The sequence below is a fragment of the Sarcophilus harrisii genome, chromosome 2 (genome assembly GCF_902635505.1).
Source record: "Sarcophilus harrisii chromosome 2, mSarHar1.11, whole genome shotgun sequence".
Classification (NCBI taxonomy): domain Eukaryota; kingdom Metazoa; phylum Chordata; class Mammalia; order Dasyuromorphia; family Dasyuridae; genus Sarcophilus; species Sarcophilus harrisii.
In genome coordinates this window covers 370,722,171-371,010,528 of record NC_045427.1, presented here as the reverse complement: position 1 = coordinate 371,010,528, position 288,358 = coordinate 370,722,171, and the positions used below count along the sequence as shown (strand labels likewise).

The 288,358-nt window shown below is 38.7% G+C and overlaps 9 protein-coding genes, 1 long non-coding RNA gene and 1 other non-coding gene across 22 annotated transcripts in view; 6 read left to right on the top strand and 5 right to left on the bottom strand.

Annotated features, from left to right (window-relative positions):
• The first annotated feature begins 7,393 nt into the window (after positions 1–7,393).
• On the top strand, positions 7,394–22,807 carry HSPA9 (heat shock protein family A (Hsp70) member 9). The gene is made up of 17 exons (XM_003756586.4): positions 7,394–7,673; positions 9,555–9,613; positions 9,704–9,791; positions 10,703–10,884; positions 12,250–12,374; positions 13,299–13,372; positions 13,461–13,567; positions 15,327–15,489; positions 15,935–16,027; positions 16,957–17,166; positions 17,632–17,859; positions 18,820–18,924; positions 19,310–19,427; positions 20,944–21,038; positions 21,520–21,612; positions 21,739–21,879; positions 22,026–22,807. The coding sequence occupies exons 1-17, from the start codon at positions 7,416–7,418 to the stop codon at positions 22,101–22,103; spliced, it is 2,217 nt and encodes a 738-aa protein (XP_003756634.1). The 5' UTR covers positions 7,394–7,415; the 3' UTR covers positions 22,104–22,807.
• LOC111721118 lies at positions 18,415–18,483 on the top strand. The gene has a single exon (XR_002770475.1). It is a non-coding gene; the product is annotated as a small nucleolar RNA SNORD63 (small nucleolar RNA).
• Positions 22,808–37,056: 14,249 nt separating the features above from the next.
• On the top strand, positions 37,057–70,982 carry ETF1 (eukaryotic translation termination factor 1). 3 transcript variants are annotated; one of them, XM_031953353.1, is made up of 11 exons: positions 37,057–37,700; positions 37,882–37,985; positions 55,864–56,039; positions 56,736–56,875; positions 59,922–60,060; positions 60,441–60,631; positions 61,918–62,047; positions 64,375–64,530; positions 65,224–65,288; positions 68,135–68,282; positions 68,648–70,982. In XM_031953353.1, exons 2-11 carry the CDS (start codon positions 37,900–37,902, stop codon positions 68,728–68,730), a joined length of 1,314 nt encoding a protein of 437 aa, XP_031809213.1. In that variant the 5' UTR covers positions 37,057–37,700; positions 37,882–37,899; the 3' UTR covers positions 68,731–70,982. The 3 variants fall into 3 exon arrangements, with proteins under 3 accessions (XP_031809213.1, XP_031809215.1, XP_031809212.1); XM_031953355.1 differs by lacking the exon at positions 37,057–37,700 and adding an exon at positions 37,728–37,743; XM_031953352.1 differs by lacking the exons at positions 37,057–37,700; positions 37,882–37,985 and adding an exon at positions 38,578–38,703.
• A 48,726-nt stretch (positions 70,983–119,708) lies between these two features.
• On the bottom strand, positions 119,709–123,584 carry EGR1 (early growth response 1). Its single transcript, XM_003756585.4, has 2 exons — positions 122,991–123,584; positions 119,709–122,258 (listed from the first exon to the last, which is right to left on the bottom strand). The coding sequence occupies exons 1-2, from the start codon at positions 123,274–123,276 to the stop codon at positions 120,958–120,960; spliced, it is 1,587 nt and encodes a 528-aa protein (XP_003756633.1). The 5' UTR covers positions 123,277–123,584; the 3' UTR covers positions 119,709–120,957.
• A 20,895-nt stretch (positions 123,585–144,479) lies between these two features.
• On the bottom strand, positions 144,480–157,771 carry REEP2 (receptor accessory protein 2). 3 transcript variants are annotated; one of them, XM_031953350.1, is made up of 9 exons: positions 157,602–157,771; positions 157,166–157,339; positions 152,752–152,824; positions 152,544–152,620; positions 147,974–148,094; positions 147,574–147,687; positions 147,161–147,308; positions 146,806–146,939; positions 144,480–146,702 (listed from the first exon to the last, which is right to left on the bottom strand). In XM_031953350.1, exons 2-9 carry the CDS (start codon positions 157,195–157,197, stop codon positions 146,637–146,639), a joined length of 765 nt encoding a protein of 254 aa, XP_031809210.1. In that variant the 5' UTR covers positions 157,198–157,339; positions 157,602–157,771; the 3' UTR covers positions 144,480–146,636. The 3 variants fall into 3 exon arrangements, with proteins under 3 accessions (XP_031809210.1, XP_031809209.1, XP_031809211.1); XM_031953349.1 differs by lacking the exon at positions 157,602–157,771 and having other exon boundaries at positions 157,166–157,391; XM_031953351.1 differs by lacking the exons at positions 157,166–157,339; positions 157,602–157,771 and adding an exon at positions 153,907–153,935.
• Positions 157,772–159,194: 1,423 nt separating this feature from the next.
• On the bottom strand, positions 159,195–219,105 carry KDM3B (lysine demethylase 3B). Of its 3 annotated transcripts, none has more exons than XM_031953344.1 (25): positions 219,035–219,105; positions 199,665–199,832; positions 197,836–197,949; positions 189,285–189,390; positions 187,977–188,101; positions 187,219–187,293; positions 183,329–183,922; positions 176,308–177,541; positions 174,826–175,027; positions 173,180–173,394; positions 172,119–172,271; positions 171,366–171,473; positions 170,395–170,522; positions 169,032–169,308; positions 168,210–168,466; positions 166,934–167,200; positions 166,386–166,499; positions 165,895–166,066; positions 165,394–165,484; positions 164,963–165,093; positions 163,924–164,043; positions 162,869–163,008; positions 162,288–162,464; positions 161,852–161,986; positions 159,195–160,556 (listed from the first exon to the last, which is right to left on the bottom strand). In XM_031953344.1, exons 4-25 carry the CDS (start codon positions 189,388–189,390, stop codon positions 160,476–160,478), a joined length of 4,902 nt encoding a protein of 1,633 aa, XP_031809204.1. In that variant the 5' UTR covers positions 197,836–197,949; positions 199,665–199,832; positions 219,035–219,105; the 3' UTR covers positions 159,195–160,475. The 3 variants fall into 3 exon arrangements, with proteins under 3 accessions (XP_031809204.1, XP_031809202.1, XP_031809203.1); XM_031953342.1 differs by lacking the exon at positions 219,035–219,105 and adding an exon at positions 213,773–215,216; XM_031953343.1 differs by lacking the exons at positions 166,386–166,499; positions 219,035–219,105 and adding an exon at positions 213,773–215,214.
• FAM53C (family with sequence similarity 53 member C) lies at positions 216,606–226,835 on the bottom strand. Of its 4 annotated transcripts, none has more exons than XM_031953348.1 (5): positions 226,763–226,835; positions 223,315–223,549; positions 222,842–222,899; positions 221,208–221,992; positions 216,606–220,488 (listed from the first exon to the last, which is right to left on the bottom strand). In XM_031953348.1, exons 2-5 carry the CDS (start codon positions 223,390–223,392, stop codon positions 220,231–220,233), a joined length of 1,179 nt encoding a protein of 392 aa, XP_031809208.1. In that variant the 5' UTR covers positions 223,393–223,549; positions 226,763–226,835; the 3' UTR covers positions 216,606–220,230. The 4 variants fall into 4 exon arrangements, with proteins under 4 accessions (XP_031809208.1, XP_031809205.1, XP_031809206.1 ...); XM_031953345.1 differs by lacking the exon at positions 226,763–226,835 and adding an exon at positions 226,514–226,577; XM_031953346.1 differs by lacking the exon at positions 226,763–226,835 and adding an exon at positions 226,514–226,571 and having other exon boundaries at positions 223,315–223,576.
• Positions 226,836–227,658: 823 nt separating this feature from the next.
• On the bottom strand, positions 227,659–231,283 carry LOC111721096 (oocyte-specific histone RNA stem-loop-binding protein 2-like). Its single transcript, XM_031949304.1, is given in 8 exon segments — positions 227,659–227,672; positions 227,996–228,058; positions 228,624–228,680; positions 228,683–228,740; positions 229,006–229,156; positions 230,145–230,249; positions 230,355–230,459; positions 231,024–231,283. Coding segments are annotated over 7 exon segments (531 nt in total). The 5' UTR covers positions 230,438–230,459; positions 231,024–231,283.
• A 25-nt stretch (positions 231,284–231,308) lies between these two features.
• Positions 231,309–237,287, top strand: LOC116421630. Of its 3 annotated transcripts, none has more exons than XR_004232111.1 (5): positions 231,309–231,724; positions 232,043–232,152; positions 234,389–234,514; positions 234,607–234,805; positions 237,251–237,287. It is a non-coding gene; the product is annotated as an uncharacterized LOC116421630 (long non-coding RNA). The 3 variants fall into 3 exon arrangements; XR_004232112.1 differs by having other exon boundaries at positions 231,317–231,724; positions 232,090–232,152; XR_004232110.1 differs by having other exon boundaries at positions 231,429–232,152.
• Positions 237,288–238,581: 1,294 nt separating this feature from the next.
• Positions 238,582–269,133, top strand: CDC25C (cell division cycle 25C; the record flags this gene model as incomplete). The annotated part of the gene is made up of 11 exons (XM_031949303.1): positions 238,582–238,637; positions 240,218–240,251; positions 240,389–240,478; positions 241,967–242,065; positions 242,574–242,720; positions 261,802–261,903; positions 262,314–262,376; positions 262,968–263,066; positions 263,482–263,615; positions 264,228–264,339; positions 268,621–269,133. Coding segments are annotated over 11 exons (1,089 nt in total), but the record flags the coding sequence as incomplete, so codon positions are not given.
• Positions 269,134–281,535: 12,402 nt separating this feature from the next.
• GFRA3 (GDNF family receptor alpha 3) overlaps positions 281,536–288,358 on the top strand; it is a 12,491-nt gene continuing 5,668 nt past the window's right edge. The window contains exons 1-4 of the mRNA XM_012550632.3: positions 281,536–281,725; positions 284,835–285,116; positions 286,407–286,493; positions 287,913–288,246. Of these exons, the coding sequence (XP_012406086.1) occupies positions 281,656–281,725; positions 284,835–285,116; positions 286,407–286,493; positions 287,913–288,246 (773 nt within the window). The 5' untranslated portion in view covers positions 281,536–281,655. The remainder of the gene's footprint in view (positions 281,726–284,834; positions 285,117–286,406; positions 286,494–287,912; positions 288,247–288,358) is intronic.

The following is a 288,358-nucleotide window of genomic DNA, read 5'->3' as shown; positions in this document are numbered from 1 at the left end:
GAATTTAGACGATGTACATTTTATAACCAGTTCCAGTCAGCCAACCTTATAATGAAGAAGCAGATTATTGATTGACTGGATTTGTAGGCATTAAGAAAAGGGCCAGTAGTCCAGGGATACACCCTTGGCAGGAATTCTTTCCTGACTGGCTGGAACTAGACAAGGATAAAAGCTTTGGGCCAGAAAGGGGCTCCCAACTAGCAAGAGGCTGAGAGCACATGCCTCTACTGTAGCTTTTGTCTCTGTGGTGACTATTCATTCCTGTTTCTTAGTGATTTATGGAAATGACTATAATCTTGTGAGCAAAGGCAAGAGAATGAAGTACTTGTGATCTAGGAACAAAGTTCATACCAGGTTTTGCAACCAACTCTGTCGAACATTTAGGCTCCAAGGGATAACCTTTGAGACCCTGGTAGCTGAGCTGTGATTCAGCTAGTCCAACTGTACTATATTTGGACATAAACTTGGCGGTATTAATGTAGAAACTGTTAAGTTTCTTTCTACTACTCTTCCCAGGCCAGAGGTGTTAAAGAGAGGAGGAATATATGTACTTCTGTATTTGCTTTGTCTTCAAAATAAATTATCTCTTTTAATCTTTTAAATATCTGTAAAAGCTAATTGATTTCAATTAATTAAATGGAAATGAATGTTAATCATTAGCAGGTAACCAAGAGAGGGATATAACAGGAAAAGTGCTTAGAAATAAAAGGCTTAGAGAAAGATATCCCCAGATTCTTAAGGGTACTCCTAGAACTCTGAGGGGAGATATGTCACAGCCCAGAGGAGTGAGGTCAGAATAAGTTCACTACACATATATGCATACATATGTACACATATTTGTATATGTATGGGCGTATATTAAATATATATTGGTAAGCCTAAGATTAAGGACAAAAGGGGAACAGAGCATGAAGACTGTGGCAAAATGAGCTCTCCTTATTCCCTTAACCTGAGCACTATAACCTGTGTTACAGACAGGAACTTTACCTATATACTATGTAAGCAGAGTGTTTAAAATGATTATTCCACTTTGGGGTAAATAGCCTGGGCAAAAGCATAAAGGCAGGAAATATAATGATAAGTTTGGGGAATTGCAAGCAGGCTAATTTAATTGAAATATAGAGGGCTGAAGAGAAATAATATAAAATAAATTCTGTGAAATTAGGTTGGGGAATAGATTTGGGAGAGGAAGGATTATGTGCCAGACCAGAAACATTTAGGAACATGATAATAGTGAGTCAATAGAAAAAGGATAAATATTTTGAATTACCATTACAACCTTGATGATACCTTTATAATAAGCCATTCATATTCTCTTCCTAAGCCCTCTTGTGGTCAGCAGCTAACTGGAAACACAGTCATGAATAAATGGACAGAATCACTGCCTCAAGAAGTTCTTTGCCTAATTCCATTTAATTTTAATAATAATTTGTTTTAACAGAGTCCTGCCTTGGGGGAAACATGTCTGTATAGAATGACATAAGTAAATTCATAGAAAGATGAGCAGAAAAAAACAAAAGACTTAAAATCATATAAATTATCTCTATTCACTATATATAAGTCTCTACTAATTTATCCTTACCAAATCACCTACAAATATGGGTACCCTCCCTATAACACAAGTTCTGGTTAACCTTAGGGTTAAGGGAACTGAGAATAGCCCATTTTGGCCCAGTCTTCATCTTTGTTCCCTCTTTGTCTTTAGTCTTAGGCTCACCAAAATATTTTTAAATATACATACATACATATATGCAAATATTTGTACATGCATATATATTATATGTAGTAAATATATTCTGACTTCACTCCCCGGAGCTGAAACATCTCACCTCAGAGTTCTAGGGATACCCTTGAGAACTTGGGGGTATCTTTCTCTAATTCCATTATTTGTAATATTATTGCAATATAATATTGTAATTTAATATTATTGAAATATAAATATTAAGCCCCTTGAGGGGAGGGTCAATGTCTTTTCCAAACTCTGGGACTTATTAATGTCCATCTAGGCATTTTCAGTGCTTTGCTTTGGGTTAAGCTACACAAACTAATAGTTTTTACTTCAAATTTTACTTTGTATACTATGTATGGGTTATGTATGATAACCCAAAAGTTATCAAACTGTGCATACCCTTTGACCCAGCAGTGTTACTACTGGGCTTATATCTCAATACTATGTCAGTATTTCTTTCAGTACCTGGTATAGTATTTTTGTTCACAGCATGTTCTGTTATGCAGTCTCTGTCCTACTTATATTTTGGTTCAATATTTGTTACTTAATTGTATTTATTTCCATTATTTGTTCTTATATATCATTGTTGCCTGTCTTACAATGTAAGCCCTTAGAACAAAGATCAGCAATTTCTTCAGTCCTGCTTTCCCTTGTAAAAAAAAAATCCATTTTAATTTTCAGTTCTCAATTTTCTCCCTCCCCATCTATTGAAAAAGTAAGAAAAGCAAAATCTCTTACAAATATGTGTCATTAAATTACTACTGATTTCCAAGGAATAAGTAAAGGAATGAGGGAATGGAAGGCAAATAAAAGTAGCGACAATTGTTATTGCTTGCCATCCATTTTCAAAAAGGACCAATGACATCATATGGTCATGTCTTGACTTGCTCATGAATTGACGAATTTGATTTGTGAGGCAGAGTTGCACAAAGTTGTCAGCCTCACTCTCTTTTCCAGAGTCACTGAAATTTAGTGGGAAGAGAAAGTTCAGACAATTGGAAATAGTTCAGAATGCAGTGGATGACTTTGATGTCTTCCATGTCTGACCAAACTGCACAGCACTGGCTTTGGCTGCCTTCATGGCCATTGGAACAAATTCCCATTCTACCAGGGGAAGTTTTTACAATCTTGGGGTAGACATCCTCCTAACTCTCCAACAGGTTTCAGGGCTGTTGGTTATCCTCAATCTGGTTTGGTCTGTCTGCTGAGACAGTTATTCCTAGACATGGTGCATATGCTGCAGCTTCTTAGAGCCACAGGTAGGAATTGGGTGACAGGTAGACACCAAAGGTAGATGAGAAACCCTGAAAAGCTGCCCTAACAGTAGAGGTGCTAGTCCTCTCTGAACACCTAGTACACTCTAATAAGACAATAAAAAGATAGGAAAAAAATTAGAGAAAAAATTTTTTTAATGTTTTATGATGATGGCCCCTTCCCTAATCACTAATTACACACTCAATCATTTGTTGAAACTTGTCAATCTCATTTTCACATCTCTCCCCAAATCACATTTCACTGACTATTGCAATGACCTTCTAATTGATCTCCTTGATTCCAGTTTCCAAATTTATAGTCCTAAAATATAGTTCTGACCATGCCACTCCCTTACTCAAAAACCTTCAATGACTCTAGGATAAAATACAAACTGCTTGGTCTGGAATTTTAAAGCCTTCTACAATCAGGTTCCTTTTTCAAATATACTCACTTTCACATATTCTCTATTTCAGTTGCACTGGCCTTTTATCCTTTCAGTAGTGTCTTTGTACAATTAGTCTTCTGCGTCTGACTACACTTTCCTCATCACTTATACCCCCTAGAATTCCTAGCTTCTTCAAAGCAGAAGCCTTTATTTCCTACATGAAGCCTTTCTTGATCCTTTCAGTCCTCAACTTTACCCAACTCCAGTATGTTCTATTGCTCTTGTACTTAATTGTACTTCATTACTTGTGTATATGTTAAAGAATAAAAAAAATATGCTCTTTGAGAGCAAGAACTTTTATTTTCATCCTCGTATCCCATTACCTAGCATAGTGCTCTGCAAGAGTAGGGCTTCAATAAATGCTTGTTGAATTGAATTAGCACTTGTATTCCTTTCTGCAGCTTCAGATACTTCTCTATTTGTGCTTCTGCTATATTTACAATGGATTTTTGTTCACTTATTTGCAATAATTCTATCTCTATCAGATCACAAACTCTTCCAAGGGGAGAAATTACCAGCCACTCTCAATGCTACTGACTTCACTGAAGGAATTGGGTGGTGCTGATTTTTCTTTGAAAAGAGTTTCAGGGATTAGTATGTAAAGCACAGTTCATACCTTTATTTCACAAAAATCATGTGTCCTTAAAAGTTAGTGTATCAATCATGGATCTGAATAAGAGATATTTTCTTTCTTGCTAGAAAGTTTGATGTCATTCATAATCCCCCATTTTTCCATACCTATAATCATCTGAACTCAGAGGACCAATGTTGGCCTTAGTTTTCACAATTTCCCTTCCAAACAGGGAACAGGCAAATCCAAACAAGGTCTTTGAGCATGGAATAAATAAAAATCGGTGGTTTTTGTCCTTGAATTGGGTAAACTGAACTCCCTTTTATCCACACTCCATATAGATGAATTGTCAAGATATTTGAAGTCACCCTTTTTCCTAGAGTTAAGGCCTAGCATGCAGGTTTTGCACTGCAAGATCTCTCCCTCTGGCAAAGTATATTGTTTTGACCCGCACACTAAATATTCATTGAAGGATTGTTGATTTTCCTGTTAAACATTAACTGTTTAGATTTGTTGGAGTTCTCCTATTTCCCAGGGATCTGAGAACCAGAAGCAGGTGACATGCTACAGTCTAAAGCCATCTATCACATCTCCTAACATGTTAACAATGCCTGAATTCCTGTGTTTATATTACTGAACCAGAGGCTGTTCCATTCCAGTTCTTGCCACGCTAACTAACTCTGGTTTTGTACCCCTATGAAAAATCACAAGGTTCAACAACTTTTGAGACAATAAACCTGGACACCGTTCCTATAGGACCCAGAACACACAAATCTGCCTGGGAATTGCTACTTAATATCTAAGAATAATTATGCTATCAACTAGCCCCCTGGTGGTTTTTTATGTATATAAACCGTGTCTTTGCCCCAGTTTGTTAAACTCTCCTTCTCAGATTAGGATAGAGGGACAGAAGGACTTTCAAATCTTTTCCTCACTCTGAAATTAATTAAATTGCTACTTGTTTCCCAACACATCTGTTTCTGGCCCGCTCTGCTTAATTTCCAGGTTAGAAGATGGTTCTGGTCCAGTTGAACAATGCTCTGCATTTCTAGATAATCTGACCTATTTTACCTGCTATTCCCTCTATATAATTTTCCATTTCCCTCCTCCAAGTTTTTGGACTGTCCTTCCAAACATTCTTTCCTTGTCTCTGAATCTTAGAATTCCCCCAACTTTCTTCAAGCTTAGCTTCTCTACAAGAGGCACTTTCTGATTCCTTTTGTTGCTGTGGAAGATATCCCAACAATGTTAGGGTCCCCCAGGTCAGTGTCACAAGTACGGGAAAGAATTTGCAAACTCAGTTTGTCTCACAGTTAAGGGGCCATGATTTATTGCATTGTAGCAGGCTAATTTCAAAAGAATTTAGCAAAGAATCAGGATCAAGAAGATAAATTTATTGCAAGACAACTCTGAGGTACCATTACACACCTCTCAGATTGGTTAAAATGACAGGAAAAGATAATAACGAATGTTGGAAGGGATGTGGGAAAACATTGTTGGTAGAGTTGTGAAATGATGCAATCATTCTGGAGAGCAATTTGGAACTATGCCCAAAGGACTATCAAACTGTGTATATCCTTTGATCCAACAGTATCTCTACTGGGCTTATATGCCAAAGAGATCTTAAAGGAGGGAAAGGGACCTGTATGTGCCAAAATGTTTGTGGCAGCCCTGTTTGTAGTGGCAAGAAGCTGGAGACTTAATGGATGCCCATCAGTTGTATAGAATGGCTGAATAAGTTATGGTATACAAATGTTATGGAATATTATTGTTCTGTAAGAAACAACTAGAAGAATGATTTCAGAGAGACCTGGAGAGACTTACATGAACTGAGGCTAAATGAAATGAGCAGAACCAGGAGATCATTGCACACGGCAACTGCAAAATTATACATTGATCAATTCCGATGGACACAGCCAGGTAATTCAGGCCAATTCTAATGGTCTCCTGATGAAGAGAGCCATGTGCACCCAGAGAGAGGACTATTAGGACTGTGTGGATCACAACATAGTATTCTCACTCTTTTTGTTTGCTTGCATTTTTTTTTTTCATTCTTTTTTTTCTTTTTGAGCTGATTTTTCTTGTGCAGCATGATAATTGTGTTAATGCCTATAGAAGAATTCCACACGTTTAATATATTATATTACTTGTCATCTAGGGGAGGGGATAGGGAAAATGGAGGGAAAAATTTGGAATACAAGGTTTTGCAAGGGTGAATGTTGAAAACTATCTATATATGCATAGATATGCATTTTGCATATGCAAATATGCAAATAGATATGCAAAACATGTGTTTTGAAAATAAAAAACTTTAATTTAAAAAAAAAAAGTTAAATTTATTGGAAACCTTAGAAAAACCAGGTGCTTCCTGTCACTCCTATGCTGATTTTTTACATATTTTTAAATTTTTTATAATTTTTTAATTTTTTATAGGTGGAGGTGAGGAGTAGTCTGATCTGCCCCTTATTATTGTCTCAGAAACGTTATCACTGACATACAGATTATTATCTAACAGCCAGCCATCGTTCCTGGAACTACAGCATTCCCAAGGCCAGGTGGCCGTAAGAGTTATTGCCACATCTAATCTGGAAGCTGCACTTCCATCACCTTTCCTCCGCCGTGTTATTTTTAATTTCTCCTGCATGACTTAGATCTTTTATTTGTATCTTTGTTTCCTAAGGGCCCAGCACTACGCCCGTAACACAATACAGGTGCTTAATAAATGCTTGCTACAAGAAGGAAGAACTGCTCACCCACGTCACCCAATTGTCTGTGGTACAGAAATTTTACAAACTTATTTAAAAGACCTGAGGTCGTCTGTATTTTTAAGTCTTGCAAAAATTAAGGCAAAGACTGTAACTGAAAGGGCCGATAATTTTCCCTTAGTAAATCACTCGCGATTCAAGGTTCTACAGTAAAATGGCGCCCAGCCAAGCCCAGAGAAGAAAACGCCCAATTTTCGGCACTGGAGGACACCAGGCGCGCACGCGCCCCAGGTTTCTTCTGAGGTACCACGCTTTCCAAATAGCCATGCGCCGAGGATAGCCAATGAAATGCAGAGCTCATCTTTTACAGCCACACCCACTTCTCTCTTCCGCCTCTTCCAGTGCACATGCGCCACTGGAGAGAGCGCCGTTGCCGGCTGCGCAGGCGTAGTAGCATCCGCCTCCCACGTACCTGACGCAAGGCGACTGTAAGAGGTTCGCACTTTATCCGGTGTGACCTTGAGTCTTGCCGGCCCTCGAGGACCTGGGCTATCTAAAGTAGTGCCTACATAATTGAACTAATTTTGCAAGCTTTTTCTTGGACCCGAAGCCCTAATCTGCCAAAAAAAATTAGTTCTGTCTTTATCTCAATCAAATCAAGCCGATATTCTAGATAAGCCTGGGTCTGAGGAGCCAAAGAATGAAGCTTTTATGTTCAGGCTCCTACGTGGGCTCCTCCTAGAGAGAGCGGTCTTGCGGGACGCAGTGACCCAACCCCCGCCCCCACCCCCCACGTGGTTAGAGGTTTCCAGAAGAGCTGCGACCGCTGTGCTACGCACCTCCCGGCCCCCTCGGTCCACTTCGCCGCCGACCCTTGCCCGCCCACCCACCATGCTCAGCGCCAGCCGCGCCGCTGTTGCCCGCCTCGCCGGAGCCGCCTCCCGGAATCCAGCTGCCAGTCTCCGCCAGGTGAGCGGAGTGTTGGGGACCATCTTGGCCTTAGAGCCTTAGTGAATAGCGGTCTCTTAGGCCTCCGGGGAGCGAGACGCGGCAGTGGGGCGGGCCGATTTGGGATTTCAGAGATTCGGGAGGCCAAGATGGGATTTCTCTCCCGCCCCACCGAGAAGTAGGGGAAGAGAACAAAATATGTCACGGAAGAAGGGAATCGAAGATGGGGGGGGGGGACAGCACTGACTGTGGGGGAGCGCGACGGGAGGTCCTGAAGCCCGGCCTCCGGTCTGCTTCCTGCTGAGTCACGGTGGGCCCTTTTTCCACTGTCTGGAAGTCAGCGGGTACCCCGGGTTAATAGAAATCACGGGGATCGGCCCCGGCCTGGGAGCCGGGCGAGAGCCATAACTGACGTACAGGTGGCGGAGCTGGGTCATCTTACGTAATAATATCTTGTGGAGGGGATGGCTATGGAGGGTGTATTCCACTTTTTACACTTGGGGAAACTGAGGCCTTTAAAGGTTACAGGATAATCAAGTTAGGAAATGTAAGTAATAGGATTTGAACCTAGTTTATTCTGACTCTCGATTGCAACTCTCCTGTGTTATATTACAAGTTTCACTTGTTTGGGGTCTTTTTGTCTAGAGATTTAACAGGTATCAATTGAAAGCTTATTTCTGAGCTCCCTAGGTCAGGAGATTTGAATCTTGATGAGGTACGTGTGTCATTCAGGAGGTCGCTTAACTGTAGGTGAGAAGAGAAGGGGAGGCCCCCCTAAGGAAAGGAGGGTGAGAACCGTAGCCAAGTGCATTCCCACCCTCTCAAGCCTGATTTCTTGATCTCTTTCATTCTGCTGCATGGGTATTAGCAGGGATAAAAGGCAGAGTAACTGATCTGGGTTCTAGTACTGTTAGATCATGCATGAGTAGGTCATCCCTTTCTCTACCTCAGATTTCTTGTGGTTTTCCTCGGGGTTTGGCATTCTTCTCCCCTTCCCTCCCAACATCAGTGCAAAGTAGTTTCCATAAAGTAACTCTTGTGATTACATTTCAGACAAAAACTTAAAAGAGATTTATATTGGGCTTTATATAGAGAGGTTGTGGGGAAAGTTAAAGGTTAAAAGTTAAAGTAATATGTTCTGAAAAGTATCTCTATTCTCTTTACCTCTATTTACATAGATTATAAAGAATTGGGTTCTAGGCTGAGGCAAGGTTGCAAAGATCATCCAGGATTTGTGAGTTAGACAAACTTTGAAGGCCATTCTGGGAATGTTTTTTCTCTTTACCCACCAACCTCTCAGGTCCTTGACTCTGCTAGATAAATCCTACTCCACTTAACTAGTGATGTCACAAGGTCATAGGAAGTGGCTTAGAATTACTTAAACCTTAATACAAAGACCATGGTCAGATTTGCTTGTACTAGTGGAAATCAAATTTAGATTTTTTTATCAGTCCACTTTGCTTTCATGTAGGATGGCCTTATGCCTGCAGTTTGAATCCCAATGGTTTAGCAGATTTCTAAACTTATTTTTATAATGATCGTCATTGAGAATTTTGAATGCTTTTTGCAATATCATGTATATAGATATCATTGATGGAGGATCTGTAATCTGTATTGTCACAGTGTTATAAGAATGGTTCAGTTCAACAAATCCCTAATTTCTAGGCATACAGAGACAAAAATACCAGTCTACATTATGTTGGACAGTAAGCAATTTGTGGCATGAATTGCATTGTGTTAAAATTATTGGTATAATGAAAAGATTGAGGCAAGAGATCTGGATTCTAGTCCTTGAGCCTGCCAAATTTGTACTTATATAATAATTAGGCGCTTAGGTTCAGTATTTCCATATGGTGGTTATTGTTATTTTTTGTACTAATAACTTTTTTTTTCCCCTTAAAGGATGGCTGGAATGGTCTTAGTCATGAGGCTTTTCGAATCATTTCAAGACGAGACTATGCGTGAGTATAGCAGGATTTTCGTTGCAAGGAAATCGATAGTAAACTTTATGATCGACATCTGTAGTTGACATTATTTTATGTGTCTTACAGATCAGAGGCAATCAAGGGGGCCGTTATTGGTATTGACTTGGGTACAACTAACTCCTGTGTGGCAGTAATGGAAGGGAAACAAGCAAAGGTGAGTGTTGGTACAAAATATATGTTTGGGTTGGGAGAGAAAGGTTGTTCTTGCTATATCTGTTTGACATGGGTACTAAGAAATTTAAATTTATTGCTTAGTTTTTCTTTTGAATGCAGCTTTTAAGTCATAGAATTAATTAATATTCTAATTTGCAGGCACCATAAATAAAGTGGTCTAGTGTTAAAATTTCTTCTGAGTTTTTACTTTATCCTCCTAGCTTTTAAGAAATCCATAAACTTAGAACATTTTCTTTTTTTCCCCAAATAAAATGAAATTAGGACCCCTGCCCCCCCCCCCCTTTTTTTTTTTTGAAGTGTGTGTGTGTGTATTTCTGGTTTTTTGACAGAACATGTAGCTTTTAAGTGCCAGTAGTGAGAATGTTTTCCTTGTGTTCAGTGGCCTTCGTTTGTAGCTCTTTTGATTAGGGAGGGTGCAAGCTGTGCTGCAGAAGCCAAACAAAGTTAATTGGTCCCTAGAACTTAGTTCCCATTTCAAATCTAACTGATTGTGATCTAACTGTTTTGGCTAACTTCATTCCTATCTCTCTCTCAATAAAATCATACAATTTAAGAATTGAAAGATTTCAGACCCCTTTAGAGCCAAATTATGCGTGAAAGAAATCCTGTCTATGATAACATCCAGCCTCTGCTTGAAGACCTCTTTAAAAAAAAAAAAAAAAGCTATCATTTCTGATTGGTATGCTTCTTTGAAGACTTCAGTTTTCAATCATCTTGTAATTTTAAAAGTCACTAATTAGCCACTGCTATTATTACTAATTTTGAAAAGGTTTTGAGGATACTTTTTTGTAAATTGAGTCCCTTTTTCATGGGTTTTCCATATAAATTTTGCTGTGTTTTGCAACTCTTCATCCTATGGATTCTTATGGCTGTGCCATCTTGAGATTTTAGGTGTTGGAGAATGCAGAAGGTGCCAGAACTACTCCTTCAGTTGTAGCCTTCACATCAGACAATGAGCGCCTTGTTGGCATGCCTGCCAAACGACAAGCAGTCACCAATCCAAACAACACATTTTATGCCACCAAGCGCCTCATTGGTCGTCGTTTTGAGGATCCTGAAGTTCAGAAAGACATGTGAGTATTTAACTCTTTCTTAACTCCCCTCCTCTGTATCCTTACTCCCAAGTTCTGTCCTGTCACTAAAATTTTTATAATCTAAATTGGCTCTTTTTTCTTTATTTTCATTATATCCATTCAGTTTCTAATTCTTATGACCACTGTAAGTTAGGCCCTCTTAAAAGCCCTTTAATTTACCTCTGTGCCTAGAATGTACCTTTGTGCTGAGAGAATCTCACCTTCCTTAAGATTCAGCAATATGGTATAGTCACTTTGGAGTCACAGAGCCTGGTTTTGAATCCCATTTTTGCTCCATATTACTTTGAATAATAGCCAAGTCACCTCCTGGGCTTCAGTATCCTATTTAAAATTGAACTGGACTAGATGGCATTTAAGTTTTCTTTCACTTTTGTGTGTAATCCTGTTCTTAGTTATTGGTGCTTATTCCTTTATTAAATCATGTTTCCTTACTGAGTATGATTCACAACTTGGCATTTTACTCTTTTTGTTGTTTGCTTGCTTTTTATTTTGCTTTTTGTCCTGGTTTGATTAGATTTTTCTTTAACATATATTGGACTACATGCCAAGTAGGGGAGGGCGTGAGGGAAGGGGAGAAGGGATTGGAACATGAGGTTTTGCAAGGGCTAATTAGTTAAAGGATTGTCCACTAATATGTTTTAAAAAATAAGAAGCTTTAATAAAGGAGGAAAAAAATCATGTTCCCTTTAATTATTTAAGGGTTAGTTTACAATTCCTTGAGGTCAAAGACTATATTTTTTCATTTTGCTTTTTTTTTACCATCCATTTTTAAACACAGTGCTTGACAAATGTTTGAGTTAAATTGATTTGTAAATTCTTATTCAGAATCCAAAAAAGCTCTGAGAATTATTGTAAGATAATTCTTTTAAAGGATCAGCTAACTAAAAAAGTGCCAATCCAAAAGGTGGTCTTATATAAAAGCTGTTTCAAAAATGATAGGTCTAGGTTGTCTTGTTTTTATCTTGGCTATACATTTAGATTTTAAAAATTTGACTAGGACTCTACTCCTAGATCATATAGATAGCATTTAATTGCATATGTAGGAAAACTAGTAGATTTTTACCTGTTGATCAACTGTCAACTACTACAATTCATGAGTAGTATTTAAATCTAGGTATAGACCTTCCCCAAATATTAGAAGAGCAATTCTTTCAGAGAGTAGTGGATGAATCTTGACATCATAAGCTCTTAGCAGTGAAGTGTCTTGAATTTTGCCATCTTTTGGGCACTGATTATTAGATTTAAAGAGAATTAGTTTGCTTGCAGACATGCTTTTGAGGCATTTGGTAAAAGAATTGTCCTAAGCCAGTTTACTCAGTAAAACACAATTCTTGTCTCTTTCAGTAAAAATGTTCCTTTCAAAATTATCCGTTCCTCCAATGGTGATGCCTGGGTAGAAGCCCATGGGAAACTATATTCCCCAAGTCAGATAGGTGCATTTGTGTTGATGAAGATGAAGGAGACTGCAGGTAGGTAGTAGTTCTGATTTTTTTTTTTTTTTTTTTTAAACAAAGACACAGAAAGCTTCAATGTATTTATCCTTTCTAACATGGCCAATATTTGGATAATTAATGTTTATTAGACTTTATTGTATAGATTACCATTGATTTATTTTCCACTTAATAAAAGTACAATTTAGAACAAATTTATAAGTATATAACATCAATCTTGTTAGTAATGTTATATCTTCATTCTGTACTTTGGTTGAAACTAAACCAAGAACAAAATTAACAATGAAAAGAATTGTTTACTGGTTCTGATAATCTGGTTTAAGTGAAGAATTTAGTCAGATTTTCCTTCCTTTCTTTCCTCCTTTTTCCTAGAAGATGGGTTTAATAAAAAAAAAAAAGAAATCCTAAAAAAAAAAAAAAATCTCCAATACCTTGTTCATGATTTTTTGAAATAAAGGTTGAGGGAGAGAATTTCTTGTTTTAAGAAATTTGTATCAACTTTAAAAGAAATTAAATCATTGTGGTAGAATTGTTCTATATTCTGGTTTGGGGACCATGGTCAGGTAAGGGGTAAAGTAAAAAGGTGTCAAATTTTTATCATAGCATATTGTTGCATTATGTCGATATATTTCTAAATTTCAGACCATTGTACATGTATGCCTGTAACTTTAAATATCTGTTATGTATCTTTTGAATAAACAAGTCGTTAAATTCTTTTCATTGTATTTCAAAGATATTATGGCAATAGAATCACAGAATTGGAGTCTCCTTAACAAATAAAATCTTTAAACTATTTCCATAAAAGTCTTTACTGTTTTGATTGGCTCAATCACATTGGAGTGATTGTTTAGTCTGAGTCTTATCTTGCGTGGATAATACATTAGAAAATTGTGCAGTTAAAAAAATGCCCTCACTGATTTCAGTTTTTTGATTCTTTTCCAGAAAACTATCTAGGACATTCAGCAAAAAATGCTGTTATTACTGTGCCTGCTTATTTCAATGACTCTCAACGACAGGTGAGATCACATCGACTTCTCTTCATGAAACTTGGTGATGATTTAAAATGAACAGTGTAGAAATTGATTTTTTTCCCCTCCCCATTAGGCTACCAAAGATGCTGGTCAAATATCTGGCTTAAATGTACTTCGAGTGATCAATGAGCCTACAGCTGCGGCCTTGGCTTATGGCTTAGACAAATCTGAAGACAAAATGTAAGAAAGTCTTATGTTGTTGCTTTTAATATTATTTTTTCCCAATTACATGGGAAGGCAATTATAACATTTTTTTTTTTTTAATGAAATTTGGAGTTCCAAATTTTCTCCCCTTTTTTTTTATCTCTTTTGAGTTAAGTAATTTGATAAACTCACAAGGTTGTTATAAAGACTAAATAATGTATGTCATTTTGCAAGTCTTAAACCACTATTTCCATGGTAGTGATGAGGTTAATGTTTCCTTAGAGCATCCCTCTCTCTTCAGAAAAGATTTTTGTTTGATAGTTCTCAGAATATAATCTCTTTTTCTTTAATTTTTAAAAATTTCCAGGGGCAGCTAGGTGGCACAGTAGGTAGAGCACCAGCCCTGAAGTCAGGAGGACCTGAATTCAAATCTGGCTTCAGACACTTAACAATTCCTAGCTCTGTGACATTGGTTAGTTAACCCCAATTGCCTCAGCAAAAAAAAAAAAAAAAATACTCAGTTACATTTAAAACATTTTTTTACATTTGTTTTTAAAACTTTCAGTTCCAGATTCTCTCCCTTATTCTCACCCCCCACTCTACATTAAGAAAGCACATGTGAAATTCTACAAAAAATTTCCATAAAAGTCATGTTGTAAAAGAAAACATCTCCTCTCCCTTCCCTCTCCCCTCCCCCCAATAAAAGAACTTCCATGAAAAATAAAGTTAAAATTAAAATATGCTTCAATCTGTATTCATATACTACAAATTCTTTGGGTATGGATAGGATTTTTCATCCTAAGCCTTTTGGATTGGGCATGGATCATTGTATTGCTGAGAATAGCAAAGTTATTCACAGCTGATCATCCCAAAACATTGCTTTTACTTTGAACATAGTACATTTCACTGTGCTTGAGTTTGTGGAGGACTTTCCAAGTTTTTCTGAGAGCATTTTTCTCATTTATTCCATCATCACATACTATAATTCATTCAATCATTTCCTAATGGATGAGCATTCCTTCAGTTTCCAATCTTTTGCCCTAAGAAAAGGGAGGTGTTATAAAGATTTTTGGTCCTTTGGTCTTTTTTGGGATTCATGCATAGTAAATGTATGGTTAGGTCAAAGGATATGCATGATTATATAGCCCTTTGGATGTAGTTCATATTTTTTGGTTGTTTAAAATAGCGGTGTGTGGTTCTTTATATAAATTTGATTCAGTTCCCTTTGTTTGAGAAATGAGGCCTTATTCAGAGAAACTTTAAGCAAGTCTTAAGGTCATTTTCCCCTAGTCCCAAAAAGATAAAAGGGTTGAGTTGTTTAAGATGGGAATACCTTATTTATACAAGCATTTGGAACAGTCAACATATATGCATTTGTTCTTTTGGTGTTTGAGCCTTGCAGTTAGAATTAAAATTTGCTATTTTCCTTAGGAGGACATTCCTTAGTCTATTTGTACATATGTGTACTCACGCTGTGTTTTTCATCTTAAGAAAATCGGATCTTTCAGAAGCCGCAAGAGAATTTTTAAATTCTGTAAATTAAATTGGTTCATGCTGGATACATAAAAGTATAATTTGATGTTTCATTTGTTCTTAGTATATAATGGGTTTCAAGTTATTATTGCTGAGTACCTGTTAAAATTACCAGTTTTAGAAATTCAGAAATAAACCAATATTAAAGTAATGTTTTATTAACCAAAATATTTTGACATTTTATACCAATTAACCAGTTACTAGAAATGTACTTTCCTTGTCCAGTCTTACTAAACTGTCCTTTTTTCCCTTCCCTTTAAAGCATTGCAGTGTACGACTTAGGTGGTGGAACTTTTGATATTTCTATTCTGGAAATTCAGAAAGGTGTATTTGAGGTGAAATCTACCAATGGGGATACTTTCTTAGGTGGTGAAGACTTTGACCAGGCCTTGCTCCAGCACATTGTAAAGGAATTCAAGAGAGAGGTTGGTGACCAGTTTGACTAATGTTGCTATTGAAGTCTTGAATACTTTTGAATACTTATTAGTAAAATAGATTGGCTTTATATACAAGGGCTGGAAAAATGTCCTAACAACTACTTGTAAGTAAAAGAATCTTGGCACTGAAAAATCACCAGTCATCTAAGACACTATATAATCTCTCTACTCATCTTTAAACCTGGTGTCCAGTTCAACTAAAACCCTCCAATTTCACAACTTAGGAAATTGAAACCTAGATAAGAAAAATTACATGTGCTCAGGATAACATAATAAAAGTGTGAGGCAGTCTTTTTTTCTTTCTAAAATTCTTTATTGTATGTAAGTGATGGTAATTGGGGAGGGAATATGGAATATTGAAGGTGATGTCAGTTCTTACACTACTATAATAGATGCTTCACCAAACCAAAATGTTATATGGTTCATCTCTTAGACAGGACTTGATCTGACCAAAGACAATATGGCTCTTCAGCGTGTACGGGAGGCCTCTGAGAAGGCCAAGTGTGAGCTTTCTTCTTCTGTGCAGGTGAGATTAATGAATCTCAATTCTGGAGTTTTGTTTATTGGAGTGATACATCCATTGAATGGTGTTTAAAACATCAATGAGCTCAGATGTTGATAGTATGTTGATTTTGACTAATAATTTTTAGGAGTACATCCTTTCGCAAAGTTAGAATCAGAATATGCTTGAAAAAGAACTTACCTTTGTGATAGTTACTTGAAGTAAAAATGTCATCCCCATTTAAATAAGTATACTTTACCAGAATTTTTCTTTTCATATTTTGGAAACAGAATGTAGGTCAAGGACATGCACTTCTTCCTGCATGAAATATTTTTATCTTAAATCACTAGAATCAATATGATCTGTCTCAAGATTTGAGGGTTAGACTTACTAACTTTTAGATATTACTGAGAAAAAAATAATTCTTTTTTAACACAAAAAATTACACCATGATTGAGTACTGTCTATAGTGCTTTAAGAAGCTCTGGTTTAGAAGGACCCTATGTAACATGTAACATTCTCATAGAAAATCGGGTTAAAAACCTTCCTAACTGCAATTGCCTTCAGGCTGTGATTAATTGCTCTATTCTACAGTGCATCAGTATATAAGAGCACGGTCTGCACAGCTTTTCATATGTATCATCTTATTTGGTCATTTAATAAAACCCTCTATGGTAGGTACTACTATACCCCCATGTGGCAGATAGAGAAACTGAGACATGACTAGCCTAATTGTCCAAGGAAGAATTCAGAACCCAATATTAATCATGTTTGATTCTTATCCTAAAGGAACCAAGACAATTGGAAATTAACATTTCTGACTCACTGCTATATATAGTTCAATGGAAATTGTATTCTATCTTTGTAGGAACTAAGTGAATAATCCTATTTTACATTTTTTATAAGCACTTTATTATTGGCTTGTCTGCTCACATTGAATGTTAATTTTGTAGACCGACATCAACTTACCATATTTAACTATGGATGCTTCTGGGCCCAAACACTTGAACATGAAGATAACTAGAGCTCAGTTTGAGGGCATTGTCACCGATCTCATCAGGAGGACTATTGCCCCATGCCAGAAGGCCATGCAAGATGCTGAAGTCAGCAAGAGTGATATTGGAGAAGTCATCCTAGTTGGTGGCATGAGCAGAATGCCCAAGGTATTTTAGAGTGGGGCTGGGGTGGTGGTCTTTGGTTAAGTAAAATCCAGGATTAAGGGGGCAGTGTTGGGGTCGGTGGGTAGCACAATGGATAGAGCACCAGCCCTGAAGCCAGGAGGATCTGAGTTCAAATCTGGGCTTAGACACTTAATGCTTCCTAGCTGTGTGACTCTGGGCAAGTAAACCCCAGTTTTATTTAACCCCAATTGCCTCGGGGGAAAAAAAAGAGGGCAATGTTATCCAAAGAATCACTTTTTCCACCATAATGAGCAGTAAGTAAGAAGTCTGTCAAAACCTGAAAGCTTCTATAGGGACTTGTCAGAAGTAGCCCTTTCCATTAGGGAAATTAAAATCATGGTATAACCTCTCTGCCTCTTCCTCCCTTCCCTAATTCCCCAGATATGGATTGATTCTGATGGAATATAAATGATCCCTGAATAATTAGACTTTTTCCTTGGTCCCTAGGTTCAGCAGACAGTACAAGAACTCTTTGGCCGGGCCCCTAGTAAAGCTGTCAATCCTGATGAAGCTGTGGCTATGGGAGCTGCCATTCAGGGAGGCGTATTAGCTGGTGATGTCACAGATGTGCTACTTCTGGACGTCACTCCCCTTTCTCTGGGCATTGAGACATTAGGAGGTGTCTTCACCAAACTAATTAATAGAAACACAACTATTCCAACTAAGAAGAGCCAGGTAAGTTCATTTTCAGCCTATCTCAAAGCTCTTTACTTTATAGCTTTAGTATTCTGGTCTTTTCCAAAAAGAATCTTTTTTTGATTGTCAGCTTTAAGTAGATAGACTTAGTCTATTCTTCCCATTAGTTTTCCTATTGGTGGAATTTCCTCAAGTAATCTGAACTTGCCTAGAAATTCACTTTCTTGGTGGTCAGCATCAATGAATGCTGCTTTGTGGCATGAAGGGGGAATAAATGGTTTATCCTTCCCAGATTCCCAGAAAGAGAGATCAAGAGCATGACTAATTGATCAACAGTTCTCAGATGTTTTGGGAAGAAAGTTATGGAGGCTGTTTCAATGTACTTATGTGGCCTTTAATATCAGTGGAATATGAAGGAATTATGTAAGGGACCATCTGTAAGGTAACTTTTATAGTGGGTGGGGGGAAAAAAAGATTTTTTTGTTTAGTTGGCAGGAACTATTGGAATGATTATATTGATTCCTTCCCACAATCTCCACCTTTGGTGCTGTGTATTCAAGAGTTTGTAAGAAATTAAAACTATTTATTGTATTTGTGCGGTGATGTTTTTGTCAACCCTTCATTCTGAAAGAAAAAATGTGGTAACTACTAAAACTGAGCACAGTACTTTTTTCCCCTAAAAATAATTTCTCAAAAGTAATTCTCTAGGTCCCAAATTAAAAATTGTTGGAGATACATACCTCTAAATAGCTCTTCTGTGAGTGTAGGTCACATTTTACATTTTACCCTTTCTTTCACGATCATATTTTGGCTGCCGCCTAAATGCTGAAGTAGATGTTGCTTGTCTTACTGCATTTCTAAACACTTCCATTCCCAATAGGGAAGAAACTATTATGTACACAAGGTACTTTGGAGTTTTCCCTTTTCATGAAAACTAGGGTGTAAGAAAGGGATCCTGTGGGTCTTCCCTGTCCATTGACTTGTCTCTTTTCCCAATAGGTGTTCTCTACAGCTGCTGATGGTCAGACACAAGTGGAAATTAAAGTGTGCCAAGGAGAAAGAGAAATGGCTGCAGACAACAAGCTTCTTGGACAGTTTACTTTGGTATATAATCCTGAAATTAGAAAAGGCCTGTAGTTCCCAAAGAGTACATTTGTATTCTCTTGAGTTAAACTTGTACTGCCACCTATAAAATCTAGATGGCATGAGGCTCCACCCAGGAGTTTGTAAATTAACAGAATCACAAAAACAACCTGTAATTTGGAGGAACTGACAGCATTTGTGATTTGCTGGCAAACCATTTTTGGTTTCCCCAGTTAGAATTTCTTGGAGGAGGGAGAATTGGCAATGGAATGGACCCTTATTTCCATTATCTGAACATCCTAAAGTTTTAGAAACTTTTGTTGTTTTTGACTAAATTATTTATAAAAACAGGGTATAGAATGGGGAATATTGTGAGCTTCCTCTTAAGGCCATGGTCATATTTCAGATTGGAATTCCACCAGCCCCACGAGGGGTTCCACAGATTGAAGTCACATTTGACATTGATGCTAATGGGATTGTACATGTTTCTGCAAAAGATAAAGGCACAGGACGTGAACAGCAAAGTAAGTTTACTTATTTTTATCATGTGGTTTTTAAAAAGTAGTGTAAGAACAAAGAAATTTGATTAGACCTGTTAAGCTGTAGTTTCCCTCTGTCCTCTAGTTTGAGTGGATTTTGTTCTCTCCTTTTACCTAACTGACACTGAGATAAGAATGTGCTCACACACTACCAGATAGACACTTGGCCATGATGTTAAATCTGTAGGCTTTTTGATCTTAACAAAATCAAGTAGCAGACATCGAACTTTAAAGCCACTTGAAATTTCCTTTCTGTTATTAAAGTTATGTTTACCTGGAAGTCAACTTATTTGGACCACAAATAATATTGCTTCTTTCAGTTGTTTTAGTTGTGTCCAACTCTACATTCCTCCATTTGAGGATTTCTTGGTAAAGATACTAGAGTAGTTTGCCGTTTCCATTTGCTAGCAATTAATCATCTATGCTAGATGTGAGTGTTAATTTCAACAGACTATCTACCCAATCTGTCCTTTCAGTGTACTGAAAGTAAGGAAGAGGAAAATGAATCACTTTTTTTTTTTTTTAATAGCCTTTTATTTGCAGGTTATATGCATGGGTAACTTTACAGCATTGACAATTGCCAAACCTCTTGTCCCAATTTTTTCCCTCCTTCCCTCCACCCCCTCCCCCAGATGGCAGGATGACCAGTAGATGTTAAATATTAAAATATAAATTAGATACACAATAAGTATACATGACCAAGCCGTTATTTTGCTGTACAAAAAAAATCAGACTCTGAAATATTGTACAATTAGCCTGTACAGGAAATCCAAAATGCAGGTGGGCAAAAATATAGGGATTGGGAATTCAATGTAATGGTTTTTAGTCATCACCCAGAGTTCTTTCTCTGGGCGTAGCTGGTTCAGTTCATTACTGCTCCATTGGAAATGATTTGGTTGATCTCATTGCTGAAGATGGCCAGGACCATCAGAATTGGTCATCATATAGTATTGTTGTTGAAATATATAATGATCTCTTGGCCCTGCTTGTTTCACTCAGCATCAGTTTGTGTAAGTCTCTCCAGGCCTTTCTGAAATCATCCTGTTGGTCATTTCTTACAGAACAGTAATATTCCATAATATTCATATACCACAATTTATTCAGCCATTCTTCAACTGATGGGTATCCACAAACTTTGCTGCACATACAGGTCCCTTTCCCTTCTTTATGATCTCTTTGGGATATAAGCCCAGTAGTAACACTGCTGGATCAAAGGGTATGCACAGCTTGATAACTTTTTGAGCATAGTTCCAAATTGCTCTCCAGAATGGCTGGATGTATTCACAGTTCCACCAACAATGTATTAGTGTCCCTGTTTTCCCACATCCCTTCCAACATTGTACATTATCTTTCCCTGTCATTCTAGCCAGTCTCACAGGTGTGTAGTGGTATCTCAGAGTTGTCTTAATTTGCATTTCTCTGATTAATAATGACTTGGAGCATCCGAAATGAACCACTTAATGTGCATTTTAAGTTATGGTTTTATCCTTTCTTATTGTAGTTGTGATCCAGTCTTCTGGTGGCTTAAGCAAAGATGACATTGAGAATATGGTTAAGAATGCAGAGAAGTATGCTGAGGAAGACAGGAGAAAGAAAGTAATTGTTTTTTGTTTATTTTCCCATTACTTCTATTTATTTACCCTGCCTCTTTGATAATCCCATTATGCTACCTGTCATTTTAATTCTGCCTTCTGAAGTCATCTCAGAGTGCTGTAATCCATAGTAATACCCCTATTGTGTCTCTTTCTGCAGGGGCCGGGGGTGGGAGCCCTACTAATGTTCTTCCTTAAAATAAGTAATAATAATCTAGAGCTCAAAAGGTAGCTTGTCATTGTCAATAGAGACCTAGCCTGGGAGCCTCTGTTTTAGGTAATTCTAAAGACTGTGTAAATTCCATAAAAAGTGGGGTTTTTACAAATTATATTGATGAAATTACAAGTCCTTGTGGAATTGGTATGTCTTTCATATTTTTTGTTGTCTTTTCAGAACCTCTTATTACCTATGTTTGCTGTTTTGATTAGGAGGCTGTGTGTTAATAATATTCCACTCTAATATTGGGGCTTAATATCTCACTCAGGAACGTGTGGAAGCTGTCAATATGGCAGAAGGAATCATTCACGATACTGAAACAAAGATGGAAGAATTCAAAGATCAACTTCCAGCAGATGAGGTGAGTTGTGTTTTTAAACCAGAGTTAATCAAAAAAGTACTATGTCAGTGATGACAAGAGGCAAAGAGAAAGTGAGGCTGTATGTAAACTAATGATCACATGTGTTTGCATTTTTTTTTCCTTCAGTGCAATAAACTAAAAGAAGAAATTTCTAAAATGAGAGAGCTCTTGGCTCGCAAAGATAGTGAAACGGGAGAAAACATCAGGCAGGCAGCATCTACTCTCCAACAAGCATCATTAAAGCTCTTTGAGATGGCATATAAAAAGGTATGGAGTTTTTTTTGTTTGTATTAGAAGCATTGGGAGAGAGGACAAGAAAGACAATTGTGAAATTGAAGCTATGTTAGCTAAAACAAAAATGCAGATACACTAAAGCTTCCAGTTTAATAATTTCACAAATATTTTCTTTTTAGATGGCATCTGAGAGGGAAGGATCTGGAAGTTCTACTTCTGGGGAACAGAAGGAAGATCAGAAAGAAGGAAAGCAATAATGTCACCAGTTGATCTTGACTGGAGCAGAAATTGGGAAATCATTTGTGAAGCTTGGGAACAAAGGGGCACAAGGACCTTCCTGAGCAGAAATGGGCAAACTTCAGTCTTACTGTGTTTTTGCAGTATTCTATATATAATTTCCTTAATGTATAAATCTAGTGAGTGTATTAGCTAATTATCATTTGACAGGTAATTCAGATAATACAGAGTTCTAAATGTTCATCCCCAGCCTATCTTTATTTTCCAACTGCATGTAAAGAAAGAGGGGATTGATTCGCTGATCATTATAAAGGCTTGACACAGTTGTTTGCAGCAGTGACTGTAATTCCAAGGAGTGAAACAAAACCATGTCACAAAATTGAGAGTAGGGGACCACCATAATCCTTATAAGACTCAGTAGGAACAGGTCCTTCTAGTTAGTCAAGTACTGATCTGCCATGGCTGGTGGGCTCCCAATCCGTAGTCCCTGCAGGACCAGCTGCATTGCCAGAGAAGAGAGAAACTAGATTGAAAGACATGGTTCTACTTTGTTTTATCTACAACTATTCCTTTTGAAATTAGGTGATTAATAAGGCTCTTCAGCTTACCCAAGCATTTTTTTCCTCCATCTTCTAGCCTTTGCTTTTTGGGTACCTACTTAATTGGTAATTGTTCTTTTGATCCGTTCTGGATTTTTTAAGAAAAATAAAAATGAAAAGAAGGTTGTTTTGTTGTTTGTGAAGAGGCCCTAACTAGCTTGGCATCTAAGTAACTTATGGAAAATTTAGTATGGTCAATGTGAATTATTAAAAATGACTACTTTCTAATGAACACAAAAAATAGTTTTTCTTAGTAATTTTTAGTTTCAAGTACAGCCTTTTAACATTTTTCCCCTGCTGCACCATCTGTTGTCTTTGGAGACTTGTCTACCATGATTCTTATGGAATGCTGGAAGTGGTAATCCTAGATGAATTTAGCAGGTAGTCTAGTTCAGATGCCCTGTTGATCAATCTGTCAGAGATGCGGTAGTTCAGATCTTATTGCCCATTCACATTTGAAAAGTTGTTTATTTCCTTCTTTAAGATTGGGCTTTGTATCCATGAGAGGGTGGGATGAAGTCACTATTCAATAGCTAGAACTCTCAGGGAAGACTTGGTGCTATGGGAATACAAAGATGAGAAATAGGCCTTGAAAGGAACTAAGATTTCAACAAGGGTTAGAAAAGAGGTGATTGGAGGAAAAGGGCCTAAACCAGTAATGATGAGATACAAAAAGGCTTCCTGTAGATAATGGCAATTGATAGAGCCTTGGTGGAAACTAAAAAGAGATGCGGGAAAATTGGGAGTGCCCATGTGAAGGGTTTCATGTATGAATTTTTTACTGGATGTGTTGTTAGAGGAGTGGCAAGTTTGCCATAATTTTTTTATATAATTTTTGGTCCCCACAGAGCATGTAGAATTAGGGCAGTCAGTAATCTAATAGAATTGAATATACATATACACATATATATATAGTAATTACATAAAGATCATCTCATGAAACTAATAGCTCGCCCAGTTATTTTGTTTGTATTTTCAATTAGAATGTTTTTAACAAAAGTGACAAAAATGGATAAGTGGGAGTTGATAAGTAGTAAATAGTTATCCTTGATAATTGGAGTAATCTTATAATGGAGATGCTATAGAATTAAAAGATTGTTAATGAGTATTTAGGAAAGAATAATGTTTATGAAACAGCATAACTTGATCAAGAAGGGATTATTATCAGACTATTTCTTTTATTGATAGTTAACTAGATATATCAGAGAAATAATAGCTTGCCTAGAATTAGAATCTATTATTCTGAGAAATGAGATATCAACTGCGCAAAATATTGATGAGATAGGTGCCATATTTGTTGCCAGGCTCAAAGGATAATTTAATAGTCAAGTGTTGTAGATGGTCTTCAGGCCGTTTAGTCCTGTCCTTTTTAACATTTTTATCAGTGACTTGCATAGACAGGAAAATGTTCATTTAAGTTTGCAGGTGATACACAGTTGGGATAGCTAATAATGGATAACAGGTTCCAAAAATCTTAACTTAGGCCAAGTTTAATAGGGTGAATTTGGATATAGGGATAAATTCAAGGTCTTATGGTGGGGTTCAAACAACAAGTACACAGTTAGGGAAAAATTTAATGGTGGAAAAGGTGATGTGGCAGCTAAAAAAGCAATGCAATCATGAGCTTCGATGAGAAGCAGGCTTTGTGTTCAGGAAAACGAAATGGTTTCTTTTAGTCAGACCACAGAGTACCAAAGTTTAGCAATGACACCGAGCCCCAGCAAACATTGATTGAAAATAAAATGTTTGATATCATGTTTTATGAGGTTAAAATGAATGATGTGGCCTTTTTTCTATCAAAGGTCTTTTAATCTCTGAGCCAACACTCAGTGATTAAAGCTATGTAAGAAATGAGGCAGGACTCACACCTATAGACATAAAGAGTGATATAAGCAAATTAGAACATAGTTTTACCTCAGATTTGTGAAAAAGGAAGGAATTTGTGGCCAAAGAAGATCTGGAAATCGTTATTGAACAAAACAGATAATTTTGAAACAAAACGAATGCAGACAAGATTAGAAGAGAAGTAATAAACTGTTTACATTCAAAGGTTCTGATAAAGGCCTCATATTTGATCCAAATTTTTAAGAATTCAAGCCATTCTCCAGTTGATGAACGGTCAAAAAGTGTAAATAGGCAATTTTCAGATGAAGAAATTAAAACTATTTCCAGTCATATGAAAAGACAATGAGGAATGCTGGAGGGGATGTGGGAAAATTGAGACACCAATACACTGTTGGTGGAGTAATGGCAACTATTCTGGAGAGCAATTTGGAAGTATGCCTAAAGCACTGTCAAATTGCATACCCTTTGACCCATCAGCGTTTTTTTCTTTCTTGCTGAGGCAATTGGGGTTAAGTGATTTGCCCAGAGTCACACTGCTGCAGTGCCTGAGGCCACATTTGAACTCTGGTCCTCCTGACTTAAGAGCTGGTGCTCTATCCATTGCCCCATTTAGCTGTTCCTCCAGTGTTTCTACTGGGCTTAACTCCCAAAGAAATATTAAAGGAGGGAAAAGGACCCACATGTGCAAAAATGTGGCGGTCCTTTTTGTAGTGGCTAGAAACTGGAAACTGGATGCCCATCAGTAGGAGAATGGCTGAATAAGTTATGGTATATGAATGTTATTTTTAATAAATATTTTTCTATTAGAAATGATCAGCAGGATGATTTCAGGGGCCTGGAGAGACACGAACTGATAGTAAATGAAATGAACAAAATGAGAAGATCACTGTATACGATAAGATTATACAATGATCAATTCTGATGGATGGGGCTATTTTCAACAATGAGACAGTTCAGACCAGTTCTAATGATTTTGGGTTGAAGAGAGTCATCTACACCTAGAGATAGAATTGTGAGACCTGAGTGTGGATCATAATAGCATTTTCATTTTCTGTTTGGTTGCATTTTATTTTCTTTCTCATTTTTTCCCTTTTTGATTTTTCTCATACAGCAAGATAATTTTATAAATACGTATGCATATGTTGCATTTAACATATACTTTTATCATGTTTGACATTTTTAAAAAAAGGCAGAAAGGGACCTCTTTTACCTAGTCCAAAAAAACCCCACCAACTCATGTGCTATTTGTGTTCATTGAGCCAGTGGAGGCCCAAATCATGACCAGGTAGAACTTGGCCTGGGACCTATTGTTGGTGAATCAATGAGAGTCAGTGATTTGAGTTTTAAGGCATGATACTGGCCCATAAATCGCAAGATATCTTGGAAGATTTCCTATCAAAATTTACTCTCATGGATATGCATAGAGAAAACGACTGACAATAATAATGTGCCCCTTAGGCTAGCAATAACCCAAGAGCAACCTTAGATTTATACCTTCTAACTTAGGCTGTCTAATGTGCAGTTTTGTCATTTGCCCCCATTCTAAGTCACATGCACAAGGACTAAGAAAGGAACCTAAACTTTAAGATTAGCATTCCAGGGTGAGGAACCATGCTGGGCTTGAGACTTTGTACTCAGAACAAGATGAGAAATAGTGCTGACCCCAGGACTTGAGCAGGGTCTCATTTCCAGTCCCCAGTCCAGTTTGCAGATCTATCCTCATTGGCTGAATTATGAATTTAAGGGACACCTACTAATTGCAAAGCACTACAATAGATGCTAGATAGTGCAATTGGGATGTAAGTAGGCCCCGGATGTGATTGGATGTAAGTAAATAGGGACTTCGTGGGTGGGACCTCCAGCCCGGGCGGGGATCCTAAACTCTCTGAAATCGAGTCTGGAACATCAGGAACGGGATGTAATCATCAATTGGCTTGTGCCTGTGACCTCATAGATCCTATATAAGCTCAGAGGAGGAAGGGCTCGACTTTTTTTTTTTTTTTTTTTTTTTTACTCTTTTCCATCTCCTTTCCACCTGGAGCTCGGCCTTGGAGAGAGATACTAAAAGAGTGCAGGAGGTCATAAAGTGAAGTGTAAACCACGTGAATAAAGTAAGCATGTCTGCCAAAAGTTGTGCTCAAACTGTCCATATGAGATAGCAGCCAGGGGATTTCTGGAGACCTCAAAACGGAAGATTTGTAATATTTACCAGAGTTTCTTTGATTAGATCTAGGAATCAGGATCGATTAGCAGTAGTTAAGTGCGAGAATAGCACTGAACATATGGTGCCAAGACGTGAGGCATAATAATAAACTTTTAAGCCTTGAAATAAAATTCAAGAAGGCATAACAGGTCCTTGTCTAGAAGAGAAGGTAGAGATACATTATGGGTCAAACTGTGACCAGACCAGAGAGTAGAGCTGTAAATGCAGAGCAAGCTTGTGAGTTAGAAACTAGAACTGATGGACTAACAAAAAACACCTGAAGAAAAAGAAAAGCAGAAATGCTCCCCAGCATCAAAGAGCATTTATCCTTCTTTAGAAGGCTTATCAGGATATGTGCCTCCAGGTGATAAAGGCAATAAAGAAAACTACCTCCCACACCCCTTAAGTACAGCTGAACTTGGGAGGACAGGTGAGGGGATTAAACAGATGGAACAAAAGATACAGGAACTAGGCCTTCAAGCAGAATCTGGAGACGGCAAAGGCTAGATTACCACAGTTCCGGCAAAAAACTGAGGTAGAAGACAAAGAGAAAGGAAGTTAGAGAGGAAAGCAAGAGCTCTGGCCACAGATTGAGCTAGAGAAGAGACAGGAGATTGCAAAGGCTAGCTGTTTGTCCCATTGAGCACAGAAAAAACCACCCTTGCATAGCTTTACAGGAAGGGTTAATGAAGGCGAAGATATAATGCCATGGGATTCTGATTGGGGCCTACAAGCTTATCCTGTAGAGGACAATAGGGCGGGAAGCCAGACACGTGTTCCAATCCTGTTTAAAATGTTAAAAGAGGTGAAACAAGCTTGTGAAAGCTATGGCTCGAACTCGCCACATACTATGCAGATTTTACAAGTAATATCAAGTAAATATGCCCTTACCCCAAATGATTGGAAATGTATGGCATCTGCTTGTTTATTCCTGGTCAATCAGTAGTATGGATATCAGAATTTACTAAATCAGCTCGGAAATATGCTACAGCCAATTGATGATGAAGATTATATCACGTTCCTGATGCGATTCCCTCCGTGGCTGAAGGTCCCATACATGAAGGAAGTCCCTACATCCTCATACCCAATCATATCCGGGGACCTCGAGACCATTAGCCTACTTACATCCCAATTGTGCTTGCCAGACCTCTCTAACGGACCCTTACACTCCAGCAGCAGTTTACTCTTAACGTCTAACCAGAGGCATGAAAAAAGAGTATTGCACAAATCTAGGCCAGGACTTGCTGATGTAAGACCATAGTGGTAGTTAAATCAGACTTCCCCTAAAATAAAGCTACTTTGGGATCCCTGATTTCAGGTCTTTGGCCTAAAGTCCTGTAATAACAATACTCAATACCCCATGAAAGCAGCAAAAAAGATTGAAAAGAATTGATGCAGAGTGAACAAAACCAGAATACTACATAACAGAATTGCACAGTGAACTGTGAATGACTTAACTCTTAGCAAAACAAAGATCCAAGACACTCCCAAAAGACTCATGATGAAGCATACTATCTGCCTCCAGAGAAAAAACTGATACTGTCTGAATACAGCCTGAAGATACTATTTTTCACTTTTTAAAAATTTTAGTCCTCTATACAAAATATGGAAATGTGTTACATGATTGTATAAGTTATATAAAATTGGTTACTGTCAGGGAGAAGAGAGGGGTAAGATTTGGAACTCAAAACTTTAATATTAAAAAAATTGTTTTAACATGTAATTGAGGGTAAAAAAGACCCAAAAGAGTGAAAAAGCCCAGTCCTATGTAGAGACCAGCCTTAAAATCAGAAGTCGGGAACCAGGCTGGAAGGATTGAGTAAACAAAAAAATCCCACGATAAAGAAATAGTGTAGTGATGGGGACACTCAGGACACAAACCCAGAATTAAATTACTCTAGAACATCCAATATCCAAATTCTAAAACATCTAGATGCACATTCATGATAGGTTATAGAACTTATAATAAGATTCATACTTCATGTGTCATTTTAATCTTGAGAGGTTGGCATTATAGCCAGCCAACTTTCATGTCAACAATCAGTTACCAGAGAGAGATGGTTTAGTAACTATAGATAAAAGTCATTTTGGGGAAATAAGGGAAGAAAAGCAACACATTGCTGTATGCTTACTCAGGTCTAAGGTGGTACATAATTATCATAAGAGCTGTAGTGAGGTATAGCACAAAATCTCTAACAAAATTATTCTGTGTTCAATTGAACAGTAAAATCAGCGATTGAGTGAACCGTCAGCCATTTTTAACTGAAATGCATACATAGGGGAAAATAGGGACTAAGTAATTACAAAGTGCCTAGAACATGCACAGCATTGTGCCAGATACTTTACAAATGTTTTCTAATTTATCAAAATTGTTAAAAGTATTGAGAGATCAGTTCACAAAATATCTTCAAGAGGCCAAAAAAAAAATCATATTAATACCACCCCCCCCCAAAAGTGATGAGAGAATATCAACTACCACCAATGCTTATTTTCCCATCTTAAGAAAATCTTAAGAGACTCAAGACATGAATCAAGGGCATTCACACTGAAGACCAATGAATTATACCATTATTTCACAAATAACTAAAAAAGAAATATAAAGAATACAAAATGCCATTGCTTATTATTTAATATGAAAACATTTTATTTGGTAAAACAAAATGGTGATTTAAAAGTTCTTTTCAACACTAACAAGATGTTTCCCACGTGAAATAACATCAAAGATTTCCTTTGTAACGTTCTTAACCAATTTTTTTTTTTTTTTTTTTTTTTTGCTGAGGCAATTGGGGTTCATTGACTTGCCCAGGGTCACACAGCTAGGAACTGTTAAGTGTCTGAGACCAGATTTGCACCACCAAGCTGCCCCAACCAAAATAATTGTTAGATGGCCTTCTGATCATAAAAGATCAAAGACCACCATACATAGAGAGATCTATGTATCACACCAGTGTACTACAGATCCAGGGTAGAATCTAAGCTGAAGAGGGATCCTTTGTGAATGTTAAAGTCCTCCAGATGCATATTTAGATGATATACAAGCATCAAGCCAAAGAATGACACAGCCTCTTTTAAGAGATCTATAACATTTTTGGGCAGAACATCCCCAGATCAAACGTATGTTTAGAGTGACACGCAACTGGACAACAATAAACTCTATAAGTTTATTCATCAGTATTATGTTTATCTGGAATAGTCAATGCACACAGTTAAGTCGGCCCAAAGTTGAACAAGAAGTTGATGGAGCTAAATTGCCTTCAAGAAACTTTAAAACTTCTTTTAAAGATATCAGTCTTCTTAAAACAAAAGTCATCCTTTTGATATCAATACCTAATGGTGCTGTGTGGCTGCATGTTCAGGAATAGAAGTCTCCAAAGAATGGAAAAATATCACATAAAGGGCAATGGAAAGGCATAATGTTGAGTGTGAAAAGGCTACAACATATAACCAATGAAGAACAAAAGTAAAAATTTCATTAGGGAAATGTATCATACAAAAAGAAGAATTAATCACATAGCAAAACCAAAGAATGTTGATAGATAAACAGTCTAATGGTATTTTCACAATATCTGGAAAACATGAGGAAGATTTCATTCAGCAAGGTGGAAAGACAGACCCCCCACTGTGGTAAATAAACAAAAAGAAGACTACATAAGCAAGAGCTAGTTGTAAAGGATGCATGAGCAGGCATGGATGAGTTGAGATCTGCATCACTAACAAGAACTTCATCCAAAAACTGAAGTCAGAAATCCATTTTAAAATCGAGTGTTAAAAACATTAAACGCCAATACAAACAAATATACTTCATAATGATAGATTTATATTTAATTTCAATGCATAAAATATAATTTTCAAGTCCTTCCTTTGTTGTCCTCACAATCTTTTATTTGCATTAATTTTTTGTTCATAACTGTAGTTGACAAGGTAAAACTATTCTCCTGAGTTCTTTTTTTTTTCATTTTGCTTTACTTCAAACAGATCTAAAAGGGGTTTTTGGTCAAATTTGTCTATCTTACTTTAATGCTCTAAGTTTGTAATTCTGTCAGCAATGAGATTGTTTCTCCATAATCAGGAAAGCAATGCATTTTGCTACTCTTGACTATTTTTGCCAATTTAACAAATGAAGTATCACTACAAAATTGTTATTTTTATCTCCATTAGTGAGGCTGACCATCTTTTTAATCGGCTATGAAAAATGTTTCCTATTTTGAAAATTGTTTATCTGTATTTTTGACCATTTATTTATTATGGGCTAAGAGGTCCTAAGTATTTAATAGATCTTTATACATTTTAGCTGTCAAATATTCAGATTTTTCCCAATCTGCTATTTTTTAAGTCTTGGGGAATTTTTTGTGCTTAAGCTTTTGAATTTGACTATGTAAGTAGGATCTTTTATCCTTTCACCTTTTTCCTACAGCTGCTTTTAGCCTAGTGAAAAGGCTTATTACTTTGGACAAGGGACTTACCCATGAAGAGAATCATTATATTCTAAAGCAAGGGTCTCTAATCAGGGATAAAGTATCCTGCACTATAGGGGATATACAAAGTTATCCCACTGGGGTATAGGAAGAAAATAAAATAACAGGTATTTTCAGTCACTGCCTACCCTCAAATACTCTCCTTATTTTTCTCTGTCTGCATCTAAGATGCTACCCTCCATTCTCCAGGCAGGTACCAAGGGCACTCTCAGAGGTCCCAATATTTACTCCTCCACTTTCATTGTAACACAACTGTTCCACAGCCCAAGATGCACAGGTCTCAGAACTCTTTGCTACTCTTATCCAAGCTCTTTTTTTTCTCTAGGTCCAAGTGATTAGGAGTGGCTGCCTCACCTTGGGAAATGATATAAAGCCAGGTCAGCAGTAGGAAGACCAAGAGTCAAAAGCAAGCAGCATCTAGCAAGAGGCCACAGAGTGGCTGCTGTTGTTGCCAGGTTTGAGGCTCAAATAGCCAAGTACAGAGCTCTCAGAACTGTGATCCTCATCAACCTCTCAAACACAAACACAACAGGCATATGGCATTCATTGTATGTCATATAATGATCATGTTATAGAGAAAAGGGGAAGAAATATGAGACATGTATTAACAAAACTTGGCATCTAACTGAATATAATGTTAAAAAAGGATACAAATCTAAGTGGTTTCCTCTCTACAGTGGATAAGTAGATAAAGGAATGAGTCATCTCCCAAGTAATAAATGGTCAAAGGATATGAATAGGCAGTTTCTTAAGGAAGAAATCCAAGTTATCAACAAATATATGGGAAAAAGTGCTCCAAACTACTATTAACTAGAGAAATACATGATAAAGTAGTCCTGAAGTTCCACTTTATATCCATCAGATTGACAAAGTTGATAAAAAGGAAAATGAGAAATACTGGAACAGTGGAAATAGGAGTACTGATACACTTTTGATGATTAACTGTGAATAATGATGTCAGTCATTTTACAAAACAATTGGTAACTATGCCCAAAAAGTTGTCACTAAACTGACCTTTGACCCAGATATAATTAATTCAACAGATTTTATAGGTAACATAAGGTGTCTAATGCATTTTACAGAGATAATCAAATAATCAAGAAAATAGTGCAATATAAAACCCAGAGATTAACATTACATTTATACATAATAAGATAATAGTTCACAAGAAAACTAAAGGATACTGTATAAAATTAATAAGAACATATAGTCACTCCTCATTATATTCTTAAATTCATTTTGCATATTACCCAATTCTAGGTTGTGTGCTTTCTATATACATGTCCCTGTTGTGATAGAGGCTTTCATATCATCATCTTTTTCATTGGGTTAACATTATCTTGGACAGACCTTTAATTTAGATAATATGTCATTAATAAGATTCCACTCTCCTGAAGTCCCTGCTATCAGTATGTTAACACTATATACCTTGTGGCCTTCTTGGGCAAGATGCTGACAAAGTATGATATTTCTCAATTTTGCCAGCTCTGGCTGACTGGAAGGTAGAATATCTGTTTTCAAAAAATAATGTATTATATAGCATAGTACTAGTATAGTTTTTATTGTCCAAAATTACTAAATCTAGTCTTTAAGGCCTCTCCTAGTCCTGGAACTGTCTGACAGCTTAACAAAAACAAATCTGAGAGTTTTTTCCCTGACACATTGATGGCTTTAACCAGTCTTTAAAAAGGTATGGACAACAGCCCCATTCTGTTTAGGACCACATATGTGGAAGCATTTCATTTCATGTTTCATATCAATGACACAGTCACTTGTCTTCAGAATCATATCTCCTGATCCCCATTCAAACAAGGTACAGTCTAGTCTGGCTTTGTGAATTTAATTACAGTTTGAAAGATGATGTATTTCTCTTATGGAAAAAAAAAAAAGTGAGATTGTAGCTATTAAAGTACCAATATACTTTACCTTAGTATACTTCAACTAACTCTGTTTAAAATATTATCTCAATATTTGTTCCTTTCAATTCCTGGAGTCAATAGAAACTGTCACTTAGTCATTATTTGCTCTTCACTCAATTGTACTTTTACCTGACAAACTTCTACTAGGGTTAGACAAAAAGTAGATCAAAGAGGAAAGGAAGTCCTATGTACAAAATATTTACAATATCTCTATTTTATGGTGGCAAAGAACTGGAAACAAAGTGCCCACTAACTGGGAATTGGCTGAACAAATTATTGCCTATGAATTTAGCTAGAAAAGGTAATTATGGACATTTTGAGAAAAAAAAAAAAAGATTAATGGCAGGAAGCGATGAGGGGGTAAAGAATTAGAAGACCACTCCTAAATCTGACTTTTCGTTGATATTATTCTTGGCCTCTTGACATTTTTTTTTTTTTTTTGTACTGCAGAATGGATAAAAAGGAAACAAAGATGAAAAAGGTGTTGGGGAAGTAGGATAATAAAAGAAAATAAAGGAACCAATAAAAGCTTTAATATTTCGGAAAGGCTTCTCATATATTTCCCCTGGCTTCCCAGTCTGCCACATTATTCCTAAACTAAATTCTTTGCCTTGGTCTAATAGATTCTAATTTCATGCCTTTTTACTAGTTAATTCAAACAGGAATATTTTGAAAAATATTTTCACAATTCTTTTATCTCTTGGTTTAGATGAGAACCGCTCCCTGTAGAAAAAAGCATATTAATCTCCCTTTTAGATCAACTAAAAATATTAATTTTCTAGTCTGAAGCCATTGGGGATATGTTCCCTATTTTTGTCTTTCCATGATATCATCCCTCCATCCCCTCCCTTATCACAGTTCTTGACATATACTGCAGACATTATATGCTGGTTGACTGACAGTGATTTTTTCAAATCTTTAGGAGGGTGTAGAAAAGATCAGGAACAAATGCTAAGGTCTAAAAAACAAATTAAAAGTGGGAACCAAATTTTAAACAAATATTTGTTTAGTAAATATCACTCACTCCCAATGATATTACTTAAAAGCTACCTACTGGAGGGGGGACTTATTAGATAACCTCTTCTTCTCCAATCAGAATGGATTAGGGAAGATCACTAGAAGAAAGATTGGCTCCATCCTTGAGTGGAGCAAGGAAGGAACTGAGTAGTTTTAGGGGAAAATGATTGTTAATCTGTTATTAACTCAGAACCATATTTTAACCTATCAAGAACTTTTTTTTATTTCCAATATATACTACACTCAAGTTGCAGAGTGCATGCCTGGGGAGTGGTAGGAAAATTACCAATTGGCAATTTGTACATTTCTCTAAACTGGAAATGCCTGGATTTAGAAATATTACTAGGGGAGAATTCTGAGAAAATGAAGAAGTTGATAAATTTCAAGCTCTCCTAATTTCCCCCACAAATAGAACAAATTTGCACCATAGGGAGAACATAGACTCAAGAAAAATCAAGACGACTTGGGGAAGGACAGGAGTCCTCTGGATACAAACCAGAGAAGATCTGGTGAAAGAACAGGGACCACATTAACTTGTGTGAAGTGCAAACAACTCCAGGCTAGCTCCATAGAAACAAGTGGGGAGCCCTAGGGTTAGCTGGGTGTGGCTGGAGCTTCAGCAGGAACCACAAAAACTTTCACCTCCCTGGACAGTTTGTGGAGTCCATGTCTGAGAGTCAGGGAAGATTGTGGGAACCCTAGCTGATTGGAAATGCCAGGCCCAGCTGTGCTTTGGACCAAGGAACTAGCATACCCATGAATGAAGAGGCAGAGGTGCAAGGAGAAAGCTGGCTGCAGGTACTCTTACTGGAGGGAGGAGCTCTTGGTTTGGAGATCAAAGGGGAGAGCTGAAGTGAAGCCAGAGGTAGCATCTCCCCCTCCCCAGGAAGAGGTGCTTATATTAATACCTCTTATTTTTAAAAAAAGGAATTGGCAAAGAAGAAAGAACCCCACCACAGAAACATACTACAGGAAGAAGGAAGACTGGGGTTTATCTTCAAAGGAGGGCACTGAAGTTAAAAAAAAAAAACAAAAAACTTCTACCTCAAAGAGTAATATGAAATGGCTCTCTGCTCAGAGAGAATTTATAGAATAATTCAAAAAAGAATTTAAAAATCAAATGAGAGACACTGAGGAAAAATTAAAAAAAAATTAAATCCATCCAAGAAAAACAAGATTATGAAAAACAAGTTAACCAACTAGAAAAGGTGTCTCAAAGATGGAAATAACTTTTTGAAAATTAGAACTGGGCAAGGGGAAGACTGAAGCTATGAGAGACCACGAAATAACAAAACAGATTATAAAGAATGAAAAAAATAGAACAAAAAGTGAAACATCTTATAAGAAAAACTGACAGATTTGGAGAATAGATCAAGAGAAAATATAATAATAATTGGACTAGCTGAAAGTTGTGATTTTTAAAAAAAGGATCCTGATGTAATGATGCAAAGAAATAATCCAAGAAAATTGTCCTGGAGTGAAAGAACATGAAGGGAAAGTAGAAATAGAAAAAATTCACTGATCATCACCTTTGTGGGAAAACACATAGGAACATTATTGCCAAATTTCAAAATCCTCAGATCAAAGAGAACATTTTGCAAGAAACAAGAACAAAAAAATTCAAATATGCTGGAGCTTCAATTAGAATTGTACAAGATTTATCAGCAGTCACAATAAAAGACCCAAAATCTTAAAATTCTACCAACAAACAAAAGATCCAGGCCTATGGTCAAAAATATTATATCAAGCATAGTCATCTATATTATTGAAGGAGAAAACAATGGACATTCAATCAACTTGCAGATTTTTAGGACTATCAACCAAACTTGAACTTAAGAGAAATTTATTCAAGTTCTTTGGGAAAGGAACTTGCATGAACAGGATAAATAGTAAACTGGTCTTGGCAAGCAAGTCACTTTTACAAAGACCTTCTGTATGTGTCTAAGTACATATATACACGAATTATATAAAAATTACATACACATATATTTATCTTAGCAGACAGTAAATACTTCCTTCCTCCCTCCTCCCTTCAAAAAAATTTTCTAAAGGGCATTTATAATCTAGCTGAGAAGACTATGTAAGCCTCTATTCCTAAAGATACAAAGACAAAATATTTAAGCTTCCCAGCCTTCCAAGTTTACATTCTATCAACAGTATGCATTACATTCTATCACAGTTTTTCCCCCCGGTCATAAAAGTTACAGTAGCAACTTAAATAGATGGCATTTTCAAATTTTTAAGACTTTCCACATGTATATACTTCATTAAAACATTATGACGCTATAAGAGCATCATAATCTATAAGATATATAGGTACTATAAATATTATCTCAAATAGTAAAGAGGAAATTAAGGTCCAAAGAGATTTAGGAGACTTGCCCATGGTTATATAAAAGTTATATCAGAATTGTATCTTTATACAAGTCTTCCGGATTCCCAAATTCAGAGCTCTACAATGCTAAGTATTACACTTTATGTAGCCCTTTAAAGTTTTCAAAGTGTTTTACAACTAACATTGAAACATGAGGACCCCAACGACCTTTTGAAACATGACATATACCATCTTCAATTTACAGATGAAAAAACTCTCAACATTTTCATCTTTCCCGCCAGTGTTTTCACCCTTTTCTATTTTCTTTCACGCACGCTTCGGGGGCAGCGCAGAAAGAGAATTGACGCCCGTCATAGGTTAAGACTGCACATTCCACGCCCCCCCCCCCCCCAACCATGGAGTATCCTGGTCCCAGCGCTAGACCTTACTGCCTGACCCACGAGGACCCCGACCCTGAATTGACCGCAACTCCGCCAGTCCCTCACTCTAGAGCCAGAGGCCGTGACGTCACGGAGCCCGGGGTCGACGTCACTGAGGAGGCCAGGAGCGCTCTAGTCCAAGGCCTGCAAGGCGCCATTCCCGGCGCGCAAGGCGGCGCCCGTAACCTAACTGGCTCAGCCGAGGAGCGAGTGGGGAAAGCTGCGGCCAACCAAGCCCATCGATCCCCAGAGGGCATTCGAAGCCGAACCATGGGGATCCCATGCCCTAGAAATCCGGAGAGAAGCAGAAGCTGCCACCTCCGACCACCATGCATTGCCCTCTATATACCCACACTTCACTGTCCTGACGCGGCAGTGATTGAAAGCTCGCGAGAGTCTCACAGACAAGTTCTTTTTCACTCCCGTCTTCCACGCCCCGGAAGAGGTGGTGGCTCTCTCTCCTCGCCTCAACCCTCCAGCCCTACCTCACAAGGCAGCGCGGCCCCGATTGCGACCAATCACTAGGCTCGTTGTTAGAGGCCGCGCGATGAGCCAATGGAGCGCAGCAGCGCGTGTCCGAGTTCCTCCGACCCCTCCCCCTTTCCTCTTGCCGCTGCCCCCCTCCGCACCCAGCCCCTGGCTGCGGAAGTGATGTCACAGGCCCCATGTGAGCGGATTGCAACACATGCAGCTGCCTGGAGAGAGGGAGCCGGTGTCCTACATCAGAGCCGCCGCCGCTGCCGCCGCCGCCGCGGAGCCGCCGCCGCCGGGGAGGAGCCGCTGCCACCCGGGACTGGGCCCTTAGGTGAGGGCTGGAGGATAGGAACTACAGTGACCGTGGCCGCAGGGTACAGGCGGCTTTGGGGGAGGGGGTCCGGGGGGAGAAAAGGGCCGCTCGGGGGCAGCGGGGAAGGGGGCCGCTCTGCCCCGGCGGCGGCGCTAACTCTGTGGTCTTGGTGTCTCCGGGCCCCGCCGGGCCGCTCTAGGGAGGAAGAGGCGAGAAGATGGCTGACGATCCCAGCGCTGCCGACAGGAATGTAGAGATTTGGAAGATCAAGAAGCTCATCAAGAGCCTAGAAGCGGCCCGCGGGTGAGCGCCGCGCCGCGCCGCGCCCGGGGATCCCGGGACTCTCTCCCTCGGCCCCCGTCCCGCCCCGCTCTGGGACTCCCTTTGGGAGAGGTGGCCTACCCTTCTCCGCGCCGCATGGCCGACTGTGGAGAGCCGGGCCAGAGAGGGCACGGCCAGCCCCGGGGGCCGCCTCTGGGTGGGGCCCCCGGCGTGGGCCTCTCCCCGGCTCCGGCCGTCCCAGCGTCCATCACCTCCCTCCTTCCGGCCCGTCGGGGGCGCCGACCCCCCTCCCCATTTCCTGCTCCACCAACCTGGGCCCCCTTCCTGGCTTTCTCGGTCCCTAGAGCTTAGTCGGCCCCGGGGATGGGGCCCCGACGGCCTCCCGGGGGATGAGTCGGGGAGCGCCTCCTTTCCTCGACTTTCCCTCATCTCCCTTCTCTCTATGAAGCCTCGAGAGCCCAAATGGGGAGGCCATTTTGACGAGGCTTGAGAGGAAAGTGATGTTGGGACGGGGTTGTAAAGAGAAGCCTACTTGGGGGGCCGTCTCAGACTTCCTCTATTCTCCACCCCCTGCAGGGGGGGGGGGGGGCTGCCAGCCTCGGGGGACCTGGCAGGGGCTGAAGTTGCAACAGTGTTTGGGGAAGGTTGTCCTTACCTATGGAAGCTTTGAGGTGCTGTTTCCAGATGTTTCGAAGGAACTCCTGGGTGGTAAAAATCTAAAAAAAGGATGGGATGGCTAGTAAGTTTTTAAAGTGACCGGGTTTTTGCTAGATACTGTATCTAATGAAATTACATTTGGGTTCTACTAAAACCATTCCTATGGAGTTGGGGCTGTCATTGGTTGGAGAATGGATGTAGCCAACTTAAGAATACTCTTGTTTTAAAACATTCAGCCAGGTTTAGATGTTTTGAATGTCTATTTACTGAATTTTGGTAGGAAAAGAGCAGGAATTGGATTTTTCTTCGAGAACAGGTATATGCTTTATGAAAAGCCGATATCCTTTTTCAGACCACAATTTGTAAAGCTTTCTTCAGCGTCTCTTTTCTTTCTTAGTTGTAAAAGAACTTTTGCAAGAGGTGAAGCTGATAATTCTTTGAAGCATGTTACATATTTTTATATGCATATTCGGTGTTATATAGTAGCTTGACTACGGCCATATGGAAAGTTAGTTTCAGAGCATGAAATAAAAGTTCAGGTTCCCAGCACTACCAAACTTCTGGTATTCTCTAGCTATTCTGTCTTGTTCGCATTTCTCCCTCTTGATCAAGGTCTGAACAAATCTTTGTGTTAAACTTTGTTCTTAGTTTCTGCAAAAACCTATGATCACATTAGAATGAAGCTTCTGAATTTTGGTCCGGTAAAGTGATTTGAACTGTTAAGCTTTTCTTTGTTTCATCTTCTTTGTAAAAGAGAATTGGGGGAAGGGGTAGAGGAACTGGGAATATTAGGTAACTAAATCATTGTTTGTTTAGCAGTTTGATTCCATTTCATTGAATCTCAATATTAGTTATGGTTTTAAATAATTCTAAGTAAAATTATGATTTCAGGGCATTTAAAAAAGTAAATTATTCTCTGTTAGGCAGTAGTTTAAGAAATCTCTTAGTTTCAAAGCTGTTTTTAATGTGAAGGATTAAAACTGCATTTGATTTGTATGTTCATTCGGTCTTTACAGCTTAGGTAACAGTGTGTTTCAACCCATTTGCTTCCCTAAGTACATCGTTTTAAACTTTTTTTAAGTTCTTTGAAGGCAACCAGAAAGTCACTTCAGTGATGTAATTTCCCAGTCTTCTGAATAAGGTAACTTGGCTTAACAAGATTAGTTTTAATTTCTTTCTGCTTGTTGGTGAAAGAAGCCAGTTCTTAAATTTATTTCCAGGTATGTCACCATACAACCTTAAAACTTTTCATAGATTGTAAATATCTCCTTTTTTAGAACTTAAACACTCCCTCTTGCAGTCTTCTTTATCTGTATATAATTCATAAAGTACGTGATGTGACTAGGTGTAGCAACAAATGTGGTTTATAGATCAGGGCAAAAATAATAAAATAACTTGAAATATGCTTCATGGTTGGGAAAGAGTTTGAGAACATGGCAGTACCAGGTATTGTCTTTTCCAGGTCATAGGAAGAGTTAATTGACTTATCAAAATGTCTAGCTCTTTTTCTGTGTCTCTGTGTGTGTGTCTGTTTTTCCTTTCTATCTGACTCCTTTTCTCTCTCCCTCCACCCCTCTTAACACACACAAATGCACACACAATACAATTTGACTTGCTTTTTTTTCATACTCTAGAGTTTAGTCATCTTGACACAACAGCTTATATTATAAAGTCTTTGACTCTCTTGGATATTAGAAAACTTTTGAGAGTTTTTTTGTCTTTGATTTCTGATATTTGAGTGTATATAAAATAATGTTTACAGAGGTGATATCTAATCTTGAGAAATATCTTAGCTCCTTTGCCTAAGAGTTAAAAGTTCATAGGAAAATTCTAATAAACTAAATTGTTAAGGTATGACAAATGACTCCAGATTTGCCACTGTATTTGGGATATGAATTTGTTTTTAGTATAAATTAGAAGGAGTATACAATTGATTTTAATGGTAAGAAACATCATGAAATTAATGGTGGGTGAATAAAAATATTCTGGAAGTAGGGAAAGGCAGAAGAAAGCTATTAGTTTGTATTTTACATTTGATATTTTCATTACTGTTGAATATTTGACGTTGATCCATAGTGGCAGGGTTTTCCCATTAACTTTAACTTCAGTCTAAGAACATAATATAAGTTTGAATTTCACATAACCAGTTTATAGATAACCATATGACATGACACAAGTATAAACTGGCTAAAAAAGAAAGCCATAGAAAAATATCCTGGCAAAGCAGAGAGCAGTGGTTAGTTAAAATCTAGAAACTCTGGTGATTCACCTTTGTGTGTATTTCAGATGAACTGTGCCTGTTTAAAGTGCCAAATGAACCTTAAATTTTTTTCAATATTTCAAGGATTCATATCACAGATCACGACCTTTAAATGTTACTGTGATTAAAAAATTCATCTGTTTGCAGCCAACCTGGGAAAGATCTAGACTGAGCCCCAGATGACAGTAATACAATCTATCTCAGTAGGAACTACCACATGCCACACTGACTTCAAGAATCCAGAATCAGGTCCTCCATTCTCTAAGTTGGTTTAATAGATTTTTAGTGCAAAGACTTTCTCACAATTCTAATTGTGCTCTATTTATTCTACTTAGCTCTTAATAAGACCACTTTAGAAGATATTGGCCCATTTGATAAATTGAACACTGCATTTAAGAGTTGTAAAGACCTGACCATAAGCAATTGAATGGAATATGGATGTCCTTTCTAAATAAAGTGGTTTCTTTTAGATTGTACCACTTTTATTATGTTCTTATATTATAGTTATTCCATAGTATTAAGGAATTGATAATCAGAAACTGTTCTCAGCATCAGCAATTATATGGTAAAGAATCCAGGTTGGGCCCTATTCTGAGATGTTGACTAAAGATTGAGATATTTATCTCAAATTATTTTAACTGCCATTGCTATTTCTCACATATATTCAACTGAGTTATGTTTGCCTCAAGGCTTTATAACTGGGTCCAAAACATAATAGATGGAAAAAATACTTTTCTCTTACTCATGCCCAGAGCTTGAAAATTTGTAAATATAATTTGTAAATCTTTAGCCCTTCCCTGAAACGTGTAGTAGTGAATAATCATATAACCAGAAGTATAAACCATTTTTAATACATTTGCTTTTATTGCTGAAAATTTTCTTCCAGTGTTCAGTTTATTACAAAAGTGAATGAATATCCACTTAGAATCTTAGTTGTGACAGAAATTGAAATTACCCAACAGAACAATGAAGCAGAAAACATTCATTTTGTGAGCCCTTACTGGTGTTTTTAGTCGTCTTAGTTGTTCAGTGTACAGTGATTGAACTATTTTGTTTTGAATAAATTAAAGCATCAATTGATGCCTCAAAAATAGAATTTATTGGTCGCAATAGTTACACATTTATGTTATGTGATAACATATGTTAATCAAATTGGTACCTGAAGGATTTATGGATCAGTTAGCATTTTGGATGGGAGTGATGTCCAGATGGTGAATTAGGAGAATATATATCAATGTTTCTTCACCTGTACTTTCCAAAGTCTTTCTAGGTTAGTATAAGCCCTGCTGGAATTGAACTTTAGTAATATAGTTCTTGAAAATCCAGAGTTGTAGTTAGGTATTGGTGAGGGACATAAGTGGAGATTAAAATATGTTTGTTTTTAAAATATCATTAAAAATGAGAGTATTGCAACATATCTGTTGGTGTGTACTAGTCATGGGTAAATGTTCTGATGACCCTTATAGGTATTGGAAAATAAATACTTTTGTGGGCTCTACTCAGAGAGATAGCAATTTGGGGGTTTAAACATGTTTCAACAGTATCTGTGAATGTTATAAGCAATTATAAGAAAAGCTGAAGGAGAGGGAAAAAGAGATGGAAAAGAAGGAGAGTAGTTATATTTGGTAGAAAGTGCTAGAGTACTGCTCTTAAACCTTCAAAGCTACAGGTTACTAACTTTCCACAATATTGGTCCCAACAATGTGTTGCTACAGTATGGTAGTGTGTCTACACTGTGAACCTAATAAATATTCTCCTTTTTGAATTTCCACTTTTTACAGACTTTTCATTGTAGCAGCAATTTATTTGAGAGAAGGCTTACTTTGGACATACTCCCAGGTTAATAGGAGTACCTAATTAACATACCATTTAGGACAGAGTTCACCATAGGTTGAGGATCCCCCCAGCTTGGGTCCTTATCTCTAGAGGTCTTATTTCTTTGAGTTATTAGGTATATGTTACACGGTGCCTAGCATAATACTGTGTGTACAGTGAGTGCTTGACAAATGTTTTGAGTGTTAGGGTACTTGGAACTGCAAATTTACAACAAAACCATCTTGATCATCCTCTCTTCTTGAAGTAATGATTCCAGATTGGGAAGATAAAACCTGCATCAGCTACTGCCTGTAATGTAATATAACTTATGTAATAGTGGATTTTTCACTATTATATTTTCCATTTTATTTACTGAAGATTTCCCTTTAGGGGCTTTCCTTCATATAGTTAAATAGAATAAGTGGAAAGTAAAGGGAGGAGAGACCATTTAATAGGTCTGGAAAGGTTTCATGGTATAGGTGCCATCTGAGCTGAGACTCTAAAGAGATCAGCACAAGGCAGTTCAGTGACATTTTTTGGTTCTACCAATCTGTGACTGGTAGAGATGATTTCCAGGGATATAAAAACCAGTAAGTTATGCTTTCCTGGATATTTCATGCTTCGAATATAAAAAATCCCAAATATTTTTATAAGAATATGTAATAGAATTAGTATCTCAGGACAATTGTAATAATTTCAGGAGAGACATAATATAAAGTATTTGAATATAATAGCTACAAGGACAAGATAATAGACAAAAAAAAAATTACTTGTCAGTAATCAAGCTTAATCTCTAAAGGTTTCTTGGGAGGAAATATTTTGAACTACTTCTTAAAGGCAGTGGGTGTGGTATTTAGAGCTAAGGTGGGGCCTTGGAATTTTTTTCACTGACAGAATTCTGGGCCAGAGAGTAAAAAGGTATACATGTAGTAAGTGGCAGAACTTGAGAGGTGTATGTAAAAATATATTCCCTGATCATGGGAATTTCTTGATTATAGGTGGTCCCAAAGCAGGCAGTTTTTGCTTCCACTGCCAGAGGGAGTTTAGGTGCCCTTGTGTCAGTTACCTCTTTGAATTTGTAGGATCCAGCCATATTTGGAGTCTAAGTGAACCATCCTTCCTTTTTACTTTTTTCCCCCTCTCACCTGAGGACTTCCAGTATGTTGAATAGGGGATTATTCTCTGGGAAGAAAGAAGTATCATCATTACAGATTTAGATCTGGAAGGATCTCTGAGGCAGTGTAGTTTTAATTCTTTCGTTCCCCAGATGAGGGAAATGATGCCCAAGGGATAGGATATTTCATTTATCCAAGATCACAGAGGTAGAAGTAGTAACAGAGCTAGGATCTTAATCCAGATTCTCTGACTACCAATCTAGTGCTTTTTCCAGAATGCCATGTTGGCCATAGCAGATTAAGGAGTAGCCACTGGAAGGAGACACCTTGATTTCTGACTTTAGATTCTGGTGGGCTCACTCTTTCCATATGCCCTGCCAACTAATCTTTTCACAAATTTGTGTGCTATATAGTTGCATCTGCCAGGAACTGAGGTCAGATGTGATTACAATGGTGGCAATGTGAGACAGCCTACTAGGCTCCTATTCCACATACGGTAAAAATGATTTTAAAATCATAGAATCGAGACTTCTTAAACTAAGCTTAATGGAGACCAAGGGTAGATAAAGTTTTAGAAGCTTGCATATTGAGCAGGTGGATTTTAAAAACTAATTAGATCTTGTTTTCTAGGGGAGATCTGTCTTCTAGTCTCTCCACCTTCTCTCAGTTGAAGAAGCTTGAAAAATAACCCCTCCTCATTACCAACTTAAGGTCAAGCAAACAAAACCCTTACATGACCATGTTTGAAAAAGATCTGCATTCTGACTCCATCACTTGACAGACAGTGAGCAACATGTTTTATCATGAGTCCTGGAATTGTGGTTAGACATTGTATATTGATCAGAGATTTTAAATCTTTCAAAGTTGTTTGTCTTTACAATATTGTGATATAATGATATAAGTTGTTTTGCTTCTGCTAAAACTTTCCTCACATTCATGTACTATAACTTGTTCAGCCATTCCCAGTTGATTGGTCACACCCTCAAATTTCCATTTCTTTGCTGTCACAGAGAGCTGCTGTAAATATTTTTATACTATCTGTTGATTGTTTTTAATGAGCATCACTAGTGAGGTAATACAGAGTACCTTGGTAGGAAATTGGTTTAAAGACAGCAAATTAAGAAAAACTGTGTAATTAGTCTTTGGTTACTCCTATGTAATAATTGAGAAATATATATTCAGCTTCCTTATGCTGTTACTGTATTGAGCATTGTTTGTTTCAGTTGAGGGGACTCTGATAACATGGAATTTGATGAATCACTGCTGTGGAATTCCTTGATGTTGTTGATTTCTTCTACTTTGTGATTTAATGCAGCTCTGAAAACACCTTAGGTATTTTTCCTAGCTCCATTTTGGTGGAATATTCTAATACCATTTTATAAAATGTGTTCTCTTGTCTTTTAAAAAAATAATTACAGAGTAAGTGGCTAGAATTCTAGAAAAGCATATAGTAGTGGGTGTATTCATATTAGTGTGGAGTGTTAGTGTAGTTCTAATATTCTTGAGGAATAAGATAGAAAAAATTGTGCTTCCCAACCTCTCTGCCAAAAATTTTGGGAGCATTTTGTTCTAATATATATATACACACACACACACTCCCCATTTCGAACCTTCTTACTAAATTGTTTTACCTTCATCACATCAAAAGATATGCTTCTGTCTCAACCTAATTGCCATTTCTGGCCCTAAAAGTCACAGGTATGAATTATTATAACCTTCTGGTGTGTCTATATTTCCATTTGGAAAATGTTCCAGACATATAGAAGTTATAGAGTTGAGCACATAAATCACGACTACCACCACCACCAAAACAAAACAAAACAAAAACAAACAAAAAAAAAACCCTAAACTCTCTAAGAAAAGTGTTTTATATAGATCCATGTCTCTTCTGTTGGTCTCTCTTACGATATATGTTATTGTAAAAATAGAAAAATAGACAAGGCTAGAAAAAACCACTAGTTGATCTCATACTATGTAACTTTAGTCAATGGGGAGCTCCTTGTCTTGGGATAAACTTTATTTTTTGTTTAGCACAACAGTAGAATCTTGAGGTGCTGCCTGACTATGTAGAGATCATGAACATGTCCTTAGTTTTGTACTCCAGGAAATTGGAGCAAGATGAGAATGAACAGCCTAAAAAATTAGGGAGTAGTGGAAAAGAACATTGAAGAAAGTGTTATTTAATAGGATTATTTGGTAATAGGATGGATATTTGGATAGATTGGAAGCAGTTAAGTCATGTGGCAATTGTATATCAGCTCCACTTAAATTATTGGTACATACAATTTGTATATTTGGTACATACAATCCTCTTTCTTTTAGAGGGATTGAGAGAAGATCTTCTAGCCCTTCTCTAGAACAGAGGGGTTTCTTTTTGTTTTTGTATTGTGGACCCTTTGATGAAGGCCTTGTACTCCTTTCAAAATGTTTCCAATTGAATAAAAAATGGCATTGCAAAGGAAATCAGTTTTATTGAGATACATTAATGCATTTCAATAATAATAATACAAATTTTGGCATTCCTAAATTTAAAAAGTCAGGGACTTTAGTTTATAAGCCCTGCTCTAGAGGAGAGATAGTGACATAGTAGATCTGAGAGCTAGCCAAGAATACTGGGGTTCAAAGTCAATCTATGATAAAATATTGACCCTTGGGCAAGAACTTAACCTCTCAAAGCTCTAGACGGCACTGTAAGATTATAGGTTGCAGAGAAAGTCTAGACATGGATTGGTAGAGGAAATATTCATAACTGGAAACCCTGCCCCAGTGAAATCTCAAGTCCAGTCTCCTAGTCCTTATCTAAAAGGAAATGTGAATAAGAGGAACTGTCACAGATTTCTAGTTTATCAGTTAAGGATAAGAATTTTGAGTTTTCTGGCTCATGGCAGGAGTATAAACTGAGTACAAATCACTGCCCCATTAAAAGTGGTTGACTGTCACATGGTAAGCATCTGTTCCTGGCCAACATCAAAATTTTGGAACCTGGCGGTGAATCAAAGACGAAAGCTCTTAAATCTTAGTAAAAGAGAAAGAAAGGATAAACTTGTTGTCAACTAACTTGATACTTGTCTTCAAAAGATTCTTATAATCCTTGTAATTCTAGCTTAGTAAAATTTATCTAGGAAATTCCTGCCTTTTCAAGATTTGTACATTATATTTCTAGCTATGGCTAGAAGGTTATGTTACCTTTGTCATCTATGACAGTGTCCCTAAACTTTCCCCCACCCCCACTGTCTCAAAAAGCCCAAAACCCAAATTCCTTCATTCTCTGCCCCAAACCTCCTTGGCCTTATTCAACATCAAGACATTCTTCCCTTCTACCTCAGGCATTTGATATCAAGTAACATAACCCTCATTTTCCGTTTTACTTATAATGGATATGCTGTCAAATGTTTCTTCTATCCAGTCTGTATTCTTGGGGTAAGATGAGGATGAGGGGAAAAGGTTGTATCTGATGATAATTCAATAGTAGATTTTGTCATTTATAATTTCTAGTATCAGATCTCCTATAACCTATTAAGTTTGAAAATAAAATTTCTTTCATTTTGATCCACTTCATGCAGAAAAGGTATAATGACCTATATTAGTCTCTTTTGCTTTTTAATTATAGAGAACAAAAATAAGGAGTTTTGGAAAGAGTGAAGTTGGGGACAGAAAGTTTTAGTTTAACTTCTGTGATAAGAATTCAGCTTCTTTGGGTTGTCATAATCTAGTAAAATAGTAATAGGCTCTTGTGGGAGAGCCTGGTGGTTTGTGAAATTGTGGGCTTTTCTTTTGAGAAACTGTCTGAGGTGACTTAAGTATGATTCTGCCTTATATCCTGGATGGAGGGGAATAGACCAAACTATTCAGTATTTCTTCACATTTTGTTATTCAGGAATCATTTCATCTGGCTAGCTAAAATTTTCTGAATGTTGATAATAAAATAGAGCCAGAATGACTTCATTTAAAAATAGATAATGCCATGCTAATTTTATTATTGTTGTTTTACTATTGGAAAAGAGAAAGGGGATGGTGTAGATATTAGGTAGAATTAATTGAAGCATTTGACAATCTGTTTTGCTACCCTTAAGAACACATTGGAAAGATCTCACAATGGGTTAGTTTAATTTGTGTATGTAGGTAGATTTGGAACTGGTTATATGACTAGACCCCCAAATGAGTCATATCTGCTTGGAGGGAAAGTGCCCTAGATTGACCATATCTTCAACATTTTATCAGTGAATTGGGTCAAGCCATACATGACAAATGCTTATCAAACATGCATTGATTCAGAGTCATTCAGCTGGGTTCAGAAATCAACTTGACAAGTATAGGTCAGTAAAAGATCTAGGGTTTTTAGTAAATTCAATTAGTCAATAATAAGACTAAATATCCATAAAAGAGGTTTATTAGTTGTTCCAAATCTGGAGTGTTGTATTTAGTTCTGGGTGCCACATTAAAGAGGAAAGTTTTTAATATTGGAGTATATCCAGAAAAAAGTTGATCAAGCTAGTGAAGAAACTGAAAAGATCATGCCATAAAAAGATTTATTGAATAAAATTGAGGATTCTTAGCCTTTAAAAAAAATTAAAAGTTTGTACTTAATACCTCAAATATTTGAAGGGCTGAATTATGGAAGGAGAATTAGACTTATTAACTGTTTATTCTCATATGGCAGAGTGAGGAATATGTGGACTGGAAAAACTTAACACAAATTGATGCAGAATGAAGTGAGTAGAACCAGGAGAACATTGTAAAAATCCTATCTGCCTCCAAAGAAAGAACTGATGGAATCTGAATGCAAATGGAAGCATACTGTTTTCCTTCCTTTCTTCTTTTTTTGAGTTTTCTTCTACAAAATCATTAATATGCAAACATTTTTTAATTATAACTTTTTATATACAAAACATATGGATAATTTTTCAACATTGACCCTTGCAAAAACTTCTGTTTCAACTTTTCCCCTCTTTCCCTCCACCCCCCTCCTAGATGGCAGGTAGCCCTAAATATAGGTATACATATTTATACAGTTATCTTGTTGCACAAGAAAGATTGGATTTAGAAATAAATAATAACCTGAGAAGAAAAAACGAAAATTATGCAGACATGTTTTACATGATAGCACGGGTATAACATGTTAGTTTGCTTACCATTTCAGGGAGGAAATTGAGGGAAAAATGTGGAACTCATAATTTTTTAAAAATGTTTAAAAATTGTTTATAAATTTAAAGAAAGGAATATGTAGAATTCATAACAACAAAAGTGTGGGGAATTTAAGGGAAGTTTTTTTCTTGAAGGGAAAAACTTTTTGACAATTAGATTTGTCCTGAAATGGAATTAACTGCCTGATAAAATAGTGCTGAAGGTCTTAGAACAAAGACCAACTGATCATTTATAAGAGCTTGTAGATTATAGAATTATATAGTTAGAGGTAGTCTAATCGTCCCTCTTTCTCTTCACAGATGAGGAGACTGAAACAGAAAGATTAAATAACTTGCTTTAAGATTATATTGATAATTAAAGAAGATTTGGACCCCAGTCTTCTGACTTAAATCCAATGCTACTCCAGAGGGAATTTTTATTCAGATATAAGATTACCTCTCACATTCTTTATCTACTCCATGTTTCTATGGTGAATCTCATTCCTTAACATTAAACCATTTGTATTTCTCTGATTTCATCTCTTGCATTTTAGTGTTATTAACCTTTTGCAAATGTCTCCTTATCCTTTATGACCATTTCTAACAAGTCTTGCATTTCCAGTACGAAATATATTACTGTACAAATAGCTACAAGTTCCTTATTCTGCTTTATCCCAAACATGCTTCTATTTCCTTCCATGCTGATCTGGCTGGCTAGGCGGGTGTCCCCTTCCTCCCTCACTGCTCCATGTGCATCCCTCCCGAAGTTGCGCGCTCCATCGAAGAGGACGACCTTCCCCCATAGAGGCATACCGTTCTTCGGTCAAGGGTATACGAGTAGCTGCGCTCCCCTGCTAGAACAAGCTCCCAAGGTCCATTTGTAGGAGAACGTAGGGTAGTCAAGCTTCCAAGACTCCAGACACATCCATGTTATTATAAACTATGCCTAGGCATGTGCATGTGCTTGTGCGTGTATCTTTTGTGCTTTTGAAAGAGATTTGTTTAGATTTCATAGGAGGATATAACTTAGGGATCAGTTATGACCTCTAGGTATAAGTGCAAACCACCTAATTCATAAATATTCTCTAATTTATTCTTTTTTTTTTTCTTTTGCCTTTTTGGGGAGGCAGTTGGGATTAAATGACTAATCCAAGGTGAGATTAAAATTGAATTTAGTTCCTTCTGACTCTAGGGTCTATGCCATCTAACTGCCTGGACAATCTCACTAGTTTCTGAAGCAGCTAATTCCAGTGTGGCACAGCTCTAATTATTAAGACATTCCTTCTTATGTTACCTTATTTTTTTTTTCCCTCTTTCTTTCAGAGTGTATTTTCTGTGTCCTTACATATTCTTCTTCCCAATTTATTCAGTAGAATTTATGAGTCAAGAAAAATAAATTAATTTGGCTAAAAACTTTACATATATTCTTCAGTTTCAGATTTTCCAGATTTTTTAGCCTTTTAAAGTTTTATTGATGTCTTTGGGTTTTTAAAAAATACCCAATAACTTCACCCATTGGCCCTCCTTCTTAACAAAATTAAACAGATATGCTAACCTTGGTTGACTTTGTTTTGTTTGAGCAAAACATTCTGGTCCCATTAGCTTGTCTCATCTGACGAAAAAAAAAAAGGAAAATTGTTTCATCATTTTTGGGCATGGGGGGGAAATCGAGAGTAATTTTTGGCGTTATAATAATTATGTATATTGTCTTGGTTCTACTTTTTAAATTTTTCATTAGTTGTGTTTCTCACATTTCTTTGAATTCCTCATTCTTCAGTTTTTGTGACAATATTCCATTACAATCCATATACCACAATTTAACCATTCTCTAATTGATAAGTACCTACTTTGTTACCACCAAAAAAAATGTTCTAGACATTTTGGCATATATAAGACCTTTTTATTTTCTCTTTGGCCTCTTTGGTCAGAATTATCCCCTTATGGTTATAGTTTTAATGACTTTGCTCTCATAATTCCAGATTGTTTTCAGAATAGTTGGACTGCTTCACAGTTCCACCAATAGAATATAAGTGCAGCAGTCTTCCTAAAACTTCTCAAACATTTTCGGTTTTAAAAAATCATCTTTGCCATTGTGACAGGTATAGTATGGTGGAAAGAATACTGATTTGGACTTGGTGAACCCAGAGTCCTAACTCTTCCACTTGATACCATGGACAATTCATTTAATATCTCTGAGCTTCAATTTCCCGTTTTGTAAAATGAAGGGATTGAGTGAAATGATGTATAAGTAATTTTTAATGTTAAATCTATGATTCTATGAGCCTGGTTTTCCTTATTCAGCTTATTTCACAAATTCTCATTCTCAGAGAGTCTATAAAACTTGTAACATAAAAATTTTAACTTTTGTAGTGTCTTTCCATGTTTATACAAACTGGTCTAGCAACTCTTAAGAATTGCTTCGGGGAAATGTTAATGTTGATCTTGTCTATGTTTCTGTGTAATCTTTTAATTTTCCAAAGATCTTGAGATCTTTATTCTGGACTAGGTATCTTAAAAGTCAATAATATGCAAAGTGAGTTTTTTCAGTGGAAAAAATATTGATGAAATCTGTAGCAGACGTAAAAATAGTGCTGCATAAAGAAGTTAAAGTGATTGTTACAAAGTTAGATTTAGCTTTAGAGTTTGTTTGTTTTTATGAAGACTGAAATACTCTCTGTATCTTACCAAAATGTTAACAAGCTAAGTGTATGTTCATTTAACTTTTAACTATTGTTTCCTTTTAGTAACTTTATGATAGTGACTCAAGCTTAACAGCTACTTGGTAACAGGACTTAAATTATTTTATTACAAAGTATGAACTTTTTCTAAAAAGGAAACCTACATAGTGTAAATTCTTTTCTCGTATTCGTGATCTAATGAACAATGTTTTCACTATTTTGGCTATATTGGAAACATTTGAGAAATAAGTATAAACTTCCTTGGTCAATACTTTCTACTAGTAATACTATTTATTGTTTAAATGGTCTAGTGATAAAAATAAATTGGCATTTATATGAAAGATGTTGCTTTGACCTGTCATACTTATAAATTTCCACAGCCTTTTATATCAACATCTTTCTGAGTTTGTATGGTCAGTCATCCCTCATTCTGAAATTTATTCTCTGAAACCTTCTTTTGCTCTTCCTTCAACTGCTCCTGTTTCTGTCTGCTACATTCTATATCCTATAAGTTACTTTTTTTCAATAAATCTACCTCCTAAAAAAGCTTTCTCCTAAAGAGATCACATGATATAGTAGAAAAGACACTGAAATTGTAGTTCACAAGTTAAATTAACCTTACTTTGATGCTTCTAATTGTTTGTGTGACATTTTTAGCCATCACTTACAGTAGTTTCCAAACTTAGATATCAACTCCCATCCCCAGAACCCCCACTTTGTTTAAAGAAAAATGGTTGCAGCTTCCCACATAAACTCATTTAAATGATTTCTTTTTATTGTGAATTTAGTAAAAATGGTTGATGCCATTTAAAGTTGTATTTTAAATCGAACATTATAACAGCAAAACTGCCCTTTTCATCTGGACCCTTTCTTTTAAAAAAAAAAAATCTCTGCTATCAAGGTGCCTAGTTCTGCATGCTCCCAGTCCCACCAAGGTAATCCCTGACTAATGCACATTTGGAATAATTCCCAAGCAGACCAACCATTGCCACCAAGGAGGCTTCCTAAGAGTTTTCATCTACACAACATAGTATTATTCTAAGTTGGTGGGTGGAAATATCCACTTTGTCACATGATTTTTTGTGAAGTCTTTGTTTTCATTCGTTTTATTGTTTTTCAAGTAGCTTATTGAGGAATGCATTGTAATATAGTGGAAAGAAAGAAGATTGAATTGGGACAGTAGATCTGAGTTACAATCCCAACTCTTCTGCTTAATACCTGTGTAATGTCACTGTCAAATAGTTTCTCTGTCCTTCAGTTTTTTTATTTTTAAAATAAATAGCTGTAAGGTTCCTTCCAACTTTAATAGTCTAATTGTGTGGATTTTTCCCCTGCCATTTTTTTTTTTTCATGGTGGAAATGTCCATTTGAGACAGCCAGGCTTTGTTTTTGATAAAGTAAAGGAACTTTTTAATTTGGGTTTGTAATAAGAGTTCTCCTGACAGTAACTTGAGGTCTGGATTCAGCTGATAGAACTACATATGTGCAGTATTTTAATTGATGTGTTATTGTTCCTTTACTCTATCAGAAGATTGTCTTTAATCCTTAGGCTGTTTCTGCTGTGATGTTTAAAGCCCCCAAAAAAGCAATATTGCCTTAATCTTTCTTTCCATTAAACACTTGTTAAAATTTTCACCATATACAGGCATTGTGGTACAAAGAAAAAATGAAGGAACTGGTCCTAACTTCAAGGGGCTTACATTCTATTGAGGAACATAGAGACTTAACTGAATATATTCTAATCTGCTGATACTTGAAACTTTATCTGACTTAAATAATAATAATGGCCTCTTGAGAGTATTTCTGAGGAAATGTATGAACTCTTTTACTTTAGAAAGATGAAAGTTGTCTTTGGAAGTAACTATATATCATGGGTTCTTATATTTGTAATGCGAAACAGGTTTTTAAATAAGTTTTATAAATGAAATTTGTGATGAAAAGAATCATCCTCTTTTTAGTTTGGTATTATATCTTTGAACTAGAGGCTACCATACCATTGAATTTTGTCTAAATCGGCAAGGAAATTGTTAATGAGCTCAAATAATTTTCTACGATTTGACCCACTTAAGAGCTTTCCCTCAGTTTTCTCTTTTATCTTTTAGTTTGGAGAAAAGAGCTTATTTCACTATCCAGAAGGTGGCAGCAGAGGCTTATCATATTATCCCAATGATTTTATTTTCTCTACCACGATTATCATTCAGTCATTTTTCAGTTGTGTCTGATCCCATTTGGGGTTTTCTTGGCAAGGATACTGGAATGGTTTGTCATTTCCTCCTCCAGCTCATTTTACAGGTAGAAGCTAAGGGAAACATGGTTAAGTGACTTGCCCCCAGTAAGTATCAGAGGTCAGATTTGAACTCAGGACTTTTAGCCATTCTGCTAGCTAACTGGCTCCTCTACAGTGGTATCATTAATTAATTTTCTCAGTAAATTAAACTTAAATTTTGATACCTCTATTTATAATTTGAATACTGGGGTTTTCATTTTTTCACACAGAAACAGTGTGTAGAGTTTCACCTTTTTAGATCACCTGGCAACCTGAAGATATGAGTTTTGGGGACAGGGTACCTACTTGTATCTCTTCTAAAATAAAGCTACTATATGCACGGTTTCTATCAAGTTCAGTGTAAAGGAAATGAATGGGAGAGATGAATAGTATAATTTATATCTCAATACTGGGGAACAGAACAAACATTGTTGTAAATTATTTTTCTTCTCTCTGTCTTACATGCTTCCTGATTGTTTTTTATTCTACTTCTTTGCCAGTTCTCTCTAAAGCCCAGCTTCTTAAACTGTGTGTCTAAGCCCCATATATGGTCTTGTAATTAAATGTGGCTATTGCAGAATTATAAATTATCAGTAAATGTTTGGTTTGTATATTATATACATAGGCTCACATAAAACTTTCTGGGGAGAAAAGGGGCCATAAGTGGAAAAAGTTCAAGAAGCCCTACTCTAAAATATGGGTAAATGGAATTTATATTTGAAATAGGTATATTAGTCTAATAAGGAAAAGGTAAACTCAGTAAGTAGGAAAGTATTCAGTACTTTTGAAGTGTATTCCTTTTAATTTATTCCTTTCCTCTCTCCCTCTTTCTGTGTATAAGGGCTTCAAATTCACAATCCCCCAAATTTGAGAATTAGATAGGAATGTGTTTTTAGCATCAAATTGCATAGCATGCTTTATCTTTTTTTTTTAAAGCATGCTTTATCTTAAAACAGATAAATGTACTTACAAGGAAGATTGGTTTAAATAGTACTAAAAGCTTTTGTAATAACCCCTTAGCAAACTGGTTGTGGCAGGTTTTATCCTGTGTCTGGTATGTCGTTGTAGATTGGGGTCTTTTGAGAATCACAGTTCTTTTGACTTTATAAGGAATGGAATTAGTCTAATATAAAACATTAAACTTATCTTCAGCTTGGTATATTAGTATAGGTTTAGTTTCAGGCACATTTCAAAACAAGAAAAAAAAGCTTTAAACAAAAAAAAGAAAAGAAAAAGGAATTGTGAGGGCCAGAATCAATACATTATGCAAATATAATTTAGAGGTATCAAGTCCTTTTGAAAGAGAACTGTCAACACAAAAGAAATCTAAAACTGCAGGATTTTTAAATTTTTGACTTTTCTTTTTACATAACCTTCATTTCCTAATATATTCTTTATATATTTCCTTGCTTCTCTGAATTTTCAATATCCCTGTCTTAGAATAATATTTCCATTATGTTTACTTCAAACTTTATTTAGTCATTCTCCAATCAGTGGCCATCTATTTTGTTTCCAATTCTTTCCTATGACTAAAAGTGCTGCTGTTAATGTTTTGCTGTATATAGGACCTTTGTTTTTGTCTTTGAACCTCAGTATAAAGGCATAGATGCCTATCCATGGGAACTTTTACATCAAAGTGCTGTATGATTTTTTATTTCTGTTAAAAAGTATAATTCCCAGTTCAATCTTCATTTATCATAATTTACTCCAAAAAATGCTGAATATTTTTTTCCTTTTATTAGACAAGCAGATGTAAATGTTTTATTTAAAACTAGAAATGAAATGAAGAAGGAGATTTTTTTGTTCTGTGCTTTGCTTAGACCATGGGAATTTCAGTCTAAAATATCTTAGTGTTGAAAACTGAAGTCTTGGGATGTACAGATGAAAAGCTCTTTCAGATTTCTGCTATTTTTTCTTTCATTATGATACAAATAGTATGTGATATTTAATTAATTCTCTAAGGAATACTATTTTCTCTTTCTCAGCAATGGCACCAGTATGATATCGCTGATCATTCCTCCCAAAGACCAGATTTCTCGAGTGGCAAAAATGTTAGCTGATGAGTTTGGAACTGCATCCAATATAAAATCTCGTGTAAACCGACTTTCAGTTCTGGGAGCCATTACATCTGTACAGCAAAGACTCAAACTCTATAACAAAGGTATCTCATTTATAACATGATTTTATTCTTCCCTCACTCTTCCCCGTCATTAAAAACATTTGTAATTTCTGTCAACATGCACTTAACGGACTTAAAATATATTTAATTCTTCTTATGACTTTTTTCCCATTCTGTGTCCCTTTATAGAAAATCACTCGTGGCAAGGTTTTTTGTTGGACTCTGTAGCAAGGACGCTGCAGTAGTACTTTGGTCAAGGATGCTGCAGTAGTACTTTGGTCACACTTGTTTCCCTAGGCTACTTGTCATCTCCTTTTCTTAGTGGTGGTAATAATTAAAATAATAATAGCATTTAATAGCACTTTAAGCTTTGAAAGGTGCTTTATGTATATGTCATCTCATTTGATCCTCATAACAACCCTGTGAGGTAGGTGCTATTATTATTCCCATGAAATAAAGCATTATTTTGTTTGGAGACTTAAAGTGGTAGTTTTTAAGGTATTGGACCTCAAGTGTTAACATGTTCTTATAAATTTGGACATTTTAGAACAATTTTCAAAATATAGACAGACTTGTGCTTTAAAATCTTTATCTTATGTTGTGCCCTAGACTGATTCCTAGTCTTCTGAAGGGGAGGACAAAAGCTAAAATCGAATTCCTCTCAAATGTTAAAATTATTTTTAGACAAGAAACTAAGGAAACTGGTTTCAATGGTATTAAATGATTGTATTTTTGCAGTACCTCCAAATGGTCTGGTTGTTTACTGTGGAACAATTGTGACAGAAGAAGGAAAGGAAAAGAAAGTCAACATTGACTTTGAACCTTTCAAACCAATCAATACATCATTGTATCTGTGTGACAACAAATTCCATACAGAGGTAAGAATCCAGACAGTTTTCTATCATGGGTTTTGAAAGAATGTCATTCATTTGTTCAGTGAAGAGGGTGGAGGGAAGGAGTAGTAAAAGAAGAGGGTTGTAAGTAGCTGTGCCTGATACTTTTTAATTCTGTGTCTGATACACATTATCTCTGAAATATGTACTATTACTGTAGTAAAATACTGGCTTTATACAATATCCACACAACATACTGGTTTATATGAAAGCTAAACGAACCTTGTATCTATATTTGGGGTAGGTGGGGCCTTACTTGGCAGACAAGGAGACGGGAAGCTCATGGGACATTCATTAGTCTTTAAATAGTCTTTGCTGCCAATTTGTTCTTGCTGATTTGGTGAGGAAATGGAATGTCACCACTCCAGATGTTCAGTGACTAAAAAAGAGAGGACCTTAACCTTTTTCTGCCAAGCATGAGGACAAACCATTTTCAAGAAAATCAGATAGAAAAGTCTTAAATCCTTAAGAAAAAGGATAGGTTTTAAAAGAAGTTAGTAAAAAGATGAAAAAATCCTTTGAAATAAAGGAGTTTGCTCAGTTGTTGCCATCACATTAATCTTCTCTATGGGAGCTCATGCTGTTGAGTTCTGAATTTGTTTACAGTATGGCATGTATTAACCAATTTTACTTTTTGGAAAATAGGTTAGAATGGGCTTTTAATGGTAGAAAAAGATAGCATTTGAAGTATTACTACCCCTATTTATCTATTCTGTTTGAATATACTTTTTTTTTCATTAAACATCTCAATAATCTATAAACATTGCATAATACAGTTTTCCTTGAACCTAGTTTTTAAGTATTTTTATGGCATTGCAGTTGTATTAGTAATTTAGCAGACAGCTGATTTCACTAAAGTGACCCTTATCCACAGACAGAATGACAATTCAAAATTTGAAACTGGCTCTTAGCTCAGTTTCATTGCCTTTCATGGACCATTGTAGTGAAAAAATTCTACGGTGGAATCAGGATGGACATTCATCCAATAGATGATATTGGGTAAATTTTTAGTTCCAAATTTTTTCTTCATTTCCCCTCCCCAAGACAGCAAACAGTTTGATATAAGTCATATGTGTGCAGTCATGATAACAGGGACTTTTTTGCTGCATCTCTTAATATAACAGACTTGCAAAAAAATTTTTTTTTGGCAGGTTTTCTACTAGAAGTCACCACTCTGTACTTAACCTAGTTATGGTTTGACTATGGCAGAGTTTGAATTTTGTGTGTTTTGTTGTTGCCTGCCAGCCTAACTTATTTAATAAGTTTACCCTCATTAGTTTTTCTAAATCCTAACTTCTTCCTCAAAGGTCTATGTAATCTTCCTCGTTCTACCTCCTTTGGACTTATCCGGGGTTACATTGATGTACAGTGTGTTCTCCATCAGAAGCAAAGTTAAGCTAATTGTGTCTGCTAATGGAGAAGAATACTTTGGAGGAACATTAGTTCCCCACAGGTGGCAGTGTTATATCTGGTCTTCTTCAAGCCAGTGTAAGAGATCATCATTAAGAACACAATTTCATTGACATGTGCAGCAGCCTTTCCTTGATGCTAATTACCGCATGGTAGATATAGGGAAACATCTGTTCCAGAATTGGGCAAAGATTGATTTAAAAAGAAAATAGAACAGACTCTTGATCACAGTGATTAATCTGTAATTTCCTAATTGATATTTAAAGACACTATTTTCCTTTTCCCGATTTAAAATGGGATGTACCTTCTGAAGTATAAGGTTACCACCCAGCAACTGTCAGTTTGCCAAGTCTATAGGGTATAAACTATCATCTTGTCCTAAAAGCTCCTACTTTGCCATATGGGGGGGTGGGAAATTTTTATTCTAAGGAGAGGATCCCCTAACACCCCCCCCCAAAAAAAAAAAAAAAAAAAACACACTCTTGAATCCTTGGTTCAATTAAAACCCAAAGGTTGGGGATGGGGGCGTTGTTTGATACACAAAAGTTGCCTTATGTTGAAATTTGTAGCCAGATGTCATTTAAGTACTGTATTGCCCTGTCCTTGTACCTTTTTCCCCCTATTGGAAGAGATCTCATTTTTGTGTGATATAGCTTAGTATATAGTGTTTTGTTTGGTCTTTGAGCCAAAATTTAAGTGCTACCTAATACACATTTTAACTGTTTTGCTTAATCTTTTAATACTCAGTCATTAGTACCTGCCTCCATAATTTTACCTTTTATCTTATTTTTTGTATGTCTGTACGAGTACATATACATATTGTTTCTCCTGACTATAAGACCCTTGAAATTGGGGCTATTTCACTTTTGTCTTTGTACCCACAGCACTCACCAGAGTACCTAGCTCATAAGCAATTTAATAATTGCTTATTGATTGCATATGGATAAGTTTTACTGATCTACGTTGGTGAAGGAAGTTTCCTAACCAATGAGTGCGATCTCGGGTGTGCAAACAAAAATGACACAAATATATCATAAGAAATTATATTGTTGAATCAGAAGATGACCTCTTAGATTCTTGTTCTCAGACTCACACTTCTTATGCCCCCCCACTTCAAAGAAGGAAAGTTAAATGACAGGTTCTTTTTAAACAATGGAAATTCCGATCCTTAATTTGTAAGTTTTTTACACTATGAGTTTTCTGAGGGTTTTAGTTCTTTCCTCTGCCATATTTATTAGGATACAAGGGTGAGTTCAAAATATAAATCTCCTTTTAATGAATTGGGTACTTGTTTTCTTTTCTATCTTTTGGTCAAGTACATTGACATGTTCCACAGTCCTTTTAATGATTAGCTCAGAAAACTCAGGTGAAATTCAAAACTCTTTGAAATCAATTACTTTATATCTAAAGTTAGCATCACTAGCCATTTTATTGCAGCACCACTAACTTAAATATCAAAAAGAAATCCGTTTTGTGTGTTTATTCTCATTCAGTCCAACAAACTTTAAAGCACATCTCATGTGCAAAAGCATGTCCTGTTGTTTATGATATCTTAGTTCTCAGAGAATTTTTGCTCTGAGCCATTAAGACGTCTGCTTATTGTGTGATGTTCATTTTCTAGGCTCTTACAGCGCTACTGTCTGATGATAGCAAGTTTGGCTTTATTGTAATAGATGGTAGTGGTGCACTCTTTGGCACTCTGCAAGGAAACACAAGAGAAGTCCTGCACAAATTCACTGTGGATCTCCCAAAGAAACACGGTAAACTAGGAAGAGAACACGAACTCATTTGTCTTTCTTCTAACAATAATAGGAAAGCTGAAGTCGTGTGAGAAAAGAACAACCGAGTAAAATACAGATTTTAGGCTTGAAGATATTGTTGAATGATTGAAGATATGATCATTTTTCCTTTCTGAAATTTTCAAAAAAAAAAAAAAAAAAAGCTAGAAATCTGAGGTTTAAACCCATCTTGTTAAATATTAAAGAGTAATCATTTAATCTGGTCAAGTAATAAAGAATAATAATTTCATTTATTTGACTGCCTGTAGTCCACTTGAGGAGTGATGAGCCTGGTAATTTTTTTTTTGATTTTCTTGGAAATCATTACTTTGTCTTACTCTCACTATATCTTTGTTTCTAAGGTAGGGGAGGTCAATCTGCCTTGCGTTTTGCCCGTTTACGAATGGAAAAACGACACAACTATGTAAGGAAGGTAGCAGAAACTGCTGTGCAGCTGTTTATTTCTGGGGACAAAGTGAATGTGGCTGGTCTCGTTTTAGCTGGATCAGCTGACTTCAAAACTGAACTAAGTCAATCTGACATGTTTGATCAGGTGAGTGAAAGAGGGGAAGCTTTTCATTATATGTGCCTTAGGGTAAGAGTTCTCAGGAACTTTGCAAAATATGCATTGGCACTCATGTATCTAGCATTTTTGGCAGCTGGAGAACCCAGTTTCAGTGACAGTAAATATTCTAGTTTAAATAATAGGGATTTAGCATTAAAGGGATTTGTTCCCTGCTTTGGGAGCTTATCATTTATTCTGGGAGAAAGTAAGGAGATGAGAAGGAGCTTTGGATTAGAACAGCAGTTAGAAGACATAGATGGTTGAGGAAGCAGCACACAGCACTGGTTTAGAAATTATGCTTTATTCCAAAGAAACAAGTGTCATTTTATAAAGGGTCACTCATTTATGTGTTAGAGTTAAGTTTTCCTTGTCCTTTACTGGTTTGCCTTGCCATGGCTGAGATCATTGTCCCTCTTTGCTATTTCTCCCTTTTCACTTCTTGCAAAACCCAGAATATCCATCCATGTTGAAATAAGGGAAAGCAGTGACACCTTGGGTCTAAAAAAAAAAAAAAAAAAAAAAAAAAAAAAAATGAGAATTGTAAATACCTTAAATCCTTACTAACATGCTAGTTCAATTCAGAGAGGTTCCCTGATCAGAAAGATGTAGTTTGTGCCTGTTTTTGTGGATCATCAGGCCCTAAAACTTTATCACCTGGTAGCCACACTTCTGGGAAAAGTTTTTCTTGCTTGATTCGACTCGACCTTAGGCAGCAGACATAGTTAGTTATTGGCCCATAGAAGACTTTCCAGTTTGGTAGACACTGGTAGAGAGCTTTCAATATCTCAAGGTCCCTCCCTTACACACTAGAATAGGGGGGTTATTCTTGCTTGGGTGGTATGGGTTTGCCTTTCAACTCTGTGATTGCTCAGTTGGTTTAAGAGAACCTGAGTTCGAATCCTGGCTTTAATACTTAGGAGCTACATATCTTTGGACAAATTACTTTCCTCATCTCTAAAATAAAAAAGTTAGAATAAGTTATCTTGACGTTCCCTTATTCTAAAGCTATGATCTTATGATCATGTTCCCAATTCATTAGGTTAAGTCATAAAGCAGTTCTATTTGTGTAATGTCTCAGAATAGGTAGAGAGAGAGTCAGTTGTAGTTGACTAGGGAAGGCTGTCAAGCAGTGTATTCCGTAGTGAAAGCAGAGCCCTGCTCAGTAAACTAAACCTGTCTCCTCTCCTCAATCCCCAAATTCAAACATACTGACCCAGTGATCATAATGCCGTGCTTTGAAAATACTGATGATGTTTTTTTTATTTGTGTCAAAGCGATTGCAATCGAAAGTTTTAAAATTAGTTGATATCTCCTATGGTGGTGAAAATGGATTCAATCAGGCAATTGAGTTGTCTACTGAAGTCCTCTCCAACGTGAAATTCATTCAAGAGAAGAAACTAATAGGTATGGATGGAATGTAGCTAATTTCCATAGTATCTTTAGGTTTTTCCCTATACCAGTATTTTCCCATCTTTGAAGCAGGTTACATTTTTGCTTCAAAGATATAGGAAAGTAATAGGAAGGAATAATTAGAAAATTAATTAGGGTCCTATTAGAATAATGTTCTTGAAGGTCCCTTTCAATTATAAAATTCTATGAATCTGAAAATAGAAACAGTAGAGCTTCATGGTGATCCTAGCCCAAAAATTGCTTATGTATAAAACTGTCCCCAGAGCACCAAAACTCCTTTTCGTGTATCATTCTATGAACTCTTGACCATTGTGGGGAGGGGTGAGATGGGGTGTAATCTTATGCCTTATCTTCAATGTGTTGTAAACTTTTTTTTTTTTCCTCCAATGATTTGCTCTGCATTTGGAAGGTGCAAGTTAATGTGTATCTTTATTGTCTGTCTACCTTCTCCATTCCTAATTATATGTTGCTGAACACTCTTGAAGACAGTGGTATGCCCATTCCGATGGGTTCCACTACAAATGCATGTTTTCTAATCCCAATTGGGCCCTCTCTGCAGCATGGCCATCCTTTTATTCTTTCCTGAATGACTGTCATTTTCCACAATGTCTATTCAAGGTCTGTAGCCTCCATTGTCACCTTTCTTTCTGACTTCCTGCTTTATAGAGAAAATGAGATACATCCATCAAGAGCTATTCTGCATTTCCTAACAAACCTATCTTCATCTTTCATTCTTTCATTCTCCTCTAGGCTGTTTCTACTCTGATGAACACTCCTTGCCAAGACTAAAAATGCTTCACTTATATTCCTGATCCTGTCATCTCACATGCCCAGAAGCCTCTGCCCATCAAGTCATTCCCTTCCATTACTTCCATATGCAATCGTGCTCAGATATCCCTGATCCTTAAATGTTTACTTGACTCTTAATTCCCCAAAGTTATCCTTTATTCCTCCTTTTAAGAGCCAAACCCCTGTAAAGAATTATATTTATCTCTATTTTCCTCACTTCTCTCTCCTCAACTCTTTGTAGTTTGACTTACATACAATTTCACTAAAACTTTTCTTTCCTGTTAACCTCAGTAACCTTTTTTTAAAAAGCCTTCAATCATTCTTATTTCTGCAGCTTTTGACACTTATTGACCATTCCTTCCTCTTAGAGTCTATGTTTTCTGGCATCTGTGACTGATCTTTCTTGGTTCTTCACTTACCTGACTTTCTGGTGGTCTTTACCAAATCATCTTTTCCCATACTGTGTATACCAAAATTCTATCTTGTATCCTCCTTGTTCTCTTTGCTGATCAGTGTTCATTTACCTCTTTATATTTGACTTCCATAACTATATATATATACAGCCTTACTCTCTTTTCTGAACTCCAGTCCCATGTAACCCAAAAATGCCTGCTAGATATCTCTAGCTGGTTATCCTGTAAACAATCCCCAGTGCGAAATGTTTTCAGTGGAGGTCATTATTCTTCTTCCCCTCCCTCCCCCAAAAAAATCCCTTCTCTAACTTACCTTTTTTTGTTATCACCATTTTTCTAGTCACCCAAATTTAAAACCTTAAAGTTCTTAATTTCTCTCTTCTATCTCCATATCCAGTCATTTAACAAATCTACAGTATTTCTTGCATCCATTCATTCCCTTCTTTCTACTCAGTCTCTTCTTTCAGATCCTTACCATCACACTCTTAGACTATTATGATGCTTCTTAATTGGTTTTCCTGACTTTTGTCTTCTTCCTTTTCCTGTCTTTGCTCCAAAAAGCAACCAAATTGTTGTTTCTAATACAGACCTGACCTTGTTACTCTTCTATTGAAAACACTTCAACTTCTGTTATCTTGAGGACCTTGAATAGAAATCTTTGAGTATAGCATTTTAAAGTTCTTTGCAATCTGCCTTCTACTTATCTTTGTAGATTATAATTTTCCTTCATTTTCTGTCCATTATGAGCAAACTGACTGCTTGCTGTCTTCATTTTCCTAATAGTCCACCTTCTACTTATGCATAAGGAGTCCTCGGTGTCTGAGATCCATTAGCTCCTTGTCCTTGTCTTGAATTATTAGCTTCTTTTAAAGCATAGTTCAGGTGTTGCTTCCTAACATCTTTCCTGATCCCCCTCTTAAAATTGTTTTTTATATATAGTATATTGTTATACATGACGTCTCCCCCAAATAGAATGGAAGCTCCTTGAGGGTAAGGATGGTTTTGTTTTTATCATTCTATCCCCAACATCTAGCCAATGATTTTTTCATAGTAGGTGTTTAATAAACATTTGTTGGAGTATTGAATTGACTTGTCCTCTTGGACATTTTCTGATTGTAGGACGATACTTTGATGAAATTAGCCAAGACACCGGGAAATACTGTTTTGGAGTTGAAGACACACTAAAGGCTTTGGAAATGGGAGCTGTAGAGATCCTGATAGTCTATGAAAATCTAGATATAATGAGATATGTTCTTCATTGCCAAGGCACAGAAGGTATGATTTTGATAGAGTGATGGAATTATTCTTTTTAGGAATTCAAGGTGGCTGGAATAGAGTCTTAAAGGTCCATTGCATGGTCTCATGGGCATCAAGAAAGCTAACTTTATTGTTACCACTTCTGTTCTACCTCTTCTATTTTACTTTTTTTTCTCCCCATCAAAAAAATCTTGTCCTTTCTGAAATACAGAGACACTCCTATGGATTTTTCTCAGTATTCTTTTTGAGCCAATGAGATGATATTGGATAGAGCACTAGGCCTGGAGTCGGGAAATCCTGAGTACAAATGTGGTCTTAGACACTTCATAGCTATGTGACCCTGGGCATGTCGCTTAACTTGTGTTTCAGTTTCCTCATTTTAAAAGCAAGGATGACAATAGCATGTACTTCCCAAGATGATGATTATTATGAGGATTAAATGAGATAATTGTAAAATTTGTAGCATGGTATCTGGCACATAGCAGGTGCTATTTAAATGCTAATTATTATATCATTTAAACAGGAATAATTTCTTCTGGGAGATTTTGTTTTCTGTATTTCCTCTTAATTAGTCCTCACGTTGGAAGTTCTTAACATTCTAAATGGGGTATTTAGAGTAGTTTTAGAATTTGTACTTCACCTAGTAGATCAGTGATTGTGATACCATCAAGACTAGGCTTATTTTTTTTCCCTCTTTCCCAAAATCTATAGAAGAGAAGATTCTGTATTTGACTCCAGAGCAAGAGAAGGATAAATCTCACTTTACAGACAAAGAGGTATGTGTGGGTCTTTGTTTCCAATCTTTTACCATAACTAACTGTTTGACTTAACAGTGACTCTTTGGGGCCTCAGTTTTCTAATCCATAAAAATCAGAGGATTCCAGCTCTAACATTCTCATTGTTTCTTGGGTGAGTAAACATTCGAGTATTAAAATTCTCGTTTCAGCCTTCTTATTTTTAACCTTCTTTATTTATTATTTAGTCTTGTTTTTGAGACAGCAAGGGCCTACTTTTTTGGGATTTAATTTTGCTTTTCAACTGGAAACTGTCAAAACCATTTGTCAGAATTTAACTTGAAGTTAGCATTTTACACCATATTCCACAAATAGCTCAAAGTGAATACTGAACTTGAATTTTAAAGTTCATACCATATAAATGAAAATCAAAATCAGGTACTTGTCACAACTTTTGGCAGATTTCTTAACCAAATGATGAAAGAAGCAATCACAAAATAATAAAAATTGAGTGAAATTGAAAAGTTTTTGCACTAATAAATTTGTGAAAGCAAGTTTATGATGAGGAAAAGCTACTGGTTAGGGAAAATCTGCATCAAAATATGTGATAGATCTGACATCAAAAGTATATAATAAACTAACACAAAGATGTAGGTACTCTAAGGATATAGACAAGTAAAAGAATTATAAACTCTTTACAATATGAGGTTGCATTGTACACTGATACACTGTTAACACAACTGTGTATGGTTCTTCTATTCGGGAAAGTAATTTGGAATTGCGGAAAATCACTTGGAAAATGACTAAAATATGTATCATTTAAAGCAGAGATTCTAAACTAGGAATGGACCCCAAAGTTATAAAAGTCATATATACATAAATGAAGTCACACTTTTTGGTAGAAATTATGAAGATGGAGAATTCAGAGAACATGAAAGGCTTATGGATTTTTGTTTTGTATTTAATAGTATTTTAATTTTTCCAATTACATGTAAAAGATAGTTTTCAACATTCACTTTTGTAAGATTCTGAGTTTCAAATGTTTTTTCTCCTTACCTTCCTGTTATCCGAAATAGAGAGCAATCTGGTATTATGTTATACAAGTACAATCACTTAATGTATTTCCATATTGATCATGTTGGGAAATAAAAAACAAAAGGGAAAAATGGTGAGAATAGTATGTTTTGAAATGCATTCAGTCTCCAGAGTTCTTTCTCTGGATATAGATGGCATTTTCCATTCCATTGAAATTGTATTGAATCACTGTATTGCTGCAAAAGGTTAAGTGTATTATAGTTGATCGTAACATAGTCTTGTTAGTGTGTACAGTATTCTAGTTTTTAATTCACTCAGCATCAATTAATTTAAGTCTTACTACTTTTCTGAAATCAGTTTGTTCTTCATTTCTTCTAGAACTGTAATAGTCATTTAATACCACAACTTATTCAGCCATTCTCCAGTTGATGGACATTCATTCAATTTCTAGTTGCTTGCCACCACAAAAAAAAAAAAAAGCTGCCATAAACATTTTTGTATATATGGGTCCTTTCCCCCTCTTTTATGATCTCTTTGGGTTACAGGCTCAGTAGTGGCACTGCTGGATCAGAGTATGCAACAATTTTATAGTCCTTTGGGCATAATATGGAAGTCTTATGTAAATTGATACAGAATAAAATAAAAAGAACACAGAGTAAATACAGCAATGTAAATTAAAAGACTTAAAAAAAGAAGAGAAACTAAATGTTGCTCCCCAAACTTGATTTTGAAGAGGGAGATAGGAAAATAATTTTTTCCCCTTCTTTGCAGAGGTGGAAGACTATGGAATAGTGCATATAATGTAAAAGTTAATGAATGTCTTGATTAGTTTCTTTTTTCCTTCTCTTTTGTTACAGGGCTAACTTACCTTGAGGTGGGAGGAGAAATATATTCAAAACTGAAGGTTATAGAAAAAAGATTTCAATAAAGAATATTTTAAAATGGAGTCTTTTGTTTTTCTGTCACCTTCATTTCTGAATACATCCCACCTCCTCCCCTATCCACTGAACACTTCTAACAATAAGAAGAAAAAAGGGGGGCAATTCAGCATAACAAACCAACTGAGTCTGGTAGTTTACTAAGAGTCTGTATCCATAGTCCCCCACTTCTTCACAAGGGTGGAGTAGATACTTTTTCAAAGCCTAGCTTCTTGGTCATTAAAATTGCAATGTTCAGAGTTTGGTATTTTCTTTTCATTGTTTTAATGATTAAATATATTGTTTTCCTGACTCTGTTTACTATTATTCTGCATCAGTTCATATCATATCCTTTCCCAAGAATAGGAAAATGTAATCCAGTCACAATATAAGTTCTTCATTTCTTTTTATCTTGGTCATCTGAAAAACTAAAGTTGGTTTTAAACTAAGTCTTTGATTGCCTTCTTCAAGTTGGGTCTTCACATATCCCAAAGCTTGAGCTGTTTGATTTGGTATCAGTTTCACATTCTGATTTTCCTCAAACAGTTCCTTCTTTAATTCTAAGTCTGAGGGTCTTCTGCGTTACTCTGGAAAATCTGATTGGCAAAGCTGCTCTATGAGTGTTTTAGTGCTTCCTAGGACGTTTTAAATGGTGTGACTTAGGGAGCAATTAGTGAGAATTATAATTTGTAAAATTGCTTTGTGTGTGTATTGGAAATTTAATACTGTAATGTGTAGTGTCCAGCCTGTTAAAGCTAAAGAACAAGAGATATTTGAGATCTTAGAATATCTTTTAATGTGGCAAAACTCCAGAAGTTTTGCTTAACTAATTTTCAGATTTGGGAATTTAGCTGGAAATGGGGCTGACATCCAAGCCAGAGTGTCTTCACCTGATTGTCTTTGAATCTGAATCCCTTGGTCTGTGTTCTCCCATAGACAGGACAGGAACATGAGCTGATAGAGAGTATGCCGCTACTGGAATGGTTTGCTAATAACTATAAGAAATTTGGAGCAACATTGGAAATTGTTACAGACAAGTCACAGGAAGGATCCCAGTTTGTGAAAGGATTTGGTGGAATTGGAGGTAAGCAACAAGTTGTAAATATGAAATTAAGGTCTCCAAAGAGCTTGGTCAGTGTCCCAGTTTCAGGTATTGCTCAGTGCCTTTAGACAGTTGACTTTGTCCCAGGGAATTCTGTTATACTTTCATTTTCATGTTCATGCCTTGGTGGGAGGGTGGGAGCATTCAGGACTTGAGAGATTTAAAACATACTTATGGACAGTCTCATTTCATGTAAACATCCAAATTGAATATGAGCATGAAGGAGCCAAGGAAGAATTGGAAATTTAGCTTGAAGTTCCTCCCTTCGGCTAATTTGGCACCTCTGATTCCATAATAAACCTAGACTTTTCTGTCTTTAAGAGCTTATTCTTTGTTTGTTCCCTCAGGTATCTTGAGGTACCGAGTAGATTTCCAGGGAATGGAATACCAAGGGGGAGATGATGAATTTTTTGACCTTGATGACTACTAGGTAGTCGACCTGGGTCCGGCAAAACGTGCCTCGCCCTCCAGCATCCAACCCAAGGAGCAAATGCGTGGTGGAAACAAAACAGATCCCTGCCTTATGATTGGAACATTTCCAGAACTTGATCCATGAGCATTGGATATTGAAAACAAAACAGAAACAAAAAAACCCAACCCTACACTTTGATTTGTCATGGTGTCAGTGCAGCAGCAAACTACTAAGTTCCTAAATGCCACTTTGGACTAATTTAAAAAAAGAATCGCAGTTTTTACTTTTACTCAATGGTGAAATTGGTTGCTCTTGTATTTTATGAAAAAAAAATGATTTTTTTAACCTTCATACATAGAAGCAAAAATACTTTAACTGCTGTAAAACCTTCAAAAGTTAATAGAAGTAAGATCATAATGGTTTGTTTCTTATTTTGATTGGAGAAAATTTCAATTGCTGCATTTCGCGGTGACCCATTTACATGGCATTCTCAGCTTAGACTGCATAAGAAGAAATATATGTGGTGAAATATTGGAACCATTTCTCTCTTGGTCTCTGTTTAATGTTGAAAGGGTAAAATAACAGAAGGCAGCGTCAGCTTCTTCCCCTAAACCCACACCCCACATACCCCAAGCAGTCGGTTCAGAGGGTACAAGTTGCACTGCACATTCAAACTGACTTAGGAATCGCTGAGTCACTGGACTGTTTACTCACGCCCATTGTGCAGAAGCATTTGTGCCCAAGTTTCAGGAGCTTTCATCACTGTATGCTCTAAGGAGGGTGCCCAGGATCTTAGCCTGCTAGAAACTAGTTGGGGGTAGCGGGGGGTGGGTGGGAGGGTGGGGGGAGTAATGGGGCACTTGTGCTGGGATTGTGAGAAATAAAACATGCAATTTAAGTGGAAGCAAAGTAATTTAAAGAAATTTTTATTTTTTACACTCGGGTCTATTCCTTGGTAAAGGGAGGTGGTTGTGTTTTCCTTGTGTTGGGACAGCATGAGATTATGTGAATTTTTTGATTTAAAAAAAAAAAAAAACAAACTGAAAGATGTTTCACAGGGATGACAGACAAGACGTGTATGACTGTGCATGTGATTAGAAACCCCCAAACTTTCTGGTGGGCCTGGAGCTTCTTTTTAGAATTTGGGACGCACAAGCATCACTCACATGGGAAGTTAGGATTGGGGTAAGGGAGCTGACAAGGGTCAGGACCCAGCTCCTGGCATCAAGGACTTAACCATGTTAGATCCAAAAGTAGCCCCCAAAATATGAAGCCTGAGCTTGTCTCTGGGGAGTAAGTTGGACTTGTATCCAACTCATGTGCAGTGCTGTGGAATGCCCAAGAAGGTAACAGTGGATAAAGTGTAGAATGTACCCCATGATAGCAATGGATAAAGTGTACCAAATGGACTTTGAGCCAGTGGTTTTAAAAGTCAATGTGGTATATCACCCACATACTGACAGTAGTGGGGTTCATTTGGTTTTCAGATTGGGTACTTTTCACACTTTAGTGCCTGACTGCTTCTTCACTGACTTTTGATTCAGTCACTCGTAGCTTTATTGGTCTGAACCAACTCCTTGTTCCAAGGTTGCAGACTTGCTTATCGTTCCAATAATCCTGTTTCACTTGAATGAAGGGAGTATGTCTTAAAATGTAACGCTTCTGGTTCTCACACTGTACTCTGAGGTCCAAATGACTGTCTGTCAATGTGTAACCTGATGTGTCAAATCTCCCAGTAAGAATAAATGTTTGGATGTTCACTGGATTGGGAGGCTTCACCAGAACAGGCTTTTGCTTTGGGCTCTGCTGTTTATTTGCAGAAAACCCAAGTGTGAACAAAATTGCTCTCTTCGCAGCAGTACCTTAGGGTTTTGCCATTGTAAATGGGTCTAATGTGATATGACAAGACCAGAAAAATTGGATGTAAATTTACATATTTGAATATACTGCTTGTTGTTTCACATGATACATTTAGGGTATGCAGCTCCTTTTTTTGTAGTTTTTATTTTTACTATTTAAGTTTGGAAATGATGCCAAATTTTTGTATTTCTTTAATCAATGTGTTCTCTTTGGTGATATATATTGCATTATATATTGATGTGTGTATCAATATATACTGATATGTATTACACTTACACATACACATACGAGGGGGTGAAAATCGTAGCCTTCGCATTCTATATAGCCTCTGCAGAGAGATCTTAAGCAGCGAAATCTTGGTGTTGTGATGTACAGAAATGGAGAAGAGTATTAAACCATATTTAAGAATATAATCTGTGTGCTTGAGATTTTTTAGGATTGGTGCTGGGTAATATTGTGGTAGGAGGGTGGGGGTGTTGACTTTCTTGAGACCCACATTCCAATCAGTCCATGGTCATTGGTATTTTAGTGACTTCTCTACAAGTTTTGATCTGAGTATTGTATCTCACGCAGGATCATGTCCCTGTGGTTGGGCAGGTAAAGAACTATCCTGGTGAAGCTCTGTAGTTGGGGAAGGATGACAACAGTTCCTTAAAGTCTCATTAAAATCTGGATTTTTGAATAGGCCCAAGTAAAGCCAAAGTGCCTCTTCCTTTACAAAATACTCCTCTTCATAGGCCTAAGTGGCTAGTCGCTGGAGATGTGGTCAAATTGGAGAAAAAGATACCAGATTAAAGTTTTCCCCATCCATTCAAGTTTAAGCCTGGTCTAAAGGGTCTAACTTCCGAATGAAATAGTTTTCAGTACCATTCCCAGTATTTAAGAGGAGGAAGGAAGGACTCTTCTTGTCCAGACTCATTCGGTAGTCAAAAGAAAACAGTCCACAATTTTGAGATCTCTCCCATGGGCTTTTACAAATGTGTGGTTTGGCCTTCTCCCAATCCGAAATGTGAGTAAGAAGAAATCGCTCGGGACTCCTAAAAAATGAAATACTTAGAATCCTTAAGAGTTTATAAGCTGGCTTTGATACGAAAACATTGGTCTTTTTTGAGAAGTGGAATTTCAAGAAAACTTGTTTCTAAAGTCCATTTAGAAATAAGCTTTTTTTAAAAAAGTGAATACATCACATCTCACTATTTCTCCTGCCCTTCCCATTGAGCCATCCCTTATAAGAAAGTATAAAGATTAAAAAATGTGACAACAGCAAAAATAATGTATTCGGTAACCCTCATTCATCTGATTTTCCCACTTTTTCAAAGGAAGGAATTTGGGGAAATTGTCTCTTCTCTGGGGCCAAGCTTGGCTATTGTAATTTTGAAACCTATTCTATTGTTTCATTGTCCTGTTTACATTGTGTATAGTTTTCCTGGTTCTGTTTCACTTTGCATTAGTTCACCTAGGTCTGTGCTTTTTATTTTATGCTATTTCAGGTTGCTTTTCACTTTTATTAGTGGAATACAGTAACAGAAATTGGCATTGGTTTCTTGGTTTGAGCTGTAAATTTTGATTAGCTAATTTCACTTCTTTGAAACCATAAAATTTCTGGACTGGTTCCTGAGACCCAGAAAGCCCAACATGCCCAGAACCAGAGTGGGAAAAAATAAACCTGTTTTAAGAGGGGCACATGGAGGTTCAACAAGGAAACCACAGCAGTCCAATAATATAGGTCAAGGTTTCTAATCCATCTTGGAAGTCTTACGGCACTTCTAGGTCTGTTCCCTGGCTCATGTTGCTTCCAGCCTGGCACTGCTTCTATATGGCTATGAGCCAGGGAAGAATTTCAACCCTGGGCCAACTTACCCCATGCTGCCAATTAAAATGGGTGCCAGCTGTGAGGTCTCCCATTTCTCATACCTGTCAAGCTCCACCCCCTAGAGTGTGACGTCTCTTCCTCAAGCTGCTAGAAATCTGGCTGTTAGCCTGGAAGACGGTTTTATTAGGAGATCTATAAAGAGTCTCTAGTGAGGGGCAGCTAGGTGACGCAGTGGATAGAGCACAAGCCCTCAAGTCAGGAGGGACCCGAGTTCAAATCTTACCTCAGATACAACACTTGCTAGCTGTGTGACTCTGGGCAAGTCACTTAACCCCCCAATTGCCTCAACAACAAAAAAGTGACTGTTAAGAGTCGGTGAGGAAGCCTAGGTTTGCATAGATAAAGGCTTATATTATGGAGTTTAAATATATGTAAGTTTTTGTAAGCATCCCATATACATACTAGAGCCTCATTATCTCTTTCCTCAGCCTGGTCTCCTAGCACAGAACTTTGCAGAGAGGTACTTAAAAAGGGCAGTCCAGTGGAGTAGGGGAAAAAGGGACGGGCTGAAGTATGGAAGTTCCTATCTGGCCTTGGGCATTAACCATATGACTGGGCAAGTCACTTAACCCTATTTGTCTCAGTCTCCTCATCTAAAAGGAACTGGAAAAGGAAATGGCAAACTACTCCAGTATCTTTGTTAAGAAAATCCCAAATGGGTCAAACTAGACTGAAACAAATGAACAGCAAACAACTTGACAAACTAAATAATAGCTAACAGAAAGAACTTAAGATTTGCAAAGCACTTTATATTATCTCATTTTATTTTCCCTTCAATCCTGTTATCTCAGGTAAAGATCGCAATAGCACAATCTCCCAGGAGCTTCCATTTTGCACAGGTGACATTGCACTGGAGCCACTAGATGGCGCTGCAGCTAAAGATAATGGAGGTATAAAGCATTTGTGTAAAGAAGTAGTTCTCAAACTTTTTTGGTCTCAAAAACGCCTAAAAATGATGGAGGACCCTAGAGATTTTTTGTTTGTGTGAGTTATGTCTATTGTTATTTACTATATTGGAAATTGTAACAAAATTAAATGTAACATTTAAAAATAAACCCATAATATTAGCATAATACTTTAAAATAAGACAAGATTTCCAAAACAGATTTGAGTGTGAAGAGTGACATTCCTCTTCCAAATTCTTGCAAATTTCTTTGATATCTCTGCATTCATTCTTGCACAATGTTGTTTTGGTTGGAAGTACATGAAAATCTGGTATCTCAGATATGTAATTGGAAAAGAAATTTATATAGACAAAATCTTACTATTGTGAAAAAAAATTTTTTTAAACATTGTAGACCACCTAAAAGTGTCTTGGGGGGACCATAAATCACACTTTGAGAATCTCTAGGTAGAGAATTTGAAGGTAATCAGTCGCTAAACAATTAAGTACTTACTATATGCTAAATATTGTACCTTATGGGATTCAAAGAAAGATAAAAGACCAATCCTTTCTCTTTAGAAGTTTACAGACTAATGGGGGAAGAGAACATACTAATAACTCTGCATGAGCCAATTGTGTACAGAAAAAAACTGGAAATAACAGAAGGAAGATACTAAAATTAAAAGAGAAGGAAATGTTTTCTTTAGAAAGTGGGATTTTAGCTGGAACTTGAAAGAAACTAGAACAACCAGGAGGAGATGAGAAGGGGAGTGTTTCTAGTATGGGTGACAGGCACTGAAAAAGCCTAGAGATTTATCTTGTTTGAGGAGCAATGAGGAGGCCAGGTACAAGAAGGCATGGAAAAGAGTAAGGACTGGGGAAGTAGACAGATTATGAAGGGCTGTGAAAGCTAGAGAGGGTTTTAGGTCTGATTTTGTAAGTTACTGATATTAAACAAGTAGAAATGAGTGGGGGCAGTGGCAGGGCCAAAGACTACTAAACTACATAAAGAACTCTGCCGGCTGCATTTTTACTTAGAAAAGCATATATTAACATCTTTTAACTTGGTTCCCATTATATTTGGGAGTACCATATTGACATATGTTTGACACTTTTGCTAAAAGTAACAGGGAGTCAATAATGTATTAAGGGAAGGGAAATTGATGTGACCGTACTTGAATTTTGAGTGGCTGGAGTAGAGCGACGGTTGTGGATAGAAGACAGCCAGCAGACTATTGCAATAATCTGGCCATGATGTGATGAGGGGCCTGCACCAAGACAGTAGCAGTGTCAGAGAAGAAAAGGTAGCATATGGGAGACACTATGAAGATGAATTTGACAGCCCCTGACTAGGTTAGATAGGATAAGGTGGGGAGAAGGTTGAGAATCAGGAATCTAGGAGGCTAGGAGTCTGTGTGACTGGAAGGATGAAGGTGCCTTCTTTCAACAGTTTGGAAGTGGGAAGGGTTGGGAAGAAAGCATTCTGTTTCAAATATGTTCAGTTTAAGATATACAGGACATCCAGTTAAAGATGTTCACTGTGTAGTTGATGATCTGAAATTGGAAGTCAGAAGAGAGTTTAGGACTGGATACATAGATATGAATATAATCAGTATGATTAATAATTGAATCCATGGGGATTAATGAGATCACTAAGTGGAAATAAAATGGAGGAAGGAGAGAAAACTCAGGACAGAGCCTTATTAGCATGATAGGTCCTGGATGAAGATTCAGGAAACTGGAAAAAAAAAACATAACTAGGAGAGAATAGCATCACAAAAACGTAGGAAGAAGAGAGTATAAAGGAAAAGAAGGTGCTTGACAATGGCAAATGCAGCAGAGAAATCAAAAAGGATGAGGAATGAGAAAAGGCTATTAGATGAGGTCATTAAGAAATCATTGATAACTATGGAGAGACCAATTCCCAATGAATAAACCAAATTATAGAGAATTAAGAATAAAGTAGGGGAAAAAGAAATGAAAGCAGTTATTGTAGAAGGCCTTTCACAAAGCATTTAGCTACAAAAAGGAAGGGAGATATAGGAAAGTACCTATTAAGGAAGGGTGCATCAAAATTTTTTGAAGATAGGGGAAAGACATGGGCATGTTTATAGGCAGCAGAGAAGATCCAAGAGACAGGAAAAGGTTGAAGATAAATAAGATAGTGTGATAGAAGACAGGACTGGTTGTTTATCCATAAAATTGGGGAGCTGGGAATGGAGAAATAAATTTGTTCATTGCAGTAAGTGCTGGTGGAGACTTGGATACGGAGTAAAGAAAAATAGGGTTTACTATCATTTCTGCCTTGAGTCACTTTGATTTTACTTGGAGTACTTATCCTATCTATTCTTCAGCTTCCCTATCAGTAAGATAGAGATATCTATAACTTGAGAAAGGAGAGGTAGGTTGCCTTCACCAAGATCATTTAATCAACTGAATTTATCTGGAAGGAGCAGGAAGACTGTAGATAGAATGATTGCTAATTAGCTCTCTGTCACCTCTATTCTACAGTTAGTGGCACTTTAGAGTTCTCCTCAATCTTTCCAAAATCCTAACTAGCCCAAAATGCAATCCCAATAAATATCAGGCTGAGTAAGAATTGCTTGGGTCAGGTGAGAGGGGTCAGTACTTTAACCCTTCATTTATCTGACATTGCCAAAGAATGACTTGTTAAGAGGAACTTGTCCCTGATAAGGATTAAAACTTCCTGGAAACCTTAGCAAAATATATTGTTTCCTCTGTCCCTCACCTCCCCAACTTTTTTTGGCTGGCTTGTTTGTTTTTGTCTGGGTTTCTACGTCACCAGGTTAGAAATGCAGTCCCACTCACTGCCCAGTCTCACTGCTGGTCAGCATTTTGACCTGTCTGTTTTCCAACCCACCTACTGGGTAACCTCATTAGGCTGTCTGATGGAGCACTGTCCCCTTTCCCTGGTGGTTCATCGCATGGGTGCCAGACTTCCAATGAACATTTGGTCGCTCTAACCCCTTGCAGCTCAGATCTCAGCTCAAGGACACTCAGCCTCCCTAGGAACAGAGGTTACAAATATGTACTGCCACACCTGGCTCTTCTCTTACTCCTTAAACTAATAATGGTAATAACAGCTAGCACTTAGATAGCACACACTATGTGCCAGGCATTGTATTAAGTACTTTACAGTTATCTCACTTGATCCTCACAACAACCTTGGGAGGTAAGAGCTATTAACATTCCCATTTTATAGATGATGAAACTGAGGCAAACAGAAGTTTGACTTGCCCAGAATCATAAAAGTGAATGTCTGGAGTTTTGTTTAAACTCAGGTCTACCTGAGTTCAGGCCTGCATATTATGGCGCATAACTGCCTCCAAGCAGAATAATACTGAACATAAGTGTTGAGTCACGTTCATCATTGTGAATATTCATTATTATTATTATTACTTGGTGGGGAATGGGGAAAGCATCAGATCCATGATTTCATTGGTATGGAAAATTCTTCTAATGTCAGTTGGCAACTGCTTACTGTTGATTCCATCCAATATTTTATTGGAGGAGGGTAGTACAGGAGACTTAAGTATTTATATAGCACCTACTGTGTGTGTTCCAAGCATCATGCTAAGTCTTTACAAATAAATATTGCTATATATAATAGAATATCTTCAGAAGCTATTGAGTTTTGTTAGAAATATCTATTCTTAATTCTGAATGCAATTAATGGCATACTCTTAAAAAACTTTTTCTTAATAATAGTTATTTTTATTTTCAAAATACATACAAAGATAGTTTTCAACATTCACCCTTGCAAAACCTTGTGTTCCAAATTTTTCTCCTTCACCTAGACAGCAAGTAGTCCAATATAGGTTAAACGTGCAACTCTTCTATACATATTTCCACATTTAACATGCTATTCAAGAAAAATCAGATAAAAAAGAAACAAAAAACAAAAAGAAAAAAAACCAAGTAAACAACAAAAAAGGTGAAGATATTATGTTGTGATCCACATTCAGTCCCCATAGTCTTCTGGATGTAGATGACACTCCATCACAGTTCTATTGGAATTGACCTGAATCACCTCATTGTTGAAAAGAACAAAGAATATCATAGTTGATCATCACATAGTCATCTTGTTACTGTGTAAAATGATCTCCTGGTTCTATTTATTTCACTTAGCATGAATTCATATGTGTCTCTCCAGGTCTCTCTGAAATCATCCTGCTGATCATTTCTTATAGAACAATAGTATTCCATTACACTCGTGGAGCATAACTTATTCAGCCAATTCCCAGCCAATGGGCATCCACTAAGTTTCCAGTTCTTTGCCATTACAAACATGTGGATCCTTTCCCCTCTTTCATGATCTCTTTGAGATACAGAGCCAATAGAGACACTGGTGGATCAAAGGATATGCACAGTGTGATAGCCTTTTGGTCATAGTTTCAAATTGCCCTCCAGAATGTTTGGATCTGTTCATAATTCCCCCAACAATTAAACTTTATTTTTCTAGAGGGTTTTTGGTTTGTGTTCTTTTGTAACATACATGGCTAATATAGAAATGTGTTTTGCAAGGTTGCACTTATATAATCTATATAAAATTATTTCTCAAAGAGAGAGAGAGAAAATTTGGACCTTAAATTTTTAAAAAATGAATATTAAAAATTCTTTATGTAATTGGGGAGAAATGGAATATAATTTTTTAAAAAGTTAATGTTCCTAAACTGGGATAGCTCTAGATTAGCTGCTTATTTTTTCTCCTCCTTTAATGTTGCACTATTGGATGTCTGAGTGCCTTTATGATCTTCTATCCTGCTGCTTCTAACCTCCTCTGAACTCAGAAACCAGGTATCCAAGTTAATTGGGAACAAGACTTAGAATAAGTGTAAACAGGCAATGAGCTGGGCTGAAAGGGTTTTTCAGTGAATCATATACATGAACCTTAGCATATGAACTCTGTCATGTTTTGGCTATTCAGCAACTATAAATTTACAATTTTATCAACATCAAATGAGTTTCAGATTGTCAGAAAGATAATCTGTTCAATGAGGTGCTAAAGTAATAATATTGTTGGTTGCTGGGAATCTTGTTTAAAAAACCATTACACACATAATTTATTAGGAAGGCAAAGCGGGGTAATGAATAAAGTGCTTAGAGAATCAGAAAACCTAAATTCAAATCTTGCTTCAGAAACACTGTGCTAAGCACTTTACAAATATTATCTCATTTGATTCTCACAATAACCCCAGGAAGTTGGAGCTGTTATTATCCCTATTGTATAGATGATGAAACTGAGGCAAACAGAGGTTAAGTAACTTGGCCAGCATGACACAACAAGTAAGTGCAAGAGGTCACACTTGGGTCTTATTGGCTATGTGTCCCTAGACAACTCATCTAAGTAATGTCAGTCTTACATGTAAAATAAGGCTATTAATAGTATCTACTTTACAAGATTGTTGTGAAGATCAAATGAGATAAAATATTTTGCAAACTGTAAAATGCTATATAAATGTTAGCCATTATTATTTCTATGAGCTGTATGACTATGGGTAAATCTTTAACTTCTCAACCTCTCTGCAAAATTGATAAGATAGTATCCAAAGAATATGCTTCTCATGTGAGGATTAAAGCAGGTAATATATGTAAAGCACTTTGTAAACCTTAAAATGCCATATTAAGTTCAACTGTTATTAATAATCCTTTTGCCCTCTCACATACTCTGCTTATTTCATGGAAGGGGAAAAATCAAAGCCCCAGGACAATGCAGTGGGTTTTTAAAAATTAGTTTATTTTTTTCCAATTACATATAAAAACAAATGTCATTTTTCATAAGATTTTGAGTTCCTAATTTTTCTCCTTTTTTTCCCTCCCTCTTCTCCAAGATGATAAGCAAATATGTACAATCATGTCAAGATTTTAGGAGATATCCTGTGTCTTAGAACTACATCCCAGCATGAAAACTGTATCCTGAGTTTGGCATAACAACAATCCTTACCCTCTGGCAAAATCACATAATTATTATATTGCTTTGACCAATGGCAGGTGTTCTCTGAGGTCAGGCAAGCCCTGGACAGGTATCCATGGTCTGTCATGGTTCCAGTCATGAACCCCTGCTATGAATCAAATGTCTCCTTGTTGCTTTTATCCCTCATTGTCAGGGCTACAGCTCACTGCATATTGATTGGTATTAAGTATTGAAATCCCCCCACATTAAAGCAGGTTCTCCTCCTCCTCCCTCTCTCCCCCAGCTAGGGGCAGGGGTCCAGCACATGTCTTTGCTTGCAAGGTGTTTCCCTTAGAAATCAAATTCCTGTTTGATTCCTGACTCTCCTCTCTCTGGCCTGGTCTGTTTGGCTCCAACCATCCCCAGGTTAGAGGCTGGTTTGGTCAAGTTTACACATGTAACGCACATTAGTCATGCTGTGAATGAACTAACAGAACAAAAGGAAAAAAATGAAAAAAAAAACCCACAGTGAAAATAGTATGTTTTGATCTACAGTCAGACTTCATCTGGCTGTGGATAGGAGTTTCCATCACGAGTCTTTTGGAATTGTCTTGGATTATTATATTGCTTATTATATAAGCAATAATAATGATTATTATATAAATTTATATATATATATAAAAGAGCTAAGTCATTCATAGTTGATCATAGCATAGTGTTGTTACCATGTATAGTGTTTTCCTGGTTCTGCTCACTTCACTTTGTATCAGTTCATGCAAGACTTTGCAGGTTTCTGAAAACTGCCTGCTCATCTTATAGCACAATAGTATTCCATTACATTCCTATACCCTAACTTGTTCAGCCAGTCTTTACCACCGCAAAAAAAGAGGTAAAGCAAGGGTTTTTGGTTTTGTTTTGTCTTGTTCCCCCCCCAAAAAAAACCCACATAGGTAGAACTAGAAACCATGAATCTTGATTCCCAATTCTAGAATCCATTCCATAAGTGCTTTTCCTTCCTTGGACTCATGGATTTAATTGGAGTCAGCTCTCATTAACTTTAATTGGGTAGGAGAAGGAAAGATGAAAATTAGGGGGAAATGGACAATTAACTGTCATTATAGAAAGAAGAGAAATCAAAAGGAAGAGGAGGGAAAATACAAAAAGGTGATCAGGAGTAAGCTATATTTTTCAATGATTACTGCATCTTGAAACTTGTAAGACAAGAAAATATAAATGTTTTCAAATGATACCACTCAAGGAAGACTGCAGAAAGCATAGAAAAAACTCCTCTTCCCCCCTCACCCAAAGGTCTAGGGTTACCAAAGGGAGCAGAAATAAGCTCAGCTGCCCACCACCCACATCCTCCTAGTTTCCTTCCCTATAGACTCATTTTGTCAAAAGTGGCCTTAAGCCAAAGAGCTAGGAAATCAAGATCAGCCCCTGGAAATTCCCTCCTCAAGTTGCCTATAGTTTCTGATTACAGAGACCATAAAAGGATTGAGAGGCAGGAAACCTGGGTCTCCTTTTTGGCCAGCCAGCCAATCTCCTATTCTATGATCTTGTTCACGTTCATCTGGGCCTAACCTGGCCAATATTTCTGCTTTTTGGAGAAGACCCTGATTTGTTCATTGGAGCAGAAGAGAACTTTTCTATGGTATCATTTTACTAGGAGATTGGGGAGCCTAGTTTGGAACTATGGACTAATGCAGCTCAGCCTCAAAGTTTTGTGTGATCATTTCAAATTCATTTGATTTCCCTGCCCAGGATGCCTAACTGCAAATTGTAGGCATTTAATATATTTTTTTGTTGATTATAATCATAGTACCTGACTCTTGCCCTTTCCCATCATTCTCTACCAAGAACATTTGTTGTAGATTTTCCTTATTTGGCTTAAGCTACCCCTCAGAATGGGCCCTCCCAAACATTCAAAAAGGAAAAAAAAGGTTAATAGCCATCACTTAACAAAGCAATCAGAAAAGACAGCCCTTTCCCTATGATTGCCTGGATATTCCCTGGATAGTCTGATACAGTACAGAGAATGGCATCAGACTCAAGGAGACCCAGTTACTCCTCAGGACTGAGCACTCTCTCTCTTGGTGAAAAGCACCAGCCAGCTACAGGACCCTGAGGATGGAAGGATAGAGGGAAAACTCAGAAAGTTAAAATGTCTGAGGTTCCTTATCACCCATTTGGCTGATCTAGAGGAACAATTCTTAGAAGGAGGAAGAATATGTTTATTGTTCACCCTCCTCCCATCACACAATCTGAGATAACCTTACTGTCAGTGTGGCTCCCAGGTCTTTCCTGGGAAAAGCCCTAAATATCTACACCTAATGTTTCCCAGATTCATCCATCCTGAAACAGTTTACTAAACAGTAAAACTAGCCATGAAGGACAGTGTCAACTTGTGACCATTACTAGAATCTTCTAATGGATCTGTGAATAGAAAGGGGATGTGATTCTGGGGCCAGCCTTGAATAAGGAATCTTTTGGAGTTTATCCAGCAGAGATGTTTTAATAGATTAGTTCCCATCCTATCTTTGGATTGGGGCTGGAAAGTGAATCATCAATCTTAATATTTGACATATCTTATTTTCCATTTCTACATCATCATCTGAATCAGACATCTCAAACTCAACAAAATGGAATTCATTATCTTTCTCTCTAAACTCATCCCTCATCCAAATTTCAATCCAATTCAACAAAATCTGGTCATTTTACTCTTCCTTGACCGATTAATCTTTCAACAAAACTTGCTGTATTCCTACAGTATGCAAGGGCAGTATGTAGATACTGGAGATGCAAACACATCAATGAAATAATCCCTACCTTACAGGAACTTACATTCTGCTGAAAGAATACAAAATATACAAGCATAGGCAAAATATATAAAAATTGATTTTAAGAGTGAGGTTTCAGGATAGCACTATGGAGCGAGGAAAACTCCCAGAGGAAGACATGCCTCTTTTTTTTTTGAAAGCCATACATCCATCTTGTCAGTGTCATAATCAAATCAAACCTCTTCCTCACCAAACAATTAGACACCAAATCTTGTTTTCTAGCTTTATAGCATCCTTCTTTTTATATAGCTACCATACTAGTTCAAGCTGTCTTCATCTCTCATTTGGCCTGTTGATCAGTCAGTCAATCCATCAATATTTATTAAATACCTACAATGTGTCACGCACGATGCTAAGCACTGGGACACAAAAAGGGGCAATGAGATAGTCCTCAAGAGTTTACAGTCTAATGGGGGAAATAAATATTTCCAAAGCAAGCTATATTCAGGATAAATAGGAAATAATTAACAGGGGGAAGAAACTGGAATTAAGAGGGGTTTGGATGAGTATGGGGGACCTTGTAGCTTTTGACCACGACCAAAGAACTGTCAGTGTGCCCTCATTATGAAGAGGCTTTCTGGCTGTTATGCCCTAACACCCTAGCAAACCAGAGAGAGGAAACCTGACTTAGATTGATAGATCTCTCAGAATGAAGAGATGGAATGTCCAGCAGAGAGCAGCATCAACCCTATAATGTTGAAGATATGAATCACCCCAATTTATCCTCCTTGTATGTTCTCTGATCAGAAGGATCATATGAACCTTTGTTCTGGGTCTTCCCAGCCGGAAATATGGTAAGCTTCTCAAGGACATTCCCTATGGAAAGAATCTTGGGCCTTATTTCCCACACTATCAGATTAAATGTCTTTTGTTGAACTAATTTTCCTTTGGCCAGCTGATAAAAGTACACATGTTGGTGAGAGAAGCTAGCCCCATACCATGTTTTAGTAGATGATAAATCACAGAGAATCTCAATTCTAAGGTGGCTTTTTTGGGGACTCTTGTAAGAAGGAATATCCCAAAGACTACACCCGAATATATTCTCTCTTTATATCTAACTCTTAGGACTCCTTAGATTCCGTAAGAACTGGCATTCAACCCCCATGTCAACACCTACTGGAAACCTTCCAGATTCTCTTAGGTGTTCTCTTCTTTCTCAAATTATCTCATATTAACTCATCTGCTTATGTGTTATCTGTCAAGGGGCAGGGACATGTTTCCTAGGCACAATATCTTAAATTATTGTTGGATTGAAATTTAGTTTCTCCGATGAATTAATCAGGTGTTTACTGAAAACTTGCTAGATGTTAACAGAGTTGTGCTTATAATGAGTGCAGTCAAAGACACTGGCCTTGCCCTCAAGAACTTTATGTTTAAGAAGAAAAGTCTAACAGGGGTCCTCAAACTACGGCCCGAGGGCCAGATGCGGCAGCTGAGGATGCTTATCCCCCTCACCCAGGGCTATGAAGTTTATTTAAAGGCCCACAAAACAAAGCTTTTGTTTTTACCATAGTCCGGCCCTCCAATAGTCTGAGGGACAGTGAACTGGCCCCCTATTTAAAAAGTTTGAGGACCTCTGATAGCAGTTATTGAATGATGCACTACACCTGGAGAAACTATTTGGAGCCTTCGTGTGAAAGTCTAAATTAAATTTGCAAAGAGGTTCAACAGATCAGCCTTTCTTGATGTCCTCATTTCCCACATCCTCAGCCTCTGAGATTCTGAGAGCAAGAAGTAGCAGAAGTCAGGTGCGGGATCCAAATGTTGTGTTTACTCATGGTCTTATAATTAACAAATTCACATTGAGTCTCTACTGTGTAGTGAACACTGCCTTGGGTGATAGAGAAGGTAGAAATTTTAAATCAGGGCTCCTGCTCTCAGGAAGCTTATAGTCTAGTAGTTAGACAAGACAACATGTAGTGATAAAATACACTATTATGTGATATGTGTGCCAGGATGTGATAATCCTTACAAATGGGGGGATTTCTGAAGAAGTAGTAGCATTTGGCTGGAACTATAAAGGATGAGTTAGAGTCAACAGAAGAGAGGGTGGCAAGGAATTCCAAGCACAGAGAACTGCGGAGAAAGGCAAGAAGATGGGAGCAGAGTGTGTTAGAACAGCAGAAAGGTATCTAGTCTGGCCAGAGCACTGAGAAAGAGAGCTATCAATCTGTCAATCCTTTCCGTGTCCGGGCCGGGTGAGGTTTCCCGTGTTGTGGAAAGAGTGCACTGAGTCACTTAGGACCTGAATGGTCCCAGTCCTTAACCTGATTCTCTTGCATGATCTCAAAGCGCGCTGATCATTTCTGGGCACTCTGACAGCTCCTCCCTTGAAGAGGGCACGCGGTAGACCAATTACCCCCATTACCCATCACCCCCATCGGCTCCCAAGCTTGTGCCAGTCTGTGCAGACTCTGCAGCTGAGGAAGAGGTTGCCTGGAGCTCTCCTCCCCTCTGCTTTCTCATTTGGTTTCTCTGGTGCAGCTGCTATAAATAACCGGCCTGTTTCCAGCTGGGGATTTCCCCGGCCTGTGTGCTGAGAGAAAAGGCATCCCCCCTCCCAACCTGAGCTGCCCTCACCGGGAAGGCCTTGCAGAGGAGAGGAGGGTTAACAGGCATGGGGAGGAGCCGACGATGGGGACCCAATGAGCTAAGTAGTGGCGGTGGTTTGTCCTTCCTTCTCAAAGGACCACAGCGTCAGGGAGGAGATGCCATGACATGCAAGGGAATTGGATTTGAGGGAGGGGGGCTGGGCAATGTCACCTGCCTCACGTGCCCCTCCAGAGCCATCTGGGTCCAGGGGCCAGGTATAGATTAAAATGACTGAAGATGGCCCTGGATGCAGAGGGAGACTCGGGCCTTTTTAAGCTAAGGGTAATGTAGTCACATTGGAACTGCGGTTCCTACAATGGCCAACTTTAGCTCAGTAAGAGCCTTAGTAACAGAGCTAAAGTTAGCCATTGTGGGAACCTCTGTTCCAATGTGACTACATTACCCACAATCCTAGCTTCAGAAAAGAAGAAAACGGTGAACTGGGCTGCTTCTGCCCAGGTGAAAAGCTTCCAACACAGGGCTGAAGGCAAAGATGCTTTAGGATTCGGACACCTACTTTGCCACAAGTTTGTCCTCAGCCCCCAGGCTTTCACTCTGGGAAATGTTTGCCCTGCACCGCCGTCTCATACGTTGGTTAGGAAGCCCTGATTGAAACGCGTGGGACAAGAGCTGCCTTAGAGACTGAGAAAATGGGACCCATTAGAAAAGAGACCGGAGGGATTTAAAGGAGCCGCTACCCTCTCCCTATTCCCAACCCTTCCTTCTCCCCTACCATCCTCCTTTCCCCGACCCCTAGCCAGAAAGAGTAGTAAGAAATCAAAATCTTCTCCTTGTTCTTACTTAGAATACACTGAACTCAGCAGGGACTTTCCTTGCTGGTCTTATATCTCAACTATATGTATCCTAGGCTCTGGGAATTTGTCTTTGCCAGATAGAGCTATTAATAATTTTGTTGTTGTTGTTATGGTGACGAGTGTATTTGGGCTTTCCAGATTGCTGTACCCCCTTTTCATTCCAGAAAGCCTGAATGGATTCCATCTTCCCAATATTAAAATTTCCATAACAACTCCTTTTTCCCCCAACCCTAACTTTTCTCACCTCCACACTTTAAGCACTTGTCTCCTTTTTTTCAGCCTCTTTTTGATGAGTCCTGTCAACAAAATGGAGTTATCTCCCCACCATACAGAACCAGCCTCTTCATCTCGCCACACCCACTGCAGTCCCCAGCCATGAGCCAATCTCCCCTTCCTTCACTCTCCCAGTGCACAGCACCCAGACTGCTGGGAGAAGTTTGTAAAGAAACCTAAGGGAACAGAGATTAATGTTTTTATCTACTGCCTAATCCCTAGCTAGAAGCCTTCAGTTTTTCCAGAGTTGTCAGATGTCCAGGAGGGCAGAAATGACAGACAACTCTTGTAACCTTTGCCCATTTTGGTGGAGACCAAGGTCAGGGTGTTGACACACAAGTGTTTATTATATTTCAGGGAGCCTGCTCCTACTGGAAATGTGGAAGCAGGTTCTTCCTTCCTTCCCCCATCTCCTCCACCAGCACCATCCTCACCCTAGCCTGAAGGTATGGGAGGTACCTGCTAGGGAAGTGTGTTGACTTTACTAGACCCTAACGCAGTGGATAAAGAGAAAGATTAGGTTAAGGAGATCTGAGGTTGGGAAACCATTTGTTATGGAGCTGGAGCCTGGGAGGACCTTCTCCCACAGCTCCTAGTCTAGTTCTTAATCTGCTGGGCTGTACCCCCAATTTTGTTTTGTCTGGGGGTAGCTTTATCTAGCTATATTTGGAAACTCTGCTCCACACCCTGCTTCCTCCTTCCCATCTAGCGCTGCTGTTCCCAGACTCAAACAGCCCAAGAACGACAGAGATGTGAGCTGGGTTTCACTTCCACTTTGAGCTGAAGCTGCAGAGGAGAAGCTGTGAGCCAGACTCGAAGTTCCCGGCTCCAAGCCCTGGGGTTCCTTAAAAATCCGTTGATAACAGGGGGTGTCAAAGCACTGAGTGAGGCCCAGAGAATAAAGAAACCCAGCAGGATACCCTCTTAGCAGCGGGCTCGGGGGGTGGTCCGCGTGGATGAGGGGATGGGGGGGGGGTTGTGTGTTTTGGATTTGGGGTTGGGGGGAGATGTGGAGAGATGTTAAGCAGCCTTAATAGCGGTCCTCTAAACCTAAGTGGAATTCTTTGGAACATTCACCTGAAAGGAAGCTTTTGGGGAGGGGGGAGAAGGATACAAAAAGGAAACTAGGGGACTTGGGAGGAGCAGGAAAGTCTTGACTCCCGGGGGACGGGCTCGGGGCGGCTTCGCTTTTGCAAGTGGACCTCCGCTACATGTAGTTGAGGGGCATTCAGGCTTGGGAACGAGAAGGGAGAAAACTCGCGTTTTGGGGGAAAAGGGGGACAAGCAGCCGCTTCCCGCCCGATATCTGTCCAGGTCGCTGTATTCTCCCTCCCTGCGCCCCCGACGCCCACAGGCCGGGCCCGGATTCTGGAGCCCCCCAAGGCCAAGGGCAGGGGCCCCCGCGTTGGCGGCCGGCGGAGGGCCGCAGGAAAGGCCCGGGAGGGATCCGCTCCCAGTCGGCCAGGTCCTCGGGCCGCCAGCCAGCCGCGCCGGAAAGGAAACTCCTTGTATGGGCCGCGGGGAGGGAGGAAGCGCCTTTTAGGGCAGCGGGAGGAAGCGCCATACAAGGGGATGGGCGGACTGGGAGGCCGGCTTGGCTTAAGGAAAGGGGGGTTGTCCGGGGAGGAGGGATCGGCGCCCGGTAAGGAAGCCGCTTCCGCCAGGCTGGGCTGCATCGGGTGTCAGCCTCTAACCAATCGGCCAGTCTTCCCCATCTCTCTGCGCAGCCGGACTCCTCACCTTTTCCCCAGTTGCTGTGGCAGGGATTCCCTGAGAGATCCCTGAATATGGAAATTCCCTCCCTCTGCCAAGCTCCCTCCATCCCGGCCGCTAATTCAGTTTCTTTTCTCCGCTCCTTGCAAAATCCCCTATCCTTGAGCTTCTGCAGCCTCCTTGAGCTTCTGCAGCCTCCTTGAGCTTCTGCAGCCTCCTTGAGCTTCTGCAGCCTCCTTCATCACTCATGTCTCCATCCCCAGCGCCTCAATCTAATTTCCCCCCCTTTCCCCCTTATAAAATCAACCAAACATTAACCATCTAGGAAGCGCTACCGCGTACCAGGCAGACAGTTATTAGGACCATAAGCACGACTCAAGGAACTTAGATTCTGCTCTCCAAAACTGTCCCACCTCCTCATATTTTGCCCCATTGCGTCTTGTCCTTGGACACTCATAGCCACTCTCTTCTCCATCACCTTTACTATTTTTTTCTCCCATATCCAGTTGACCATTCCTTGCCCATTCCCCTCCTCCCGTTTCCCTTCAAAATCTCCTTCTGCATGTATGTGTCCCGTTGCTTATTCCCCCTTCCCCCGACTCTCACACACCCTGCCGCTCACCTCTGAACCCTCCTTTTTAGCCCCTTCTCTTTCTCGGTACGCCAAAGGTACCAGGACACAGCGTTCATTAGCTAAGTTCCTTTCCAGGGTAAGCCATCCATCCCAAAGGTGAGAGGTGGGCAAAGGTGGGGGACACTGCTGAGACACTAAGTCACCAATCCACAGGGGGCTATAATGGCTTGTGGATTACAATCGCTGCAACCCGGGTCAGGAATCTGGCTCGGAGCCGTGGCATTGTTACAGCCCGTTTCCCCTTCCCCTCCTACTCTTCGCAGTCACACATAAGCTCGGTCCAGGAGGTCAGCATCCCAGAGATGATTCCAATCAGGACTACAGGAAGAGGAGCCTTAGCTGTCTTCAAGGTTTTGAAGAGCTGCCATGTGGAAAAGGAATTAGACTTGTTTTCCTTGGCTGCAGAAGACAGAACTGACTAGGGGCAATGGATGGAAGTTACAGAGAGGCAGCTTTCTACTTGATATATAAAGGGGGAAAAAAAAAGACATAAAGGTGAAAAAAAAAAACTTCCCAAAAAGAGTTGTCCTAAAATCCAAGGGGCTGCTTCAGGAGAGAGTGATTTTCATGTAGAAGCTAGCTGGTTACTTGCTGGTTAAGCTGTGGAGGGGGATAATTATTACTTCTCAACTCACTAATTGAAATGGATTTATTTATTCTTAATAATAATAGCTAGTATATATGTGCATATATATGTCATTTATATATCCTATTATGTGCCAGGCATTATGCTAAGCACTTTATAAATATTATCCTCACAGAAACCTTGAGAGGTAAAATGAGGATCATGAGAGAGATAGGTCCTCTTTTCATTAGCCTCATTTTACAGTTGAGGAAACTGAGGCACAAAGGTTACATGACTTACCCAGCATCATATAGTCTGGTTTAGAACTCAGTTTTTTCTTGACTCCAGACCAAGTGCTCTATCCACTATAACACTTAGCTGCCTTTTTCTTCTCAAGAGGAAAAGGAATTTGGTGGGAAACTATCCAGAAAACCACAGACTCAAAGTCATAGAATTTTCTGATGGAAAGGAACCTTAGAAATATACTACTTTCTTATCTTGCCAATTAAACTGAGACCCAAGGAGCTAATAAGAGTTTGGGATTGAATTTAAACTCAAGTCTTCTTCATTCTAGGCCTGGCACTCTATCCACTCTGTTATCTAGCAGCTTATCTAGTTAGTATCAACTGAGCCTTTAATTCAGTTCACTGGCACCAGAACATGCTTTCTTAGGGAGTAAACTTCTTCCTGAAAGTGACCAGCTTCCCTTGATTCTTTAGAGATCTAGGGCTCAACTATCCCATATCACCCCCTTTCTGGGCCTGTTGCAATTGCCTTCCTTACTAAATCCTTCCTCCCTAAGCCCAGCCTCAAAGGGATGAGGAAGGACTCTCTAGAGGACCAACTTTACTACACCTAAGGTAATTCTGCCATTTGAGCCACAGTCATCCTTCCTACACGCTTGGATTTTATCCCTAGAAAGGAATCACTTTAGGAATCTCTGAGACTCTGATTCAGTGAATGACACCACCCAGAAAAAAGTTTGTGTAAGAGAATCTCGCTTATTACTTGAGTCCCTTCCTCAATTCCCATCTACCTGATGATTCTCAGAATATTATATCTGCTCACCTGAAGAGTCAGTATAGCACAGAGAAAGACTGTTAGACTAGGCAATAATAGGGTTCATATTCACACTGAACTGCTTACTATCTATGAGATTTGGGGCAAATTGACTCCATTCTTCTCCTCTGTAAAATGAATGGATTTGGACTCAATGATTCCTAAGTTTCCTTTCAGCCCTAAATTCATTTCATCTTTTTTTAAGTTGAATTCTAGAAGATGGCAGCAGGGACTTGGTTTGCTCAACTTATTCAAGTTGAGTTGTTAAAAGTGACCTTAAGTTTCTGTTCAAGGGCAGGAAGAGCTCCTGGGAACTTTGGATCTGGGACACTGCCATCCTACTTTCCTTTAGGCAATACCATACCAAAGCATGTCCAGACATACATTGACATCAACTGGGAGGAAAGATTCCATAATCTTCCTTCTAGCCTAGCCTAGAAAACCTTTCCCATTAGCAAGTCCTCCTTCAGTCTACTGAAACTTTTTTTTTTTCCATTTACATTTGGGGATGTCTTCACTTAACATTTCCTAATAGACAGTAGCAATTCCTAATGAGCTACAAGCCAATTTGTAGTCACACTATAATGCATGAATTTCCCTCATGGCCTTGTTTCTCCTTTGTCCCTGTTGGGCAAGAAGCCTGAATGGTTGGCATGGTAACCTTCCTCTTATAAGTTGCAGCTTTCAAGGATGTTTTTTCATTCCAAAAGACACTTTTTCTTTACCTACTGAAGATGGCCACTTGGTACTTGGCTATGTCCCTGGAAATCAGGTGACTCACACAGAGTTGAAACTTCACAAAACAAGTGAATAAAAGTATAATGGAATCACTAATGTGAATTTTTTATATAACATTCCTCTGGTCTTCCTTAGATGTATGTAATTTATTTCATGAAGTCTTTCAAGGACAGAAGAGATATCTGGCTTTATTCCTTTCAAAATAGATTTGTTCTATTTGGTATGGTAATTCTTTACAAGTTTGGGGGGGGTTGTTTTTTTTTGTTTTGTTTTAAATAAATACAAACTCCTCTATTTGGCATTTGAAGCCCTTGACAATACAATTTCAACTTATTTTTCCAGACTGAATTTATAGAATTTTCCCTCAATATGACCTATATTCTAGCCTACTAAGTGTCAAAACACCATGTCCCCTCTCCACCCTGAGTCTTTGTAGAGATTGTGTCCCATGCCTTTAATTACCTTTCTCCTCACTTCCATTCCTAGAATCCTTAATCTTACAAGACTCAGTTCATGTACTACATTCTCTCAGAACTCAAAATTATTTTGCATTTATTTATCTGTGTTGATCCTCCCTCTCCCCCTCCTAGTACAATGTATGCTCCTTGAAAGAAAATATTTTTTCCCTCTTTATTTATCTTCAGCACCTAGTACAGAGTCCAGATATATGAGGTACTTAATAAAGCTTAATAATCAGGTCTGGGGTTTTTAAGGAATGTGAAGGCATCTTGGGTCTTGAGACTACACATATCTTTTCCAATAAAATCAATCAATCCACAAATATTTATTAAGTGACCCCTATAATATGTTTCAGGGCAGCTAGGTGGCCAAGTCTTTAGGTCTGGAGCCAGAAAGACTCATCTTCCTGAGTTCAAAGCTGGTCTCAGACTTTGCTATGTGACCCTGGACAAGCCATTTAATCCTGTTCACCTCAGTTTCCTCATTTGTAAAATGAGTTGGAGAAGGAAATGGCAAGCCATTGCAATACCTTTGCCAAAAACACCTCAAATGAAGTAAAGTTGGACATGACTGAAACAACCCAACAATCACAACAATAAATAATTTGCTAAATTACTTGCCTAATTAACTAGTAAAATTCAGCAGCAATATTTGAAACTTGGTCTTTCTGATTCCTAGTACAACACAGAAACCACTTCTATAGGCACTAAATGAATAAATAACATTTCTTTGGGGCTGGGCCCTTAGGTCTCCTCCTTTAACCAGAGACAAGGAATCAATAATGCATTCTCTCTTCTAATTCAGGAACACAAGGCTCCAGGAGACTAGCTTTTTGGAGTAAAGGAAGGGTGGGTTGAAATGATCCCCTGTACTAGCAGCTTTGGGATATTTTATGTACCTTCACATAAGGTAAAGACATTTCTTTCAAGTTGAGCTAGAGAGCTGAAGTTTCTTTCTAGGTTTATCTAAATCCTGGGTTTCTATAATTCTAGTTCTTTCACTGATTTCCCTTCAGCCAACCACAGAGTTCTTTTTGTGGAGTTTCCTGGGTAGAGGGCAAACAGAGGGGGAAAAGGCTTTCAGTCATAAGTTTCATTCATATAATATAGTAGAGCTAGTCCCTACTTCCTGTGTCCTCCAAGGTCTTTTAGCTTCTCATATAAGGGAGGAGGAGAGATATTTTCCCCATTATTTTAAAAAATTCTCCTCCTTTTCCTTCTCCTTACTGCTTCACTGCTCCTACTTCTCCTCCTCTTCCTCCTCCTCCTCCTTTCTTCTTCTTTTCTTTTCTTCTTTCTCTTTCTCCTCCTCCTTTTTCTTCTTCTTGTTCTTCTACTTCTTTCCTCCCCTCTTCCTCCTTCTCCTCCTCCTTTCATCTTTCTTTCTCCTCCTCCTCCTTCTTTTTTTTTTGTTCCTCTACTTCTTTTCTCCTCCTTCTCCTCCTCCTCTCATCTTCCTTCCTCTTCCTCTTTCTTTTTCTTTTTGTTCTTCTATTTCTTTCCTCCTCTTCCTCTTCCTCCTCCTTCCTTCTCCTCCTCTTCTTTTGTCTCTCCTTCACATAAAGGGAATTTTTAATCAGAAACCACTATTCCAGAAGACACTGGACAAAACTGAAGTGAAATTGTTTTGGAGCTGGAAGGGAACCTAGAGGTCACCTAATATAGTTTATCTCTATATGGCTCACTTACCTCTCTGGGCCTCAGTTTCCTTATCCATCTTATCTAAGGTCACACAAAGAACCAATGATAGGGCCAGGATTTGGAACCTCTCCTTCTGATTCCATGGCTCTTACCCCATTTCATTCTAAAAGGCATTGTTGGTATGCTACTGTCAAAGTTAAAGGAAACAATCTTACTTGGTGTTAACAATCAATCATTGATCAATATGGAGAGTAACATGTTCTTTCAGTTGAAATCATACTATTAGTTCTGCTGAATTGTTTTGGTATTAACTCCTTGGGCAGGAGATATATCTTTAAAAGGGAGGAAGGAAGTTTGGGTGTTTTGGAGAAATGTCTGTTGTGTCACAATAAAATATATCAATAAGTTAAAATATAGTACCAAGAATAGGACTTTGCTGTCCTGGTACTTTGTCCCTCATAACAAAGCCTAAAATCATATTCAGGTTGGGTTTGTTAAACCTTTTTGATTATGAGTCTGTTGATTCATCTAGTTTTCTCATTTCTGAACCATGGGTATTCCTAATATTGTCCAGGATTCTCTTTGTCCCAAAATGGACAATTTTGGCCATTGTTAACATCTTAACAAGGTAGAAAATTCCTTTGGCAAAGTTCACTCCTTGATCCTTATAAATTTCTGAGTTATCCCATGACATTTCTTTAAGAGTGGTTGATTCAATTACTGTTCTGTAAGAAATGACCAACAGGATAATTTCAGAAAGGCCTGGAGAGACTTACACGAACTGATGCTGAGTGAAATGAGCAGGACCAGGAGATCATTATATACTTCAACAACAATACTATATGATGACCAGTTCTGATGGACCAGGCCATCCTCAGCAACGAGATCAACCAAATCATTTCTAATGGAGCAGTAATGAACTGAACTAGCTATGCCCAGAAAAAGAACTCTGGGAGATGACTAAAAACCATTACATTGAATTCCCAATCCCTATATTTATGCACACCTGCATTTTTGATTTCCTTCACAAGCTAATTGTACAATATTTCAGAGTCTGATTCTTTTTGTACAGCAAAATAACGTTTTGGTCATGTATACTTATTGTGTATCTAATTTATATTTTAATATATTTAACATCTACTGGTCATCCTGCCATCTAGGGGAGGAGGTGGGGGGGGTAAGAGGTGAAAAATTGGAAGAAGAGGTTTGGCAATTGTTAATGCTGTAAAGTTACCCATGCATATAGCCTATAAATAAAAGGCTATTAAATTAAAAAAAAAAAGAGTGGTTGATTCATAATCAGCTCAAATACCTGAACTATAACTTTAGGCTTGACTTTTATGGAGGGAGGCTGGACACATACAGAAAAGATCAGAACTGAGAGACCAGACAGAAAAACCAGTGAGGTCCATCCATAAACTTATTTCCTATTGGATCACTAATGCATTGTTGGTGGAATTATGAACTGATCTAACTATTCTGCAGAGCAATTTGAAACTATGCCCCAAGGGCTATAAAACTGGGCTTTGACCCAGCAGTATCTTTACTCAGTCTGTATCCCAAAAAGATCATAAAAAATAGAAAAGTACAAAAATCTTTTTTTATTATAGCTTTTTATTTACAAGATATATGCATAGGTAATTTTTAAGCATTGACAATTGCAAAACCTTTTGTTCCAATTTTTCCCCTCCTTCCCCCCACCTCCTCCAGATGGCAGGTTGATCAATACATGTTAAATATGTTAAAGTATAAGTTAAATACAACATATGTATACATTCCCATAGTTATTTTGCTGCACAAAAAGAATCGGACTTTGAAATAGTACAAAAATCTTTATAGCAACTCTCTCTGTGGTAGCAAAGAATTGGAAATTGACAGGGATGATCCTTAATGGGAGAATGGCAAAACAAATCGTGGTATTTGAATGTAATGGAATATTATTGTTCTATAAGAAATGTCGAGCAGGAAGATTTTGGAAAATCTTAGAAAGACTTACAGGAACCAGTTCTGAGTGAAGTGAGCAGAACCAGGAGAACATTGTACACAGTAAGAGCAACATTGTGTGGATGATCAACTTTATCTGATAGACTTCTTTTTGTCCTTCAATATTATTTTATTTTTCCAATTACATATAAAGATAGTTTTCAACATTCATATTTATAAGATTTTGAGTTCCAGGTTTTTTTCTCCTTTCCTTCTCTATCACCCTCTCCCCAAGACAGTACACAATCTGATATAGCTTATGCATGTATAATTGTTTTTTACATATTTCCATATTAATTGTGTTGTGAAAGAAAAATCAGAGCAAAAGGGAAAAACCATGAAAAAAGAAAGCAAACAAAAAAAAAAGGTGAAAATACTATACTTCAATCCCCATTCAATATCCATAATTTTTTCTCTTGATGCAGATGGCATTTTCTATCCCAATAGACTTTGCTCTTCTCATCAATACAATGATCTAAGACAATTCTAAAAGACTCATGTAAAAAATACCATCCACATCCAGAGAAAGAACTATGAAATCTGAATGCAATTTGAAACATACTGTTTTCACTTTTTTTGTTGTTTTTTCTTTCTTATGGTTTTTCCTTTTTGTTCTGACTCTTCTTTCACAACATGACTAAAGTAGAAATGTGTTTAATATGATTGTATATGTGTAATCTATATACATATACATTGCTATATTGCTCTCTTGGGGGAAAGTGAGGAGAGAGAGGAAGAAAAATGGAAATCAAAATCTTATAAAAGTAAATGTCGTGGCAACTAGGTGGTGAAGTGGATAGAGCACTAGCCCTGAAGTCAGGAGAACCTGAGTTCAAATGTGACCTCAGACACTTAACACTTCCTAGCTGTGTGACCCTGGGCAAGTCACTTAACCCCAATTGCCTTAGCAAAAAAAGGTAAATGTCAAAAGCTAATGATTCTTTAAAAGAAATCTTATTTTCCAGGAAGAAAGCCTATTAGGCAATGTGCTGCCTTTAGGGGAAAAAAAAAAAAAAAAAAAAACATGGTTTCCAAGGGGTTTCTGAATCAAATCTCCTGGACCAAGGCTCCTGAATCCACTGGGGAAGTACTTAGACTAAGCAGGAACTAAGCAGTAAAGACCTCTGATGAAGAGAAACAAAAGCAGACTTTGCTTTTTCACTGTTTTGGTGACTTATGAGGGTCTAGAAAGAGAGGTCAATGTTCAGGAGAGCCTAAGTATTTTCCCTATTGGGACTCCACAGCTGCCATACAGATAAACTTTCTGGGACATTCTGTGTGGTGACAGCTAACTGGGAAGCAAAGGACTCATGAGAAAAGGAACAGTTCAGAGCAGTATGGTGGGTGGAAGAGGTATTGTTGGAATAAAGACAGTGTTAGTACAAAATACTCAACTATAGCTGCGCTGTACATTCTAGCAACAGCTTTGTGAAGGGGTTCTCCACATCCCTAGTCCTTCTCTATTTGCCTCCCTCTGTGCCCCTTATATTAATAAGCTAAGAGCATTTGCCTGCCTGTATCAACTCTACCCAGCAATCTTCCCTTCCCCTCAACCTCTATATACCAGTCCTTGAGTACATGATCAGAGGTAGTTTCCTACAAGTCATGGGCAAAAGTCATGCTTGACTTTGGTTAGGATCTGGATATTGTATTTCATTTTGGTGGGAAATCACATCATTGTGGCTGAGGGTCCTGCCTCATCACCTATTTCCTTAAGGGACTCATTCTGATCTGATCAGAGAATCCTTAAGCAGGAGAGGCTGCCTCCAGAGAAGGGAAAAAATCCCTCCAACTTGTATGACCTAGAAAGAGTCCTGAGGAGGTTCCCTTGGGACTTGTTGCCCAAGGAGGTGATGCTCTTTGGAGAAAGGGACAGGCCATCAAACCGGCTTCTGTCACACCAGCAGAAAAGCTGGCAGCCACTTAGAAAATGACCGTAGGCAACAAGGGCCTCTTAACCAAGCTGGCTCCCAAGGGACATTCTAGGAGGCTCCTACAACACCATTAGAGAAGCATGACTCCATGCTGCTCCCACCCCCGCTGCAGATGCTGTGGGGGTGAGAAATGCTTGAAAACCTGAGTCAGAGTAGATACAAAGGAAAAGTTTCACTTCACTTTTTCTGGAAGGGAAAAATAGAGGCTGATGAGAGATTGACTGATGAGGATGGGGGCTATGTAGAGAAGAAAGATGGACAATTGCAGTGGGTGGCTACAAAGGGTGAAGGAGAACCAGTATCCTCCTAAGACAGCTCCTTCCAAAGGGAATTCAGGAATACAGGCATTTGGTTAAAAAAAAAATAGGACATACGATGCTAATCTCTTTCTCAGCCCTGTGCAGTCTTCTAAACCTGAAGTCCTGTTCTGACAGTAGTATAAGTTTAGGAGTATTGGAGGTCAGAAGCCCCAATCCCAGACCAAAAAGAACACCTGGTAATTTTTATCCCCAACTTTCTTTCTTCTAGGACAAGACCCCTAAGTAATAGTTTGACCTCATCTATTTCCCTCTCCCCTCACCCCCTCCCACCCCTTAAAGAGAGAAAATATGGCAGAGTAGATAGAATTGCCTCAAAATCAAGGAGGCCTGAGTTTGAATGCTGCTTCGGACACTTATTAGCTGTGAAATTCTGAGCAAATCAAGCAACTCTTCCTATAAATTGCAAAGAACCAACATGCATTGGTAGAAGGTATATCTTCTCTAAAACATTTCAGTAGAATCACAGTCCTATTCCCTATTCTTGAAGGTAAAGTGTTTTCACTGATACTTTTTTTGGAAAAGAGATAGATAACTCTCCAATGAATGCCCAAACCTTCCCAGAAAGTGCATTCCCAAACACGTTTAAGCAAAACTGCCTGATATAGTAAGATGGCCATTGACAGCACCCACCATTTTCCCATTTTTGTGCTTGACCCATTGTTAATAGAAAGTATAACATTATCTGTTACATTTGAACTGAATTTGGGTGCCTTTGGTGTGTCATTAGGTAATTATTCTTTGAACCCTGCTTTGTTAAATCTGCATACCTTTAGACAAGTCATCAGTAAAAAACCCAATTTTATACATGTGATATTAATCTGACACAATGAGCACATAAGCTATAGGCAGCTAGGTGACGAAGTAGATAATGTTGAGTCTGCTGTCAGGAAAAACTGAGTTCTAACTCTTCCTCAGATACTTACTAGATATGTTACATACCTTATCACAGCTAAGTCATTTAAGCACTCAGTTTTCTCAGCTGTAAAGTGGGGATAAATAATAGCACTCAACCCCCAGAGTTGTTTCAAGGCTCAAATGAGATAAAAACTATAAAGTGCTTATCACAATGGCTGGCACATAGTAAATTATTTTCCTTCCTTCCTTCCTTCCTTCCTTCCTTCCTTCCTTCCTTCCTTCCCTCCCACCCTCTTCCTGATTCCAGGGCCAGTGTTTTATCCATTGTTACATGGGTTACTTGCTATATAGGTTCTTAATAAATGCTTATTCCCCTTTATTTCCCCCATAGGGGGAATAAATTCTACAATTATATTAGTATTGTATCAATACATTTTGCAAAAGGATGTCATTACAAGGAACTAAAAACTGAGTGGATGCCCATCAATTGGAGAATGGCTGAACAAGTTATAGTAAATGCATGATATAGAATATTATTGTTCTCTTACAAATGATCAGCAGGATGATTTCAAAGAGGCCCAGAGAGACTTGCCTGAACTGATGCTAAGTGATGTGAGTAGAACCAGGAGATTATTGTACACGGCAACAAGATTATGTGACAATCAGTTCTGATGGACATGGCTATTTTCAACAACAAGTATTCAGACTAGTTCCAATGGTCTTATGATGGAGAGAGCCATCTGCACCCAGAAAGAAGACCATTGGGACTGAGTGTGGATCACAACATAGTATTTTCACTCTTTTTGTTATTGCTTGCTTGAATTTTGTTTTCTTTCTCATTTTTTTTATCTGATTTTTCTCGTGCAGCATGATAATTGTGGAAATATGTATAGAAGAATTGCACATGTTTCACATATCGGATTACTTGCCATCTAGGGGAGGGGATGGGGGGATGGGAGGGAGAAGAAACTTGAAATACAAGGTTTTGCAAGGATGAATGTTGAAAACTATGTATATGTTTTTTTTTAAATAAACAGCTTTTTTCAAAAACAAAAAAACTATCTTTGCATGTATTTTGAAAATAAAAAGCTATTTTTTTAAATAATAAAAAAGAAACACAAAAACTTGGGAAAAAGGATACCATTAAATATGAAATAGCTATCAAGCATGGCTTAAAGCAAGGAGATGTATGTTCGCTACATTCATGGAAGATATCCTTTGTGATCAGGGAATGACAGTCTTTTGCCACTATACTTAATATTGCTCTCTGGCTCCGGATTAAATTGCATCTTTGAAAGAACATTGGCCCCAATGTTGGTGCAGTGCACAAATTTAGGGTTAGGGTTAGCACCAGTCTTGAAGTCAGGAGGACTTGAGTTCAAATATGATCTCAGACACTTAACAGTTCCTGGCTGTGTGACCCTGGGCAAGTCACTTAATCCCAATTGCATCAGCTTAAAAAAAAAAAAGAAAGAAAGAACATTAACTGTGTGATATTGGACAAGTCTCTTGATTATACCGCAACCTTGACAGTATAACATAGTGTAAACTGGTCTTGGACCCACAAAAACTTAGGTTCAAATTCTATCTCTGATGCATTATAGACTATATATGATAACTTTTCATTGCTTTAGGCAACACTCAGATTGCAAATGGCAGAAAAGATGTTAGCCTGCATTGATAGAGTTTCCTAATCTAGTAGTTTCCTACACAAATAAAATCACAGATCCAGTTCCTATCCTATCCAAAATGAGGGGGTTTGGATTAGATGGTATCTTTTTACTTTTACTTTTAAACATAGGACTATAGGACAAAACTCACCATTCTTATGGGCTCCTTCATTGTTGCTAACTGTAGCTCCGAGAAATTTTAATGAACTGGAGCTAGCTACAAGACAGATACAAGGTGGACACTGAAAGCAAATTACTCACTCACTGCAATCTATACAACAAGTAGACCTGAGGGTGTTCTGGGTGGAGGAGAGTGAGGTGATTAAAAAGAAAGACTTTGGCTTTTAAAGGCTTTTTATCCTTGCTGGCTGAAGCTAAAGACCTGACTAAAAAAAGGACTAAAATAGCTTTGTCATGAGCAATCTCTTAAAAGAGGGATAATGCCCATTTTGAAGGAAAACCCCAGCATATGGAGGAAAAACTATAGAGCAAATGAGCAGCTTAATAGGAAACCTAGTAGCAGAGGGCAGCAGTGGCTCAGAAAAATAACCCAGTGGAGAAGTAACCAAGTGCCAGATAACAGAAGCAACTCTGAGGGAAAGTTTCAAGCAGAAGTGGAGTGGAAGTCAAAAGCTTGCCAGAAAGCAGAACCAATGTGGCTGCAAGATTTTTTTTCATCTCAGACAAAGTTTTAGGAATATGAACTGTCCAGGGAGAGTTCTCTTTCCCATTGTCAGCATAGAAAAACCACTCCTTTGCAAAAGGGGAATTTTCCCTCATTATTTCTCTTGCTATTTAGTGTAATTAAATAACTTTTGCTTTGAATTCATTTGCTCTCTGGCTCAGTATTCTATAAAGTGACACATTGGTGTGGACTTAGAATGATGATTTCCAATAGATGACCACTTCCCAACAATATCATGAGTCTGAGTGTAGCTGAGGGAGGATAGTGGTGACATGGAGGAGGCTCTGGGAAAAATTTAAAAATGGAACTATGATTCCCTACACAAGGGAAAGTCCTCTGATGTTCCTCTTTACATAACATTGTGGTTTTTGCATGTCTACAAGGAACATGACATTCCTTCTTCAATCCAATCCTACAACTAAGCATCTATTTCTATGTGAAGTCTCACATATGAGACTATGGAGGCAGCGAGGTGGTTCAGTGGGTAGAGTGCTGGGAAGTCAGTCAGGAAGACGAGTTCACATACAGCTTCAGATACTTACTAGCTGTTCACTCCTGGGCAAGTCACTTAATCTCTGTTTGCCTTAATCCACTGGAGAGAAAATGGCAAACCACTCCAATACCTTTACCCAGAAAACCCCATGAATTCTATTGGTGTGCTGTGGTACATGGGGTCACAAAGAACTGGGACATGACTGAACTGTTGAATAGCAGTGTGAGACTTTGGATTCAAAGGAAAAAAATGAATAATTCCTGGGGAAAACTGGGACTCTTCTAACGATATCAGTTTGATGCCCTATTCTAGGACGTTTCCCAATATCAAATGCCAGTTAATATCTCCCCCAAAATTGTCTAACCAATTAATTTCAATTAGCTTCCACAGAGGGATATTTACTGAAAAGATATGGCAAAGGCAGAAGTACAAACACATCCAAAATTGTAGAAAGAAATGTATACTCTCCCTTCTGTCATTTTAGTCCCCAAAGAAAGTAGACTCAAACTCAAAGGAATCCTATCAAGTTTACTTGTGCTTATCAAGTTGTACTATCAATGATGGAGTTATATCTTTGCTTGTGGGACATGATGTATCAATTGCTGTTCTAGATCCCACAGATTGCTCCTAGAGCTGTAATGGATACATTACCCTTTAATTTAGGTAGATAGGGCAGTCTGTCATGGTTTTCCATCACTGGTTCTCTGATCTTTTGAATCTCACAATGTCTACCCTTCTCCAAAATTCCTTTATCTAAGAACAGGAGAGAGTAGATACAATAGAAACAGATGAAATATAGGCATCCCGTACCTTCTAAGATTGGGAAGGAGTTTCTCCAACCAGATGCTTACAACATATTCTTCTTAATTCAAACTGCCAGGGCAAGAGAAAGACAATTTGGCTGGTAGTGTTCCCCCCCACTTTTTTATTTGCATACTCAGTTCCAACTCAGCAGCTAATTAAAAGGTTTTTCTTCAACACTGTACATAAATAGAAATCAGTCACAGAATATCTGTCCATGCTCTATAGCAAAGAACTAGATCATATATAAAAAGGGATGATGGATATATAGAAAATAACCTGAGTGCTGCACTCATATTCACAGCATATTAAAAGACCCAAAGGAAAGCACTCAGCTATTTGGCTAGGTCCTCTATGGAAGATTTATGGAAAGACTTGGGCAAGAATTGTGTAGGATGAGAAGGTATGGTTGGTTTACAATATCCACGCTATTGAGATCATAGATATTTATTGAAATAGGGAAATATAAGGATGTTCCTCTGTCAACAACATCCTACCCAAATCTCCTCCTGCTGAAAATCCCATGGTGCTTAGTTCAAGGCTCTACATAGAGAAAGTTTTCAATAATATTGTATATTGTTCCAACAAGTAAGGCACTTGTATGGATCACTTAATGTGCTTGTTGTTATTATATCTGAAGATGAAGCACATTACTCATACAGAATTCAGGTATCTATAGAAACAATGTAGGACTAGAGAAATAAATATTTGGCGAATGAATAAAGAAGATATATTCTAAAGCAATTGCTTTTATTTTAATCCTGAGAAGAATGGAAACTAACAGGGTTATTGTACTTTAAAGGTGAACTTATGTCAGACCTCAAGCATGCTATGAATGAGAGAGCAAAGTAAAAAATTATTGCAAATTTAAAGAGATCTAACTGTATTATAGATGAAAGATGATAAGTCTCTTCTATTATTTTAGCAGAGCATATATATTTTGAGTTTAATCTGAGAAGAGAGCAATGTTTTTCCTCATATAGGATTATTGTAAACATTGTTTTTTTATTATTTATTATTCCTATAAAGCAGATTTTGAGAATTAGTATTAGTAGAGAAAGATAGATTTTGTTTCATGTAGATAATAGGGTAAAAAGTAAACCCTTTCAGTTTTCTCTATCTAGCCTATATTCTGTGATTGCATAGTACATAAGAAATATGATAGGGAATTGAGAAAAAAAATATTTTTTGCCTAGTTCTTTTTCAGTTTAGCAAAACTGAAGTAGAGCCACCGAGTGCTTTTCCAAGGGCTAGTAGATAAATGGGATTTATAAGGATTTCTTTTTTACTTCAAAGCAAAATCATTTATTGAGATGGCAACAGCAACAAAACATTCTTTCAAGGACATCTGGGGGATACTCTCCCACAATGACACACAACATCAGTGGAAAGAATGGACTCACACATAGAGTTCCATGCCCACACTGTGCTCTGTAGAAAGGCACATTCACAGAGAACATAAATGGTCCAGGTAGTTTACACCCTTTTCATAGTGTCCTCAGGCTGCTCTCCCTGGGCATTGCCTGTCAGCTAGGAAGGATGCTCAGAGAGGCTCCTTGGACCTGTTCCTCTCTACAACTCAACTTGCAACATCAAAAACTCTGTCTCTCTCTCTCTCTGTCTCTCTCTGTCTCTCTCTTCCTCTCTTTATTTCTCTCTCTCTCTCTCCACAAAGTTTTTTAAAATGAATTTTCTGACCATGATGCAGTTAAGAAATTAAGACTGATAAATCTAAAAATATTTAAAGGCTTCATTAACTAGTAGATTAGGAGCAGCTAGCTGGGTATACCCATTCCAAAAAGAGTTAAGATTTGCTTCTGAGCTATAAGTTAAAGGTGTTCTTCTAGGGAAAAGAAATCACATTGCAGCAGAAAATAAGGGGATAGCACCAGAGAGAATCAAGGCTAGAGATCCAGCTGAAAACAGAAGATCACTATTCAGAAATGAGTGCTTAGCACAATGATTAGCACAGAGTAGTTTAATAAATGTTTATTGATTAGGAAGTTTAGCAAACATGCAGAGGACATTAGATAGAGCTAGCAATGGCCCTAATGATTCTCATAACTATTCAGTGTCTGAGACATGAGTTACTCTGAATTCATGCATGTTCCTAGCATGTTTCCTTCCCTACTAGTGGGAGGGAGCAGCTAGGTGTCCCAGTGGATAGAGTACCAGTACCAGAATACCAGATCTGAGTTCAAAACCAGATACTGACTAGTTGTGTAATCCTGAGCAAATCACTTAGCCCTGGTTGCCTCAGTTCCCTCAATTGTAAAAGAAAGAAATTGTAAAATCCATCATAAATATACGATGGATTTATTTTTTGTCACTTAGTTCTATGCTGTCTGATTAAATGTCTTTTGCTTTAAACTAATGTGTCCATTAGTTGATCTAGAAAAAAAAATAAACATATCAATCAATGGGAGCTTGTGTTCTATGCTTTTGGGTGGATGCTGACCCACTTTAGGGGGCTCATGTGTAAAGGGAGCCCTAAAGGCAACTAGGATATTCCTGGAGAGAGAATGATGGGTCTGGAGTCAGGAAGACCTGAGTATTAATTTTATCTCAGACATTTACTAGCTCTCTGATGTTGGGCAAATCACTTAACCTCTGTCTGCCAGTGAAATCTGTGAAATAGAAATAACACCCCCATCAACTCTTGGATTGTCGTGAGAATAAATGAGGTAATATTTGTGAAATTTGTAAATCTTAATGTTCTAATAGAAATGCTAGCAGCTCTAGCAAGCACAATTCTGTGCACAGAAAGACTTCTGGGCCCTCCTGAGATGGCAAGAAACCTTAAGACTCTCAGAATGTTAACCAAATTTCTTTCTAAGACTAGGAAAACATAACTGATTGTAAACCCACTCATATGCTTATTATGAGTGGCTCTATGCCAAGTAAGTCATATATCAACCAAATTACACAAAACTGACCTTGTTCTCACAGAGGTGCCCCTTGAAATCATACAACAGCAGCATGAACAGGACATGCCCCAAGGACAGGCTGACGTGCAGAAAATTTGAGTAGCCACTGATCCCAAAATAAGTAAAATCAAGAAATTCTAGAGGGAAGCAGCTAAAGGCTCACTTGCACCGGGGGAGGTTGGAGAAAGGTCTCAAAACAACACAGACAGAAAAATGCAGCCAAGTACTGGGGATAAGTTGAGAACTAGGCCAGGCTCAGTCACCTGTGCCAGGAAAGGGCATCAAAATGTCAGCATCACCAGGGAAGGATTCTGGGGATTCAGGACTTCACCAGAAAGGAGGATTCTATATGATCCTCAAGTTCTGGCTAGGAGTTCTGAGAGCCACAAAGCTGGGAATTGACTGGACTACATGGGTTTGGAGTTGGAGGACCTCGACTAGATAATATGTGTGGCTTGGGACAAGTCCTTGAAGTCATTTTCCCCATATGTGAAATTAGGGGATTGGACTAATGACCATTTTTTCCTTTTGTTACTTGTTTTTATTTAATTTTGCTCATCAAGATAATTCATTAATTAAATATCCATTTCAGTGCATCAAGAATAGCAAATTTATACTTGTTCCCTCTGACTCTCCATTAGTATTTTTTTTGACCATTCGCATCCAATTATGTTGAAGCATACTATGAAAATCATTAAATGGACAGCTTTTTAATGGTATATATATTTTTTAATGCTTCTTTAAAATTTTTATTTATTAGATTTCAACATTTACTTTTATAATATCTTGATTTCATTTTCCCTCCTCCCTCCCCAAGGTAGCAATCAATCTGATATAGATTATATATGTACAATCATATTAAACATATATTCACTTTGGATTACTGACCTTCTAAGCTCCTTCCTACTTTAGATGCATGGTTCTATGCATCTGTGATATGGGACTCTTTCCTCATTGGTAGAAATCAGTGTCCTGCCCCAGAATGAGGAGCTGGCAGAGGTGGGAAGAGCAGGAGAAAAGAGAACTCTTCAATCTCTACTAGTCTCTTAAATCTCTTCAGGTTTCTGTTTCTTCTGGCTTTTCAGTTGCTTCTGGCACTTCTGGCTTCCAGCTTCAAGAGATGCCATCCCGATTTTATGTGATCTAGTTCCAGTGTTCTTCACTCGGTTCTGGTGTCATGGACCTTTTAGGCAGTCTAGTAAAACCTTTGAATCTCTTCTCTGAATAACATTTTAAAATGCATACATTAAAATATACAGGATTAATTTTTCATTTACATTTTTAAAAAATTTCCAAATTCTCTCCCTCTCCCTCAGCCAACCCCACCCATTGAGAAGGCAAGCAATATGATATCCATTATACATGTGAAGTCATGCAAAACATATTTTCATAATAGCCTTGTTGCAAAAACAAAACAAACTTCTGCCTTCCCACCCCCAAAAGCAAGAAAAATAAAGTGAAAAATGTATGTTTTAATCTATCCTTAGAATTCATCAATTCTCTCTCTTGGATGTGGATAACATTTTTCATCATGGATCTTTTGGAATTGTTTTAGATCATAGTACACAGGATTATAAAAGAAACCAAGTAAATTGAAATAGTTATAAAAATATTTTTAAAAATAAGTTCATGGATACTGCCCTCAATTAAGAACTCCAGCTGTAGAGAATGTATGAGTTGCCTGTTAGAACTGAAATTGGATAAGCCTTCTGGAAGGGGTGGGAGGCCAAGGGCTCCCAAATACCAAGTTGAAGGGTACTCTGGGAGCTGATCAAGATAAGTGCTTCTGTTTTTTAAAAAGCTTGAAGTCCAAAGAACTTAAAAATCAGCAATAGCAATAGCAGTTGCCTGATGTTTCTACTGTACTAGCTTCTGACAGAATCCACCTACAAGGAATATTAAAAAACCAAGTTGCACCCACTCAGCTTGGATAGTAACAGCACAAGACCCAGAGCAAGTAAGATACCTTTGCCCCTTCCCCAGCCCTTTTCCTATAAAATAGTTACAGTGGAAAACATTTCTTTCTGATAGGAAGAATAAATGGCTAAGGGCCTTCATAAAGCCTCCAATATATATACTTGATCCTTATAATTATGACAATAATTTATCCATTAAGTAGTATTTTCCTAATTTTATGGTTAAAAAAAAAAACAGGGCTTATCTGACTAAGTAACTTTGAAAATGTTTTTTGAAAAATCTCAGAATTGACTCTAAATAAGCTGATAGTCATATCAAAGGAGATTGAAAGTGCTAGGCGTCTTCCTAATCATTTTATACTATTTTTGTTGATATTTTAGTGTTTTGTTCTAAATATATCCATCTTCTCTGCACTCCCTACATAGTCACAGACTATAACAAAGAGCAAAAAAGAAGGGGGAAAAGCAGTTCAACAAAACTAAACAATTCATCAACAGAGAAAATTTGCAGAGTTCAGCACCCATATTTCCCCATCTTCTGGAAGAAGGGAGGGAAGTACATTTCTCTTTCTTTTTTCCAGGTTTGAGCTCAGTTGTTAAAATTATCTTGCCCCACCCCATTCCCATCCAGCCTTTTCTTTTGATTTTCATTGCTATAGTCTTTGTATATATCGTTTTCCTAATACTTATTTCTCACTGTATCAGTTCTTTTAAGTCTTCCCAAAATTCTTCTTGGCCAACATTCATGACTTTTTATAGTGCACTAAGATTTCATCAGATTGATGTGCCATAAAAGTTGTTTAGTTATTCTCTTATTGATGGACATCTATGTTATTTCCAATTCTTTTCTGTCACCAAAAAATAAAACTGCTAAGGATATTTTGGTATAAATGGAACCCTTTTTTTCCCTGACTATGACTTCCTGAAAGCATAACCTTTGAAATGGGATCTCTGACACAGAGGTTATAGACATTTTAGGTACTTTTTAAAAAATGTAAAATTCCAAATTGCTTTTTAAAATTATTGGACCAATTCATAACTCCACTAGAAGTGTATTAGCGTACCTACCTGAAAGTTAGTTTTGAAGAACCTGAAAGCTATTTCTAAAGAGGCCGACATTTCCAGCTTAAAAGATTGGGAGTGGGATGAGAGAAGGCAGAAAATTGATTGTGATGAAAGTACAAGGTGGCTTGAGACCAGAAGCAGGTCATTTCATTTTTACGGCACCTAGTACAGGGACCAGCACCTAATGAAGGTTCAATTAGTATTCATTGAATGAACTGAGATTGTAGAAGTTAGTTCTGAGCTAACTACAAGTTTGGTTCTAAAGATAAATAAATGGTGGTTCTGAGGAAACAAAGTAGATAATGAAAATAAGTGTTTTTTATTAGAGAAAATTGCTTCTGAGAAGAAAAATTGGACCCGAGCAGGAAAAATAAAAGTAATGACAGCTCGGTCTGAGGAGACTAGTACTAGATTTTAAGAATAAAAATTATTCTGAAGAGGTAAAGTTGGTTCTAAGGAAAACTAATAGTTGATTTTGTTCTGAGGAGGTTGCAGCTGTATTTGTTATTGTTCAGTTGTTTTCAGTCATTCCAATTCTCTGTGACTATGTTGTTTTCTTGGCAAAGATACTGGAGTAGTTTAACATTTTCTTCTCCAGTTCATTTTACAGATAAGGAAACTGAGGCAAAAAGGGTTAAGTGACTTGCCCAGAGTCACACAGCCTAGTAAGTGTCTGAGATCATATTTGAACTCAGGAAGATGAGTCTTCCTGACACCAGACCTGGCATTCTATCTATTTTACCACCTATCTACCCACATGACAACTGGAAAGGAGGACACTAAAGATTGGTTCTGAGGAAATTTTGACCTAATTGTTTACTCACTACTATGTTGCTCAGCAAAATTTCCAACTTTCTCCCTTGAAATGTGATGGCAAAGTGGAAAGAGGAGTTTGTTTCCCACCAATGCCAATGGGATCCACCCTGCCCCCCTTTTCTGCCTGACCTTAAGTTAAGGTTTCATCTTCATCTGGAAGACAACCTTCTCACCAAGCTACATTCTCTTAGATGTGAATGAGTTAAGCCATATTCAGAGAAGAGCATCTGGCCAAATAGAGGGCTGGTAGTCAGTAGTGAACCTTCAGAAGTAGCACTAAAGAGATAAAAATCTACGAGTCCCAACAAGCTAATATTGGAACATTTAAATGCTCCCACATGAAGATACATTACCAGGGAGGAATAGGCAAAGAAAACTTTTAAAAATGAATCTCCTGCCCCAATCCAGATGGTCAGGTGGCCATTTCCCCAACAGCAAAAAGAATATACAGAAAGCAGGAGTAGACACCAAGCAGCCTCATCCCCTTATCTTTTCAAACATGAAGAAGGGAAGAAAAAGGGAAGGAAGGGGAGGGGAAGGAAAAAGCATTTATTAAATGTCTTTATGTGCCCTATATACTGTGCTAAGTGTTCTACAAATATTTCATTTGAGCCTCACAACAGTTACCCTATAAGGTAGATCTATTATTATCCCCATTTTACAGTTGAGGAAACTGATAAGCAATAGTTAAGTTTGCTCAAGATCACACAGCTAGAAGTTTCTGAAGCCAAATTGGAAAAGAGAGAAGACTACATGTCCACTCTAACATTTGATCTCAGATCTAAAATAGGCTGGACTATAGTTATGAGTGAAATAATTTCTTACTTTCTTACTTTCTTTCTTTTCTTTTTCTTTTATTTTTTGCTGAGGCATTTGGGGTTAAGTGACTTGCTCAGGTCACTCAGTTAGGAAATGTTAAGTGTCTGAGGTCAAATTTGAACTCAGTTCCTCCTGACTTCAGGGCTGGTGCTCTATCCACTGTACCAACTAGCTGTCCCCGGGTGAGATAATTTCTTAGCAAATCCAACTGGATGAGAGAGAAAGCCCAAAAAATAAACAAGTAGAAATGATAAAGACAAAAAATTAAGGGTAGGGTCCCAGGTATTAGATAATTTAATTTTTCTTTCCTTAGCTCTCCCTCTTTTCTTTTTCCAAGTAAGAAAATGCATTGGATCTGTGGACTCTCCAATTTTTGAGCCTTATCAGGTGGTATTCATCCCTCTAAACCTAAAAACTGAATACATTTATGATGATATGTCCCGTTCTGTCCTAGGAAGCTTCTTGCCAAAGAAGATACAAACAAATAGGAAGGAGTTTAGGAGGACAGAACAATAAAAATGAGGAAGAGTATTGATAGCTCTATTTATGTAGAGAAAGATGAATAGAAGCCCATTCTTATTATAGGGGAGGTTGAATCCTGCTGAGCATAAGGGCAGCTCTCTCCTCTGAGAAGGGCACAAGTATTCAGAGAGTACCTGCAGTTAAAGAACAGGAGTCCAGGAAATTGGAGAAAGAGACAAAAGAGAGTGCAAAGCCAGTCTGTGGGAAAAAGAGCTCTATAGAGTAACAGAGGAATTGTGAATGCTCGGGAACAGAAGTTATATCTCAAGAGAAAGGAATCCAAATGGGCTTCCTGATAAGTTCATTCTCTGTGACCAGCTAATTCAAAAGATTCAATTCGACAAGCGTTTCATGAGCACCATTGTTTTTGGTGCTATGGAGGATACAAAGATGGAAAAATAAGTTGAACACTGATTTTGTCAGGATTTCTATGCACTAGTGGATGCGTGCTCAAAAAAAGAATCAATTGATTAACAAGGACAGATTTGGTTCTTCTCAATAGACTGTTCAATGATCCAAAGCAATCATTTTGAGGAGATTGTAGGACTGACTGGCCTCTTTGGAAGCATCTGGGGGGCTCTTCTTCATTGAAGGTATATGGAACCAGGTCCGTGCTAAGACACAGAAAACTTGGTTCCTAAGTGTCTGAAATTTGCCTCCAAGGTTTGGTGATCCTAGGTCATCCACAAACTCTTGCTTTCATATTCATCTCAAGTGCTACTTCTCAAAAGAAATCTTTCCTGACCTCAACAGCTAACTAGTAATTTCCATTACAAGTTGTTTCTGATGAATTGTAAAGCTGTGTTGATTTTAGTGCAATATTATTCCTCAACTCCTATTTCCCCATCTCTTAAATACTACTTTAGGTCATATTCACCTGAGAAGGCCTGAAGGATTCTTTCTCTGTATTTCTTCTTTATTCCCCACCCCTCTTTCCTTCTCTCCCTGTATATTTCATTTACCATTCCCCCAGCAATCAATTTAATTAGCAAGATTTATTAAAGGCAGCTGTTATTTGTCAAACATTCTGTTAGGTGGTAGATATACAAAAACAAAAATAAAATAGTCCTTGCCCTCAAGAAACTTATTTCTATTAGTGGGCAGGTAGATAGGAGAATGACTGCATGTATAGAAACTATTAAAGATTAAAAGTACTCTAAGATTTGGTACACCTTGCATATGAGAGAAAAATTGGATCTGTGATTTTATTAGTACAGGGAACTCCCAGATGGGCAAACTCCCTCTACATCAATGAAGTTGTAAGAAATTTATTTGCAAATTACAGTATGAGAGCCTCTAATGAACTGAGACTTTGAATAACTTTAACTACATATAACAAGATCTATACAATGGTATCTCATGGTAATTTGTGGAAGGGAGGGGCACTAGCAGCAGCTGAGGAAATCTAGTAAGTTTATGTAGATAGAGGCACTTGAACTGAGTTTTAAAGAAGCTAGGACTTTCAGGAAGCAGAAGCAAGGAAGGAAAGGGTATATTCATGGCATAGACCTATAAAAAAAAGGCGTGGAAGTGAAAAATGGAATGCTATACATAGAGACAGCAAAAAAGGACATTCAGCTTTGCCCATCTTTGATTTGGTGCATTTTTTAGATTTGTTTGGAGAAGTTTTAGGCAAAAGAAGTTCTGCTACTTCTACCAATGAAGAGTGCTCCCACCAAGTCTTTTTAAAGCAAACTACACAGGCCCTCCTACATTTTATCTTAAAACATTTTACATATTTATCAAGACAGTTATTATATTCAGATTTCATCTTATTTATTCAACCCAATTCTAACACGTTTGTCAAGGTCTTTTGCGATCCTGACTTTGTCACAGAGTTATTAACAATCTTTCCCTACTTAGATTCAAATCATCTATATCTACCAAGATTATTGTTAATGTTAAACACCTGAGGATTCTGGGAAGATGGCAGAGTAGGTTAGTAAATTTCAAGCTCTCCCAGTTTTTTCCATATGTATAGAACAAATTTGTGCCTCAGGGCGAACATAGATTGGTGAAAAATCAAGAAGACTTGGGGCAGAATATGGGTCCCAATACAACCTGAAGATCTGAAGAAAGATCTGAGGTCCAAGACTAACCCTTGTGAAATGCAAACAGCTCCAGGCTAGCTCCACAGAAACATCAGGTGGGAAGACTTGGGATGGCTGGGTGTGATTGGAGCCTCAGCAGGAACCACAAAAACTTTTGCCTCCAAGGTTTGTGAAGTTGGGGTCTGAGTCTGAGAAGACTGAGTGACCCTCTGCTGATTAGGAACACCAGGCCCAGCTGTGCTGCAGGGACATAGCCCTGGGTGAGAAGGAACCAGCGGTGACACCGGTGAGTGAAAAGGCAGGGGGGCAGAGACACTGATGGCTTCGAACATTTGCTGGAGCAAAGAGTTCTTGGTTTGGGGTTCCTGATCAAAGGGGAGAGCTGAAGTGAAGCCAGAGACACTATTTTCCCCACTCCATGATTGAAGGTGCTTACACTAATACCTCTTATTTAAAAAAAAAAATGAACTGGCAAAGAAAAAAGACCCCCACCATAGAAACTTACTATAGGAACTATATAAGGGAAGACTGGGGTTCATCTTCGGAGGAAGATATTGAAATGAAAAAGCATCTATCCCAAAGAGTAAAGTGAAATGGCTCCCAGGCCAAATAGAATTTATGGAACTCAAAAAATAATTTAAAAATGAAATGAGATGACATTGAGGAAAAACTAAAATAAATAAATAAAAACCATTCAAGAAAAACAATAAGATGATATAAAAAAAAGTTAACCAAATAGAAAAGGAGATACAGAGTCTCAAAGACAGAAATAACTCTTTGAAATTTAGAATTAGGCAAGAAGTCAATGAACTTATGAGAGACCAAGAAATAACAAAAGATTATAAAAAAAGAAACAATAGAACAAAATGTGAAACATCTTATAAGAAACACAACAGATCTGGAAGATCTATTGCTCAAGAAGAGAAAATATAAGAATAATTGGTCTGCCAGAAAGTTGTGACCAAAAAAAGAACCTTGATTCAGTCATGCAAGAAATAATCCAAGAAAATTGTCCTTGAGTGATAGAACATGAAAGGAAAGTAGAAACAGAAAAAAATCTGCCAATCACCACCTCGACAAGATCCTTAGTGAAAAATGCATAGGAACATTATTGCCAAATTTTGAAACCCCCAGATCAAATAGGAAATTTTGCAGAAACAAGAAAAAAAATTCAAATATGCTGGAGCTACAATTAAGAATTGTAGGACAGCTAGGTTGAGCAGTGAATAGAGCGCCACCCCTGAAGTCAGAAGTACCTGAATTCAAATGTGGTCTCAGACACTTAACACTCCCTAGCTGTGTGACCCTGGGCAAGTCACTTAATCCCAAATTCTCTCAGCAAAAGAGAGAGAGAGACACACACATACACAGACAGACAGATAAACAGAAACGGTGTTGTACAGGATTAATTAGCAGCCACAATAAAATCCAGAAGGTTCTGGAATTGTATCAACTGACAAATTTAAAAGAACTAGGCCTGAGGCCAAAAATATATCCAGCAAAATTATCTATAATGTTGAATGAAAAAAAAAATGGATATTCAATGAATGAGATCAAACTCGAGTTTAATAGAAAATTTAGAATATAAGAGGCAATATCAAAGAGCAATTTTAAGGAACTCAATGTGGACAAATTGTTTATTTTTTTACATGGGAAATGCATAGCATATTTAAAATTGACATCAACAATAGGGCAGCGCTAAAGAAAGATTGGGGCAGAGTTATATAGAAACTATTTATGGTCTTTCCCAGGTTATATAATTATGTTATATAAATGAGATGCAGAGGAAGACTAGACTCAGAGACATTAGAGGGAGAAGGAGGGCTGGTAGTTTTGAAAATCTATTCAAATCAAGATTGGGTTAAATAGGCAACAATATATATATGTTATTAAGGGTATAGCACCTTCCAAAATCTATAAAGAAATAAGAGGGAGGAATGGGCAGACAGGAAAGCAAAGGGTGAGGGAGGAAGACAAGGGAGGGATCCATGAGTGGGAAGAGGTTAAGTAATAGCAAGGCAAGTTAGGAGCAGAATTAAAGCAAAGAATCAGGAGGGATAAAAAAATATGTGTGTGCATAAAACATATATGTATGTATGTATATATATATATATATATATATATATATATATAACTACATCCTTTCTTAACTATAGCCTTCTTGGGGGTGATGGTGGAGGATTGAAAGAGGAAAAAAGAATAAAGTAAAAAAAGTGCGCAGCAGAGAACAAAAGAACAATTTACAAGGAAATAAAAAAAAGAGATGGACACTCATGAATATAATTTCTTCTGCTAATATATATATATACTTTCTTGAACTGGTATTTGTTGTCATATACTTTGAATCCTCCCTGATGTTGTGCTAGGCACACAACAATGTTCTCTTTTGTCTTGTTTCATTTTGTTTTTTATTCCTTTTCTGTTTTTTCTTTTGTTTCTTTAAATAAAATAAATTTGAAAAAAAAAAGATTAATTGAAGGAACATACAATATTACAGAGTAATACACACCTACAACAGTATTACAAAGGGGTTAAGAAAACTTTAAAAAACAGAGGAAAATATAAATTGACTCAAAATTAAAATGTGATTAAATATCCAATAAAATGAAAAAGTGACATAAGAAAAAAAGACTACAATCTGTTACTGGAAATGAAATACTTAAAAAAACAAAGGTATACACAAAACAGGATAGGAAAAATTTATCATGCATCACGTGAATCCAAAAAAGCAAGAGTTGTCTTAATACTATCAGGCAAAGCAAAGACATTCAAAATTTAAAAGGAATAAACAAGTAAACTATGTTATACTGAAAGACAGTTATAGACAAGTTAACATCAGAAATGAACTTAATATGTTCCAAATGCTTTAGCATCCAAATTCTTAAAGGAAACCCCTGAACTGCAAGAAGACAGGAATTAGGGGTAGCTAGATGGTACAGTTGAATTGATAAAATACTGGCCTAGAGGCAGGAGGACCTAAGTTCAAATGTGGCTTCAGATACTTAACACTTACTGGTTGTGTGACTGAGCAAGTCACTTAATCCCAATTGCCTCAAAATAAAACAAACAAAAGAAAAGAAAAAGACAGGAAGTAACACAATAGTGATAGGAGAATTCCATAAACCTCTGTCATTTTTTTTCACAAGTCTAAGGAAGACAAATAAGAGAAAATATGAAACAATATATTTCTGGAGGAAAAAAAAAAAACCCAAAACATCCACAGGACCAAGTCCACTGGAAGTATTGTCCTGACAATCATTTCCTTCCAATTTGACATTAAACCAATAAAGACAATACATTTGAATCCAATTGTCTAACCAACTCTGGAAATCCATTTCTTTGTATTTTATCTAATCTGCCAGGTTTCCATCCTTGCCACTACCCAAAAAAAGTGGCTACATTTTTGCACATGGGTCCTTTTCCCTTTTTTATGATCTCTTAAGGATGCAGATACTGTTAGATCAAAGGGTAGTTTGATAGCCTATTGTGCTCTCCAGAATGGTTGGATCAGTTCACAACTCCACTAACAATATATTAATGTCAGTTTTCCCACATCCCCTCTAACATTTATCATTATATTTTCCTATCATTTTATCTAGTCTGAGAGGTATGAAGTGGTACCTCAGGGTTGTTTTAATTTGCATTTCACTGGAACTGGCCTCAGTTATTTCATTGTTGAAAAGAGCTACATCCATCAGAATTGATCATCTTATAATCTTGTTGTTGCCATGTATAATGACCTCCTGGTTCTACTCACTTCACTTCACATCAGTTGATGTAAATCTCTCCAGGCCTTTTTGAAATCATCCTGCTGGTCGTTTTAATGAAGGTTGTGGTCCCTTTAAGAAACTAGTCCTTTCAGATTGATTTATTCCTTTCTGATCAACTCAGGAAGCTAGGACCTTTGATTCACAAATCCTGGTCAAAAAAGCACCCCTTTGCATTCCAATAGGAGATCCGGGCTCTCCCAGCCCCCATCGGATCTGAGCCAACATGGGCTGTCCCAGCCCCCATTCTAATGATCTGCTCAGGTTTCCCAACCCCCACCAAGCAAACTCTAGCCCCACTGAAACCCAATGAGGAGCCAACTTGAGACTCTACCCACAGGCCCCTTTAGCTAAATCTCTCATTATAGAAGAGTTAAACTGGAGCCCTCTCTTTGCAGAGGTTCCAAACATGGCAGCCTTACTCCTGGCATGACAAGGAGCCTCTGTCCACTGGAACTCTGTTTCTGGTGCCCTCCTCTCTTTATCCTCACCTGTTTCCTTAACTAGACTTTAACCTTACTTCCTATGCCCATAACAAACTTATTTTATCAATCCAGGTTTTCCGGTCCGTAAATTCCTTTACAGGGAACTCTTGCGCCACTACTAGACCTCATTTAACTCTGTATCCTTGTGCTGAATCCAAAGGGGTTGCAGGGGAGCTCTATTTGACTCCCTGTACCCTGAACCTGCCACTAGACCTCAATTAAACCCTAATTTCATTTAGGTACCCCAAATCTAGACCTCATCAGTTTATTACAAAACAATAATATTCCATAATATTCATATACCACAATTTATTCAGCCATTCTCCAACTGATCCACTCAGTTTCCAGTTTCTTACCACTACAAAGAGGGCTGTCACAAATATTTTTGCACATGTGGGTCCCTTTCCCTCCTTTTTGATCTCTTTGGGATATAAGCCCAGTAGAAACACAATAGCAATTGTTTCTGTTTGGATCAGAAACCCTGAAATTCTTTTCCCTCCCAGATTTGTAGATATCTAAACTAAGTAAAAGAGGCATCTTTCTCTACTTCATTTCCCACCTAGTGTTAATCACTTAAATGGGCTTGGCTCAGTTAGACTGAGACCTGGGAAAGACCTTAATTTGAAAAAGTCAAGATCTCCCACTGAATCTGGGGCCATCTCTAGTTATCTTGATCTATATAAATCAAACCCAGAGGAAAGAAGAAGGCTGATTTTGCATAGCCCTCTCTCACTTAAATCTAATTCACTTGCCAGTCATGCATTACCTTCGTGATGTCATGGTCCTCTTAGAGAATGAAATAACAAACAATAATTGACTGATTGACAATATAATAACCAAACAACTATTCTGTCATATGTGAAAACTTACAAAAAATTATGAGAGAGGCTGCAGAAGTGAAAATAGCCTGATTTTTAAAAATAATTATAACTTTTTATTGACAGAACCTATGTCTGGGTAATTTTTTACAACATTATCCCTTGCATTCACTTCTGTTCCGACTTTTCCCCTTTCTCCACTCCCTTCCCCAGATGGCAAGCAGTCCTATACATGTTAAATATATCCTAGTATATCCTAGATACAATATATGTGTGCAGAACCGAACAGTTAATAGCCTGATTTTTAAAAAGAGAGAAGAGAAACAGGATAGGTATAATATTCTATATAGGCCAGATGATCTTGATTTAGATTCCTGGGAAAATCTTAGAATGCAATGCTCATTAAAGAGATGGTTTCTAGAAAAAGAAGTAATCACAAAAAATTGGCTTCAGCAAGAACAAGATCATACTAGACGTTGCTTAATTCTATTTTTGACAAGGTTACTAACCTGGTAACACAACAGAATGAATGAATGCCTTGGATATTACTTTACCTAGATTTTTAGCATTCTGTTTGATAAAATACTTCATACTATTTTTCTAACAAAAATGGAGAAATGTACACTGAGTGATAATACATTAAATGGAATTTGAATTGGTTGAATTCTCTGGTTCACTGTCAATTTAGAAGACGGTGGTTTTCAATGGAGCTCTCTAGGAATCTTATCTGTTCTTGGATGTTCTTTAATTAATTATGGATGTCAATGAATTTAGATGGCATCCTCTTTTATGAGCTGAGAGGGATAGCTAACATGGATTGACAGCAAGTTTTGAAAAAAGATCTACAGGCTAGATAAACATTAGATTGGATTGATAATGAAATTTAGTAGAGACTGACTATATGTTTTGAATCAAGTATTCACTCAACTAATAATATAGGATGGGATATATCCATATGGCAGACAAAAAGAGCTATGGTTTAACCTTGACTTATTAAGACAGCCCACAGTTTTGAAAGAGGTAATATCATTCCTATTCTGCTACATCTGAAGTTCTGTTTTAAAGTTCCGTTGGCACAGCAGTTTTAAGTGCAATCATAAGTTGGTTCTAGAATTTTCATCCTTGAAATCCATATCATATTTTCAGAGATAGCCTGAAGGAACCGAGGAAACTTAATAACATAATAGATAATCTCAACTATTTGAAGGGCTGTATTAGATCTGTTCTGCTTGGCCCCAGAGTAGAAGTTCTAAAGATGCAATTTAGGTTTAATGTTAATTAGATAGAACTCTGCAAAAGTAGAATGAGCTGCCTTGAGAGTTAGGGAGGCGGTGTTCCCCCTCATTGGAGGTCTTTGAAGCGGAGGTTGGATGACCCACTTACTTGTCAGGTATATTATTATAGTGAAGATTCCTTTGGATTGGGAATAGGTAGCTACTTACTTTGTTCCCTTCTATTTCCAATTCCAAAATTCCTGTAACTTCTGAGGTCCCTTGCAGCTTAAATTAATGATCTCTGACTCCTGTTGGAGAGAGGGGGAGGTCGGGAAATGGAGGAGACAGAATTCTTAAATGTTTGCTTTCACAATAGGCAGCTTGTATCCCCTGGGTCTAGGAAAGAATAATAAAAGTTAGTGCTCCCCTTCAAAAAAAAAAAAAGTTGGTCCAGGTGTGGGATAGAGAATCTTCAAAGGTGGTTGGTATCTTTGTGGAGTCCGCTGCATTTCCCCTCTTTGATATGACATTTCATTAACCCATCTCTTCCTCCCAAGGTGGTATATCCTATTTTCTTGCTTCCCAAAGAAATCATCTACATCTCCAAACACAAACACATACACGCAAAATTACCTCAAGCAGAGGAAGTTTGGAATTTTAGGAAACAGACACTTGATAATATCTAATGGGCTCAAGAAGAGAACAAGAGGAGAACACACTAAATAAAGAAGAAAATATAAGGCAAAAATGGAAGGAAAAGATAGCTAAAATTTGGATGCCAGCAGAAAGTCTGTTGGGTACTATTTGTTTAGGGCCCATTGATTCAACTATTGGTGTCGATGAACAATCTTGATGGGTCCTGGTGATGACTGCTGCCTTGGTAGTAGGAGAAAAGAGTGAAAGAAAGGAAGAATAGGGGGAAAGTGGAAAAGAAGGATCTTTAACCATCCAACATCTATAATGGTCACTAATGACCTGTGGAAAGACCAGTTATAAATCAGGATAAATGCTACCTCCATAATGGTTTAGTAAACATCCCCATTTTTTGACTCTCTCCTTTCCTTACTCCCTTAATATTAAGAAAACTGCTCTAGTGCTGAGGTATTCTAAGGGAAAGGTGGGAGTGGGAATTGAGTGGCAGATATCTTTCTAAGGAGTAGGTGGTAGTGGGGGTGAGAATTGAATGGCAGATATTTCTTTACTCCAGAGAGACTTGTTCTGGCAATGGCTGGAGACCCTTGACACCAACCTTGACAAGCTTTGCTCAGTCTGCTCCTTGGCTATTGCCAGGGGTGTGTATTAGCTCCAGCTGGCAAATGGACAAGTTTTTCTTCCTGGAAGGCTGCTTCTTGGCTTGAGAACTGGTTTTCTCTTTCTATTTTTCCCACCCCAGACAGACAAAACTCCAAGGAAAACAGGGGAAGAAGGTGGGTAGACCCAGACTGCCTGGCCTTGATCTTGGTTTCATTGTATCAAGGTTTCACTGTATCCTAAAGTATCTATGTATTTAATCCCCTTTAAAAAAAAATTTTTCTGTGAGGTGACAGTAGTAGTTCCCTTGAACTCCTATGTGCACAGATAGGGTTGAAGATAGCTGGTTTTGGGGGGTAGGGTATCTTCCCACTGAGATCCTCAAGGACAGCATATTCCCACTTTACCAGTCCAGTCTGATATATCCCCTCCACACACACACTTTTGGCAGGAGTCATGTGGAAATGTTGCTAGGGGCTTTCCCCAGAGATTGGCAGTATGGAGACAGCCAAAGCTAGCAAGAACCATTGTCTTCAAGTCCCAAAGGACTTCCCTTGTCAGTGTAGACTAAGCCAGAATAAACTAGACAAATTGTAATCCTCTCTTCTTCCCACCCCAGCCATCCCCCTTAGTCAGAAAAGGGCTTCCCTAGGGCCTTAAGGAAATCCCCAGTTTATCCCACTCAACTGGAACCACTGTTTAGATTCTTCCCTCCTCTTGGGAAAAATACATCCAACCACCACAAGCTCTTTATTTTCATTTTAATTTTCTGAAGGATATTACACCACATATCCCATTGGCAGTAAAGCGCATTCAATGTGTTTTATAAGCCAAACAGTCACTTTGTTTAAGCAAACACAATTACAAAGTAAAAATAAAACCACAAAATAATGAACTGCATGTTCATAACATACAAAAAATCCGCTGCCTACTCAGTAGGTAAACTACAACATTCCAACTCCTGAATATATTTATAAATTTACATTTTCAGTTACAAAAATAGACTTTTGAGAGTTCAGATTTAGTTTAGTTTTTGTTTTTTTGCTTGCTTACATTCCGGAGAAATGAAAGCAGAACTCAGCCCTCTTTCCCCATTCTTGCTCCCAAAGCCTCCCTGGAATCATCTTTCCCTGCCTCTCCCACCTCCTTAAGGCCAGAGGTGGATATAATACTCATTCTTACACAATTGTACGTGTCAAGGCGTCAGCGAGGCATTCACACAAAAAGGCACCAAGACATGGAACTTTGAAAACAAAATAAGGGGGGGAACCTCCAAAGGAAAAAAAAAACAACTTTTTTGCCACATGTGAGAGTACAAGTTTGTTTGATATTTACAAAGTAAACGGAACATCCAACTCTGACACATGCTGATTAATACCTAAAAATTGCTGTTTCAAAAAGAAGCTTCAAAACTCATCATCACAGCATCTCACAAAAAAAAAAAATATCACCATTGCTCAACTTTTTTCTTTGTTTTTTTTCCCCCCTTAAACAAAATGAGGCCCTAATTCCAAATAATTACAATATGAATATGCAAATTGTCTTCACATCAAGAGTACCCCAAGAAAAACAAAATCCATGGCACGGACACTGTACAGGGGCAAAAAGGAAAAAGGGACTAAGCTTCAAAGCTCAGTTTCCCCATCTTACCAACTCAATTTTCTAGCATCAAAGGGGAATGGGGAGGGCAATGATGGAAATGAAACTGAAATGATATATCCAAAATCCATGCAAGTCAAGTCCTTTGAATAGAAAGTGAAGAACTTGGACATGGTTGTTTCAGGCAGCTGAAGTCAGAGGGTAATAGGGGATGATGAGAAGGGGAAACAGGGTAGAAAGGGTTATTGATGAATATTCCCCATTCATACTTTGGGGACTGAGGGAGTAGGGTCAGAACTCTTTCAGGTATGAGTCCTCCCCTCCCTCACCTGGCCAGATTCCCCTCCTGTCCCAGTTGAGTCTCATGTGGGGGGTGGGGGGGGTTTGGTTTTTGTTTTAGCATATTTCAATTGTCCTGGGAGAAAATGTGGCCGTCATGTCCGAAAGCGCTGTTGATGCGCTGAAGGAGTTGGTGACGGCCGAGGAGGGGAAGCTGGTAATGCCTTGGGGTGGAAAGGCAGAGGTGACAGAGGAGTACGTGGTAGCCACAGAAGGTGAGGGGAAGCCACTGTGTGCTGGAGAGGGGTAGGATGATGACACAGGAGAAGAATAGGAGGTGGGTACTGGAGATGGGTAGGAGGTGGCAGCAGGGGATGGATAGGAGGTAGTGACAGGGGATGGGTATGAGGAGAGGGAGGAAGGGGCCACAGAGGCCGCAACACCCTTGTCTGTTTTCTTTTCTTTCTGTCGAAGGTGAATCTTTGTGTGCCTCTTGCGTTCATCGCTTCGAGCAAACTTTCTCCCACAGATGTCACATGCAAAGGGCTTCTCTCCAGTGTGAGTGCGGATGTGAGTGGTGAGGTGGTCACTTCGGCTGAAATTTCGCATGCAGATGCGACACTGGAAGGGCTTCTGGCCTGTGTGGATTCGGATATGGCGAGTCAGCTCATCAGAACGAGAAAATCGCCTGTCACAGGACTCCACGGGGCAGGCATAGGGGCGCTCATGGGGGGGTGTCTTGCTGGGTCTGTTAGGGTACTTGCGCATGCGACTTGGCTTGACAAGCTGAGACTGGTAGGTGGTGTTGAGGGTCTTCAGATCTTGGGAGCCAGTCTGTGTGGCAAAAGCCTTGATGGTGGACAGTGGGGTGAGGGAAGGCTGGGTTCGGCTCTCCAAGCTTGGAAAGGGTTTCTGGTCTGGTGGGACCAAGCCCAACTCACCCTGCTGCTGTGGGAACAGATAGTCTGGGATTATGGGCACCTGGAAGCTGCCCTTGGAGGTGGGATAAGCAGGTGGTGGGTACTGGATAGCTGAGCCTGCCGAGTTAGGGAAGGCCTGGTTCTGTGGCTCAGGAAAGATCTCAGAGTTGGGAGTGGGGAACGTGGGAGCTGCTGAGTAGATGGGGCTGCTCTCACTGGATTGCACTGCACAGCTTAGTGGAGGACTCTGTGAGGAAGAGGCAGAGGAGGCTGTCGGAGATGGGGCTGCTGAAGAGGTGGCCGGTGGGTTACTCATGCTCACAAGTCCACTGACCAGGCTGAAAAGTGGCTCTGGCCACAGAGTGTTGCCACTGTTGGGGGCCGGCTCCAAGGAAAATCGGCCAGTGTAGGTAATTGGGGGCAACCGGGTGGGCTGATTTGGGTAGCTTGTCTCCGATAGCACCTTCTCAGTGTTCAGCGGGATGTCAGGAAAAGTGTCTAGTGAGGAGGAAAGAGAACAATCCGTGTTACTGGAGCAAGATCTCATTTGGAGAGGTAAAGAGCCGCTACTGGCTGTGCTGCTGCTGCCATTGACTACTGGGCTAGTTAATAATTGATAGCAGCAGATTGCAATGTTCCTGGAAGAGCTCCAGCAGCAGAGCCCATTTCAACAACAGCTGACGCAAATATGGAGAATCCCCCCTCTACTGCAGTTAACAGGGCTCCGCATCACAGTAGGCAAGGGATTCCCGGCTAGTCCTGTCGCCTCCCCAGCAACACCAGGACCCCCTCCTCTTTCCCCTCCTCAGGGTATTCCCAAGCTCCGTGCATCACAGTCCCTTCGCTATAAGGGACAAGGGTTGGCTGTCTAGAGAAAGCTCATTTTTCCTCCTCAAAACAAGTCCTCCTCCACCCCCACCCACCCACGCAGCCCCAGTGCATCTTCAGCCAAAACAACAGCTCAGGGATCCTCCACCGGGCATGCCCGGTTCCAGGGCAGTACTTAGCCCCAAAGAGGCGGCATAAAGGGATGTAGCGTCTTCCTCAGACAAATGCTCTCTCCTGGGCACAAACCCCCGGTGGGGGCCGAGAAGGTGGAAGGGGGACTTTTGTTTTTGTTTGTTTGATGTCGGAAGGCTAGCAAAGCGCCTTCTCCCAGACAGTAGCAAAGAACCCGGGGCCGGGAAAGAGAGGCAAAGGGGAAGTCCATCGCTCTGGGCCACTGCTTACCTGCAGCCAGGTGCTCGAAGTGCTGCTCACCGGCTTCCCCTTGGGGATTGAAACCACCCGTGCTGCTGCCGCTGCTATTGCTGCCTCCTCCTCCGCCTCCCCCCCCACCGCTGCCTTCGGGAGGTCCGCCGGCGGGTCCCAGGAACTGGGGCCCCCCCGAGCTCAGCAGCATCATTTCCTCCAGCTTGGGGTAGTTGTCCATAGTGGGGGAGTGGGGGAAGGAGCCGAAGGGATCGGAGATCTGCAGCGGGGACATCAGCTGCATCTCTGCCTTGGCCGCGGCCATTCTGGACGGGGTGGACGCGGGTTTGGGGCCGAAGGGGCGCTTGTGCGGGGGACTGGGCAGTTCACATGCGGGGCTCAGTGGCGCATGGTAAGGAGGCAAAAAAAATGTTTTTGGAGGGGGCTTCCTGCCGGCTCTGCCCCCGCAGGTTGCTCAGTGCGGAGGTGGCGCTGCTGCTGCTGCTGCTGCTGGCGGAGGCTGGGCTGGTCCGTGCGGCTGCGGCGGCGGCGGCTTGTTGCTGCTGCGCTGGCGACGGCTGCGGCGGCTCCCCCACTTCTGCTGCCTGGAATCTCTCGCAACTCCCCCGGATCCGCCTCTATTTGAAGGATTTGGACTTGTGAGGCTCCGCCCCCTTCCTGACGTACATGGCTATATATGGAAAGCAGGAAGCCCTTATATGGCAGGGCGGGACAGGAGGACCCGACGTGACGCGAGGCCTCCCTTCTCTTCTCCCCTCCCCCTTCTCCCCCTTCCCCCATGGAATCCGGGGATCCCGGGACCCGAGCCCGAGCTAGGGTCTCCCGGGGCCAGCTTCGGGGTTCTGGCGCTCAATCGGGCTTGCTGGGGCTCCCGGCGAGGCAGTGTTTTCCCCAACCCCCAGCCTTCGGTTCCCTCCTCCCACTTCCCCCCTCCCACCCCGCCTCTGCCGGAAGCCCCGAGCAGCCAGGCCATATTGGGCCCAACCATATTAGGCATTGCCCAAATAAGGTCGGTTCCGGCGGGGGATCCTTCCTGCTCCATATTTGGTGTTTCCGGGCCCCTGCACTTCGCTCGCTCCCTCCCTCCCTCCCTCTTCCCCTGCTCTCCCTCCCAGCCCGAGAGAGGGGAGCCCGGGCGAGGGAGGGGGGAGGGGGGACGGCGGGAAAGGGGCGAGGAGCCCGGGAGCCCCGCCGCTCGGATCGCTCTCCCCACGGGGACTGTTGCCCTGGGCTGGGGAGGCTGGGAAACCCCGGTCCCTGGGGCGGGGGCGAGGGCGAGCCCGGGCTCCGGAGCTCCGCCGTCATCCCCGAGTTTACCCGCCCACCTCCTGGGACCGTGGGAGCGGAGCGGAGCGGGGAGGGGAGGAGTAGCCTGGGCGCAGAGGGCAGAGGCCGTGGCCGAGAAAGGCGGGGCAAGGACACCCGCGGTTTCGGGCTGTGGGAGAAGGGCTACCTCAGAAGCTGGGGAAAGGAAACTGAGGCTGGGCCGTCTCCGTTCCTTCTTTTTTTTATGCAGCCCGCGCCTCGTTTGCGGTCTCCTCAGCCCTAGTCCCCGTGGGATGGGAAGGGAAGGGGAAGCTCATTTTATGCACCTGTTGGCTGGGGCGGGAGGTAGTGAACTGTGCGGGCATTTGTCCCCAGGTTAGCCTTCTGCGTTGGGGGCAGGGCCGGGCTGGGGGCGGGGGGTGGGGGTGGGGAAATCCTTGTGTCGCCTTTCAGGAGCCCCTAGAAGGAGGCGAGCCTGGGAGACCCCGAGACCCACCCATCCCCGCCAGCTGTTGGCACTTCGCCAGCTCTTCCTGCAGAAAGCGTTGGGAAGCTCCCTTTCCAACCCTCTCGAAGCCAGGGAGACGTGTTTCCGTTTGGGGAATAGTGTGGGGCGGGAGGGAATCCCGTTTTCGGGGGCCGGAGGTCGCCGATTCTCCCCCTCCTCTCCACCCCCGTCATATTTCCCTGAAGCTCTGGGGCGGTGGGGAGAGGGCCCCAGGGGAGGAAGATTCCCCCCAAGATCCGAGCCTGAAACTGGTCACTGCGGCGAGCCCGGGAAGAGGGGGGGGGGTGCGTCTGGACCTGTTTGGGAAAACAAGTGCTGCAGAGAGCCGGGGCGGGACCGCCCAGTGATGTAGGGAGCCCGGAGACTTGGTCCGGTGGCCCCAGTTTTGGTGGGGCGGGGATGGAGGGCCATTTCGACTCAGTGCTGCCCCCTTCCTATTTCTAACGAGAGGGTCCGGAGGTTTAAGGGGTTGAAGCGGGTCCTCCAGTCTCCTGGGGTCAGAAGGAAAGCAGAGATGGAGAGTGGGGAGCGGGGGGGGGGCGGGGGGGGGGGAGAAAGGACCGCCGCTTTCCGTCCCCTCCTCCCCTGGCTGCTCGGCACCGGGCCAGGCTGGGGGAGACTCCGACGCAGTGAGCGCGAAGTGAGCAGGCGCCGCCAGCTCGGGCTCCCCCCCTCATTCCCCGGAGATGCGCCGCCGCTGCCGGAGCAGCCCAGACGCTGGGATCTCCCCGCCGCTGCCGGGGCTGGAAGCCTGAGCCAGCCGCCCCCACCCCTGCGCCCTCCCCTTTACAGGGCAAAGAAATAAGAGGAGGGAATGTCTGCCACGCTCCCCAGGACCAACATAACTAGAAGGGGACTTCCCCTGCCGCCTTCTTCCTCCAAAACAACTAACACTCTCCTTCACCATTATCAACTCCACCCTACTTGTCAGTTCAGTTGCCTCCTTTCTTTCTCAATCCAAGGGAGAGTTTCCTTGGAGTGAAGCCTCTATATTTGGGGTCGGGGGCTCTGATCGCTAGGCATTGCATTCCCCGGCCCACTGAACTGTTGCCATAAATCTAACGGAAATGTTTTTGGAGCATTAAAAATAAAAAAATGCTGAAGCATGGGGTTACTGAGATCAAAGAAAGGATAAGTGCCAGGGTCTCCAAGCACCTGTGTGTCAGTCACACTTGGAGTAACCAATAAATGGATTTCTTTAATTTACAAGAAGAAAATATTTTTTTCCCATCTTTCTCCCTGTGTTTTTTTTCCTTCTTTGTTTTAATCATCCCGGGAATGAAACTCCATTTTATACAAGGATATCGAAAGCAGCAGTACCATTTTAAGTTTTGCAAGCCTTCTATTAAACATATTTTAAAAGAACCTAGGCCTAAACTTCCCCCTCACATCCAAAATGATGATAAACATCCCTACCCAACTGCAATTGTCTTATTTGCTCTTCCCAGGACACAGGTAGGGCATACTTATGACTAGTGGGCCCTAGAAGAAGGCCCATGAGTTGTGATATTTATTTATTGTGAAACTGACAGGACTCTCCCAAGACTATGCCATCCAGGCTCTGGATCCTTGGTAGGTCTGCTCTTAAAGCATTTTAGAACGCAAATAATTAAGTCTTGTTTTACTGAAAAGCTCTCTCCCTTCAATAATGCACATGGCAGCTCTTTTATGTCTATGACTCTTGTCCATGTCCTCTCTAGATCTGCCCATTATATAGGGAGCTTTCTTGTTCTCTTACCATTGCTTGAATACCAGTGAAGCCTAAGCATTGTCAAACTCTTCCTCTTGCTACATGACCAATTCATCTTTTTTTTTTTTCCAGTCATAAGTTTTTCTGATGACACCCTTTCACTTCTCCTATTGTGCAATTCCTCGGATGTAATGTTGTTGCAGTCTACTCATGCCCATTATGCATTGTCTCATTGTCATTGAGAGATGATGGATAACACCAGAAGATTATTGGTGTTCAAACTTTGAGGGAAAAACAAAGGCTTAGGACCATTAAAAAACTATGCAGTCTCCCAAAGGCAACCCACCCTCCTTTCCCTCTGTTCAATTCTGGGATCAGTCAATTCATGGTTCATTTGCAGTGCTAAGCCATATATCCCAATGAATGAGCGCCATAGAGTTGTCTGTCCAACTAAATAACCAACTGGTCAATAGATATGCTTCACCCACTTGTTTTTCCTTATGTGGATAGTAAGGCCAAACTCAATTGAATGATTAAGGATTTTATTTCAGAAGCCTTACAGTCTTCTAGGGAACTAGCACAAGATTGTCTGCAAGATAATTTCAAGATCCTTCAAACTACATGAACGACAAATAGCAATACAAATTGTTGTTCAGTCACGTACTGCTATTTATAACCCCATTTAGGGTTTTTTTTTTTTTTTGTTTTTTTTTTTTGGCAGAGATACTGTCATTTCCTTCTCTAGCCCATTTTAGAAATGGGGAAACTAAGGCGCACAAGTTTAAGTGACTTGCCCAGGATCCCACAGCTAGGAAGTATCTCAGGCCAGATTTGAACTCAGGAAGATGAGGTTTCCTGACTGCAGGTTTGGAACTCTAGCCATTTCACCACTTTGTTGTCTGCAAAGCAAAAGGTAAGTGCCATATAAAGGGTATAGATAGTAAGAGGTATAGAAGTTCGAAGAAGGCAGAGATCCTGAAAGGCTGAATGATCAGGAGAGGCTTCCTGGGGGAAGCAGGTCCTCCTTGTTCATCTATAAAATGAGATGATGAAAATTAATGATTCTCTAAGGTCTCTTCCAGGTCTTAACATTATGGGATTCTACTTGAGACTTGAAATCAAAAATTGGATTTAAATAAGCAGTGGTGTGTGTGTGTGTGTGTGTGTGTGTGTGTGTGTGTGTGTTGTGGAGGAGGGAGTTGGGATGAGAATTTTCATTGAAGTTTAAGGAACTAAATAATGAACCTATATACTTGGAATATAGTAGGGGAATCTTGGGAACTATAAATGGTCAGCTAGATAATGCTAGAGTTAGAATTTAGGGCCTGGAGTCAGGAAAACTCATCTTCCTTTAGTTCAAATCTGTTCTCAGACATTTGTTAGCTGTGCGTCCTCGAGCAAGTCATTTACCCATAAACCCTATTAATCTGAGTTTCCTCCTAAAAATAAACTAGAAAAGGAAATGACAAACTTCTCCAGTATCTTTGCCTTGAAAACTCTAAATGAGGTCATGAAGAATTGAATATGACTGAAAACAACTGAACAACAGTAGCAGTGGGAACTATAAAATAGAAGATATATTGAAATAGGATGAGGAATTTGATCATTGTTGTAGAAAGAGCCCTGGATTGAGGGTCACAGTTTTGCCATTTATTATTTGCATGACATGAGGCACTAAATCCCTTTTGGTCTCAGTTTCCTCATCTGAAAAATAAAGGTGATTTAAAAAATCCTTTGGAAAAGGATCTTTCTAAAATCTTTAATTCTATGAATTCTGATTTCCAGAAAAAGCCATTGGAACATTGTAACCACCTGATGAGGTTAAGAGCTCAGCATAGATTAGACCCCAGCAATTTCTTTAGAGCAAGAAAGACTATAATCAAACATGGAAGCTTCCCTGCATCTTGTGCCCTTCCCTTGACCCTGCTATTTCTGTCTTTCCACAAGCTGCTGCCTGTCCTGGCTTAGCAGAGGAACCCTGAATGGAGTAGCAGTCTCTGTGAATGGCCTTGGCCTGTCCAACCTTTCTGCCAGGGCACCTTTGTCTCTGGCAACTCTAGGGTTGGATCTGAGATTTAAAAAACAAAGTATAGTTTGGGTTGGCTGTCTGCACTGAAGATGTGGAGTATTCTTTTGAATAGGTGTGTGGAAGGGGAACAAAATAATATAATATGACACGGCAGATTGGGCTCCACTGGAAAGTCAGAGAGAAACAGAGAAAGTCAAAATCATACCCACCCTTCACCAATGCTTTGATCTGTTTCCCCAGGCCCTTAATTGAGAAGGGCACACTTGGAGGCAAACAAACCCCTCTTTTTCCATCACAACTTCCGCCCAGCTACGTCAGCATGGTTCCCCATCAGCTCAGGCCCCATGATTTATTTTTGTGACTGGGCCTCAGGAAGTGATTCTTTCTGTCTCTGACTTGAGTAGCTGTCACACTTTCCAATGGCTGACAGGGTGACAAGCACCAGCCGGAAATGCTGAGGAGCCTAACCTTAAATGGGAGGTTAAATGGGATCGAAAATCTAGTCCCGTTCTCTGCTGAGAACCCCAAGGAAACCTGGGAAAGGAATTGGGAGATGGGGAGTGAATGGGAAGAAAGGAAGGAATGAAGAGGGAGAATTGAGGCAAAACCAGGGCTAGGGTGGGGTTACCAATAGGGTGGGAGAAGGATGGCAGGTTATAAAAGAGGAGGCAATGTGCAAAGAAAGAAATAGGAAAGGCAAAAGAAACTTAGAGAGAAGAACATAAACGATATTGGAAGAGACCATAGAAATCATTTAGTCCATCCTGTTTGCTTTTTATAAATGAGGAAACTGTGACTTGTGGCTTATTTCTTGTCTGACACCACAGAGAGTGAATGGCAGATCTGATACTAAATTTCAGGTCACTTAGAAAGAGAGAAAAGATTTCATAGCAATTCAGGAGAGTGTAGAAGTCCTTTAGGTTTCCAAATTATATGCTCTACATTACTGATAGTCGAGACTACTGCTCCAACAGGCTATGGGCACATGGATAAGTGATCTTGGAAAAGAAAGTATCTTGATGGTAGCTCAACTTATATTTAAAGGATACTGACAGTCAACCAGACCTGAAGCAATCTAGAGAGACTTAGGTTGGAATCTCATCTCCATCACTTACCAGCTGTGTGACCTTGGCAAAGGAACCAACCCTCTGTGAGCCTCAGTTTCTTCATTTGAAGAATGAAGATAAGCATATCGATAGTATTTATCTCCCAATGTGTTATGAGGATCAGATGAAGCATTGTAAAATGCTTTGGATAGTTTAAAGGCCTATTCTGCATGTATTAAATACAAGCTCAATGTTTGATCTGGGGACAAAAAAAAGAAAGTTGGGGGAGAGAGACAGAGACAGAGACAAAGGCAGATTATTAAGTGCCTACTGTGAGGTAGGTGATGAGGGTAGGTAGTCACTGACAAAAGAACGAGGGAACAGGATTGTCTTTTCTTGGAAAGAACATGGATTTTTAGGGAAAACAAGGTCAGATTTAAGTTGCAGTCGGGGCTTTTACTTTAGATGTTTAGAAGAACTTCCTATTACTGTGAATTGGGGAACATCAGAGCTTGTGACCTTGGGAAATGATAAAAGTCTACTCTTATTAAGATTGGTCTAAAGAAAGGAGAACTCTTTTTGTTTATAGGTATCTTGTAGCTGGATGATCTCTCAAGGTCACTAATGGGATCTTCTACCCTGGTGAGAAGACATGACCCCAGAGATGAAGGAATGGGTTCATTTTATTTCCCAGCCCTTTTTTGATACCCTAAGTGAGAGGCTCTGTCAGACAACAGACCCCTCTTCTTGGCTCTTTCCTGCCTGCCACCAGCTCTGGGCTGTGAGCACAAAGGACAATCCAGGATTCTCTTTGCAGTTTCCTTCTGGAGTGTGCTGTAAAGCTTGGCTGCAGAAATCTCTGGAAGCTGCTTGTGGAGGCAGAGGGAGGAGAGCGTTACATAAGAAGCCAGAGATGGCCAGGAAGTAAAGAGCAGCCTTTAGATTAGAAAGGCGGTGTTTTAATCTAGTCCCAAAAAGGCAGGAATAGAAACTGCATGTTATTTCTGTTTCCCTCCCCACTATCCCTTGTACTTCCCAGGCCAAGCTGCTCTGGCTTCTAGCCTTTCTATGGGTTAACTTAGTTCAGGAATTGTAGGAAGGACTAATTCATCTCTGGGTGCCGGTGAAGGAGTGGGTGGGTGGCTTTCTGGCAGAGGCCAGAGTAAACACTGTGGGAAATACACAGACACCCTGGTCAGATCCCCAAATTCAACACCCCAAGAGGGTGTTTCTATCCCTTATAATGAAGTGACTGGAAAACGAAGAGAGAAGAATTTTGCAATTAGAGGGGGTCAAGTTCCTCCCTGAATCTCCTCCAAGCATAAAGCAGCTTTATTACTAGGCAAAGTCAGAGAAAACAATTCAAGAGAAGGTTAAATGGACCAGACCTGAAGCAATCTAGAGAGACTTAGGTTGGAATCTCATCTCTATCACTTACCAGCTGTGTGACCTTGGCAAGAAACTAACCCTCTGTGAGCCTCAGTTTCTTCATTTGTAGAATGTTGATAAGAAGACCTGTAGTTTTTAACCTCCTAATTGTGTTATGAGGATCAGGTGAAATGTTTGGTAAAATTCTTTGGATATTTTAAAGGCCTGTTCAGCAGGTATTAAAACAAGCTCAATGTTTGATCTAAAGACAGGAAAACAAGCAGGATGGGGGAGGGGAAGACAGAGACAGAGAGAATCTTGCCTTCAACAAGATTATGTTCTATAAGAAGGAAAATAAAAATAATTTGCATTTCCAAAATGTGTGTTCTGCATAACTGATAGTCGAGCTGTTGCTACAACAGATTACAGGTACATGGGTGAGTAGTCTTGGAAAAGAAAGTATTATTTTGAAGGGGGTTCAGCTCGTGTTTAAAAGACATAATGGATCCGCAATTGTTAAGTGCTTACTGTATGCCAAGTAATGGTGGTAGGTTGCTACTAACAGCAAGACAAGGGAATAGCCTTGCCTTTTCTTGGAAAGGACATGGATTTTTAGGGAGAACAAGGTCACATTTCAGGGGAAGTTTGGGAGGTTTAGTTTAGATTTTCAGAAGAATTTCCTCACTGGGAGCTGAGAAAACATCAGGGCATTTTGGATGTGAGGATGTATGTAAAAAAATGCTTAGAACTAGGGAAATTAGGAAAAGCATCTTGAAGAATGTGTAAAAAGGAATAATGTGAAAAATCAGTTTTGGAAAGATACTTTGGAGTCATATGAAGGACTATAAACACCAAGAAAGTTTGCATTCTATCCTGGTAGCAACTGGGAGCCACTTGATCTTCTTGATTAGGGAAATGACTTAGTCTTGTGCTTTAGTCATATTAATTAAACACTTGTAGGGGGGATGGATTGGAAAGAGGGATACACTGGATGCTGAGAATTCAACTAGTAGGTTATTGAAATGGTTTAGTAGAAAGATGAGAAGGGTCTTGCTCAGCTAGATGATAAAGTGAATAGAACACTGGACTTGGAATCAATAAGACTATATAATATGAGCCTATAATCACTAGAATCATAAAGACTGTATATAGACTTATAAAACTATAATCACTAGATTAGTCTGGCCTTAGATACTTATTAATTGTGTGACACTGGCAAGTCACTTAATCCTGTTTGCCTCGATTTATTTATTTGTAAAATGAGCTGGAAAAAGAAATGATAAACTACTCCAGTGTCTTTGCTAAGAAACCCCCAAATTGGATCAAAAAAGAGTTGGACATGATTAAAATAAGTCAACAACAACAAAAACCTACCTTTTGGAATTGGGGAGGGAGGAAGAAGAGAGAAAAAGGGACTAATTTGAAGGTGTTATGGAGTAAGAATCAACGAGACTTGGCAAGTGATTGGATATGTTTGAGTAGGGAGAAATGAAGATTATAGGATGACTCTTAGGTCCCAAATTTTGCGACTTGAAGGTTTGGAATACCCTCAACAGAAACAGATAATTTAAAAGAAGGGGTGAAATTAAAGGCAGAGTTCTGTTTTGGGTTTGAGATGTCATAGATATATAGATATATAGATAGAGTTGTGGGAGTGAAGTTTGAAGACAAAGGTTAGATACATAGATTTAGGGAGTCATCTTCAGATGAGAGCAAGTACAGAGAGGCTGAGAGAGAGAGAGAGAGAAAGAGAGAGAGAGAGAGGAAGAAGGAGGAGGAAGAGGAGGAGGAGGAGGAGGAGGAGGAGGAGAGGAGAGAAAACAGGCTGAGAAGTAATGGTCACATAGCTGGGGATGGGGGGGGGGGCGGAGAGGAGAGAGAGAATAGGGAAATAGCATTGTCACTAAAACCAGAAGAAGAGAGTATCCAAGAGGAAAAGGTGATTAACATTGTCAAAAGAAGATCAAAACAGATGAGGACAAAAATGAGGTCACTGTATTTTGTAATTAAGAGACTTTTAATGACCTCAGAGAAAGCAGTTTAATTGGACGGGGTGGGGTCAGAAACCAGATTGCAAAGTTAAGAATTAAATGAGAAGTAGAAGCAAGGAGTGTGAGTGGTTGGTTTTGGTTTTGTTTTCTGTAGGAATTTTCAGAAAGAGACGGGGAGAGAGACAGAGACAGAGACAAAGACACAGAGAGACAGAGGCAGGGAGACAAAGACAGAGACAAAGAGAGAAATAGAAACAGAGAGAGAGAGAGAGAGAGAGAGAGAGAGAGAGAGAGAGAGAGAGAGAGGAGAAAGGGAGAGAGAAGTTCAAGGAAAAGCTTTTTAAGACCTCCATGTTTACAAAGAGCATGGTAGGGATCAATGGATAAAGAGAGGTAGAAAATTAGGGAAGATGAGAATTGAATAGAAGCTTAGAAAGAAAGGAACAAGAGCACAATAATAGGGTTTAGCTTTACTAAGGAGATAAATCACCAATTCCTCCAAGGTAAGAGCAAAGGGAAAAGAGAATAAAGGTTGATATTGAGAGAATTCGGGATATAAAATTGAGGACAGGACATGATTGAAGGCCTCAATTTTTTTCTTTTTTCTGTGGGTGAATTATAAAGTTTTTCTGCTAAGGGGGAGAGGGCCCAAAAGAGGGATTTTGGAACAGTTAATTTGGTGAGATAAGTAGAGAATCCAATGGGGAAAAGTATAACAACAATCTCTTTGACACTATTTGAAGTTTTCTTAACAAAAATATTGGAATGGTTTGCCATTTCCTTCTCTAGTTCATTTTTAAAGATAAACTGAGGCAAGCAGGCTTAAGTGCTAAAGGTCACACAGCTAGGCAATGTCTGAGACCCCATTTGAATTCAGGAGGATGAGTTTTCCTTACTCAGGCTCAGTCCTCTGTGCACTGTGGCCCACTTTAGCTGCCCTTATTTGATATTAGATGAGATAAAGTCATATTGGACCCAGCTAGCATAGGTTTGTGACTTTTACAGCTTCTCTGTGGAAAGGAATGGAAGCATTAGGAAGTGGGGTGGAAGGGTTTGATGAGGGATCAAAGACAGTATAAAATTAAACTATTGAAGGGTTAACATTTTGAAGAGCAGAAATTGAGACCAAAGCAGGGGCAGTAATCTGGGGAGGTGGGGGGACAGGGATAGTAACTGGAGGTTGTGTTGAGGAAGGACAATAGGTTAGGAGAGGTGAGGTAGAGGGTGAGACACATACCTCAGGAAGCAGGAAGAACTTTAGTCCAGATAATCAAATAGATAGACATAAAGTTAATAAGAGAGGAAGTCAACTCCAATGAAGAGGAACAGCCTGGAGTAAAGAGTTACAAAATTGAGAGAAAGCAAGGGGATTAGCTACAGTCAGTAGAAACAAAATAATGAAAACCATTGCCCTGAGCTGTGAGCAGAGTAAGCAAAATGCTGAGGGAGGGCCAGCATTAACAGTGTTTGAGGACCCCAACCTAGATGATACTCCTCAAATCTGAAGATGAGGCTATGCTACCAAGCAGCTGAGGAATGAATGAACGACCAGGGAAGAGAAGCTTCAGGGTCTACTTTTGGTTATACCTGATATCACAGAAGTTGGGGGGTGGGCTTTATTTTGTAGTTGTGAGAGTTTTCCCCTTGTCTTCTATTCCAGTTAGATTCTCCATTTCAGCCTTTCTGCTCTGGTCCCAACCCCAAATCTCTGTCTTCCCCTGGTAACAATCAGGACTTTCTTGATTTCTCTCCCAGGCTAAATTGGGAGTGTGAAGATGCTTTTCTTCCCAATTTAGATTTTGTATTAAAGTGAGAATTGAAAGTGACTGGAAGACAGCCTTCTATTACTTTATATGTGCCTTCATTTAGGCATAAGATGGGCAGAGAGAATCCACTCACCATTGTCTGTTTTTGGCCCAGAAATAGAGGAGAATTGACTGGGGTATTTTCCCCATTCACATGGGGGTCTGCTATCCTCACCTTGGAAAGTAGCCCTTTAATTTTAGGGTTGGCTTTTCCCCTCTTTAAGATGAAGGGCAGTTTGAAAGGCAGTGCGATAAGCACAAAGCACACTAAACTTGGGAGTGAACCTGAGTTCAAATTCCAGGGTTCCCACTAACTACCTGTGTGACCTTGGGCAAAACATTAATGTAATCAAGCTTTAGTTTCATCTTTAAAGGGAGGGTGCTGGAGTGCGTGATGTCTAGGTTTTCTTGAAACTCTAGATCTGTGAAGCTATGACTGTCATTCATTTAAAAAATACAAGAGAAGGAATAATGTGTGTGTGTGAATAATTATGTTTTGGTGTCTAACCTCAATTCAGTGTTTATTAGACTTTTACTACATGCCAATCACTGTGCTAGATTCTGGGGATACAGATGAAAATTAATCAATCCCTGCCTCATATAGCTTATATTCTTTTTTTCTTGTGTGTGAGGCAATTGAGGTTAAATGACTTGCTCAAGATCACACAGCTAGTAAGAATTAAGTGTCTGAGGCCAAATTTGAACTCAGGTCCTCCTGACTCCAGGGCTGGCACTCTATCCACTGCGTCTTGTACTATCCCTAGAGCTTACATTCTACTATGAAGAAACATGTATGCAGATAAGAAGGAAGAGAAATGACTACAGAGGATTTGAATTCAAATCCCACATATGACAAATACCGCTTGTATGATCTTGGACAAGTCACTTAATTGGTTAATGGTTCCTTGTCTTGAATTATTAATAATAACAACAAAGAATAATAATAATCAGCACTTACACATAACTTTAAGGTTTGTAACATAAGGCCATAAGAGGCTCAAGGTAACATGTCTTATTGTCTCTGGCAGGATAGAAACTCTGATTTCCTGACTCCAAGTTCTGTAACGACTGAACTAGATGGCCTCTGAGGTGCCTTCCAACCCATGAGCCAGGATCCCAAGAAAATAAAAATTTTTAGTTTTATTTAGGACTTGTAATTCCATAGACACAGAAGATATTTGGAAAGGAAACTCCTTCTCCCCACCCACATGGACAACTACTTTGCAATTTATTGTGTTAGAGATGTTGCCTGTGATTCTGACAGGTTAATTAAGTTGCCCGATTGTGTTAAAGATGAGACTTTCTGAATGTGAGGAGGCTCTCTAGCCACTCTTCTATGTGCATTTGCCAAATAAATACAATGTAATTTCAGAGGAGGAAGAGCACTTATTCTAACTGGAGAAATCAAGAATGGTTTTTACCAAGTGATAACTCTCAGACTGAGCCTTGATGGGAGCTAGGGACGCCAAGAGGCAGAAAGAAGGAGGAAGAGCATTCTAGACCTAGGAAGAGGCAAGGAAGCAAGAGAAAGAATGCCATCTTCAGGGAACAGAAGGTCGGCCAGCCTGGCTACAACAGCAAATCAATCTGGAAAGAAAGGATGGAGTCGGGATGGGAAGAGTTATGAGTGCCAGAGGAGGATATATTTTATCTTCGAGGCAATAACAAGCCATTATAGTTTCTTCAACAGGAGAAGGGACATGGGCCAACCTGAGCTTTAGGAATCTATACATTTGGCAGCTGTGTAGAAGGTGGACTGGAAAAGGAAGGCACTGAAAGCTAGTCCAATTAGAAGGGTTGGGCAATAGTTTGGGGGAAAGGGCTGGTGGTGGTGGATAGAGAGAGGGGAAAGTACAGCTCTTAGTGGAGAGCTCACAAGATTTAGCAACTGATTGACTATAGAAGCATGAGGTCTAGGGGAGAGGCCAAGGTGATTATCTGTAATTATGGACTTGGACCAAGGTTTTTCCTTTCCACCAAGGAGTTGGGAACCAAGAATTTCTTAGAGAAAGAAATGATTCAAGTAATAGTAATTGACATTTACATAGCGCTTTAAAGTTTCCAAAATGCTTTACATATATTATTTTATCAAAGCTTGAGATATCTAGAAGGTTTTTTAAATGCATATATACAATATAAAGGTGTATTTACATACAACATAAATAGAAAATAAAGTATGAGGAGACAGCTAGATGACACAGTAGATAGAACACTGGCTCTGAAATCAGGTTCAAATTCTATCTCAGATACTTAACACTTCCTAGCTGTGTGATCCTGAGCAAGTCACTTAACTTCAATTGCTTCATGAAAAAGAAAATAAAGTATCAATATTCATTCTTCCCATATATTGGTTTCTCTAGAGACAACTATAAGTTATATAAATAGTTCTTTCTTTGATGGGAGATTAAAATTTATTTATTAAGAATATGTAAATCACGTCAAACTCAACTGAGAAGATACTATTTATATAAACATACACACCCATATGCAAATGTATATAAATATATGTATATATATATATATGTACAAAGATTAAAATAAATAAATATACATACACCGGACATATATGTAATGTGTATATTCTATATACATGACATCTGCTATATATATAGCAACTTGGTGGTTTCTTCGGTGTGGGGAACTCATTATGTGGAAACGCCCTCTACTGACTGATACACCGACATGATGGCCAATTGTCATTTAGCCAGTTTTAGAGTTGCCTGGGCTACTACTGTGTCTATAGTTTTGTCAAAGGTGAGTCTTCTTGACTGCAACACTAGCTCACTCTTTACTACTCACTGATGCTGCTTAGATCAGGCAGAGCTCAAAGGAGGACCCAGACAGCTTCAGAGAAATCTGGGAAGGATATAATCTATTTACCATGGGCATTGGGACGAAAAGTAATCTAGCTCTTCAGCTACCTTTAAATCCATTCCTATGGTGTTGGGAAAGCTGGAGCGATGAGGGTATGTGCTTACGGAAAATGTATTCAGTTTGGAGCAACAGAGACAAGGGATAAATAGTTTTTGTCTTATTTTTTCAAGACAATTTGGGTTAAGTGACTTGCCCAGCGTTAATTGTCTGAGGCTACATTTGAATTCAGGTCCACCTGAATCCAGACCTGGTGCTCTCTCCAATGCATTATTTAGCTGCCCCAAGGATTAGATATTAAGAAAAACATCTTGCTTATGTGACAACTCGGACCAGGATTCCAAGGAGAGATGTGGACAGAATTTTCCTATATAGTTCTTCTCTCCTTCCCATCCGCATCTGTCTAGGATACCTTCTAAACCAGAGTCACAGAGGCTAGGTTGTAGTTCCTCACCCAAGGATGGGGGTGGGATGAAATGTTATCCATAGTATGGCACTTTCTTTCTCAATATCTCGAAGGGTCTCTGAATGAAAGTGGTAACTAAAGGAGGCTGGTGCAAAATCAGCCACCTGTATTTCAGAGGTGGCTCAGATGACTAGCATCATTTTCTTGCCCTCGCCCTCTCCCCACTCCATCTGATGTAATAAGTGGGACAGCCAAGACTGTGGACAGTTTAAGGAGGAATCCCAACTAGGGTATTGGTAGGACAGGAATGGGGTGAATTACCACCTTTCTTGAATCATTTCCAGTGCTTCCAAAGGGCTCCATGCTGGAATCTAAGAGTGAGGAATGAGGCAATATAAAGAGGTAGTCTTAGAATCAGTTAGATCTAAACACTCATATTTGCTAGCTTGCCAATGTCTTTCTAAGCCTCAATCTGCAAAATGCACAGCACTCATGTTACAGGTTTTTGGGAGGACATCAAATATAAAGTAAAGCACTTTGCATTTTTAATAGTATTTTATTTTTCCAAACACATGCAAAGATGATTTTTAACATTCATCTTTGTGAAACCTTGTGTTCCAAAATTTTCTCCCTTTATCCTCCCCCCAAGACAGCAAGCAATCCAATATAGGTTAATGTGCAATTTGTCTGGATATATTTCCAAAGTCTGGTTCCTTTCATTTTTAAAGTACTATGTCAATGTGAGCAAATAAATAAGGATAGAGAGCAGTCTACATGGTCTACATTTTGACTAGGTTGATTCTTGGGAGATGCTCTGGTAAGAAAAAGGACAATGGAGGGATGTGAGAGGAAGAAGAGCCAGAGTTATAGAATTACTAGGAAGGTAGGGAGAAAAAGGTACAGAGCCCCTTGAATTATATGTATTTTGACAATCTAGGAACATCAAGCAAAGGACATATAAAACTTGGGAATGATTTTGAGTCAACAGCCCTAGGATGTTGAATGGAGGGCCTGTGGTTCTAAGTTTGGAGATTTCCTAGTTTAATTGGTCTTTATCATGACTTCCTCTGGAATGAGTCATGAGGAGGGGTGCCACTAAGGTTTAATTAAGTAAATTGAGTAGATTTCAATGCCCACTTGCCAGTTTACTTGCAGGTTCTGAGACATGGTACAGTGATATTTTTACCACCATCTTAGAAGCTCTGATATGGGATTGAAGGGTGGTACCTGGGTACTGGGTCATTTGTTTCCCTCTTCACTAAAGACAACTTTCATTTTGTTGACAGTGGCTACCATCTTCATAATCTAACAATCTGCCACCTTGGGGATGACAGAGAATTTCTAAGAACTTCTTGGCCAAATCCCTATTTTTTTTTAGTAGCTACACACATATGTATAATTAAAGAAAAAAAAACTGAACCTAGGTGAAAAAGTTATCAAACTCTGCATAGCCTTTGATCCAGCAGTGTTTCTATTGGGCTTATATTCCAAAGAAATCTTAAAGGAGGGAAAGGAACCTATATGTGCAAAAATGTTTGTGGAGCCCTCTTTGTGGTGGCCAGAAACTGGAAACTGAGTGGGTGCCCATCAATTGGAGAATGGCTGAATAAATTGTGGTATATGAATATTATGGAATATTATTGTTCTGTAAAAAATGACCAGCAGGATGATTTCAGAAAGGCCTGGAGAGACTTACAGGAACTGATGCTGAGTGAAATGAGCAGAATCAGGAGGTCATTGTACATGGCAACAAGAAGATTATATGATGACCAATTCTGATGGACGTGGCTCTTTCCAACAATGATTGAGGCTAGTTCCAATGATCTTGTGATGAAGAGAACCATCAGCACCCAGAGAGAAAACTATGGGAACTGAGTGTGGACTATAACATAGCATTTTCGCTCTTTTTGTTGTTGTTTGCTTGTGTTTTGTTTTCTTTCTCATTTTTTTTCCTTTTTGATCTGATTTTTCTTGTGCAGCAAGGTAACTATATAAACATGTATACATATATAGTAATTAACATATACTTTTGCCATGTTTAACATATAATGGATTACTTGCCATCTAGGGGAGAGGTGGGGGGAAGGAAGGGGGGGAAATTTGGAACACAAGGTTTTGTAAAGGTCAGTACTGAAAAATTATGCCTATGTTTTGAAAATAAAAAGCTTTAATAAAAAAAAAAAACCTGAACCTATGGTCCTGTGATTTCATCATTGTACAGGGCATCTGGTGAGAAACTTGCCCTACCAATGCAAATTTTACAATTTTTTTTTACAAATTCTTTACCAATTGTGATCTTAGAAGGACACTGAGATTTGTGACTTTTCCAGAATCTCACAGCCAGCGTTTATCATAGGGCAAAATCGAGGAACCAACCTTGATTCCTTGTTACAAATTATAGTGGATAGAAAGCTTAGTCAATAGGACCTGCATTCAAATTCAACCTTTGGCACATATTAACTGTGGGACTTTGGGCAAGTTACTCTGCAGTAAGAAAAGGTGACTATCTTTTTTTGTAGTGGGGAATTCCTCACTCAAAACTCCTTAGAAAAAAGCTACTGATCTGGTCAACATCCTCTTCCCCAAAATCTCTGACATGGGGAGTGATCAATCTGGGGAAACACGGATCGCAGGGTTTGGGGGCCAGTGGGACAAGTATTCTAAAAGAGAATTTCTTAGTCCCTAGCTTCCTGACAGGGAAGGTTACTGTCTTCACTCCCACATGTCCTCATGAGTCCTGTGTAGGTGGGGATGGAGGAAGAGGGCCCTTCCAAAGGTTTATTCTAAAAGACGATTCTTGCAGCTTGGAATGAGAAATCTGGGAACCTGCCCCGTGGTCCTGATACAGCATTGGGGAAAAGCATAAAGGGGAAGCAGTGCCACCTAGTGAACTCTTTATCTTAGTACAGGCAGGCTGATTCCTGGAGAGAATGGGAATGTGGGGAGGGGGAGAGAGGTGGTCACTCTGCAGGCCATGGCCAGAGCGGCCCATCCCAGACAAGCAAAGGTTAGATTGGGCTTGGGAAGGGCAGGGGAAGAGCCGAAGTGTCACGGAGACTTTGTGTTTTGTTTCCACTGAGGATCCAAACACAAGGAGAGGGGTTTGAACTTCATTCAGTAAAAGATGGATGGGGGTTAGAGATCTGATACAGAGGTCACACGTGACATCGTGTTTCTCTGTGTCTATAGGAAGAGGAGGGGGGCGTCTGACCAATGGGAAATGGGGTCTTCCCACCTGGGAGCACTTGGACATCTTGCTGGCTTACCTCTGACATCACAGGCTGCAAATCCCAACTGAAGAATGTTTGCTCAGTGGCTGGAATTTTACAGGCAAGGAAAGAGTCAATAAAAGTCAGGGTATCCATGGTAGGAGATGCGGTTTCAGAAGTAGCTCTGATGGGCTCTAACCTATTCTTCCCCTCAGGCCCCTGAGGATGATCTCAGGGTATTCCTGAGCTGGAGATTGCTACTGTCTGCCCTTTCACACCCAGCTGTTTCCACTCACTTCTGCTCCTTTCTCACCCCCTTGCAGCTATCTGCCTAAAGTTGGAGGAAAGCGGGTTGTTACACACAGTCCTGGATGGAAGAGCAAGGGAAAAGAGAGGGCCGATTGGGGCCAGAGCCAGAAGCTTTTTTCTAATGTCTTCCAAACAACCCTCATTTATCTTTTCCTCACGGCACTAATAGCATAGGAGCAAGGCTGTAGTTCTAGAAGACCTAGGTGTTTCCATGGCAACTGACAGATGTTCCTGGTAGCTTAGACTTGCTCATTCTGAAAAGGAAAACCCTGGTACACATAGCAAAAAAAACAAACATCTGAAAAGTAAATTTGCCATTAACCCTCACAGGGGCAGGGTGGGACGTATGGCACGGTGTAGACCAGGGCTTAAACTTTTTCTACTCTGGACCTCTTTTCACTCAAGAAATTTTTACATGACCCTGGGGCATATTGATATGTAAAATAGGTATACAAATCAAACATTTATTTATAACCATAAAGAAATTTATTTTAAAACAATCCTTTGGTGTACACATAATTTTACCATTTATTAAAGATGAAAGTAAATTTGCATATTAATGAAATGAATAGGCTTGTTTATTTTTACATAAAGAATTAAATCTTGACTATTTGATACCTTTTATTGTTGCCAAATTTTTTAGACCCCCCCCCCCCCCCCCCCCCCCCCCCCCCCCCCCCCGCCCATGTTCACTCATATAATCCCATATGGGATGTCAACCCATAGTTTAAGAAGCTTTGGTATAGACCCTGAAGAGGAAGTTAGATTAGATACAGGAAAGAGTTTCCTGGTTATCTTACTTTGGTAGCTAAAACAAAGGCCTCTCATTCAAACCCCCTACCACCTTATTCTCTAAAGGGAGAGAAGAAGGGCTGCTCTGTCTAGAGGCAGAGGCTGAAGGGAATGACCTTCATGAGCCTAGTTTCCCATCCCAACAACGTGTTTTTCCTATTTCTTCTACTGACACCCCAGAGGGCTTCCTTTCAGCATAGCTTATGTGAGAGACCCTCTATGCTCCTTCTAAATAACTGAGGAAGCTGGGAAAATCTTTTCTGAGGCATTGCAATTAACATGCGTGAGATGTTGGGAAGCCCCAGTCAGAGAGGCCTGGTGGAGAATTTTTGAGTTTTCTGTTTCTCCTCCGGCCTCTGCTGTGCCGGCATCTGGGAGGAATTGTGCTAACGGCAGTGAAAAGGGCCCTGTGCCTCATTTCAGGAAAGCATGCCGAGCTATTTGGGAAGGTGGCCCTTTTGGCACGATCCCAGTTTCTGTTTCTCAGTTACTATTGTTCAATTGTGTGCTGACTCTTTGTGATCCTATTTGGGGTTTTCTTGGCAAAGGTGCTGGAGGAGTTAGTTTGCCATTTCCTTCTCCAGATCCTTTTAAAGATGAGGAAACTGAGCCAAATAAGAGTTACATGATTTGCCTAGGGTCACAGGGCTAGCGAGTACCTGAGGCCAGATGTGAACTCAGGATGATGAGTCTTCCGGACTCCAGGCCCGGCTTCTATCTGCTGGGCCTCCCAGCTGCCCCTTCTCAGTGACTACCCCTGCTCTAACCTCACCTTTTTCTCAGACATTTACCACCTGACTTCTTTATTCCCTGTAATCAAAGTCCCTATTTCTCCATTAACTCTCCTTTCTTTCCACTTCAATGAGTTTCTTTGCTCCTTCAGATGGATGCTAAAATCCATTTCCCAGGATGATTCCCTTCTCCAATTAGGCCCCTGCCCTCAGGCCCCCACTCCCTGCTCCCACCCTTTTCAGCTGCTCAGGTTTCTGCCCCTTCCCTTTTGAGGTCGCTTTCCGGCACAGTTGGGCTACACTGTCTGGACCTGCTCCGGCCCTAGCTCTGCCCCCAGCCCCCATCACCTCCATCTTGCTCTTTGCTTCCCCCTAAAAGGCAGGCGGGCTCAATTCTGCCTCTACCAGTGCCCTGCTGGCTTGGGTGTCTCCCCCTCCCTCTCTGCTTCTCTCGGGATGTCTTTGTCCCCGGCTTCTTTCTTTGCCTCGACATCGCTCTGTTCTAGGCATTAGCAGAGATTCCTCGGTAGAGGCCTCGGTGTCCCGCCATCACATCTGCTCTCACCAGCAGGGGTCAGGGAACAAGTCCAGCTCTCTCCGTGGCCCTCATCTGACTCCTGCCCTTTGCTCTCCTTTCTCCTCCCTCTTGGCCTGTCCCTGGGTTCCTTTCCCTTTGGTGTCCTCGGCCCAGGCCGCACTCATCCTGGACATGAAGGCCACTCCTTGGCCCCCTGGCCCTACTCTGCATCCCTCCCGCTGTGGGGCCTCCCAGGGGGTTCCTTTGTTCTCCGAATTCCAGCTGTAGCCGTCAATGCTGCCTCAGCACTCCTCCTGCCAGGCTTGCCCTCCCGCCTCCCTTTCCACACTGCCCCTCCACGGGGAGGGGGAGGGCCATAGGGAAGCCTCCACCAAAGAACTGGCCCTGGCTCTGTTTTGGCCCTGGCTTCAGCGGGGCCCTCGGAAGGTCAGGAGTCATTCCTCTTAATCTATGCCCAATCGTGTGCTCCAAGGGAGACTACTGCCATCCTTAAGTGGGTCTCACTGCTCTTCCGTCTTGAACAGCAGTTGTCTTAATGTCTGACTTGAATTCCTCCTGCTTGCATCTCTAGGTCCCAGGAGATGGGGAGGACAAGCAGGACATCTCTTCCACGTGTCCCAACCACCCTGATGCACTTGTCCTTGGCATCTGCTTGGTTAGTGGTCAGGGAACCCATGCTGGGCCAATCAAACACAGCCCCTTAGATTAACTTCTGTAATCTTGGGGAAGAGCTGACTCTAGTTTGAGCTCTCCCTAATTCTTCCGCCGACTTCCCCATCTTAGTGTTTGGATTCTGGAAGGAGTCGTTTTCCTTCATTTTCCCTCTGGCCTACATGCTTGTGGAAGGAGTGCCAAGACCCACTACCGCACAATCTCAGCTTTTCTCCCCAAGTTCATCTCCACCTTATTCCACTTGGGTTGGGGAACAAAGAACAAAGAACAACAGGGTGCCGAATTTTAGTTTATTGGATCATTTCATGGCCAAGGGTCCAAGCTTTCTCTCCATAAGCCTTCCCTTTCCTCACTTCCCCCAATCCTCTAGTGAGTCCAGGCATTCACGTGCACACACATACAGACACACACACACACACACACACACACACACACACACACACTCTCCCCAACCTGCTATACTTTGGGGAGACCTAGGATATAATTTTTAAAATCTTCTTGGACTGAGGTCAGTTCATTATACTCACTGCTAAGGGAAGAGGAAGGACAGAAGCTGATGTTAGGGCAGGGAAGGACAAAGGGACAAACCCCACAATCCAAGTCCAGTTTCCATCACCAGCTGTTTCTCTGGTGAATGGTTTCCCGGGAATTCCTTTTTCCTGCACTCGCCTTCCTGAGAGGGCCCAGAAAGAATGGGCTTGCAGGGATGGAAGGAAAATCGGAACCAGAATGTGAGAAGTATCTCCCACCATCCCCAAGCAGGACCTCACAATCCCCCTTAAAGGCAAATAGGAGCTGAAGCCTCAGATAATTAATTGCAAGATCAAGTATGGAAACAGAGCAGGGAAAAGGCTAGTGGCAACTAGAACAGCAATTCTTAGAGCCTCTGCTGCATTAGCTCTATGGCTGGCCCCCCTACTGGGAAAAGTAGGGAGAGGAAACATAGCGACACATGCACAGACATATAAAGACACTGGCCAAGATGAACAGACCCATAGATAAAGATACAGAGCCAAGGAGCAACACATGCATGTATGTAAACACACAATACAAGGGCTTTTCTCTTCTTCCCAGCCCAGGAGATGAGACTACGTAGCTGGGCCATGCATGTGTCCTCGTAAAAACCACATACTTACTTTGAACTGCCTCATGACCTGGATTCTCAGGGAAAGGTCCCCACTTGCATCACACACACACACACACCCACCACTCACATATGCTCACACTTACTGGTTCATATGCTCACTTACAGAAGCACAGCTTCCCCATCTCCCACTCCCTTCCTGTGCCCTACCACCCCTTGCCCAAGTCAGTTTCTGTTATTTGGCTTCTTCAAATGTCCCAAGGGACCCTTCTCCCCACCTCCCACCCTCATCCTGGGAACTAGATGAACAGAAGCTGGGGGAGGGGGAAAGTTGACAAGAGAAGGGAGAAGAAAAGAGGGATTATTCAAGGAAATGGCCTCTTAGAGGAGATGGAAAAAAGAAAGTGTGGATCCAGGTAGGCCCTGATCGCCTTCTCCCCCCAACCCCAAATCCTGGTTACTGTTACTTTGGGTTTTCAGTGAGAAATTGCTCCTTCTAGTCACCCCTTTCAATTTAGAGAAATACGGTCCTAGTGTTCTCCCCTTCCACTTTCCCAGAGGGAGGGGAAGTCTTCTTAGGGGCCTCCTTATGGTCGGTGGGGATGATAGTCTTAGTTCATTAGCCAGTTTTTTTAGCCAATCTATAGCAACTGGAGGACATGGGGCAGCCAAGGTCCAATAAAAAAGGGATAGATGAAGAGGGGGCAGAATATATGAGGTAAAGCCAGATGAACCCTTTGGCCCTTAGCCCCTTTCTCCATAGCATGCCATGGCACCCAGCAAGGCACTAAGTAAGCTAGAGTTGGGGAGGTCACTTAAGAAGGCTGGAAGAACAGAGACAAAGGAGAGAGATGTTTGGAGAGTTCCCTGAAGTGGCTTTGTTCTCAGGACCCCTCTTAGACACACACACCACACACACACACACACACACATACACACACATACCCCCAAGCCTTCAACCAAAGAGGCCCCAAAGGCTACTGTTCCAAGGAGATAGTCCTTCTGTGGACATAACACCCTCTTCCACCCCACCCCCCATCCCCAACCTTGGCCCTTGTGTTCCCAAACCATCGGTCCAAACAAGAAAGTGCCTGGCTCCAGTCAGCTCCCAGACCCATCACCCCTCATACCTGCCCACCCAACCCTGGCCAGAAGCCTCCCTGGGAGATCCCAGAGGCAGCATCTCACATCTTGGTCCTCAGACTCTCAGTGAGAGAAAGGGGTGGGGGCAGGGGGCTGCTCCCATGGAGAAATCGCCCTGAGGCCCCCTCAACCTAGGAAGCAGCAGCAGTTCTAGACATGACTCCCCCACGAGGGCCTCTGCGCAGAGGTGGGGGGGAGGGCTCACATCAGGCTGATTCTCCCCCACTTGTAGGCTTCTTCTTAGGGCGGGTCTTCAGCGTCTTGGGGATTGGCTGTAGAGGAGGGGATGGGATTCAATGCCTGGGAGAGAAGGCTCCCTTTGAACACCCTGTATGGGGTGGGGCTATAGGGGAAGGGACTGGGATTGGGGCTCACCTCAGCTTTTGGCACTTTCTTGATTGATTTGACGCGCTTAGGGGTCTTGTCCCCCATGTCATCCTCAGAGGCCTCTGTCCGTGTGTCTGACTGGCTCCCACTTGAGGACCGAAGGCTCAGGCCAGGGTCATCTCCTGAGAAGCAAAGTGAAGCTAGGAGCAAGGGGGGATGTGGGGACAGTCCACTGGGGAGCTACGGAAAGCCAAGGCCCTGTTCTGGGTGCCTCTACAGACAAAGCACTCCTCTCCTCCAGCCCCACTAGCCCTTTCTTCTGGCTTGGGCGCCATCTCCACACCCTTAATTCCTCCCTCCCAATCTCCCCCCCTGCCCATCTCCTTCTAGGCCTGCCAGATACCTAAGTCCTCAATAGGGTCCAGGAGGCCACTGGCTGAGGGTCGGAGGCGGCCATCAGGACCATGCAAGGGCAAGGCTTCGTCGTCTCGGATCAGTGTCAGGTCTTGCATGCTGAAGCTTCTTAGCTTTTCTGACAATACTCCTTGGCCCTAGCAGGTGATACATATACGGTCAAGGAGAGAAAGCCTCCCCCTGACCAGTAAGGACAATAGAAAAGGCATGCTGAGAGAGAAAGGGCTAGGGCTTCTTCAGAGAGCCACCTGGGAGAGAAGAATCAGACTTGAGCTGATGAAGCTTGTGAGACATGGTGGAGAAAGGAAGGAATGTCCTTCTAAAGCCATATCTGAAGAGGGATGGGGTAGAGTTGGGTGGAAGCCCTGATTGCCCACATCCTGACCCTGGTCCCTCTGTTACCTTGGTAGCTGCAGTGACCGCAGCGTTGGCTGCCAGGTTCAAGCCCCTTTTGCCCACCCTCATCATGGTCTCATAGCTCTTGTCCCGGGCCTGTGTGATGTATTCATCAATTTCCTGTGGCAGGGAAGGAGAATGGAGTGAGGCGTTGGGTTCCTTCCCAAGTTATGAGGCTTCCCTCCAAGCCCCACCCAGGTGGTAGTGTCTGGAGAACCTGGTACTACCTGCCTGCCCACCATGGGTGTTTCAGTCCCTCAAGGCTGCTGGTCCAGAGAAATGGCTTCCAGAGATAGCAAGTCTCAGACTGCCACTGAGCCCCTTCTTTCCCTCTCCCATCTTGGACAATGATTCAGGAGAAAAGGTCCATGAGTAAGAAAGGGGAAGGGAAGGTCAGGAGCCAAACCTTTTCTTTGTTGGAGAGCGTGGGATGGACAAATTTTCGATAGAGCACACTGGAACCCTTGGTATATGGAGATAGCAGCCAGATCACAAAGGCAATTTTCAGCTCAAAGTAGAAAGGGAACCTGGGAAAGGGCCAAGAAGTGCATTAAGATATTGGGGCGGGAAAGAGATCTGGATAAGGAGTTGGGTGGCCTGGGCTCCAACCTTACTTCCATTACCAATAGCTATGTGACCTTGGGCAAGTACTCTTCAAGGAGAGATATTGGATTAGTTTTGTTGGGTCTCAGAAGTTAGAACTGAGAGTAATGAGAGAGCTTGCAAAGAGGAAAGTTGGGGCTTGACTAGGCTTCCAGGTGGCATGGTGAATGGAAGACTGGGCTTGATGAAAACTAGTTTAAATCCTGACTCAGATGCTTACTAAGCGTGTGAACCTGTGGACAACCTTTCTCAGCCTTAGTTTTTTCATTTGTAAAATGTAAGATGAAAGTAACATCTCTAAGGATTTTGTGATATTCAAATGAGATTTTATATATATATATGAAGTATTTTACAAATCTTAAAGTTTTTATAAATGCCAGGTATTATTATTATTTATAATTAACTATTCATGGGTAACTAAAGCCAATATAAATTTTAAAACAACCATTTTATCTAATTAATCTATTTATGGAATGCCATCCCAATTAAATGATTTTTTTTTCTCTTTTCAATCACCTGTCTATATGTCTGTTTATTCACTTTATATTGTCTCCCATTTTTAAAATTACTAAAAATTTTTCTTACTACATTAGAAAAAGTTATAATAAAGCTCATTTAGAATAGGTCAGGAACTTTTCAGCTAGGGAAAAAATATAAGGGAAATGGATTCAATAGTATCAAACTTTAAACCATATTATAAGGTGAGAGCATTGTTGAAGTGTAAAATGAATAATTTAAAATATTTTAAATTTAAAACCATGCAACCATGAATATAAGAAATGCAGAAAATTGGGGAAAAACATTTTATTCTCTTAGAATGTGATTGGTTCAGAATATTGCTGTGGTATTGGAAATGATGAGCTGGTTGATTTAGAAAAAGCATGGAAAGACTTGAATTTATGAAAGAAGATGTTTTCTATTTTCAGAGAAGCAGATGATAAGCGGAAATAAGCATAGTACAATCTTACATATGTTTATAGATATATCTATGTGTAAATATAACTATATATGCATATATGTATGTGATTTATATATGTGTATGTGTATAGATGTACACACACATTTATCCACGTTTAATTGTAACTTTTTTTGGAGGGGGTGGGGAATAAAGCAAAAAGTGTACTGTAGGAAAAAGAAAAAACCCTATAAAACCTATAAGGAAGTAAAGGAAAACTGAACAGGTTTGAAAACAAAGTGTAGTTTTTATTATATAGGTTTTCTTGAAATGGAAATGTATTGCTTTATATTGAAATCTTTCATGTTTTGCTGTGTCCATGGAAATTTTTTTTCTTTTTCTTTTCTTATTTTGTACTTAAGTTTAAAATAATTTTAATTAAAAAACCTAAAAAAAGAAAAGGAAAAAAAGGAAAACCAATTAAGGCTGCCTGGAGGTAGAATGGGTTGCCTTTGGCCTTTCTCCTCCTCAGGATCTCTAAACTCTCTATTCTCAAACCTTTCCTTTCTGGTTATCACCTCTGCACTGCCTACACTCATCTCCCTTCTTCCCTGTCTTGATTCCTTAGTGAACAAGTGTAATTTTATACTATTCTTGTCTCTTCATGACCTTTCCTTTTTATCCTATTGATGATTTGGCCCTACTAAGCCTTAGTCTTGAGTTACTTCCACCAATCTTCTGCCTTCACTTCTATCCACATGCAGCTGAATTAAGCTACAGAAAATCATGAAAGCATGCTGATTGGGTCCATTACAAATTTATATTACATAAACTCAGCTCTCACCATCCACCATCTTCATTTCTCCAGATGCGCTGCTGAACTAAGGTGGAGAAAATCATGTCCAAAAAACTTGGGCCCACTATAAATTTATGTTTTACAACCTCAATTGGCCCTTACTACCAGTAGGAAATCCTATACCCTCATCAACTTGCTATTCCACTCTCCATAGTAGTTTTTCCAAACTTTTTCATCCCTCCTTAAACCTTCCACTCGCTCCTCCTTCCCCATTTTCAGCTGAGAAATTTGCCTTATATTGTATAGAAAAAATCTGAGGCTGTTTGATATGAGCTCTCTCTTCTCTTCTGTCACTATCTTCTCCTTCACCCTGCCTTACATAATGAAGGGCGCTTACTCCTTATACCAGGGCTAATCCTCTACCTGGTCAATTGATCCCATTCCAATTTATCTCCTCCAACAGATTGATTCCTCAGACATAACTGCTCTTTCACTTATTTTCAGTCTCTTTCTCTCAATTGGCTCATTCCCTATTGCTTAGAAACATGACCATTTATCTCCCCATCCTGAAAAAAACTCACTTGAATCTTCCATCATTGCTAATCATCACTACACCCCCCCTTCTGCCCTCTGTAACAAACTCCTCTTAAAAGACTGTCTACAATGGGTGCTTCCACTTTCCCTTCTTGAACTCTCTTTCTAACCCCTTACAATCTGGCTTCCGATCTTACTATTCCACTGAAATTGCTCTCTCCAAAGTTGCCAATGATCTCTTAGTTGGCAAATCCAGTGGTCTTTTCTCATTACCCTGATTCTCTGCAGCCTTTGATGTTAATCATCCTCGCCTCCAGGTTTCCTTTTCTCTGAATTTTGGGGACACTATTTTTCTTGCTGCTCCTCCTCCCACCTCACCATTTCTTCTCAGTCTCCTTTACTGAATAGCCCATATCTGTTAAGACTCTGTCCTGGGCTGCCTTTTCTTCTTCCTCTGAATCACTTTACTTGGTGATGTCATCAATCATCCAGGCCCACAAGGTAGGATCATCCTTGACTCTCTCTTCTCCCTAGTCATTCAGTTACCAAGGCTTGTTGATTTTTACTCTTGTGACATCTTCAGCACATGCTCCCTTCTCTCCTCAGACATTACCACCATTCTATCATATGTCCTTATCATATGATGATTACATCCTACTGGTGAGTTTCCCTGACTTAAGTCTCTTCACTCTAGGCCATCCTCCACTGGCTATCCAATAGATTTTCCTAAAGCCCAGGATCTGACCATGTCTCCTATATGTCACATATTCTAGCCACTATCCCCTTGTCCCTCCATTCAATAAACTGCTAGTTTTTGATTATCTCTAGGATCAAATATAAAATCTTCGGACTTTTAAAGTTCTTCTTCATAAACCTTGGCCCTTCCTACTTTTTCACTCCCTTTCATGTACTCTGCAATCCAGTGACACTGACTTCCTATCTCTGAATTTTTCCTGGCTGCCCCCACATCTGGAGCACCTCTCCCTCATTATTCTATCTCTTGCCTTCCCCTGTGTGTTTCTTTATGTCTCATGTCCTGCAGTCCCACCTTCTGCAAGAAGCCTTTTTCCAGTCCTCCTTAATCCCAACTCTTCCCAATTTTTATCTAATATATCTTGTCTGCCCACAGTGGTTTGCATGTCTTTCTCTTCCAGACTGTGAGCTCTTGAGAGCAGGGACAGTGTTTGCTTCTCCCTGTATCCGCACTGGCCAGCATGTTGTCTGGTGCATATTTAGTACTTGGAGGGATGAGTTTTCCCAACATCAGGGGTTTCTGTTGGAACCCACATGGTTATCGTAAGATAAATCCTCTGAGAGGAGCTTCCTGGCCAGGTCTGGTGTGGGATCCTGAGGTTCTGTCTAATTCTGAGCTTCTGTGGTACCATCACACCTTTAAACCCAGAAAGGGCCCAGGATCTATCTGGTCCAATTACCTTATTTTATCAGAAAACTGAGGCCTGGGGCATTAAATGACTTGCCAAAGTCATTTAAGAACAAGTAGTAAATTGTTAATGCCCCTTTCTAAAGCTGTCAGATGAGATGGCCTAAGGGATAGAGTCCTGTGGTTTGGAGTCAAGAAGATCTAAGTTCAAATCCAGCCTTAGGCACCCTCTAGCAAGTTATATATCCTCTGTCTGCCTCAGTTTTCTCATCTGTAGAATGAGAATACTAACAGCACTTGCCTCTGTTATGAGGATTAAATGAGATATTAAGCACTTAGCACTGAGCCTGGCATATCCTCTCTCCTTTCCTTCCTTTCCATTGTAACATGCTGCCTCTGAGTCATTTATCCTTTCTGAATTATTATATTTATTATTTTTATTAATTATATTTACCTGTCCAATGGGAGTAATAATTCTTGTCCTGCCTAATCTCTCAAGACAGTTTAATGATCTAAAAGGGTTTTGAAAAGCACAAAATTCTAATGCAATCAGGAGAGGGCACCACTATTGCTATAATAAGAAGAGGAAAGAGATGAGAGTCTGTACTGGCCACAAGAGTTCCAGAAAAATGTCCTGAGTTGCCTCTGGAGTCTCCATTTGCCTAATCCAGTAGAGTTTGGGTAGGTTGATAGGACTTACCTAGGGAAGGGACCCTGAAGAATAGTGTAAAGGGGCTTTAGAAATGTGGGCTGGGGACAGTACTTACCAGGACAGCACAATGTCAGTGAGGGTCTCAGCAGTGGTAAAGAAGGCAAATACAATCCAATACATCATCCACTTCACCTGTGGGCACAGCAGGGGGGTGTATGTGAGAGAGAAGTCATGTAGGTCGAACATCTATTCCTCCCCCCATCCCACTCTGATCCTAGGGATCACCTCACATCCACCCACCCCCATCTCAAGCACACACTCACATATTCCTTCACATTTTTTGTCTTGACAGCCTTATAGGAAGAGTAGGCCGGGTACAATGTGCCAAAGATCAGCCTAGAGGAGAGGCAGACACAATTTCTGTTATTTACAGACCAAATAAAGTCCTTTCCCATTACTTCAACCCTCCCTTTCCCACTGTTTCTGGCTAAGGGTCTTGAGGAGCCTGCCTTTCTTATCTATAACTCCCTTTCTACTGGTCAGGGAATCTGCTCAGGTTTGCCTACTGGACAGATCCCATTCAGTAGATGAGTCCCCCTCAGCCCTACTCTCAGCCCAAACAGCTCAAAGGATACAAAAGGTCCTCTTCTGTTCGATACATCTAGCACACCATCTCAAACTTCCTGAGAGGATTTCTTAAAGCCAATCTGGACTGACTCACAGAATTGATTGTTGAATTTTCAGGGAGTATTTATACTCCAGAAATTGGCAAACACCACAAATCAGGGATTGATTTGTTACCTCATTGAAAGTTTAGGCTTAAATAGATGCATTAATAATGCAGATTGAACTTGAAAATGTGTCTTACAAACATTTTCAAGGGTTTTTAAAGTTTAGTTTTATTTTTTTTGTTAAATGTTAAACATTTATTGGCTCTCCCCAGAGCACTATCTGAGAGGGGGGGGATAGGTCTTAAAGAGTTAACTTTTCAAGAGAGCTAGAACTCAGTACCTTCCTATAGTCAATGGGCCTGAGATGATCACAGGGAATCTGGGATATGACAAATGACTGGAGAGTAGATGACCTTGGAAGGAGGGGAATGATCTAGTACTTGTTTCATACTGAGCATACAACAATTATTGCAGTTCCTCTCTTCCCCCCCCCCCCCCCATTGTTACTGCTTTCCCTCCCCATTGCCTTGCCTTTAATTTCTATTTAAGTTACACTCATTTCTTCATGGACAGAGAGGCAATGTGACATAGTGGATAGAGAAATGGCCTTGAAGAGAAAATCTGGGTTCAAGTCTCTTTTCTAATATAATGGTTATGTGACCCTGGGCAAGTAACAACCTTTCAATTCCTAGGTCCCTTTTAAAGAATTTAAGTTGTAGCAAAGGTGTTAATCTGCATTGGTAGAATTTTTTCCCCTGAGAGTTCCTGCATACCCTTGAAATCTCAAGTCTAGTCCCTGTCTCTTACCTATCTCTGCACATGTTATTTCCTTTCAATGTAATGCAGTTCCTTAAAGGCAAGCTTATTCATTTTTTGTCTATTACCCCCAGTATGCTTAAAAAAATGCTTGCTTAAAGAATGATGACCACAATGGCATAGGAACCAGGAGAGGGCTGCTGGTATAGTTGCAGGACTACCTGGGAGAAAGACAAGAGTTTAAGCTGGAGTGAGGAAAGACAGAGGATCAGATGGTGTATGAGGGGGTGTGTGTGAAGACCTTGAGACACTGGATACAATGAGGAGGAGATAACGGAGGGGGGAGAAGCAGAGCATCTTGGTTACACAATTCAGCTATGATCTTGTTTCTTGGACCTGGAGTGGAAGCCCCTGAACTGTTCTGGAAGATAAAGGAGACTTCCTTTTTCCCATTTCTGAGATAACTCATCTTCTCTGGGGGTGAAAGGAGGGGACAGGAAGGTTCAGCCAGGTAAAGAAAGGGACATTGAGTGGTCCAGCCAATAAAAATAGGACTAGAAAGAGAAGCCATTCAAGACTACCTTGGATACCTATCTATGTGCTCTTTTATTCAACAAATATTATTAGATGTCTACTATGTGCCATGAGGACAAATTCTACCTCTGACACATAATTGGCTATGCCAAATATGCTAATCTAAACAAATCATTATTCTTTAGGTCAGGCTTTCTTAAACTTTTTCCACTCACAAGCCCTTTTCTTCTAAGAAATTTTTACATGACTTCTGATATTTAGATATATAAAATCAGTATCCAAATCAAATTTTTACTGATAATAAATCATAATTTTTCAACCCCTACATTCAGTTTTGAGAACTCATATGAGATTGAAAACCACAGTTTAAGAAGGTGGGCTTAAGGCAACTCTAAATCACAGGGATGATACTATTCTACATTTGGTAAAGGGAGCTTCCTTAAGCAGGAGCTGCTTAAACCCTTGAGATCACAATTCCAATCCCTAGCTCTATCCCCCCATAGCATGCTGGGCACTATACAGGATTTTAGAGAAACAAAAGATGAAAAAAAAGAAAAAAAAATCCATGTTCTCCAGTTTATACCCTATTGGCAGAGAAAGTACATTCAGAGCTAACTAAACACTATCTATCTACACATGTGTACATGAATTTGTATATATATACATGCATGTGTATATGTGTGAGTGTGTACAAACACATGTAAATGGAGAAGGGGGGCAGCTAGGTGGCTCAGATGGTAGAGCACTGGGCCTGGCATCAGAAAGACCCAGCTTCCTGAATTCAAATCTGGCTCCCCAGACACTTAATAGCTGTGACCTTAAATCAGTCACTTAACCCAGTCTGCCTCACTTTTCTCATCTGTAAAATGAGTTGGAGAAGGAAATGAAAAACCACTCCTGTATCTTTGCTAAGAAAATCTCAAATGGGGTCACGAGGAGTCAGATATGATTAAACATCAATTGAGGGGAAGGAGAGAGAAGTCATTAGAAGGTGGAATCTAGCAACTTCTAAGAGGTGATTTTTCAAGTCTCCTGCTTTTCCCCTTTCTTGTAGCCTATGGATTAGGGTAGAAAAGTTGGGCACACAGTAGCTGGGAATAAGAAGACATGATTTGTCTTTTAGACTTCTTACCAGCTCTGGGGACAACAGGGTAGCTGAGAGATTAGGCCCTAGCTAGTAGACTGAACTAAGGGCTTTCATTCTTTCAGTCCTTTCCTATTTCTGACTAATGGAGAGCTGAGGGAGTCAGGATTTCTTATTAGGGGACCTTCCTCAAACCTGTTCAATAATAGAAATTCTCTGAGGGAAGGGAAGGGAGGGCAGTTTTCTGCTTAGGGCCGAAGAGGAATGGCATGGGAGTGGGGGTTAGAATCACAGCAGTTTTAGAACGATCCATTTTCTCTGCTTTGGTATAACAAAGAAACAAACTTCTCTCCTACCTCCCAACCATGATCTTTCAAGACCCCGACTAAAACCTGGCTTTGGAAGGCATAAGCTGCCTTCCTTTTCCCCAGACCTGGGGTAACCCATCTCCTGAGGTGGACTGGGGGAAGTAGGGATGGAGAGGATAGCTCAGCTGGGTAAATCGATACAAGTTTACCTTTCCCATTACCCTGTTGAGAATCCCGCTCCCCAAATTGCTTAATGTCAGTAACATAGAACTGAGGACAAAATTCCTCTCAGGAGAATTGGGCCAGGTCCAGTTGCCCTGAGGAACCAACTAGCTATTCTAGGAGTCTTCAGAGGAGGACCCAGATCCACCAAAAGTAGCATTAGATGTCATGGAAGCTATCTAGAAATAAATGTTTTGCCCACTAAATTTGCAGTCCATCCCCCCTTTAAAATGGATGAGGCTCAGGCACCATTTGATTCCAGGGAGAGCTGCACAGAATGGCACAATGTCTAGATTTGGCATCCGGAGATCTGAGCTTAATATCTGCGGGATTGTAGAAGAATCCTTTGGTCTCCCCAGGCCTGGGTTTTTTCATTTTGTAAGATAATTAGCCTCTGAGGTCCTTGCAAGATTTAAGATCTCTAAGGCCCTTTTGGGCCTAAAAGCTCACTGCCCTTTGGGATCGTTCCCGCTGACCCCTCCAGCCCGGCACCCGCCTTTCTTCCCTCGCCAGATTGTTGCCGGATTGGCGGGGCCACAGCCTGGCTCTCCCGGGAAGCTCCCTCACACCCCAGGGAGCCCACAGCTGGTCCTGCTGCTTCCTGCCCCGGGAGCCCGGGGGATGATTTCCACCCATCTAATGGCACTCGGCATTAGATGGATGGGAGATAGAGGAGAGAAAGGCCGGCGGGCTCGCTGGCAGAAGGGATGGATGCTCGGGGAGGGAGGACGGGGACCAGACAAGCCCCATCTGCCTCAAATGGGCCCAGAGATGGCTCTGGCAGGGGGAGCCACGCAAGTGCAGCCCCCTCGGATTCTTATTCGGGGTGGGGATGAGCTGTGGGGGAGGGGGTCGGCAAACGTTCCAGCCCTGCCCGGCCTCACTGGCCAAGTGGGAGCAGCCCAGACCTCGGGGATGGGAGTCTGAGGACCCCAGGAAGAGGAGAGGCTTGGTCATCCCCTACAGTGACCCCTCCTGGCCTCCTCTAAGACCCTGGGGAATGTTCCAGCACCACCCCCGCCTCCGCCCCTCCGCGGCCCTCTGAATGCTCCCATCCTGGGATGCCCTTTCGCACCTGCCCCATTTCCCCGTGTTCACCACCCCCCTCCGCCCCCGGCCCGAGCCCGCATCCCTTCTCCGCCCCCGCTCCTCCCCTACTCACACCACCAGACGGGAGATGATCCAGGACACCATGGCGGGACCGGGCCAGGTGTGCGCCCCAAGAGCACCTGGGTCCGCGGGCCGGGGGCCCCGGGCCGGAGGATGGAGAAGCCCGAGCGGACGAGTGGGGCAGCGGCGGCCGTTAAAGGGGAGGTTCCTGCAGCAACCGCGGGGCCTGCGGGCGGCGGCGGCGCCTCTTAAAGGGGAGGCCGCTGCTGTCGGCCGCCCCGCGCCCGCCCCTCCCCCTCTCCCCTCCCCTGCACCTGCTCCGCCTGGTCCAGCCCAGTGGGGGCCGAGCCACCCTCTCCGATGCTTTTTTGCACCCGGATCATCCCTCACCAGATTTTAACCTTCCCACCTCGACCCAGTCCGGAACCTTTCTCTTGTTTTCCAGCTCAATCACCACGGACTCCCTTTCCCCTCCTGGGGCCACCTACCGACTTCAGAATCATCTCTCCATCCTTGCTTCCTCCCCTCTCAACCCAGACTGGGCTCTTCGCTCTTGGTTTTAGAAAATCCGGCCTATATCCTTGCCCATTCCCCCTTGGTGAGGCCACAACCACCGGGAACCCTTAAGGGGGGCCCGAATGCACCACCTCCCGCCTCCCTATGAAAGAGGTTTATTAAACACCTATTATGTGTTAAGCACCGTGACAAGGACTACATTCCCACCAAAGATTTAAAATTCTGTGTAACTATCGGAACATTGATCCTTGTCAGTGAAAAGGAGACTGGAGCTGGAGTCAAGGATTTAGGAATAAGTCTGACTAGATAAGGGCATCCTTAGTAATCCTCCATTTTTGGGAGGGAGGGTGGGGGTGGAGTGTGTGGGTGTAACGTTGATGATGCCAGGGACCAAAGGGCTGAAAAAGCAGTTTCTGGGACAGAGGCGACAGGTCTGGGCTAGGAGCCAAAACACGATTTTGAGGTAGATGTTGGGGGATGTTTGTGCTGACCCACAGAAATACAAGGAAAACTTAATCAGGAAGCAACGGGTCAGAAATAGGGAGAAAGCCAGTAGAGGAAATGGACAGGGAATTTAGGCCCTGCTCCCACAAGGCAATAGCTGCCCTAATTACTGAGACGTTTATAGACAAAATGTAGGCTATCTCTTTATGACTTCATTGAAGCAGCAAAATTCCACTTTTCATTATATTTTACATCTGCCCAATATTGGCACCATGTTTTCCTTTCTGATCCCATAGGTGTAACATTTTCAAAACTTTCCCCCTCCCCAGCTACTGAAAAAGATGGTTCGTTTCAAAAGGTTAGACCTATTATCCAAGTTTACCATCTATGTATTTCAAAACATTAAGTCTAAGTACTGTTCAATTTCTACAAATCAAAGTTTCACTGAGGCAATTCATTTTGAATGTCAAATGTTCAGAGGCATCCACAGAAATACCCCTTGATGACCTTTCTCACAAAGTAAAGTATTTCCTGCTTGTCAAGGACTTCAATTTTGAAGTTTTTTCACTTTCTCAAAATGAACCATTTTTAAACATGTAGGAAGACTACTTTTAAGATCAACTAGTTAAAAAGTATGACTCTTCCTTACGAGAATATGTGGAAACTTGGAAGCTTCACAGCCTACAGAAGTTCACAAAACATCATTTGTAAAAGGGAAAGCATTGTTTAAAACTTAAGACTATGGCCTGGGACCTGTGTGCCAGCTGAGATGGAAAAGATTTCATATTCATTCAAAAATAAAACTATACAAAACCGCTTCTCCACTTTCTACCCGTGGAAATTCTCACCACTTATCAATAAAATGCCAAAGAAACTAGAAAAATAACATCTGGCCACACACTGGCAAAAATGATAACTAAAAGTGGCAAAGCAACAGTGGGTTTTCTGGTGCGTACTGGACAGAGAACCAAAGGTGACCTATATATGTAATGGCATCCAAAATCTGGCCTGGGTATAGGGGGGGCAAGAAGTTAGTCCACGCCACAGAGATTTGTTATATTTTAATAAGAACATGGAAACCCCAATCAGCCCTTCACAAAATGAAAATACAGAAAATGAAATTAAAAGTATTCTACAGTAAATGACTTTTATTTTTTAAAAAATGAAGTAACTGTGAACATATAAACAAGCCTGCAGGGGGCACTACAGTACAGCTGAAAAGAAGGTAGATACACTTCCCAATGTACTTCTGGGACAATGAAATCCATCATTTTCAAATGCTGACATTGAAATCTGAATAAAACTCCATTGAGCTGTAAAGTTTTGTTGAAAATATTTCTGGACAAAAAACCTGATGTTGGAAATTAAATTTTCTTTCATATGTTTGGAAAGTATTCTGAGTCCCAAGGGAACGCTGGTAACAGATGGAATGATTCCTGGAGTCACCAGTGCAGGGACATACACACCACAGCTCACAGACATGACAAAAGTTCATTCTTGGTTTACTGTTCCCTCTCTGTAGAGACTGCTGGGATGGGAGGGGGAGAAAGGAAAGAAACCCTAAAAAGCCAATTCTTCTGAGCTCTCCTTTGGCTAATTTTGTGCTATTATGGACATTTAATTCCTAAAAACCATTTCTCTTCAAAGATTTTATTGAAAGGAAGACTAAATATGTAATGTGCCTTTCCTCATAATCCAGGAAAACAGTTGTGGTATTTCAAAAATTCTAAAAATATCTACTTTCATGAAATAGTTAACTGTTTCACTACAAACCTAGTTTTTCACTAAATACACAATTCTCCTATTCCTGGAGCCTCCTGGGAAAAGCAGTGGATTCTCCCTGGGTTCTGCAAGTCTACGGTGTACAAGGGAGGGAGTATGGGGATAGCTTCACCCCTCTTCCTCAGGCTGGGTCATACAAAAGGTCATATGCAGAGATATGCTGTCAGGCTTCTATGGGTCACACTTCGGCAAATGCCACCTACTGTACCTGCTATCAGATCCCCCCACCTCCAAACATATTCCCAACTAACTAGGCATGAGGAAAGAAAAGGGGGAAAAAAAGGAGGAAAAGTGCCCACATTCTTGGTTTTGACTCTCTAATCACAAGAATATGCAGGAAAACCCAGTGTTTAGGTGATCTGGATTCCCAAAAGGCCGCAGGATGGGGGATGTGGCACCCTCGGCTTGAAGTCTGGAATTGTGTGTGTAACAGTGCGACTTTCCCGTTTCGACCATCAATGTTTGAGGCAGCGTAGAAAACAGTGGCTGGAGAGTTTGTAATACTGACCACACTGGCTCCCAGTGAGGGGGTCCCTGCTCCAGCAGAGACCCTTGCCCGTTCCCTGTTAAGTATTGTAAGTGAAAGGCCTGCTTCACAAGTGTTTGGAAACTAGCCATAACTAAGATCTTGCCAGTTTGGATTCATGAGCCTTCAGTGTGCCAACAGCATCCTTCACTGCATGGTAAATGATATTCTTTACCTGGGAGATCAAAAGGACAGAGTCAGTCCTTGCTTATACTTGTGAAAACAAATGAGTGTTGTGCTCCAATTAATACCATCTTATTGTGCAAGACCTGGTGTTCCACATATCACAGAGATACCTCCCAAATTCCAGTTCTTCTCTGGTTCCTCAACATAAATATTATAGAAAATATAGAGCTAGGGGCAGCTGGTAGCGCAGTTGATAGAGCACCAACCTAGAAGTCAGGAGGACCTCAATTCAAATTTGGCCTCAGACACTTAAAACTTCCTAGCTGTGTGACCTGGGCAAGTCACTGAACCCCAACTGCTTCAGAAAAAAAAAAAAAAAAAAGAAAGAAAATATAGAACTAAATTCAAGGATGAGATCCCAGCATCAAAATGAATTGTCTTAACATGGAGGTGAAGATGACAATTTCCAAACGAATGAGACACCTCCACCCGATACAGTGAATTGAGAAGGTGACTGAGTCATTAATTAGGCAAGTAAAGCCAAGATTGACAGGCAAGGTAGCTATTTTACTTCCTTATTCTTCATTATTTGTGTATTACAAGTTAGATGCACTGGTAGATACCATGATTCTGATCTTTAAATCTTAGAGTTTAAGAAGGGTATTAAAGGATAAAAGAAATCCAGTTCAGTCAAGTCCAACTCTTTGTGACCCCATTTGGAGTTTTTTCTTTGGCAAAGATACTGAGGGGTTTGCCAATTCCTTCTCGAGCTCATTTTACAGATGAGTGAACTGAGGCAAATAGGATTAAGTGATTTGCCCAGGGTCACACAACTAGGAATTGTCTGAGGCTACATTTGAACTCAGTACCAGGTCTGGTGCTCCCAGTATGCTTCCTAGCTGCTTTTAAGAGAAATATGGCAGAGCAAACCAAACCAAAATCTGACCCAAAGTACCCAAGCTAGAACTCCAAAGGGAGAACCAGGAACTCTGTGCCTAAGAATTTATTTTCTGATGGATCTCTTGGTTGGGCCATATTTTAAGAGTCACCTGACTGATGGCACTGAGATAAGTAATCACTTGTTCTCTTCTACTTCATCTGGCAGATACTGATTGGTAAAAATGCGCCATTTGGTTGGTACAGCTAGATTTCAGATAGTTATTAATTATAACCAAAAAGAAATTAGGTTGAAAAAATAAATGTACTCTTTAAAAACTAAATCTTGGAGCAATATGATTTAGACAGGACTGGAACAACATCTCTAGAAAATCCAGTCTTTCATCAACATTCCTCTATGGTTTCTCTCAGAAAATGGGACATGTTTCTGTGAGGGCTCATAATCACCTGCAGTTTATCCTCATGATTTGTGTGGGTGTTAGACAGATGTCTGAACTCCTGGGTCAAGCGGAAACAGTGCTTTACATGTTCAGGAGATACAAAATCTTCTGCCACTTTTATGCAACTGTACAGATTATGAACCTGAGAAAGATATGTGTAAATTAACAAGCATTGGAAGATACAGTGAAAAATTCAGTGTTCTAACATTAGCCACTTTAACCTCTTACCTTACCATGCAAGACATATAGGAGTGATTCCCATATATTAGAATACAAACAACAGCTTGTGAAACTGGTTTCTAGAGAGAAATATAGCTGCGATCGAGTATCAGCTAAGTTAGACACTACAGAGTTTAAACTTTTAGATTTTTCAAGGGTAAAAGGACAGTTTGTTTTCAGCTACCTCAGATTCCATGTTTGCCTGCCTCAAAAACTATACCTACTTGGTGAGGGGCTCCTGCAGGTATAAAGACAGCATCTCCCAGAAACTGCACAATTGCCCAGCCTTGCACGCCATACTCCTCATAGAGACGTTTACGAAGAGTCTGGTCCAGATACCAGCTTTGGTCATGGATTGGATCATGATCTGGAGGATTTTCTTGACCTTGCTCTTCTCCAACCTAATACCAAACACCAAAGTAAAATGTGGATGAGCCATAGAATCACATCCTACAGAGCTACCTAACATCCTGCAGCAGGGTTTGAGACAAGCATGAGCTAAAAAGTACTTTAACTGCCACATCTTGAGGGCAGGGATTTAGACCAAATGGACATTTAATACAATGCAAAAAGAAACAACCTCTGTGTTGAGCATAAGCATTTTAAAGTGAGTAATGTTGTAGGGAGGGATAGGGGACAGAACTAGCAATAAAAATGTCAAGAAATTAGGTTCACAAAAACACTAATATCCTGAGAGGAAGGTTAATCCAGGCTATATCCCAAAGTCTTAGTTCATTCAGCCTTTTCTTCAGCATTCAGAATCACTTCTGTGCATGTGAAAAGGGACTGGCAGACATCTCCTCACCTTTCGGAGAAGTTCTCGGATCTTCTCAGCATCCTTAGCTGCATAGATATGCCATAACGCTCCAGGTTTCTCATTCCCTTCATGAATCCGCTGTTTTGTTACCTCATCAGCATCACCCTCATCAATAGTCTTTAGCACCTCTGTAAGGGCAAACAGAAATCGTAAACAGATCTCCACCAGCTGGACCCAAGTCAATTGTTTGCCACAGACTAAAAAAAAAAAATAAAGCCTATTACTCCATTGATTGCAAAACTACAAATTCGGTTTATTTTATTATTGTTATTATTTTTGCTGAGGCAATGGGGTTAAGTGACTTGCCCAGGGTCACACAGCTAGTGTTCAGTGTCTTGAGGCCAGATATGAACTTAGGACCTCCTGAATTCAGGGCTGGTGCTCTATCCACTACACCACCTAGCTGCCCCTAAATTCTGTTTATTTTTTAGAGAATAAATCAGAAGATAAAAGGATCAAATGCCATAGTGAACAACTTAAACCTTCCAAGATAGAACCTTTCCCTTTTCTTATGAAGGAAGGCAATTTCAGTCCCCCATTGGCAAAGTGTTTTGGTGTCTGCCAGACTGTAGTCATTTCTTATATCTTGAATCATATCCTAATATGACAGGTGGTAGGGTGGCAAAGGGAGGGGTATTTTTGATACACTGTTCAGGAACTTAAAATAAGGAAAAGGATTTGAAATATTTTCTACTGACACTTAGCTAATGATGATGATGATAATAGCTAACACATATATACTTTTACTATTACCACATTTACTATGCACACTGTGCAAAGCATTTTACAGTCATCTTACTTGGTCCTTTCCAACAATCCTGGGAGTTAAATGCTATTATTTTCCCCATTTTGCAGATGAAGAAATTGAGGCAGACAGCAGTTTAGTGACTTGTTCAACATGTCTGAGGCAGGATTGGAATTCAGGACTTCTGACTCCAGATCTAGTGCCCAATCTATACTGAGCCACCAATTAGCCACTGTGTACTACAACCTTGAAGCAATAGAGAATAATTTATCAAATAAATGTGCTTGGGGGATCTTACCTTCATCATGAGCTCCCTCCCCAATGGGGATTCCAACATACACCATCACATTAACTGCATCAGATACATCTAAGTGCAAGTTTGTTGTACCAACTCTTCTATCTTCTGCAGTGATTAAACCTAAAGGTAAAAAAAAAATTTGGATGAAAAGCCAATTCTAAATAATCCAGACAAACCCTTTGCCAGAAATATGAATCAAGATGGCTTTATATAGTCTGTTTCCAAACAAATTATTGATTTTAAAACTTTTCCAGTTCATTTTGAACAATTACTCTTAACCAGGTTAACACAGTAAACAGCACTAACATAGTAAGTGTTCCAAACCAAATCTTTGACTAAACAACGAGCTTTTATCCAAAAAAAAAAAAAAATCTACCTCACTTTTCCCACCTAAATCTAAAAAGATAGTAAGGTTGGGCTCAGCTCTATAAAAAACCTGGCATCTTCCCCCATAATGTCCTTTACTAGGACTTCCCAATATGCTGGATTATCTTTTGGATTCAAACTTCTTCATATATTTCTTTAACAACAGTACTCACATTTATATAGTGCTTTCGAATTTAAAAAACACTTTTCTTACAATAATGGATGTTTGTAAGTATGACTAATATAATTTTACAGATAAGAAAATACTGCAGCGTCTCTTTGTTTTGTGAGGCAATTGGGTGTACAGGGTTACACACAGCTAGGAAGTATTAAGTGTCTGAGGCCAGAGTTGAACTTAGGTCCTTCTGACTTCAAGGCCAGTGCTCTATCCACTGCACCATTTAGCCACCCCTGTTATTTTCTCTCAAATTTAAAATATATGAAATTTTAAAAGAGTACTTTCCATCTACTCAGGGGAACAAATATTGATACATAGGTCAGTATGGAAAAAACAAATGTCAATTTTCAGTTTACTTCCATAATAAAGAGTTGCTTGCTATACTGCTTTCTGGAAAGAAATGTTTCTTGGTTCCTCACTGTCCACAAATCATTCTTTAGCTGTTACAAGAGAGGAGGAGTCAGAGAGGGAATCCCTGGGTCTATCCCCTCATACCATAGGCATTGTACATCTTGGGACCCAAATCGGGTCGTACAAAATAGCTGGGTAGTCTAGAAGCCAAATTCAGCCTTCCATCTCGCTTCGTGTACTCTGGCAGAGGGAGGTTCTCCATCAGATCCTCAAACCTAAAGAAGGGCAAGAGAGAGGAGAGGACATACTGTGCTACAGAAGAAAAGCCCACTAAATTAGGGTCCCCCTGACTTTGATATTTCAAGGAACTATGATTTCATAGATGGGGACATTTGCTCAAACAAAACAGATGAGAAGTTTCCCTGTCTTAAAAGACAATTTTGAGGTGCTGTGATTGGAACAATTTACGCCCTAATAGCCAGTTTTCTGATGATGTTCAAACCTTGATCCCTTATAACTCTAATTCTCTTGTGACAGATCCCTAAAGATGTTGTAGCTTGATTTAGTTTGCTAACCTTGTAGGCATCATGTCTCGGAAATCTTCCCCTGGAGGCCAGTCTTTGAGTTTCAGTACCATTGGCTGCCCATCTTCTGACCTTAGCCGTTCTGTGAGAAATAAAGTAGTCCTTTACTAGGCTTGGTTCACTTAATGATGGAAAATTTCCTGATACTCAATCTCACAGAAGTCTAGCCTTTTATTTTCAGTTCTGTCTCCCATAATGGATTAGATATATAACTTTTCCCCTACTCACAGCTTCAGAGATTAATACACATCTGTCTAAAGGGGGCTCCAACAACAAACCTCTCTGGACCACAAATTGAGGACTAGGAATTTATTCCATTAGATGGACTTCTATTATGGCCAGTTCAAGGACAAGATTTTCCCACCATGCTACAGTGACCTCTGTGGCTGTTTCTACAGAAGCATGCTGTGCTGAAGAGTAATATTGAAAAGACAAGAGAACTGGCTTCCTTCCCAGGTTGCACTTAGTGGATATGACCTTAAAGCCACTTACTGCATATGATTTCGAAACCATCCCAGAAGTCACGCACTTTCACATCAGAAATGATAGCACAGTTCCTACAGTTTACTAAGTCCACATCCTGGTCTCCAAATTCTTGACTAAATGCTTCTGGCTTCCAAAGTTCAGATTTGAGCTTCTTATGCACCCCGGAAACAAGGACAGGCTGTGGAAAAAATACCTTGCTCAACAAGGTCATGAAAAATACTAAGAGCCCCCAGAGCTGAGGAGGAACAGGAAGATCCTCCAGCAACATTTCCTCCTCCTCCTCCTCCTCCTATTCTTTCTCCCAAGTTCTTTAGCATGACATCTTTTATGTGATCCCTGATTCTAATATCAGCTGAGGCTTATAAGGCATTGCCTCCACTCTATTATTATCACCTTCCCCCCCCCCCCCCCCCCCCCCCCCCCCCCCCCCCCCCCCCCCCCCCCACTACCTTCCAGGTTCAATCAGATAAATCACCTCTGTTGCTCTGGATACCTACTACTATGTAAAGAAAGTGGAAGGCCAAACACTGAAAAAAATCAACTTCTGGTGACATTTCATATTTCAAAAGGATAACTCCAGAAATCCTGCACCCTTTCTCTTCTTTATGGATCTGAAACATGTATACATAAATGACTGCTTTAACATATACTTGATAGAGCCAAGAAATATTTTCCTAGTAAAGTGTTACCACCTACCACCACCCCTTCCACACCTCATTATATCTATTGTTGCTTTCCTTTTCCAAAGACAATATCCAGATCAGATTACTAATTTCCCAAGAATTTCCATGGTATTTTCTAGAACTGAGAATGTCAGAACTTATAGTCATCAAAGGTTCTCCAAAAATAATACTATATACAAGCTGGTTGTTTTGTGACTAATTCTCTTTCCTTCCTCCTTTTCTCAATCTCACTAGTAGTTCCTTGAGACATGATAAAACAGACTAAATATTCTCTGGAATGGAAGTCAGACCCAAACTACAATCACCTGGCCACGTGTTTTCTGTGGGCTCAAGGCTTTAAACAAGGTCCTTAATGCACTGACCTGGCCTTGCTTCCAACACTCCCGAAAGATCTTCCAGTTGTTTTTGTTGCTGGGGTCATGGAGACATAGGAGCCTCCCATCACAGAGCCATGAGTGGGAGGTGTGTGGATCCAACACATTCAGCCCCATTACCATCTCCTTCACTTCTTTTTGGGTATCTGTCAAGTTACTGGCCCGTTTTGCAGCATCAGAAGTTTTTTTATTTTCTACCACTGAGGCAATGATGTGGTCGAGGAAGTTGGGAAGACTGGCCTTATTCTTCACGCCCTGAGAGAAGCCCAACAGCTATATTTAATTTCACAATCATCAGCAAAAAAAACCCAAAACAGTCAAAAGACTCATACTAACACAGAAAAACAGTCACTGACCTAGCTAGCCTTATTCTGTGTAGGTTCTTAAAACATCCCCTATCAAATAGGGGAGTATTAAGAAACACTGTATTTTCTCTACTCTTCCTACCCAAGAGCACAGTAACTCTATAAAAGATCTAAGAAATTATATTGTAATTAAGAGTATATAATGGTAATAAACCTATGTGTGTGGGTTGTAGACACTAGAAAAGCTTTTAAAAACGCCTGTATCTTGTGCCTAATTCTCCTTTAGAAAGAGGTTCCCTACCCAGCCAAAAGATTCCCAAATCAGACACAACTACCCCTAATTTACCTTTTTTGCCAGTACTACATAATTTTGCTACTGAGAATTGGACATACATTGCAATTTCTGCTCTATTCCTCTCTAGCAAAAACAATGAAATGATGTTTCACTATATTTCAGAGATTATTCAACAGAATCTGGCATTTTCACAAAGCTTCAACAGCACAAGAGGAGCCTGTCAGTATGGCATTCAATCTAGAGACCTATACAAAAAGGATGCCATTATACCTTTTGTGAAAGATCCTTTCATGGGATCTAAGGGTGACTGTGGTATCTGGATGCAAGTGAATAGGACTAAACTGTAGGAAATGAAGGATGTGAAGGATTCAAAGAATAAAAAAAATAGGGCTTGTATGAACTGATGCAGAGAGAAATAAAGCAGATCCAAAAGAACATGTCCAAATGAATATCATGATTTCGATGAAGACAACACTAAAAGACAACAGGATTAACTTGAATACAATAGCCAAGTTAATTCAAGATGCCTGATTAGAACATGCTTCCTTCTTTTCAGTTTAAGAAATGGTGAACTATAACACTATAATGTTAAAATATTGAAACAAATATAAATTAAAAAAAAAATAAACAGATTCAGTGGCTGAATGTATAAGAGGATACCCACTGTTGAAGATGCTGAGAAGACTGGAGGGAAAGGTATGCTGGTGTCCAAGGGGGCCTGGGGAAGCTTTCCGGGTCCAGAGTGTAGTAGGTCTCGAAGGCTGGAGCCTTCTGTTTTGTTGTTTGAGGCAGCAGGACCCAGTAGCAGACTATTAAAGAGCTTTGGAGTTAATGGAGAAACCTTTGCTGTAGAGTTGAAGGAATCCAGCCCAAAGGGGGAATGAGACTCCTTACTGAGTACTGATCTCAGGGATCCAGCTTCTGTTAAAAAAAAAAAAAAAAAAAAAAAAAATCATAAGGAGGAGCTTAGTAAAGCCAATGTAATGAAGGAAACAAAGAGAAATTGAATTTTGGAAACATTATAATAAACCATAAACACAATGGGAAAAGTAGAAAAGAATAAGGCTTTTCAATCTAAAACCTTCATCAGAGAGGGAGAGCATACTGTACATTTAAGTGTAATAAGAGTGAACACAGTAGGTGCTTTATCACTCTGCTCCCTTCCATCTCATTTCCTGTTTTTGCCATTTCCTTTCCCCCACCCCCAACTCTTTTCATCCAAATCTCTTTTTGCATTCATTGCTGGGTTACTTCGATTATTCATCTCTCATTTTACATTTTTTGCTGGGTCTCTGCCCTCCCTCAGACGATCCCTTGTGCTGTGACATCTTCCTGGGGAGTAATTAGACAAGACTACATCGTTTTGTATGACCAGGTATCTACACAATTCTTGCCCTCACCCAATGTTTCGGGATAAATTTGCCAAGTCATAGTGCCATGCCATTATCTTTCATCCTTAACTTTTGAATGAATCTGATTTACTTACCTTTTGTTTCTTCCTTTGCTTTCTGTGTTGCTAAATCTGCCAGCCAGTGCAAAGCAGAGGATGGTGGTGTTGTTTCGGGGCACAGTGGCCTGCTGGTTTTTGTCTCACTACTGCTACTTGATGCATCAGTTTTCAGTGCCTCCTCACCCCTGCTGTCCAGAGTGTCAGGTTTGAGTAATAGGTCAGACTCTGGTGTTGTCACCCCTGTTGTCCCTCCTCCACTGGAGAAGGGAGTTTCACTTCCAGAAGAGGAAGCACTGGGATTTATACTGGGAAGCTGAAACATATATAATCACCAATTGTATTTAAAGTACTTGTGAAAGGAAAATAGATGAACTCCAGAATAACAGAGAATACCTAAAAGTGGTGCTAGTGTACCCTAATTGTTTTAGGCTAATTTAAAAATGCATTTCACTTTTCATACTGTTTGTTCTAATACTTGAACCTTATTAAAAATAAAAATATTTCTGTGGACAACTTCATGCTTTACTTTCTTTTTACCTACCTACTCTTCCCTCTGCAATTTCAATTTCTATGCTTTTATTATTGGCTGTGTTCTTCATTCTGAAAGCATCTTAGAATAAAATTAATCAACTTCAGGATTTTTTTTTTACTTTGATTACATCAGGATTACTGGGAATAGAGTTTATAGTATGACAATACCAAACAAATGAATCAACCCCCATCACCAAGCTTGAAAATGATGATGCCGCAGATGTGATTGTGCTTGGCTTGTGCAGTGTGGCTGAACAGACTAATGAAAGTTAAATACACAAAGACTTGGACCCTGACAATGCAATCTAGACTCTAGGTCAAAGGTGTTTTAATACTGAAAGATTTTAAAATGAAGGAAGAGAAATTAGGAAGTCACTGGAAAATTTCTAAAGCATTCATTGGCTCCTAGCAGATGAGCCAGAACAACTTTTGGGTCCGTTTCCAGATAAATCTTTCATAACCTTAATAGTAGGTTGGGGACAAGAAGAATCAAGTTAGGTTGTCCCCAGACATGAGGAGCTTAACCTCAACAAACACCTATATTCCAAAATTGATTTAGAACATATAACTTCTTGTTTGTCTTGGATTTTTTTAGAGAACCAATGATATCATGGTGATGTTATGACTTGCTCACGAATTGGATTTAAGTAAGGCAGAGCTATAAAAAGTCATTAGCCTCACTCTGTCTTTCTAAGTCATCAAAGTTCAGTGACAGGACAAAAGTTGAGACAATGGCAATGGTCCAGGATGCAGGAGATGACCTTGGCGTCTTTGGTGCCTGAACAAGTTTTAAGGACTCCATGGTGTGTACTTCAGCTGACACAGTTTACAGTTAATCTATAAGTAAGTAGGTTCCTGACTTGCTTACCTGTGAAATCCCATTAGTGACAGCAGGCCTCAATACAGATTTATTCTGACGACTAATGCAAGGACAATTGGCTTTAATTCCCCACTTGCCCCGGGCTGCATGTACCATATCTCCAATATTGTAAAGAGCTGGAAATAAAAGTGAAATGTGATTTGCCTAAAAAACATTTGAGAGATAGGCCAAGGAGAGGAACTTTTGGGAATTCTCTATATGGTAGAGATCTTTAGACATAGGATAGATTTGTCAACTTGGAAAATTTAGAAAATTAATTATCAACTCAATAAGAAAATTACTATCCCTACATTTGAAAGTATTCTTTCACTATAAATATTTTTGAATACACTGAGATTGTCATCTAAATGCCAAACAGTTCTTAAGTAAAAGGAAATGCAGGGAATAGATCTCTGGATTCACTTTTATTTATAGCATGTATATTTCAAAACATAAGCTTAAACATAGAGACTTAATAGAGGAAACTCAAAAAAATTTAACTTCTATCAAGACCCAGTCACAAGTATCTATTAATACTACTTGGATGGGACCTTCATATGTCACAATCAAAGCATTAAGTTTTCAGTTACATTTTCCCTAAACAAACAAGGATAGATTTTCAAATTTTAAAGAATCAAAACAAGGTATAACCTATATCAGACTGATTGATGTCTTGGGAGGGGAGCGAGTAGGGAGGCAGAAACATCTGAAACTCAAAATCTTATAAGAATGTATGTTGAAAACTACCTTTACATATAAATGAGAAAAAAAAAAAGTTATATTAAGTGCAAAAGGAAAAATAAAGCCTCAGGATAGAAGGCTTAAGACCAGTGTCATTATTAACATTATTACTGTTCATTTTTTTTAAAGTATAATTTTCAGACTGCAAATGCTGCAAACGTCAAAATGTCACTAATCTGAAATATCCAGCTGAGCCACCCCCCTTCTCCATAACACAGAGTGTGCAGTCTAAGATTTACCTGTGCCAGGGATGATTTGTGTAGGCATGAGATTTTCTGGTTCATGTGACTGCCCCTTTGCACATTTCAACCAAGAGAAAACCTCTTCATCACCAATCTCTTCGGTCTCTGAAATGGGAAGAGTCTTGATTTAGGTTTTTTTCTGGATATATTTCCTATCTTAGATTAATGATATCCCTAATTCCTCCTCTTTCTAAGTCAATAGTTACCCCCTTCAGATTCTCAGAGTTTCTCTAAAAAGAATGTCTGCGACACCAGGCAACACTGAAGAAACCAGGGAAGCAGGTGTGAAGATGTTCTTGGCATGTGGCCTGGGCAACCAAGAATGAAAAGTACAGGAAGAACACATTTTCTTGGTTTGATAATGATTTCCCCAATAGAGGAAAAGTGGTAAGAATTGTTCTGGAAAGAATACTAGCTGAGGAGTAAGTGAATACAAGTTCCATTCACCCCCTCTACTGCACACCACCCCATGACCCCAAACAAGTCACATCATCTTCACTCTCTGCTAGGGTTTCCTCATCTATAAAATGAGAAGATTAGCATGAATGACATTTAAGGTCCCTTCAAAATCTGGTTCATGATCCTGTGATATGAGTAGACTGCTGAGTTTAGCCAATTATTGAGGCACATGATAATCTTCTTGTTTCCTCATTCATTGGCCCTGAAACCTCAACTCATTTTATCCCTAAAAGATTCCAGCAGAACTTTCCTGTGTTCTTTTTCAAACAAGGTAGGGGAAAAATCACTTACCACTACGTGGACGACTCTTTCTAAGTCGGTAACAGTCCAGACAGACTCCAAATCCACATTTGCGACAAACCCAATGGATGTTGAAGAGAGTTGTTTCACATACATCACACATTTCCCTGACACCACGTACAGCTCGTTTCCATGCCACTTTTTCTGGAGAAGATCAACAGGAAGGTAATTTTATGGTTGCTGACCCAATAAATAGCAGCAACTCTTTGGCTCTATCTATCTAAACTTTTCAGGGTAAAAATCTTCCAATTCATAAAAATTAGTGTCCAAGGAGACACAAAAGGTACACGAAGTCTTAAAACATGCTTATAAGTAGATTGTATGTAAAAAAAATCTGTACCAGATGTATCAAATGCTCATGATCATGCCAATATAAAAGAATAAAGGGATATGAAGGTACTGTAGCTTTTGAGGAATGAAAATCAAGAAGCCTTCCTTCAATCAGGCAAGGAGAGGTCTTGATGTTGTTCCAAAGCAAACTTTACCTTACTCTGAAAATAAAATGTGGCACCTTGTATACAGGATCACATAATGAATTCCTGATTCCTATTCAGACTGTAAGAATAACAAGTTAAATGCTATGCCTTGGTACCTAGGAGCACTTTAGATAGGGAAAAACAACAGAGCATCATCTTCTTGTTCAAATAAAACAAAATGTGGAGAGTAAAATTAGTTCATTCGCATCGAAAATGAGGGAATGGAATGTACTGTGTCAGTTTCTGGAGGTCCTAAAACAAAAATTCTGAATTTAGTCTGTTTCCATATAAATCTTTCATAATCTCAATAGTAGGTTGGGGACAAGAAGAATCAAGTTAGGTTGTCCCCAGACATGAGGAGCTTAATCTCAACAAACAGCTATATTCTAAAGTTCCTTAGTTAAACAGACTGCTATAAGTGGAAATCTTTTCAATAATGGGGAAAAATTTCCTACATTCTAATAGTAATTATTCCAGTAAAAAATAGGGAAGGAAAGGAAACATAACTCCATCTAAGTAAAAGAAACAAGAGTTTCTCCAACTAGGTAATATGACTTACAGAAAGGCAAGACTTACGGTGTGGCTCTACCATCATCATGGCCTCCTTTTCTGACATGACAAGCTGGCAAAACTGGTCCCCGACATTGGCTAGTATGTATTTTGAGGTCTCCAGATCGATTCCTTCTGCAAGGGAGGAAGAGGGAATCCACAGATTCATGGCTTCTGGATCACTTTGCTGCGGACTCAAAAACCCTTCTACACGGAGGATGCCTTTCCGAGTGAAGATAAGCCTGTGAAGAAAAAAATTAGTCAAAAGCATGGCAGCCATAGCCAAGTAAAAATTCTCACTGAATTTGAAAATTTGACCTAAGCACTGGTCCTATCACTCAGGTTCCTGATGTTCTTTAATTCCTATCAGTTTCTATGTTCCTTTGAGTGCCTCAACTCCTTTGTTTTTTCTGTAATGAAGGAAAAATGTAATGGAGAAATAAGCAGCTACTCCACTCTATTTCTTGAGTGGTGATGAAGTTACATATCTAAGGGGAATTTCTATTATTTGGTAAAGGCAGGGGATCTTTCTAAGGCCTAGTGTAAATTCTCTATAGTTCAGTGGCATATTTACATTTGTTGAAAATAGCCTACAGCTTTCCTTTCTGAATCACAGGTCAAATTACTCTAAAGATTAAAGAAAAAAAAAAAAAAAAAAAAGCACAATAGCAGACCAGGAATATGGGATAGATTCATTCCCCTTAATTTACCAATTTAAATAGGGAAACTAAACTGAGCTAGAGGGTTGATGGCTAATGCTCACAAACATTAATACGTCTATCCTACAAAGGTAAAACCTGTTAACTAAGTTATGACTATGTGATGCAGTACCACAAAGAATTAAGATGTCAAAGATATCCAATGTTGGGGCAGCTAGGTGGTACAGTGGATAGAGCACCAGCCCTATAGTCAGGAGGACCTCAAATCTGGTCTCAGACACACTTAACACTACCTAGTTATGTGACTCTGGACAAGTCAATTAACCCCGATTGCCTCAGCAAAAAAAAGATATCCAATATCCCATTTTTGATAATATGTTAAAACTTCAGAATACTTCAGAGTTCCAAAAGAATCTATCTTTTGAACTCTAAGAACTGTCAAAGAATGAACCAAAAGCACTCAAACCTAATGGGATGGAGCTGGTCATTGGCACAGCAAAGTTCTAAGTGTGTTCTAAGTGTTCTTTCTCTACTAGCACAGACTGGCATCTGCTCTGCAGTTTAATCATCTTAGAGTAAGGGTACTTAACTTGTCCATGAACTCTCATGGGGAAATTGTTAACTTAGATGGGAAAAACAAGATTCCTTACCATACGAAATACTGAGGGCAGCTGATTTCTTCACTGGATAATATAATATGATGCAAAGTATGGTGAACAATCTTGGCATCAGGTTTTGGCTCTTATTGGCACATACTAAATGTATGTGCTTGGCTAAGAATCCTCTTTTTAAGCCTCATCTGTAAAATAGTACTGCTTGTAGTCTCTATCTTACAGCAGTGTTTACATGATTAGATGAAAAAGTACTCTGTAAACTTTAAATTGCAGTTATGGCACAAGCAGGACAGGTTATTTGTTTACAATCTTAGGATAAGAGAATAGGTAGAGTCTGGGGGTGAAGTGAAGAGTTAGAGAGACATAAGGGATGTGATGGAGAAAGGTATCAGAAAAGTACCTGCGGAAGTGAAAGAATCGGCAGGCCACAGTGGAATCATCTTGTTCTTGCTCTTTAAACTTTCGGTAGCGCTCCAGGCGGCACTCCCTGCACTTATGGAGGTGAGGGGCCACATTAATGCAGGATCCATCTTGGAGGAAAGGCTCTCCTGACTGTTTGAGCTTTCTTACCTTGCTCATGTCTTTTAGCACAGATTGGCCAACTGTGGTGGGAGAGAAGAGTGGAAAAAAATCAGAAAACATTGGTCAAAACAGCCCAAAACAAAAGCTGGAACTTGACTCGCAACTATTCTTTTCTCAAGGGACATCACTCAATCTTCTCTTTGCCCAAAACAGCTTCTAGTTCCTATAGTCCCTTACTTGGCTTAATGGTGACTTTTTACTATTTTGTCTTAGTAAAAAAAGTGTAACTTACCTGTCTATTTCCTCTTCAATTTGCTCACTCAAGAGGAGAAAGAGAGAGAGAAGGGACACAGCAGCTAGAAACTGAGGACAGTAGAGAGCTTGGGAAAGGAGTTGTGCTGGCTAGTGTCCTACCATATTAGTTGCTCCTCCTCAAAGATAGGATGGATACAAGAGACCAGGAACTCCAAAATATTAGTGGCACTTGCCAATTATCTTAAGCACCTAAAAGATTTTGCTAACTGATCCCAATCAAGCCATGCTGTCAATGTTTTAAACCCTATGAGCTTCAATAGACTCCCCCCCCTCCCCCAATTAATAACAAGTACTCTTCTCAGGTGAACCACAGCTCTTTAAAATTATTAAAAAGCAAACAAACAACTTTATACTATTCTTCATCAGAACTACTTATCACAAAATGTTTTCTTTCCAGGGCCAACAGTTCTAATATGATGAAGGGCAGTTTAATTCTCTTCATATCTGCTTACAAAGGACTGACTTGAAATTGGCTTTCTACCCATTATTCCATTTTGTCTTTTACTCAAATCAGAATAATATGAAAGTGCTTGGACACTGAGTCAATAACCTTGTGCACATTATTGTAATTATCTCCAAATCACTGTAATTAAAGGCTCCAGCATAATACAAAAAATATATGTACAACCAATGGAGAATAGAATGGTACCCAACTACTCTCCATTTTTCCTAAAGACAAAACAAGGGAAAATGTGCTCAAACTGAAGCAAGAGTGAAGGAAGCTGAGTATAAACAAATACTTACTGATTAAAAAAAACCAAAACAACAATGGAACAGCATTTATAGGGATTACTGTCAAGAAAAATTGTAGCATTTACTTCTCTGGATGTTAAAGAGAGAGAGCTATTTAACTGTTCTAGCTTAGATGAAATCTTGCCCAGAGACAAAGGAATGATCTAGATTACAAACCATTCCCATCAGATTCTATATGCTAATAGGGCAAAAAGCTCTGTATTAAGGATTTTATATATGAGGGAATGTGCCAGGGCACAGAAAATCAATCCTGTGTATACCCTGGTAGCTCAGCTTGGCTCAGCACCATCACCTTTCAGAGGGGCTGTTCGAGGTCGGCCTTTAGGAGCCTGCTTCCCTCTTCCTTTTCCCAGTAATAGTTCAGCATTTCGCTCTCCATTGGGGCCCAGCTTTCCCATTAGGTGCTCGGGGATTCCCTTCAACCCAGCCTTGGCTTGCAGCTGCTCCTCAGAGTCACTCAGGTCTGACAGGTCACTATTGGTGCTGGAATCTGAGTCCTGTTTAGATGTCATACTTCGCTCATCCAGTGAAAACCTTTTTACAGCTTCAAAAGGAGCTTTGTTATCATGTAAAAACTCTGTTGAGGAGAGAAAGCCAGTTGGGTGCCTGCCAAAGACATTAGTAAAGGTTTTCAAAAGGGGATTGTCCTGTTGCCCAGGTCCAACTGATGGCTTTTCCTCTGTTGGGCTGGAGGAGAGGGTGGGCATCTCAATAGGTTGTGAAAGACTGCTGGTGGGTGAATTAGAGCGGCCATTTCCCATGGCAGAGAGGCTTGGGACACCAGGAGGCACAGCTGAGCTAGGTGCACTAGAGCCTAGCTTGGAAGAATCAGTTGTGATGAAGAGAGATTTCTTCTTTGCTAAAGATGCTGAATCAGCAGAGGTGTGAGACTCTGGCCAGCTAGAAGCTGCTTTGAGTGCTCCAGTGGTAGCAGAAGTGGAGCCACCTGCTGTCTGAGATGTAAAACTGCTGAAAGGACTGAGATCAGCTTTCTCTGCAAATGCCAGGAAAGGGTTGGATGGCTCTTCACGGGACAATTTAGGGGGCTGCAAAAATAGATTTTCATGATTCTCTGGGGCTCGGGTATTCAAGAGGCTCCTTGGGAAGGCTGGAGTGAGGGTAGGCATGGACTCTGCAGGCATCTTTCGATCCAGGGCACTGCCAGCCTTCGTATCTGCTGCCAGGGTAGGTTTGCCTTTACAAAGCCCAGAGCTCAGGCTCTCTAGGCTCTGTTTGAATGACTCCCGAGCAGAGGATTCATCAGATAAACTCTCTGAAATAGCTGTGAAGTAGTTACTTGAGGGCAAAGTCTGTGACATGCACTGAAAAAACAAGTTCTTTGAAAGATCAGAATCTTTCTGGGTTTCTGTAGCAGAACTGGAAGCAAAAGAAAACCCCAAAGGCTTGCTCTCTGTAGCCAAGACCCCATTGGACTGGGCTCTAACACTTCCAAAAGCCAAGGATTGGGAAGAACTTGAGAGAGATGCTCCAAATCCAGAAGAAGCCAAGAGAGGGTTTCTGGAATTCTGAAACAGGAAGGAACCATTATTTAGTGATTTTAAAAAGACTTACTTATTATAACTCCCCCAAATCTTACAGTTTGTTTCTTAGGTTTGGGAGATAATACCATTCATATTTTCATCAGTGAATCCCATGACTCAAACATTCTATTACTATCCACTACCCACAATTCCATGAAGGTACAGCCATGGTATCCTGGTCACATGAGATACCAATTAATGGTGCATAGATGTTAGTCAATTGCCAAAGATGAGACAAGATGGGAATAATCAGTGCTAGAGGAGACAGAAAAAGACATACTAATACTTTGCTGATACAGCTTTGAGGTGATCCAATTTGGATTTATTCAAAGAAAGTAACTAAAATGTATATAACTTTTTATATAGAGATTCCACTACTAGACATATCTGAAGAGGTTCAAAGACAAAAAGGACCCACATAACACCAAAATATTATGGCAACACTTCTTACCATAAAAAACTAGAAACAAAATAGATGCCCATTAACCAGGAAATGCATAACAAACTGTGGTACATAAATACAAGGGAATTTTGCTATATTTTAAAAAATGCATCATGTATGAACTATTTATACACATCTTCTTTTCCCCATCAGAATGTAAGCTCTTTGAGGTTAAGGGCAGTTTCTGCCTTTCTCTTTTGTTCACCATGCTTAGTATAGAGCCATAGTAAGTACTTAATAACATGGTTGAAAATACAGAGAAGCATAGGAAGATTGAGATGATCTGACAAAAAGCTAAGTAAGCAATGACAGTAAAACAATATACACACCAAATGAAAAGAACATGACAATTTAAAATGAAAGACCTGAAACTATAATGACTTAAGCTTGGCCCTATGGATCAAGTATGAGATATATGAGAAGCTATGTCCTTTCCCATCTTCTTTCCAGGAGTTAGGGTTCATAAGTATAGAATACTGCATATAACATCAGATTCTGATGTGTTGATTTTTCCGTACTATTTTCCCCCCTCTTTTTTATTTTTTATTTTAAGTATTGGCTCTCTAGGACGGAGGGAAACATAGATAACAACATAAAATATAACTTTATTAAAAAGTATATGAATAGTATATTTAATGAAGTTATGCAGAAACAAGACAAAAATAATCATTCTGTAGCCTTCCCTCTGTAGCTGATCTGGTTGGCCATCACATACTGAAAAACAAAAAGCTTAAGACTGAACTAACTCCCTATACAATATTCAAAAGTAAGTAATTCTACTAGAAATTTAGGAAAGGGCTTTTCCCCTCACTATCCCATATGATTATCAACTAAATCTGAAGCACACCATGCAACATTTACCTAAGGCAATTGTTTTAAAAGACTGTTAGAGAGGATAAAGTTACTGCGAACTGCCAAACTGTCTTGTTGGGAGGTAAGCTTAGTTCTGCAAAGAAATTATATACTTGGAAAAAGTATTATTAATTGGAAACTCTCAGAGATTATTTTGTTTTGTTTTTAGAATTCAATGAACTCTAAGTATAAGCCCAGCCCTATTAGTACATATTTGAACCTTGAGTCCACAAAACACGCCAAATTACATTAGAAACTGTTTAAGCTGTCTTTCATTTATTTGGGGGAAAGATTGTTTAGAGATATATGTCTCTTTAATACATACTTAATAAAAAAAAAAAGTAAATCCAAACATTGGTATTTTACTTATGAAGAAACCAGTCTTATGATATGAAAGATTTTAATCATGATATATGAGATGAGAAAAAATAAATCACAAAATGTATGTGAAACCATGCCTGACAAGTGAAAATAGCTAAAAACAAATAAAAGGACAATTTTAGAAATGATGTCCCCAAAAATGGGTTTAATATTTTGATATTCATAATTATAACACAATGACATATTTTGGGGAAAAAAATGAAGTCTGAAATTCATTTAGTCTAACCCATACTTGAAGAGAAATCTAACATTCCCAACAAGGGAGAAAGAGAAGGGAATAAACACACACACACACACACACACACACACACACAAAAGCTTTCTATGTGTCAGTAACTGTGCTAAGTGCTTTTTACAAATATTTATCTCTTTTGACCAATTTGACAGTTCATCATAGAATATGATTTAAAGTTGGAAAGGACCACAGAGGCCATCTACAACTTCTTATTTTATAGATGAAGAAACTGAGGCCTAGAAACATTAAGTGACTTGCTCATGACCACAAAGGGACTAGGACTCTATTCAAGTTGTGAACCCAATCCAAACACTTTTTACTCCCTGATGCCCTCCTGCTTTAATATTAACATAAGGCTTAATTGTTAATTATTATTAGCATTTGTGATTAATATGAGTATTATTCTTTGAAGTCAATCAGGGTTTCTCCTGCTTAATGTCTAAGAACAGGGAAAAATTCAGGACAAGAATATTAGAATTTTTTTTTGACGACCATTTATGGTATAAATCAAAGGAGTCATCAGATATGTGTATAGTTTGTGAGTAATTTGCATATTTTTTAGCAATTGTACTGGTTATTATCAGCTATTTTAAAGTTAAAATAGAACAATCCCTCCCCAATGGTGCCACAAAATTTTTTCCCCTTCACTTCTGGTTTGCCTGTAATCACTGACTTGAATCCCATATATTAATAATGTACAGAGGAGAAACTAACTCTATCTTGGGTACTTAAAAACTCCTTGTTACTTTATTGGCTAGGTTTAGCCATGTTCTTTGAAGATAGTATAAGTAGCACAGATTTCAAATATTAAAGTTATGTTTTTTCATCAAAAAGAGAAAAAGGGCGGGGGGGTGGGGTGGGGAGAGAAGGGGCGACAACTAGGTGGTGCAGTGGATAGAACACTGGCCCTGAAATCAGGAAGTCCTGAGTTCAAATCCAACCTTAACACTTCCTAGCTCTGTAACCATGGGCAATTCACTTAACCCCAACTGCCTCAGCACAAGGAAAAAAAAAAAAAAAAAAAAAAAAAAAAAGGGAAAAGAGGGAATATAATTTATAAAGTTTCCTACTTTCCTTCAAGTAATTCAATCTCCTCAAAGGATAAATGATGAAAAATTACATCTGAACTTGCCATTTATTTAAGGCACTAAGTTTTCCAGTGGCTAGATGTCCCCATTCTGGAATCTGGTATTATAAAGTAGGCATCATTTCCTGTATTTTAAATTATATTCCCAGAGGAGACCCAGAACTGAAATATCAGCAAAATGACAGAAACAGTCCAAGAAATTTCAACAGTCTAACTAGAAAATATTTTCTAACATACATTTTTACCTCTTCAGCTTCTAAAGAATTTTATAGATCTGCAGCATTTTGTGGTTCTTTTTATGTTAAGCTTGGCCTATTTAGATCCACATCACCTTAAGGAGACCATTTTAAATGAGTCAAAACTACGTAATGATTGAAACATGATAGATGTGACAACATAAATTTCTTATCTGGGGTTCCCTAGAGAATTTCATAGTTGGCTCACAGCTGAGAACAGAGAGATCTCACTACTTGTGATTGTCTCTCCTCCAGAAAGAACAATAATCTGTGTAAAATCTTTATTTGAAGTGCCCTTTTTCTCTTCTATTGGACACATCCAACCTTACTTTCCCCTTGATATCAAGAGATTATTATCAGGGAAGAAATAAGCCTTCATCCAGGTGAAATATACTTACTATTTAAAAAATTTCCCCTTTTTAAAATCATATACTTGACAAATATCAGCTAAGATACCTAGCTGATACATGTAAGATACCTATTATATGTTTTATGTGTATCTTTTAATCTTTAGATTCTTAAGGATGCAGGATCCTTGAAAGTATAGATCACAATTCTATCTATTAGGCACAGTGTTTTACAGTGGAAACCTTCAATTTTTGTATTTTATTTTAAAGTTATGAGTTAGTTACTAGTTTTAAAAAAAAGACAACAGCATACATTATAGTGGTAAACATAAAAGTGTACCAATGTTTTAGATAGCATTAAAAAACTGTATTTGGGAAATCTGCTTATTGCAATCTAGATAAAACTGAATTTACATATTTGCAACAAACTACATATCAAAAGTAGATTAAGAACATGTGAGGTAGCTGTTTATCATAACTAATTCTGTTAATTTGCCTAAGGAAATTATCTGAAATATAAAAAACTTAAAAGAATTTTGTTTAATCCTATTATAGAAAAATATCAGCCTTTAGGAAAAATGTATTAGAAAATTATGAACTGAAAACAGAAAATGGTAATGGTAGCCTATATAAAGCTTTATAGTGTTTATTGCTACAAATACCGCAATTTATTAACCCTGCCTTTTATAAACCTAGTGAAGGATGCAACTGCTATATGAACCAAATGGATAACTGAATTTATAAAGATTCTCCACAAGAAACATCTTAGCATCTCATTAAAGTGGATTGTATAATTATTTTTTGATTAGCCCAACTGTTGAGGCACCTATCAAGAACTGATAGTTATTAAAATAAATGCACTCGCCAAAAGACGAAAATGACATCTCAAGAAACATTAAAGACTCTTATAAGTTTCTTAGAAATTATATTTTCCTATTTTTACAGTCAAAGGTTCTGATAAAGGCCTCATTTCCAAAATATATAGAGAATTAACTCTAATTTATAAAAAATCAAGCCATTCTCCAATTGAAAAATGGTCAAAGAATATGAACAGACAATTCTCAGATGAAGAAATGGAAACTATTTCTAGTCATATGAAAAGATGCTCCAAGTCATTATTAATCAGAGAAATGCAAATTAAGACAACTCTAAGATACCACTACACACCTGTCAGATTGGCTAAAATGACAGGAAAAATAATGATGATTGTTGGAGGGATGCGGAAAACTGGGACATTGATGCATTGTTGGTGGAGTTGTGAACAATCCAACCATTTTGAGAGTAGTTTGGAACTATGCTCAAAAAGTTATCAAACTGTGCATACCCTTTGATCCAGCAGTGTTACTACTGGGATTATATCCCAAAGAGATTATAAAGAAGGGAAAGGGACCTGTATGTGCACGAATGTTTGTGGCAGCCCTTTTTGTAGTGGCTAAAAATTGGAAACTGAATGGATGTCCATCAGTTGGAGAATGGTTGAATAAATTGTGCTATATGAAAATTATGGAATATTACTGTTCTGTAAGAAATGACCAACAGGATAATTTCAGAAAGGCCTGGAGAGACTTACATGAACTGATGCTGAGTGAAATGAGCAGGACCAGGAGATCATTATATACTTCAACAACAATACTATATGATGACCAGTTCTGATGGATCAGGCCCTTCTCAGCAACGAGATCAACCAAATCATTTCTAATGGAGCAGTAATGAACTGAACTAGCTATGCCCAGAAAAAGAACTCTGGGAGATGACTAAAAACCATTACATTGAATTCCTAATCCCTATATTTATGCACACCTGCATTTTTGATTTCCTACATAAGCTAATTGTACAATATTTCAGAGTCTGATTCTTTTTCTACAGCAAAATAACGTTTTGGTCAGGTATACTTATTGTGTATCTAATTTATATTTTAATATATTTAACATCTACTGGTCATCCTGCCATCTAGGGGGGGGGGGGGGGGGGTAAGAGGTGAAAAATTGGAACAAGAGGTTTGGCAATTGTTAATGCTGTAAAGTTACCCATGTATATATCCTGTAAATAAAAGGCTATTAAATAAAAAAAAAAAAAAAGAAATTATATTTTCCTCTGGCAATTGAGATGGTTTCTAATGTGAGTCACAGATAATTACATCAAAAAAATGAAAAGTAATTGTAAAATACTTGCCTCAAATTTCAGTCACTCACCTCTCCCTGAGTCTGAGACCAGTTGACTTTTTGTTTCTCCTGCAGGGTCACTGCTGAAAGGCCTGTATCAGAGATTCTCACGGTGGTTGGTGTTGAGCTGGTGGTTGTGATCACGGCTGTTGAAACTGCCAGACTCTGAGCACCTGAATCCAGTGATTTTCCAGCCTCCTTGTTTCCAGCTCCACCCACCTCTGTAACCAAAGGTGACTGCCCCGTGGCTGAAGAATATGGAGTGAAAGGTACAGGCATGTCCCCACCTAGAGGCTCATCCTGAACCACCAGAGTCCTGCCATTCTCTTTGGTGTATGTGGCAAATCGAATGTTTCGATTGATCTGGGGAACAAATGGAGGCAGCTGCTTGGCCCTTTGATCCAGCCCTGGCTCTCCACTAGAACTCCCTTTCCAGGGCCCTCGACTTGTTTCACTTCCATCACTCCCATTACTGTCTACTTCACTCCTTTCTCCTTTTAATTTCTTTGTTGCAGGGTCACACCCAGAGTCTGAAGCACTTTTCCTCCTTCGTCCATCTTTTCCCTCTATGCTCTCTCTTTTCTTCTTTCCTTTGGGGGGTTTTACAGCTTTTAATGTGCTTCCCTACAAATGCAAAATTCAGAAAGATTTTATTAAAAAGGAACTTCTATTTTGCTTTTGTTTCTAGAAACAAAGCAAAAAGCAAAGAGGAAAAGATATTCAAGTTTTAATTTCTGCTTTAACATATATTCCAACTATTTCAACCAATTATGAACTCCCTCTATCATCTTTTTTAGCATACCTTTTCCCTTTATAGAAGCCCCTGTCATCTCAGAGGGATTTCAAATAACAAAGATCTTCTGTACAACAGATATTTTTCTAACACCATTCCATTCTAAAAGATTATCTGCGTGGCAAAGGTCATATGAAAAATTCACAAGGATTCAAAATATACATATTCTCACATACTAGAATGTTCTAGTATAAAATGCCAACTTCCAATCTTTGCAAGATAAGGGATTTATGGATTCTTTAAAGAAAAAAGAATTTCATCATGTATCTATCTGACATATAAACAAACACCTCAGCAGTTAAAGAGATACTACCATTTGCTCTTGCCACAAGTTCCAAATATGTGTATGAATTATGGAGCTTTACTAACAATCTCCCAAATTTTCTACTTCACAAAAGAATAAATTTGAAGAAAAAAAGTGTAAACTACAATATTGTCACAGGCAGATCTCTTATAACAATTCAGTAGTAATAATGTCAGAGCCCATGGAATTAAGTTAGGCATCACTGGTGAGAATGGTCTCACATCACTGTAGCAGAGGACTAGAAAGAACCATCTTTTATTTATTTATTTTCTTTTATTAAAGCTATTTTTCAAAACACATGTGTGGACAAGTATTCAAAATTAGCCCTTGCAAAACCTCGTATTCCAATTTTCCTTCCCCTTCCCCCATCCCCTCCTCTAGATGGCAAGTAGCCCAATATATGTTAAACATGGTAGAAATATATGTTAAATCTAAATCTAAATATGCATACATATTTATATAATTATCTTGCCACACAAGAAAAATCAAATCAAACCAGAAAAAAAGAGAAGCAAAATAAAATGCAAGCAAACAACAACAAAAAGAGGGAAAATGCTATGATGTGAACCAAACTCAGTTCCCACAGTCCTCTTCCTGGGTATAGATGGCTCTCTTCATCACTAAACAATCAGAAATGGTCTGAATCATCTCATTGTTGAAGAGAGTCACGTCCATCAGAATTGATCATCTATAATCTTCTTATTGCCGTGTATAATGATTTCCTGAGAACTATCTTTCTTTTAAAGAATTGCCCAGAGATCCAGCTGGTCTTCTGTGATTCATGTCAGTCACTAGATAGTCTTGAACAGTATTTGCTGATGGTTTATAACTTTGATTTACTTAGTCTGGGCATCTTATTCTGAATCATAGAGATTCTTCTCAGGGCTGTCTGTAGAGCACAATAAGGTGTTCTGCTAGACAAAGTCTTAAAATATGCTATCCACAAGCATTTCTTTAATTGTGATTGTTGGCCATTTAGTTAACAATGGGCAATAATTATACATTTTTCCTCAGTCTTAAGGACTCTCATTTATTTGAATTCATTAAATACTGGTCTTGGATCTACTTATTTTTATTCCTATGTTTTTTAACTGATAAAACGCTGATAATCTGTTTTCTTTCACTGTTTTGATCCTTACTGCCAGTTCCATACATTCTGCACTTTATCATCATCTTCACTGTTCTCATCATACAGTGCACTGAAAGATATTACGATCAGAAGTATTATACTAAGGGATGACAAATATTCAAACATTCCTTGTATGTTTGACCCAGCCCTCACAGCACTCTATTAGGGCAAAAATGATGTCTATAGAGCTTCATGAAGAGTATCTTGCCTAGAAGAAAGAACTCAGGCAACAACATCAATAAAGAGCTGTGGAAACAATACTGAAAAGACACTGACAGGTGGCTTTAGCTTGAAGAAATTTCACATTCAATTTAACTGATACAAGCTCCTTTTATAATATACAATGGCAACAATTCTGATTAACTCAGTGAGTGTTGCATACTGTAGGAGGCACTAAGAAAATGTTATCATAAGATTTCAAATACCCTCTGGAGCCCATCAACACAGCAATGAATGAAATGCAGTTTCTCTTTAATTTATTTATCATTCTGGATCCAGCCATTCTGGAGAGCAGTTTGGAACTATACTCAAAAAGTTATCAAACTGTGCATACCCTTTGATCCAGCAGTGTTTCTACTGGGCTTACATCCCAAAGAGATCTTTAAGGGGGGAAAGGGACCCACATGTGCAAAAATGTTTGTGGCAGCCCTTTTTGTAGTGCCAAGGAACTGAAAATTGAATGGATGCCCATCAACTGGAGAATGACTGAAGTAAGTTATGTTATATGAATGCTATGGAATATTATTGTTCTGTAAGAAACGACCAACAGGATGATTTCAGAGATGCTTGGAGAGACTTACATAAACTGATGCTAAATGAAATGAGCAGAACCAGGAGATCATTATACACGGCAACAACAAGACTGTACGATGATCAATTCTGATAGACATGGCTCTCTTCAACAATGAGATGATTCAAACCAGTTCCAATTATTCAGCGATGAAGAGAGCATTTACACTCAGAGAACTGTGGGAACAGAATGTGGAATACAACACAACATTCTCACTCTCTCCATTGTTATTTGCTTGCATTTTGTTTTTTTTCTCAGTTTTTCTTTTTCTTCCTTCTTGATCTGATTTTTCTTGTGCAGCAAGGTAACTGTATAAATATGTATACATATATTGGATTTAATATGTATTGGACTACCTGCCAGCTAGGGGATGGGAGGAAGGCGAGGAAAATTTGGAACAAAAGATTTTGCAAGAGTCAATCTTGGAAAAATTACCCATGCATATATTTTGTAAATAAAAAGCTTTAATTAAAAAAAAATTATCATTCTATAAGTTTAATAAGATAATTAGGTCCAGTACATCTTTCAAACATATGAGACTGGATAAAACAACTAAGAAGGCAAAAATTTGGTCTTTTGGCTTTAAATCTGAGAAGTGACTGGTAAATAACAGGACTGTGATTGGAAAGGCTCACTATGGAATATGTAAAACAACAACATCCCCTCTTATTCACTCTTACCTTAAATGGAGCTACTATTAATGATGCAATGGGAAAGAAAAAGTATATGTATGTATTTTGGGGGTGGAGGGAGGAAATGTGGAGCAGGGACAGTAATGGGGAAGAAAAGGAGGTACAATAATTAATATCCAACATTTCCTTTAGTATGCAGAGTAAGTACAGATTAAACAATAAAGGCAAGACTTTATTTGCATTACTCCCAGAGACTCAGTGAATTACTGTACCTCATTCTGAGAAGCAGAGTTGTCCATCAACATCACATGTATCAATCTGGGATCCACTGATTTAATCTCACCACTCTATGATAATTTTCAGATTTGATGAGAGGTTGGAGCAAGATGGCAAGGATCATGAGAATAAAAGACATTTAAACTTAGTAGCCAAAAGAAATCAATGACATATTATCAATTAACTCAACATTCATGGTTTTTCTTAGAAATGACTTTTTCTACTTCTATACTATCAAACTCTTCTTTTATATGTTACTGAGACCAGAAGAGTGAAAATGCTTCTGAAACTAATCATATACAACTCGCAATATTTGCACTAAGTGTGTCTGCAAAAGTAAAGGCTTGAAACCAATTCAGAATAGTAAATACATTTATTTTTCTAAGAAATATTTTTCATCCACTTCTTGATCATAAAGCATTTTATTACTGAGTCTAGACTGTTTCTCAGTTCATCTATTTTGTTAGAAACCATATCTTGTATTCTATGAGCAAAGTACATTTCAAGAACTTCAGAAATCCATATTTGCAATATATTCTTTGCCCCTCTTACCCTTTTCAAATGAACAAGTATTTTATTTTCTGTTCTTTTCACTTCCATTCACAATTCAAAAGAAAAGCAAACTTGTAAGAATTGATTTTTTTTAAAGCCACATATAGTCATTTGCTTACTATTCTTAAACTATTGCTGGGATTCTGAAACACGATAGTACCTTATATAAAAAAATGCAAACTAAATGCCCCAAGGTTCTCACCTCTGACAAAGATACCTCCATAAGACGAGTGAGAGAGTCTTGTCGGCTTACAACACCACAGATCCAACCTTCTTCACCTTCTGGCTGGTACACTTTGACCCTCTGGCCTTTGACACTATAGGGACCTAGAAGTGAAATCAGTCAGCATCAATGATAAAAAGCCCAATGTCAGTTCCATTTTACCAGGGCAATCAAAGCAGAATATTGTACAGCATTAATATTTATATTGGTCAGTTAAATTTGTGTTGTCAGTTTCCAAGCAGAGGTAAATAAATTGGAAAAGATAGATCTACCATATTTAGCCATCTAAAAGATATGGAAATACCTAAAATAAAACTTTACATTGTTCCTCTAAAAATCTCCCATAATTCTGTCATTTATTTGGGAACTTCTCAGACTTTCTAAAACACTTAGATTTATATTCCTTTGTTAAGGGACAAAGAAAAATTTAAAATTTTATTTAAAAAATTATATAAAAAATTTAAAAGTTTATATTGGGTTTAAAAAAAAGGAAAATTAATAAACTGAATAAACCATTGGGCTTAGGAATGATACATCACTTCTTCAAAAAGAGGGGGTAGAAAGCTCAATGTGGGCAAAAAAGATACAGCTTCTATGCTAATAACCTATCAAATTTTAAACCTTGTTTTCTTAGGAGAATGCTACTCCAACAGCATGTAATAGTGATCTTCTCCTTATTTAACTGATCCTCTTGATGGATAATGTCCCTCTCATGCTACAATTGTTTCTGATATATTAAGACTATTCTGCTGAACCCAGCTGGTTATTTCACAGACATTTGAGTCCTTACTAAGTCAAAAACTACATTCATCTTTTAGTCGCCTTTATACTCAGTTACACCTCACACAGTCTTAACTCTTTCTCTCCCCTGTTTTTTCCCCTTTCTTCATCCTTCCAGCAGGTCAATTTTCCTACTTAAATCTGCTTAGACTTTCTTTGCCTGTAGAGTCACAATAACATTTGGGTATCCCATGCCAATGAATCGAAATATTTACAAGAGTCACTGGGGAAAAGGAAGTGGTAAATAAGCAAAGCAATAGTCAATGCCAACTTGGATCACTAGATGAAATGTGTGTTGGGGTGGACTTTTTAATCTCTTATGAAATAACATATGTAAGAGAAATTTTACATAACTCCAAAGTTGCACATCTTTACTGCTGAGCATAAACTATATTACTTGGTTTATTTTAGTCAGGAAAAGAACATGGTGCACAATTTCACCATCTTAAACACTGGCCATAGGTTTGTTCTAAGTAGCTCAGGGCACAGGAAACTATCTGTTCTTACCTCGACTGAATATTTCCTGGAGCTTTTGGTCACTGATCAAAGCATTAACTGTATCTCTCAATGCAGCATGTTCTAGAAGAATCTGGTTCTGGCTCTCTGTTCCCATCTGTCAAAAATAAGTGAAAAAGATACCACATGTTAAGAGTTAGCTCCCATCTAGCTGGTGAGAATAAAAAGAATTAGCTTCCTGAGTAGCCATGTTTCTAGATTTAGGTTTATAGTACTGGAGCTGAAAGAGGACCCCAAGGTTCTTAACTTTTTTGTATGGTGTTGTAGAGCCGTTTGGCAATCTGGGGAAGCCCACAGTTCCCTTTTCAGGAGAATGTTTTTAAAATACATAATATTACAGAAGAAACAAATTACATTGAAATAAAGATGTATTTTTTTCCCATCCAGTTTATTAACTTTGAAATCTGTCCACAATGGGTAAGTGGGCCTCAGCTTAAAAACCTTGATCTATTCCAATGTCTCGATTTTGCAAATGAAGAAATTGAGGTCCAGGGAATTAAGTTTAGTGGATTTGTTCAGTTGGCAGTAAGCAACACTGTGGAATTTAAACCCGGGTCCTTTTCATAATAAGCTATATATATATATTTTTACTATAAGCTTTAAAGTAGAGAATCCATCTCTGACTTTCACAAAGCTTCACCCAAAAGCTAGTTTGAAGTAAATGCTTTTATCTAAAGATGCTGACAAGTACATAGCCAAACATTCCACCAGAAAAATTTCTCTGTTAATATAATTGACCCCTTATTACTTTGAGGGCTTATTTACCTGTTCAGAAGATACCTCACTATATCAACCTAGTTGGGCAATCATTACAAAGTGCCAATTATATGCTACCGACTGGGGATACAAACACAAATAGAGAAGTCTACATTTCATCATAAAAATGAAAACTACATTTTCCTCTTTTATGCTTTCTCTGATGTTTATGATAAGACAGTCACTGAACAGAATACAGGTTCTGTTATTTCTTTCAAATAACCCTGAATAGAAAGGCCTGGAGAGACTTATACGAACTGATGCTGAGTGAAACAAGCAGGGCCAAGAGATCATTATATACTTCAACAACGATACTATATAATGACCAATTCTGATGGGCCTGGCCATTCTCAGCAATGAGATGAACCAAATCAGTTCCAATGGAGCAGTAATGAACTGAACCAGCTACACCCAGCGAAGAACTCTGGGAGATGACTAAGAACCATTACACTTAATTCCCAATCCCTATATTTTTGCCCACCTGCATTTTTGATTTCCTTCACAGGCTAATTGTACAACATTTCAGAGTCCAATTCTTTTTGTACAGCAAAATAACGGTTTGGTCTTGTATACTTATTGTGTATCTAATTTATATTTTAATATATTTAACATCTACTGGTCATCCTGCCATCTGGGGGAGGGGGTGGGGGGAAGGAGGGGAAAAATTGGAACAAGAGGTTTGGCAATTGTCAACATGGTAAAGTTGCCCATACATATAACCTGTAAATAAAAGGCTATTAAAATTTAAAAATAAATAAATAACCCTGAATAATTTTAACATATGAGCTGAAGACACTGTGTTGAAAAAGAGTATATTAATATTTTATTCTTAAGAATCACCAAACAAGCAAAATGAGATCCTCTTATTCTGTATCTTTCAATTACTGATTATTCCTTTTGAAAGCCTGTCTGTTTTTCACTAACATATCCATGATATATATGATTCCCATAAATATTCTGCATAAAGAAGGCATATAGGCTGACAATATTAATGCTCTCTTGGTCACCATTTTTCATTATGAACAAGGTCTGAAACTTCCTCCCCCCCCTCCATGCTTTTGTTATCTTCTTTTCTTTCAGATACTTGTCCACTAATTCATCAATACCCTCACATTATGTAACTTCCAGCATTGATATTTTATATGCACACACACACACACACTCTTTTAATATTATCAGGCTGCTTTGCCTACATATTCTCAGAGTGCCACTAATACCTGCCCAAAAGCAAACCTGGGATTGTAAAGTTAGGGTCTAAATATGATAGTTCCACCATCACTGGAGGGAGTATTTGTTATGACTTTTAGAAATCTTTTCCACTTGTTTTGTTATTCTCCTATTTTTATCTTTAAATGCCTCTAGAATGATTTTGCTTAGTTAGATGTCTTGCCAAGGCTTTTTAAAGATAGTTTTGTCCTCCATTATATTACATATTATTAGATGATATATTCATAATTTTCCATCAGCCTTTTTCATAAAGTTTTATAAATTAGTTTATATTCTAACCTGACATTCATTGCCTTTGGCAGTCATCTCTATTTATTTGGAAAATAAGGTAAGGCCAGCTAGTTGGTATAGTGGATAGAGCACCAGCCCTCAAGTCAGGAGAACCTGAGTTTGAATCTGGTCTTAGACACAACACTTCCTAGCTGTGTGATCCCAAGCAAATCACTTAACCCCAACTGCCTCAGCTAAAAAAAAAAAAAAAAAAAAAAAAAAAAGTTAGATAACGAATAAGGTGCTTAGCTGGGTTTTCTGGTCTTTTTATTGTAGCAATTCCTTGTGTTTGTTAAACTTTTAAACAAAATTATTATAACAGGGATCGATATGTTCTTAATTTCCAATTTTAATGATCAATTATTTGTTTAAATATATTAGTATTGGGGCAGCTAGGTGGGGCAGTGGATAGAGCACCAGCCCTGAAGTCAGGAGGACCTGAGTTCAAATCTGATCTCAGACACTTAACACTTCCTAACTGTGTGGCCCTGGGCAAGTCACTTAACCCTAATTGTCTCAGCAAGGGGGGGGGGGGAGAGGAAATAAATAAATATGTATTTTTAGTATTAAGTTGTTTCTAGTGTACATTGTCCCTTCATTGTTTCCCTTTTTCTTTTTTAAGTGCTTCCCCCCCCCCACTTACATGTCAAGAAAACATCTTTTAGCATTTTTACAAGACTGAGTTTCAAATTTTTCTCCTTTCCTCCTCTTCCAAAGATAGTAAGCATTTTAATAGAATTTATACATATGTCATCATGTAAAATATATTTCCATATTAATCATAGTTCTGAAAGGGGAAATAGATCAAAAGGGAAAAAAGTGAAAAAAATATTCTTCAATTTGTATTCAGAGTTCATCAATTATTCATCTGGTTATGGATAGCATTTTTCCTTCATGAATCCTTTGTACTTGTGTTGAATCACTGCGTTGCTGAGAAGAGCTGAGCCAATCATAGCTTATCATCACACAATGTTGCTGATACTGTGTGCAATGTTTTCCTGGTTCTGATCAATTTACTTTGTAACAATTTGTACAAGTCTTTCCAGGTTTTTCTGAAAGTTGCCCGTTCAACATTTCTTATTACCAAAAAAAAAAAAAAAAAAAAACCACAAAAAAATTTCCACTGCATTCACATACCATTTCTTCTTTAGCTGTTGCTCAATTGCTAGGCATCCCCTCAGTTCTCAATTTGCCACCAAAAGGAATGCTATAAATATTTTTACACATGTAGATAGTTTTCCTTTTTTTAAGGTCCATTTACAGACCTTACAGATACAGGGACTGGGTTACAGACCTAGCAGAGGGTCAAGGAATATGCTATGCAAAGGTTAGTTGCATACTAACCTTCGGGCATAGTTCCAAATTGCTCTCCAGAATGGTTAGATCAGTTCACAACTCTACCCACAGAGCATTAGTGCCACAATTTCTCCACATTCCTACCAATGTTTATTACTTTTCTTTTTTGTCATATTGGCCAATCTGGTAGGTATGGCATCTCAAAGTTGTTTTAATTTGCATTTCTTTAATCAAAAGTGATTTAGAGAGGGCAGCTAAGTGGTACAGTGGATAGAGCACCAGCTCTTAAGTCAGGAGGGCTTGAGTTCAAATTTGGCCAACAACACATCCTAGCTGTGTGACTCTAGGCAAATCATTTAACCCCAATTGCTGGAGATGGGGAAAAAAAGTGATTTAGAGCACTTCTTCATATGCCTATAGATTTGAGTTCTTTACCTGAAAACTGCTTGTAATATCTTTGATAATTTGTCATTTGGGGAATGGCTTGTATTATAAATTTGACTCAGTTCTCTATATACTTGAGAAATGAGGTCTTTATCAGAGACACTTGCTGCAAAGATAAGTCTCCCAGCTTTTTGCTTTCCTTCTAATCCTGGTTTCATTAGTTTATATTAAATTAAAAGGCTTTTGTACAAATTAATCAAAATTATCTGCTTTGCATTTAATAATGCTCTCTCTTATTTGATCATGAATTCTTCCCCTTCCCATTGATTTGACAGATAAGACTATTCTTTACTCTTCTAATTTGCTTATAGTAGCTAACATTCTATTTACCTTAGTTTCAGTCTTGTTTATTTTTGGTTAATTTAATCAAATTCTGTGAGGGACAGTTGAGATCCTATACTAGTAAAATATTGGTGTCTATTTCTTCCTCTAACTCATGCTATACTACTTGAGGCATATATGTTTAATACTGATATTGTTTCGTTGTCTATAGTACCCTTTAGCAAGATATAGTTTCCTTTCCTATCTCTTTTAATTAGATTTTTGCTTTTATTTTGTCTGAAATAAGGATTTCTATCAATGTTTTTTTTTTTTTTTTTTTTTAACTTCAGCTGAAGCTCCAAATCTTACCTTTGCTCCGTGTGTCCCCCTCTGCTTCAAATGTTTTTCTTGTAAACAACATATTGTAGGATTCTGATGTGGATGATCCCTTTTGCTATGCACTTCTATTTTATGAGTTCATCTCATTCACAGTTATGATTATTATCTGTATATTTTCCTCCCACCTATTCTTCATCCTATTTGTCCTCTCTCTCCTTTCACCCTTTCCCTCCTTCCTCACCAGTATTTTGCTATTGTTTGCCACACATGATCTGCCCTCCCTTCTGTCACTGCCCTGTCCCCTCTTCTCCTTTTTACTCAATCTTGCCCTTTCCTACTTCCCTGTCAGGTAAGACTGATTTCTATATTCAACTGATTGTGTATATCATTCTCTCTTTGAGTCAATACTGATGGGAGTAAGGTTCAAGTGATGCTCATTGCTCACTCTCCACTTAATGTCTTTCAAGCCTCTCCAAATGAAATAATTTACACCATTCTCTCCCTTTCTTCTGCAGCCAATGCACTCCTCTTTCTCATTCCTTAATTTTTTGTCATTCCTTCAAATATACCTTAGATGTACACCTTCTATGTATATTTCTCCTAGCTATACTACAAATGTAAAAAGTTTAGCTCTATCAATTAATGTTTTCTTTTCCCTTTTTACCTGTTTACACTTCTCTTGGATCTTGGTCACATTTTTGGTTTAGTTCTTGTCTTCTCCTTAAGAAAGCTTGAAATCCTTCTATTTTGTTGAATGATACCCCCCCCCCCCCCCCCCCCTTGATTTAATATGCTTAATTTTGCTGGGTAAGTGATTCTTGGTTGTAGTCTTAGCTTCTTTGCCTTCTGGAATATCATGTTTGAGCTCCAATCTTTCTCTTTTTTAAACTAATTAAGAATTAGTCTCTAGAGACTTAATTCAGTGTTAACTCCCACTTTAGTAACATATATTTTCTTGTTTAGTAAAATATAATATATTTCCTTTACTTATGGTCCTCAACATGTTCGGTACTTACCTCTTTTTCTTCCAGTAAAAATGTTCATGATATTAAGGTGTGGAAGCTTTTGTGTGATATTCAAATCTCTGGTCTCTTTCATTCCTCCTTCTTGAACCTTCATGCTTTTCCATATATTTCCCACCTTTTCATTCTGCTATTCCAAGGATAAGTGTGTGTAGACTGATTTAATTTGAAGGGTCTCTTATCAAGTTCTTCACAGTATTTAGCTATTTCTTAACTCTCAGGCAACTAATATCAGTGTATAAGTTCCAATTTTCTTTTAATGTAAATCTTCACACAAATATTTATCATCAGTATTGTAGTATACAATGACAAAACATCCCATAAAAATACTGTTTCTTATTACTTTTAGGTATATAATAAAACCTATCCCCACCAACTATTTTCTTTTACAAGAAGTATCTGTGAGTCAGTCTTCCATTTAGCTGCACTTGTCTTTATTCTGGTTTCATTTATGTTGAGAATATTAAGATTGATATGATCAAGTTCTAGCATATGATTAAACAATAGTTACTGGACAAGTATCTCACAGTTATAAGAGTAGTAGTAAAATTAAAGTTTTGTTATGGTCTAAAAATGTGTTGTTACTGGCATCCTCTGCAGTAATAACTGCACAAGTGAAAGAAACCTTATAGGAGAAAGGGTCATTTTGTATTTTTCTTCATTTCATGGATTGTCATGATAAAAAAAAAAAAAAAAAAAAAAAAAGATCTAACATTCATTGTCTAGTCTGATAATGTGCCTCTTCATATTCAGCTAGTTTAGTTCTCAAAATTGTTTCAAAGGCCATACTTGAAACCTTTTCAGCATGTTAGAACTTGCCGGTTCTTACATTCTGTTGGCAAAGCCTTTAAGAATTCAGAATCACTTTGAAACCATGATGAGACATCTGAGTAGAACTCTGGAAATACTGGGATACAAAGACAAAAATTAAATTGTCCCTGCCCTCATAGAGGTTTTAAATAATATGTACGCAGATAAAATAATTTGGAGAGGAAAGCACTAAAACTGGGGTATCATAAATTTAGAACTGGAAGGAACCTTAGAGGCCATGTAGGACAATTCCCCTCACTTTACAGATAAAGAAAATGAGACCCAGAATGGTCAATTGATTTGTCTTGCACTTCCAACTGCCTCTCAGACAACTCAAACTGTATATCCAATAAATCTCTTAAATCCAACATGTCCAAAACAAAATTCGTGTTTTCCCCTACCTTCCCTGTCTTATTTTAGAGGGCCACACCATCTTCCCAATCTCTCAGGCTCATAATTTAGCAGTTACCTTCAATTCCCTACTACCTCTCCATGTATTGCCAAGACTTATTGATTACTCACCTTTGCAACATCTCTCAAATATGCCAATTCTTCTCTGATAGAGCCACCACTGCAATGCAGGCCCTCTTCCTTGCATGCCTTCATTATTGAAAGAGCCTTCTGAGCTATCTCTGGTAAGTCTGCCTATCTCTAGTCTCTCCCTACTCCAATCTATCCTACATACAGCACTAAAGTGATTTTCCTAAAATTCAGGTCTGATGATGTCACACTTTCATTTACACTTCAGTGGCTCCCTACTGCCTTCAGAATCAATAGGCTTCAAAGCCCTTTAAAGCATAGTCTCCCTGGGGCAGCTAGATGGTCAGCAACGAGAACACACATCTTCTTAATTTAAAGTCTTCTTCAATCATTTCCTTATTTATCAAGCTTGTTTGTACATATTTGTTTGCTTGGCTCCACCATTAGAGATCATGGAAAAATCTTGAGGGCAGGGACTGCCTTTTGCCTTTTTAAATGTCTCTCAGTACTTACCACAGTGTCTAACCTAACACACAGATGGTACACTTAGGTGATAACTGGCAGAGATCACATTCACCTGATCTTCTAATTCCAAATCCATTGGTGTTTTTTTTCCTCTCTTCTGAGATAATCAAAGCCCCTGCCTGCATCTATTCCATATCAGATTTTATGTTAAATGTTTTGGGGTACTTCTCATCCTTCTTTTATGGCATATTCCTTCATCATTCTCCCAGTATCCTGATAACAAAATGCCTCTGTTTATTTTATTTTACTTCAAAGTACTTCATCCATTATTTTTAGAAAAACTTTGGTCTCTCTGACAAGCTGGAGAGGGATTCCTTTCAACCTGTCACTTTTTCTTCTATCGAGGGAGCAGCCTATTGGTTATATCTACCAAAAATATGAACACGTACCATGGCAAAAATTTCTCTTGTCTCTGAACTTGCTAGAAGGAAGGGTCTACCTCTGTACTTCTTACTGACCACTCTTGGAGAAACATTGTAGCAAACTGCCAGGTTGCTAGCACTGTTATATATTAATATATTGTGGTGGAGGGAGAAAGTGGGGAAGGAAGAGAGAGTCTGTTGACAGGAACTTCTAAATGAGACTTCAGTTAGTTACAGCAGACTAAGGGGACACAATGCTACTTTGCTTAGCAGCTTTTGATAGGCAAACTACCAATTCTTGCCTAAGCACAAAATGCAAACAGTATCTTTCTACCTCAAGCATAATTATCATTCACTTAGTACCTTTTCTTCTTTCCATATTTTTTTAAAATCATTTTCCCCATTAGATTTTTAATAATATTTCTTGTTGATCATTTCTCTAGTCACAAAGCTTTCTGTTTTAAGTTTTTCAAAACAAGAGAACATAAAAAGGGGGAAAGGTGGGATCACTAAAGCTTATTTTGGTCTAGAATACTTCAAGGAAGTACACATACATTCTTACTGTAAACTCTTTGAGAGCAAGTACTGTAGTTTTTTTCCTTTGGTCTTTTCCACAATACCTTTTCAGTGCTTACAGGAGACACTTAGCAAATATTTGTGGAAATGTTTATTGATTAATTGAATGCACATACTTTAGTCAAGGAAATGATAACAGGAATAGTATTAGGCTCTAGAACAGAATTCAAGTACCTGGAATAGGCGTAATCCAGTAGCATCTGACAAGAATCGGAGATCTCGATCCAGAAGAAATTCCACTGGAACCACAGACCCCAAACCCAATTTATCCACTAATGGAGTGAAGGTCTGTGAAGTGGAGAAGAAGTAGATTGAGTATCTAGAAGCTTATAATGGCCAAAACTCTTACCTGGCCAGACCCCAAAGCTTCCATTTGTTTATAAACTTCTTTGTCACCACTTTACAGTAAATGAATGTGATTGACAATATAAAGCATAAAGCCCTACAGAATGATTCCTAACCTAGCACCAATCCTTTAAATAAACCTTCTCTGTCTTTTTTTTTTTTTAATCACCATCATAAGCAAGGCAATCCTGGACAGAAAAGTTAATTTAAGATCAAAATGAAAAAAATTCTGAAATTCTCTATGATTTCTAAGGAACTTAACCTTCATGGGCAGGTCTTGTTAGGATTGAGCCCGCGTAAAGAGACCCAGGGAAAACAAATTCAAATTTAAGACCTCTGAATGTTGTTCCTACAATCTGAGAGGTTTTAAAAATTAATCCTAATCATTTAATTTGACAAACATTGTCTAAAATGTGCAAGGTTCTTGAAAAATGTATATGTATATGCACACAGTAACTTTTAAATATAAACTGACAATAAATGTTATTCAAAGCTTTAATGAAAGAGGTAGCTAAACAAATTATGGCCCATGAATGTAATAGAATATTATTGGATCACAAGAAATGTTGAGCAGGAAGAATACAGAGGAATATGGGAAAATAGAAGTAATGCAGAATGAAAGAAGCAGAACTAAGAAAACTACCACCAACATACATAATATCCACAACAACTAAAGGATAAAAAAATGACTATTCCAACAAAAACCTATAAAATAAACAAAAAAGAAATGAAAAAGGAGTCTTAAAAAACCAATAGGACAATTTTATTTCTATCTTGTTAAATATGCTTTTACATAATTATAAAAGGAAAAATAAATTTAATGCCACTCCCAAAACAAATAAAAAAGAAAAGAAAAATTGCGCTAGCAAATGAAAATACATCTCACTCTGACAAAAGGTTTTAAGTCCAGATTTTTTTTTTTTTATGAATTTAAGTTTAAACTATGAAACAATTTAATTTTCTTTTAGTTGTTGCCACTTTTCACCTAATGTTTTCAACAACAGAATAAGAAAGAAAAAAGTACTTACCTTTAGAATTAAATTCTGTTTATTATATCCTACCTTAGAGATAGGGAAAGGGACTAGACCGGTAATTTAGCTGATAAGGGCAACTCCCAGGAGAGGAAACGGCTACCAAGGCAGTCTGCACCTTCTCAGTTTCCCAAACTTGCCTGAAGTAGAGAATTGTCTGAGGCACTGAGAGGTTAAATCAGGCCCTGTCCAGGTTCACAGAGCCCAGTAGTGCTAGAGGCAGGACTTGAACCCACATTTAACTGGCTCTGAAGCTAGGTCTCTAGCAGATGCCTTAAAAGGGCATTGGATCGTTTAAAAAATTCTTCAAGAATATACCCATTTTGAAAATTTTCTATGAGAACATATAGAAGATGACACAATTCCCCAGAGATAGAAAGTAAATATTTTAAGATATAAAAACTTTCAGAGCACTTTTGAGAAAACATTTCCTATTTATGTTGTCTTGTCCTTCAGAAAATTATTTGAGAGCAAGGTCCATGTTTCTAAATTATGCAGATTAATTTAATTCTCAAAAGCATGGCTGTTAATAAAAATTTCATACATAAGTATAGATTTGGTTATCCCATCTTCCAAATCAAACTCAAAAGGCAGAAGATTACATAGGTTGCCACCCACTATACTCACCAGGGCTGGCCACTGTGCAATTGAGACCCTGGTCCCCTGGAGGAGGAATGGATCCTTTCGAGGAGCCCAAACTAAAGAGCCTTCTAGGAGCAGCACAATAACCTCTTCAGCATGGACTTTCACCCAGGAGTGTTGCTTCCAGTTGCAGCCATCAAATTCCACAAATATCTGCCAGATAATTAAAAAAAGGATTCAGAAGCTCTATTTTAGGATTCCTTTATCTTACAACAAAATAATGCAAACCCCCTGTACTCTGTAAATGGTTAAAGAAAAAAAAAATTACATTCTTTAAAAATTACTTTAGAAATCATTTTAAGAGTTACTGAGCACTGTTTAATGAGGAGAGAAAGCTGGTTTTCAACCCCATTTTATCACTAAGAAACAGAAGTAAAACAATGACAATCACAGAGACAATAATTCTCAGCAGGGTATACACAAGAATTTCTAGTTTTCCACTTTTTTCTCAATACGTTTCAAAGCCAATGAATAATTTTAATATATTACATATGTATGTACATGTATATAAATTATAATATGATCAAACATAAAAATGAAATTATGGTTTTAGCTTTCTAAATTCCTTTTTGGGTTCTAGGCAAGATTACAGTGTGTAGCAACACTGCCTATCTATGCTGAAAATGGTTTACAGGAGGGACATGTGAATTAATAATAATTTTAATTATTTACTGTGGCCAATAAGTGATTATAATCTGTTGGCCAAGGAATGCCGTAGTCACAATAAGGCTTTCATTTCTCCCCTAAAGAGTCAGTTTCTTAAAATGTAGTTAACTAGAAATTAGTACATGAAAATAGTTCATACTAAACTTTTAATAATGAGCTCCTATCCCATCTGCACTTGGTTTTGACTTCTAAACATAAATTCACAAAGCATTTAAGATATATCTATACAGATATGGAATTAATATAGAAAATAATCCATTTAGTAGCTAAACACAACAAATTCTCACTAAAATATTTGTGGATAGATGTTACTAAAAACATTGTCTAAACAATGAATTGATATATGCAAAATTAGTTTCCCAGTATTCTATAAAATATGTTATACACTATGGGCCCAGATTCTTATATCCATTTCAGCCTGAATAGGCTTAGAGAAATCAACATCCTACATAATTATTCTGGGACCAAACAATCAATCTAAATGTAGGGTGTTGGAAGAGTGGCTGTTTGACTCTTTCCACAAATATTTACTAAGCCAATGAAAGGAAACAAAAGGAACATGATAAATGGTCACTGTTCTCAAGGATACTATCCACTACTATTCCTATGGCTAGTACACTACTACCTCTACCTATTATTACTCTGCCTATCACCTTCTATTATTTAGTTACAGGATACCTAGAAGCAAAATTATTCTTAATCAAAACTTCTTGCTCTTTCATTCCTATCCTTTGTGACCCTATCCCACCTTTGTCAACTTTAATCCTGCCTTTTCTTGTACCTTCTGGAATTTCTTTTTCATTCTGGACCTCTTTCTCTCATCTTCCTTCTATCTACTTGCTCTTCCCCTTGATGACAGTGCACTCCAGGCCACCCTATCCAGCGATTGCTGCACCTTCACTATGGGCCTGGAAAAGGAATTAAAAGACTTTTTGCCACCTTCTAATTCAGTTACCTGTTTTCCTTTTAAGTTTGGCCAATTAAATTTTCTACCCAATTCATTTTCCTTCTTTTTTCAAGGAATTGGGCACCTAACTGGCTCACTGTCTTTCTCTCATCATTAGCCTGAACTGAAGAGATTTCAGCTTCCATGTCGATGTTCCTAACCTCTCACTTTTTCAATCTCTTTAAATCCCATGGCGTCCCTCCTTGAGGATATCTTATTCAGACACAGGGATCATAGTCAAGATCTCACCATTATCTATTAACTTGATTAAAAACTTTGACATTCTTCTGTATGACCAAAACCCTCCTCTCAAATTCCAGCTATCACTATGCTTTACCCTCTTAAACCTATTTTTCATTCACATCATAACTTCCAATCTCCCTCCCGTCTTTTAGAATTTGTTCACTCCGTTTCTGTGGCAAAGCAGTGCTTTCTGATTTCATATCTCATTCTCCACATATTCCAAACCTTTTCTTTAGTGTCTTAGTTCCAATTCCATAATCTCATGCCCCTCCTTCCACCTCACCTTTTACCTCTTCCAAATTTCCTTATGAGGTATAACTCAGGGTACAAAATGGCATATGTTTTTAGGTGTCCATGGGAAATTCTTTGCTTTTGTGGGGGAGTAAAAGAGAGGGAAAGGGATTAGGGTTAAGAAGTGTTTGGAGTCTTTTCCCACCCATTGTTGATACCTGAGATATGGTGTGTTAGTGAGAAAGGGGCTGGGGAAACAATCACTGCTTCCATCTAATCAGGTTTGTATATTAGCAGAATATTGTGACTTCTGGGAGGAAAAAAAAAGAATAAATATTTTGAACTGGGGGTTGGGGTGGGGAGAGGAAGTGATTTACTGGGATGAGGGGAAGAATATCAAATTATTATTTTAATAAGGTAATTAAATTACCTTAAGATTATAAGGTAAGATTAAGTAAAGGGTGGTGATCTCGGCTTAGATAGGCAGAAAAATAAACTCTGTTTTCTAATTGTATGGGCCTCTTTCCATTTTCCCTGACTTAGAGTGAGGAACATCCCAAAGATGGTTGGGAGGCTGTGTGAATCAATGGGGACTGCTCAACTTTAGAAAAAAAGTAAATTTCTTACTATTATCTTCCTCCCTTTCCTGCAAGTCAGATTTTTAAATATTTTTTTTGTACTTTAAATTAAAATTTAAAAACAAAAAAACCTATATGGGGTATATGTACATATCTAGAACTTAAAGGATTAAAGCCTTATAGTCATTATAGCAGCCACCAGAGAGGCAGAACAAATGGAATGGGAATGTATGATCAGAAGCAGAACTCTTCTGTTAAGAAGCAAAGAACTTTGTGGCAAAAGGTAATTGAGACAAAAGTCCATTTTAGTTGCTGGCCATATTTTATTCAGCTTATGGTAGTGGTTGAGTTTTTTGGCCTCTGTTATCCAAACATTTACCAGGTAGAATCACAGCGTAAAAGGCAGCAGGAATCGCCAGGCCTCTTTGTTGGCTGTAGTTTTGAGTAGTACACATAGAATGAAGCACATTGCCTTGAGAGGGAGGAAAGAAGTATGTGTGTGGTGGGATGAAGGTTAAAAAATGAGTTGGCTGGTCAACTTAACCCCAATATTTAAAGGGGAGCAGGGATGTGGGCATTTTTTGGTAGGTCTAGAATGTCATTAAAGCAGGCCTTTTGATTTATCAAAAAACAAACAAAAAACCCCACAAACAATTCTCCATCCTTATGGGACTTTGCTGTCAAAGAATATTCTGAAGCATAAGACAAACTAAGTATCTTCCCCTTCAAAGTTCCCCCATTTCTGAATTTCCTTTATGCATTCATTGTCAAAGACACCAAAAGCTCCTTTCAGTGTCACTGTAATTCTTTAATCTTTTATCCAATCAGGTGCCAAATCATGTAAAATCTTCTCTAAAATATCTTTAGAACAATCATTTCTCTACAGTTATAGTCCAATCTATCCTTCACACAGCTGCCAAGGTGATTTTCCTAAAGTGTAGGTCTAATCATGTTACCATCTGTACCCCAATCCTTACCTCCCCAATCAATAAACTCAAGTGGCTTCCTATTACTTCTAGGATCAAATATAAAGTCCTTTGTTTGATAGTTATCTCTCTCTCTTGACTTCTTCCTATCTCTCCATTCTTGTACTTCATTCTACTATCCTCTGTACTCTATGATCCAGTCATACTGGCCTGCTGGTTATTCCTTACATAAGATCCTTCATCTTTCCCGAGTGCTATTACCTGGAAAGTTCTCCTTCCCATCTAACTTTTAGAATCCTCAACTTTCTTTAACACTCAGCTCAAGCACCATTATTACTCCAGGAGGCACTGCCTGATTCCCCCAGTTGCTAATAATATTCACTCTAAAGTTATCATCTAATTTACTGTTTTTATCTTGTATTTTCCAGTTTCTGTACTTACATACATTACAATGTAAGTTTGCTCAGGGCAGAGAATTGTTTTTGTTTTTTTCTTTCTCTCTCCAGTATTCAGGAAGGTGAAAGAACAATCATTTATTAGGACCTATTATGTGATAGGCACTATACACTAAACATATTACAAATATTCTCTTACATAACCATTCAGGAACATAGTAAGTATGTAATAAGTGCTTGTTGGTTAACTAAATGATTTTCCGAAATTTATAGTTCAAAATCTCAAGTGTTTTTTGACAAATAAATCAATTTTCATATATGCTTTAATACTATTCTATTACAGTTAATCTTGGGAATTGAAAACAATAATCTAAAAGATAAATTTTTAGGTACTCTCCAAATTGCTTTATACTTCTAAGAAAGAGCTGGGATACAGTTAAAAAGCCACCTAATTGGCATGTCACCTTGCTCATCAATGAAAACCAACACATTAATTCCCTCTATTACAATGATCTCTTCCCTCCTTTTCCCCCTTATTTCCTAATTTCCCTAATTAGTATATAAAGACTGATGGCTAACTGAGCCATTGGCAGGCCAAAGAAAACTATTTTCTTGAGATTAAGCACTAAGAACTCAAATAATGGTCTCATATCCCAGGATATATAAGAAACTGATTCAAATGTGTTCAAACAAGAATCATTCCCAAAAAATAAATGGGCAAATGATATGAAAATTTCAAAGAAAGAAAATCAAGCTATCAATAACCACATGAAAAGAAAAAAGAAAACCGCTATTTTAAAAAAATACTTAAATCAGCTTTTTGTAGGGGAAAAGAACTAGAAATTCAGAGTGTGTCCATCAACTGGGGAATGGCTCAATAAATTTTAGCACATTATTGTTGTAAGAAATGATGAAAGGAACAGTTTCATGGAAAACTAGAAAGATTTCAATGAACTAATGCAGAGTTAACAGAATCGAGAGAATTATACAACAGCCTTAAACTGTGAAAAAAAACCTTTGAAAGATTTAAGAATTCTGATTAATGCATGTCCAACTATGATTCCACAGGAATGATGATGAAGCACAAAACAAGACAGTTATCTTCAACTATAGCCAATGTAAGAATTTGTTATAAGGTTTCCTTCCCTGCAAAAGGGGTTGGAAGGGAGGGGGACAGGGGAGAAGGCAACCAAAAAGAGGAAGGAAATAAAGACAGGGTCATTGAGGCATGAAGAGACTAGGAAACATCACAAACAGGAAAGTTTTGGAAATTATATACTAAGTTTATTAATATTTTAAAAAGAAAAGCAAACTATACATAAGACTTCCAGTTTCATGTATAATCAATCTTCATTTTCTGTTCTGTGCATAAGGAAACATTCATGTTAACTAGTGTTTGTAAGGTTTAGAATTAAAAGAAAATTTAAAAAATGAATTATGACATGACAATGATTAAAATAATGTTGAGTGTTTTTGATGAGCTAAAAATGCTTGCTATAATGAGCTTAATTCATATCTAGAAATAAAGGTCTTAGAAATGAGTTAAGGGCATAACATTTTTACATACAAGAGTATGATTATAGATTAGCCAGTATTAAAGATGAAGACAAAATAGATGATAATATATGGATCAATCCACAGAACACTGAAAGCAAAATGACAAATTCTAAATGGAACGTGATCTAACACAGCCAAAAATAAGCACTATTTCTTGAAAAGAAAAAGTAACAAGGGGTTGCAGGTACTGGTACTTGGAGACCAGAGAATGAGTTATCCTAAGAGAACAGATATAGTAGTGCAACTGTTTGTTTTTATTTAAAAGATTCCCTCCAGACTGATCAGCTTATGAGTTTAAAAATCAAATAAGGGAAAAAATAGCTTTGAAACATTGCATTTTCATAAATTCTCCAGAGAGGAGAAAAAAAAATCTCCTAAACACAGACCTTTCAAAGTGACAAAGTCAGATATTTCACAACAAAATGTGAGTTTTCCAAAATATTCTACAATATTGGAGAAGAACCAATTGTTTTATAGCATTATAGTATCTGGAGCTGAAAAAGACCTCTGAGAGAATCTTTTGTAGACATTATTCCTTCCCTTCTCTCTCTTCTGATGGCTACCCCTATAAAAACTTAGTTCAAACATCTCTGAACAGAATGACTTAAAATTAAATAGTTTAGGTACCTCAGGGACCTCCAAAAACACCTTCATGTATATTAAATAAAATGTCATCAATTTATACTTAATCTTCTTCTTCCAAACTCCAATCTCATTGGTTATTCTGGTTTATATTTTTTCCCTAACCTGCTTAAGGCTTGAGATGGATCCTTTTTCTTCCCTTCTCTCCATTATTACCCTGTAACCCTCACCTAGGGCAACATTAAGAGGCTACTTGCCCAACTTCAAATAGCAAACTATTAACTCACTTCAGATTAATAACTAGAATTGTCAAACCTTTTCCTTTTCTTGGCTCACCAAAGTATTAACTTAATACAGGAGATTAAAATAAACTTTTGTAGTTTGTTCTATGAGTCAGGAATTCCAACAGAGGACAAGTTTAAAGGAAATTATAGAAAAAAGTATTAGCAGAAAGCCAACATGGCCTATACACGTGACAAGTGAGGTAAGTACAATTGATACTGATGGACATATGCTATGGGGCATCAGAACACAAGTACTTTTGAATTATTTCCATGGCAAGCTTATGGCTAGATTTGAATAAGAGTCACACAAAATGTAAAGGTTTAGGTGGGGAACAATACACATAAGCTAGAGGCAATACCAATAACCTTATAATCACAAATCCATTTGAGTATATGACAATATGAAGTTATTTTAAAGGTAAATCTTATATGTTCCAAAAATGGGAAAAAATTCTTTTTTTCGTTATCTTATTTTATATCCCAGTCTAATTAATTTAAAAACAATATCCCAAAGAAAGATGATGAAGGAAACTCCCAAAGGAGTTGATGCTGGTCCCTGCCAGTAATAAATACTCAAAAGGACTTTCCATTCAAGACTTTAAATGTACCAATTAGGATGCAGAAAATATAGATGATCTCAGTTTTCCAAAAACTGATGAAAATCTTATCTCAGGATAGTTCAAGAAGTAGATCCTTATGTGGTTTCAACAGTCACTTTATAATGTTAAAACAATGTTATAACATTTTAGAATAGAAATGTGGAACACAAGAAGTAATTTATTTTAAACAAATAAGCAGTCATTGCTCCCTGAGTAACATAATTCTCTAGCAATCCTCATCCAGAAAAACAGTATAAAGGGCCCAATGTAGAATGACTTCAGAAGTCTCAAGACAAATTACTGGCATGATTCCACCATCCCTAGATAAATCCAGAAGACTTTATGACTATAAACTCTATGAAGTACATCACTGAAATGTCAGCTGCACAGAGGGAAAACCATTGGAAATTCAGATTGGATTTATCCCCCAAAGGTAAAAACAATTTAGGAATGGATTGTCCCCCCAAAATTCTAAGTTGGTGTCACTTGTAGTCTACAACACATTTTCCTACATAAAGACGTCAAAGATGAAGGTTAACTCCATAAGTGAGACTACAAAGCCTTATTTTTTTCCTTTAAAGAAAAAAAGAAAAGAAAAATAAGACAAAGGCTTTAGAATTTCAATCAATCAGTATTTAAGTGCCTACCAGCAACTAGGAATCAGGCTAGGAGCTATGATACCCCACCTCCCCCAATCAATACAGTCCCAAGCCCTCCAGGTATTTGCAATAGGAGGAAACAGATACAAAGTTGTAACGAACAAAAAAATTTGAGCAGAGCTGAGCCTTGAAAGGAACTAAGATTCAAAGAAGCAGAAGTGAGAACACAGTGAAAGTACAAAATAAGTACAGAAAGGCAAGAGATTTAATGCTACCTTGGGGAAACTAAAAATAGGCCAGTTTGGCTAGAATGTAGAGGAGTAACTTGAAAGTCTGGAAGGTAGGCTAGAATCAGGTTGCAAAGGGCTTTAAGTGCCAAGGTAAAGAGTACTTGGACAGCTAGGTGACACCCAATGGAGAGATTGTCAGGCATGAAGTCGGGAAGAGTTTAAATCTGGCTTCAGACACTTACAAGCTATATGATCCTATATAAGTCACTTAACTCTGCTTGCCTTAGTTTCCTCATTCATAAAACCATCTGAAGAAGGAATGGCAGATTACTTCAGTATCTTTGCCAAGAAAACCCAAATGGGGTCACAAAGAGTAAGACATGACTGAAATGACCAAACAATAAAAGTACATATTTTATCCTAGAGGGAATACAGAGACACTTAAAATTTTTGAGTAAGAGCACAGTAATGTGACAGACCTCTACTTTGAGGAAAATTATTTTGGAAATTTTACTGAGAATACAATAGTCCAGGTAAAAGATGATGAGAACCTGAAGTAGGATAGTTTGAATTGAGAATGGGAAAGGTGTATTGTGGAGGAAGCATTGGTGTGAGTGGGCAAATGACTAGATATTGGGTTAATGTAGATAGAGTTAAAGAGGCAAGCATATTTTGCACGGATATTCACACTGTTATGGAAGGGTAGTTAAGTTTCAGGAGTAGGGGAAAGAATAAGTTTTATTTTGGTGTTAGTGTGGTATATCCCCCTCCTTTTGACACTGTTCCTTCCTCCACACAATAAAAAATTTAAATTTGTATTCATTTGACATATAAAGAAAAAGACTATTTCCTCACCCCTCTTTTAGCAAAAAAAACCCAAAGTTGTAGGGTCAGCTAAGTGGTGCAGTAGATACAGCACCAATCCTGAAGTCAAGAGGACCCGAGTTCAAATATGACCTCAGACACTTAACACTTTTTAACTGTGTGACTCTGGGCAAGTCATTTAACCTCAATTGCCTCCGCAAAAAAAAAAAAAAAAAAGTTGTAGAACTTAGTAGAAATATTATCAATGAATGAAAATGAGAAGGGATCTGGCTTAGAGGTATCTCTAGAGCATTTCTCTCTACTGATAAGATAAGGTATAGAAGATGAATATCACTACAAATAGAGTCAGTCCAAGCCATAAAGGTATGGTAAGGTCCAAAAAAAGATAAGCTCCATACACATATAAGTAGATAGTTGTTAAAGTCTTTCCAGTGGTAATTTACACTAAAACAAATGATGTCAAATAATGGAATGTGCAGATAATAGACTGAAAAAAAAAAAAAAGACAGCTAAGAAAGAATAGCTTACTGGGTCTGATTTTTCTTGCACAACATGACAATATGGAAATATATTTAAAAGAATTGTAAATATTTAACCAATATAAGATTACTTGCTGTCTTGGGGAGGGGGAAAGTAAGGAGAAAAATTTGGAACACAAAGTCTTACAAAAACGATTGTTGAAAACTATCTTTACATGTACTTGAAAAAGAAATACTACTGAAAATTAAAAAAAAAAAAAAGATTACTTTAGCAGCAGATTGGAGTGGGGAGAGAAATCCAGTGAAAAGGCTACTATAACAGCTTTTAAACTAGACTAGACTAGACTATAACAGTCTAGGAAAAGATACATTTCTATAACAGTAGCCTTTATCAGTTTTATTCATCATTTTTTTGGAGGGGGTCAATACAGGGTTTTTGTGATTATAGGTTTATTGTCTAGCTTTTATTTATTTAAAAAGTAAAATCTGTTAATGTTACATAAAAAAACCCCTAATCTATAAGTCATTAAAAAAAAAAAAAAAAAAGAATGGGTTAATATGTCCTTAGCATTATCCATGCTCTGGCAGCAGAATACAGTTCCTAATTTACTTCCTGCCAACAGCTCCAAACCAGTGTCTTTACCTAGGTCAACATACCAAACCCCAATCACAGGAGTCCCGACAAGTGACCTTTGGCCTCATCTACTCCAGGTGAGAAGCTTCTCTCATATTTTCTAATTACAGCTCCAAAGAATGGCTAAAATCCCCCCCCCCCCCCAATTCTTTTCAGCTGCCCAAAAAGGGTAACCTTACAAGAATGTAAGGTCCCTGAGGGCAAAGCCTGATTTGATTTGCATTTGTATACTCAGAAAGAGTGGAAAGCTAATGTCTCAATAAGTGTCAAATAAACATAATCGTTATCTTTAATGCAGAAATACTTTTTAAGTAGAACAAAGTAGACAAAAGGCTATGTATAGCCTTCAAGTCTAAATCTTTTTGGGATATGTTTTCTCCTCTTCATTACCAAGCCAGTGATATTGGTTTAGATAGGACTTTATCATACTCTCAGGAAATTCATCATTCTACTAGAGTACATCAGCTTTGATCCTCACCTCACTTTAGTAACCCTCAATATCCCCTGCCTTTCTGATAGATTGCAGGGATGGACAACAGAAAATAACCCCTTTCATTTAAAGAGGTCTCCTAATCCAGCCATCTCCTGTTTCCATCACTTTCCTTCGAAGTCTTCTCCCCCCTCCCCACTTTCCCAAATTCCAAGAGGACAAGGATTGTCTTTTTCATATTTGCATACCCTTTGTTTAGCACAGTTCTTGGTGTAGAGCTGTTGTTTAATAAATATTTAGAGGTTTTTTTTGGCTACATATTCAACTTTTTTTTTTTTTTTTTTAATTTGGTCTCCAGAGTTGACTTAATCTCCAGGTAGTTGCTAGAGACTAAGTATCCAGTTTATACAGACTATCCAACCCAGTTGTTAGGCTAAACATAGCTTTAATAAAATGACATTTGGGTTTATAAACCAGTCTCTTGTGAATTTAGATTTTAAGATTCAGATCACAACTCCTGGGTGAAGGGATAAAAAAATAAGTTCTGCAATACTTTGGACAGAGTACTTCCCCTCCACCTTCCTAAAAGGCATTTACCACAAGAAAACCTTCCTGAAACAGTTAGTTATACAATAATAGTCAATCTCAAGAAGCAAAGGCATTTTTTGGAGTCTTGAAAAACATCAACCTGTCAAAGGCAAATGAAAACTGAGAAGCAGTAGCAGGTGCTATGGCCCCCAGCCCTGCTGAGAAGAAAAGCCTGAAGGAGCCCACCCCAGCTGTTGTTTAGGGTGCTTGTAACAAATGAAATTGACTTATTACCTTCTAGTAGCTATGATGAGGTGGAAGTTAGATGGTTATCAGGGAAAACAACAGAAACAGTAAGATTTGTAAAATCCTGTTCTCAAGGAAGGAAATCCATGACAAGGAGACACTTGATGAAGCAGAAAATTACTAGACCTAGCCTATGAGAAGTCTGTGAAGAGTGAGTATTTCTCACTTGGAACTATTTAAAAAGATATCAAGAGATCAGTTAATAGAGGATATTCTAAAGAAAATGTGGAAGTTATGATTCATTCACTCATTTAACAACTATTTATTGAATGTGAAAAAATATGAACATAGGAAAATATATTGAATAAACCTTAAATGAGTAGAAAGGAAAAGTTGATATCATTTTAAAAACTTTAGTTAATTGTTCAAAAGCAGCATCTGATTTTATAGTAATTAGCATCTCATCACACACACACACACACACACAAATGGCACAAAACTTAATGTAGCTCCAGATCATCTTAGACTTAATGTCTAAGCTAAAAGACATAGGTTTTTACATATCCATTTTCTACTTTAATGAGAATATAAACTTCCACATTGTTTTGTCACTATGGATATGACAGAGGAGCATTACCTTCGGGGCAATTCAGCATCAAAGTGTATTTAGAAATGCACGCTATCATTTGTGCCTTAAGTTAAGAGGAATGTTTTGAATCACTCCAAAAACTTGTTCAGTCAATCCTCAATTATTCATAATAAATAGGGGAGTCCTGTTATGTATTATTCAAAACTATAAATGCCTGAAAACATCTTTAAAATAATAGAAAGAACATGTGCCCAATCATTGGCCTGCTCTCTACAAACTCCACCCATGAGTACAGGAAGAGCACTTGTGATTGGTGGATGGATATGTTTACTACAGTGTGATATGTTTACTACAGTGTGTTGTACAACGGCCATGCAAATTAGAAAGGCCCACAAGCCTATGGTCTACAAGAAATAAGATAGTGGATAAACAAGAAATTTAATCAACATGGAAAATATGGCATACAGTTTGGCTTCTATACATTTTCAAATTTCAAATATACATTCTTATCAGATTATTACCATAACAATGGTTAAATGTGAAAGAAGAAGAAATATTTTGCAAATTAGTCAAAATTCCCACAAGTTTTTACAAGAGCTTTTAAAAATACAAAATCCATTTTGGTTTCATGCAGAGTCCCACTGCTAGGTTCACAATGAAGTTTCAAAGTGTACACTCTAGTTTCTGCAATGACTGCAACTTTACCTACTCGGTGGAACCAAGTCTATGGTCCTCCTTAATTAATAGGTGCTAAGCTTACTCAATTTGCTCCAAATATTCAACTTCCTCTGAAGATATGAAAATGGTTATTTAAAGACCATTACTACAAAATAACAGGTTAAAATACATAGCTAATCCTAACTCACCTGTTACACTTAACTACACTGGACTCAAATTGAAGAGATGTGGACCAATCTCTTTCCAACAATCTTAATGGGCCCCTAAACCTCCATTACAACTTCACTTCAAAGTGCATAATGAGAATACCAACTCCACTTTGGAAATCAGATGTGAGGGGAATACCAATTGACCCTATTTTCCCAAGTCAAAGTATGAAACAAGATCACAGGAGATCTCCCTCCAAATCTCAGTTGCCTTGGCCTCCTCCTTTCCACATTCCCACTATCTCAAAAGAAAAAAAAAATCATTTCACCGCTCCCTTCAGAATCTCTGGGTCCAGTCACCGAACAACAATCCGAAGGCTGAGTTTTTAAAAGACGGCCAAAAAGCTACAATCCAAATCACACCCCAGAGGTTCAAAGTCTACAACTTTCCCCCCTCAAGACAGAACTCATAAATATTAAAAAGATAAATAAATAAATAAACAAACTCAAAACCAAAACCAACCAATATTTATTAAATTATACCACTCCCAAACTTTAAAAATCATGAAAAAATTTTAAAGTTAATTACTGATATAAGCAGGTGCAAATTCCAGAAAACAAAACTTTCAAAGCATGACGTTAACTGTCACATATCTCCAAGAGTCTGTCCTCCCTCCACCCCCCCATTTCACAGGCTAACCCCACAAAAGAGCAGCTCTGGCCAGCCAGGAGAAGGAAGTACTGGAGGCCTGCAGAAGCTCCCGGTCAAGATCTTGCCTCTTCCACAAAAATCTCGCCCTCAAGCTCTCAGGCGGCTAAGCTTGGACGCTCGTAACTTGGATCACGAACCCCACTCCCCATTTCTACCCAAACGGCAGAGGCCAAACCCGAAGTTTAAAGCAAAACCAAAACACAAGACCCAGAACCTCTCTCGGGACGGGGGGAAGCTGGGTTCAGGAGCAGGAAGAAGGACCAGGTGACCCAACGGGCCCCAGGGGAGAAGCGGAAGCCCCGAACGGTAGCCGAGCCGAGGCTGCTGTCACCCTCCAGGAACCTTGCGGGTAGGGGAGGCCCGGAGCGGCTGGCCTGAAGCTGCGGGGCCTCCTCCGAGGTGGGCCGTCCGCCGAGACGAGCCCAGCCCCGCGCTCCGCACTGGCCCCTGCCCTTCGTCCCGCCTTCCCCCCCGCACGCTGCCCGGGCTCCGGGACTGGCCGAAGGCGATGGATGGGGTGCTGGACTCCAGTAAGGGGGAGCGAGAGAGAGGAGCCCGAACTCCGAGTCCTCCCGGCGGCAGCTGCCAGCAAGGAGGGAGGCAGAGAAGGGGCTGCAGCTCCGGGGGCGCCCGCTGCTGGTCGGGGCCCGGAGGCCCAGCAGGGCCCCGAGGTTGGGGGGAAGGATTCCGGGGGACTGTTAGGAAGGCGTGTTTGGGGAGAGGGGGGCGTCGGGAAAGGGGTCGCCCAGGAGGCGGGGCCTGATGGCTGGAAAGCTGCAGCTCCTAGTCCCCGGCATGTCTCCCGGGAGGAAATGGGGGACACTCTTAAAAGGCTCACCCCTTCCTGCGGCCCCGGGGTCCTGGGCCCCTATTCGCTCCTTCACGGAGGTCCCTGCCAGGGAGGAGAAGGCAGGAGCCGCCCCCTTGCCCCCTAGCCCGTCGCAGGCCCCGCAGCCCCGGCCTTGCGTGCCCAGCGTGCCCGCCACTCACCGCTAGATCCTGGGGCACCGCCCCGCTCATGGCCCGCACTGTCCCAGCCCTCCAGGCCCGAGTGCGCAGCGCAGGCCCCGGATCCCCGCTCTCTGCTGCCGCTGCCGCTGCCGCTGCCGCTGCCGCCGCCGCCGCCGCCACCGGTGCCTGAGCCGAGGCCGCCGCCGCATCCGCAAACAGAAGCAGCAGCCGCTTCCCCACCGGAGAGGCCGCCGCGTCCGCCATGACCAGGGCCGGCCGGACCCGCCGCTCCCACCGCCTCCCCAAGCCCAGAAGCTGCCGCCGCTGAGCGCCCGATCCGCCCGCGAGGCCTCCGCACCCCCTACCCCCCTCCCCCCCACCCCCAAGCCACCACCAACCACCGCCGCTGTGCAGCGCCCCCCGCGGCCGGGAGCGGAGCCGCAGCCCCGGGCTCCTCACAGCGCCCCCCGCGGTCCGGAGCGGGGCCGCAGCCCCGGGCCTCTCACAGCGCCCCACCCCAAGTCTCCCCTCGCTGCAGCGCCTCCTGCGGTCGGGAGGGGAATTGCACGCTGGGCGGGGTGGGGTGTCCTTTTTTCTTCTGCCCCCAACTCTGGCCTCTGATAAACAGCGCCCTCTACGAAGGTACTCGAGGCAGGAGTCATGGTTCTTCATTCAGGTGGTTTCCTACCCCTTCACCCCCCTAGAGGTCATCTTCCTTGCATCGGGGACTAAATTTTCTTAACTTGGGGATGATAAGCATGAATAGTAGTCCTCCCTAGTACAGATTAGGGTCAAGTAACTAAACCCCTGAGCTTCTCACCTTGTAGACCTAAGGTTCAATCCCTTTCTGCCCATTGGCCCATGAGCTAGTTTATTTCTTCCCATTGGTTCACAGATGCAATCTCTCTCTTCTCATTGGTTCTCAAAGCACATGGTATCTATTCATTCTTTTTCATTGGTCTGTGGCCCATATGGCCTAAATCCTTTTTTCCCATTGGCCACTGAACCTTGGAACGTGATTATTTCCCTTTCCACTGGCTCAAGGCCAATCTAGCAACCTTCAGCATCTTTTTTATCATATTTTCTAGCACATTTGCCTTTCCTTGTTTACAAGCATTATTCTTTAACTTTAGACACCCCACATTCTGTGCAAAACAGGGGATAATAAGCCAGTGGTCTGGTTGAGCTTTTTTTTTGTTGTTGTATCCCTATGGCTTTCTTCTGAAACCCAACTAATGGGGTGGTGTGATATGAAAAATCTTAATGGTGTTCAAGATTCATGGCTGGTGTTCAAGAGTCAAGGCTTCCTTTGTCATGAAAGACCAACTTAATAATAAAATAAAGCAGGTTAATGCCATCTTAGGAATCGTTTGAAAACTGTACTAGTGGAGGAAAGGTGGCGCAGCAGAAAGAAAATGCCGTCAAATTCATCTGCTAGCTAAGCAGAGTATCTGAAAGCCCTTTGCAACTCTGGAAATAGAACAAGGTGATCTCTATTTCAGAATTCCCATGGAAAGAAATATCCACATAAATGAAGATTTTAAAGAAGCATATGCAATTTAGAAGTGGTAAGTTTTTAATCAAAAGAAAAAACACTAGAGGATAAAAGTATTAAATGACCAAGGTTTATCATTAGCTTTCTGAGGGAAGGATGGTCATTTCTTCTATTTTTTGTGTTCTGGCAAATATTCTAGAATTTCAAACTAAGACCGATTACTGGTGTTCTTAAATCTCATCTGCTCCCCTGCTTCACAGTTCTTTTGCTGGTAACTCTCTTCTTATAGATACTAGGTTTTCAGAATACAGAACTTTATGCTGGAATATGCACAAAAATCAATTGACTCCTCTTCTGACCCATAGTCTCTTTCGTCTTCACCTCTCCCTCTTTTAATTGGCCCTCCCACCTCATACATTTTTTCCTCTAGACTAATGTGTCTTTCTGACAATACCAGCAGCTGAGAATACCGAGGCCCTGGGCCTAGAGGCTGCAGGCGTTTTCCTTCAGCTGTCTGGTCTAGATTCACACTTAGGGCCCATTGGCCCTTTAGCCAACATTAATATTAATAGAGCCACTTTCCATATGATGCTCTAATTAATGAAGGGAAACATTGGTGGAAGAAAGATGATACAATCCTTAGCTACCATAACCAGAACTATTGCTACAAATAAGAGAAATCATCCTTTCTCTAATTCAGTAGTGAAAGGAAAAATAGGGAAAACAATCATGTCCTCAAATTTTCACCAAAACAAGATGAGCGTCTATTAGTAGTTGAATTAGTTAAGTATTATTGGAACAAATGCCTAAAAATGTAAGTCTCCTTATTTCTTGGGTTAGGTAATCCAATCCTTCAAATGAAATGCTCCTTTGTTGAAAAAATTCAGTACACTACTCATTTTTTTGTCCTCATAACCCTTTTGTTACAATCACACCTCTTTTTGTTAACTCTCTCAGAAAACAAGAGCTAGAGATGTTTAAAAAAAAATCCAAGCAGAGACTACTATTGCATAGTTCAGCCCAGCTTTTATATTTTTGCTGTTTTCCTGCCATTGCAAGCCAGGCATAGTCAGCTGCATGCCATATTATTCTGTTTTCACTATTGGTTATTCCATGCAACTCCATTTATTTCGAGCTTTCATCAGTTTCAAAGCATATTGTTTGAAATAATCCAAGAAATTCCATATCCTTAAAATATTAATAATTAACCACCCCACCCCATTCTTGAGCAAGTACCACCAATTCAGACTGGAACTTAGGATAAAATCTAAGCAAAACTTGAATCTCAGGACTTGCTAAGTCAGAACAGAATCAAGAACTAAAGGCTAAAAAGCCCAAAGGGGTTCTGCACCAAAGGATCACTAAATTTTCTTCAACATACTAATACTACAAATTGAGGAATCAGGAGGTTAAATACCCTTACTATAAGACAGAACTTTTTGTTTAATATGGGACAAATAACAGCCATTTCAAAATCAATGCTCCCAAGATGGCCAAAAAAAAAAAACAAAAAAAAAACAAACCTATTTGTACTTTTGGTGTTTTAATTTTGATAATTTCTCCATTGTCATGAGATTTCACTGTAATCAAGTAACACTCTCAGAAAACGAAAGAGTGCCAATAGTAGTTCTACTTCTTGGATGGAGGACTCCATTCCCTCTATCTCTGTACAATCAAACAGTCCTCATGGGGTAAGGAAACATTCATCTCTACCAGCTGTAGCCAGGCATGACAATAGGGAAGATAAGGCAAAAAGATAAAAAATATGGAGTAAGGAAGAATATACTAACATCAACAAAAAACAAAATCTTGGAAAAGCAAAGCCTGGGGCAGAAAGGTGCAAATAACTTATCTTTGGTCACTGCTCCTACAAACTGAAGTTACAGAAGGATCTGAGGACAGAAAAGGAGTAGTATCATTATAAGTAAAATACAACACATCCTTTGTTCTCTGATACTGAGGAAGAAGAAGGAGAAACTGGGAAGGGACAAAGACACTGCAGCCCACAAGGGATGCTTGGGAAAAACTTATTCTAATAAAACTTTATTTTTTTCAAACACAGCCACAGAGGCAGGACCTCATGTTTAATACACACAGACTTTTTTCTTTTAATATAAAACAAAGTTACCAAAATTTTCTTTTGTTGTGTGGGTTTTAATCCCATTAGCACAGGGACTTTGGCAGCAGGTGGAAGTGTACACGGCAGCAGGAATTGCTGCTGGGCAGTTACCAGGGGACAGGAGGATTGAGGAGGATGAAAGCACCAGTCTTACAACAGCTTCAGTCACACATAGAAATACTCACCCATGGGTCAGCCAAACAACCCAACACATCACAGATGGAGACTTCCACCCAACAATACCGATTATAAATCTGGCACAAGGGTATCCCTATGTTAGGCAAACCCAATATGTGAAAAATCTAGATTTACAAAATAAGATTAACTTGGATGGGAGTTTTGTTTTTTTGGGACAAAAGTTGGCTTCAGGATGCTTTAAAAATGTGAACTTCCTTTAGTATATTTAAAACATTTGGATCCAGGTTACACAAATTTTTCAGGAATATATTCACTAAAGTAAAATCCACCTATTCTTTAAAAGACTCGTCCTGGGGCAAGTGGTTCCAGTAGATTTCATATAAACACGTTCAAGCTCTTCAATTTTAAACTCCTATAGACTTTTCCCTTAGTTGAATATACCCCCTAAGGCAACAGGAGAGCCAGATCAAGGATGCAAATTATTGAGTTCAGCCCTTCTCCTTCACTAGTTGGTATCTCCCTTCAAAAGAAGAGACCAGAAGATTTAAGCTGACAGTCACCAACAGAAGAAAAGCACTCCCTAGGTAGTGAGATAGGGATGTGATACTGAAAATAGTGAAGCCTGGGCTAGAAGAAATTTTGACCTGAAGGAGAAAAGCAGGAAGAAACAAAAGCAGGAAAGAAAGAAACAAAGGACTGACAATCTCCAGTATTGTATTTCCCAGTCTTTTATCAGGTTTACACCTCCATCTACAGCCAGGATACATTCAAGAATGTAGAAAGCTTCAGGTGTAGATGAAATTGGTATGGATGGTGAAGAGACAGAAGGGAAGGAACCTCAGTAGTCATGCCCAGTTCAGCAAGGCCCTTTTAGCACCTACTATAGGATCCCTTAGATCCCAATAGTCAGCATCTTTCATTGGTGTAACTATTATGGGAATGTGAGAAGCAGAAAAAACAGCAGGTTCAAACCCATACAAAGCCTCCAGAGATGAGGACCCAGGAAAAACCCCCTAGAACATCCTAGTAACTGAAAGAGGCAACAGACATTCCCCCCATACCTATAATAGGAAAGGCAGGGTTCTATGTTAGGTCCAGCCAAATACTGGATAAACTACCTACTTAGCAACTGTGGTAGCAGGTACAGCAGCAGAGAAAGGTGATACCCACTGTCACCAGCATAGCCCTTAAAGTCTCACCACTACCAACAGGGCCTGATGCTCTGGCTCAGGTCACTGGATAGAAATAATACAAAACAAACAAACAAAAAAATCCCAACTGTTTTTCACAGGTTTCGCTACAAAATATCCAGCCAATTAATTTTCTCAGTGAGTCCCAACCTCCCTATTATATCCCAGGGCCAATTAGAAACAGTAACATTTCCTCAAAGGAATTTAGTATAATCCAACATAATGCCAATTCTTTCTAGGAGTCAAACTTAGCAATTGGGCCAGGTTAGGCTTGGGTCTAAGAGTGATTTCTCCCACCCATAACCTCCCACTTTGTCCTCCCCATCTGCTTTCACATGTTTGTGATGTGGTGAGCTCACCCAAGCCAGCTGGGACCTGCTGTCACTCCTCCTGCTGCTGTGCTCATCAATTCTTGGTGAAGATGGAGACCGGTGAATCTGATCTGGAACAGGAAGGGGTGCCTTCCCAAGCTTCCCTCTCCCAGACTAACGACAGGGGTAGGGTGGAGGATGGGGGAAGGTCAGAGAGAAAAGGTATCTATGGCAGACACCTTTCTCTAAGTAGGGATAAAGGGAGAAATGAACATGCAGGGTTATCATAGCCACTGTTCCTCTTCAACATCCCTCCCCCACATTTACCAGTTGTGTATACAAAGATGGGCTGGGGAGCAGAATATTAAAACCATTCTGACTGGGATCAAAAGATTGGCTTTGACCAAACAGGATATACTTACCCCCAACAGCTGGTACTATTCCAGAGTTGGGAGGATAATAGCACGTTTTAAGGACAATACAGATGTCCCACAGGAGACATCTCTGTGAGTCCCCAACTTTAGGACAGCCCCCCCCTCCAAAGAAAAAGCTTCCACCCAAAATAGAATCATAGTGAACCAGAGGGACAGTTGACCATATACCAGCACATGACCAGTTAGGAAAGAATGGAATTGGAAGGAGGGTACCCTGGTCAGGGTCCTCATTTCTCCCATTTAGAGATTTTCCCCTAATTTTTCATTATAACTTGGGATCTTATATACCACTTGAAACCACTTGACACTCCAAGATGGGCTAGCCACATTTTCCCTGGGACTGCTCACACACACACCTGTCATATCCCCACACATACCCCACACACAGATCATCTGTCATCTTGGCCAAATTCTAAGACCTGACAGATCCCTCAAGTCAAAGAAGTTTGTGAACCATTCCTATACAGAAACATGGGACCACAAAGCCCTCCTCTAGACTTCATCCCACTGTTCTTTTGATAACACCCACAGTAGCTCTTCTCAGATTTTAGCTAAAGACTTTCAACAGAAGTTGAACTCTGTACCATCTGACCCCTTTGCTTTCCTACAACCAAAATCAGCTCCTCAGCTCCTCATATTGAACTGTTGGGTTTGCACTGTGGAGCTTCATGGTGCGTGCTGTTTCCCAGCTGCCCAGAACTGGAGCCCTCAACTCACCCCAGTTCCCAGGTTTAGTCTCTGGCCTGGAGGCCTCATCACTTGTTAGTAGACATGAAGTTTGCTTTCCCCCCAAGAAGCAGCTTCTCAGCTCTAGTTTTCCTCAATCAGATTCAAGTCCAGGTCCCCAAAGTCCTGCTGGCAGAGTGTCCGCTTGGTAAAAAGGGATCGATCCCACCTCCTGGTCCCCTCTTCTTCCTCTTCGCTTTCACTCAGAACCTGGGAGTAGCCACCAAGGGGGCTGCACGAGGCAGAGAGGGGTGCAGGGCTACAGGCCATGAACCACGGTGGGGAGATGCTGTTGCCTTCCTGGGCTGTATCTATGAGACAGAGACCTCCTGAATACGGTTTCTGTCAAACAAACGACAAAAGTTAAGAATACAAAGGCAACATTGCTCTGTCCCTACCTCCCAACCAAGGGAATCCCCAGAGCATGAGTGCAAGTTATCAGTCTTCTGTTCTAATGGGCAAACAGCCCAACCACATAAGGTCTTTTACTCTCCTACTCCCCTCCTGTCTGAGGCAACCTCTCCCAAAATTAAGCTTCAGAGACTTTCAAAGACACATGTACCAAGCCTGCCTATCCCAAAGTGCTTGCTCATAGACCTGTTTCAGGTGTCCTAAACCACTCAATGGTTTCAAGCTGCTGCTATGAAGCCTTAGGGAAAGATTTCCTACCTTTTTTTTTTTTTCACTTGAGAGAGGCTGTGAGGTAGAAGTGGTAAAACCTTGGAAATGTGGGGGGGAATTATGGATTTTGGTTCTCTTACCACCAACGTTCTTTGTGAAAGCTGGGAAATGTGGGATGGGAAAGGTTGGTAGAAGGCAAAGGGAAATAAAAGGAAGATATACCAGAATGATCCAGTTCAGGTACTTATCTCAATGGTTCAATATTTCCTGGGTTTTGCCAAACCCCTAGGACAGGAAAAACTCAGAGAAGGATCTTAGGGAGCGCCCCTGCCTCAGAGCTCTTTTGGTGCTTGGGGAGGGAGTTAAGAGGGAAAGGGGGCTGACTCAAGGGTGGGAGCAGAGTAGATTCCCCCAAGCTCCCTTATCCCCGTCAGCCCCACCTGATTCATCTTATCGAAGTCCAGAGAGGGTCGCAGACGCCTTGGGTCATCATCATGACGCCGTTTGACCCCACCCTTTCGTGCATCCAGGTCACAAGGCTGCGATCGGCTTCGGGGAAGACCATGGAGTCGCCAGGTCAGCTCTGGGGAAGAGGAAGGGGAACTCCGGGCAGAGGGCAGGAACCTGCCTGCCTGTGGGATGAGGATGGGGGACAAGGAGAAGCGACGCTGTGGAGGGAAAGGGGATAGGGGCTCATGATCACTCTCCCATGATCCACTGGGAGGGGATGCAGCACAGGGTCTTGGGGAATCATGATGGGTCAGGGCCAAACTGAAGAAAGGTGGGCTGCAGGATCTGTTGTTGGCCTTGACACACTGAAGAGAGGCACTCGGGGCTTGGAGGAACCTGAGGCTGGAGACCCGCTTGGGGGAGCTCTGATGCGGTACCAGTGGCCCACCCACTCCTCCATTACTGCCTTGACGCTTGATAGGAGTCCACAACTTGGAAGGAACAGGCCGCCAAACAGGCTGCCATCGAGACAAGTCCACAGGTACTGATAGAGAGCGACAATGCCGCTTGGATGGAGGAGCAGGAGGGACAGGAACTTTCTCTGAGCCTGAAGATTCTGGGGAAAGGCCCTGGCAGAGAGGTTTCTCCTGTGGGGAGCCTCCCCGGCTTGGAGGTTTGAAGTGCAAACTCAGACTAGAGTGATGATAGCTGAGACTAAGGCTGTCCTTGAGCCCGGCACAGGGACAGGGGGGCAGACCCCTCCAGGAAGCACCTTCTGGAAGACATTAAAAAAAAAACAGATTTTAAATCATTCCTTTTCTGCCAAACCAGAGAAATCAAATTGCTAAATGATTGCAAAATCAAATCCCTAAGAGAAATGAACAGAACACATAGAAATATTTCTGATCTCTTCTCTAATTCCACCTCTTTCTGAAATATACAATATACTTTATAACTTTCTCTACTGTTCCTTCTAAGGATACCAGTGCACAGTTGGGATAAAGTTGAACGAAACCTTCTCCAACCATATGTCTTCTTCTTGGGAATTATCTGCCTCAGATATCTAGCCTAGCTAGTCCTTTTTAATAGGTCAACCCATAAGTTATTTCTTTTTTTCTTACAAGGTACGTGGAATTTACAGGGTCATTGCCAGCAGAAACAAAATTCAATTCAAGCCAACAAACACTGAGCAAATGCTATATTATCAAGACACTCTGCCATACAAGGGATACAACACCAAAAATGAAACAGTCCCTGACCTCAAGGAGCATATATATATATCTCAAGTAGTATTTTCTTTGTTTCCCTGGCCACATTATCCAGGAAAAAGAATAACAAAAGTGGGAGAATTCTAAACTTACAGACAAACCACTTCTGCAGAATAAGTCAAGCTCCTCACATCCTTCTAAGTACTCCAGAATGCAAAACAAATGGAAAACAAATACATGTTGAAATCTCTGAATCAAAAGCTGCACTGTCCCTTGGACCTTTCAAAGTGTGGGCAGACTCAGCCAATGTCAGAAAGGAGCATATATCTAAGTCACTAATCAGTCATTATTCAATGCAGAGTATCATGCAAACAGGACATGTGTGACAACACATCAAAAATTACTCTTGATCTTACCAGAAACAAGCTGGAAAGGGTCCCCACAGGTAGAGACGTCAGAATGATCAGGCAAAGGCTTTAATTAAAGAAAGCAGAACAGGAAATCAAGACACACTGAAGAATCTCTGCCTAAGCCCCCAGCTAGCTATATGGCTCAAAACATTTCATGTGATACAAGAGAGTCTGGATATTAAACCAGATCATTCCTTCCCTCCCCCACCAAATAACTTATTCCTCACCTCAACTTAGAGTCAAAGCAAGCAACAGAATTCCCCCACAATCTAAACAAAGTTCTCACTCCTAGGTACATGGTTAAAGCATTTCCCCTTCCTAGGTCAATTTTCATCTAGATAGCTCTTTTAATCCAGAGACTGCAAACAGCATGCAGCATGAAGTGATGAACAAGATACTACGAAAGACTATTCCTAAAGACTTAAAGAATGGGGAAAAGTGGGGCATATGGAGGGAAACTTTTTTTTTTTTTTTTTTACCAAACTGATCCTGAAGCATGTGCATTTCAATTCCTCCAAACTCTGCTTCTGTAGTTGCTCAGTAATCAACGTTATCATGATTCTCCCCAAGAGGCAGAACTTGAGTGGAGAAGTTGAACGTCTCCTGTATCTTCTTTTGTGACCTTTAACCGCCTCACTTCTGAGTCCCCTTCTGCCACTCCATCACTGTTCTAGCATTGCCGGGAATTCTCACTTGATTCATGCCTGCTGAAATCTGCAAGGTATACAAGGACCAAGCTCCCTACCACCAATATTAGAGAATATGTATTTCTGGTCTATTATATTCCCATCTAAGTTAATTAAGTTTTGTTTTTGTATTATCTGAGTAGGCCTGCAGCATAAACACATTTTATTGCTATCAACTTTGGTAAAGAATTGGACACCCAAGTGGTCATTCCCATTTCAGTCTCTTGCTAACATTTTTTTCAACTTTCAACTTAGTATGTATCAGACTTACTGAGTGGCTTCTAGAGGTTGCTGGGGATAATACAAAGTTTAAACAAAAGAATTTCCTACCCTCAAGGAACTTACAGTCTTGCAACAAGGATGTGAAATATACAAATATTATAAGTGATACAAAATATTAGATTCAACAAAAAGCAACATAAGAACTGAATGGGGTGCCAACTGCTAGGGGGTCAGACTAGTATAGCCAAAGTTTGTTTGTTCAGTCAGATGGGAAGTTAGAATGTTTTCTTTCAAAGGCAATGAAACCAATGGCCAAGAAATTTCGCTTGTACTAGAGAAGTATTCTTTCCTAATATGCCTAAACTACAGAGAAGAGGATAAAATAGTGGGATTTTTTTTGTTTGTTTTTGCAGAACAGATTGTATTCAATTTGAGGTACTAAGAAATTGTTTCCTGACATAATGATCATGTTTACTATGTGCCTTTTAAAATTTTTTGAATGAAAACTCCTAAACCCCAAAACTGGCAAGAACAAATACAATCCCACTTAAATCTGACAGATCTACATGACCTCAATTTTCTCTATTTTGGGGCTGCTCTGGCTCAAAGGATATACAATACATACTGATAGCAAAGCAATTTCCTGATAAAGAGTTCTAAGGAACATTACTACGTATATTTAACTGTAGGCTCAGAATTCACAATAGTTGTGGGACTTTTGCTGGATTGAAAGAGAAATGGTAACCTAGTCCTGGCTTCTGTTTATGCATTTTTAGGAATGACCTAGAGGATAATACAGTCTTCTAAAGCACAAAATTTATTCTAATAGAACTTGTTAAACCAATTCTAACCTCACTTGCTATATGAATCACAGGCAAATAACATCACTCTCTCTATGGGCCTCAGTTTCTTCATAATTAAAATGGAGAATAGCAGATTGGCAACTAAGATAAGGGATAAAAGCAATTTGAGTTTTTTTGAACAATAAATTCAAGGAATCATTTCAGGAGTCCAGCAGAGTATCATCTCTCACTCTTCCTGTTCAATGCACCACAAAGCCTAGGGATGCTGGGAGTGATGACATCATTAAGATGCAGAAGGCAATCTGCTCTACCTTTCTGGCTGGACACCATTCACTCATTCATTCACTTGTACTCGTGTACTCACATAAGTCTAAAGGAGCACTGCTTGTATGTGACAAACTTTGCTTTTTAAGTGACCTTGAGGGCAAGTTATTTTGTGACTTTTTCTTCTGTAAAATGAGGAGAATACTCTCTAATTCATTTCCATCTCATGGAAAGACAATGAGTTTCCTGAGACATCAGGGAAAGTTCTCTAAGCTTTTCAAAAAAAAAAAAAAAAAAAAACAAACCATAACAGAAATCATAAACTGTAATTTCTCCTCAGCTCCCCCTATTAAAACTCAAGCTCTATCACACTTCATGCTCTTAATTTCTTAAAGCTGTTCTTTTGGAGATCCATAATGGAAAAGGGTACATAGTTGCATTAAGACTCACATTTACAATGTGAGACAGTCATTTCCAAGCGGATCTTAAGATTTGCTCCAAAGAGTAAAGTTAATTCTCTCTATAATCAAATGAAAAGGATGATTTAATATTTTCTGCATTTTAATCGCTGAAATGTGGTCATATACAAGAGTTACTGCAATAATGCAACATTAATTGATGTTTTGGATCCTACATTTCTTAAAACAAAGTATATATTTGTGGGGGGTTGGGGAGAAGGAATCTGAAACAATTGAACCAAGATACAAAGAAGGCAATCTAACTTCAAGAATGCCTAGTTTAGGCATTCGTGTTTAAAGCATTAGCAGGCTTAGTCTTGGCTCTTTCCTTACCCTTATCTAACTGCAGAATAAAGAAAGCCCTGAACCCACACTAAACAAGTTAAAACTTCTCAGCCTAACAACTGGCAAGGAGCAAAGAAAGCCCTTTCGGGAGGAAGCAGCTGGCTTTGGCCTCTTAGGCACCCATCAGGGCCAGCCCTCTCACAACCGTACCCTCCCCACACACACTTTCCTGTCTTCTCCCCAAATGGGGCACTGCTACTGCCTCACTCACTCCCCAAAGATCTAAGTGACCACTGATTGGCTATTTGGATCTGAGAAACACTGTGCCAGAGCTGAAAAGCAAAAGTCTCTCTTGGGGGTAGACCGACTTAGTTCAGTGGGACAGATTGGCGGGAGATTTTCGGGGGACCGTAGGCCTCCCTCAATTACTCCCACTTCCTTCGGAAGCTTGGGGTTAGTCTGAATAAAAACAACGGCAGAGATAGTGGGGGAGTTTTTCCTTCTCCATGGCCCTCGTATAACCAGAGAGTAGGTGTCATAAGTGCAGTCCACCCGTCCTCCTTCACCCACAATAAGACTATACGCCACCCCCTCCCACTCCCCATCCCTGAGTAGCCACTGCCTTTATCCACGGGCGGGGCATTAAGTGACCTATGAACCCGTGGGGGTGGGGGCGGATGACGTCAGGGGAGTCACTACCCGCCCCCTAACGCCAGCCTTCTGGCTTGGGACCCGGGCCCGTAAAGGAGTTTTGGGGAAAGGGAGGGGGGTCTGGGGACACAGCGCTCTAGCGGCCCCCCTCCCCCACCAATCCCGGGCTCCCCGCAACGGCGCGGCCTGCAAAGCCAGGCCGCGGGGAGGGGCTTGCAGGGAAGGAAAGGAGGGAAGGAGGGGCAGCTCAGGTCTCCGCCCCGGGGCCCAGCGCCATCTGCCCCCAGGGCCCGCCCGCCCGCTACCTACCGCAGCTCGGTCCCCTTCCCAGGGCCGCAGCCAGAGCAGCTCTGAGCTCGCCACTCGCCCCACGGCGCCCTTAAATAACGCCGGAGCGAACCAATCGCGTCTCTCCCCGAGAGGGGGGGGTATCTTGCCCACTCCCAGAACCCGCCACGAAGCCCAATGCAAAGACAAAAATCCCTGGGGTTTTCTTCCACTTCCCAAGAAACTGTTGGCAAACAGTAACGTTTGTGATGGAAAAAGTGCTTCACTTACTCTCTCTGATAGACTTAGCCTTAAAGGGGTCTTGCTCCCCACCGAGTTCCCCCGCTGAACTGCGGAAGGTGGAAGGGACCAGCTATGGGATGAACTAACTAATGGACCAGTGGGGAGAACAGACGGAGGTAAACAAACTCGGCCCCCCTCCTTACAGTTCCTGATCCGGCCGGCCTGAGCCGCCTTTTCCTGCCCTGTAGTCTAAAAGAACAAGCCTCGCATCCCAGTGTTTATTTTTTTATGTCTTCTTATATTGCTACTGTTTTGGAAAAAACCCCTCTTCCCTGCCGCTAAGGACTCGTCTGAGACCCAGGGGCCGATGGGAGATGTAGTCCAATACGGGCCAGACTGGGGGGGGGGAAGGGAGGGAGGGGCCTGCTTGAAAGATCTCCAGAACCATAAGCAGCCGGAGTGAGGCTGAAGTCGGGAGGGGGGGGGGGGAGGATGGAGAAATAGTAGGGTGAAGACTGAATTTTCCTTCTGGGTCCCAAGATCTTAGATGCAGCCTGTGCCCTTTCTTCTTTCTCCCGAAGTCGCGCCTGCATGTCTTATCACACTCAGCGGGCCTGGGCCTCTTCTCTTCTTCCTCCGTCCCCCTCCCCCCAGTCACAGCAGGATGAGGTAATTGGGTTGTGATTATGACATCATAATAAGCTCAGCTCTTCCTCCCCCCTATTTGAAAGGCGGCGTCTGCAGGACTCCTCTTTCTCTCTCAAGCTTCTTTTTTTCCCATTCTTTGTATAGAAGAGATCATATCCTGTAAATACCTGCTTTGTCTATAAAGCAGAGGTGGTCAGGGAGAGGAAAGAACTATTTTTTCACTAAAGCCACAGGATTTCTGGCTCTGAAATAACGGGGCTTGTTAAACCTAAAACTCAGTCTCCCTTTAGAAAGGCCTAGATGAAAGAAGCTAAAATAGAGGGAAAGGTCAGGGGCAGAGACTTGAGACTGACAAGGCAAATAAGGAATGAATCAACATTGCTCTCAGAGAGCAAAGGGAGAACGGAGAGATTTTAACCCAAGTTTGAGCTAACCAAGAAGGGTTTTTCACTGGAGGCTGGCAAGTTTTTTTTGTTTTTTTTTGTTTTTTTTTTTTTAAAAAACAAAGGTGGGACACTAAGTTAAGTAAGGGGGGTATTTTCTTCATCAAGGGTCAACGATGGTCTTGACCCAGAAAGCTGAGCAGCCTCCCCAACCAACTTCCTATAAAGGCTATTCTTCTCAGCACCCCACCACATGAAAGTGGTAGGTAGTTTCGACCCCCAAGCAGTACAGCCACTGACAGGTAGCTTCCAGCTAAAGGCAAGGAAGGAAGGTAGTAAGGAGCCAAAATAAACTAAAAAGAGGAAAAAGATGGCATTTTCAAGAGGTAGATTAAAATGTATCCTCCCTGTTTTCCTCAAATAGGTAGCCTAAGCTTGGAAGGAAAAACAGTTTTCATTAGGGTCTTTATTTTTCTCGGAATGGGGAAAAGGAGTATAATAATCACAAACATTTTATGAAATTAAAACCTCAGAAGAGATCAGAATGTAAAAGCATTAAACACTTTTACTCCAAAGTTTAAGGTAATAGGCTTGTAGATAATGTAACTTTATGGGGCAGAGGCTAAAATTAGGGCTACTACCCACTACCCTTGCTTAAATTTCCTATATTTAAGCTTTCCTCTCATTACACCATTGGCTTCTTATCACTAGTGTCTCCAGTTTACCATGCTGATCCCACCCCAGTTTCTTTATTCTAGTGTATAATATACCTGCTTTGAACTCAGCTTTAATCCAACCATATTATGAACTATACCCACATCCTGAAAGACAATTTTTTTTTTGCCGCTGTTTCTGTGAACCTTATCAGAAAAACCCACCTGTGCTCTCATTTGGACTTGATCTAGATTCCACAAGGGAGTCAGAACATTGAGCCAGTCTTCCAAGAAGCCATCCAAAGAGCCTGAATCCATGGTAGCTGGACAATTCTCCACTCCCTGCCTAGCAGAGATATATTTTATTATGGGAAGAGACAGGAGCAGAATAAACCAGGACCAATTCAGACTCACTCTTTATGTAACTAGATTGTCAGAACTGGGAGCAAGAAAAAGGATTGGATTAGGCTAGGATTCAGATATCATTACAATTACTCCATTAAGAGATTTTTGGCTCTAGTTATCTCTCCTAATCTTTGCCAAAGGAAGAGAAAGTTTAGAACCTAAATCCCACAACTCAATGTAGCCAGGTACAAGAAAAACATACATGATTGTCATTATACAACAAAGGCTGATTAGGAGGGTCCCAAGCATGTAGAGCTCGTCGCCATTGCCTGATCTGGGCATCCCAGGAACGTCGACTGTACCTTCGATATTTGTCAGGTGTTTGAGGGTGAAGTCCTGGCTGCCGTGCTGCCCTAGAGTTAAAATGAAGATCTTAAACTATGGCCCAAAACACCTATAAATAGCTGGCTGAGACTCAGTGTTTCTGTATTATTGACATGGTTAAGAATCAACCTAGTTGAAGAAAGAATTCTTCAGGAATGATAAGACATAGTTCATTGATTGTTTGCAGGTGTCAGACACTGACAATAGAACAGTGTTTATAAGCTCACAGATTGAAAAGCTAAAAAGGTGTACAGGACGGGAATTGTAATTCAGAGACTGCTTAGATCAAATCATTTTACTAAGATGAAGCCAAGACTAAGCTTTGGGCCTTTGTAGTAGCTATATTCCTAGCAAACTAGATGTATTCCCACCTCACCACTGCCTCTCAGAATCCCTAATTTCCTTTAAAGCAAAGCTCAAAGGCCATTTTTTTGTTTGAAGTCTTCATCCCCTTCAATTTCCCCCACCTCCCCCCAAAATTACCTTGTATACTTTCATGTACATGTCTTCATGTAGTAGGTGCTTTAAAAAAATTGCTGATTAAGTGAATTGTACAGAAGATCACATGGGTTACAGTAAATAAGGCCAGAATTTGAACTCTGGTCCTCTGCTGCAAAATCCACCACTTCTAGACCATGCTGCTTACAAGATTGAACTCTTCCAAAATGCCTTCCTTACCAAGAAATAATAATGAACTAACATGTTCAAAGTCTAAGAGATGAGAAGATGAATTTAGAAAAGTTTCAGCTTAATAAACATTTTTAAATGGAAGATTTTATAGGGATGCAGAAAGGCAAGTAGTGAGAATGTCTAGGAAGAAAAGATAGCTATCAACAATATAAGCACAAATATTATACACTATGTAAAATGCTTAAAGATGTTTAGAAAATAGCAAGATTAAATGATTAACTGCCTGATTTTTCTTAGGGCATTCTAATATGAATTATCAAGGGCAGCTTTGGTGTTAAAGACACTTCCTCCCATTCTTCAAACGATAAATGTCCTATCTGCTCTTACTTAGGGACTTGAAGCAAGAAGCATTGATAACCAGTTGTTCTTTTTCCATAGTCTATCTGCTTCTGCCTCCTTCGAAGAACAATCTCATTTGTTTCTACCTCTTGCCTGTGAAGAAACAAATGTCTTTTAAAAAAAATGTAAAATATTTAAAAACACATCTCATTTACATTGAAGGCCAATTCACTCCATCTGCCAGACTTCATTACTTACCTAAACCTTCCATGGCTGGGTTCTGTGCCAACCCCCACACTCACCATCTTCACTCCAGAGGAAGAATTCCCAAACTCAAGCATCTTCTTTTGGGAGATATGTGTTCTATAAGTAAAGAAGGTATAAGAATGATGAGGTGGCTGCTCTGCTTTTCTCAAAGAAACATATCCTTGAAAAAACCATATCTGATACAATACTAATCTCTAACACACTCTCCAGAATCCTGAGAGTTTCAATAAATGTAACGGAATTTACATTAGATATTAAGCACCTACAGTGTTCAGATTCTGGGGGATATCGAGTTCAGATAAGACACAATCCCTTCCTAGACAGTTTCAATTTCGGAGAGGGAGACACAGAGATAATCTTGCACATTACTATGCCTGATTAGAGCATGGAAAAGTGCAAAATCAAGAGATCCGATTACCAACGTGAAAATGGTATCAGCCAAGAAAAGCATTTCGTTCTTCCGCTCTCTTCCAAGCAAGGAATAGGGAATCTGCACATCCCAATGCACACCTCTCCCTTCTCAACACCTGAAGTTTCAAAGACAGATTCTCCGTTTTATCCCATCACCTCACGGAGTACCAAGGTGAGAAGTCCATGCCTTAGATAAGGCGAAAAAGCAGGAGGGAAAAAACAAACCCAGAAACTCTCACCTGAACTCACCTGATATTTCCCAGGTATCATTCAAAAGAAATTAGTCAGGTGAGGTGGCGTAGTGATAAAGAAAAGGCAGTGCGAGATTAGGAGTAGGGGAAAGAAGGGGAGATTTAAATCTCCCGGGTGGAAGGCGTGGAAAGGGTGAGGTCGGAGCGGACGGGATGAATGGCCAGAGCATGAGCCAATCATGGATCCGATTCCCTGGAAGGCGGAGTTTAGCTCGATTGACGGGTTCGCAGCCTCGTATACGTAACCTCCCTCCCCGCCCCCCCGCCTTCTCACGCTTGCTGGGAAGACGCGCCCAATCCCGAGTCTCACCCGTCCCATTGAGTGGGGTCCTGCCTAGCGGCAAGTGACGCCCTACCTAGCGAATTTACGGACTAGAAGATTGGCTGAGCCACCCTGGGGGCGGGGGGAATTGTCTGGAAGGCGCATGATGATTGGTCAAAAGCCGCCCGTGAGGCGGGACTTCCAGGAGGCGCTCAGGAATTGGCCGAGAGGCGCGTGCGCAGATCTGAGGGCCGGCGGAAGGTTTAAACTTTGTACAAGTTTTGTGGGCTGTTGGGCTGTCAGTGTCCCCTTGTAAGAATTCTCAGTATTTCCTTAGGGGACCCGGGTGAGGAGGAGGGGCGCCGATCTCGCCGGAACTGTTTTTGCATTTGACTTAATTCCTCCCTACATCCTCTCCCACTTCCCGGGGGAAGCAGGTATGTTTGCCGAGGCTCTATCCTAGCTCTAGAACCGAAAGGGGTCTCAAAAATCCCCGATCCCTCTTCTCGTTTTCCCGGGGAAAGACCTCAGTGCCCTTATTTGTAAAACGGGCATTACACTCGTTTACTTGTCTTCCACTGTAGTCAGGATTAAATAGAATAACGTAAAGCATATATCTACTTACGGGTGAACGATCACTGTTAATATCTAGTTCAATTCTCTCATATTTTGACTAATTATCGTTTTCTACCATTTCCGGATATATCCTCCTTCTCCCTCCGGAGCCGATCCCATTACAAACTCACATATTCAAGTTCCTGATTATATATAAATCCTGCGTGTATTTTGATATCTGGTGCAGCTTTCTGAGCCCATGTTCCCGCCCCTCTGCAAGAAAGAGAAGTTGCATTTTCTCAGTCCTTCGGTAGGTCCAAGCTTGGTCATAATTTATTTTCTGCTTTTGTTTCTTTAACTTTATATTGTTATAGTCGTTGTGGGTATATTATTTTTCCTAGTACTGCTTATTTGCTACATTGGTTTACATAAATCTCATGCTTCTCCGAAGTCTCCTTAATTCATTATTTTTTTAATGATGCAGTAGTATATGTACTTCTTTGTTTAGCCAGGCTTCCCTCAGTACTGTTCTTATTTTAGAATCTCAATCTATTAAGTATCACCAACTATGATGGATGTGGCTTTTTTCAGCAATTGAGGTGATTCAAGGCAATTCCAATAGATTTGGGATGGAAGGTGGTATCCAGAAAGAACTATGGAGACAATGTAGAGCAAAGGATAGTATCTTCACCTTTTGTTGTTGTTGTTGTTTGTTTGTTTTCTTGTGTATTTCCCCTTATTGTGTATTTCTTCTTATGTTCCCCTTATATTTTTCTTGCGCAGCATGGGAATATGAAAATATGTTTAGAAGAATTGCATATGTTTAGCCTATATTGGATGGCTTGCTGTCTTGAGAGAGGAAGAAAAATTTGGAACACAAGATTTTGCAAAGATGAATGTTGAAAATTATCTTTGCATATATTTGGAAAAATACTATAAAAATACCTAAAAAATGAGGATCACATACTTTCCTCATAGTTGTTATGATTAGATGCACGTAAATAAATACTTATGGCTAACATACTAAAGTACTACCTACAGTGGACTAAAAAAACAGGGAAAGGGATTTTCCCAGGACAAAATTGGTGGCTTTGTTAGCCAGGAGCAGCTTAAATAGCTAAACAATAAGAGAATATAGTATATCAGCAAAGAAAGCATAGAAAAATAAATGCCAGTTTTCAAACTTTTTAATTAAACATGTATTTTTTTCCTTAGGCAATTGAGATTAAATGATTTGCCCAGTTTCACATAGCTAGGAACTGATGGCAGATTTGACCTCAGCTCCTCCTGACTTCAGGTTTAGTGCTCTATCCACTGGGCCATCTAGCTGTTTCTTAGTTATATAATTCTGATAAATTTGTGTGGACAGCCTCCTAATGAATGTTACTCCATACCAACCACTTTTCTTCCAGCCTTTCAAAATATATAACTGTGTTTTGATATTACAATGTATATTTTTTTATGTAGCTATTTGACCTTCAATAGTAGAAACAGTAACTTTCAACTTTACAAAGAAAAAGTAAAGGTAGAAACTTAAGGAATGGAGGGTTAAAAGCAAGGCAGGTAGGGGCCTTGTGGAAGGCAGAAGAACAAAACTAATACATTAATTGTGCCTCACAGCATATGTATTCGATGTTCTTACACCCACAATCTCCACTGTGGCATAAGTAGCACCTGTTCTATGTAGGCTGAGCTAATTTCCCATTAAGAAGATGGGGAAGCCATTCTAGTGATTATCATCAGTTTGGCTTCTTTGCCACCTGAGGCCCAGCCCATGGGGAGTTGGTATGGAAGATTTTTTTTTTAGTGGAACGTCTATCCTTTAGAGTATATTCTTTCTGTTTTGTGGAAGCTTGTAGGATAAGATGGGGCCAATCTTTTAATCTGAATTACTATTTTTTAATTTTAGGAACTGTAGCCTTTTTAACTTTTGCTATTAATCATTTTAAATTGCATTTAATTCTAAGCCTGAATCACTGGGCTGGAGGAGAACATCAACCTCTTTCTAAGAAAGGAGATGCATTTTTTTCCTCATCTCTTGGCCAAGCTTGATTATTATAATTACACAATTTTCAGTGTAGAGGCGATTTCTTTTTTCAAAGGGAGAATCTGAACTTCAGTGAAAGTCACAAGTATAGGAAATAGCAGATAGTAAATAGTAGGTCCTTTGGTTTCTAATTCAATTTTTTTATATGCTATACTTTGCTGAGTCCTCACACAGCATGCAGAATGATTCTTAAGAGGTAAACACTAGAGAGAAGAAAGCTCTTTGGGGCAGTAGGGAATTTGCTTTTGTTCTGTGCTCTGTTCCTAGTCGAATGACTGTAGCAATTTAGAGTTTATAGAATATACTTTCTTCATACGATCTTTGTGGAGTAAAGCAGGTGTTATTACTTTTATTTTGCCAGCAGGGAATCTGAAGTTCAGAGAGAGGAAGGGACCAGACCATAGATCCTACAAGTACAGAGTAGCAGGATCCTCTAACTGAAACTCAAGTCCTCATCTCATAGTCTTTGTCTTTTTTTTTTTTTTCTTTTGAAACTTAGGTCTTTGACATCAAATCCAGTGATCTTTCCACTTTGGCAATGTTGCCCATCTATTTTTGGTAACTGGAAGCATTCAACTTTTCCTTTTGGTTCCACTGTTATTATTGGTTGCTGTCTTCTTGATAGGTAATTTGAGTAAAGAGAATACATGGGAGAAGAGGGTTATGACTTGTGATGTAGATATACAGTTGAAATACATTTTCTCTTTGATTTTTCAGGGACTCATTTTCCCCCAGGATAAGGTTCCTTTGAGGCCATGTCTGGGACTCCCTTCAGATCCTGCTTTAGGTCTAACTACAGAGAGAAGTTGAACTTGCTTTTAGAGAAAGATGCTTCCTTTTCATTTTACTCAGAACTTCCCAAGACCCCATCTAACAAGATCCTTATTGATTCTGGAAACCTCAGTTCTTTGACAGGGTAAATCCATTTTTTATTACTGCCCTTTACTGTTATATTTGTCTGCTGATCCAGATAGCTCATATTTGGAGTCATTTAATCAGGTGCCACATTTTGTTGATTCTACCTGTGCAGCAACTCTTTCATTTGCTTCTTTCTCTTCATCCAAATAATAAGTTCCTGTAGTGCCATGCAATGTGCTAATCCATGGAGATGCAATGAAAAACAAAAACTGTCCTTCCTGTCAAGGAACTTCAAAGTCTAATGGGAAAGAAAATGTACAAATAACTATGTACAAACAAGATATAAACTTACAGGGTAAATTGTTGATAATTTCAGAGAAAAACCAGGAGTCAGAAATGAAGAGGAAGAAAATCCCAGGCACTAGAAGCAGTTAATAAAAATGCATGGAGTAGGGAGATGGAGTGTGAGTGTGGAAAGAATTGTCAGCAAGGTGATCAGTATTAATGGATTGCAGAGTATGTGGAATGGGGTTGAAGTATGAAAAGACTGGAAAGGTTAAAAAGGCATTATAAGCTGTGACATATTTAACATGTATAGGACTGCTTGCCATCTGGGGGAGCGGGTGGAGGGGAGGGAGGGAAAAAGTCAGAACAGAAGCGAGTGCAAGGGATAGTGTTATAAAGAAATTTTCTTCAAAATAAAAAAAATGCAAATCAAAAAAAAAAAAAGGCATTGTAAGCCAACCAGGCAAATGTTTTAACTTGATCCATTATAAGGAATCATTAGAGTTTATTGAATAGGGAGATGATATGGTCACCTGCACTTTAGACACTTTGATAGCTCAGTGGAAGGTGCACTGGAATGGAGAAAGATTTGAGATCAGGAAGACCAGTCACAAAGCTGTTGCAGTATTCTAGGTGTGAGGTGATGAAGGCTGTGAAAGGGAGGAGAGAGATAGGATGATTGCTATCTGGGATGGACAGATCAAATATAATAGTACCTATTCCTTCTTCTGGTCTCTTCTATCCTCGTTCTATTTTCCTCATATCTGCCAGATTGGTATTCCTAATATGTAGATCCAATCTTGTTACTCTCTTCTTAAAAATCTCCAATCCTATATCTTCTTAAGATAAAATGTAAAATTCTCAGCTTTGCAATAAAGGTCTTTTAAAATATGGGGTTCACCAGTCATTCCAGTTTTATTTAATATTACTTCCCTTTATGCAACCTCTATTCCTGTCATACTGGCCTCCATTTATAACATTGCATATTCCATTCCTTATGCAGAGATGTTTTGTCTTTAGAATGCTTTCCCTTCTCACTGCTGCCTTTGGAAATTCCTATTTTCCTTCAAGGTATAGTTTAGATACCACTTAGATACCAAGGCCTTGCTGAACCCCTCAGTGGTTAATGTTTTATTTCTCTTGGAATTACTTTTATATGCATTGTTTTAACTTAATCATATACATGTTTTATTTTTCTTGATAGAATGCAAACTCTTTGAGGATAGGCTTCATTCCCCCATTTTTCTTTGTATCCTCAATGACTGTCCTAGTGCCTTGCACATAGCAAAGCCTTCATGTTTTGAATTGAATTGAATTCTGGTGTATCATGATGTTGGGGGGAGTTTTTAGTAATCAAATAAGAAGTACTAACTATTAAAATGGTGAAGATAAGAGAATTTTCCTTAGTCTTGGCATTCAGTTCAATTTTTCTGTTCTTAGATAGTTCTGTAAAATTTGGAGAGAACTATGATATGATATGATTTTGAACACTGTTGAGCATTTTAAAAAATTATTTTTAGATTTCAAATTAAGCCTTTTTAAATTGATTTTTCCCTCTATTCCCTGTTCCCATTGAGCAAATTAAAAACAAAAGCAAAATTCTCAGTCTATATCTATGTAATGCAACAAAATAAATGCTCATATTTTCCATGTCTAAAAATGTATGTTTTTTTGTCTCTGCATTTAAAGTTCATTACATCTCTGTCAAGAGGTAAGTAGCATGTTTCATCTTCGTTGTATTGATCAAACTTCCAGTGTCATTCAAAGTTTTCTTCTATAATATTATCAGCATATATTCTTTTGGTTCTGCTCATTTGCCCTGGATTCATTCATAAAAGTCTTTGCAGTTCCCTCTAACATTGCCTGTTTCATCATTTCTTATGGCATAATAAATATTACATTATAGTCACATATAATAATGTTTTAAATATTCCTCTTAGAAAAGCAACCCCTTAGTTTCTAATGTTTGGCTATAAATATTTTTGTGTAAATAGATTCTCCTTTTTCTTTGGTTTTACCAAAATCTGGTTTTCATATAACATCTGTACATTTAGTATACATAGAGATACTCTCAACTAGGGACTTTGAAGTATTACAATGTTAAGACATTGACACAAGTCCTGTATTGTGGAAGTTGTGGAACTTCCATTCTAACAAGGATTTTGATGTTTGTTTTTTCATGTATGTGTTTTTGTGTGTGTTTTTTTAATGACTACAGAGAAACTCCAAAGTGTTGCCTTGACTTGTCAAATGTTGAGGAGTGCCCTGCTCACAGACTCAGAAATGGAGAAGAAAAAATCATAGAAGGATTTTAATTATAGATATCTAGTATTAGATAATTACTAATATATCTACAATTTGTAGAAGAAACTACGATGGAGAAAGTTGGTAGGAAGAAGTCAAAGAAATTAGAAATTTTATCTAAAAGGATAAGTCTTTATCAAGGCCTCAAGTATTTTATCAGTCTAATAATATGGTTTCTAAGGATTATATCTAAATTTTAACTTGTGTAGCAACTCAGGAGAGATCAAGCTTAGGATGGTGAAAATGAAGTCAGTGAAGTGAACTTGTTATGAAGTTAGAAATTTCTAAATACTAAGGGATCAATGCTCTTTTAGAGGTCATCCTCTAGAGAAATATTTTATCAATGTCCATTATAATTACTGGATTTCTAGAAGATTCTATAATTTATCTATCCTATCAAACTTGGTAGTATAACCATGGAGAGGTATCAACTTTTGTGGACTGTTGATGAACATGGGAAATTTCAATTTTCAGTGAATATCTAGTTTAGGAGCTAAGTTTATATAATGAATCTGAGATGATCAATATAAAGATAGAATGTCTGTTCTTGTGGTAAGTACTAATCTCTGAGACTGAAAGATACTTTGTTATCAATAGATCTCATTATTGATGATTTACTGTCAGATTTAGAATGTATAGGTGACTTCCTGTCCTCATCAGAAAATCGCATAGTGGACTAGTTAGAACTTTTACTTATGATGATAATTTAATAGTTTCAATTTTATCATTTGGAATAGGCTAGCTTGGAAAGAAGTATAGTAGATGAGATCTGGTAATGATGAAAATTATTCGATCAAATGTCTGTTCTGTGTCAGGTATCATACTAAATGCTGGAGATAAAAGATACTCTTTGTTGTCAAGAAGCTTACATTTTGTGATGTGCTATGTTTAAAGGGTATAGGGACTTCAGTCTCTGAAAATGTGTGTTGACTAGTTGGGGGAGATCTATATATGACAGAATTAATAATAGTGATCGTTTGGCTATTTTGAAATAGGCTGCCTCTGAATAGACTATTTATAATTAACTAACTCCTAATTTGGGACCTATTCAAAATTATCAGTGGTATAAATTAACAATGGGGAAAGAAGAATAGTACATGGGCAAAGTAAGGAGGAATTTAAGTTTGAGGAAAACTAGCTTGCCTATGACATGCCACTGACATCTTTGTAGTATATTAATATATCCCAGTACTATAGTTTGAAAACACTAAGTCAAAAGATTTTTGCTAGTCTGACTCTTCTTAACTGGTTACAGGTAACTTGGATTCTTCAGAACCTCAGGAAGTACAGCTAACTGAATTGTAAGTTACTTGACCTGAAAACTTATTAAATAACCTTTATTCTCAATATTTTTTTTTAATCTTTCCAAATTATTGATGGGACAGTTTTATCTTTTTTGGGCATTTTGTAAAATGAAGAAATTTTCACTTTAGGTTATTTTTTCAAGTTTTCCCACTCCTGAAACAGGACATAATAAAATATTGATGTTGGAGGAATGTTGTAAAATGAAAAATATTATAGCATATATTGAGTGTGGAAAAGACTATAGATCTTTTTATTCATAGATATGAAGGACAGTGTCATATTTGTATTTGCCATATGGATTATCTGGTGTAAATTTTAATAGCTAATCAATTTCTTTGCCCTTGTTACTCAGCACATTCTAGTTGACCTCCCCTGACTATTTAATGTGGATGTTCTCAACAAATGCAAAGTAATTATAATGAAAAAAAAAAAAAAAGTTGAATTCAGAAAGACCTGGGTTAAAAATCTGTCTCTGCTATTTACTATCTGTGTGACCTTGAGCAATTTATGTTATTTGTCTGGACCTCCTTTTTTCTCAGTTGTAAAATTAGGGGGTTGGACCAAATTATTTCTAAGATCTCTTATCTGCCTTGATTATAAGCCTTTACATTTCACTGAGCTGCTACTCCATTTAGTGGTGGGCATAGGGACTGATATGTTTGATTCCCTTCAGAGCTTGACATTGAATTATGTAGATGAATTATATACTATTTTTCTGTATACTTACACTGAGTTTTTATTAGCACTTATGAAAATCTCATATTTTTTTCTCATTTGTTTTACATGTACAAACCATGTAGTACAAGAAGTTTGGTTTAAAATGTGAAAAATTCAGACAAAAGATTAGTATATAGACAAGAATGTCAATATATGAAAATTTAAAAGTAGCTCAATTGTGTTTGCATAAGATGAGTGTATAAGAGAGAGCATGACAATGGAAGAGAACTGGTTTTGGTCAGAAAAACCTACATTCAGGTTCTAAATCCTGACAAGAATGAATATATGACTTTGTGGAAGTCATTTAACCTATCTCTGCCTCAGACAACTCTTAAAGACTGTAAATTGGTGAGCAGCTTGTGACCTGAATTGATAGTTTCCTCATGGAATGTTTCCTACACTAATGATATCACAGGCCCAATTTAAAAGGAAAAAAAAAAGATGAGTTCAGACTGATTCATCACTGAGACATCTATGCATATAGGTTTTTTTTTTTAAGTTAGTACTTTTTTCTTCCAGTTATATGTAAGAACAGTTCTTAACATTGATTTTTAAAACTTTAGAGTTCCAAATTCTCTCCCCTTCTTTCTCCCTACTCTCCCCTTTGAGAATGCAAGCAATTGGATATAGGTTTATACACATGTGACCATTACACATATGGTTTAGCAAATGAAATAATGAGGGAAAATAATTCTTGAAAATAGTCTTACCCTCAGATATCATATATGATCAAGAAATGGTTAGATTAGGTCCAGAGTATTTAGGATAGAAGGAAAAGGAAGAATTTTGGAATTTCCCAAATGATAAAAGAAGAAATTGATTTGGGGGAGTTCACTGATATCTAATTTATTCTTTGCAGATGTCATCATCAGCATATTAGGAAATACATTCCTGTGAGTATCAGCTTTTTATAAAGTTAGTTTCTCATATCAGATGGGGGCTGGAAATTATTTAGGAACCAGAGAATAGGCTCTTGGATGCTGTACATGGGTCAGCATCTCTAGAAATATGACCTTTGAATTTCTTCCAGGTAGAGCTGCTGTGTAGCACTCCGAGTGCTCTAGGTTCCTTCTGCCAAAAGACAGATGCAATAGGTACTTCTTCTTCAGACAAAGAAAATGTAAGTGTTCAGTGTGAAAAGGGACTTGGCTTGCTCACAAACAGTGGTTGGGGGTTTTGCTGGTTCTCTTTTTCCCCAAGCATTTTTGGACAGGAAAAGTCCATTAATTACTTTCCCTCAGATGAAAATATCCATTAGTATCTATGTGAGGATATAGTATCTATGCCTAAGTTGCTGAATGGAGCAGTGCCTGATAAGTGTGCCATTTCTGTTCTCCATATTGGTTGGAGATGGATATTCTCAAATGCCAGGTACCCTTTGTTTGCTACCAATCTTTTCTGCTTCCTTGGTCTTGTCTCTGACACATCTGGTTGTGTGACTTTGGGTAAGTCATACAACTCCTCAGTGCTTGAGACAATTCTTTAATATGATATAATGCAGCAAACATTTTTTAAGCACCAATTGCGTGACAGGCACTGTGATAAGCTCCAGATACAATAAGAAAAAGAAAGATAAGCTGACCCCTTAAAGAGATTACAATTTCATAGGGAAAGACAGCTTATAAAAGGAAGCTGAAAAGAATGGGGGAGGAGAAGGACGTACCTAGTGTAAGAGCATGATGATGGTGAAGTCAAATTCAAGGAAAAAAGCTAATAGAAAACCAAGAATTGGCCGGGATTTTGAGCCCTCTTTCAATGGAACTTCATTTGTAGGGAGGGTTTTCTCATCTGAAAATTCCTCATATAATGCCATAACAGGGTCAGTTCCTATCCCTATCTTCACTTTAATTTTTAAATTTGCATTTGAAGTCTTTCTCTCTGCACATCAGTGCTGCAGGTCCTCTCTAAGCAAGCACTTAGAGTCTCATATTTTCAATTGTTTAGAATGCACCCTGTACTAGAGGGCAAGAACTTGGTGAACTTAGTCTGAGGGAGAGAAGTATAAGTACTATTTAAAAAAAAAAAAAAAGCAGATTAATGGCAGTTTGCTTTAGTCACAAATACTGCTTGCTGTGGCCTAATATGCAGGTCTAACTTTTTTATTTCAAACTTGTTCTGGTAAAGCTATGTTTTCTCTATCAGGACCCCATATACAAATCTTTATTATACTATTTCCACAGCTATCTAAATATTAATCTAGTTGTTCACTTCCCAGAATGTTTTAATCAGTTCCTCTTTCATCTTTTTCCTTGGGCCTCCTTACCCAAGACACCCATCACAAATAGCTCCTTTTTGCTCCCTTTTTTCAAGTGAGTTCTTTACTTCATTCCACCTTTCCTCTATCAGGCATCCTTCCCTTCGGTAGCCTTATTTAGTCCAAGAGTTTGTCATTCTGTTATGATAAAATAAACATCCAAAATGCACTCACATACCATATATCATATAATTTTTGTATAAAGAACAAAAAGATGTTTAAAAATTTTACATTCTGTGGAATATGGGAAGAAAGAATTTGTCCCATCAGAGTCAAATAAGAAACAGGTATTGTACCTGCTATATCTCTTTCACTCTCCCCCTCTCAACACCAACTCTTCTTTTTTTTCCACAGGAGAACAACTTTCTGGAACACCCTACACAGCCAATGCTCAGATCCTTAAGACTTCAAGAAAGATTAAGAAAACCCCTCTTGTCTCCTCTTTCTCTACTAGTGAGTATTAGCTTCTGGGCCCTATGATCACCTGCAAAGGACTCCTGGAAGAGCTGGTCTCATTAGATATTGAGTTATTTCAAAATGGACTGGGAATAGAAAGGCTGATAAAATAAACAGGTTAGATAAAACAGATCATTATTGAAACAAATGCCATCTGCTTGAATCACATCTCAAAATCAATCAGGGCCCAGAATGATAGAGAGCCATCTTAGACCTTTCCACCTTAACTTAATGGTGATATATAATTCCTAATGGGGAAATGATCAAGAATGTGATTTTATTTTATTTTTAAAATGCTTTTCTCCCCAGAGATAGGTCAAGTTACTCATTTATTATTATTCTTTCACATTTTGTTTGGATCAGAATTCAAACTTTCTGTATTAGTTCCAGTCTAGTGGAAAAGTGGCCACATATTTTAGATTTAGTAAAATTATCATGCTTCAGATTTTAGATCTCTGGCTAGGCCAATTGGTTTCTTACAATACAATATCATTTTTCTTGACAGGACAACAGAAATTCTGTGGAAGATGAAATGAATGATTTGGGAAGCCCTATTACCAGAATTCCACTGCATCAGGATGGAGAGGAAGACTGTGTAGGGGAGACTTCACTTGAGCTAATGGAGGTTTTCCTAGATGAGCAAGAAGTCAAGGTAAAGACTTTTTTTTAAATCTATTTATTAAAAACAAATTTTTATTAAAGCTTTTTACTTTCAAAACATATGCATAGATAATTTTCAACACTTACTCTTGCAAAAGTTTATGTTCCAAATTTTGTCCCTCCCTCCCTCCTAGATGACAAATAATCTAATATATGTTAAACATGGGCAATTTTTCTTTACATATTTCCATAATAATTGTACTGCTCAAGAAAAGTCAGATCAAAAAGGGAAAAAAATGAGAAAGAAAACAAAATGCAAGCAAACAACAACAAAAAGAGCGAAAATAATATGTTGTGATCCACAGTCCTTTTTCTGAGTGCAGATGTCTCTCTTCATCACAAGACCATTGGAACTGACCTGAATTATCTCATTGTTGAAAAGAGCTGTGCCCATCAAAATTGATCATCCTATAATCTTGTTGCCATGTATAATGATCTCCTAGTTCTGTTCACTTAATTTAGCATAAGTTCATGTAAGTCTCTCCAGACTTCTCTGAAATCATTTTGCTGATCATTTCTTATAGAACAATAATATTCCATAACATTCATATAACATAACTTATTCAGCCATTCTCTAACTGAAGAGCATCCATTCAGTTTCCAGTTTCTTGCCACTACATAAAAGGCCACTACAAATAAAAAAAAAAAAAAAATTAATACTCTCTTGAGAGTAAAATGAAAGGAGGACTAGAGAACTGGGTTCAAATCTTGGCTTTGTTTTTTACTATTTCTGTAATTTTGGGCAAGGGCTCTGCTCTGGGTCAAAGTTCCTCCTCTTTAAAACTTGAAAATTCTCCTAGATGATTGCTGAGGCTCCTGTTCTACTCTAAATCTCTCATGCTATGATTCTACAATGCCTTAGACATCTTTACTATGGATGCTGTGGATATTTTACTTAGACATCATTTACTTTAATGTGGAAAGTCCAGTCAGTGTGGCTTCTAATCACACCTCTGATAGATCTATTGTGTGACCTTGGACAGGCCAGTTAGCCTCTGTGGGCCTCAGCTTTCTAATCTACAAAAGGAAGGGTTTAAATTAGATGGCCTCTGAGATCTCTTCCAGACTTAGATCTATGACCCTATGACCCAGAAAGCTCCATTTCTCATCTATATGATCTGACTTAGATAAAATCTTTAGTTTTATCAATTCTGAATTGTCATTAGTCCAGAAATTGTAGTAACAAATATATAGAGGGTTTATGCTCAGAAGGATTTTATCATGAATCCTTATATTTCCTTAAGGACTTAAGATTCACTTTACAAAGTTAATTACTTATTAACAATGTTAAGACAGATTAAACCTTTGTTTAGATGTGTTGTTTTTGGTGAGGTATGAACTTTCTTTGTTCTGGATATCATTGAGTTAACTCCATCTTGAAGATGAACTTCACTCCAGGGTAAGAATTTACATCAGAGGAGCTGTATAGGTCATGAAGGGATGTAGGATCCATTGAAAAAAGGGGCCAGAGACCTATATTCTCTTCCAGACTTATGGTTCCATCCTGGGGTGGAGTCCCTGCATTCTCCACAAGGGAAAAGACACTCAGAGTTGCTAGAGAGCCAACTCTTGCCCACCATATTCCTCTCCCTGCACTTGCACATACATGAAACTCACAGTATTAAGAACATAAACCTGTTTCTTTCTTCATATAGTGGATTGCTCCATTACTGTTCCAGCATCTGGTCCATAGCTTTCCCATTGCTGTTCCCTTGCTGCTGAGTCCAGTTCCTATAGCCTCCTTGGCTAGGTTTATCGGAGGCTTATTGACGCTATTGCAGACCAAATGATCTCTTAGTATATATGGGAACTTGTAGGGACCACATGGAAATAAAGGCTTGCCTCCAAGGACCTGACTCCTTGTGACTGGCTTCTCTCTGTCTCTCCAGGCAAGTTTTGTCCCTTTTAAAAGGTTATATCTAAAGGTAGGAAGTTTGCTAAAGTTATACATTGCACATGTTTTCAGACCTTTTCAATGTATTATTCAGTTGTGCTGATTTTTTTTTTTTTTAATATTTTAAAAAATACTCTTATATGGGATGAGTCTCTGGGAGAGAGAGAAGATAGAGATAGAGAATAGGGATAACAATGATGATAGAAGAAGTAGAAGACTTCAATAAAAACTTTTTAATACTTCAGTGATGAGATAATTATTGGACAAGTGTGATTAATTCAGTGATCCTTAGGACTAAGCATATTCATACCTTCTCTTAGAAACAGCATCAATACCAAAAATAAGGCTCCATCTGTGTAGAATTAACCTCAACAAAGAGTTAACTTTATTAAAAGAATCTCCATTCCTCCTGGGGATGATCCCTACATATGTGTAGTATACTTCCAAATAGTTCATACTATATCCTCTAATTCTATTTATTTCTTCAAATCTTTGAAAAGAAGGTTATGTCTAACAGTTTGTAAAATGCTAGAAACCCTGGAGTGTGTGCCATGGATAGTTGTCGAATAGTTTTACTTTCTATTCCAACTTCATACTCTTGGCCAATGGATTCCGTGGTGTAACTTGACAAGTACATATTGGGTACCTTGTGTGTGCATAGTTCTTTTTTTTTTTTTTTTTTTTTTATTTAATAGCCTTTTATTTACAGGATATATACATGGGTAACTTTACAGCATTAACAATTGCCAAACCTCTTGTTCCAATTTTTCACCTCTTACCCCCCCACCCCCTCCCCTAAATGGCAGGATGACCAGTAGATGTTAAATATATTAAAATATAACTTAGATACACAATAAGTATACATGACCAAAACATTATTTTGCTGTACAAAAAGAATCAGACTCTGAATTATTGTACAATTAGCTTGTGAAGGAAATCAAAAATGCAGGTGTGCATAAATATAGGGATTGGGAATTCAATGTAATGGTTTTTAGTCATCTCCCAGAGTTCTTTTTCTGGGCATAGCTAGTTCAGTTCATTACTGCTCCATTAGAAATGATTTGGTTGATCTCGTTGCTGAGGATGGCCTGATCCATCAGAACTGGTCATCATCTAGTATTGTTGTTGAAGTATATAATGATCTCCTGGTCCTGCTCATTTCACTCAGCATCAGTTCGTGTAAGTCTCTCCAGGCCTTTCTGAAATCATCCTGTTGGTCATTTCTTACAGAACAGTAATATTCCATAATTTTCATATACCACAATTTATTCAGCCATTCTCCAACTGATGGACATCCACTCAGTTTCCAGTTTCTAGCCACTACAAAAAGGGCTGCCACAAACATTCGTGCACATACAGGTCCTTTTCCCTTCTTTATAATCTCTTTGGGATATAATCCCAGTAGTAGTGTGTGCATAGTTCTGCTTATCACTGAGGAGGATATAAAACAGTTTTAAGATGTAGACCGTGCCCTTGAGAAATTTAGTGTTCAGATAATATATATTATTGTGTTGTGCAGATAATATATATATATATATATTCACATGAAATAGTTAAGCAATATTTGCAAAATTAAGGAGGGAGTCATATATATAGGCATATGTGTTTCACTTTATTACAAAGATATTGCATTTTTTTTTTTTTTTTATAAATTGAAGGTTTGTGGCAATCTTGCATTGAAAAAGTCTGTCAGCACCATTTTTCCAGCAGCATGTGCTAAACATCATTTCTCTGTGTCACATTTTGATAATTCTTGAAATATTTCAAATTTTTCCATTACCATTATATTTATTATAGTGGTCTGGAATCAGTGATCTTTGATGCTACTATTATGATTTTGGGTTTTTTTTTTAGAATTTGCTGATAATAGATACATCTGGTATTTTGAAAGTGTAGAAAGGTAGAAGTAAGTTTGGATTAATTAGCACAATACATTAAGTAGAAAGCCATTAGAAGGGGGGAAAGAACAATGAAAGCAAGCTTTTAATTGTGTGTATTTTTTCCTTTTTAAAAAACTTATTTAGTATTCTATTTTTTCCCAGTTACATGTGAAAACAGTTTTTAACAGTTATTTTTAAAACTTTTGAGTTCTAGAGTCTCTCCTTCCTGATCTCCCTTCATTGAGAAGGCAAGCAATTTGTTATAGATTATGCATAGAGTTATGCAAAATATTTTCTATTAGTATGTTGTAAAAGGAAACAAAAACCAAGAAAAAAATAAAATAAATACCTCAATCTATATTCAGACACCATCAGTTCTTTCTTTAGGGATGGACAGCACTTTTCAGAATAAGTCTTTTAAAATTGTCTTGGATCATTATATTGCTGAAAATAGCTAAGTTATCCACAACTGATCATTTTACCATATTGCTGTTACTTTGTATAGTAAATTTCACTTTACATCAGCTCTTGTAAGTCTTTCCTGGTTTTTCTGAGAGCATTCCCTTTATCATTTCTTTTTTTTCTTTTTTTCTTTTTTTTTTTTTTTTTGGTATGCAAGCAATATATTTTTCTTGATTATCCTTATTTCTTTTTAAAAATTTATTTTATTAGCAGTGGTTACTAAAACCATCTGGTATTGGCTAAAGAAATAGACTAGTTGATCAATAATGAGTTGGTTCAAAGGAAAAACAGTCTTTTAATAATTAGTTTTGACAAACCCAAAGACCCCAGTTTTTGGAACAAGAACTCATTATTTGACAAAAATTGCTGGGAAAATTGGAAATTAGTATGGCAGAAACTAGGCATTGACCCACACTTAACACCGTATACCAAGATAAGGTCAAAATGGGTTCATGACCTAGGCATAAAGAATGGATTATAAATAAATTGGAAGAGCACAGGATAGTTTACCTCTCAGATCTTGGAAGAGGAAAATTTATGACCAAAGAAGAACTGAGATCACTATTGACTACAAAATGAAAATTTTGATTATATCCCATTGAAAAGTTTTGTATAAACAAAACTAATGCAACAAAGATTAGAGGAAACAATAAACTGGGAAAACATTTTTACAGTCAAAGGTTCTTATAAAGGCCTCATTTCCAAAATATATAGAGAATTGACTCTAATTTATAAGAAATCAAGCCATTCTCCAACTGATAAATGGTCAAAGGATATAAACAGACAATTCTCAGACGAAGAAATTAAAACTGTTTCTAGCCATATGAAAACATGCTCCAAATCATTATTAATCAGAGAAATGCAAATTAAGACATCTGAGATACCACTACACACCTGTCAGATTGGCTAGAATGACAAGGAATGATAATGCCGAATGTTGGAGGGGATGTGGGAAAACAGGGACACTGACACATTGTTAGTGGAATTGTGAACACATCCAGCCATTCTGGAGAGCAATTTGGAACTATGCTCAAAAAGTTATCAAACTGTGCATACCCTTTGATCCAGTAGTGTTTCTACTGGGCTTATACCCCAAAGAGATACTAAAAAAGGGAAAGAGACCTGTATGTGCCAAAATGTTTGTGGCAGCCCTGTTTGTAGTGGCTAGAAGCTGGAAAATGAATGGATGTCCATCATTTGGAGAATGGTTGAGTAAATTGTGGTATATGAATGTTATGGAATATTATTGTTCTGTAAGAAATGACCAGCAGGATGAATACAGAGAGGCTTGGAGAGACTTACATGAACTGATGCTGAGTGAAATGAGCAGAACCAGGAGATCATTATATACTTTAACAATGATACTATATGAGGGTGTATTCTGATGGAAGTGGATTTCTTTGACAAAGAGATCTAACTCAGTTTCAGTTGATCAAGGATGGACAGAAGCAGCTACACCCAAAGAAAGAACACTGGGAAATGAATGTAAACTGCTTGCATTTTTGTTTTTCTTCCCAAGTTATTTATACCTTCTGAATCCAATTCTCCCTGTGCAACAAAAGAACTGTTTGGTTCTGCACACATATATTGTATCTAGAATATACTGTAACCTATTTAACATATATAGGACTGCTTGCCATCTGGGGAGGGGGTAGAGGGAGGGAGGGGAAAAATCGAAACAGAAGTGAGTGTAAGAGATAATGTAAAAAATTACCCTGGCATGGGTTCTGTCAATAAAAAGTTATTAAAATTTTTTTATTTTATTTTTAAAAATAAAATAAGAAAAAGAAAAACAGAAAAGGAATAAAAAACAAAAGAGAACATTGTCATGTGCCCAGCAGAATATCAAGGAGGATTCAAAATAATATAGTAGCAAATTCCTGGTTCAAGAAAATATATATTTTAGAAGAAATTATATTCATGAGTATTCATCTTTTCTTTACTTCATAGTAAATTGTTATTTTGTTCTCTTCTGCATATTTTTAAATTTTATTCTTTTTGTCCCTTTTTACCACCCCCAAGCAAGTTATAGTTAAGAAAGGATATATTTATGTAGATATATGTAGTTATATACATACACACACACACACACACACACTCCTCCATATTCACACACACATCTTTTCTATCCCTGCAGACCCTTTAATTCTATTCTTTAACTTGTCTTGCTATTATTTAAAATTTACTTAACCTTCCCTTACCCATGGATTCCTCCCTTGTCTTCTTCCCTCACCGTTTGCTTCCCCATCTGCCCATTCTTCCCCTTTTTTTTCTTTATAGATTTTAGAGGGTGCTATACCCTTCATAGTATATGTAGTGTTGCCTATTGAACCCATTCCCTATGTAAGTAGGTTTTAAGAACTACAAGCCCTCCTCCCCCCTCTAATGCTTTTATGTCTATTCTTTCTCTGTACCTTATTTATATAACATAATTACTATTTTTACCTTCACTCTGCCCCAATATTTCTTTGCTACTCTATTGTTAATATCAATCTCAAACATATGATACACATTGCCCATGTTAAAAACAAAACAATTTGTCCACGTTGAGTTCCTTGAAATTGATCTTTGATATTGGCTCTTATATGTTAAATTTTCTATTAAGTTCAGATTTAGTTGATATAAAGTCTTGAAAAATCTGCAAGTTTGTTGATTGTCCATTTTTTTCCTCATTAAATATCATAGATAATTTTTCTGGACATGATATTTTTGGCCTCAGGCCTAGTTCTTTGATTGTCAGTAGAGATGATTCCAGGACTTACAGTCTTTTGTGACTGCTGATAGGTCCAGTACAATTCTAATTATAGCTTCAGCATATTTGAATTGTTTTTTCTTGTTTCTTGCAAAATTTTCTCTTTGATCTGGGATTTCAAAATTTGCCAAAAATATTCCTATATATTTTCCATAAAGGATCTCATTGAGATGGTGATTGGTAGATTTTTTTTTTCTATTTCTACTTTTCTCTCATGCTATATCATTCTAAGACAATTTTCTGGGATGATTTCTTGCATTATTGTGTCAAGGTTCTTTTTTTGGTCACAACTTTCTGGCATTCCTATTATTTTTATATTTTCTCTTCTTGATCTGTTTTCCATATTTGTTGTTTTTCCTATAAGATGTTTCACATTCTGTTCTATTTTTTCATTCTTTAGAATGTTTTGTTATTTCTTGGTCTCTCAGTGCTTCACTGGTTTCCCCTTGCCCAATTCTCATCTTGAAAGAGTTATTTTCCTTTTTTAGACTCTGTATTTCCTTTTCTGATTGGTTAACTTTTTTTTTTTCATAATCTTGTTTTTCTTGGATGGTTTTTTTTTTTTTTCTTTAATGTTTCTCATTTGACTTTTAAATTCTTTTTTTAATTTTGAATTCTATAAATTCTCTCTGGGCAGGGAACCATTTCACATTACCCTTTGGGGTAGAAGCTTTTTTTACTTCAGTGTCCTCCTCTGAAGATGAACTCTGGCCTTCCTGTGTAGTAAATTTCTATGGTGGATTTTTTTCTTCTTTGTGGTGTCTTTTTTTTTTTTTTTTTTTTTTTTTGCTGAAGCAATTGGGTTAAGTGACTTGCCTAGAGTCACACAACTAGGAAGTGTTAAGTGTCAGAGGCCAGATTTTAACTCAAGTCCTTCTGACTTCAAGGATGGTGCTCTATCTGCTGCACCAACTAACTGCCCCATGGGTTCATTTTTTAAAAATAAGATTAGTGTAAGCACCTCTAATCGTGGGGTGAAAGGATGGTCCCTCTAACTTGACCTGAGCTCTCTCCTCTGACCAGGAACCCTAAACCAAGAGTTCCACTCTCCAGAAAGTACCCACAATCAGCAGCATCCCTGCCCTACTCCTGCTCTCACTGGGTGAGCTAATTCCTTCCTGCTCAGAATGGAATCCCTGTAGCACAGATGGTGGTGACATTCCTAATTAGCCAAGGTTTCCTCAGTTTTCCCTGTACTCAGACTCTGACTCCACAGGAGGAGGTGAAAGTTTCTGTGGTACATGCTAAAGCTTCAGCCAAATCCAGCTAGTTCCAAGGCTCCTTACTTGATGTTTCTGTAGAGCTAGTCCAGAGGTATTTGCACTTTCCACAGGTTAATCGCTTGCCTGGGGTCTTTCTTCAGATCTTCTCTTGCTGTATCTGGAGAACCCCTATTTTCTCCAAGTTGGCTTGATTTTTCACCAGTCTATGTTTGCCCTGAGGTGCAAATTTGTTCTCTTTCTGGGGGAAATCAGGAGAGCTTGAAATTTAACAACCTACTCCACCATCTTCCCAGAATCCTCCCCTCTTTGTCATTTTTTTTTTTTTTTTTTTGGCTGATGCAATTGAGGTCAAGTGACTTGCCCAGGATTACAAATTAGGAAGTGTTAAGTATCTGAGGCCAGATTTGAACTCGGGTCTTCCTAACTTCAGGACTGGTGCTCTATCCACTGCATTACCTAGCTGCCCCTCCTCCTCATTTTTTATAGCACAATTTTATTCTATCATAACCATATACTAAAATTTGTGTAGCCATTCCCCAATTGATGGGCATCCTCTCAATTTCCAGTTCTCTAACACCAGAAAAGAGCTGCTATAAATATTTTTGTACGTATAGTTTCTTTTCTTTTCTTTTCTGTCTTTTTTTTCTCTTTTGAGATACAGACCTAGTTGCAATATTGCTAGCAAAGGGTATACCTTTGGGCACAGTTCCAAATTGCTCTATAGAATGATTGAATCAATTCATAACTCCAACAGTACATTAGCATCTCATTATTCCCATATCCCTCCAACATTTGTCATTTTCCTGTTCTGTTCTATTAGCCAATCTAATAGATATGAGGTAGTACCTCAGAATTGTTTTAATTTGCATTTCTCCAATCAATAGTAAGAGGATTTTTTAAAAAAATGTGGCTATAGATAGCTTTGATTACTTTATCTGAAAACTGTTCATATCTTTTGTTCATTTATCAATTGGGGAATGGCTCTTGCTTTTTTATATTCAGTCCTCCATATGTTTGAGAAATGAAGCCTTTATCAGAAAACTTGCTTCAAAATTTTTTTTTGCAGTTACTATTTTCCCCAATCCTATTCCTACCCTCCCATTTATTCTAGTCTCTCTTTTACTCTGTCCCTCATCAAAAGTGTTTTATTTTTGATCACCTTCCCCCTTTCTATCCTCCCTTCTATCACCCTTCCTTTCTCTTATCTCCTTCCCTCCTACTTTCCTGTAGGATAAAATAGATTTATGTACCCAATTGACTATATATGTTATTTGTTCTTTGAGTCAATTCAGACATGAATAAAGTTTATTCACTACTTCTTACTTTATTTCTCTTCCCTCCCCTTTATTTTTTTTTTTAATTTAATAGCCTTTTATTTACAGGATATATGCATGGGTAACTTTACAGCATTAACAATTGCCAAACCTCTTGTTCCAATTTTTCACCTCTTACCCCCCCACCCCCTCCCCTAGATGGCAGGATGACCAGTAGATGTTAAATATATTAAAATATAAATTAGATACACAATAAGTATACATGACCAAAACGTTATTTTGCTGTACAAAAAGAATCAGACTCTGAAATATTGTACAATTAGCTTGTGAAGGAAATCAAAAATGCAGGTGTGCATAAATATAGGGATTGGGAATTCAACGTAATGGTTTTTAGTCATCTCCCAGAGTTCTTTTTCTGGGCATAGCTAGTTCAGTTCATTACTGCTCCATTAGAAATGATTTGGTTGATCTCGTTGCTGAGGATGGCCTGGTCCATCAGAACTGGTCATCATATAGTATTGTTGTTGAAGTATATAATGATCTCCTGGTCCTGCTCATTTCACTCAGCATCAGTTCGTGTAAGTCTCTCCAGGCCTTTCTGAAATCATCCTGTTTTCCCTCCCACTTTAAAAGCTTTTTCTTATCTTTTATGTGTATGTATATGTGTAATAATTCACCCCATTCTACCTCTCTTACCTTTTCTCCCAGCACATTTCTGTCTGACTTAATTTTTAATTTTATTGTTTTAGATATCATTCCTTTCATATTCAATTTACACATGTACTTTCTGTCTATATATAGTACTTTTAACTGCCATGATAATGAAAAAATTCTTGTAAGTTATAAATGTTATCTTCCCATATAGGAATATAAACAGTTAATAAATTATCTTTTCATCAAGAATGTTTAATTTTTTATTGGATAGTCATTTTTTCTCCTAAACAGTTATACTCAGTTGTGCTGGGTAGGTGATTCTTGATTGTAATTCTAGCTCTTTTTGTCTCTGGAATGTCATATTCCAGTCCTTTAATGTAGAAGCTGGTAAATCATATGTTATCCTGATTGACTCCGCAATAATTGAATGTTTCTTTCTGACTGCTCACAATATTTTTTCCTTGACCTGAGAACTCTAGAATTTAACTATAATATACTTGGTAGTTTTCACTTGGGGATCTATTTCAGGAAGTGATCTGTAAATTCTTTCAATTTCTATTTTACCCTCTAGTTCTAGAAAATCAGAATATTTAGAATACCAATTTTCCTTAATAATTTTTTGAAAGATATCTAGGTTCTTTTTTTGATCTTGGCTTTCAGATAATCTAACAATTTTAAAATTATCTCTCCTGGAACTATTTTCAAAGTCAGTTGTTTTGCTAGTGTTTTCTATCTTTTGGTTTTGCTTTATTTAAAAATGTTTTTAATAACATCATTAACTCTCATTTACTCCTTTCTAATTTTTAAATGATTATTTTCTTCAATGCCTCTTTTTCCATTTGGCCAATTCTGCTTTTTAGGCATTCTTTTCCTCATTGACTTTTTGTACTGCTTTTATCATTTGGTCTAGTCTATTTTTTAAAGTGTTAGTTTCTTCAGTATTTTTTTGTGTGTGTCTCCTTTAATAAGCTGTTGATTTATTTTTCATGATTTTCTTGCATCATTCTCATTTCTCTTCTCACTTTTTCTTCTTCCTTTCTCATTTGATTTACAAAATCCTTTTTGAGATCTTCCATGGCCTGATATCAATTCATATTTTTCTTGGAGGCTTTGGATGTAGGAGCTTTGACTTTATCATCTTCTGTATGCATGTTTTGATTTTCCTATTCATCATATGATTTTTTTCCTGTTTGCTCATTTTCCAGCCTATTTCTTGACTTTTAACTCTTTGTTAAAGTAAGGCTTTTCTTTGAGGCTGGAAGATTACACTGTCTCAAACTTCAGAGGTTTTGTGTAGCTATGTTCAAAGATACTTCAGTTCTTTCAAAGTGGTATGATTTAAAAAAAGGTGTGTGTACTATTCTTCTGGCCTGTACTCTGTTCTGTGAGTGACCAAAAGCACTCTTTTCTGCCCTGGAACTGTGTTGAAGGTTCTATGGCTTCAAACTCTGGTATGCTAGTGCTCCTCCTTGCCCTAGGACTGCCATCCAGGATTATGGTCCAGACCTGAACAGGAATAAAGCAACAGAGTCTTGCCTCAGTGCTAGCAAAGAGATACCTCTATAATGTCCTTCTGAGCAGTTGTCTGATCTGTTTACCAACTGTGAGCTGGAAACTGCTGTCACTTCTGATTCAATGGTTCCCCAGGTCTGTTCCTGGTTTGTTTGGGCCCAGTCTGTGTTGACCTAGCCTGTGCCTGACTATGTTACACCATCACCCAGATGTGACAGCTTAGCTTAGCTTTCCTGCTAAGCTTCTAAGTTGTTTTTGGCTGGAAAATAATTTTACCCTATCCTTTTGTGGATTCTGCTTCTCCGAAATTGTTATATAACATTTTTAAAGTGTTCTGAAGGGTGGGGAACTCAGGTGAATCACTGCCTTTTCTCCACTATCTTGGCCACAAATTTTTATTTAGTATTACTATATGATGTCTATACTCTTTTTCAGTCACAGTGTTTACCTATTTCAATGATTTTTACATTTTATTTTTCTCAGCCTTTTTTTCCAAGTCACTTGTTTTTGCAATGAGATGTCTTATATTTTCTTATATCTTTTGGTCTTTTGATTTTGTTTTGATACTTTTTGTAATCTCATGGAGTTATTGGCTTCTTTTTGATCCATTTTAATATTTTGGGAATTTGTTGAGTAAAATTTTACACCCCTTTTGCCAGTCATTAATTTCCGTTTTAGTATTTTCTTCCATAGTTCTCATTTCTCTTCCATTTTTTTCCTTCTTGTGCTCTTGTTTTATTTATTTAAATTTTTAAACCTTTTTTTTTTAAGTCTTCATATTTTCAATTTTTGTACCCAAATGTGTTTTTTTCCCCTTTTTGAGGATACTTTAGAGTCATTTTCTTCTTCTAGATTTGTGAACTGAGTGTCCTTGTCACCATAATAGCTTATCATGGGATTCTTTTTTGATTTGCTCATTTTTCCCATCTTAGTCCTTGATTTAAAATTTGATGCTAGGGCCAGACTTTGTGCGTTTCTGAAGGGAGTGTCTGGGATGGTCCTATTGTTGGTTTCTTGGATTATTGTGTATTGCATTATTCCAGGCTCCCAGGGTCAACCGAAGCTGGGATCCTGCAAGGTTCCAGTGCTCTCAATATCATTTGATCATGGAGAAAGTCTGTGTATTGTTCCCGTGGACTAAACTCCAAGTTCTTGGCCTAAGTTTGGATCTAAGCAGCAGTAGGCTGTTATATTAGTCACTGTCAGGGAAGCTTTGCTGGTACAGAGTGACAGAAGTATAGGTTTCACTTTGGTTCCTGCTTTTTCTTCTGAAGGCTTTCACACTGGGCTAAAAGTTGGAACTGAGTCCCTACATCATTGCTACTTGCTTCTGAACTTGCTCCTTTGAGTGTACAACCCAGGATCTGCCGTTACTCAGGAAGAACTTCTCTGGACACAGGTTTCTTTCTAATTACTCTGAATTTGTGAGTTTGATCTAGGTATTGATAAATAAAGCTGTTAATTGGCACATTTCTGTTTCTTGTTCTGAGGTGTTCAGTATGAGTCTTGGACCTCCTCTTTCCATCATGCTCAGCTTGTCTTGCTATTTAGTGCTTTGTCAATGGGCTTCTAATCAGATGCCAACCCTATTGATCACAGACCCTTCTATCTGCCTCCTTCTGCTTACCTTGGCTGGAAAAAATTACTCACTTGTATTTTTTAAAAATTATTTCTCCTTTGGAATTTATCCTGATAACATTTTCTAGCTTTTATTGGAAGAGATCTAAGAATGAGCTCTGAAATTTATTTTCTTGTATTTCTTTTTCTTATAAAAAGAATGTAAAGAGAAACATCTGATTAATTGAAAGTTCTGGCTAATTTAGTTCAATTCAAGACATATTTATTAGGTGCTTACAAAAACACAAAGTACCGTATATTGGGTACAAAGAGTATATAGTCAAAATTTTAAGTTGTTCTTTTCCTTGAGAAACTTAAATTCTGCTGGAATATGCAACCTGTCAATATAAATTAATTTTAAAGACAGCAACAACAACTAGAGAGATTGTAATAAGCTTTAAATAGTGAGTAGCATTTGAGTTATCTTGAAAAAACATGGGTAAGAAGTCAAAGAGCATAATTCAGCCATAAGTACTGCCTGTGCAAAGGCATAGCATTGGGAGATGGAATGAAAAATTCACAGAACAGTATTTGACTGAAAAATAGAGTGCATGAAGGGAAATAATGTGATGAAAAAAGTCTGGAAAGGTAAACTAGAGTTAATTTATGAAGGTCTTAAATGTCAGGCTAAGGAAATTATATTTTATCTTAGAGGGACAAAGGAACTATTGAGGATTTTTTAGTAGGGAAGTTATGTAGACAGACCTGTGCTTTAGCAATTTGGTAACTGTGGAGAACTAGAGAGAAACGAGGAGGGAGACCAATTAGAAGGTTATTTCAGTAGTTCAAGGAAAAAGTAATAGTTTAAATTAAAATGATTGTCATGTAAGTAACAAAGTTGAAGGTGTTGTATAGGTAGAGTTGATAAGAGTTGACAACTGATTGTATTTGACATTTGGGAATAGGAGAGAAGATTCAGGGATGACACTGAGATTGTACACCTGGGTGACTAGAAAAATACTCTCAACAGAAATAAGGGAAAGTTTGACCGAATAGAGAGTTTTGGTGAAATAGAATGTGGTTTCTTTTTGGACATGTTGAGTTTGAAATTTTGATGGGACATCAAAGTGGAGAAGTCCAATAGGCAGTATATAGGGCAAGTTTGAAATTTAAAAAAGAGATTGTATATGAATATATAGATGTGTGAGTCATCTGTCTATTGATAATAACTGAATCTCTGGCACCTGATGCTACCACCAAAGAAGAGAATAGAGAGGAAAAAGAGAAAAGGGGAAAGAATCTTAGGGACATCTATAGTTGGGGGCAGGAGATAAATAATGATTCTTCAAAAGAGATTGTGAAGGATCAGTTGGGTAGGAGGAAAGTGGAAAGCAAGAAAAAAATAGTTTCATGGAAGTACAGAGACAAGAAAGGACAAAAAGTTAGTTAGCAGTGGCAAAAGCTACTGAGAACTTATGAAGAAGGACTGAGAAAAAGGTCAATGATTTTAGCAATTAAGAGATCATTGGTTAGGACCAAAATCAACTTCTACATTTAATTTACTACCAATAAAATTATCAAGGACATTCATGAAAGTACTTGGCAAAAATAATAAAATTCATTTGGAAAAACAAAAGATATAACATATTGAGGGAAATGATGAAAAGAAGGTAAGGATAAAAGGGGAATAATACTTCTAGACCTCAAACTATATTATGAAGCAACAGTCATCAAAAACATCTAATCTTGGTTTAAAAATGGAAGGAGATCAATGGAATAGACTACACAAGGAAGAATCCTAAACACTGGAACTCAAAAACTAGTGTTTGATAAAGTGGAAAACATAAATTACCTAGGAATGAAGTCCCTATCTGACAAAAACTGATGGAAAAACTGTAAAATAATCTAGCAGAAATTGGATTTAGACCAGCACATTGTATTATTATTCTCCACCGTACATTTTGTACTGTGGACATATTACCTTAATAGTAAATATACTTTTTTTTTAAATTAGAAGAGAAACAGATCATATACTTCCCACAGGTCTGAGTAGAAAATGGATTCCATTTTATTTTTATTTATTTATTTATTTTTTGCTTGCTGAGGCATTTGGGCTTAAGTGATTTGCCCAGTGTCACACAGCTAGGAAATGTTAAATGTCTGAGGTCACATTTGAACTCAGGTTCTCCTAACTTCAGGGCTGTTGTTCTATCCACTGCGCCAACTAGCTACTCCTGGATTCCATTTTTTAAAATCTTTTAATATTTTATTTTCTCCCAGTTACATATGAAAAGAAGGAAATGTATTTTTAACCAAATAAAAGATAGAGGCAATTACAAGGGTAAAATTAAATTTAAAAGCTTCTCTGCAGAAAAAACCTTGCACTTAGGATAAGCAGGAAAGTGGTCAAATAGTTTTTTAAAAAATTGTATTGAACTTCTCTGATAAAAGTTTGGCATATAACCTATATGAACAATTATAGCATTCTTAAGTTATCTTACATTCATTTTGGGTGCAATAAATTGCTAGGTCCTGATGGATAACTCTTCTCCTTTTAAGCAAATTAGAAAGGTCATGATATAACTGTAATGCTTCCCTGTGTTTATGGAAGCTGGGAGTTTGTTGATGTCCATTTATTTTTGGCTTCTTGTCCTTAGATTATGAAAACTAAGCATGATAATTATTAACTTCTCTGACACTGACAGTTAATATTTTGAAACATTCACAGTATGCACCTATCAGCTGAATCAAATACACAGAAAACCTTGAGAAGCTTCTGGTGAAATTTTAAAATTTGTGTTAGATACAGATATGCTGACTGAATTCTCTTACTAGTAACTGAAATAATTCTAAATTCTTGGCAAAATGATTCCTTTGTTTACAATAATTGAACTCCCTAGAAACATTGGGATATCTATCTGTCTTCTAGTATGACTGTCCTGTTTTTTAGTCCTCTTCAAAATCTTAACATCACAATTAGGCGAGTGTGTGAGAAAGGAGTAGTGGTCTAAAACCTCTCTAATCCAGAACTAGAACTGTTTTTTTTTTTTTCCTAGTATGTTTTTATTTGATTCTCTAGGATTTTCTAAGAATGCCATTATATCATATGCAAAGAGTGACAGTTTGGTTTCCTCATTACCTACCCTAAACCTTTTAATCTATTTTTCTTCTTTTATCGCCAAAGGTAAGATTTCTAATACAAGTGGACAAACTTGTTTCACCCCTGATCTTATTGGGAATGGTTATAGTTTTTCATTGTTACATCTGATGTTGCTGATGGTTTTAAATAAATGATACTGATCATTTTAAGGAAAAGTCCATTCATTCCTATACTCTCAAGTGTTTTTAGTAGGAATGCATGTTGTATTTTATCAAATGCTTTTTCTGACTCTATTGAGATGATCATATGGTTTTTGTTAATTTGGTTATTGATATAGTCAATTATGCTAATAGTTTTCCTAATATTGAACCAGCTCTACATTCCTGGTATAAATCCTACTTAGTCATAGTGTATTATCCTGGGGAAGATTTTGTGTAATCATTTTGGTAATATTTTATTTAAGATTTTAGCATCAATATTCATTAGGGAGATTGGTCTATAATTTTCTTTCTCTCTTTTCAACCTACCAGGTTTAGGTATCAGTACCATGTCTGTGTCATAAAAGGAATTTGGTAGGACTCCTTCAATCCCTATTTTTTCAAATAGTTTATAAAGCATTGGAGTTAATTGTTCTTTAAATGTTAGGTAGAATTCACATGTAAATCAATCTGGTCCTGGGGATTTTTTTCTTAGGGAGTTGGTTAATAGCTTGCAGAACTAGAACTGTTTAGAGAGATGCCAGAAACATATAGAATTTAGGAATGGAAACCTTTTTAAAACTGTTGGAAGACATTTCCAAGGGTCAAAAAGTCGATTTCTTCTTCAGACTATTTTGTATTTATCTATTTGTTTAGATGTTGGGTTCCTCCAGTAAAATGGAAATTCCTTAAGAATAGGAACTGGCTTTTCCCCCATTTTATCTTTTTATCCTTAACTTCTACTCAGCATCTTAACCATAATAGGTACTTTTAATAAGTTTTATTGAATGGTACCTAAGTCATTCCCATCAAATCATCGTATATATATATATATATATATATATGTATATGTATATATATATGTATGTATATATATATATGTATATATATATGTATATATGATTTTTAGCTCTCAGACCAATGCAGTGATATAAATTTTTATAGAAAGCACTTCTTGTTCACATGCTGAAGTTTGACTATTTCTTCTTATTCTATTTCCCTGATAAAAAGTTCTGTATCCTTCTTAGAATTATTTTCTGTAATAAATAGCCTAATATTTAATTCATTAATGCTTCCACAGTCATAAAAGTCATTCTCTGGTGATTTTTAAGTTTTTAAAGCTTTTTTCCTATTTTAAAATTTTTATACCACTTTAATTTCCAAATATATCACCTGCTAAGATAAAAAAGAGAAGGGGGGAGTGGAGAGCAGGTGAGCATTACTCAACTCATCAATAGAATTTGACATTATAGGGTAATGTTCCACATAAGTCCCCATCTTTAGTCTCCATCATTGCCATACCTCCTCCCCACAAAAAAGATACTCAGATATATTTTCTCTTCTCTTTTTGAGGACAAGCTTGATCATTATAATTAGACAATGTTGGGTTTTTCTTTGGTTGTTGTTCTTCCCATGTACATTGTAGTCATTGTATATATCCCCTTGATGGGATATAAAATCTTGATGATTTTAACTTTATATCCAAGTAATCTAATGGTTTGCTTTGTGTACAAAGTTCTTTATATACTTCTTTTCCACTTTTGCTCTCTCCCTCCCTTTTCTCATCTTCCATTTCAATTAGTTTGGATATATAATTAGAAGAGGGAAGGGAAGGGAAAATTCTCCTCTTTTTCACTTTCTCAAAAAGAAATTACTACAAGAAAGTGTCTCAAAAGAAATCATTAAGCAGAAAGTAGCAACCAGTATCCATTGTTTACTGCTATTCTTTGATGACCCCACTTTTTCCTTTTTTATTGGCTTCCTGAGCTCTCTTGGATTTTTTGATCCTTTCATTGTCAGCATCCCAGCATTCCATGAAGGAATTGGTCTGGAGCTTTCTTTTCCCTATAAGGATAGACTTGTTTGTGTGAGGCAGTGTGCTGAAAGAGTTGGCTCTTGATTGAAGTGGAGATGGAAGCTCATGGCATCCCAAAGCAGATTAAAGGGAAACATGTTACAGCAATAGAGGAGGAATGAAGCTTGCCCAAGGGACTTGACATTCCTGAGCAGGTATCCATGAATAAAAGCTATTTGTACCATTCCCTACAGTAGTTGGACAAGGCAAACTTAAAACGACTGGAAGAAAAAAGACAACATGAACCAAAAAATGTTGCTCTGGTGTCAGAGAACTTGAAGAAGAAAGAATTTTAGCTTAGAACTTCTATTTAATTATTTTCTCAGTTTTTACAGGATAAGAATTGCCTTGGACTATTTTCTTCATCCATTCCTGCTCTTATCCATTGCTTTTCCCTATCTTTGTCCCATAATTTCTTTTATCACATCCTAGTGTAATAAATGTCAGTATTAAGTATAATTTTTTCCATTACATTCTTAGAAATACTATAGTCACGCTAATCTTACTTTCTAAGTCTACTAGTTAACTAGAGATCTTTGGTAAGGTACCACTGGAGGAAAACATCTTAGATTGTGCATGTGAAGTGAGGAGGATCCAGTTTTATACGTTAAAATGCTTTGGTAGAGAATGATTGCTAAGAAGCCATGTACCTAAGTTCTAAATCTGCTATAGTTAGAAATAGGAGGTTTTTTACTTTTGTTTTTCATCTTTAGGAATCAGATGTAAAGAAGACAGTTTCATTCTTTGATGCTAATGCCATTCAGATCTTGGGGGAAAATTCTGACCAGAGGCAGCTGATAGGTGATTTCAGCAAGGTGAGTGTTCTTTCCCCATTCTGGGCTTCATTCAGCCACTTTGGGATGGGATATTTTCTTCTGCCCTAAGAGAAGAGCATTCACATTTATGAATGAGGGACTGTGCTTCATGCCTAGTCTTTCACATGCCCCCTAGTGATAGGATGTGGGACCTGTGATAGTGAGCAGCCTAAAAGTGTCAGTGCAACACCAGGCTCACTGGGCTTTTCTTATGAGACACCTTGCCCCATGGAATTGGGGAAAAGAGGGATGGTCAGTGACTTATTCTTTTGAGAAACCATTGAGGCACTAGGGAAATTTAAAAAGGAAAAGTCTAAGGGTTAGTGAATTTTTGATTCCACTAGGTCATATTTTCACATGTTTGAGAAGCATGGTAAACTTGATTTCCCTTCCATTTTTCATTTTCCTAGGTGTACATACTACCAACAGTGACAGGAAAGCATCAAGATCTGAAGTACATTAACCCAGAGATGGTAAATTTGCTTTTGAAGATGGAAGGTGTTCATATGGGCATTCATCACTTCCCATTTGTCTTTGTCCCTTTTAACATAGTCCTTCTAGCCAAATAAACTGGATTGGAGCGTTTCTAATTAATATTCTCTAATCTTAACACTTTCTTTTGGAGGCTAAGGAAACTCCCTCCTTCCTTTCTCTTTTCCTTTCAAAGACAGTCATGGTTTCTGAGTCACTGACATTCTCAGTAACTTGCCTGTTTTCTCCCAATTGTTTTACTTTTTGAGGTATCCAAAGGAGACAATTCTAATGGTTGCCTCTAGTTGGCCAGTTCTTCCCTTGCTTGGCTTTCTGCCTCAGAACAAACAGTTTCGGGGTCTTGCATTTTCTGTATGGTTGCTTGTTGTACTGCAAAAGTACCCATCACTGTCTTCTCCTGAACAGCATGTCCTCAAGGGAGGTTAGGCCACTGAAACTTCTTCTGCAATACATCGTCAGAAGGCAAGACTTGTGGGGGCTAGGGCAGGACCACACACCAAAAAGGCCATTGCCTCACTTCTTCAAAGTAACTACAATGACCAACACATTTAATCATTATTGCTCCTTTGCAGGTGGCTGCTCTGATATGGGGGCAGCTGCAAGACCTGATTGAGAAGTTTTATATTATTGATTGCCGTTACCCATATGAGTATCAAGGAGGTCATATCCAGGTAAGAGCACTGGGTAGACATCCACAATTGGGTAGGTGTATATATGTGGAAGAAGGACTACTATAGGAAAGCTCCATAGCAGGAAACAGTGAGAATGAAAAGGGCAGAAATTGTATATTTAGATATCATGAGGTCCTGGATAGTCAGAACTGAGTCCTCATGCTATCTTAGTGCCAGAGTAGCAATAGTCTTAAACAACTATTTTACTATATGGAGACCAGTCTTATTCTCTGTGGGAGATTAATGTGAGTCGTTTCCCTGAGTCCTTCTCTGTTATTAGACTTGCTGATTCATTGGCCCCAGTAATATGAGGTAGGCCCAATTATCCCAAGAATGGTGGCTTAGGGGTTTCTAAGTGTCTGTGCTATCTGAAGAGTTTTGTGGAATCTGCTGTTTAGATTCTTTTCTTCTACAGGGAGCTCTGAACCTGCACAGTCAGGAAGAACTACATAATTTCTTCCTGAAGAAGCCTTTTGTCCCTTCTAGTACCCAGAAAAGAATAATCATCGTGTTTCATTGTGAATTCTCTTCGGAAAGAGGCCCCCGAATGTGAGAATGGGGTCCTGGGTGAGACAGAGCATTGGTTTGGGATTTGGTTCCCAAAAATGTCTCCATAGTTACTTGGAAGTCAGTTGATGGCAAGAATAAACATTCCTCCCCTACATAATATTACCCCATGTAAATATTCTTCCCCAATATCTTCTCAGTCCTTGAGGAGTGAAAAGGGATTGCGGTTACAGCTTAAGTTTTTTTTATTTAGAACATTCATGATTTAATCATTTCAGTCATGTTCAATTCTTTATGACATTATTTGAAGTTTTCTTGGTAGAGATGCTGGAATAGTTTGCCATTTCCTTCTCTAGCTCATTTTACAGATGAGGAAACTGAGGCAAACATGCAATTAGCATGAAGAAGAGGAATGGAGAAGTTGATTTTATTGCTTGAATAGTATAGAGGGTTTTGACAGGGAACAAAAAAATTGGGAATATAGCCCTGACACAAATAGTATGTAGAGAAGTGCAGAAAAGAAGGAGTTCTGATAATACTTTAGTTTGAAATATTTGAATCCCTCTCTACCTTGACTCAGGGCTAGGCCCATCAATCTCCCTCACTCCCTTTGATATGGCATCCCCAACTCTAGCTCTGGGGTTCCCTTTGAAGGTGCCGCTATTTAAGAGAAGAAGACAGAGCTCTGAACAAGTACCCTGCGCTATACTACCCTGAGCTGTACATCCTCAAGGGAGGCTACCGAGACTTCTTCCTGGAATATGTGGTAAGAGTATAGAGTACATGGAAACAGAGCAAGGTCTAAATATAGAAGGAACCAATTCCTGTCCCTCAATGAATCTCCCAGCATTTGGCTCCCATGTTCAGTCCTTAAAGAAAGTATATCTGCTCATTCTCTTAAATTTAGTCAGCAATTCAGTTCAACAAACATTTGTTAAATACCTGCTCTGTGGTAGGCACAGGAAATACAAAGACAGTACCTTTCCTCAAAGGGTAAGGTATTTGCAAAAGTAAGTATAATACAGGGTAGTTTGGAGAGGAACAGAACACTAGCAAATGGGAAGGGGTGGGGGAAGAGGGGATGTTAAGGAAGATTTAATGGAAAAAATAGTATATGTGCTGAGCACTGGAGACAAAGAGGCAAAGAGGAAGAGAGATTAAGCAAATTCTTCTAAGCAAAGCAAATGTTTTAGATTCATGGAGGCAGTAGATTGAAATACCAAGTTCAGAACAGCTGATGGTGCTGTTTGACTGGAATGAAGAGTACATATAAAGAAAAACAATGTGGGGGAAAAAAGAGTGGAAAGGGAGTCTGGAGCCAGATTTTAGACAGTCTTGAATACTAGCATTTAGCATAGTGCCTGGTTGTAAACTAGGAAAATGACAGTGCCCCAAAAAGAAATAAAGAGTGTTTTAGGAGTAAAGATTATGAATTTTATTTTGGACACACAGATTTTGATATTTTAATGGAATCTCCAGGTAGAGAGGCTTAGTTGACATTTTGACAATATAAGTATTCAGGAGAGAGAGTAGGGATAGATATATACATTTTTTAAAATATATTTTATTTTTTCAATTACATGTAAAGAGAATTTTTAACATTTATTTGTGTGCATATATATATGTGTGTATATATATATATATATATATATATATATATACACACACATTTATATATGTATAATTTTTCCAGTTACTTGTAAAAAAAACTTTTGAAACTTTAAATTCTAGATTCTCTCCTTTCCTTCCTCCCTACTACTCTCATTGAAAAGAAATACGTGAATTTATACAGAATATTTCCATAAAAGTCATGTTGCAAAAGAAAATATAAATCTTCACCACCACCACCCTCACAGAAACAAAACAAAACAGCACTGAACCTTGAAAAATAAAGTTAAAAAAAAAAAAAGCATACTTCAGTCTGTATTCAGGCACAAGCAGTAAGTATGATAGCATTTTCATCATATATCCTTCAGAGTGATCTTGGATCATTATAATGCTGAAAATAGCAAAGTCATTCACAGCTGATCATCGTAAAATATTGCTATTACTTTGTACATTTCATGAGCTCATGAAGGACTTAATAGATTTTTCTGTTCATCATTTCTTATAGCACAATAGTATTCCATCATAATCACATATCACATTTTATTCAGCCATTCCTCAACTGATGGGCATCTCCTCAGTTTACAATTCTTTGCCACCAGAAAAGAGCTTCTATAAATATTTGTATATATATGTCTTTTTCCTTTTTTTTTTTTTTTTTTAATTTCTTTTAGGAATCATGCCTAGTTGTGTTATTGTTAGGTCAAAGGATGTGTATGCATGTTTAACCTATATTTGGATTGCCTGATGTTTTAGGGAAAGGGTAGAGAAGGAGAGAGAGAAAAATTTGTAACATGAGATTTTCCAAAGGTGAATGTTGAAAACTATCTTTGCATGTATTTGGAAAAATAAAATACTATTTAAAAATGAAAAAAAAAAAAAAAAAAAAAAAGGATGTGTATGATTTTATAGCTCTTATCTTGTGATTATCTTGTAATTATTTATCAACTGGAGAATGGCTCTAATTTTTTATAAATTTGACTCAATTCCCTGTATATTTGAAAAAAGAGGCCTTTATCAGAGAAACTTCCTTCCAAATTCTTTTTACAATTACTATTGCTAACTGTGTTCCTTCTCCCCCATTTATTATATTCTCTCTTCTTTCATCCCGACCCTCCTCAGAAGTGTTTTGCTTCTGACCTCCTCCCCCAATATGCCTTCTTTCTGTTACCTTCCTCCCTTCTCATATCCCCTTCCCTTCCTACTTTCCTGCAGGGTAAGATAGAACTCTTCACCCATATTGTGTATGCTATTTCCTCTTTGAGCCAATTCTGATGAGAGGAAGGTTCACTCCTATTTCTTTCCCCCTCTTCCTCTCCACTGTAAAAAGCTTTTTTTTTTTTTTTTTGGCCTCTTTTATGGCAAATAATTTACACCATTCCACTTCTCCTTTTCCTTTTCTTCCAGTCCTCTTTCACTCCCCATTTTTAAAAAAAATATTATCCCTTCATATTCATCTTTCACCTGTGCCCTCTGTCTATATCTACTCCTTCAAATTGTCATAATAATGACAAAGTCCTTATGAGTTACAAGTTACATTCCATGTAGGAATGTAAACAGATGAATCTTATTAAGTTCCTTATGATTTCCTTTTTTTGGTTCTTCTGAGTCCTGTATTTGAAAATCAAAAATTTTAAAATTCAACTCTGGTCTTTTTATCATGAATGCTTGAAATTCCTCTATTTTATTGAATGTCCACCTTTTTCCATGAAGAATTATATTCAATTTTGCTGGGTAAGTGATTCTTGGTTGTAAAACTGGCATCACTGTCCCCAGAATATCAAGCCCTCTGATCCTTTAATATAGAAGCTGCTATAATCTTGTTTTATCTTGGAATCTTTCAGAAGATAATCGGTGGATTTTTTCAATTTCTATTTTAGCCTTTTGTTCTAGAATATCAGGGCAGTTTTCCCTGTTAATTTCTTAAAAGATGATGTCTAGGCTCTTTTTTGATTGTGGATTTCAGGTAGATCAATAATTTTTAAATGATATCTCCTGGATCTATTTTAACATTCAATTTTTAAAAATTTTGAATTCCAAATTTTTCTTTCTCCCTCCTTTCTCCCCTCCCTAAAATGGTAAGCAATTTTGTATAAATTATATATGTACAATCATGCAAAATATTTCCATGTTAGTCATGTTGTGAAAGAAGAAATAGAGCAAAAGAAAAAAAATACATATAAAAAAAGTGAAAAAAGTGCTTCAATCTGCATTCCAACAATTCTTTCTCTGGATATGGATAGAATTTTTCATCATCAGTCCTTTGGAATTGTCTTAGATCACTGTATTTGTAAGGTTCAGAGGATTTGCTGAGTATGGTACAATCAGGAAGTACAAAGGCCTTGAAGCCTGAGATCCCCATGTAATTTTCTGTGATCAGCACGGACCACCTCATGGGCAGGAGCTCTGATTGCATTGAGATCTGCATCATCTATGGGAGGTGTCTCCTTCTCTAATTGGCTGTGCATGTGACCTCATAGACCTAATATAAGTTAAAAGTGGGAGGAGTTTTACTAGAACTAAAATCTTAAGCTTGCATGACTGTTCTCCGGTGTTCTGTTGAACATAGAACCACCGCTCAATGAAATGGTGGCCAGATATCTCTGAAGACCTCTGATTGAGGTAAAATTGGTAAGAAGCACTATACTAGACAGGCCAGAGATTTATCTGAGGGCCTGGGAATTAGGAGTAGCTGGTAATAATAGTTTCTGGGTGGGAAACCACATGTATTTAGAAGAACTAAATCATTCATAATCAGATCAATACATAATATTGCTATTACTATGTACAGTGTTCTACTTATTTTACTTTGTATCAGTTCATGTAAATCCAGCTTTTTCTGAAATTGACCTGCTCATCATTACTTATAGCTCAATAGTATTCCATTACATTCATATATTATAACTTATTTAGTCATTCCCCTATTGATGGGTATCTCCTCAATTTCCAGTTTTTTCCTTTCTTTTATTTTATTGGGTTCTTCCCTCCCCCAATGTAACATTTACTTTCTAAATGTATAGATTTGAGAATTATCTGGCTAAAGGTGATAATTGAACCTCAATAGTAGTAGATGAGATCTTTGGGAGGGACCAGAGTGTAGGAAAAGAGGGGCCCAGGACAACCCAATATTGGGGTTTACCCATATTGTTAGGGAGTTGAATGCAGCCAATATGACTGAGAAGGAGCTTTCAGATGGGTAAGGAAAAGCAAAGTGGGAAAGATGTGTATTGAGGAAAAAACCATTAGGTTTTCTAGTTAAGAGATCCTTAATAAGACTTAGTTGAATGACTGACCAAGGAAATGGAGGAAATGAGCTAGCCTACTCTTTCTTAGAGTTTGGCTGTGAAAAAAAGATCTTAGTGGCCAAAGTTGGAAGCATAGAGCTGATTTTCTGCCCTTAGGTCTGGAAAATCTCTTAATGCTTTTTCTTGCTTTTCCCCAGGAACTGTGTGAACCACAAAACTATTGCCCAATGCATCATCAGGACCATAAAACTGAGCTTTTGAAGTGTCGCAGCCAGAGTAAAGCATGGACTGAAGAGCGGCAACTCCAGGAACAGATTGCTTGTCTCATGAAGAATGGGAATTCAAGTTGAGGAAAGAACTGTCATCATAGCAGTTACTAGCTCACAATGTGAACCCCAGAGAGGAAGTGACTTCTGCGGAAAATCAGCCCGATGGTTTACAGAAAAATACTCAGCTGTACAAATCAAATCAACCTATGTTCCAGTGAGAATAGGAACCTTCTGTATGGGCTATGTCCTGAAGGCTGTCCATCCTTATTTAGCTATAAAGTTTATAGTAATCAGAGAGAATTCTTCTTTTCCTTCTTTACTACATGTTTTTACCTCCTTCAATCAGCTTGTCTTCTCTACTTGAATTTCTTATCAGGCTTGAGGTAGTAAATTTTTTATTCTCTCTGAATTTTCCTTTCTCCCCATTTAACCAAAAAAAAAAAAAAAAAAAAAAAAGAGTTAGCAAACATTTTCCCTCTTTCATGTTCCACATGAATTGAGAATTATCTTGTTACTTGTGACATCCCAGCATGAACTTTAAACAGTCATGGTATGACTATATTCATTTATTATCTGCTACCCAAATCTTTGTCTCGCTCTCTGTGATCCATTCAGTAATATTTATTACCCCAAGCTCTTCTCTATCTGACATGTAAATTCAGAAAACATTGTGACTTGAGTATTGACAACTCATAATCAGATATACCCCTAACTGGACACAAAATCTTCTTAGACTTTAGCCAGAGATGGATATCATTCCAGCTTTCTATTCTTGTCATGGCCCAGCAGAATGAACTTCAAGAATTAGATTGAGTTCCCAGACAATCAAGTAAAGAGCTATTAGAAATAATCCACAACTTTAGCAAAGTTACAGGATACAAAATAAATCCACATAAATCATCAGCATTCTTATACATCACTAACAAAATCCAACAGCAAGAGATGCAAAGAGAAATTCCATTTTAAAAGAATTAGATTGAGTAATATTCTGGGAGCAATTTGGAACTATGCTCAAAGGGCTATCGAATTGTGCAAATCCTTTGATCCAGAAATACCACTATTAGATCTGTGGGTGGGGGAGAGAAGGGCCTCATTGTATAAAATATAACAGCTCTTTTTGTGGTGTCAAAGAATTAGAAATTGAGAGGATATCATCAATTGGAGAATGGTTGAACAAGTTGTGGTATGTGATTGTAATTGGATTTTACTTGTGCTATAAGAAATGATGAGTAAGTAGGTTTCAGAAAAATCTGAACTTAGATGAGCCGATGCAAAATGAAATGAACAGAACCAGGAGAACATTGTACACAGTAAAAGCAACATTGTACAATGATTAACTTGTACTGCTGAGAAGAGATAAGTCAGTCAAACTAAGACAATTCCAAAAGACTCTTGGTGGAAAATACTATCCACATTCAGAGAAAGAACTGATAGTCTGAATGCAGATTAAAGTGTATTATTTTCATTTTTTTCCCCATTTGCAAACTTTTTTCTTTTACAACATGACTAATATGGAACTAGGTTTTATGTGATTATGATGGGTGTGTGTGTGTGAAATTGTGTTCCCTTTAATCTGTAAAATTATCACTCTGAAATTATGTTCCCTTTTGATCTGAGATCAGGGTCTCCTCCCCCAACACCCCGGCTCCATGGAGTCTGTGTTTCTAAGGCTGACCTTTTCTAAGGCAAATCACCCCATTGATGCAGACCCTTTTCAGGAAATTCCAAATTCCAGAACCTTTCAAAAAAGTAATTTCCATTCAATTGGAGATCAAGGCCTGGGGACTTCGGCTTTCTTTTCGACCTGAAACCAGAGCCTCAGGATTCCCTATTAAAGGATATTTCTAAACTCACTTTTTTGCAGAATGTCCAAAGCAGTAGCTGCCAGGATCCTGCCCACTGATGTAGTGTTCTGGTTAGTTTTCTGGAGGACTCTGGATAGCCTTCATTTCAGCAGAGTAATCACCACGAGAATAACCAGAGATAAAAGTCCAAAAATCTTTATTGTCTCCTTCACAGCCTTGTCTCCTTGCCTGGGGCCCCGGTCAGCTTTCTGGAGGTCCTCTGGAATGTGTCTTGGTTTCTGTGGGGGAGGCAGGAGGACCACTACAATGGTCCCTGTTTTGACTCCCTGATTCCGGGAGCTTGTGCTCCAGTCTCCAGTCCTCTGTCTTCCCTGAGTCTGTTCCAGTCTCTCTCTGGCTGAGTTTGTCCCAGTTTATATGCAGTATACTAAATATAAGCCAATCATATCACTAGGGAAACATCATTTGTTGTAAGATTGATTTAATAAATTATTAAATCAATCATACTGAACTAGAGAACTCTCCTGCTAAACTAGATAGACATTGTATTATCAATTCTACTGAGTTAACATCTTGTTTAAATCAGTTATACAGAGTTTCAGCCCTCTACACAGCCCTCTTCTCAATGCCAGTCTCCATTTCCCTAATAGGACTTTGCCACTAAAGAAGTCAGTTTTTCTAGCAAAGCTGACTTCTCATCCAACAATAAACTTTCATATTTGCCACCTAAAACTCTTCCAGTTCGTGAATTCTTTCATGAAGAACCTGCGCCTCCAACCAAAAGGAGATTTCCACAATTCTCTAACTGCCACTAGAATCCCATCAATTATACATATATAACCTATATCAAATTGCATATTGCCTTAGGGAGGTAAAGGGGAGTGAAGGAAAAAGAAAATTTAGAAATCAAAATTTTATCTTAAAATGTTTGAATTGTCTTTACATTTAATTGGGGAAAATAAATTACTAGTAAAAAAAAAAATGAGCAAATGAATTTTAGAAAAACCTGGAAAGGCATCTATGCACAGATGCAAAGTTAAATGAGCAAAACTAGGAAAACATCATATGCATTAATGATGAGGTTTGGTGCAGTGCAGAGAATTGTGGGAACCCTTTGTGGTCAGTGCAGATCCAACATAAAAGAATTCACAAACCTGAAAAGTTAGACTGGCAAAAATAAGTTTATTGGCACTGAGAAGTCAGCTTTTGCTAGGGAGGCTGACTTCCTCAGTGGCAAAGTAAACATTATGTTTACTTTACAGAGAAGTAAAGATCTAGCAGAGAATCCTGACAGAGAGAGAGAAGGAGGGGAGGGGAGGAATAGGTTAATGCTGAGAGCAGGCAGGGGCTCTTTGCTGGCAGCTATGCCAAGGAGAGAGAGAGGTTCCTTGACAAGGCATGGTCCTGCTTTAGGGCCTCTAAAGAAATGAGCCCCCAAATTGCCCTTTAAATAGGAATTCTGAGACTGAAGTTTCAATTGAATGAGATTACTTAAATTTTGTTACTGCCCCCAGGCCTAGATTTCTCCTTGAATGAGACCACTTACTGGGAGTGGTCCTGAGCCAATTTTCAGCTCAATAGAGGTCAATAGAAATATCAAATCTAGATCTCTAGCTAAATGAGACCACTTAAGTTTGAGCTTAGTAGGAAATGGTCCTGGGTCAATCTTAATGAAACCATTTAACAACCCCAAGGGTGGGTCCTTGTTGGGAGAATTTCAGGGCTCACCCTATCACTAACAGCAATATTGTTTGATCAACTGTAAATGACTGGGCTATTTTCAGTAGTACAACTATCTGACAATTCAAAAGAATTCATGATGAAAATGCTGTCCCTCCAGAAAAAAAAAATTCTAGGGTTTGAATGCAGATTTTTCACTTTCTGAATTTTTTTTTCTTTCTTCCTTTTGGGTCTGTCTTTTTTCACAACATGATTAATATGATAATGTTTTGCATGATTGAACATGTAACATCTTTATCAAATTGCTTATCCCAGAGAGAGAGAGAGGTGAGAAAGGGAGAGAGAAAATTTAAAACTTAATTTTAAAAAAAGAATGTTAAAAATTGTCTTTACATGTAACTGGGATGAAATAAAATACTAAAAAAAAGAGAAATAGGTAGAGTGTTAATAGAGCAGCAACTACACACACACAAAAAAAACAGAAGTCAAGTTAAGAAGGAAATATGGACAAGTAGGATAACTTGAGTTCTATTTAGTTAAATTTAATATATACTTTTAAAAGAATTATATAATAGAAGTTCATAATTTTCTGTTCTTTGTATGTTTAAATATTTTTTTTGTTGACAAGTTCATAATTTTTTAAATGAGGCTTAGGATAGTTGAGACTGACAGAGAACAAAAGAAAAATGTTATTTATAAAAAAAATTAAATATTTTTGATAACTTTTCTTAACTACAAAGTCAACCCATAAGTGTTCATGTATATAAGACCCAAAGAAAAGACAAGGAAAATCTTTAAGAAACAAAAAGCTCCACCAAAACAAAACCAAAGATTAAAAACATTTCTGAAAACCACCAATATATGAAAAATGATCGCAAATATTTAACTCAACTTTTCTATTGTTACTGATTAATATGGATTTTATTTTAATCTTAACAAGGTAGTACCAGTGTCATCCATTGTGTTCAATGTGAGTCTTGTTGATAATTGTTCAGGCTACTTTGGCCATCTATCCCTAGATAATAAAAGGGTGAAAACTCTGCTTGAATTGGAGGAATTGATGGCACCTTGAGATTCCATCAAACTTTGTGACTTTATAAAGTTTACTGGGGAGGATGTGAAGGAAGCATTGGTGACCCAGAACTGGAGATTGAATCTAATATGATAAGCATTGGGTGTCAACTGTGTGCTGGACACACATGGATAAAAATGAATGTCCCTTTCCTTAAAGAACCTAATCTCCCAGGGTAGGAGGGGCGTGGGAACCACAAGATATATACAGATAAGTAAATACAAAATGTATACAAAGTCATTTGGCTCAATATTACATTGGAAACTGTGGAGGAATAATCAGAAAGGAAAGAAATGAGATAGGGATCCCAACTAGAATGTTATTGCTATCTATAGATGAGAGATGATAAAAATCTGAATTAGATAACAAATTTGAAGAATACTAACAACTAACTGGGAAAAGAACCGAGAGATTAGGAAAGCATTATTGAGATGAGAATAGAGTTTAAATCGCCTATTCTCCATAAACTTTAGAATTTAGTTTTTTGTTTTTATTATAAGCAGTTTTTCCTCTTTTTTGAGGGTTTTGTGAGAATCCTGATTTATTTTGAACCTTTTGTTCCATCTTAACTAGAAAGTTCAGTTTACATTTCTATGGGAAAAAAGGAAATTTTAAAGTCAGATGACAAGGGAGTAATGTGGCTGCAGAACTGCAGATTACTTTCAGGCAGGGAATGTGGCAAAGACTTCTTACAGCAGAGGGCACTGTTATACCATTCTAAATTAGTTGGTTTCTACCTCTGTGTTAGCTATCCACCAAAAAAGAAAGAGGGGTAAAATTTGAATCATTGGTTCCTCTCAATCCCTCCCCCAAAGTCTTGAAAGATAACTCTTTCGCAGGACCAGGAGATCATTATATACTTCAACAACAATACTATATGATGACCAGTTCTGATGTACCTGCCATCCTCAGCAATGAGATCAACCAAATCATTTCCAATGGAGCAGTAATGAACTGAACCAGCTATGCCCAGAGAAAGAACTCTGGGAGATGACTAAAAACCATTACATTGAATTCCCAATCCCTATATTTATGCCCATCTGCATTTTTGATTTCCTTCACAAGCTAATTGTACAATATTTCAGAGTCTGATTCTTTTTGTACAGCAAAATAACGTTTTGGTCATGTATACTTATTGTGTATCTAATTTATATTTTAATATATTTAACATCTACTGGTCATCCTGCCATCTGGGGGAGGGGGTGGGGGGTAAGAGGTGAAAAATTGGAACAAGAGGTTTGGCAATTGTTAATGCTGTAAAGTTACCCATGCATATAACCTATAAATAAAAGGCTATTAAATAAAAATTTAAAAAAAAAAAAAGAAAGATAACTCTTTCCCTTTAGCTATGTCAATTAGAAAAAACAACAACCTCATATTTGTGGGACCTCTGAGTACCATGGTAAAGATCTTATGTCCTTAACTTGGTCCTTTAATTATGGAACTGATGCAGTTTACTTTTATAGAACTTTTATGAAACAATTTCTGACCTAATAGTTCAGTAAACACTCTCCTAGAAACCTCCTCAGATAAAGGCGCTATCTCCAGGTAAAACTGGTGAGCATCTTTCCTAGGAAGCTAGTATCAAAACCAAGTGTGGTATGCTTTTTAAGTCAACCTGTTATATGAAAATTCAAATTTATAAAGCAAATGTGGGTGGTTATTCTCTGCAACATTCTAAACTTTTTCTGGTATATATGAAGTGGGATTTTATATACACATAATTTTGTGGTATTATAGGATCAAATGAGTTCCATCTAAATTATGCCATTATGAAATAATATGCATCCCTATAATTTGTGCTATGTTAACACAAAGGAAGGTAGGTTTTTCAGATGTGATTGTTACCACTGGGGATCAGCTAACTAGAGCCAGGAGTGAAGGTGAGGGTGGCTCAGGAAAGTCCTTGAGAAGGTGCTGCCCTCAATGGACTAGTCGGTAGGAATAGGGAACGATTGTAGATGGGCTCTAAGCCCACATTGTCCAAGGAGTGCTAAGTTCGTTATTGATAAATATGTTACACTATGGCTGGATAGAAGCTGGAGATGATACTGTAGAAGTAACAGAGCTTCTGTAGTGCCAAATACTGCCCTAATTAAAAGTCAGGAGGAAGGTAATACGGTATGGAGAACCGCTCCTCTTTGCTCTCAGCCTAGGATAATGTTCCTTCTGATTAGAGAGGAAAAGTGCCTCTTAAACCTAGGCCATAGAATCATAGATCTGGAGTTGGAAGGGACCTCAAAAGCTATTTAGATAATCCCGCTCATTTTGCAAAAGTTAAATTCTAAGGAAATTATGTGACTTGTCCAAAATCATATCAGGAAGATTTGAACCCAGGTCCTCTGACATCAGAACCAGTGTTCTTTATACTGTATCATGCTTCCTCAAATCATGCTTCCTCAAATGTTGGCTTAAATGATATTAAAGGAAACTAAATCCTGTTAAATACTTGGAGATGTATGTATGTGTGTGTATGTGTGTTTGTATATATACACATACACACACATACATATATGTATATGAATTAGGTGCATATGTATGTTTGTGTATATATAAGTATGTATATATGGAAAAAATGAGAGAGCTCAAATATCTTTGAACTTTCTTCTTTCTACCCCTTATCTTTGTGAAGTAAAGCCCATAAGCCTCTACAATCCCCCCATATACCAGGGGATCTCCCTTAGTCTGCATGAGAAAGAGAAAAAATAAAAGTGAAAATTGGTTTTTGATAACTTTTTTTTTAAGTTCATAGAGTCATAGATTTTGAGATGCCATTTTAGAGGTCATTTAGTTCCATACTTTATTTTACAGATATGAAAACTCGGGTCCAGAAATATTTGCCCAGGTCATAAGTAGCCAGGCCAGGATTTTGACTCAAGTCTTTCCACTATACCACACTGTTTCCCACTTTAAAGTCAAGGTAAGGGGAATCATGCATACAAGAGTAGTAGTGACAGAGTAGAATCTATCTACTTAAAAGTGTCTGTGAAGTTATTGGTTGAATCTATTATTTCCTCCAAGTTGCAAAGTAAACATGGCAAAGCTAACAACAGATGGCTTTATTATGAAAAAATACTCCATCTTATTAGCATCATTTAAATGAGATTACCTAATTTTTTTTTTTGGAATATTGTCATCAGAGCTTCTCTTCAGTACAATGAACAATGGAGCATTTATTCCACCTTCCCTACGTTATTTCTCAATAATGTAGTCAGAAGAAAAGGTGCTGAAAGAGTATTCTCTAATGTGAATCACTGGAATGGAAAGAACCATTTATTCCATTTTTCTATCTTTATACACAACTGTGTCTATTGGATGGTCCATTCTAAAAGATCTTTGTCTATATTTCTTCAGTAATTTCCATTTAAGTAATTACTGCAACCACCTCTTTAATAATCTGTTCCAGTCCAACTAATCTCAGTCTCAAAATTCTCCCACAATCTGATCTAAATCTCTTGCCACAATAGAAACTATATCTACAGAGACTGAGGCAGTTGACCAACAACTTTCTTTAAATTAGACTGGAAAAAGGAAAACTAGTTTATTAAACTAGACTTGTGAACTTGGAGCCAGGAAAGTTCTGGGTTTGAATTTTCAATTCTGCAATTTACTGGCCATGAGCCTTGGGCAAATCATTTCATTTCACTGAGCCTCAATTTTATCACCTAAAAAAATAGAGGTAATAATAGCTGTTGGACTTTTCCTGAGGACCAAGTGAGAAAATGTATTTAAAGTGTTTTATTAGCCTATTAAAATGTATGCTGATATTATCATAGAAATATATCAACTAAATAGGGAGCTTCTTTAATAATAATATTTATATAGCTTTTCCTCTTTCATATATATTTTATCTCATTGTAATCTTAGAAATAAATAAACTGAAGTTCAGAACTAGCTCAGGCTGGGGTTTAAGAATTGAAACTAAAGTCCCCTAAGCTACAGTCCAATGCTCTTCTCATTATATCTCATTGTGCTTTGGCTCCCTTCATTTGACAAATAATGAAAAAGAGGTTCTGTGGATCTAAAGCCACATCTCTATGAGTTTTAAGTGTCTCTTTCTTCAAGGCTTCACTTGCAAGTCAAAACATTATCTTCCTGATGTCATTGGTCCTCCTCCAGAACGAAGAACAAACCACAAGTCATGCTATAACCTTTCTCCTTCCACTCAATCTTAGCTGCCTCCATCTCTTAAGGTTTTGGTACAGAATAATAGTAGTTTGACAAGAAATTGAGAAAAACAAATTATTTCAAGGAAATAGGATTGGAAGTCTGGCGTTTAGACGCTAGATTCAACCACCCCATAGAAAGTATACTTTACACTGAATTCTATATGTTGATATCAAAGAGGTAGGGGAAGGTAACATCCTTTTATGGATGAGCATGAGTAACAGTGTTGCTGATGAGGTAAACTGCTGGCTTATATCTTTTACCTACAGAATTCACTGAACAGTCTTTTGACTTTGAAACATGTAGCCATATTGAGCTACAAAACCTCTGCTACACTCTCTCTCTTTTTTTTTTTTTTTTAAATTTAATAGCCTTTAATTTACAGGATATATACATGGGTAACTTTACAGCATTAACAATTGCCAAACCTCTTGTTCCAATTTTTCACCTCTTACCCCCCCCACCCCCTCCCCTAAATGGCAGGATGACCAGTAGATGTTAAATATATTAAAATATAACTTAGATACACAATAAGTATACATGACCAAAACATTATTTTGCTGTACAAAAAGAATCAGACTCTGAATTATTGTACAATTAGCTTGTGAAGGAAATCAAAGATGCAGGTGTGCATAAATATAGGGACTGGGAATTCAATGTAATGGTTTTTAGTCATCTCCCAGAGTTCTTTTTCTGGGTATAGCTAGTTCAGTTCATTACTGCTCCATTAGAAATGATTTGGTTGATCTCGTTGCTGAGGATGGCCTGATCCATCAGGACTGGTCATCATCTAGTATTGTTGTTGAAGTATATAATGATCTCCTGGTCCTCTGCTACACTCTCAATGATCAATTCTCTCAGTTGATTAAAATGTGCTACTAATTCTCCTCATTGGGTCAGTTAGCTTTGCACAATGAATAATATTCCACAGTTACAAATTTATCCTTAACCTCAGTCATCTCATAAATCTATATATTGTTACAAAAGGGACCCCAAAACAAACTTATCTCCTCTGATGATAATGATAGGTTAAGAACTTCATCTCTCTAAAAGGGTTGACATTATCTGTTGGGTATCCAAAGAATGTGGCCTCTTTCTTGGTGGCTGGGAATAAGTGCTGGGAATGTCACAAAGGATAATAGTAAGGGATGGTGCTGCAAATAGTAGCCTTAACCAGATGAAGTGTTTATTAGTACCATCTTACCCTTTTAGCCCATAGCTCTGGTTACTTCTCACAAAATCTCCTGACTTGTAGGGTCCTAAAAACCTTTCCATTCATTCTAAGGATCTTAGAATGAATCTTAACCAGCCTCAACTTTGTTAGATTGGGGAGGCATCATCAAGCTGGTAACCCTGACACTTATTTCTAAACTAGGTCAATAGCTCTGATGCTGAAATCTTAGGGATAGACTGAACAAAAGTCCCTTTCCACTCCATTCTCCCATCCCCTAGATTTACTTGTGAGGGAGGGATGAAATTTGAATCATAATTAAATCCTACCTTTCTGGAATCTCAGTTCTCCCTCTACCTCTAATATTTTTTTTCCTTTCTAATGTAATTTTTTCATGAATTTTTAGCAACATGAAAAAGGAATTGGTGGCATCCTATATAAGATTTTCCCTAAGTCTCAGAGAAGGGAGAACATGGAAAAGGAAGGTACAGGGCTAGAATAAACTGGGCCAAAAAAAACTAACGAACCTGGAGCCAATGCCAGGACAAATGAATGGAAAGGCAGCTTTTTTTTTTTTTAATTGATTACTTCCCCCGCCCCAGGCAATTGGGGGTTAAGTGACTTGCTCAGGATCACATAGCTAGGATGTATTAAGTGTATGAGGGCATATTTGAACTCAGGTCCTGGGCTTTATCCACTGTGCCATCTAGCCCCGAATACTTTTTAAAAATATAATTCATATTAAAATACCTCTCTCTTTCCCTCTCCCTCCCCTCTTCTTTCTCTCTTTCTTTATCTCTATCTTTGTCTTTCTCTGTCTCTGTCTCTCTGTCTCTCTCCTTGTGCCAAAATGGGGTTTTGGGGAGGAGTTATTTTGTTTCTAGAATTTAACTCAACCACAACTTGTGCAAACCTTAGACACTCACCTCTCTAATGAAAGGAGAGAAATCTAGATGTTTACTCCATTGGCTCCCCTTCATTGCTGGCAGTGCAGACAGATAAAATGAAGCTCAAACTCCATTTAAAGTGCATTAAAGCTTCGAAACTAGTGGCTAATGAGGGGTAGAAGGACATGGAGGCCACTGTCAGTCTTTCTCCTTATCTGGGACCACATGTCTCCTTTTCGGCTTCATGAAGGGTGATTTACACCCCCACCTGGAATAGCTCTCTCTTTCTCCCAGATGATTACATCAGCAAATGCCCCCAGAGGCCACTACAAAATGGGAGTATTCAGGCACAGCAGCTGATAAATCTCAGGGGTTTATATAGTCTCTCAATGCCCTCCTTCCTGGGCGGTCTGCCAAGACTGCTGCTGTAGTAAAGGAGAGGCGCTGAGGTGAAAGGGGGAATAGAAAGGGATAAGAGAAAAAAAAATCCCTGTTCCATCACCAGTAAAACAGAAGTCTTCTCTACTCTTCTTTGGTCCTGCTTATTTTCCCACAATTTCTCATGGCATTCTTTATTATTATTTTATTTATTCAATATTTCCCCCCAGTTACATTTAGAACAAAAATTATTTTAGATTTGTTTTGAGTTTTAAATTCTCTTTTCTTCCTACCCACAATTAAGAAACCACATGTGAAGTTATGCAAAACATTTCCATAAAAGTCAAATTGTGAAAGAAATATAGATCCCTCAGCCTAATAAAAATAAAAATCCTCAAATTAAAATTAAGCTTAAAAAAAAAAAGAGGGAGATACAGAGAGAGATAATGCTTCAATCTGTATTCAGACACAATCAGTTCCTTCCCTGGGTATGGATAGGATTTTTCATCATTAGTCATGGATTATTGTACTATTGAGAATAGCAAAACCATTTACAGGTGATCATCCATGGCATTCTTTAAGGAGTAAATGTAACCAAAAAACCTAGCTTCTTATCCCAAGATACATCATCCAATTCCATGGAGCCAATTAACATCATATTGCTAAATTTCCCAAGGGCTACCACCATTCAGTCCATCTTCACTATGGATTTAAAAAAGTGGAAATGTTGAAACTGCATCATGAAAGAGGGAAGTTAGAAATAGAAAGAACTTCAAGACTGCCATCAGCACCTTTGGCCTTCCTGCTTCTGTTTGGGATATTTGACACCAAATGATCCCTCTAAGTCATAAAAATAAATAATATGCCAGATGCCAAATTCTGTCTGATAGAGCAGCGAGAGCTGGGTTTATGTAATTACATATACTTATAAACTAGTGGGGGGGAAGTGACATGAGCTAAGTACCTCCATTTCTCGGGGCTCCAGTTTCCCCATCTGCAAAAAGCAATTAATAAAACAATCGTATAGCATCTCTTTATGATTGTTCTAAAGATAAAACTAGATAATAGATGTGAGAATGCTTTGGGAAAAAAGCGTTTTATGGTGGCTTGTTGAATTTATGTTGGTTTTGTTTGTGATATTTAAACTTTTTGTTTTGTTACATAATTTTTAGTGCTGATCTTGAATATTCTTTGGATGATTGGATTGATACAGGAGAATAAGGAAGTATTTCCCTTGCGCCCACTGAATGATTTCTGAACTCTATTCACCAGCAGGTTGCAGGAGGGGGCACCCAGATATCTGAGTCTCAGCAACCTCTCTCTAAGAGCAAGCAGATAGCTTCCTTCTTTGCCCCACTTCTTATCCCCACTCTCCAGTTCCATCAAGTTTCCTTAATTAGTACCTAAGGTATAGACATGGAACTAAAGGAGTGTCCCCCATCCACTCTCTCCCTGAGAGGAAGGGTCCCAAACCTGTTCATCTTGCATACTCTCGCCCCCAAGGAATTTATCTTCCCTATCCACTAGCTGCGTAGTCTCAGGATCCAACCCCTTTTCTGTGCAACGCTTGTATCAGTTCTTTTTTTTTTTCTACTTGGGAGTTTTTGAATGTGTGGCGGAGGTGGGGGGCTTAGTATGTAAGCGGGGCTTAGGGTGGGGATAGGGGCGGAGGCTAAGGCGGTGCCTAAGAGCAACTCTTGGAGCGGAAAGGGACTAGGCAGGACAGAGCAGGGCTGGGCAGGGTGCACCAGCGCTGAGAGGGGAGTGCCCGAGGAGTCAGACACACTAAGTCCGCGGAGCACTATGCCGCCGGCCGTTCTACCAGTTTTTTTTGCTTTGTTGCTCCAGTCCCTGCTTCCTCTACCCCAAGCTGGTGAGTATAGGTATGTTTAAATATATTGGTATATGTGTGTATGTCTGCATATACGTATATAAGTGTGAGTATCGAATGGAACACGCAACGGAGGCTCCTAGTCTGGGATATCTACTTAACGGAGTGTAACTGGCTAGTTTCTCTGTCCGGAGACATCTGTAGGAGTTGAAAAATAGGGATAAATGTTTGCCTGGGGCCCCAAGCCGCCCCAGACAATTTTGAAGGCTCTATCCAAAGCACCGAGTTGGGTTCGAATGAAGTTTACCTGAGAAACTTTGCCCAAGACGTTGGGTAGCAGGTGGTAAATCAGAGGACTTCCGGGAAAACTGGCTGGATACTTAGGCTATGTATCTGAATTAAGGCAAATTGAACGTTAAGGATGGCTTAGGTATCTGACCCAATATTCTGGTTACCTCTGTTTTTCTTCCTTTATTGGGGTGCAGATCTGAAAGCCTAAGTAGTGATATTCCGCCCTTTTCCCCAGCCTCCCTCAATCTGAAGTCTTTCCCTCCAAGCATTCCCACATCCCTGAGCACTGAAGGGTTTGCCCATTCTGAGGTTTGATTCTTTTATGCCTTGTAAGAAATGGGAAAGCAAAAAGCAGCTTAATTGAAAGGAATTTAGATTAGAACTGGAGAAGAATTTGTCAGGTCAAGGTTGTTTCAAATCTGGAACCTGCTGGGATTTTTTTTTTTTTCTTTTAAACACGTGGAAGGAGGATATAACCACTGCCATTTCCAGTTTCATTTAAGGTACAGAAATACCTAAATGGAATTTGGGAGATGAAATAACTCACATTTATGTGGTATAGCACTTTCAGGTTTGTAGAGTGCTTTTTCTCACAACAACCCTGTTAGGTAGTTAATGAAAATATTGTAACCTTCATCTTATAGATGAAGAAGCAGGCTTGGGGAGTTCACCCATGGTGTCACAATAAGAAACTATCACAGATGCCATTCAAACTTAGCTAAGTACAGAGGTAACATAGCTGACCCAATTTTGGTATGGAATATTGCCTGCCCATTGCAAACTTTGAGTAACGGAATGATGCTTGACTGTGCCTAGCATTGTGACTTATACATCACAACAACTTAAACATTTCTTTAGTGAGTGAGCATTTTACAACTCTGGCCATTAATGTAACTTCCCTCCTCACCTCCATCCACACCCACACCCACCCCCCATCCCCGGAAAAGACAAACTGAACAGATAATTCCAAGAGATACTGAAGTCCATTGTAATCCTGGTAAACTGTTCCTGTTTCCGAATCTCCTTGCTCTCAAAAACCTGGTCAGTTTTTTGACTAGCAGAGACTGCCAACAATTTCTCTTAGAATTGGACTGAAGCATTAGTCCACAAGGTGGTACTTCAAGACATTGCCTTTGATGGAGGCAGAAACAGAAGAAATTCAGGAAATACTGGCCACTAAGCCAAACTTTGACACCATTTAGCAGTTTCAGGGAATGGCCATTGTTGCATTAATATGCTTGCCCAGACAATTTTCCAGTGCTCCAAATGGTTTGAATGACCATCTTATAATTAAGAGAAAATGTGAAATCATTTCCCTATCAAGGGAAATCAAAGCAGGGTTGGAGAATAGGTTCAATTTTTCCCCCTCAAGTTAACACTTTTATTTTGTAAAGATTCTTTCTTGATATTCTCTCTCTGTCTCTGTCTCTCTTTCTTTCTCCCTCCCTCCCTCCCTCTGTCTCTAGCATTGTCACCTCCCCTTGACTCCCCCTTCTCCCAGTAGAGCCTTCTTTTGTAACAAGTGCAGTCAAGTAAAACAAAAAATACACATTGGCCATATCTTAAAAAATGTATGCTTTGTTTTGTGCCTTTGGTTCACCTTTTCTTTGCCAAGAAGTGGGAGACATAATTAACCATCATTCCTGTGGGGGAAAATGATTAGTCATTGCAGTGATCACAGTTCTGAAATCTTTCAGTACTGTTTTCTTTTACATATTGTGGTCATTATGTAAATTGCTCTCCTGCTTCTGCTTGTTTCATTCTACATCAGTTCATTCAGTCATTCTCAGGTTTCTCTGAATTCCTCATATTTATCATTTTTTACAGCAAAATAACATTTTATTACATTCACATTTCATGGTTTGTTTGGCTATCCCCTAATTGATGGACACTGATTTTGTTTCCTGTTTACTGCTAAAAATGCATCTATAAATTTTTTCTATCAATGGAACCATACCCTCTATCTTTGATTTTCTTATATAGCTACTAGTGATATCACAGAATGAAAGGCAATGTATGGTTGAGTCCGTCCAATTATTTTCCTAATTAGTTGAACCAATTCTTAGTTCTACTAACAATGTATTAGTATGTACAAGCACACAGGATCCACTAATGTTAGAGATCTCTTAATATCACAGGCTTGAGAATGTTCACTAAGTTGGAGAAAGACAGTTTAGGATAGTTGAAAGAACCCTGAAGTGAGGAAGGTATTGAGATAGTATGAAAGTCTCAGTAAATATAGTCTGGGTTATCCCATGTTAAGACCACCCAGGCAAGGCAATTCTTTTGGATTCTTTCCTCTCCTTCCAGCTGTGGAAATAGATTCCTTAGTCCAATGGAGTGGAAAAGTAGGGAAAGGAGTTAATGGAATTTATCACTCTAATCTAAGTATACTTTATGGAGTATCAGAACTGTACTTAGCACCCTATCTCTGGTACTTAGCCTTTCATTTTGGGGGCTGGAGACACCAATCTGTGTACCCTTTAGAGACTTAGGGTTTTCTTCCTGTCCTTCATGTTTGTAATATTGCCAACCATAACCCAAGCATGCCCTTGCTAAGGCTTACACTCTCCGTGATGAATGGCAGTACCCCTAGACTTAGTTAAGATATTCTTTTCTCTGTGTTTCCTCCATGACAGGGACTCTCTCATGGTGCTGGTTTCATTGTTGATTCAGGCCCTCTTCTGCTTAGCTTGTGGTATCTGCAGAATCTCTACCTCTGGCCTCTTTTTAATCTCCCTTTCTTCATAATTGCCATTTTTATATTACCTACAACACTCCCCACATTCCTTCCTGTTGGTTGTCTTTGCTCTGCTCCCTACCTCTTATCAGCTGTCACTTGGCATATCTCTCCATGCAGGAGATCTCCCAACCATGGATAGCATGTCTACCGGCACCTGCATCAATGCCAAAACACTGTGCCTAGAAGACTTCACTTGTAGTACCTCCTTCCTCTTTTTGGAAACGTGCTTTCCTTTTACGGTCTCAGCAACTCAAAAGCCTGAAAACCAGGAAGACTGCCTGAAGGCAGCACAACAGCTTCAGAATAACTCTCTTAGCACCTGCAGATGCCTATGGCGCATGAAGAATCAGGACAACTGCCTGGCTATCTACTGGACCATCCATTCTCCTTATGGCTTTGGTGAGTCCCTTGTGAAGATAGAAACGAGGACTGCTTTTAGAGCCTTTTCCCTGTTTCTGCAGGATTACAAAGGGTGTGGTAGACCATGATGGCCAAAGAGGCCTGCACTATGTGGAATTATTTAGGGGTTTGGAAAGAAGGGCTTTAATTATTCTTATGGGTCTCTTTTCCTATTTCCTCTGACCCTAGAAAATCGCTTTGGTGAATTAAATGCCTTCTGTCTACTGTATTTGACCCAATGGTTCTTGAAGTGGTTCCCATCCTAGACTACATCCAAACTCTTCAGAAGACAATACATACTCCCTCAGACTGACCTTGAAATTATGCACAGTATCAGAAAGTGCAGAATGATGTGGGACAGATTGAGTTCCCAAACATCATCAAAGGCCCCAGGGAGTTTGGCACTGCTGTTGATAGACAGGGTATTCATTAACCAGGAAGGTAAAAGACATAGATAAGACAAAGGAGAAAGCTGTTTAGCAGAAAAGCAAAAATGGAGCCTCTCCTTCTTGTTTTGGGGGACTCTTCTCCCTTGATTCCTTTCAATCATTCCATTTTTGGGGAAGGATATACTCCCAAAGATCAGTTTTGGTACTAGATACTTTTTTCCCCCTCTCTCTTTCCCACTTGCTCATTGAAGCAGGGCAGAGTGTCCCAACCATTTCTCTCCTGATACCCATTGCTTTCTCTCCTGACTTGGCCCTTCTTTGCCAGATCCTGAAATCACATTCCCAGAGCCCTTCTGGGTCATACCCAAGTATCTTGTATTAATTTTATAGATCAAAAGGCATAGATTTACAAATGGAAGGAAACTTACACACATAGACATATAATTGTAAGGTAAACAGTCTGTTTTTAGATTCTAGTACCTTCTCTCTATTGTTTTTCCTAGAAAACTTTCGTCTTACTTCTCCTCCGAAGTCAGATCCCATTTCTTCTTCCTTACCATGAAACATGTTAGTTTCCTTCCTAGAAGATGTGTCTGGTTGAAGGACAAACTGTTTCTTCTCTCATAGAAAACAGTGTCCTTTTTCCTATTGCTTTTCTCCATTGAAAAATATTGAGTCTCCTGGTTCTCCTGAGCAAGTCACATAAATATTCCCTGGCCAGAGAACCCAGCCAGTCCCTTTCTTTTCATTTTCTGCCTGCAGTCTCCCTTACATCAGGTAGGATTCTGTGTTTATCTCTTTTGAGAATCTGTGGCTTGTGCTATCATCTGTCTCCTCATTTCATATCCCTCTTTGTGGTAGTTGACTACAGTTCTCTGATGTTTTCACTTCTTTTTTCTAGGTCACTATGATTTGGGAGGCTCACCATATAAAGAAATTGTGATCAACAAACCCTGGAAATTTAATCATCTGGACTTGTTGGAGTCAGGTCTGTGGAATAGACATAGGATGGGAAGATGGAAGTTTGAGCTTGGGTATCAGAGGAAGGGGGAGAATCCTTATTCTTGAATTATAGGATAAAGAATTCTATAGCCAAGGGAGAGCAAAGGGCTACTTGTATGGGTCAGGATGGTAGATGAAAGTGTTGTTTGTCCTGGTCAAAGTGCAATGACAAAAAAACAACAATTGTTAAGGAAGACAGACTAAACCATATGGCCATCAGATCCACATGGTTTAGGGAAGCAAGGGTATGGTATGTGTGACATTAGATTCCAAATTAATGAAATAATTAACCCTCGTCCTAGGTATACTGGAAAATGCTCTATATTCCTGAAGACTTGAAAAGGTTTTCAAATATTCTGAAGATGGGAAAAAGCTAACAAAAATATATAAATCCATGCCTGTATAGGTCTAGAGCTAGAAGAGATTTTAGAAAACATCTGGTCCATAATGAGGAAATATGTTTTCATGATTGCACATATATAACTTATATCAGGTTGCTTGCCATCTTGGATGGGAGAATAAGAAAGAAGGAGAAAAAAATTTGAAATTCAAAATCTTATAAAAATGAAAGCTGATAAATTCTATGTACTAAATAATATAAATAAATGAAATACTATTTACAAAAAAAAGTCTCATGTGCCCCCTCACATTTTACAGGTGAAAAATTGAGGTCTAGGGTCATACAGGTAGTAAGTAGCAGATATATGAATTTGAACACAGATTCTCTGATTTAAGAGCTAGTATTCATTCACACTAAACCACATTGTCTTCTATATTGGAAAATAATAGAGACAATCTGGTGCTAACAGAAAGATTTGGGATCAGGAAATCTGGGCAGGAATCTTAGCTCTGTCCTTTGGTAAATTACCTAATTCTCTCTAAATTACCTAACTCTCTCGCCTCAGTTTCTCCATCCATAAACTAAAGGTTCTGGACTAGTTGATGTCTGAAGTCAATTCCATCTCTAAATCTATGACCAGGAGGTATGTTTTATAGAAATAGAAGTTTGGATTTTGGGATTTTTATCCAAAAATCCAAAACTTTTGGACCATCTTGAGTCCTCAGAGGAGCGTGGAAAGAGCTAGCACCTGCATTTATGCTCATATCTCTAAGCAAACAGTAGGAAAGGTTATGGGTAGGTTTGAATTTCAGACTTTGGATGATTTTTAGGGAAGGCTAGAGGATTTGCTGGGGATCAGGGTTCCAGGTAAAGAGAGAGAGAGTGTGTGTGTGTGTGTCTAGGTTCCAGATGCTGTTAGGATGCTGGACTCTGGATGGGATGTAGAGAAGAGAGTTAAGGGCTATATTTAGGAGAAGAGAAGAGGAGGGTGCTGGGTGGTTGGCAGCCCATTTCCAGCTTCCTGGTACAGGAGAATAGTAGGGGGTTGCTGCCCTTCTCTCCTAGGCTCCGTGTCCCAAAGCAGCCCTGATCTCTGCCTGAAGTCCACCACTCTGTGCACCTTGAATGACAAATGTAACAAGTTGCGCCTGGCCTATGGGGAAGTCTGCTCAGTGGCTCGATGTCAACCCCTAAAGTGTCAGCAGGAGCTCCGTGTCTTCTTTGAGCAGGTAGCAGACCACTATGCCCAAGCACTCCTATTCTGCCCTTGTGATGATGGGGATGATGCCTGTGGAGCACGACGGCGCAACACCTTTGCCCCTAGCTGTGCGTCTCCAACCAGAGACCCCCACAACTGCCTGATGCTTTGGAATATGTGCCTTCAAGACTTGCTTTGCAGGTGGGTCTGGCCTTATGGGACGAGAGGAGAATCTCTCCCTCTCCTCCCAAGAAATGGAAGCATTTTCATCTATCATTGGGATCTGCCCAGAGGGGAAGTATATTAGCAGGTG

Excerpts from the sequence above, each read along its gene's own strand:
- HSPA9 (XM_003756586.4), top strand. The coding sequence starts at position 7,416 with ATGTTCAGGCTCCTACGTGGGCTCCTCCTAGAGAGAGCGGTCTTGCGG. Across the intron at positions 12,375-13,298 it reads GAAGATGAAGGAGACTGCAG|AAAACTATCTAGGACATTCA; the intron begins GTAGGTAGTAGT and ends ATTCTTTTCCAG. Across the intron at positions 21,880-22,025 it reads TTGAGATGGCATATAAAAAG|ATGGCATCTGAGAGGGAAGG; the intron begins GTATGGAGTTTT and ends TTTTCTTTTTAG.
- FAM53C (XM_031953348.1), bottom strand. The coding sequence starts at position 223,392 with ATGATAACGTTGATTACTGAGCAACTACAGAAGCAGAGTTTGGAGGAA. Across the intron at positions 222,900-223,314 it reads CATGCTTCAGGATCAGTTTG|CCTTTGCCTGATCATTCTGA; the intron begins GTAAAAAAAAAA and ends CTTTAATTAAAG. Across the intron at positions 220,489-221,207 it reads ACTTCGATAAGATGAATCAG|AAACCGTATTCAGGAGGTCT; the intron begins GTGGGGCTGACG and ends TTTGTTTGACAG.
- KDM3B (XM_031953342.1), bottom strand. The coding sequence starts at position 214,405 with ATGAAGAACCATGACTCCTGCCTCGAGTACCTTCGTAGAGGGCGCTGT. Across the intron at positions 168,467-169,031 it reads AGCAAAGGAAGAAACAAAAG|AAGCTGGATCCCTGAGATCA; the intron begins GTAAGTAAATCA and ends TTTTTTTAACAG. Across the intron at positions 164,044-164,962 it reads CAAGATGTACAATGCCTATG|GTTTAATCACTGCAGAAGAT; the intron begins GTATGAGGGGAT and ends TTTTACCTTTAG.
- REEP2 (XM_031953350.1), bottom strand. The coding sequence starts at position 157,197 with ATGGTGTCCTGGATCATCTCCCGTCTGGTGGT. Across the intron at positions 148,095-152,543 it reads ACTGACATTGTGCTGTCCTG|GTTCCCTTTCTACTTTGAGC; the intron begins GTAAGTACTGTC and ends GCCCTTTCCCAG. Across the intron at positions 147,309-147,573 it reads CGGTCACTGCAGCTACCAAG|GGCCAAGGAGTATTGTCAGA; the intron begins GTAACAGAGGGA and ends ATCACCTGCTAG.
- ETF1 (XM_031953353.1), top strand. The coding sequence starts at position 37,900 with ATGGCTGACGATCCCAGCGCTGCCGACAGGAATGTAGAGATTTGGAAG. Across the intron at positions 56,040-56,735 it reads ACTCAAACTCTATAACAAAG|TACCTCCAAATGGTCTGGTT; the intron begins GTATCTCATTTA and ends GTATTTTTGCAG. Across the intron at positions 60,632-61,917 it reads AATCTGACATGTTTGATCAG|CGATTGCAATCGAAAGTTTT; the intron begins GTGAGTGAAAGA and ends TTTGTGTCAAAG.
- EGR1 (XM_003756585.4), bottom strand. The coding sequence starts at position 123,276 with ATGGCCGCGGCCAAGGCAGAGATGCAGCTGATGTCCCCGCTGCAGATC. Across the intron at positions 122,259-122,990 it reads CTTCGAGCACCTGGCTGCAG|ACACTTTTCCTGACATCCCG; the intron begins GTAAGCAGTGGC and ends CCTCCTCACTAG.